This window comes from Lygodium microphyllum, chromosome 4 (genome assembly GCF_053477565.2).
Source record: "Lygodium microphyllum isolate KBCC chromosome 4, Lygodium_microphyllum_v1.1.10, whole genome shotgun sequence".
In the NCBI taxonomy this organism is placed as follows: Eukaryota; Viridiplantae; Streptophyta; class Polypodiopsida; order Schizaeales; family Lygodiaceae; genus Lygodium; species Lygodium microphyllum.
Genome location: NC_141138.1, coordinates 171,605,490 through 171,893,847, shown reverse-complemented (window position 1 = coordinate 171,893,847; position 288,358 = coordinate 171,605,490). Strand labels below are relative to the sequence as shown.

Genomic DNA, 288,358 nt, shown 5'->3' with positions numbered 1-288,358 from the left:
TGAGAGCTTCCAAGCATCCCCCCCCCCCCACGCATCATTCACAAACCAACCAACAACAAAAGTGGCCATGAATTTGGCCATGAATCCAATGTGGTTTCCATCTGTGTCAATCGTGTGTGCATATCATCATGGCATCCATGCATGCAATGATTAGGGGCAGCATAGGGAGAAACCATGCAGGCATACCACAAATTCAACAATTTACACATTCTCTAAGTTTGTTGTCCTATCTACCTCTGTTATCAGTCAAGTCCAAGACTAAATTCCTCCCCCTCACTTGGGATGGACCGATCTGCCGGGTGGATAATCAATTATGGCTTTAAAGTATTTAAACCAAGGGAGATAGTCAAATATTTAGGGCTCCTTGGGGCTCACGATTAGGTAACTGGTATTATGAGAAGATACAATCTAAGGTTGCTAAGTGGAACAGTGTCCCCCTATGTCTAGTAAGCAAGGTGTCAGTACTTAAAAGCATCATGATCTCTATGACATTCTACATGGCGCCATTATTTTCATTCAATAAATTAGCATGGGACCAAATTGAGAAACTCTTATGGCAATTTCTCTAGTCTAGAGGTGACAAGGAACAAATGGTACAAGTGAGCTGGGATGTCATGACTATTGCGACCAATGAAGAGGGTGGTGCATGACTAGAATTCTTTGCAGACAAATCAAGTAGGCTCAATCTTAAGCAAGTTAGTAGAATGGATCACTTCCTTGGTGTTTGAAGTATGGATCACTTCCTTGGTCTAAAAAGGGAATGCTTGTTGGCATGACTTGTCTTGGTGTTAACCCTCAAAATGACATAAGTGCAAAGAAGGCTTAAGAAGGAACATAAGAAGACAATGTGATGGAAAAAGAAGACCAAGAAGCATGGGGAAATTTTTAAAATCAAGAACAGGGCACACAAGAGATAAAACACATTTTAGTCCTTTATAAAAGAGTGCCATGCTCTCTCCTGTGCAAGTTGTAAACAAAAAAGCACATGTAAAGGAGCCATGAGAATAATAAAGAATTGGAAAAAAGTGAAAAAGAGGACCAAGGCTAGATAGCCGGTCATGGAAATGGGTTGGGTGCCTAAGGGGAGAAGGACATGTACAAAAGCCAAAAAGTTAATGGATAAGCTCATTCTTGATGTGTGTGCTAACTAGCTCTCTTCTTATTCTTGCTTCTTCCTTGTGCATGAGAGAGGGAGAGAGAGTATATGAGAAAGGGAGAGTGTGAGTGTGTGAGAGTGAGGAACTGTAGAGAAGCTCTTCTTCTCTTCTCATCTTCTCCTTCTTCTCTTCCCTTTTCTCGCACATGCGGCTATGGAGCTTGGAGCTTGGAGCATGGAGATGGAACTTGCTTGAGCTAGCACCTTGAATTGTGGAGTCACCGAAGGATTCCAGAAAGAGGACTACAACAATCAGATTCAATAGTAAGCTCACTACATCCTTGTGTGAAAGTGTGCACGGCTATGTGAGAGGCAGCCATTGCCACTTGCTTGAAATGCTTGACTTGATAAGCGGTATGTAGAGTCTCGACAATTGCTAGTAATAATAACAAAAGTTTAGTTTCGTTTGCCAGGACAAACAAATTCAAGCTTGAGCACTTGTGCACTCCAAATCGAGTGTGACGAAATAGGAATTCATCTCCAAAATGGTGCTTGATGTAAGTAGAAATTGAGGGAGTCAAAAGGTATTCTATCTCCTTTGCCGAATAGTTTAGGTTTTGGAACATTTAGGAATTCTAGTTAGATCAGTGCTATGGTGCTTTTCATTAATAGTATGCATTAAGGTTGAGAAAATAAGAAAAAATAAAGAAAAGACAAGTTTCTATAACAACCAGGAAGCATGGAAAGAAAAGAAAAGAGATTTTGTATACCTTACATGAAAAACAAAGAGTAAGGGAAGAAAGAGAGAGCATTAAAAGAAGAGAAAAGGGGGAAAAGGATCATCATTTTAGCATGTGAGAGATTGAGAGAGAGCAGCAGGCCATGAGAGAGTAATAGGTCAAGAGAGCAATAGCATCAGAAATCCATTGTATAATCACTCTCGATGATTCTAGGTATGCTCAAAATCTTCCTTGTTGATTGAAGAATAAGGATAGGATCAAAGCTGGGTACACATGTGATTTTGTGAGCCATTTGTTTCATTGATTTTTATCATTCAGTGTTTTTTTCGCCGCTCAAACTGTGCCCCAAGCCTTAAATGGTCACCGGCTCCTCGGACAATCCCTTTCGAATGGTCCCACTCGAACAGCTCTCACTTGGATGACCTCAATGTAAGAAGTTGGGGAGAATAGATGTTTAGTGTAGAATTAATAATAATACCTTGTCTGCTGATTTATTAGAGTAGCATGCTATTGCCATGTTGATATTCCCACACTAAGGAAAAATGTGGATGCCATGGGAGATAGTGGGACAATAGAGAGGTGACCCTCCCCCCTATTAAAGATCCCAAAGGAGTGCAACAAATCAACTCGGGGGAGACTTTGTCCACCTCTCGGTGATTCGGAGCCCATTTAGGGATCCTGTCCCACCATTTTATCCCTCACATAGGTACAACAAGTGGTAAATTGAAGATTGAAGCACTCTCAAAGATTCAAGTACCTTGAAGATCAAAATAGAGTGAAATAAGGATTTTATAGGACATTGCAGGGTATATATAAGTTATTATGGGTATCTTCTTCATCATTGAAGTATAGATGCAAGTACTACGGGTTACCCACAAGTCAAATCTAGCTCTCCATAGGGTTTGGTAGCCATTAGGTACTATAATTTTACTCTCATTGGTGGAAATAGGATACTTACAGGTTAAAATAGGCAAGCATGGACAGTTCAGCTTGAGAGATTAAATTGAATAATTTTTTTGTCCTAAACCTATTATGATGTAAGGCCCAAGATGAATTTTTTGATAGGGGATATTGCATGACTATACTACTATGGCAGGTCATAAGAGAAAGAGTAAGGCCAAATATGAATACGCTCAGCAAATTAGAGATTCTATGTTGGAAAATACACCTCAAGAGAGCCTTGAAGAGCCTCATAAGAGAAAGAGTAAGGCCAAAGATGAATATGCTCAGCAAATTAGAGATTCTATGTTGGAAAATACACCTCAAGAAAGCCTTGAAGAGCCTCATATGCAAGGAAAAATTAGTGCACTTAATGGTACCATGTGTGAACACGAGAGTAGGCATGCTCAAAGGCATATGGAGCTATTATCTAGAGTTGAACAGATGGTATTGTCTACTAATCAAATAAAGTCTTCTATTTAGAAGTTGGTGGATTCCACCACCCCAATGAAGGCTTCGATTGACAATTTAGTAGAATCCAATATTCAAATAATTGCTCAATTCTCCCAATGGATGCAAATGCAAATGGGAACCAAGGAAGCTAGGGAGAAAGCTCATTTAAACAGTGATCCCTCAGTTCCACTTCAACCATCTAACCAAAATGGCTAAGGTTATGGAATCGTTGGATGAAGGTGCATTCTTAATAGTCAATATGAAGTAGGTGAGATTTCACAAAGGCATGATGACTATTTGGGTAGTATGAACGGTACTAATTCCCAAGCTTATGGGTTGAATCCCCAACTCCCTATAGGTCCTCTAACATTAGGAAGGTTTCACACTAGTTATCAACCACCTATTGGAAGAGTACCATCTTATTTTGAAGGTTCAATACCTACTAACCATGAGTACTCTATTTTGGGACAGCAACCCTTTCATGAAAGGGAGTTGAAGGATAAAATCATTTTGGAAAAGTAAAATGGGCAATCATCTTCACTATCCAATCTAGAGAAATGGATTTCAAAATTAGAATCCTATTTTGATATATTCCCTAATATTGATGACATGAAGATTCATTTTGCATCCTTACATTTGGGAGAATTTGCACATACTTGGTGGAGATACATCAAGAAAGAGAACATACTTGTAGAGAATTAGGATATGCATTCAAGACACTTATGGCTGAAGTCTTTGTCGCTCCTCTTGAAAAAGAAAATTTGGCACAGAGATGGTATGGATTAGAGCAAAGAGGCCCAAGTGTATAAGATTATACAAACCAATTCCTCAACCTTACCATGTATGTAGAGAGCATTAGTGATGAAGCTAAACTCCACGAGTATATGTATGGTTTAGAACCTTCTTTATTAAAGCTGATGATGTTATGGCACAAAACCCTACCAATCTTTTCAAAGCCATTAAGCTCGCAGAACATTATAAAAGAAAGTATAGAAGGGAGTCTTCATTTCAACCTAGTTATGGACAGCCAAGGATTGTTTTAAAATAGAGACAAGTTGGTAATGTTTATGGCAACAATCATGCACCAAGTGAGAGTTTAAGAGTGCCAACTTATCCATCATTCAATTCTTTAAGATCTCAAGGCAATTTCAGAATAGCAAATAGTCCAAGAGTGGATTTTAAACAAGGGGACATCAAGTTTAGATCTACTTCAACCAATGTGAATCCAAAGTCTATTCCTATGGACATCAAAGAAAAGAAAGAAAATGGCTTATGTTTTAAATGTGGAGAAAAGTATATAGTTGATCATGTAACGACGTGCGTATATAAAAATGCAAAAGCTAAGATTCATAGTATGTTAATCTTTGAAGATTCAAAGGATGACACTGATGAGGTCAATGCATTTGTAACTACCACTAAAAATGAGGATATTGAGCAAGAATGCTTTTATAATCCTACCGACACTTTTTCTTTTGATCTAGGTGATAGTGTTCCTTTTGATCCAAGAGGAAGTCATGATGAGCCGCTTGTTGCCACTAATTATTCCATTTCTATGGATGCTTAGACAGGTTCCAAGATCCCTAATACACTTCATATGAAGGGCAATATTAATGGAAAGGATGTGTTTATTTTGATAGATAGTGGCAATACACACAGTTTTGTGAATAAGTCCATTGTGGATAAATTGAATTATCTTCGCATTGATTTACAACAACCCATAAGAGTTCAAATAGCAAATGGTAAAGAAGAAATCAATGCTCAAATATGCCCACATGTTTCTTTATAGCTGGTTGAAAATTATAAAAGCAAACCCGATTATTTTGAAAATGGGATGTTGTACGTGGGTGTGATTGGCTGATGACATTGGGAAAAATTACAATGGATTTCTCATAACTATATATGGAGTTTATCTTTGATGGACAACTCATCCATTTACAAGGAATCTCTAGTAAATCAAATTTTCAACTTATCGCCGTTCAGCAACTCGAGTACAAGAGGCACTCACAAATTTTTGTTCTACACTTGAATAAAGAGGTTGAAGATTATTCCAAAAATTTAACAAATCATCTAGCTTTGAAAGCTCTTCTTAAGGAGTATAGGGATTTGTTTGAAGTACCTACTTCATTTCCTCCTAAGAGAGCAATAGATTACCCGATCAATTTGGAGCCTAACTCAAAATCAATTAATAAACCACCCTATAGATTGTCTAAGTGTGAGCATGAAGAAGTAGCCAAGCAAATCAAGGAGCTTCTTGAGATGGGATTCATTGAGCCTAGTTCTTTACCTTATGCATCTTTAGTCTTGTTAGTGAAGAAGAAATATAGATCCTTCAGAATGTATATTGACAACAAGGATCTAAACAAGATTAGAATGACGAACATGTACCCAATACCCAGAATTGATGATTTGCTTAACGAGCTTAAGGGGGCTAGATTCTTTACAAAGATTGACTTGAGGTCAAGGTATCATCAAAACTATATGTGAGAGGTTGATGCAATCAAGACTGCCTTTAGGACCAATGGAGGGCTATACCATTTTCTAGTGATGTCATTTAGGCTTACTAATGCTCCAGCTACCTTTTAGAGTCTGATGAACAAAATTTTGCATTCTTTCCTCTTTCAATTTGTCCTAGTCTTCTTTGATGAAACTTTGATTTATAACAAGACTCTTCAGGACCATTTATCACATATGAGGAAGGTTTTTTATGTATTGAGACATCACAGATTCTTTGCTAAGGAGAAGAAATACTCTTTCATACAAACTAAGGTAGAGTACTTGGGATATATCTTAGTAAAAAAAAGGATCTAGGTTGACCTCAAGAAGGTGCAGTGTGTTGCCAACACCTACTACCACTACTTCATTTAGAGAGTTTCTTGGTCTATCATCATTTTATTGCCAATTCATTGAGCATTATGTGACTATTGCAGCTCCTTTGACTGATAGATTGAAGAAGAAAGTTTTATTTTGGGATACACTTACAGATAGTAGCTTCAACCAGTTAAAGGAACTCCTTACTTCTACTCTTACTCTAGTATGCCCTGATTTTTCAAATGAGTTTACCATATATTGTGATGCCAACTGGTTGAGGCGGCATAGGGGTTGTTTTGTTACAAGAGCATGGAGCGATTGCCTTTGAAAGTCATAAGCTTATAAATAAGGAAATGGCTATGAATATCTATGACTAAGATATATTAACTATATTATATGCAATAAAGAAATGGCACCATTATTTGTATGGCAGTTGGTTTAGAGTTCAAAGTGATCATAGGGTCCTAAAGTATTTCCTCACTTAGTCCAATCTTACTTCTAAGCAATGTAGGTGTGGGTAGCAACTTTACAAAATTATGATTTTGATATCACTTATATGAGGGGAAAAGACAATGTAGTAGCTGATTCTCTTTCTCGTACGTGGGCATGTAAAGTTTCAGCTATGACTAAATTACATATTGACTGCATTGAATAATTACATGAAGCCTATCTTTTGGATGAAGAGCTCAGTCATGTTTTTCAAAAATTACAACAAGGTCTCATGGAGGAAAACTCACATGATCAACTAAAAAATGGCCTAATTTGGTTAAATGACAAGATTGTCGTTCCCTCTACTTCTTTTTTCACATGAAAATTTATGGAGGAGTTGCATTCTTCACCTTTAGTTGGACATCTTGGAGTTTTTAAAACGTATGATAAGGTCAGCAAAAGCTTTTATTGGAAAGGATTGCAGAAATGTGTAAAAGAATTTATTATGCAGTGTATGCCTTGTGAACAGAATAAGGACAACATCCATGAGCTAGGTGGTTTGTTGCAGCCATTATCTATCCATGTGGACAAGTGGATGCATATACCATGGGCTTCAATATTGGTTTTCCTACTACCAAAAAGGGATAGAATAGTATATATGTGGTGGTGGATAGACTCACCAAAGCTTCCATCTTTCTCTCTCCTTTTCTAGTCTTTCTCTCTCCTCATCACTCTCTTTTTCTCTCTTCTACACTTCATCTTCTTTCTCTTTTGTAGTCTTCTCTCTCCTCTCTCTCTCTCTCTCCAATCCTCTCCTTGACACTCGAACAACCGAATTGTCCACTCGAATGCACTCTCTCGAGCTCAGACAGGCACCCCTATTTGAGTCAAACCACAAGGGTAGGCCAAATTCACCACTCAGATGGACGAGTCTAGGACTCGGATGGACAAAGACTTGCAACTTGCACGTCCTAATTTGCAGACAACCTAAACCATAACACATTTTTAGGGACCATTTAGACCCCCAAAACATACCAAAGGCTGTGAGCTAATTACTCGGTGACTCTAGCTAGATCCCAGACTTGCAAGTATGACCATAGAGTTGACCAACACTGGAATTTACCCTTATAAGCCCAAGAATTAACCAAATTAGTCGGTCACTTGCAATTTACTTCCCAATAGGGACACTATTTGACTTCCTGGGTAGAGCACCCATCAGGATTCTATAGAGGATGAAAATTGACTGCTAGGTGTGATTGCAGCTCGCGTAAAAGAGCTACAATCATACAAAATTGACTAGCTCGTGTAAAAGAGCTACAATCATATAGAACTGACTAGCAAGTTGTGTATGTAAATGATTTCATTTAAGGTTGCACATTGCATCGTAGATACTTAGGTGCATGAGAAAAGTTGAAAGCCAGTATGCACAGCTCACCTTGCATTGCACATCCAAGTGTGTGAGTGAATGAAAACTTGTGAAGTGATCTAATTAACAAGAAACACACTAAAGGGAAATTAAGCTAAGAAATGAGCCCACCAATAAAACTTACTAAACCTGTAGGACCACAGAAACAAACCAAGAAACCCAACATTGAGAAGTGAACAATCTCAAACCATCTGATAAAACTAAGTGAAAAGAGGAATGAATGACAATTAGAAATGTGTCCTTAGCCGACCTAATAACCCTCATTGACACCGTAGTGGTTCAAGAGGCCACCAATATGGTAGGTGCTAGCACGGATACAAACAATGAAGTCCTTGACTTAGGAGATTCATCAGTCGACATATAGCAACTCATATCACGATACGACTGTCATACAAATATAGCACACCACGGGAGATTCGTAGATGAAATGATAGCTAATCTTGAGGAGGAGAGAAGGTTAGTAAGAATTTCCCTACAACGCATAGCCAACTATAAAACTAGGAGCAATGTGCTCAGACGCTATGCCAAGAGATAGAGTTCCATGAGATTCAACAAGTCCTAGCCATCACATGCAAAAACAGAGCAGGAGGAAATTCCAATAAGGAGATAACATTAGAAGCAAATCTCACATTGAGTGAGCTTCTCACAAAGAGATTGTTAGATAACACAGCCGCAGAGCAAAGAAGAGCTTAGCAACTTCGTTGCTAGATGGATTGGAAATCACCCCAAACGCTAGAAGCCAGGCCAAGATACCTATAGTTACAAAGAAACTTGAGAAGTATCAATCATGTAACAATCCTTACAACTTCATTGAGCAGTTCAAGCAAGTGTGTGAGACAAACAACCTCATGGACCCCACTCAACATGCACAAGCTTTTGGACTCTACCTAGGAGACAAGGGACAAAATTGGTTGACTAGCCTAGAGAACAATGAGCACAACAACTTCAATAGCCTAAATGATCTTTTCATTAAGAGATTTTCTAAAGCTGAGTACTCAAACAACCTCATTGTTAGGTTAATGGATGTCAACCAAAAAAAGACAAGGAGGAAATTCGATACTATGTCACTCACGTGAGAAGTCTCTACAAGAGGATTCCAATGATGGAGTGACCCAATGAGTCATGAGTCTCCAATGTGTTTATCAATATAATTCGAAACGAAGAACTCTACAAAACCTTAGCTAGTAACTCAAAGTTACAAAGGAATATATTAGCCAAGGTCTTTGAAGAAGCAATATGCGTGAATGACTTGCTTAGAGAGAGAAGATCAAGAGTCAAAGCACAAGAGAATACCACCTCTAGGAACATCGAGAGAACCACAACCCTTAGTAAGTGATCAAGCCTTAGCATGCAAGATAAGGGAAAAAACATCGACCAAACTGACTTAAATTTAGAGTTGGTCAAGCTATAAGAGATGTTGAGAAGGCCAGTGAAACCCCACATGTAGTGTGTGCATTGTGGCGGGAACCATTTTTAGCTGAATGTCCAGACCCTAGATCACAACCTCGTGCTAACTGCGGGAGATTTGGATATGATGCAATGCACTGTCAATAGCCAAGAAGGCTCCCATTCCCACAACCTATACTTAGTCCTACTATCTAGGGAATAGGTAGCCCAACTTTGAAAGAGGAGCTCCATTATGTGAGGTGCCTCCTCCAATAGACCTGCAGGAGTCCTCTTAGTAGTCGACTGAAATTCATATCCATGCACATCACAATCTAGTCTCCCCGTGGGAAACCTAGGACTTAGTTGAACATGGGAATCTTGATTCTACTTCTCAAGGGAAGCGCAGACAAGTCGCCCGTAACAACAATCTAATGACCTAAGAAGACCACTTTGTAATCAATCAAAGGCAGGGGTGAGGTTAACACCACACTTGGTTCAAAGAGAGTGAGAGATGGGGGACAGTGTAACTTGATCCCCCTACCCATAAGGTAAAATCTCAACTCCAACCCCCTAAAACATTATTAAAACTAGTAACTAATCCTACCGATATTGGGAGAGTCATGGTTTAACCAACTCTATCTACTGTTAAAAAGTTACCTGACTTATCTGGTCCAACCAGCCATAGGCATTCGATTGTCAAGATCGAAGCCTTCCACTTTCCTCAATTGGGTTTGCTTTAGTTTTCTAATTAACAAAGCATACTACCATGCTATTTGGACATATAAAAACAGCTTCCTTTTATTACTCCATTAAACTGGGTTCATTAAACTCAATCTTTAGCACATAATAAACAATTCAAAAAGCAGATACTTTATTTCATAATAACAAGTAGATCCATCACTCCCCAGAGTGGTATAAAGATGTCTTTTCATAGAAAGACACTGTTCAACCTAGGATAGGACCTTCCAATCCCTTGTGATTGGGCTATATGTGATCGCACTCCATCTGTGGTCAATAGGGAATTTACTGGCTCAGAGCCCCTCTAAGCTTCCCTGAGCCTCAAGAGCCATCCTACATAACAAGCTCAAGTAATCAAAAACCAAAAACACCTACCTCCCTCAGGAGCATAGGACCCCCACCTGCAGGTGAGTTTTTCCACAATCCACAGAGTGTTAGGGAGCATTGGGTTGGGGACCCCAATGTCCCCAACCACCACAATCCACAACTCGTCTGGCTAATACAAGCCCGAAATCATAAGAGACATAATTTATCATTCACAAATCCAAAAGCAATCATAACCATAAAATATTTTTAATACACTTGTCAATGTATGCAATACATAGAATCTATCTTCCTCATCAATTCCCGTGTTCTTTCCTAAAAAGCAATTGATAATACTAACATGCTTTTGTAAGTTTGAGTACATTCTAACTAATCGTAATCTATGTAACAGACTTATCCTATGGGCTTTTCTAACATTACTAACTTATCCCTCATTTTATCGTAAGATGCAAAAAAGTAATAGAAAAATTAGAAAGTTGTAGATAGCTTAAAAGTAATCTTTTTCTTATGTACTAAACTTGATTATCTCTGTTCAACCATCCATCGTGATTAGGTTATGGCCACAACATCGATTTGTTGTGGAAGAATCGGTCCTTTGGGTTAAATGGATTCAGGGGTAACTTTTGCTTGCGCTTCAGCTTTGTGTTGAGTTCCCTCAATATAGCGACTACTTCCTTGCATTGGGGAGCTCTCCGAGCATGACCTCACTCACCAACTCGACGTCTCTTGGGAGCCATGGGAGAAGTTTGATGGATTTGAGCAGTGCTTCCGCATAAGTGTGGAGAGAGAGAGATAGAGAGAGAGAGAGAGAGAGAGAGAGGCTCGGATGATTGTAGCAGAGCTTTGTGGCATCAACAACATAGAGACCTCTACATGGGTTATTGTTCTAACGCGATGCTCTACTCATGTTTATATAGTAATACGGGGGGGTAAAGAGAGAATGCATGCTTTTAGCATTTTTAATGACATCATCGATGATAAAGAGAGAACAATTGCTTTTAGCATTTTTCGATGATATCATCGATGATGTCAAGGAGGGGGCTTTGTTTTTGGAGCATGAAGATAAAAATTTATGAACATACGAGCAAGCACCACGTGTCACGTCATTGGGCAAGTGTCACTCTAGGGCATAGACCTTGGCATACTTGGCAATGGGCTACAAAGGCTTCATTGTTGGTGCCATTGGCTATGCGTGAGAAGCTCCCACTAGCTTGTAGGAAAATCTTCGTGCGAGGTCACCCATCCCAACAGTGTCATCATCCAAGTGCACTTAACTGCCAAGTGACTATCCACTAGGCTAGTTCTTTTGGTTGTTCTATACTACAAACATAGTTTTAATAAGCTTGTCTTGGGAGGGTTTCCCAAGCCTTCCTTCCATGAATTGGTATTAATACCTCATCAATTATCTTCAAATGTGCAATCTTTACCATTTTGTTTTCAACATAAATCAAATTTTGGAATGTATACGCACATTGTTTATTATTAAAATAAACTAAGTAATGGGGATATTACACATTAGCTCTACCAGCGCCCTATGAATCAAAGCCAACTGCCCCTAGGATTAATATCAACCCCATGGGAATCCCTAGGTCACCTGGATCCATAGTGACCCATCCACTTAGCGATGCTCCGATACACTTTGTAGAGGAGCCATTGGAGAATGAAAATTGTGCCATCACTACCATTGGACTCTTTAGTGTCGAAACACCTGATGATGAAGCTAGACCAATCCCACTAAATTTCATGACTCAAGCTCAAGCAAAGCAGGCCAATATCGCATTTCCTAGACCTAGCAACCTAAATGCTACATCTGATGGAAAGAAGAGCTTGAGGAGGAGGAGAAAGAGGGCAAACACCAAAATAACACTCAAAACTGATAAAAGGAAAATAGGTTATAGACACGGAGACAGAAACATCTGCTCCTAAGATAGTGGAAAAGGAAAGTGCCAAGGTTGGAGAATACCCGATCCAAAACACCAATTAGAAGTTGTGGACAAAGTCAAAGAGTGGGTGAAAGAAGTTCAAGCGCACCTGCAAGATGCAGAGCATGTCATGGAGGATGAGATTAATGAGCTTTCTAGCATGAGTCCACTAGTTTTCCTCCCTACGCACTTGAGATCAAGAGGCACATCAACACCCATGTAGCACCACACGAGCATAATCTAGATGCCACAAATAGATGAGCTATCCAAGAGCATTGGCAGAAAGGCCTTAAATTAGAGGAAAAGGAAAATGTTGGCAATTTTCTCATGACACTGATATCAACTCATACAACCTTACCATTAAGAGAAATGCTTAGGCCAAATCCCCCTATGCCACAGAAACGCCACCTCCCACCACTCTTTTTTTATTTCAATGTCGGCATAGATAGTTGTGCAATGGCTAGGCTAATGATGCGCACTGCCCTCCTACCTTCTTTTTGCATAGCCCTCTTAGAGGATATGAGCGACAATCGTTTCACTAGCTACAACTATCCCTTCCTATCCACGGTTGTCGCTCATAGCCCTCTTAGAGGATATGAGCGACAACCTTTTCACTAGCTACAACTATCCCTTCCTATCCACCATCCCTCTTAATGCTCAACTAGGCCTAAAAGGATACATCCAAAGTAGACAATTTCTTAGCAAATCCATTAAGCCTCCAACCCCTCCCTCTCATATCTCCAATGACAAGAACTGAATCTTTGTCTATTTATTCTTTTATTATTTTAAAAAAAAGAAGAAGAAAAAGAAAAAGAAAGGAACGGACCAGGAGAGACAACACAAAGAAAAGAGAAAAGCAAAGGAATAGAATAAGATATCACGAAAGGAAATCACAAAAAAGAGCAACCAAACGATCTCGCTCCATGTAGGCCATACACATTGCACCTAGGGGTCCTCAAGTTAGCAACGTTCAGTAGCTTTGATTGGTCGGTTTTGTCTCTAACCCCCTAGCCCATTTTGATTCCCCACATCACGCTTAGGGCACATCAAGGGCAGGACATACCGAGGTGGGTCACACTCAAGACCTATCTCCCTAAGCCACACACCATACCCCCCCAAACTGGGTCCTCAAGTGTGGGACAACACCGAGGATTATGCTTGTGGTTCGACCCAACTCCTAGTTCTACTAGCAAGAGCACAGTGCACCACATGATAAAGCAAACACACCCCCAGGTAGTGCACCTTCTTTTCTTTTCGAGTACAAACAAAGGCTACAACCCACCAACCTTGGAGGCCCCATCACTCTATTTCCTTCTGCAAGGACCAAGTGGCTTACTAGGGCTCTTATTCTTTCTTCGCTGCTGTTCACCCATTCATCTACTTTTTCCCTCATATCCTCCAAGCTTTCATTATGCCTGCAAGCTAATGCCCTTAGTCATCTCTCTTGTTCTTCGATTTCCCTTTCCAAGCATTGTTGTTCTTCAAGCTCCGAGGCTAGCCTTTGTTCCAAATTTTCTATATGCTTTAGGTGTCGTCGGCTTTTTTATTTTTCTATTGCTGCTAGTTGCTCTGCGGCATCACGGATTTCTTAATTTTCTTATTGCAACCCTTTGTACAGCACCACCAGCTCATCAAAATTGCATTGTAGGCTCATAAGGTTGTGTTCTTTTGCCACGAGTCTTGCTTGCCATCTCTCATCTTCTCCTTCCTTGGCCTCGAGCTTCTCTTTTAGCTCCTTGTTCTCTTATTGATAGAGGGCCACTTGATGGGTTCTTTCCAACTGAGAGGCTGCCATTATCTCCCTTTCGGCCTTGAGCTTAGCTACGACGATCTTTTTGTCTTCCTTTGCCCGTTCCAGGCTCCAGCTCTAACAGGAGTTCCTACATATAGGTGTCGTAGGTTGTGGATAAGGGCAGTGCAGAGGGACTAGTGGTTGTAGATGTTTCAATCTTTAGTCGTTTGAGGTCCCATCTAGATTCTACATCTGCAAACATATGCATGTCTTCTTGCTCCCGCCATAGGGGTTCTTGCACTCGCACCTTGAGTTGCCTCCTTGTTGACCAGGAACTGCACCCATGCCACAAGATTGCTAGCATCTACCATGGTAGAGGAGTCTTGGGTGGGTGCAGTGACCAGGGTGACAAGTAGTAGGATGGTTGGGATAGGGTGGATAAAACCCTTGCCCTTTCCCTCAATCACTAGGGGCAGTAGGTTTTTGAAGGTCTTGGAGCTAGTGCTTGGATTTTTGTGTCAAGGTGGGCTCATGGCTACCAACTCTTCTTGTCTTGAAGGTTGCTACTGAGAGGTGGATAATGAGGGCTATGTCTTCTTCCTCCTTCTTCCTAAGCTCCGCCTCTTCCTCCTCGGCTCTTCTCTTTCTCTCTACCTCAGCTCTTCTAGATTTCTGCTTTATTCTCTTTGCCTCATCCCTTTCTTCTTTCTTTCTTCGTTCTTTCGTGCCTTTGGGCTCTGCATAGGTCTGCTCCCTCTTTCAGCTGGCCTTCTTTTTCTGTGGAGTCTCTCTCTTTGACTTTGTGGCCCCTCCTTGGCCAGAGATTGTGATTGTTGCCCTCCTTGGTCCTCACTCACAGTCCTTTCACTTGACTGCTCATGTCCTTGGTGCGAAAGGGACCCGTCCCCAACTGCCTCTCCTTCTTATCTTTTCCTAGTGCTTCTCTTATGATGGTGGTTGTCAAGATTTCTCCGAAGCCAATGGTGGAGGCCTTTGAGGATGACTATTTCCTAGCTTTAGAGGATGGGGATTCTCCCCCTACGGGTCTTCTGTCCAGTGGCTACGGATTTTGCTGACGTCTCTATCGTCTTCCTCACGAAGCCATTGAGGTTTACCTCATCGAAGGACCAGGTATCAATGGTCTCTATCATTAGTATGTTGATTCTATTCATCAATGCATTATACCACTAACTGGAGAACAGAGCATGCACCATTTTGGCTTGGATTTGCACCTCGGGGTTGGGGATGTCGACTAGGCTGATGTCATCTTTTGTGTGGACTATCACTTTGTCCATCCCCAGCATGTCATACACATCTCGCTTTGGTCATTTTTCCACTTTGTTTGGTAAGCCCAGTGCTTTCTGTACCAGTTTAAGGGCTCAGCTTGATTTCTACTTGGCGGGCTTCATTCTCTAGGTGTACTGTGACAGTGCCCCAGTTTTTGTTGAAGGTTTGAAGGAACTCGGTGCACTTTTCATTTTCAATGGCATGGCCCACCTTTTCCACGTACTTCTGCAGCCTGCACTACTTCACCAGTTGCTGGATGGCCTGTTCCTCCCCGACTATGTTTTCTAGATTCAAGATATACCTGAACTTGAGATGATTATAAGCCCTTGTCTCCAACGAGAGGCTATATTTTGCTTGCTCCTCCTCAAAGAATGGAAGTTTGCTACTTTTGTCTTGACCTACTATAGTGGGTACCTATCATAATGCCATAGTTCACCATTAGTGTCCTCAATGTAATTTCTTGCAAAAAGGTAAGCATGAATTAATTGTGCTTTCATGGAAAGACTAAATTGCTTAAGTTTAAAAAGAGAATTTTCTTTCAAGCGATCCATTCATTCCAAAGATTTTACGACTTTTCATCAGTCTCGCAAGTTGATTTTTATCCACTCTCTTTCGCTTTTGGTCTCACTGATGGAGGTTTCATTCATGTGTTTCCTTTACCTTACATGTTCACATGTTTGATTCCACCTTGCCCCAAAATCCTTTCTAGCATTAAGGTTTGAGGGGTCGAGGGAATTCAACACTGGCTTAGGGTGGTTTACTTCCACATGAGCCAATCATAGAAGGTTTGACTATATTTGAGATTAGCATAGTGGTCCATGTCGAAAGGACGGATGCCTACTTGAGTGATGTAGGTGAGAACATCCATGAGGAAGTCACCAGAGTTGATCCTGCTAGCAATGTGTAACTCTTCCTCAATCATAGTTCGTTCTAAGTATGGGTGGCTCATGACATGATCTTCAAGCGAATCATAAGTGGGATCGTACTCGAAGGTCTTAATGGCGCGTCGTTGCTCACCGTCAGTCGTGATTTGGCAACCTTCTTGTTCCCACTGGAGTCTGAGAGCATACCACTTCCTTAAGAAAGACGAGTCATTATTGGCTAACTTGTGGAGTTCGAAGCTTCATCTTGTGATAGTGACTCTACTCTTGTTGTAGGAAGTGATAATTGAGGGCTTGATCTCAAGATATCTCAATCAATTCCTCTATGACCATGGAAGTTTTTACCGCCACGAATTCGTATTCCTCCCAAGTGCATGGCATGGTGCAGACTTCCAATGCTAAGGATGGATCAAGTAGACACAAGTCTAAGTATTCATAGCTCTTAGCAAGTAGAGTGAAAGTGGAATCTAAGCGCTTGATGTAAATGACCAAGTCATCTACTATGTTATCAACCAGGTCTTTAGCCAATGTGAGGATTGATTGTTGTTCGTAGGATGGGACCTTTGCTTGGTGGGTAAGGCTTGACCAAACTAGATAACTTGGTAGCTAATGGCTACGGCTCTGGTTGTTTCCAAGAGTGTGGTTGGACTCCTTGTGTGATGGGATTGGTTAGAGTCGGGGATGTTATGCTACTAGACACTAGCAAGGTCGTAGGGGTGCTAGTAGGACTAGGCTGAGGCAGTGTGTGACTAGTAGGGTGCGGCTTTGGTCTATAAACTTGTTTAGTCTTCACCAGCTTCTGCGTTTGAGGCTCTGTGGATTTTGTGGTTTGAGCCTTTTGTGACATTGGTGCCTTGTCTGTCACGTGGCTTTGTGCGGTTAAGTTTGGGAGTGGCGTTGGAGTAGAATCCTTGGCCATTCTAGTTTTAGGTACCCAAATCCAAGTGTTACCCTCGTAGTAGCATTGTGCTTGCAACAAGATCTTGGGGACCCATCGTTGCTTGACCGTTCGTCGATGCCTATAGTTCCTTCTCTACCTCCTAGGTTTTGAATATGAGCTCCTAGGCTTGTGAGGTCATGATTGGGTGCTCCTAGGCAGCGGTCTTGGATGTTTCGGTGCCCATTTGAACTGTGGTGCATGGGCTTTGGCTTTGATTTTAGCGGTTTGATGGCTTTGACGTTTAACAGGTTGTGATAAGTCACGACCCCCCTCCTTAGCCTTGGTGGTGGGTTTCTCTACCAGTGGCCTCACGAGCTTGGATGGAGTTGTGTTGCCCTTGCTGAAGGTGATGATTACTTGTATATTACCAATAGCAAGGTGAATGCCTTGGGAATCGTAGTCAACGTTGCAGAGTTCTGCTTTTCAAATATACATCCTAACAGTGATTCCAAACTTGCATCCCTAGCATTCAATAACACATAAAAGATTAAGGATATGCTTTCAGACTAGATAGAGACTGCAACCTTGCACTTTCCGAGAAGTGCATGTGGTCAATTGGGTTGAGTTTGGTGTTGGTGGACTATAACTGTGGTCTGCCAATTTGAACCCAATGATTGTCAGTCAAGATGTTAAAACCAGTGCCCTCATCGATCAATGCATCAAATATGTGTGTTTCCTTGGCAGTGATAGTCAAGCACAGGTAAGCCAAAGCTACGGCTTCCTCATCTTCATATTCAATTTCCATGATAGTGGCCACTCATAGCTTGACAAGGGATTCTAGCAATGGAGGCTCATGTAGCGGGTAGTAGCAGTACTCGGCGGTGAAGGAGTAGCAGTCCTCATATTCACTCTCGTCACTGAAGGAGTAGCAATCCTCATATTTGCTATCGTCCCACTGAAGGAGTAGCAGTCCTTGTATTTTTCATGAGAACTATCCTCATCTGCTCATCATCTCCTAAGTCTTGATGCGGTGTTTCCTTTTTCTCAATGACTAAGGCTCGATTAAGTTAGGTTGTGCACCTTAGTCCATCTCCACTTGGGTTCATTTAAGAGATCTTGGAGAGGTTTAAGGTTAGCGGCTAGATTGCCAACTAGCTTGGAGAGGTTTAAGGTTAGGGGCAGCTAGATTGCCAGCTAGCATGCTTTGTCCAATATTCTAGGATCTCTAGGAGTTCTCGCTTGTTACTTGGGATGTGGAGTTTGATGGGGTTGGATTGTTTGTTTGAGATTTTGGCCATCATGTAGATTGGCACTAAAAATGTGCTTCTGGGCTTATCAGTTGTCCTAATGGCTTGCTCGTATTCTTCACTGCTCGAGAATGGCAGATCAATAGTGGTGAGCATGTGCATCCAATCTCGCTCGTCTTCGGGGTAGGAGGTATATTTGGTCAGTGGCCCGTAAGATTTCTTAATCTGTGCATCACCCTTCAGCATGGTGGAGATGGCATCCATGTTGACTGGTGTGGTCTTCCATGTATCCATCTCTACTTTCACTGCCTTAGTTCGATTGCCTAAGAATATTAGACCGTTACCCTAGTCTTCTATGACCCGTGCATTGCACATCTAGGACCGGCCTAATAGGATGTCATAGTCCACTCCTTTCATGACTATAAAGTCAACGGAGAATTGGATTCCTACAATCTTCAAGGGCCAATTCTTTAATACTCCAAATGGCTACACTTTTATTCCATTGGCTAGGGTGACGTTAAGCCTAGCATTCTCAACATGCGGGTTGCCCTAGTCTTGGAGTACTGCATGGCTCAACACACTAACTCTAGCTCCCGTATCTACAATTCCCTTTCTCATGGTGTCACCTAGAGCTAGGACTCGAAGACTGCATGCCTTTTGGTGCCTTCTCAAAAATCATTGACGTGCAAGGACTTGGGCACCGAGTGTAGCATTAGACTGGGCATCTGAGTTACCACATCATGATCATGTAGATCAGCTACCCCTTGCTCCATTGGTCCTTCAACCCACTACTTTAGCTCTTGCCATAGCATCGGATACTACCTAAGCAGATCCCCTAGGCTTAGAGTCACTGGGGTGGTCACTAGCATGGTGAGGAGGTCATTAGCTGCTTGCCTCTCTCCTAACTCTGTGTTTCTTGGCCAATGGTCCTGATTGATTTTTTGGCTCATAGTGTGTAGACTCTATTTAAGCAGCATTGCTTGTGGCACAACCGCATCCCTCAACTTTGGTCGTGGAGGCGATGCCGGTGTGCTTACACTTGAGAGATCATCAATCTCATCTTTCAATATGGGCTCAACATCCTTTAGGTGCTCCCGCATTTCTTTCACCTACTTGACCTTTTTGATGGTCCCGAGTTGGCATTTTGAGTTGGGGTACTCCCCGACCTTTGCACTCCACTTCTCGACCATCTTTGGAGCTGACGTTTCTACCTCTTCATTTGTCACCTTTTTCTCGGTAGGTAGCATCGTGGCACTCTCTATTTTTAGTGTCATCTTTCTTTTCTCCTTCACCTCCAACTTTTCTTTCAGATTGGGGTTGCATCTAAGTTGTTAGGTCCATGCAGTGATATACCAACCTGCTTTGTTTGTGCACGGGTCATGACATGCAACATGATGGGTGTGTCCTCTCCGTTAAATGTCTCAACTCTAAAGAACCCAAAGTTACAAATGGCTCGTTTGCCGCACTAAAGGGTGGTCTTCATCCCTTGGGAAACAGGTGAGTGATTCCACACTCTGGATATCTAAGATCGGCCTTTTTCCGATTAGCATGCTCTCGTTTGGGGCAACATGAGGAGATATGCTCTGGGTGTCCATAAGTGATTGGTTCTTGGATCTGCCCTCCAAAGCCTATGTCTCTACCTCTACCTAATGCCATCACCGATATAGATCGGTAATCCATAAGGATTACATTTCCCTCTTCGTCATATGACATGTAAGGGTGCACATAAGGCTCTTCATCGTTTAGCTCCTCCACATAGTGGACTGGAGTGTCACTTGGTGGATGGGTCACATAGGGTCCAAGTGATCTAGGTATGCTTGTGGGGTTTATCTCCATCCTAGGAATGGCTGGTTTGGCATCATTAGGTGTCGAGAGAGCCAATGGGGCTTCCCTCTTAAAAATGTTTTGTGGCCTATTCGCTAAGTAAGGTTGCTTGTATGGTTGCGGATATGGAAGTCTCCTCGGTAGCCTACAATGCAAGGTATCATGACCGAACCTACCACAATTGGTGCAAGGTCGAGACCTCGGGTCCTGACACTCAGCCGGCAAGTGATTTTCGCCACAATACACGCATTGGATGTGAGGGTGTGTTGGTCGACTCATCATTTCTTGTAATTTGGCTAGCTCTATCTTCATCTCTGCTAGCTCGGGACTTGCGTTTGTGCCCTTCCCTTTATCCTAAGTACTTGGACCTTTATCTTTCACTTGACATTGAAACCCTCTCAGAGTTTCTAGCATTTGTCTCCTCTTGGGTTGAGATCTTGGGTTGAGTTTCTAGCATTTGTCTCCTCTTGGGTTGAGATCTTTGAGTTGGTTGTCCACTCCAATTGCCTTGTCAAAGATCCTAGCTAGCGCGTCTCGCTGCAGGCTTGAATTGCCTGCCAAGGCCTTGTAGAGTTCCTCACTGTGTATCCCATTGATGAAGACTGTGGAGACCACTCTTTCGGTGGTTCACTCACTAGTTGGGATCCTCTTGAAGGGACTTCGTACATGGGTGACGTAGTCTCTTATGTCCTCCTTGTCTTTCTGCTTGACATTCAAATTAGTCGCATTAAAGGGTTATCGAAGTACCTAGGCTCATAGAATCTATTGATGAAGAGACCCTTGAGGTTGTTAAAGTCAGTTCACTCAGCAACGTCCAGACTCATATACCAGGTGTCCTATCCTTATCTCCTAAGCATAGACCAAAAGCTTGTGAGCGTAGCATAAGATCGGTGAGGCCAAAGGCCGCTGGCCTCACAGACATGCTCGAACTTCTCTATGAAACTATATGGGTCATCGATTGGCTAGTACTTGTCTAACTACTTAGCTATGACAGGGATTCTTGATTGGCTCTTAGATCCCTACTTAACTCCTAATCCTGCAAGCAACAAGACTGCCATTACAGCTATGCTCTACTCTGCTGCCGAGTTGTCTAGCAATCACTTCGTAATAAGATCGCTCAATGTGAGATCGCCTTCTAGAGCTCTTTCCCTCTCTGCATTAGGGCCTGTCCTATTTCTGCTTGCTAGGGCTAGCACTCGCTGAATCTTGCGTATTTTTATGCTCAACCGCAAGCTTCTGGCTTGTTGTTCCTTATTGTAGGTCACTATGCCTTGCAAAGCTTCCTGTGCTAGTCTACTCTCCTCTTCGAGGTCTGCTATGATGTCCTCGAACGTCCTACCATGGTGGTCGGGTCCAGGTCTGTAGATCATAATTGGCGACTAGTCACTGGATTTCCGTCGAGAAACCGCCTAGGTCAAGCTCTTCGCCATGTCTATGGTTAGTGTTTGACTCTGCCATGTTTGCGGTCTCATGCTCCACCAAGTTGTTGATGAGATTAATCAAGTTGGGTAGATCCACTTCTCCAATGGTGTTAGTTCTTGTAGCGTTTAATACCTAGGTCGCATTTACACTTTGTCCTATACTTAGGGTTCTTGATCACCCGACTACGTTTTAAGGTCTTCTCCTACCAATGGGTTCGTTCTGATTGTTAGGTTTGAGTGAGTTCCTTATCATTTACAAACATTCCTTAATTAAACTCACTTGGTGTGTGTGCGCATGCTTTCTTTCATGCACCGTGCGAAATTAGGCTTTCAACTTTTCTTAAGTGCACTTCAAGTGTTGGAAAATAATGTGGGTGCGAATACAAGATGATGATTGCACCTCTCACACTCTCGTCTACATAGGGTCAAATGGGGTTTGCTAGTTAGCCTATGGGTCTAAGTGTGTCGAATATGCTAATATGAGTGTCAGCACTATGCTTGGCCATTTGGCTGCAACTTCTAGGGTTAGATTTTTCTGTAAGGCTTGCAATGAATTCTCTTGTTGCGGGTTGCACTCTCAGTCGTCTTGGACACACTAAATTTGTCAATTTTAATGTGTCAAAATCTAGTTCGATTCTGCAATGTCCGATTTAGAAATCAAACATCTGATTTGACAGGTGTTCGATTCTAATAAGTCCGATTTCCGTGTCTGATTCTAGGTTGTTCGATTCTGGGAATTGGACATGGTGTGTCCAATGATTGGACATGTCAGGCTGGTCCAATTTGAGTGTATCCAATTCTAGGAATGGGACAATGTGGTCCGTGTATGATTTTCAAAATCGGAGAGGGTCAAGTCGTCCGAGTGTCTGATCCTCAGGATCAGACGCATGATAGTGGTCCAATTATTGGGGTGTCCAATTTGGTCTAATTGGCTGATCGGATAGATCGGTATGAGTCTGAGTGTTCTAATTTCGGTTGGTCCGATTGTAGGCCATTTGATTCTAGGAATTGGACAAACCTAGGGCCTCCGAGCATTTGATTCTGGGAATTGGACGCATGCGGATTGCGTTTGATTCCGTCGGTGCATAAACCGCAAGAATCAAAATTGCTTCGTGCCACCGATTTTTTGCCACACTTACAAGCAAGTCTCACCAAGATCAAAGCTTAGATGCACAGAAAGGTTTCTACACACTTGATCCAAGTGATAAACCCTATGGCCTTCGATCGATCTGTTGGAAGCACCAAGTCTTGCACAAGCTCTCAAGCTCTCTTTCTCTCTCTCTATTGCAGAACCTGAAAATGAGGTCTCCCCTTGCCTCCAACCCTTGCTAGGACTCAACCTTAATCTAGCCGATCACTCCCTATGCGATTCTAACACCTCCAAACACTCTTATTTCCCATTATTCTCCCTATTTGTGCCTTGTTTGGGTCGATTCAATAGCAGAAACCCTAAAGCTTTTTCCTTCAATTTCTTGGTCGTCCTAACCTACTTTAAATGCAACAAAAATTAAAAACAAAAAATAGAAATGCTTCCTCCTACTTGCCTAATCATCAAAAAACCAAAATACTTACTTGTTGTTGTTGCCAAGGTTAAAAACCTAAAACTTCTTACCTATCTCAAGCTCATATTCGGGGATGAAACCCTTACTTTGTTGCTTGATTTGAGGTGCACAAGTGCTCACGCTTGAATCCGTTGTCTCGGCAATGAAACCAAAATGTAGAGGCAAGCTCACACTCAACCGCCAAGAACTACATACCACTTATTCTTTCAAGCATTTCAAGCGAACACCTATGATTATCTCTCACCTAGTCGACACACCTTTGATCCTACCAGGGGTGTAGTGAGCTTACCTTGATGCCCAAAGGAGTTGCCTCCGCCCTCAAGCACACCGATAGCTCCACGATTCGTGATGCTTGCATTTAAGAATGCACTTCTGCCTTTGACTTAGCTTTTGAGGCCGCCCTTGCACTTTTGGTCGTTTCCCTTCTTGGTTCTTCCGTTGTGTTTGATTTCCTTTTGGGCCACCTCTTTTAGGTCCCGACTTGTGCTTTTCCACTTTTTACGCTTTCCTCTTGTGCTGAGGTTAACACAAACCATATGTCTTACATAACCATAGGAGAAGCAGCTCAACAAGGTGCTATAGATGACCTACTCGATGCACATTTGTTTAAAATGTCCAGCGAAATAGATTTGTTTAGAGCAGACCTTACACCTTATGGGGCATGCAACATAGTCCACATCCTAGAACATGGATTACCTAAACATCCAATTGAGAAGGCTAGGCTACAATGTCTCATTCTAAAGATTCAACCTTATCAATTGATTGCTAGTGTGGCTAACTCTACTAATTAGGATAGGATGGACTGTTGAGGAGATGTGTCTGTGAGCATGAGATGCATGATGTGCTTATAGAAGCTCATGGTGGAATTGTTGGAGGACACTTCAATGGGGACACTACAACACGTAAGGTGCTCTAGTCTCAATTGTGGTGGCCTACACTATTCCACAATGCAACTAAGTTTGTGAAGCATTGCGATGAGTGCCAATGAACCAATGCCCCTATTCATAAAGGATAAGACAGAGTTGATCCTAGTGATAGCACGCCAACCATTTGGAAAATGGAGGATTGATTTCATTGGTCCAATTAGTCATGTAGCATAACACTCACAAGTGAGGTATATAATCATAGCCAGAGACTATCTCACCAAATGGGCTAAACCTTCAGCAACTTGAAAAAATGACTCTAGGACCACTGCAAATTTCTTTGGGAGCAAGTGATCTCATGGTTTGGATGTCCCATAGAATTAGTTAGTGATTAAGGCATGCACTTCATCAATAAAGTGATTGCCCACTTGTTATCCACCTTCTTGATAATCCATTGAAAATCCTCATCGTATTATCCTCAAGTCAACAGTCAAGCTAAAGCCACAAATAAAATCCTAGTGACTGTCCTAACCAAGGTGGTATCTACCTCACATAGTGACTGGAAAAATAAGCTAATGGCATCATTGTGGGCTTACATGACAGTCTACAAGACAACCATAGGACATACGCCATTCAAGCGGACCTCTTACTAGTTGAGTTCTTTGTTCCAAGCTTGAGAATAGAGATCCAAGAGAGATGGAATGGCAAGGAAGCATTGAGAAATTGCTTGGTAGAGCTAGAACACCTATTTGAAACTTGGCTCATTACAATCCATATCCTAATCTGTGAGAAGGCATGATGTAAGAGTTGGTTCGACAAACATGTCAAACAACACGACTTTGAACAAGGAGACTTAGTACTATTGCACTCTATAAAGGGTCACAAACAAAAGATGAAGTTCAAGGGATTGGGACCTTTCACAGTCTGTAACAGTGGCAGAACATGCAACGTGGAGCTTGAAACCCTAGAAGGAGAGGGTATGAGCTTTTTCAATGGCAGATGCATCAAGAAGTACTACCCTCCATCACACCCAACTACATGAGCCTCCAATGATAACACCACCTATGAATGTTAGAGTGGCAACTATCATCGCCATCGAGGAGTCTTGAACAAATAAAAGAGAAAGCTGAAGGATAGGCAGAAAGGAACAATGCAAGAATCAAAGATTTAGCAGAGTACCTGGTGCTATCAGAAAGCGAGTGCATAATTGTTGAAGGAAAAGTAGAAGCAGTAGAGACAGGGATGCTAGCACAACAACATGCTTTCTTAAACATTGTGCTACATATCACTCACGCGGAAGGAGAAGAAACAATTGATAGGCTCAAAAGAAAATTAGAACTCACAAGAAGAGCATTGAGATATGGTCTCCATGAAAAGACACCCATGGCCAGCACTAGTCTAAGTATGGAAGAGCAAAGGGAACCTTTGATCAAGGTAGGGTTGTCTAGGTAAGAGCTGACCTATTGGGATTTGGTGAATAAGAGTAGTAAGCACAACCCCCTACTAAGGAGCCTATAGAGCCAATTCTTGAAGAAGGGCCCGATTTTGAGCAAGAGGATAATGAGGAAGAGTAGCTCAATGTGCCAAGTCCACCCCCACAATCAGAGTCACAGACAGAAGCACATGACGAAGACTCCACTGCCCTAGAGAGAATTGTGGAAATGAGATGCAGAAGGAGAGAATTGGAAGAGTTGTCGCAAAGAAAGCTTAGTGCCAAGCCTCAATTAGTGTGTGAAGCCCCCTATCCCTCAATGTGAAGAGTACTTTCCAATCAACTGAGCATAAGAATTGACCCTATGGGAGCAATATGAAAGCCGCTACAACCCATTCAAATTCATCTTCTCCTACCCTTGATCACTTGATCAAGTATTGTCACCAAGGGTGGTGAAGGAGGTGATTAAGCTTTCAATGCGGTTGGGCAAAAGGTGACTAGAATAAAGGGCAAGGCAACCAATGCTATGGCAGAGATAACTAGGTAGATATTGAGAGGATAAAGTGATGGATGAACATAGGACAATTAAGGGCTGTGAATCATAGCCGAAGTGGAGAAGGAACATAAGGGATGACAATATGGATGCATGGATGGCTTTTCGTAACACATTGCCATATGAAAGGAATAATTCAATCTATATGTCCTACCCAAGGAGGTACGAAGTAGATTTTGATCTGGAGGTGCATGGAAGATACGATTTTCCATGAATTTACAATGTAATGATGACCCCTGAGGAGTGCATATTTGCCCATCTATTGTGTACTTCCTCAAGGATTTTTCTTCATGTTCAGATTTGTCATTTATTACCACTTGTAACTATCTATGTCTCCTAAGAATCCTTCTTAAGTAAAAGCCTACTACAGAGAAAGAGTGACTATTGCCCCTCTTCTTTGATATAAATGCGAGTATAGATAGTTGTGCTATGATTAGACTCCTGCTGAGAGCTACCTTATTGCATGTCTTTTGTATGAACTTACTAGAGGACATGAGTAATAGTCAATTCAGGAGGTGTAACCACCCATTTTTGTCTAGTATACCTCTGAACATGAGAGTTAACTTAAAAGGCTATATGTTAAGTTGGTTCTTTCTAAGCAAGTCACTTAAACATCCACCCAGCTCTGCCCTTACAAGAGAACAAGATGCAACTTAGTATTATCTCTTGTAACAGAACAAAATTTTCTCATTTGTAATGTATAAGTACCACGAACACTGCATCTAGGGACCATTAAATCTCTAGCCCCTCCCCACTTCATTCACTTAGGGCACATCAAGTGTAGAACATTGTGATAGATGTGTCTCCTTCAGTCACACACAACACCTCCCCCTTCCACGAATTGGATCCTCAAGTGTGGGACAACACCTCAGGCTTTGACCCATCTCCTAGTTCCACCACCACTTTCACAATGCATTGCATGGTAAGATAGACACACCCCCTAAGTAGTGCACGTATTCTTCCTTTACAAGTACATTTTGCAACTGTGTAGCTAGCCAACAATTTCGGAGGCCCTCTTTGATCAGTCAACATATCTTTAGCACCAACAATCTTTGCTCATATGTCATACCTTATCCTACATGACCGATTTTTCAAAAGCCCCAAGTACCATTTCACAAATCACCCTCAAATTCTCCGATCCATATTGTCTAGTGCCATGGGACTGGCAATAAGCTAGAAGGGGGTAATGTTAACCCTCGGAATGATACAAGGCGCAAAGAAGGCTTAAGAAGGAGCATAAGAAGACAACATGATTCAAAAAGAAGACGAAGAAGCGCGAGAAAAAATTTAAAATCAAGAATATGGCATAAAAGAGATAAAGCACATTTTATTCCTTTGTAAAAGAGCGCCATGCTTCCTCCTATTCAAGTTCTAAACGAAAAGGCACATATAAAGGAGCCATGAGAATAGCAAAAGAGTGGAAAAGAGGACCAAGATTGGATAGCCAGTCATGGAAATGGGTTGGGTGCCCAAGGGGAGAAGGGCATGTATAAAAGCCAAAAAGTTAATGGATAAGCTTCGTCTTGGTATGTGTGCAAACTAGCTCTCTTCTTGTTCTTGTTCTTGCTTGTGTATGAGAGAGGGAGAGAGGGAGTGTGAGAAAGGGAGAGTGTGAGTGTGTGAAAGTGAGGGACCATGGAGAAGCTCTTCTTCTATTCTTCTCCTCTTCTCATCATCTCCTTCTTCTCTTCTCTTTTCTCGTGTGCCTGGCTATGGAGGTCAGACCTTGGAGCATGGAGATGGAGCTTGCTTGAGCTAGCACCTTGAATTGTGGAGCCATCGAAGGATTCGAGGAAGAGGATTACAATGATCGGATTCAACAATAAGCTCACTACATCCTTGTGTGAGAGCATGCATGGCTATGTGAGGTAGCCATTGCCACTCGCTTGAAATGCTTGACTTGATAAGCGGTTTGTAGTGTCAAGATTGTGGGAGAGAAGGAAGGAGTCTCACTTGTAGCTTTCTCACTTACACAATGGGGGAATACACACAAAGGTGGAGGCTGAAAATAGTTTTCCTCTTCTTAGTTGTGTAAGCCAAAAGAACTCTAGTATAGAGAAATAGAAGAACCCTATATATGGGTCTCAAACCAAACTCAACTAACTAAGGTGGCATACTAACTGAGCCACGAGCTAGAGTAGATAAGGATAGCTGTCATCTAGCTATTATTCATGGGCGGTGTACCAACCGCATCTGCAGCTAACAAGTCGGTGACATAAATGCACAACGGTCACCCTGGCATATCACGAGTGGAGCTCGATATCTCAACACTTCCCCTCGAGCTCAATCCCAATTCCTGCACACCAAGCAGGTCTCTGAACTTGTGCAACTTCTCTGCGCCCAATGCCTTCGTGAATATGTCAGCTACTTGATCCTCTGTGCTGACATGAACTAGATCAATAAGACCTAGTAAAACCCTCTCTCGCACATAGTGATAATGCACCTCAATGTGCTTTGTTCTAGCATGATAGACTGGGTTATTTGCCAAGTGTATACTACTCATGTTGTCACAATAAATGACAACTGGCCTATCTATAGGCTGATGCATATCATAAAGTAGCTTATGCAACCAAGCTACCTCACATGCAGCCATTGCTGCACCCCTGTACTGAGCCTCTATGCTCGACAAGGCAACAGTAGGCTATTTCTTGTTGCTCCAAGTGACTGCAGCACTCCCAAAAGAGAACACATATCCACTGGTAGATCGTCTATCAGAAATACTACCAGCCCAATCAGCATCAGTGTATCCATGCAATTGTATCTGAACCCCAGTCTCATAAAATAGTCCATACTGCAATGTGGACTTCACATACCTGAGTATGCGTCTAGCCACATCCAAATGTGATTTCCTTGGAGCCTGCATAAACTGACTTACCAATCCAATAGCATAGCTCAAATCTGGCCTGGTAATAGTAATATAAATCAAACTTCCTACTATGCGTCTGTACATAGTAGGGTCTTCGAGAAGCTCACCTGCATCTGCACTCAGCTTCACATTTTGCTCCAAAGGAACTGAAATAGGCTTACAGCCTGTCATCCCATATTTGGACAGCATGTCCAATCCATACTGCCTCTGCAAGAGCCGTATCCCACTTGGTGATCTAATCACCTCAATGCCCAAGAAATAACGCAGCTCTCCCAAATCCTTCATCTCAAACTTCTGCTTCAATAGCATTTTCACATGAAGGATATCTTCATCACTATCACCTGTGATAATCAAATCATCAACATAAATAACAAGCAGCATAATACCTTTCTCTAGTTTTCTCACATAAAGTGAGAAATCTGCCTTGGAAATCTGAAAGCCAATAGTGACAAGATACTGTCCTATCTTGTCAGACCATGCTCTAGGTGCTTGTTTCAAGCCATACAAGGCTTTCTTCAACCTGCAAACAAACTCAGGATGAACAGCATGCACATAACCTGGTGGCTACTCCATATAGACCTCTTCTTGCAAATCACCATGCAAGAAGGCATTCTTTACATCCATCTGATGTAAAGACCATCCCTTTGATGCAGCCATAGCAATGACTGCTCTTACGATTGCCATCCTTGCAACCGGACTGAATGTTTCTTCATAATCAATGCCATATGTTTGTGCATACCCCTTGACTACTAATCTTGCCTTGTGTCTGTTCATAGAACCATCTGCATTGTGCTTCACCTTATGAACCCACTTACAACCAATTGCATTCTTATCTTTAGGCAAAGGTACCAATTCCCATGTAGCATTTGCTTCCAAGGCGCCCATTTCTTCATCCATGGCTTTCTCCTATTTTTCTTTTCCCATGGCTTGCTCAAAAGAAGTGGGTTCTGGTTCCTGTATCACTTTGACTATATAGGCATAGTGAATGGCTGTAAATCCATCATATTTTAGCCTATCCACAGGATACCTAGCTCTGGTAGACCTACGCAAAGTAGGCTCACTTATAGGTACTCTCAAAACATCCCTGGTCTTCCTTACTCCAGGTGTAACAATAGAAGGAATACCCAACTCATCATCAATGCTCTGTTCTGAGCCACTAGATTCACCATCCACATAATAGTGACCTGCATTCACATCAAACATGGGCTGATCTACCTTCTCTTTTCCTTTTCGTGAAACCTGCATACCACTATTTGCATTGCTTTGAGAAGATTCTCCTGATCTCAATCTGCCTGTCCATGGCGAAGAATGTGAACCACTGCTAGAGGACACTCCAGGTCCACTAATATCTTGTGACTGCTGTTGTGAATTCTGTGCAGCATTACCATTTTGTGCATCTACATTATCAATCACATTTACTGGTTTATACTAGCTACTCATCTCACCAAAAACAACATCTTTGCTCACTGTAAACTTACGAGTAGAAGGGTTATAACATCTATACCCTTTCTGCTGTGCAGAGAGTAACCAATAAAGATGCACTTCTCAGCTTTTGGATCTCAACTCATCTGGCACATGAACATAGGCAATGCAACCAAAAATTTTCAAATGAGAAATATCTGGTTTCCTACCAGTATACCTCTCCTCTGGAGTCATGCCATGTATTGATGCAGTGGGAGTCCTGCTTCATTATATAGACTGCTGTAGCAACTGCTTCGGCCCAGTAAAAATCTGGCAAGTCTTTTTCGTTGAGCATGGCACGAGATACCTCTCCAATATGCCTGTTTTTCCTTTCTGCAATTCCATTTTGTTGTGGGGTATGACTGCATGAATATTGCTGCTTTATGCCATGCTCTTGCAGGAACCTTGCAAACTCATTTGAGAGGTACTCTCCCTCTCCATCTGACCTTAGGCATTTTATTTGCAGGCCTGTTTCTTTTTCAACCATAGCTTTAAGAGTTTTGAAATGCCCAAACACTTCACTTTTCTTTTTCATAAAATACACCCAAACTTTTCTGCTATAGTCATCAATAAAAGTGGCAAAATAATGACAACCTCCAATAGATGCAACTTTAGTAGTCCACGCATCAGAGTGGATTAATTCCAATGGCTTCTTACTCTCTTGAACATGTCTAGGAAATGGTTTCCTTGCCTGTTTTCCAAATTGACAGGCTTCACATACCTTATGCATTTTTGCAACCTTGAATTTAGGCAATCCTGCAACAATATTTTGGGCTTGCATTGATCTAAGTCGATGTACATTAACATGACCAATGCATTTATGCTAGATATCAATATCTGCAACTACACTGGTCCCATGTGCAAACATTGCTGCACTCAATTCAGGCATGTCTGCATCCAACATAAACATTCTGCCCTTCTTCTTTCCTTTTGCTATCAAGCGACCTTTATTTTTCATATCCTCAACAAAGCATCCATGAGAATTAAATCTGACCTGCAAGCCCTGCTCAACCATTTGACCAACAGAAACCAGGTTCTTGGTGATATTCGGGACATGAAATACATCCGACGGGTATTTCTTTTTCCCATCCTGCATAGACAAAGGAAATTTTCCAATCTGCACAATAGGATGTGCAGTATCATCACCAGTCTCCATAAATCCTGGTTTTTCCATTTTCCTTGCATCCTGCATCCATTCTGCATGACCTGCCATGTGGTTTGATGCACCTGAGTCAACATACCACACATCGTTGCTTTCTTTCGCACTAGTCACAGAATTGGTCATGTGTTGCACCATAAACAAATGCTCATTTTTGTCATCACCTTGTCTACTAGAAGATGCATAATTCCCTTATTGCAATTTTCCATTCATGATGTCATTCTGCTTTTTATAGTAGTCTTTAGCCATATGACCCATTTTACCACGATAGTAGTATTCAACATTGCTTTTTGCATTTTGGCCTCTTTGCCATCCACCACGACCTCTTTGGCTCCCCCTGCCTCTAGAGTTACCACGTCCTCCTCCATAGGACTGGTTTTCTTGAGTTTGTTGCATATTCTGATTTCTACCACGGCCTCCAGATCGGCCTCCTCTACCTCTGCCTCTACCTCTTCCAGCATTTGAGTAGAAGACAGCTTCTTTTGAAGTTCCTCCTGAAGAAGATGCACCACCATTTCTCTGCTCCTCAAAAATTAGAAGAGCAATCAACTCCTCAAAATCAGGAAATCTTTCACGGACAGAAATCGATGTTCAGAACTGTGCATAATCCTTTCCTAGACCATTCAAGGTAACAAACTAAATCATCATCTTCCACTGGCGACCCAATGGAAGCAAGTACATCTGCAATCTTCTTCACCTTCATGTGGAAGTCATTGATGCTCATACTTTCTCTTTGCACATTGTGCAACTCTTTCTTGAGCTGCATTTTCCTGGCTTGCATATTTGTGCTATACATTTTTGGTGTCCCATGTCTCCTTTGGCGTACTTGCATCCTGAATATGCACAATCATAGAGTCTAAAATACTGATAGACAGCCAGTACATAACTTTTCTGGCTCTCTCATGCCATCCTTTAAATGCCTGCATTTGTTGTTGATTGGGAACATCAGAAAGAACTAGTTCTTCTTCGTTTCCTGCAACAAATTCCCAATATCCTTTTCCCATAAGGAAATTCGTCATTCTAAACTTCCATACTTGGAAGTTATTCTTGTCAAGCTTTTCAGTGACAATCAGTGAAAGAGAATCAGACGCCATTATAGAACACTGCAAAAAATTCTGTCACTGCAAAAAACACAGCTTCAGCCTCACAAGGGCAAATCTGCAAAACTGAGGAAAGTGGTATTTGACCACACAGTCACTTCCTAGTGACGATTTTGCATCAACAGGCAACAAGGATGATTCTGTAACTCCCAATGTCTTTGCGCATAGGCATACGATGCAATTTCTACGGTAACTTTTCACCGACTTGTAGAACAGTGGTCGCACAACAAAAAATAGGGCCTTTTCCTGAGTGCGTGCGGAAAACTTCCGCCTCCAAAACAGGCCTCGAAATGGCCTCGAATAAAAAAAACAGGGCAACCAAGGGCTAAAGCCCTTGCCCGCAGCATATACTGCCCTATTGCTACACCGCGAAGGGCGTCTCAATTTGAGACAATGCACTCTTGCACTTTCCGGCTGTGCTACCTGCAGAGACTTGCTCCCAAACTTGAAAAATGAAAGTAACATTGGTCCTCTTACCAGAACACCGCGAACTTGGTTTGCTTTCTTGAGCTCCTTACCACGAACCAGGCTCTGATACCATGCCAAGATTGTGGGAGAGAAGGAAGGAGTCTCACTTGTAGCTTTCTTACTTACACAATGGGGGAATACACACAAAGGTGGAGGCTGAAAACAGTTTTCCTCTTCTTAGTTGTGTAAGCCAAAAGAACTCTAGTACAGAGAAATAGAAGAACCCTATATATGGGTCTCAAACCAAACTTAACTAACTAAGGTGGCATACTAACTGAGCCACGAACTAGAGTAGATAAGGATAGCTGTCATCTAGCTATTATTCATGGGCGGTGTACCAACCGCATCTGCAGCTAACAAGTTGGTGACATAAATGCACAACGGTCACCCTGCCATATCACGAGTGGAGCTCGATATCTCAACATGTAGTAGGGTCTTGGCAATTGTTAGTGATAGTGACGACACTTGGCAATACATAGTATGCAACTACATGCAACCAGTCAGGATCCCCTAGTTGGATCTTGCCCAAGCAATGGTTCGAATTCAGTAGTTAGTTGATAGCACAAGTTGAGTGGTCCTCAGACCACCATAGCAGAATCGGTGACCCCTCATTGATCACCAACATTTGGTACAACCCATTTGCGTATGAGCCTCCAACAACTCCGATTCTTGCTAACTATGCCCTTGCCAAGAGCATTTCCCAGAAAGGTCTAAAAACATGGGAATAGATTTGGGATAAGTCTGCCTCATGTTAGTACTCCATTGAGACAATTAGTGTTAGATTCAATTTGTTTGCAATGGAAGTTGCATGGTTTCACCATCTCCTTGGTTCACTAAGGATGGATTGGCCTACATCAACTACATCTAGCAACTCCCCTCCCCTTTTGGCTTTGAAGAGCCTCATAGGCAAGCAAGTGATCAAATGTAGCAAATGGGCAGATCTTTATCCCTCCTCCCCCTTATCAGCTATCTCCCTTACCCCCACCACACATTGGAAGGGGTGCTTCCCAATGGCTAACTCTTCGACATTGCAACATCGGTTGATGTGCCTTTGGAGGATCACTCCTTTCTACCGAATGATTTTTTTAGGTAGCGACTTCTCTTATAGATACTCCCACATAGATGTAGATTATCCAAGAAGATCCTTGTGACCCCTCTCTGCATATTCTATAAAAGGCATCCAAAGGATGAAAAACATCTCTTTTGGGACTGCCCAGCAGTCAAACCTATATGGCACAGGATTAGAAAATGGTTGAAAGGTGCCAATAGTGGCTTCACCACGGCCCTTTTTGGCGACCAAAGCACCTTGGATGATGCTTCTAGAAAATTGATTGTACTTATATCTACGGTGGTAGTGAAGTTTATTTGAGTCAAGAGGAATAGCATGGCCTTTAAAGAGAGTCCCTAATGGCCTCCTGCTGAATGTATCAACTCTATGTGCTAACTTGATCTCCTTGCTAAAAGCATTTGAATCTTGCCATTTGATCTTCAAATTGTTTGGTCGTGCTAGCTCCGTTTTCTTTTGGCCCCTAGCCTGTTGCACCTTATTGGTGATGTAAATATTCATCTATTGAAATACAATAAAACATCACGCATTATAAAAGAACGTTACGTGAGTGAACTTTTTATTCTCTAACTTGCTGTTTAAATTTTGGTGGTGTTTTCGAATCAAAAAAATTAGCGATTCGTTTTACATTGAACGTGGTGAGCACCGATAGTCTACGATTCGAACGCAGGCGCGTCCTCGTTATACCTACCATAGCTGCTCGTCGCTTCCGCTTACGTAGCTAACCTGAGCCAGTGTCCGGGGAGGATGAAAAGGAAAAGAAAGAATGAACCGCAAGTGCCCGTGTCATCATCGTCAGAGGTCCGGTGGGCAGATTTGATGGCAAGCAAATCATCAAAGAAGCATCAGCTCAGGGAAGCACCTGTCGAGAGCAAACTCCTTCAGAGAGGCCCTTTTGACGCGAAGGATGATCTCGAGAATAGCCTTCTCCAATGCTATCTCAATCTGCAATCCCAGCTTACCCCCCCCTATCAGCCTCCGTCGCAGAACACTGCGGACATGACTGTGCTGAACAGAGCATTGATATACGCTATCCTTACTCAACCTCGGACATCGCAGTCCCTCTTCAAGCATCTTGCGGCTATAACTACTGACGGTTATGCCCTGTTTGTGTCCATTCTTATCCAGCTTGTGAACGAATCGTACCCAAAGTTGTACGACCACTCTCGCATCCAGCTCCTGTGGCTTGTCAGACAGCTGATCAGTTTCTCTGCCGCTAATGTGGACAATTTGTGCCTTTGTTTGCTACGGCGCATTGTGGGAGGTAACCTGAGCCAGTTGAATCTGTGGCTTTCTATTCAAATGCTGGATACACTGCGTAGCAATTTTGGCTGGATGGTGAGCAATCCTGGTCTTTTGACGACCACACTTTTCACCTACCTGCGGCTTTTACCGGACCATTTCATGACGAAGGACCCTGCACTGCACGACTTGAGGCAGGGAGAGGTGTCTCTCTGTGTGAAAATACTTAGAGAACATTTCCAGGACTGCCTCGTAATAGGCCGAGACCTGGTTCGTCTCTTGCAGGACGTAGCTTTCATCCCAGAGTTCAAGTCCATCTGGATAGATCTGCTGTCAAATCCTTCTGCTTTCCATTTGCCAGAATTTTCAGATATAAAACAATTATACACTGTTCGCACACCCAGTCGGTATATAACTTCTCGCTTAACCCCGGAGATGGAGGCACAGATCAGGTTTCTACTGACATTTGTCCGTATGGGGAATCAGAGGCGTTACCAATCATGGTTTGCCCAGCGGTTCTTGTCAATGCAAGGTAGTGAGACTTTGGTGTGTGACTTGATTCGCTTCATATGCTGTGCCCATCATCCATCTAACCAGATCCTTCAATCTGACATTGTACCAAGGTGGGCAGTAGTAGGGTGGTTGCTGCAGTGTTGTAAAAGTCATCATGTTGAGGCGAATGCAAAGCTTGCTTTGTTTTATGATTGGCTATTCTTCACAACTAAGACAGACAACATAATGAATATTGAGCCAGCCATACTGCTCATGGTGCACTCAATTCCAAAGTATATGGATATTACACACTCCTTATTAGAATTTTTGTTTCTCTGCATTGATAACTACGATCCTTTCAGGAAGGACTTGATTTTGCATGGTGTGACAGCATCCATAAACATATTGGTATGCAAAGGAGTTGTGGGGTCCTTGGAGCCTCTTTCATCCAGCCCATATGTTGCCTCTTGGCTAAGACAGAAAATTACCACATATTTTCCAACATATTGCAAAGCCCACACGTTCAAGGTTGCAAAGCATGCTCCATGTGAAAGTGTTACTAATTCTGTTCCTTCAGTCAAGAAAGGCAGTTCATTCGGATCTGAGAAAGAATTTCCCAGCAAAACTAATGATGTTCAAGGTCTAGATGAGATTGTCATAGCTGAGGAGAAGCAGACAATAGTAGGTCCAAAGTCTGCAAACCAGTCTGACTATGATAATTCAGCCCAACCACCATCTTCCAAGAAAAGGCGTGTTGAGGTAGTAACGGTCGAAGACCTTTTGGAAGCATTGACCAGGTCTCAACACGAGGCTGTCAGTGTGCTAGAAAAGCTATTGGAATCAATAATATCAGCGGCGGACAGCAAATCTCGGACTTCAAATGAAACCGGTTCCACACTTCTAGCTAATCGTGATGAGGGAAAGATTGTGTACTTTACTTGCCAGCTATCTGATATTTTGAAAGAAATTGGCCATGGTTTGTTTATGCCAGTCTCTGGCTTTTCACTGGATTGCCTTGAAGCTGATGAAGTAAATTCATTGACATCGGCTGTCCTTAGAATGTACCTAAGGTCACAGCATCCATTACTGCTGAAAATGCTCTTATCCTGGGAGAAGAAGGGGTTGGCAGTTGGTGCTCGTATTCTCTGTTATGTGTCCAGGCTTGTGGAGGATTTGGATGCTTTGACAGCCTCAGTGCCTCCAAGTTGCAGTGGTCAGCAGGATGCACATGCAGGAGCTGGGATAGGAGTGACCACGTGTCTGAGTAGCCGATCCCAGGCATTTCTACAGCAAAGGACTGCAGCATCAGCTTTGTCCTGGCATTTAGGTCTTGAGGAGGTATCTGATGAAAAATCAGGAGAAACGATTGTGATCGACTCAGAAGTAAAGGGCAATATCCTAGCTTGCTGCCACTCAACTCTTAGAGATTCTTTCAAAGCTTACAAGGGCTATCTTAAGAGTATTTCAGAACTATTGTTGCATCCCTCTCAGGGGATTAACTGCACTGAAGCTGGGAATTCTGGAGAATGCAACCAAAGCAGCGGAACCATATGTTTGGCAGCCCAAGTTGAAAGTGAGGATGAGCTGGTTATGGTGCTGCTCAAGGATTTGGAGACATGCCTGACTTGGAATGTTAATAGGCTTTTAGGAGTGCTTCCTGTTGCCTTTAGTCACCTCCCAGAGCTGGCCAGAGGGAGAGAACAAATGCTTAAATTGCTAGTGTCTGTTTTGGATCCACTGGAGTTATTCAAATTTGAATGTAAACTGAGTCTTAAGGAGGTTTCAGTTTTTGGTCAAGATCTAGTGTCCATTTCAAAGTTATTAGAAAGGTCACTTAAGTGGGATTGCTATGAGCAGCAAGCTTTCTGGCGATTGCTTATTGCAGAGTTGCAAGCTGTTGCACCTATCTTTGCTGCAGATTTTGTGAAAGCTTGTGCTGTCTCCCTGAAACCTTCACTACATTTTGATGCCATATCTGGTCTCCTCCTCTTCCTCAAATTGCAGTGGCCCACACCGTACCTAGTGATGATAATGCTCTTTCTGCCTCAAGACTTTGGAAGGTTGGTTGCTGCAGTGTTCGAAACTTGGCTGTCACTGGATGTAAAAAAGTTATCTGCTTGCTTAAACACTTTGATTCTATCCAACTTAGAGGTATGTGATAAATTGGATCAGAAGTTTCTCTCAGATAAAAAGACTTCAGTTGTCTTTTCAAATATGTCAAACCTTCTAGAGGGCCTTTTAAAAGCAAGAAGCTGGATGGATGAAGCTGAGAAAGTAGAAGCTTTACAGGTAAAGCAGATGCTTCTTGATGTATGCAGACGTGCCAAAAACTTAAACAAGGAATGACATCGCAGAAGAATCATGATTTACATGTGCAAGTTGAGTGGAAGATATTCTTGCTAATTTCTCTCCAACACTGTCTGTGGCATTTCAAGTCATGTGGCTGTATTGCAGATAGGGACTGAAGTTGGTTGTACAGGAGCAACTTGAGATGCATTAAGTGAGGCATCAGTGTCATGATTGCCTTGCTCTGGTGCCATTGTGGTGCGTTTTCTGCCACTTCATAATTGTTAGCCAAGGATCTGAATAATTACTCTTGAAAGATGAGAGAGTACATTTGTCAGGTTTACATGGACTAGGTCTCTTGGAGTTATATTCGTCATCCATGAAGTCCATCTTCTTTTGGATGATGCTAGTCCACTACTAAGTGTCTACAGTCTGCAACAAAGATTATATACACGGGACTAAAGATGGAGGACATTCGGCACATCATCTTTGTTTCTGGTAATGGCATTTTGGCATTCAGCCAATGAGTGTATCTTTATGTCCTCATCAATATTGATCATTGGAGTATGATCCTTATGCTAGGCAGTTTTGTTGCTATTACACAAAAGCTTTTTCTAAGATCTTATTTTCCTAGCTCATTGATATGTCAGGCTTGGGTTACTTCAAATCACTTGGGTTAGTTGAAAACGCGATGGAGATTCAGAATGCTGTTATTCCCATTGTTATCTGCTCTCTCAAAATGCGCTTGGTGGTAGCAACACATTAATCAGGTAATCTTTCTTTACATTCTGTAATGGTGTCAAGACATGTATGATTCTTTTTATGTCAATGCAATGAAACACTTACTAGACTTTAGAAAGTGCTTATACAAGTCTCAAGTGCTAATGCTGACCCAACACTGCAGAGAGCCCAATCTGGACCATGGTTCAGTCTATGCAGTCCTGAGCTTGAAGGTCTTCCAATGGTGCAAATGCTCTCAGCTTACACAGGTCAGTGCGCATTTGCTCACATAATTGAGCACTTCAAAGCACACCTTTATGTAGTTCAATAACTTGTGAAGAGAGTGATGATGAGGCAGAAGAAGTAGCTTGTAGACTTGATGATTGAGCATAGTAGAACATACAAAGCAGTGACACCAACCAAAAAAATACTAGAGTGAAGAAATCCTAACCATGGCTTGTGAGTGATATAAGAGCTTGATGTAGAAGTTCATGTGTTATGGTATTATGTATGATGAAATATGAAGAAGTTTCTGTTGAGGCATCCATTATGATGACTGCTGGATAACATATGATCTATGTGTGTGCATGTGGGATAATAGTGAACTGAAAAGGACAAGCTTGTGTTTAAGTGACATGTGCTAAATGTCCAGATTTGTGAAAAGTGAGTTACTTTTAAATTGCCCATGTGGATTAAAAAACTCAACACTACTCTTGTGTTTGCGTAGAACAATTGTGCAGCTAATAGCCTTGTACCAAGATCTTTTCTACATGTGTGTGGCTCTATGTTTGAAGGTGTTTGTGTGGCTGTGTTGCTGGATAGATTGCTCAGTGTGCTTTATAGTTGAGTGGTAGAGTTTGTTAAAGAGTGTATTCACTGGTAGAGGTTCTCTGTTTGTAGCTTACACCTTTTCTCTATATTCTTGTGGAGTAGAGCAAAAGATACAAAATGTTAGCAGCATTGTGTGATGCCATACTTGGAGCTCTTGTGATCTTGCTTGATTAGCACAGCTACACCATGCTCCTTACATGACCACATCATCTTTGAGATGGGTGCACCATAATCCACCTCTACTGCACCTTGTGTGTGACAGCAGGGCACCCTTGAGGCAACATGGGATTCAAAGAAGAAGACAGAGACCAATGTTGCCGATGCTTGCTTCTACTATGATCGTATAGCTTCCTATGCTGCAAGGTAAACTTAAGAATGCTATTTGTCTAAATATTACAAATGTTATGTTCTAAAACAATTCTACTGCTTCTTTTCATAAATATTGGCTCTATTATGTGTACCTTAAGGTTAGAGTATTTTAAGGTAGTGGTGAAGAAAATTGAGGAATATGGCCCCACATATGTGCCACCATCACTGGAGACTCTAGACATTATATTGCTGGAGAAGGAGAGATGCCTTGTGGAGAAAACCCTTGAGAATACAAAGCAACTATTGGAATGCAATGGAGTTACTGCCATTGCAGATGGCTGGAGTGAAACATGCAAGAGATCTATCCATGGGTATGTGGCATACTCAAGAGATGAGCTGTACTTTGTTAGCATTGTCCATTAGGGCATATGGTTTCACAGTGATGTAGTGGCATGGTGAAATGTTATTGAAAATTTACTCCTAGAGAGAAAAAGTAGCTATTGCGTTTTGGAATTGGAGGGTTGGGAATGAAGAAAGTGTTAGCTTGCATTTTGTTAGTTTGTCATCTCTTGGTTGTGAGCTCCATTACAGTTTGATGGAGACATAGGAGCTCTAGCCCATTTTGTTTGTGTGCATTTCTTTTTCAATGAGTTTTGGGTGTGTTCACATTGTTAGAGGTTAGTTTCTAGCCTTTGCATTTCTTTTTCAGTGGTGGTTTGAGGATTTGTTCACACTGGTCAAGTGTTGATTTTATGTTGGAGGCTGTGATCAGTATTTTCCCTGGCGGTTAGCATTATTTTATTCCCGGATTCAAATCAACCAGCATTTTCACCTCTTGTTTGACGAGCTTGGCTAGTTTTGAATAGTTTCTTCTAGACGATTTTGACTGCAACATTCATTCACAGGTTTTCTATTGTAGATCACTTCAGCACACTCTGACTTCAGTCTCTCCTTCGTCTTTGGTGCTGTCGTTGGTTATCATCTTGATCCGGTGTCCTCGCTGGTGCCTTGGGTTGCGTGCAAGGACTAATTAGTCGATTATTGTATTCAACTTTTCATTCAAATTCAATGTAGAGTTATCACTTCATTCTCTTTTCTCTTTGTAGTTTTCTCTTCCCTTCTCTCTACTTGTTCGTGTTTCTCTTTTGTTGCGCACTCTCACATGGTATCATCGCTAAAGTGAGGACTTGGAGACTTTATGCAAACAAGACTACACTTAGGTTGCTGCTTAGAGCATATTTGTCGCCAAGAATGCAACCTTGCTGTCTTGTTTGGGCCTTCTACAAAGTGTGCGGGACATTGATAATTTCTTTTTGTAGGGTGTAGCTGATTTTCCCTCCATTCGGGCTGCCCAACATAAAAAACACAGATTTTTGGAGTGTCTTTATAGGCCTATTAGAGTTATGGAGTACCAACGGTTCAATGGATTTGATGACTCAGATGAAGAGTTTGTTTATTCTTTAGAAGATAGGTGTTTATATCTATCAGATCATTGCAATGAGGATAGAAGAGCAGAGGCATCTCATTTTGATAGGTCTCGAAGATTGGAACGACATTCTTTTCCTCCCGCTTCTTTAATGTTTCTCATAGGGCCCATACTTTTAGCCCTTGGATCGCCATTTTGGCACCCTCCGTATAGGTGTCGATTCTTCCTTCCTTACCAAAAGAAGATCGACTTGATGAGTTGAACTACTTCCTTCAGTCTTGCAAAGTGGAGTGCATTTTTGACACCTTTGATCTATGGTCTTTTGTTACTACCCCTAATCCTTGATTGGTGGAAGATCCCAAGATTGGTTCTATGATGTATTTTTTTCTTGTCCATGTGTGTAGACTTTGGATAGCCTGCAGAAGTATGGATCAAGCTCTCTTCTCTCTACCATGAGAAGACATTTGCTCACCATATTACCTTAGAGAAAAAGTTTCAAATACTCTCTATCAACGATACTCCTTGTATGAAGGATCACATCAATAAGTTGGAGGATATGCAGGATGAGCTTGCATCCCTTGGTGGGATTATCTCATTGGAGGACATGCCAATGGTTCTCCTCATCTAGTTTCTATCTCCAAACTATGACATTTTTTACACCAACTTGCTTACCTCTAAGGCTTGTGAGACACCTCTTTGGGAAGAGCTAGCTTTTATTGTCTTTAGAGTAGGATGAGAGAGACTCAAGGAGATAGGAGCTAGTGAATTTGGCTTCACAAAGGTATTTACTACAAGTGTAGGAGGAGGAAACAAGAAGGCTAATAATAAGAAGCAGGATGATAAGAGCTTCTTCTACCCCTGGTTGTCTTAGAAGGTTCTCTAACGGTTGCAGATAAGACCAATAGTCTCTTGTTTCTCTCTTGCAAGCTGAATGCTCTCAATGACTCTCTTCAACCTCCAAAAACGTTTTTTAGTCTTGTATTGGTATTTTTGCCAAGTGGTAACCTTCTAAATTCATTTTTTTAGCATTATCCAACCATTAAATTAATTTTCAAAATTAAATAATTTTAAATATTAAATTCAACCCTTTTGACCTTGTTGAAAATTAAATATGCCCATCCATAATTTAATTGGCTAGGCCATTTGCAACTTGAAGTGTTCCCAATCTTTGTTGATCTTTAGATTGCCATTAATTAATTAATTAATGCTAGTCCCTAGGATCACCATTAATATTTATTGGCTAATTAACTATCTTAGGGTCAAAACTGACAGAAATTGATCCCCAAAGCTTAATTGGCATAACTTATCACAACTTTATGTAGTTATGGATCACACACTCTAGGTGGAGAAAATTTCTAATTTTTATCCACTTTTGAGAGAAGTGTGAAAATACAAGATATTGCATTGATTTCTCTCTTCATATTCTTTTTGTTTACTTCCACTTGTTTTTTCTCTATGCCATTAAGTGTTACTTATTGCCTCTTCAAAGTAAACTCCATAAATATCCATTTAAGATCCAAGGATAACTTTTCAATATTTTTAAGCTAATTGCAGCTAACAATGATGTCTATGGGATCCATATCTTTGACATCCACTACATCCTTGGGGTCCTTAGTCTGTTACCATGAAATAATTGCTATGTGCTACACGTGCTAAACAACCTTGCACATTTGATTAATAATTGAATCAAATGTTATCAACAAGATTAAAGCATCTCGAAATTTCACGTCCTTGTGATAGACCTCCCCCTTGAAATGCCTGCAATCGTCCTTGATTGCATTGCATTGTGCCAAAGGAAAAATATACTACATTTGAATTTCATAAGGCATCACAGTCACAACATTGTGCATTGTTGTCTAACCATGCTATATGCCCCAAACTCGTAGAAAAATTTCAACCAACATAAACATAACATAAATCTGAAATACAAACCAAAATTGTTGCTAGAAATCCATTGGATACATTTATAACTCATGTTTCTTAACTGTTCTGACTATGAACCATAGAAAAGCATCAATTCAGCATAAACCATGGTTGAAACTATCAAAAGTACTTACCAACATGCTGTTGTCCATGGAACCAAGTTGCAAACTATTGAAAATTGAGCATAAACTGATCACTTGCTGATTTGAGAGCTGATCACAAACTGCTGCAAATGTGATCCCAAATTGATTGCAAACTCATTGCAAAAATCGATGATTAATCAATGCAAAAACTGATGCAAAATTGATCTTAAAAGTGACCATTAATGATTCTCAAGTTGATTAAAAAATTGAGTTGAAATTGATTAGAATTTTTATCTCAAAATTGAGGCAAAATTCATGCTAAACTAATCATAAGCTGATGTAAAAGTATAGTTTTGGTGTTGAGATGAAACTCATACTCATCTGCATACATCTCACAGTGACTAGTATACTAAGTAGCGATCTCATGGCAAACAAAGTGTCAACACAATACTTGGGATACATGCTAAATACATCCGAGATCTACTACATACGAGAGCTGTCCATAACTGGTGGCGTGGAAGTGCTACCTTTCCCTTGAGCATCATGCAATACTTTGGACCCTTACTTTGTTGAACCTGTTTGAGTTGGTCTAATTGAAAGACATCTAGGTAATGCTACAATAGTTGAGGATGGTTTGCCAAGTCATCCTCTTCCATCCATTTGGTATCCATTGGTGAATAATTTTAAAATTTCACCAAGTGTCTCATGGAAACTTTATCTTTGACATTTCTTTTCTTATATGCCAAAATTTACTCGAGTATCAAAATCTCATCTAGCTCCTTAACCTTAGGTTGAATTTCTATAGACGTATTCTCTAGGATATCACCACGAAAAGGCCTTAACAAACTGACAAGAAAGGCATTATGTATTTGCGAATGTGGTGATAGTTTAAGTCGATATGCCACATTATTGATCTTCTTCAATACTTAGAAGCGCATGTGGTATCTCATATTCAACTTTAATATCTTCCTTTCATCTTTTTCAGGCTTGCCATTTCAAAATATAGCAATACACAATAGCTCTTTGTAAATTTCAAAGCACGCTTGTGCCGATCAACTGTTTTCTTTTACTTTTTCTATGATCTTTGAAGTGCATACTTTTATCTTTGCATAAGCAGCATTCAAGTTTTCCACATAATGCTTAGCCTCAAAGATCTTATCCTTAGTTTGCAAAATATATAGTATCTTCTTGCCACTATTAACCACCTCAAATTGAGCTTTGCCAGTGGAACTATGCACTGTGTTGTTGTAAGCAAACTCAACCAAGGGTAAATATTGCTCCCATTGTATCTTGTGGTTTGAAACATAGCAGCTCAAAAGATCTAACACTGTGGAATTTGCTTCCTCAAATAGACCATCTGTCTACGAAGGGTGTCCCATCAGTATTAATTGTTTCACTTTATTAGCATCTTTGGGGCCTCCTTATACCTTTAAGGCCTTGCATCTTGCCCAATAACAATATTTTTTAGCTTTTTGTCTATGGTTCGAGTCTTGTCCAAGATTAGACATTACATTTCCTTCATTTCCATGTGAATGTTCATACCGAGAGGCATCATCATTGCTTGATTACATCTCATTGTACGAAGACATGTTGTTGTAATTTCTTAGTTGCGAGCAGAAATCAGCACTAGCACAAGGCTTTGGCTTGTAATTGGGTAACTCAGGTCCACTAAATCAAAGGATTGAGTGGTCCTAGAAATGGAACCATGAAATCAACCTTTCTTCTTAGAAAGGGTAGTAATTCCCTGATCAAGCACACTTAATTACAACAATTAGCAAATGAACATAACTTAAATTGCACAAATTACCTTAATAATCTTGAACATTGGACACTGTGTTGGCCCCAAAATTGGTGTCTCTTTTTGTATTTCTTTAACTTGATTGCTAATGGAATGAGTACAAGTTGAGATTCACAATCTCCTTTGCTGTTTTAAAAGCTCTTTGCTATAGCAACAATCAACAATCAATTCGGGCCAATTGTCCCTTAAATTTTTACCCAAGCTTTGCATAAATGGAACCATTAATTGGCCAAATGTTACCCCAAATTATAATGAATGGGTTGCTATATGAATTCCTTGACAATTTCATAGATTTCAGGTACTAAATTCAGATATACAATGCCTTTGCCAATTGGCATCGGTCTCGAGGTGGCTGTTAAACCCTAATTTTTGCAAAAATTTAGGGTTTACAACAGAGATCTCTTTGTTGTCCACCAAATTTGATTGAAATCTAATTCAAAAGGCGGTTGAGAAATGTGGAGATTGATTGAGGACAAGTTGGAGAAGCTGAGAGAATGGTAAAAGAGAGAAATTCCAGAATTCTTCACGAGAAAGGCTTGAAATGTGATTGTTGTATTTATTGGGCAATATTTAATGTTGTCACCTACTGCGAGGAGGGCCCAAAACTGCTGTCGCTAGCTCCTTGAAAGGCCAGAATTGTTGTTGTCTAGTCCAGTTTGGGTCTTCTCCTACCCATGATTCCCTTAAAAGGTTCTCCAACGGCTACATATCAGACTAGGAGTCCCTCTCCTTTCTCTCTCTTGCAGGTTGAATGCTCTGAATGACTCTCTCTAGCCTCTCAAAACGTATTTCAGTCTTGCATGGGTATTTTTACCAAGTGACAACCTTTTAAATGTATTTTTCAGCATTATCTAGTTATTGCATTCATTTTTAAAATTAATTTCAAAAATTCAATTAAACTCTTCTGACCTTGTCCAAAATTAAATATATCCATCAATAATTTAATTGGCTAGGCCATATGCAACCTTTGTTGACCCTTAGACTGGCATTAATTTAATCTAATGATAGTCTCTAGTGTTACCACCAATAAATGTTGGCCAAATAACTATCCTAGGGTCAAAATTGACACCAATTGATCCCCAAAGCCCATCTGACATAACTTATCACAACTTTTGTCTTTGACACCCACTATATCCTCAGGGTCCTTGGCCTGTTACCATGAATAAGAACTACTATGTGCAACATGTGCTAAATAACCTTGCACATTTGATTAATAACTTGATCAAATGTTATGAGTAAGATCAAAGCTTGTCAAAGTTTCATGTCCTTGTGACAATCACCATCTTGGACTTGCCATCTTGGACTTGGGGTCTATGGGGCATGAAATGAACTTACACTCAGCCATATCAGATAAGCTTCAAAAGAAGCGTGGAGATATAAATCTTAAGACCAAGGAAGAAGTTTAGGATCCGACAGTACATCATGTCAAACTCTTGTCGCCAAATCTATTGACTCTAATCCACTTGCTATGAGTCAGTATTTGTGATATTAAGTCATCCATATAGGCAATAACCTAAGCATACCTATTGCCCTCAACCTTATAATTAAGGTGGGGGTCATGATTGAAATGATTGAAACTACTCTAAAGGAACAACAGATCAATTCGTCGGTACTAAGCCCTATGAACTTTGCTTTAGGCCATAGAGAGCCTTTCTTAACCTATAGACATGATTCTCCTTCCATTGTACACGAAAATTGGGAGGTCGAGCAATATAAATCTCCTCCTCTAAGATGCCATTCAATAAGGTAGACTTTACATCCATCTGGTAAATTAATCATGGGTGATGAGTTGTACGAGCCAAAACAACCCGAGTAGCAAGCCTACCAGATGTGGGTGCTAATGTCTTGGAGTAGTCCAAGCTTGCCCTCTGTGCTAAATTCTTGGCAACAAGCCTAGCGTTATGCTTGTCCAAGGTATCGTTTGCTAAGTATTTAGTCTTATAAATCCACTTCACACTAATTATCTTTCACTTCTATGGATGCGAAACCAACTTTCAAGTTTAATTATGCTCGATGGAATTGAACAACTTCTACATAGCATGGCGACATACATCCTTTGCAAGAGCCTCATCGATGTAGTAGACTCATGATTTTGTAAAATTTGCGATATGAGAGTATAGTTCACATAGAGTGAACTACCTTGTCGAGCATGTATCCTAGTTGATTTATGCGGGCTCATCAACGTAGCAAGAAAGTTGGAAACACCTACATCTTGCATAAGTTGTTTGTACCATAGTGGAATAACAATAGGCTCATCTTGCTATGATGGAATGGCGAGGCCTCAAATACATGTAGTGCAGTTGTTTAGGATAAAGACTCAGCCTAACTAGGTAGAGGTACATCCCCCACATCAAAAGAAGAGCTTCACCTTAGACGACTCAATCTCCCTTGAAGACACCTTATGGGATGGAAAATGAGTAAAAATACTCCAGGATTGAGTAGGAGCCATCAAAGGTGAAAGGGTAGTTAAAGAGGGAGAAGGCGGGGATGGAGGGAAAGGGGCTACAAATAAAGGAGGACTATTGATGGGTAACTTGAAAGGAAGGGGAGGGGTCGATTTGGGGGAGGGAAAATCAATTGATGATGTATTATGGGGATGTGAAATTTTGAGATGCTTTAATCTAGCTAGTAACATTTGATTTACTAATCAAATGTGCAAGGTTGTTAAGCATATGTGTCGCACATGGTAGTTATTTCATGGTAACAAGCCAAGGATCTCAAGGATGCAATGGGTGTCAAAGGAAAATGTTGTGATAAGTTATACTAGTTGGGCTTTGGTGGTTAGTTGGTGCCAATTTGGATCCTAGAATAGTTGTTTGGCAATTAAGTGTGTTAGTGGTGATACTAGGAACTAGGTATTAATTAATTAATACTTAGTTCTATGTAGAGTCAAAAGGGTTGAAATTAATATTTAGAATTATATAGTTTGAAAATTTGATTTAATGATTGGGTAATGTTGGAAAATGGGTTTAGAAGATTGCCACTTGGCATAAATATCCATGCAAATTGAGAAAACGTTTTGGGTTGATGGAGGGGCATTGAGTGTTTTTTCACACAGAGAGAGAGAGAGAGAGAGAGAGAGAGAGAGAGAGAGAGAGAGAGAGAGAGAGAGAGAGAGAGAGAGAGAGAGAGAGAGAGAGAGAGAGAGAGAATTGTTGGTCCATTTTTTGTAGAGAAAACAACCAATAAACACGAGTCATTTAGGACTAAGCAACAATAGTTTGGTGTCTTTTAGGAGTTGTCGATATTTGTTGAGAGATGACAACAACATTTCAAGGTCTCTAGGCAATAGATTAGTGCACATTTTACTCAGGTAGCAAGTAGATTACATGGTTTTTTGATGAGAAAACTTTGAGTTTTCTCTTCTCTCAGCATTCTCTCTCTCTCTAGTCCATTCTCAAAGGATCTCAGCATTTCCCAACCATTTGGAGTAGGTGTCAATCACATTTGGTGAATTGCAAATAAAAAATTGTTGTAAACCTTAAATTTTCATAGAAATTAGGATTTAGCAGCTACCTTGGGACATGTACCATAAGTCAAAGGCATCATACATTGAAATCAGTATCTAAAATTCGTGGAATTGTTAGGGATTTTAATTGCCAATCCATCCATTGTGAATTTGAGGCAACATTTAGACAGTTGGGATCCCATTAGAGTAAGTCTTGGGTAAAATTCAAGGGGCAATTGGCCCAAAGTGCTTGGTGTTTATTTGTACAGCAAGGGCCTTTGGATCAATAAAGGAGATTGTAGAATCTTAGCTTGTACTCAATCCATTAGCTAATAAAGTTAAAGAAATATTGAAAGGGGCGCCAGTCTTGGGGCCAACAAGGTGTCTATTGTCCAAAAATATTAAGGTAAAGTGTGCGTTTGAGTTTACCTTGTAACCCTTCGTGGTCATACTATAACAAATCAAAATAAACTTCTTCGACTTCGAGACAAGCTTGCTCCATTTCTTCTTGTTCACAGAAACATAGACATTGCATCCAAAGAATGGAAAATGAGACATGAAAGGCTCTTTCCCAAATAAAGTCTTATGTGGAGGTGTATGCTACAATACCGAAGTCAGAGATCTATTGTAAATTTGGATCGTTGTAGCAATTGCTTCATACCAAAGGAAATGAGGAAGACTTCGGTACTCCAACATCGAATGGGCCATCTCAAGCATGATCTTTTGGTATACTCTACCATATTGTTCATAGATACAAGTTGATATGCACTAACTCAAGTGTAGTAGTCTTGTAGGAAAGCAACATGTGGATGAGGTTGTTTATATGCTATTTGTTCCATAAGTAAGTAGGGAATAATGTGTGAATGGAGGGAGAATTTGAAACATTAGAGAAAATACGGACTAAAATAGAGCCTCGTAAAAAATTGATTAGGAATCCTTAATCTTGGGGTAGTCTTTCTTCCATGGTCATCATTGTATGTTTTTTTGTCCCTTGGTCCCTCAACATTACTAGGCTCCATTCTATTTTTTGTTGTAGGCTCCATTTAGAAAGTAGTTTTTTTTTCACCCTAGTAACTAGCCTTTATCATCATCCAACTATTCTTCAAAAAGTGCCACATCAACAACTCAGATTTATTTTTGGGCCAAAAAATAAAATTTAAAATTTCTCATAAAAAATGATTTTTTTTCTCTCAAAAGGTGCTCAATCATATTGCAAGTTGAAATACTCATTTTTAATGCAACTTTTTGCATTGAATAGCTCTTGGGACCTTGCAAAGGTAGTTGCATACCCTCTTTATGCCCCACTACTACTTCTAAGTGCTACATCAGCAATGCAGATTAATTATGAACCAAAAAAGCGACTTTTTTTCTCCTCTTAAAACGGGCATTTTCTACCTCTAATGGTGTGTGACTATATTATATACACATCTAAGCATTTTTTATGTATTTTTTTTCTCTCTAATCATTCTAAATCATTATTATTGTGACAAACTTACTCTACATATCAGCAATGCATATTAATTTTAACCCCCAAAAGTGACTTTTTTTCTCCTCTTAAAAATTGGCATTTTCTACCTCTAATGGTACGTAACTATATTATATACAGATCTAGGCATTTTTCATGTATTGTTTTGCTCTCTAATCATTCTAAATCATTATTATTGTGACAAACTTACTCTACTCCATTCTATCATCTACCTTGCATTTCCTAGTGGAATTGCTTAGAGATAGAAGTAATTGCAAGAGGAAAGTGGATTTGTATGTTCTAATGGATAAAGAGTATGCTCTTACAAATACCTCTTATAGCAAGTGTGATCAATATATAACAACTGCATTCCAATATCATTTAGAGGAAAAGAAAAATATCGATCTTTGGATAGAGAGTTTCGTCTATCCTAACGACCCTAGTACTAGGCTAAATTCAACTTTTAATTTAACTTTTTCATTGCTTACATTTATTGGGGATGGTGAACAAGGGGGCTACTAGGTTATTGAAAATGCTTGGGTGACAATCTTCAACTGCATTAATTTATCAATCAATGTTATACAAGACTTACTAATCTTTGTTACAATCCCAAAGTTCTCTAAATGTGTTGCAAAAAGCCCTTCAAGATCAAGAAAGCATCGTATAGAAACTTGAAGAAGAATTGAAGCAATGTGAATATAAGGAAGAAGAGAAGGCAAAGGATATGCAACAAACTTTGACCTTGGAAGAGGAGAATGCTTTATTGAGATCATGTTTGGAGCAAATGGAGAATGATCAGAGCATTACAAATACGAAGTTGCAAAGGTGCAAGCAACTCACTTGGATTACAAGGAAAGAAATCATCGACTATGGAGCCCCGAAAGGAACACCAAGAAAAAGGGAATTCTCTTGCAAGAAAATCTATCTTGTAACATCAACAAGCTTGTTTATCATGTTTCATATGATCACAATGAAGAAAAGAACACCAGGCACAACAAATCTTCATGCAGCATTATGTAGATCTCCCACGGTTTTTAATAGAATCAACCATATTTTTCAATATCTTCATAAAATCCATCAATAGAACAAAGAAAGCAAAGAAATACACCATCTTTGAATGGAAATACATCACATAGTATTCATCTTCAATATCTTCATAGTCTTCTCTCTCAATCTCTCATATGCAATCACTCTGTTTCAGTAGAATTGGCTATCTCTGATTCTCTCTCTCTCTCTCTATCAATAATACATCATATCCTCACTATAATCTCTCAAAATTACTCTCAATAATCCTTCTTAGGTCGTGGATACCCCTCCCAAGAGGTATGTCTGATATGAAGAGTCACCAGAGCCACTACAGTGTCTTTTCATAGCTCACTACTGTCACTTCACTCTAGTCTTCACTTGAGTCTTTGGCAGCTACTTTTTCCACTTCTTTCAGCTCTTTTGCACTTGTATTCACCTCTTTCCAAGGCTAGAAAACTTTCCCAAAGTCACACATACATTCCACAGAACACATACAGAAGTATACAGAACAGTCTACAGAACAGTACCAGAACAGCTACAGTACAGAACAGAACAGAAACAGAACAGAACAGAAACAGAACAGAAGCAGAAGCTCTACAGAAGACCTACAGAAGGTTACAGAAGGTCATCAAAACCACATAACTCATTCTCAAATCATTCCAAACTCTCAAAAACTATTCAATAAACTTTCACAATATCTCAATCTTCATCAATCAATACTCCATCACTCCTTACAGAAGACAATCAGAACAAAACAGAGCAAAACATAGCAAAACAGAAGGTATACAGAACCATTCAGAACCTATCAGAACATCACAGAACCACCAATAAACATCATGATCTTCCAAAACACAATCATTATCATCTAAAATACTCTCAAACCACTTCCAAATCAATCAATCATCTCATAAAATCAACCATTCAGCTCTCAAAAACAACAAAAATCAGCCAAAAAACAAGTCATTTCAATACTCAACATATCCCCACACTTAATGAGGAAGCGTCCTCGCGACCCAGGAAAAAGGGAATACAAGGCATTGAAAAGCTCAACTTTAATCTTCAATATCTTCTCAAAAAGAATCCATCCACCACGACCCCAACTTATAACCTGCTTCTAAGATAAACATACAAAGAAAGGAAAACCCTTTATACATTAACACCTCTTATCAAACTAAAAATCACAACAAATTTGTAAAGGATATAAGAGTTTTCTTCGTCTTCATCAGCATCAGCTTCAACTCTGCAACCACGACCCCAACACCATAATTCTCCAAAACGTAGCTCGTACACGAAAGCCAATAGGAAACCACCACGTTCGTATGACATAAATGAACTCACAACACAAACACGACACAACACAACCATCTGAATGACTCCTTCAAAAAGAGAGTTTTTCATTAGAAAGCTTCCATTATACATTGGAAAGGTATCAATGAAGATGATCCCTTTTAAAAGATTGATGTTGTCGGAATCGATCCATAGATAAGGATTCATCTACAAAGTTTTTGGGAGGATTTTGAAAAAATTGGAGACAGCACATCCTTTCCAACAAGACCAAGTATCTGCTAGGCAAACAAAGGGCATGAAAATACATAATCTCCAGCTATTGGGAATCAATGCTAACATTGACATTCATGCACAACTTTGGAATAGGCTTGGAATCATTATGAGAGTGCCTATGCATATACGCCAGGTACCAAGCAAAGTGAGCAGTTAATCTCACTGAGGGATCTGCAGACTGTGAATATTACTGGGCAAAATGAACATAGTTCTGATAAGCTTGACTGGAAGCTGTCCATTCTCCTGGAATTACTGGCCAATTAATCTGCGGTCCTGTAAGGCAATCATTCGAACTCCATCCCCTTCTTCTGGAAATCTGATTATCAAACCCGTCACAGTCACTAACCAACTGAGGTGGTTGAGATATGGAAGTGTTAGGAGAGGGTAGTGGAATAAGGGAAAGTGGATGAAGGGAAGGATATGAAAAATCATAAAAGGAAGAAAAGGTTAAAGAAGGAGTGGCAGAAATTTGGAAGGAATCACTAAGGAACGGTGTTAACTGATAAATATGAAACGTGGAGGGTATATTAATGGATGGTGAAGGACATGGCGGAGAAGGGGAAAATACCCTATCCTCAATAAAGGAACAATAAGTAAAAATGGGAATTTGAGGGAAAGATGAAGGTTGGAAAAGAAGGGGTAAAATAGTGGTGGAATTAGATTGACAAAGGGAAAGATATATAGCATAGCGGTGAGCCATTTGTTGGTAATAGAGGAGGGTAGGAACAGAAGGTCCTAAGAGAGATCGTCTATAATAAGCATCAAAGAAAGGAGCATCAAATGGATTATGTTTGGAAAGATAGACTAAGAGATCAATTCTCAGTTGATTAGTACTCTGGGCAAAGGTAGGAGCGGTGTTTTGTCTTTGATTTAGGACCACCAAATCAATTATGGGATGCCACGAATTATCATGACAATCAGCCACTTTGGAGAAATAACTTTGAAACATGTCAGCGATGCGCAACTCCAAATGATTGACATACAAAACAGCCTGTAAGACTACATCCCCCACATACCATGCCATATCCACCTCATCTGGAATTAACAAGTCTCCTCGTAGATACATGTATGACATCAACATGGTATCTGGTGTGACAGAATCTTCAAAGATCATTCTGACTACCTCTGTCAACAACTCAGCAGACCAAGCCCCACTCCAGTCATCCTCTGGAAAAGGTAAATCCATCGTGGAAAGCTTCATGTAGAAGACCAACTTCTGTAAGTGGTAGTGGACAAAGAAAGAATGGTCTGGTAAGACATATTCCTGAAATTGTTCAAAGGTAGACCATAACAAGTCCATTCTGGACTGCAATCTTTCCATTTTATCTTGGAATAGAGGACACAAAGTAGCCTGTCTCTGAAGGGCAGCCAAGTCCTGCTGTGAAAGAGAAGGAATCAATGGAACATTAGGGCTTGGAGGAACAGAGCGAAACTTTGCAAGTTGATCTTGCAACTGCTAGATTTGGGAGGCTTGGTTGGCCACTGTGTCATTAGTCATCTGTAAAGCTGAAAGTTTGTCATCTAAGATAGCTTGGAATTCCTTCGCTTCGCTGGACATCCTCTTCTTCTCCTCTGAAAGGCTAGTAACCTGGGATTGAGCCTCTAATAACTGGGTCTTCAAAGAAAAAATCTCATCGCTTTGGGTGGCAACCAGTTGGGTTTGTTGTTCCATTTGCTTAAATAAATCTGCTAGGGTATCCTTAGCAGAAGCTAACTCAGATGTTGCCTTATGTAACTGGTCCTTGGACTGCATGAGCTCTTCATAAAAGGACGCGTACAGCTGTTGAACACAGGTTGTCGCTGACAACTCAATGGAACTTTGAATATCCTTACAGAGGAAAGGAATGACATCTCCTGAGACGAGACTGTTCAGGGAAGGAACTGAGATTTCCAAAGAGCCTTCTCGATGTGCTCTGAACAGGTTATTACAAGTGAGATACCCAGGGAGTTCACTGCCAGAGGTAGCAGGGATAGGCACTGAGGGAAGTACAGAAGGAGCTTTATCCGCTACCCTCTTCAAGCGTTTGCGCTGTATGACCAAGGGAGGTGGAGAATCATCATCCTCTATGTCAATGGGTTCTGACTCTTCTGAAGGTGGAGGAGGAGATACTGGATCTGATGGAGGAGGTGGAGGCACAGTCTTCTGTAAACCTGAATAGGTTAAGAATGCAGACAAATATGATCCATATGTGACATTGGTAACATTACCTCTGGTGACTTAAACAAAATGCTGATCCATTTTAGTGAGGAGGTAAGTGCTCCAATCAATAGCAACTCCTTTCAACACCATCCTGGAAGCGGTGAAAAGCTCTTTGGACAAATAGTGGGATGGCGTTTTGGCAAGCATAAACCTGTCTTGAAGAAACTGACAGAGCGTCTTCTATACGTGATCAGTGATCATAGAAAAGGAAACTCCGGAAGAGTTTATCACCTTTTTAACATCGAGGAGTTCCCTTGTCTGCTTCTGCAACAGCTTGAGAATCTCGTCATTAGAGAAAAGCTGACGAGTGGTCACAAAAGGTTCACCTTTGAAGGGTAAAGATAGAGCCTTCCCTAAGCCTCGAGATGTCAAAGTTATAGACATGCCCTGGACTAGGCCTGTCTTCTTGCTGTAAGAGGCTAGGAACTCATCACATAACGACGGATCCTCTGGAAGCAATGGAAAAGGAGTGGCTATAAAAGCAGCAAGCCCCGCCCTCGTGAGGGGCTCAAAAGTAAGTAGGGAAGAGTAATCCCTACTAACTAATGGGACGTACTGGATAGGGGGAGGAGCATGAGAAGGCGCCATTCAGACACACACCACAAACATAGACAATCAAGGAGAATGCCTGCAAAGCAACAGACAAAAACCAAGGATAAGAGAATAACCAATAAAACGTGATACGACCAACTAACCCCAAGCAAACCACATCCTAGAAAAAATTTGACATGACCTTGAGACAAATGCGACCGAAAGCTTCATGCGATGCATCAGACAAACACCCAGAACCCTGTATCAGGCAATAAAAGAAAAAAAAAACGGCATACCGTACCCGTAACCGGAACAAAGACAGGAAACCAAAACAATACCATATTCGACACATATCAATACTACATCTGTGATAAACCAAGACTGGACCATTGAAAATAACGCTAATGACTGCGCATACCCCTCCCACAAAACGGTTCATTAAAAAGGGGAATTAAGTGCAGTGAGGGGGAATTAATTTAATGAAGGGTTTATTTTAATAAATTATTAAGAATGGGTGAAATTTTTATTAGGTGATAAACCTTAGCAAGAAAACGGCGGTTCCTTATTATAAATTAAATTACTAATTATTAGGTGAAGCGGTGCAGTTATTCGATTCCCGGACTTCGATACCCGACTGGGTCTCTAAATGCAATTCATTGATTACAAATTAAGATGATGTGGAGCGTTTTTTTGCCAGCGCGTGCTCATGTGACGGTTGGTTCATTTTAATTAAAAAGTGCCTCTGTAGCGCACGTAGCGCGTGTTAAGTGAACGGCGGGTGTATTTTAATTAAAAAGTATGTGTGTGTAGCGTAAATGCGCGTGCCATGGTGGTGTGTAGGTTTCATTTATGTTAATTATTTGGGTGTTTGTTTGTGTTTCGTTTTTTCGTGGTGGGGTGTTGTATTTTTCTATTAACCGTGGGTTTTGGGGGAGCTTTTGTTAAAAAAAAAAAACAAATAAAATGAAAAATACCTGATAGTGGGTGTATGAAAATGCAAAGAATGCGCTCTCCTCAATCCAAAAATATTTGGATTTTTTTCTAGACGGTTAGTTGGTGTTTGGATGGAAAAGGTATTGTTTGTTTGTTTTTTTTAAATTTAAATGTGAATTTTCAAGGAATTTATGTGTGAAAGAAAGAATGATAATAGCTGAGAAAAATATGCCAAAAATAAATAAAAATGTTAAGGAAAGTGTTAGGAATTTTTCAAAAATTAATTTGAAAATTTTTAGCATTTTTAATGAATTTTTATCATATTTTTGGGTATTGTGAAAGATTTTGGAATTTGTAAAATGGGCAAAAATATTTGTTTTTGAAATTTACAGGTTTAGAACAATAGGGCCATGGGTTGCAAAAATAATTGGAAAGTGTGCTAGATTTCTCGGGATTTTTTTCAGAATTGAAAGTAGTTTTTAATGTTTTGTTTTGTATTTTTCAATGTTTGTGTTTGTTTTTTTGTTTTTTTTTTTTGTGTTTTTTTTTTGGGTAAATTGTAAAAGGGTTTGCGGGTGTGTGAATTAAAAAGCTGGGAAAATACCCAGCAATAAGCTGCGTGGCAGCTGCGTGGCAGCAACCAACGATCAAAATCCCGGAGCCGCGTACGAACAACCGCACGATCAACTACAAGCGCGTACACATCCGCACGCATGTCGACGTCTCGAAGGAAATCCGGCGTGTGGATGGGGCGGTGGGCAAGGTGCCGCGTGTCGGGGGGTTAAGGAGAGGTCAGGTGCTGCGAGGCTGCTGGGGTAGGACAACGGACTTACAGAAGGATAGGGGGGGTGGGTGTGTGCAAAGGTGGAGGGAAAGAGGGCCTGGGGAGTGTTGGGGGTGTGCGTGTGGGAAGGGGGTATGAAAGGGGACTAGTGTGGAGTAAGAGAGGTAGTGGGTGCAGGGGGCAGGAACAAGGATTAAGGGAGGTGGTGGGGTTATGTGTGTGTCGGGGGAAGGGTAGGGGGATGGGTGGGAAAGGGGTTTAGTGGGGGGGTTAATGGGGGTGGGGTTATGATGGGTGGGAAGGGGGGTTAGTAGGGAGGGTTGTGTAGAAGAGGGTAGTAGGGAATATCGGGTAGGAAGGGGGGCTAGTGGGGAGGGTTGATGGGGGTTTGTTTTTTCGAATGGCAGGAAGGCGGGAGGGAACGTGGCCTGGGCGTGGTAGGAGGCGCAGGGAGCTGCAACAGAGGCGGCGGACGACGGGCAGGGCGGCGACTGGCGACGAGGGGGCGGCTGGAACGGCGTCCAGGAGGCGGGCCGGACGGCAAAGCAGGCGGCCGGGGCTTGCTGCAGGGCGGCGATGGGCTGGAGGCGGCCGATGACGACTAGGGGTGGCACGGGGCGGCACTGGCGAGGAAGGAGGCGGGCGGGGCGTAGGACGTTGCACGGCGGGGCGCTGCAACGGCGTCCTCACGACGAACAGGGGCGACACTGGCGAGGAAGGAGGCGCAGGAAGCTGCAGCAGAGGCGGCGAGAGAGAGGGAAGGAGGAGAATGGGAAGGAGAGGAGGTGGAGATGGAGGGAGAGGAGGGAATGAGGAGGGGAAGGAGAAGATGGAGGGGAGGGGAGGACGACGCAAGAAAGGGAGAGGGAGAGGTACTTAGAGGAGGGAAAGAGTCGGGGTAGAGGGGGGATAGGGAAGGGTGTGGGGTAGGGGTAGGGGTAGGGGTTAGGGCATAGGGGGGGGTGCCCAAGGGGTGGGGTAGGGGTTAGTGGGCGGGATGTCCAAAAAGGAGGCGTATCCCCCCCGTCCCGCGCGCATGCGCGTGGCGGGGATAAAAAAATTTGCCGTGACGGGAGTGAAAAGGCGCCGGAATGCGGGGACGAGGCACGCGGATGCGACCGGGGCGCGTTAAGACGCGTAAAATCGAAAACAGGGGCGTTCACGCGCGGGACGGGGCGCGCGAAAACACATAAAAATAAAGAAAAATTAATAACTCCAAATCTGATCATCAAAATGAAATGGCGTAAAAACAAAAAGTGGGCAAGACGACAGGGGGAAGACCGAAAAAATATGCAACGGAGGTTCCGGGAGGGGAAAAGGGTGGTCACGTGCAAAAAACACAAAAAACGAACCAAAAAACGCAGTTAAAAATTAATATCGAAAAATCTGTGTAGCGGAATGAGGTGCATAAAAAAGGAAAATCGTGCAGAAAGATGTGCACGACAATCCTATCACATCAAAACATAATTCCGACGGAGATAAGACGAGTTCACATGGGAAAAACCCAAAAAACAAACTTGGAAATGGGATCAAAAATTAATATCGGACGAACCATTCACCGGAATGACATGCAGTAAGAATGAAAAATGTCTGCAAAAAGGAGTGGCACAGGGTTATTACGTTAAACTGCAGTTCCGGTGGAAGGAGGAGGGGTTCACATGTGAAAAACTCCAAAAATACTCTCGAAAACGCATTTAAAAATTAATAAGTAAAAATCCGGAAGTCGAAAGAAGGTGGAGGGAAAAGGAAAAAGGTGGGGGAAGGCACAGGGGACACAATTGTCGGATTAAATTGGAAATTTGATGCAAACATGGTAAGTTCACATGGAAAAATGTCAAAAATACACATGAAAAAGTCGTAAAAAATCGGAAAATTAATAACGGACAAACCGTGTATCGGAATGATGTGCAGTAAGAAGAAAAAATATCAGGGGAAAAATGGTTGGCAGGGCTAGGACATCAGATCAGAGTTCCGAAGCAAGAAAAACGCGTTCACATGGAAAATCGACTAAATTGCGCAAAATGCTGCAAAAATTAATAACGCAAAAACCGTGCACCGGAACAGGGGTAGGTAAAAAGGAAAAATGGCCAGTTCAACGGGAGGAACATGGCTATAAGGTTGGATTGTGGACTTCGGTGAACGTAGGGTGCATTCACATGGCAGGACCTCAAAATCAGGGAATGAAGGAAAACTGCAAGGGAACAGCTCCAAGGGTGGGGGGAACATAACCGGGTGGGTGGGAAGGGACCTCATCAGGATAACAACAAGGCATGGCATACATGCATGAGCAGGGTAAGGCAAATGCAGAGGGGTATACACTGTAGACGCACAGGGACACGTCCCCACACTTAAGACCTTAACGGATAGGGTTAACTGAGCAACAGGGACCTAGGACCACGCCACAGACCATCCACTAACGTCCCCACACTTAAAACATGACTGTCACGAAGAAACCAAAGTGTAGGGTTAGAAAAACTTGGCCCGTTTCTTCAAGAATCAAGGTTGAGTGTCGACGGCACGTCCAGTGTTGTCGGCGCTGGAGGTACCAAGGCCTCTTCTCGGTATACGTTCGTCATGGCAGGGACCACGCGGCAGCACCCAGGGAGGTAGCTGGTTGAAGGAATCGCAGGAAATGCGTTGATGATGAGGGATACTACACTCAACTCACAATCACTCAATTGAAATGAAAGAACAGTCACTCGTCCCATGACTAATATCACTTGAGGAATAATGATGGAAACCCATATCTCATACCCGATTGAGGAATCGACAAGGGGGGAATGGCGCAGGAGTATGCCAGGGTGCACAGTTGATGGTGCATTAGTGCGTCCAATCCATCTGGCATAAGTGCAAGGAGGAAGGCAAGGGAGCCTTATGGTGCAGTGTACAGAACAGGGTGACGTGTCTTGTGATGACAGCAAAGACCCATCCCGTTGGTGCATAGGGAAAGTGGAACATACCTGACTCCAAGTGTCGTAACGTCCCTCAATCTCACCTCTCGGTAATTGATTGAAAAAACTCCAGTCACACTCAACCCACCCTCTGTCTCACTCTCTGTTGATAGATACAGGAGGGCAGCCTTTTCCTGAAACCCATTAATGTAATCCTCACGGTCACTTGTGCAAAAATTGTATGCCTTGTGCGCATTTGATGGTGCAACGGTGCATCCCGCCCTGTGCCGGCATACGGTGCGAGAAGGAAGGCCAGGGAGCCTTATAGTGCAGTGCACAGAAACAAATTGTGCTTTGTGCATTGAGAGGCCCATCACATGCGTGCAACACTTCATTCACACTACTCACCTCTCATTTGATTCGAAGGGAAAAGACTGGTCTCTCGTCCCACCCTCTGTCTCACTCTCTGTTGATAATTACAGAGGGTAACCATACTCACTTCCCCATCCGATTAGGATGAAAGCTCACATCACTCAAGGGGTTGTCGATGAAGATCGCTTCATCAATTGTTGAAGAGGCGTACCCAGGGAGGTAGCCATCAAATCGAACGTTTTATTGGACAGGAACATGTCGTCTGCTAGAGGACAGGTAGTCACTTTGCAGAGAGACCCAGGACACAGCGTACCAAGGGAGGCAACTTCGGAATTGGATCCTGGAGATATCAATTAATGAATCCACTTTCTGGACTGCTGGGTGTTACCACCTTTTCCACAGCCAGCTTCTCGCCCAAGGGTGTGTACCACCTTTTCCTGGAACGAGGCCTGCTATGACAGGGAATTGCTTCCTTTTCTCTCATAACAGATTTGTTTTGTTTTTTTTTTCTCTTTTTCTTGTTTTCCCCTATTCTCGAGGGTGTTTCCACCTTTTCTCAAAGAATAGGTCGGCATGACAGGGACCTAAGTCCTTTTCTCCCATGACCGATATGTTTTTTTTTTTCTCTCTTTTTTTTTCTTCAAATTGAGCAAAGGAATGGTAGAAAAACCATTTGTCAGAACCCACCTCGCCACTGTCGCTGGTGGAAAATAAAGGATAAGAGATTAAGGCTGGAAGGGGGGTTTGAGGGGATAGAGGGTTGCGTCCACTTCATCAGGAATGACTGAAGAACGGTTATCAGAAGTAGCATCATAACAAGTACAGTGCCGCGCCAATAAGAGAAAGAATCAAGTGATCGTAATTGTCAAGATCCCCAAGGAGGAAAGTACTTCTTCAGGCGATATCCATTGATCAGAAAGGGATAATCAGAGGCATCAACGGTCTGCACTTGGACAGAACCATTAGGGTTGACGGCAAGTACCTTATAGGGGCCCATCCACCGCTGCTGGAGCTTGCCAGGAAACTTGCCAAAACGTGAATCATAGGCTAGGACCAAATCACCTTCTTTGAACTCCTTGTGCTTGATGAAACTGTCATGGTAAGCCTTACGTCGGGCTTGCGTGGCTTCCATGCATTGTAGAGCCATCCTATGAATTTCGTCCAAACATTCCAGGTGCAGGAGACGGCGTTGCAGTGAATCATCATCCCCCAAACGCTCTTTGATAGCCACTCTCAAAGAGGGTAGTTCCAGTTCAACAGGAAAAACTGCTTCTGTTCCATACACCAGCTGGAAGGGTGTCTGTCCTGTTGCTGCTTTATGGGAGGTTCTATACGCCCAGAGGGCCTCTGTAAGTCGATCATCCCAATCACGACGATGTGCAGCAATCGTTCTTGTCAGAATCGAGCAGAGGATGCGATTGGTAACTTCGACTTGGCCGTTGGCTCTAGGGTAATAGGGAGTGGACTTGCGATGGCGGATCTTATACAACTCTGTCAACTCCTCCATGACTTTGTTAAGGAAATGAGTGCCTCTGTCACTTACCAGCTCTAAGGGACTACCAAAACGGGTGATGATATTCTCGTACATGAACAGGGCCATGCTGTTACCATCGTCCCGCTTTAGGGCTTTAGCTTCATACCACTTTGTGACATAATCCGTACATACGAGGATGTATCGGTTCTGTTTCCTTCTGGTAGGAGGATCGATCGGACCTACGAAGTCAATGTCCCACTTCTCAAACGGCTTCAAAGGAAGGATAAGTTGCAGTGGCATGGCACTTGTCTTCGTGGGTTTCCCCATTCTTTGACAAGCATCACATCTTTTACAGTAATCATAGGCATCTTTGTGAATTGTAGGCCACCAATATCCTGCTAGCAGAGCCTTCCTGGTTGTAGCTTCTTTTGCAAAGTGACCTCCACATGGCTCGTCATGGCAAGCCTTCAGAACAATCCCAATCTCATTTCCTGCAACACATCTTCGGAGCACTTCATCTTTGCCTTTCTTGTACAGTGCACCACCTAGCAGGGTGTATGGGGCTGATTCTAGCATGAGCTTCTTCCTTTCCTGACTAGAAATACCAGGAGGGTACTGTTGGGTTGCCAGCAGGTTGGCAATGTCTGCATACCAGGGAGTGACAGTTTCTACCAAGAACAGGGAAGCATCAGGGAGGTCTGGATCATCCTGCTCCTCGTCTGCAGTTTGTGGGATACGCGGCAGATGATAAGCCAGAACATGGGAACGACCAGGCTTAGTAATCACCTCAAAGTCGAACTCCTGGAATAGGAGCCATCTCATCATTCGTCCTTTCACATCTGCTTTGTTCATCAGGAAGGACAGGGCCTCATGATCCACATAAAATTTAAAGTGGATAGATAGGAGGTAGTGGCGAAACTTTTCCAAGGCAAACACCATTGCCAAGCACTCCAGCTCTGTCACTGTATAGTTCCGTTCCCTATCAGTGACTTTTCGGCTTGCATAATAGATCGGTTGATCCAACTTCGAGGAGCCCTTTTGGCAGAGGACAACACCTAAGCCTTCAATTGATGCATTAGTGTGTACATGGAACTCTTTCGTCCAATCAGGAGGTTGCAGAATGGGTGCCTCAATCAGACACTGCTTCAGAGTGTGGAAGGCTTTGTCACATTCTTCTGTCCAAGTAAACTCTGCATCTTTCCTCAGAAGCTTGTGCAAGGAAGTTGCCTTTGTCGCAAAATGGGCTATAAACCTTCTGTAGTAACCCACATGGCCTAGGAATCCCCTCAACTGTTTGAGGTTGGTGGGTGCTTGCAAAGCTGCAATCTTTTCAATCTTTGCAGGGTCTGTTGATATCCCTTGTGCAGAGACAATGTGGCCCAACAGAACTCCGGAAGAGACTCCAAAGATGCATTTGTCGGGGTTGAGGGAAATCCCATACTCCCGGCATCGGTCAAAACATTGTTCCAGGTGCTCCCAGTGTTCACGGATCAAACTATAGACACAAAAGTCATCCAAATATACCTCAATGAAGTCGTGTAGATGATTTTGAAATGCGGCCATCATGACTCATTGGAAAGTAGCAGGGGCATTGCAGAGCCCAAATGGCATCACTCGGTAAGCGTAGGTTCCCCATTCTGTGGTGAAGGTTATTTTGGATTGGTCTTCTTCTGCGATTTGGACTTGGTTATATCCGCTGAATCCATCCAGAAGAGAATAAAGTTCATGTCCTGCCACTGTGTCCAACAGTTGGTCTGTGAAAGGGATAGGAAAGTGATCCTTCTTCGTCTTGGAATTAAGCTTTCGGAAATCCACACATATACGAAGCTTGCCATTCTTCTTGGGTACAATCACGATGGGTGAAACCCATTCACTATTTGCCACTGGATAGATGAACTCGGCTTCTAGAAGCTTTAGCAGCTCCGCTTTCACCAATGTGGAATAATTCGGGTTCATTCGCCTCTGTCGTTGCCGTACTGGCTTGGCATCCGGCTCCAAGTCAATATGATGTTGACATATTGTGGGATCAATCCCCTTTAGGTCTTTGTAGGACCACGCAAATACGTCCAAATTCTCTTTCAACAACTTGTACAAGGTTGACAACTCCTCTTCTGGGAGACTGCTACCTACCTTCAAGTGGCGTTCAATGCCTTTTGCATCCACAAAGGTTAACTGCCTTTCACCTTCTACTTCACGGATGAAGGTTCCACGGACTACTTCTGGATACAGATCCGACTCCTTCAAGGGAGTGATGTCCTCTTCTGATGTCCCACTAGAACCAACTTCTTCTTTTGCTGGAGACTTAGGTTGCTCCTTGAGATGTTGAAATGGGATTAGAGTTGTTTCGGGTTTGGTTTCAAGAGTAATTACCTCTTGGCTTGAAGACTCATCTTCTGATGATACATCCAGGAACGTCACATAACAGGGACCCTCTGATGCCTGTTGGATTGGTGGAACTGGTACTTGTTGGCACGGTGCATCATCATCATCTTTCTTTGGCAAGGATGGGTTAGGACGGCAGGAGCCACTCTTGAAAGACGGCTTGTTCTTCTTAATCCATTCCTTATAAAGGTTTTGCATATGAGAAGATCCATTTACTAGACCAAATGGTACCATCACCATTCTGTCCCGTAGCATGAGGTCGTCTGTTTCTGATGCTTCTGGAACTTCTTCTTCGAATGTATCCTCTTCAGGTGGGATAGATTCTTCTGTTTCACTTTCATAATCTTCTTCGTCCATATTATATCCATCCTCTTCTGTCTCTGTCTCTGCTTCTACTTCTGCTTCTGCTTCTGTTATTGCTTTTGCTTCTGTAGGAGCTCTGTAACAGAAGAATAGATTCTCTGTTTTCTCTCCTGTCTCTGTCTCTGTTTCTGCTATGGCCATGTAACAGGGAGAGCAGTACATCTATGCTTCTATCTCACTGTCAGAAGTGATTTCAAAAGTCATTCCTGGTTCAGGCAGGAAGTATTCACCCATTGATAATGGCTTTGCCTCTTTTGAAAGTCGGCTTACAGTATCCACTGTTAAGGAATGTGCCACTGTTTTCTTGGGAAGGATCTGTTTGACAGCATCTTCGTCTGCTGATGTTCCATCCGCAACCTCATTAGGGAAGTCAGAAGATAATTACAAGGAGGTGGATCCATGTCCTTTTTGAGAACCATACAGTTTCAGCACCACTTTGTTGGGTCCTCTACCCAAGGTCAAGGTTCCTTTGAACCAATCCGTCCTTGCTCGAGCTTCAAAAAGCCATGGTCTGCCCAGTAACAGAGGATAGGATGTACCATAAGAGTTTGGCTTCACCACCAGATAGGTTAGCCAATAATCTTTTCCAGCCACTGTAGTCTTCATATATGGGAGAATGCCCAAAGGCTTGATTCTACTCTAATCCGCCAGTCTGATGAGCCATTGGGTGGGTTGCACACCTTGTAGGCCTAAATTCTTCATTGTAACATCCGTCATAATATTTACTGATGAACCACCATCAATCAGTGCATTTGAAATGAAGCAACCTTCTATCCATACGCCAGTCTCTGGAGTACCTGGATCTAGGAAAGCGTTAGCCACATCTGCTTCTTTTATAGGCTCTGGAGCCTTGTTGGATTTTGTTGTTGTTGAGGGAGCAATCCTTAAACCACGTCTTTTTGTCAGTATACTTTTGAACCTTTTCCGGCAACTGGGAGACAACATCAATAATTGTCGGTATGTGAGGTTTGGTTTAAAGGTATCTAGATCTCTAACTAGATCGTATTCCTTAATAGGATCCACTGGCTTTTCTAACCGGTTAGGGAATGGGGCAACACCCATTTTCATTTTCCCTCTTTCTTCCAACAGAGGAATTACAGGAACTTCTTCTGTCACTTGTGGCACTTCCTCCTCTTCTGTCTCCTGGACCTCTGGTCCTGTCTCTGTAACTTTCTGTGGCACTGTAGGGCTCTGTACGGCACTGTTAGGCTCTGTTCTGTTCTGTTTTTCTGGTGGAAGATTGAACTTCACTGTTCTGGCAGGAGGGTTATTTTCTTTCTGGACAGGTGGTTCCTTTTGCTTTGCACGAGTGATGGCAGTAACTTTCAATTCCACTAAATTGGAGGTAGGCTCTTGGGCCTTGGACGGACTATCAATAGCACCGTTTTTCACTGGGGCTGGGCTTGGACAGTCTTTTGCAGTGTGGCCTTCTCCTTTACATCGACTGCATAAGGGCTTGTAATCCACTGACCTTCGAGGATTTGGACAATTTGGTGAGATGTGTCCCTTTTCTCCGCATCTGTAACATTCTACTTCTGATCTCTGACCACCGCCAGACTGTCTTCCTCTGTAACTTTGGGAAGGAAATCTTCTGGGTCCGAAATTAGGACCAAACTCTCTAGGCTTGGGTCCAATATCTTGTGTTGTCATTTTGGATTCCAATAAGTTAAATCTTGCGTCTTCTTCCTTCCTTCTCCTATCATGCATCTCCTTCAGAGAGCAAATGTCCTCTGTATGGTTCTTCCGCAAACAGTAGGAACAGAAGGCTCCAGGAATGGTTGGTTTTCGTGTACATTCAGTGGCTAAATGGCCTGCTTGATGACACTTATCACACCAAGTATTTGACCGTATCACATCTCTGCCTGCTCCTGCAACATTGGATATGCTAGCGGTATTCACTTTCAACGTCTGTAGTTGTTCTGTAATCACATCCATCAACTCCTTTTTGATATTTGCAACTGAGTTGGATAAGTAATCCTTCAAGCTTTCTCCTCCGGACGTATTGGTAGGAGGGTTTTGAGGAGTCTCTGTAATCACTGCATAAACGGGTTGGGCTGGTACAGAGGGGTCTCTGTTCTGGTTCTGATTCAGGGCTCCTGTTTGAACTGTTGGCTGTTGACTCCAGTGGGTAGGGTTCCACGGTTGCTGCTGATTTGTCATTGAGGAAATTGGTTGGGACCATTGTTGTTGTGGTTGAGCCATCATTTGAGGCATGGGTTGTGGCCACTATGGATTTGGTGCACTGCACTGTGATATCGGGGGCATCTGTTGGTAGGGATAGGGAACAATCCCTGGAACTGCATTTGGTGGGTACATCATTCCTGGCATCAGAGGAGGTAGGACTCCTCTTCCTGTATTCATCGCTAATCTAGCTTCCACTTCATTGTACAGTCTTGCACCTTCTGTTGCAGCTTGCAGTGTGGCTGGTCTTTGCAGCTCCACAAACTTACGGACTTCTGGTTGTAATCCTCTGAGAAACACCCCCTTTTGAATGCCATCATCTAGATTATGGTTAGTCCATCTCTTCAGGATGGATTCCATTCGTGAGACATAAGCTTCCACTCTTTCTCCAGAGGACTGACTTAGGTTCATAAATTCCTCTCTCATCCGCTCTTCAAAACCTTCACGCCTGAATTTAGTGAGGAAGGCCAACTTCAGGTCGTCCCATGTGCCAAAAGTTCCTGCTGCTTGTCTCTCATACCACTGAAACGCCGCGCCCTTGAAAGTGGCGGGAAATATTGCTAACCAATGCTCAGGGGTTCTGGCATTGTTAGCCACACACGCTACCATAAACTCTGCTACATGAAGATCGGGGTCTTCATTGTACTCCCCCTTAAAGACTGGCAATGGAACTATATTCGCTGGCCTGTCATCAATATTTCCAGGACGGATCTGGCTTGGAAGTGAATCTCCAGCAGGAGGAGGAAGGGCTTGATGTGCCATTGGGACTTCTGTAAAGAGTTCCGTAAGGGCGTCAAAGGCGGCTTCTGCTGCGAGCTCGCTCTCGGCTCTGATTTTTGCTCTCTCTCTTCTCACGTACCTCTGGACTCGTTCTAATGCTTGCCTCTTTATTGCGTCATTCATCAGGGGTGTGGCTCCACTATGTTGTTAGTGCTCCACAGAGGGTTAACAGAAGACTTCAGTCTCTGGAGGACTCTCTTGCCAACATTTCTTCTACTTCTTTCTTTTCAACGTCCCTGAATTCTGCTTTCATGTCACTGGACAGAGGAAGGTATTCGGTTCTGAAGGTGTCAAAATGCATACGTCTGAGCATTGTGGTGGTGCCATCATCATAGTAATGCCAACTTCTGATGGTTTCAACAGTGTATGTTGTGAAAAACACTCTGTCTACCAACTTCCAGTGGGTTGCTAATTGAACAAACAGAAGATTATCAGTACACCAAATATCCCATGTATCTTACTGTTGAGCGTCCACGAACAAATTCCAACTCTTTTCCTTCTTATCTTTGTGAACCTCTACAGACCAAGACTCCTGAAGCTTCTTCACAATCTCCCACTTGATGTTGTCTGGAAACTTCTCAATGAATGCCAAATCTTCCTTGGATGGTCATTCTCTCTGTTTCTGCTCTTCAGTTTGTTCCCAAACAGTTTGTCACCAAGATGCAAGTTTCTGCTGCTTCAACAGGAAGAGGAAACTGTCCACCACCTAGAGCATGCATCATGATGGTGATGTGTTTCCGCCATCGTGGGATAAACTTCTTGTGGAAAGTGGCTTTGATTATGAGGAATTCCAACTCTTCAGTGGAAGAAGGAACTTTACAAACATCCATTGAATTCTTCTCTTCTTGGCAATGCCATTTCCTTCATTTTCAGCTTCTTTTGGTGCTTGTTGATGGCAAGTTTCCCCGGCTCTGCACAAAAAACATGGAGCCCCGAAAGAAACACCAAGAAAAAGGGAATTCTCTTGCAAGAAAATCTATCTTGTAACATCAACAAGCTTGTTTATCATGTTTCATATGATCACAATGAAGAAAAGAACACCAGGCACAACAAATCTTCATGCAGCATTATGTAGATCTCCCACGGTTTTTAATAGAATCAACCATATTCTTCAATATCTTCATAAAATCCATCAATAGAACAAAGAAAGCAAAGAAATACACCATCTTTGAATGGAAATACATCACATAGTATTCATCTTCAATATCTTCATAGTCTTCTCTCTCAATCTCTCATATACAATCACTCTGTTTCAGTAGAATTGGCTATCTCTGATTCTCTCTCTCTCTCTCTATCAATAATACATCATATCCTCACTATAATCTCTCAAAATTACTCTCAATAATCCTTCTTAGGTCGTGGATACCCCTCCCAAGAGGTATGTCTAATATGAAGAGTCACCAGAGCCACTACAGTGTCTTTTCATAGCTCACTACTGTCACTTCACTCTAGTCTTCACTTGAGTCTTTGGCAGCTACTTCTTCCACTTCTTTCAGCTCTTTTGCACTTGTATTCACCTCTTTCCAAGGCTAGAAAACTTTCCCAAAGTCACACATACATTCCACAGAACACCTACAGAAGTATACAGAACAGTCTACAGAACAGTACCAGAACAGCTACAGTACAGAACAGAACAGAAACAGAACAGAAGCAGAAGCTCTACAGAAGACCTACAGAAGGTTACAGAAGGTCATCAAAACCACATAACTCATTCTCAAATCATTCCAAACTCTCAAAAACTATTCAATAAACTTTCACAATATCTCAATCTTCATCAATCAATACTCCATCACTCCTTACAGAAGACAATCAGAACAAAACAGAGCAAAACAGAGCAAAACAGAAGGTATACAGAACCATTCAGAACCTATCAGAACATCGCAGAACCACCAATAAACATCATGATCTTCCAAAACACAATCATTATCATCTAAAATACTCTCAAACCACTTCCAAATCAATCAATCATCTCATAAAATCAACCATTCAGCTCTCAAAAACAACAAAAATAAGCCAAAAAACAAGTCATTTCAACACTCAACAGACTATTACCAATATTGTCACTGTCCATTAACGGTCGAGTACGAAAAAGAGGTGTGCAAACATTAAGGTTCGTGATCTCTTGGTGACTAAAATTCAATTTAAAAATAACTACATTCCTTAATAATGTGCGCTTGTTTTAAAGAAACTTTTTTTATGATACTAAAGGCCAATGTGAGGGTGAGTAGTAGGAGTTTCTAAAGGTGTTTTTAAAATGTAAGCATCTAATTGCAATCTTGAGAGACCCTCAACATCGAGCCCTTTGCCTTGCTTCTTTGAATGCGGCTCTTAAGGATGTTCTTATTAGCTTATGGGTGGAAGAAGTTGAAATCACATGCGATACAGTTGGGGTTATTCGACAAGGTTACGATGTCATACACAACATGATAACAAATGCACTAGCTCGCAACAAGATAAAACATATGGACTTGCTTCGTCCATTTTGACTTAGATCCATGCAACGAACACAAAATGCATCAATTGGAGAGTTAGTTGAACAATACGTTTGTATCATGGAGTAGATGGAAGTAGAAGGTAGCAAACTTGGAAAAACAATATTTTTGTTGACTGAATGAAGTTGTAGTGTACAATGGCTCATTTTTACAAGGTGTAATACACATAAGGTATTAACTTGTAATATAATATTAATGATACGATCCAATGCACTCATACTGTAATATGCTTATGATTTAGCATGTTTATTACATACAATGGTTCAATTTTGGAGTTTGTTGTTGTAAAGGGAGGCAAGTTGGAAAGAGCAGGCATTATGCTTATGAATTATGCAATGGCCTATGTTAAAGATGAAACACTTGTTTTTCATTTAGTGTGTAATTGGAAAAGAAAATTTGGTGGCTAGTAGTACTTGAGGTACGTGGTCTCATGCACATATTTGACAAGCTCTTAAAGTTGCACATCAATTATGTGTACACAATAAAATCTCCATGTAGGTGCCAAGTAGCTATGGAGAAAATTGAGGATATTGAATTTCATAGGCGTGTATGGAGGCAAGGCTAAGATCCAAAAGGAGCAAAAGGCATCAGGGCTAACTTATGATTTATGTAGCCCAAAAGATATCTATTAGTGGAGGAAAGGCCAACAGATTCCTAAGTAACATGACTAGTAAGTCATGAATGTTGAAGTGGGAGCCTTGGAAATATCTATGTCGATATAGTACGAACTTAGAAAGAAATCCCAACATTAAGAATGCTCGAGTCAAAGTTTGGCATTTCTTTGATAAACTTGTATCCATCATGTTGAAACCCTCAACAATTCTTCAGCATGACGAGAATTCCATGAAGTAGTAGGTGATTTTTCAAAATCTATTGTCAATGTATGGGAGGGGGGAACGAACATCACCCATTACATGTTACTAAATTGGCTTTTTTGGTTGTACTTTATTTTGTGAGTATAATTTGGTATTATAAATCTAATGTTAATAGCCCATATTTTTGCAGCATATATTGTATACCAACAGATCATACTTTTTGGACAAGTATGGATCCTTGAAAATGTGGAGCGTAGAAGGAATGGAGGTCACATTACCATGCTCATGGTGCTTATTTTAATAATACTTCCCATGGAGGAGATTGCCAACGAATTAGCTACCTTGCTCAAATGTTCAATTGGTTCTATAGATGCACATTCGTTTGTTCAACTACATTAGAAAATGCGAGGGTCATTATTTAAGCAAAATCTATGAGAAATGAATATGAGCTCATAACAGTGAAAGATTGTAAACTATTAATGTAGCAAATACATATACCACATGGTGGAGTAGAAGATGACGTGATAGCTCTAGATGGACTTATCTCTAAATCCCATATATTACCATCCTCGGCTACCTCCCCTACCCTCTCAACTAACTTACCCCTTTAATAGAAAGTAGGAAGTTTATTCTTATACGTCACTCTTGTTTACTTGTAGGTCTTTGAACTTCCTTTCTTTGCAAGAATGGCTCGTACAAAGTAAATCACGCAATGCCATTTGCTTCCTGGGTGAAGAAACCAAAAGCTATCATCGTGGGATGGATGAGAATTTTCAAACTTCTTATGCCACAAAGACTCATCCTTAATCTCGAGGCAGAGTCACACATCAACTACAAGGAAGATCGTGCTTGAATAGTACAAGGAAAAAAGGTCATGAAAGGACAACAACAATGACACCTCCATTGAGGATGAAATACACATGCCATCCGACGAGAGTGCAGATGTGGAGCATGCAGATCAACAAGAAAATGATAAGGAGCATAAAGATGAGTAGCAACAAGATCAAGAGGAGGGTTCAACAAGCAAGGAGACACACATTGATCAAGAGGAAGGAGATAAAAATATGCACGACTTGTAATCCATTTATGGAGCCTTTTGTTTTTACTTCAATGAAATGTAATTCTTTTTTATTATACATATTCTTTTGTATCTATTAGAGAGTTTTTAGTAATGTGTATTTTCACTTACATTGATCAATCAATTTATGTGATGAATCATGGATATTGTATGAATTTGATGTCTTCTTGATAAGGTATCAGCTACCTTATTTTGCTTTCTAGGAATACACAATATTTGAAAGTTAAATTGAGCTAAATAATTGGCCCATTGAATATGCTTTTCAAAAATCTTTGGTTGCTTGAGAAAATGTCTCAAACTTTCATGGTCTATCTTCATGAGAAATTCTCCATCTAAAAGATAGTGTCTCCAATCTTTTAAAGCTTGAATGATGACAATTAACTTCTTTTCATAGGTAGTAGCATTTCTTTGTACAATTTGCAATCTTTTGCTTATATAAGCAATTGCATGTCCTTCTTGGTTTAAAACTGTACCAATGTAGTCTCCTGAAGCATCACATTCCAAAAAGAAAGGTTTCGATAAATTAGGTATAATCAAAACATGTCCTTTTGCTAATATAGAACTTTGGAGCTTCAAAAGCTTTCCTCTCTAGTTTGATCCATTGGAATGCCACTGCTTTCTTGGTTAAATCATGCAATGGTCTAGTAACCATTGCAAACCATTTAATGAATCTCTTGTAATAAGAGCATAATTCCAAGAAAAGAACTTTATGAACACTAGTCAATTTTGGCCATTTTACAATAGCCTTGTCTTTTTCTAGATCTATATGAATATCTTCTTTGGATACAATATGGCCTAAATAGTGAATCTCTTCTAAGAAAAAATAACTATTTTTGCCATTCACATAAAGTTTGTGTTTGCAAAGCTCTTGAAATACTATTTTCAAGTGTTACTTATGCTTTTTTTCATATTTTAAATAAACTAAAATATCATCAAAGAAAGTACATGTAAACTTTCGATGTGCACTAAAGATTCTTTCCATCATTCTATTAGAGGTTATAGCACAAGAAACTCATAGAAACCAAAAGTTATTCTAAATGCTGTTTTTTGAATATCTTAAGGAGTAATATTTATTTGATGGTAGCTACTCTTCAAGTCAATCTGGTTGAATACTTTGGATCCATCAAATCTATCCAAGATATTATCAATTCTTGGAATGGAAAACATATTTCGAATTGTAATTTTAGTGAAGACCGTGTAGTCCACACATATGCGCCAAGATCCATCTTTTTTGTGCAGTAAGAGGACTCTAGAGCAAAAAGGTGAGAAACTTGGTCTTATTAGACGATTCTTCAAGAGCTCATTCACTTGCTTCATGATCTCCTCTTGTTGTATTGGACTCACATGATAGGGTGGCCTATTTGGAGGTGAGTTTTTAGGAATGTGATTAACGTGATGATCTTTTGGTCTCTCTAGTGGTAACTCATCAGGTAAAGTGTTTGCAAAACAATCTTCATACTCCTTTAAGAAACTCATTTGGTCCTTGCTCATATGTGAGATAGACTCTTCGATTCTAGACCCTTTGTTAGAATCTTTAACAAAATCAAGTATAAGGAAATAGACTTTTTCATTGCTTTACAAATTTGTACATGGGATAAGATGGGAATAGAGTTTCCTTCGACTCCCACATCAAAAGATAAGTGAATCTAAATTTATTTTGATTCCAATCAATGGCTAGATCTATTCTTGTATGCCAATGTATTCCTAATACAACATCACAATGACTAAGATCTCCCATGACAAAACTCTCATGATCTACGTAATATCCTATATCTATTCGTAGTTTCCTAAGAATGGGAGTAACTTCAGACTCCATTCCTTGAAGAGCAGTACTTGACATTTCTGGTGTTTCAAATATTTCCTTTGGTAGATGTAGAGCTTCAATAATCTGAGGATGGATATAATGATATGTATCCCCTGTATCAAAATGAATGAGAATAGCTCGATTAGAAATCTTACCCCAAGCCATAAAAAGCTTCCTTTTCTCTAACGGAGTTTCATCTTGTTGTAAGGATTCCTTAGGTACATCATTTGCTTGAGGTGTTTTTTGGGGCTGGTTTTCCTTCTTGGCCTTATTTGGACATTGACAAGCCATGTGTCCTTTTTCTCCACAAGAGAAACACGGTCCTTCTCTTGTATATTGTACTAGTTGTGCTGATATGTTAGCTTCTTTTCGGATGGCAAAGATGGTCTACCTCCATCCTTATGCTTTGGTTCTCGTTTATCTCACTTCTTCTGGTCAAGCATCTTGATTTTCTTTCTTTGTGGTTTTTCTTTTGAGGCTTTACCAAGCATCCATGGCATATGTAGTCCCTCACCTTCCAAGGCCGCATCTTGACAATGTTTTTGTCATCTATATGACTCTAAAATTTTTCCCATAATGCAAAACATGTTGACTAATGATTTAGATGTTTTATATAACCCAAGGGAAAAGTCACTTCTTGAAAAAGGTCTTAACCACATCCCCTCGTAGTCATGCAATCCATACCTTGTAGAAAAATCTTTAATAATAGAAGCATTCACGAGCTTCCTTGAGTTATATAAAACAAATAAATTACACTTGATTCCTCTATTTAAGAATTTTATTTATAAGAAACTTGAAACCATCTCATATTATGATCTATGTGACCATGATGAATTGAACTATTTATTCAAGGACCTAACTTATCATTTTTTTAAATTTATTGTTGGGCTAGATAAAACATGTTGTGACTAATCATTTAGATGTTATATATAATCCAAGGGAAAATCCACTTCTCGAAAAAGGTCCTAACCACATCCCCTCATAGTCATGCAATCCATACCTTGTGGAAAAATCTTTAATACAAGCATTCACTAGCTTCCTTGAGTTATGCAAAACAAATAAATTACACGCGATTCCTCTATTTAAGACTTTTATTCATAAGAAACTCGAAAAACTCTCATATTATGATCTATGTGACCATGATGAATTAAACTATTTATTTACAACCTAATTAATCATTTTTTTTCTTTATTGTTGGGTTAGATAAAGCACCAAACAATGCTGCTTTGATTTGCAATTTTTATTTTTATTTTTTGTAAGAGGCATTTGATAGAATAAACGTGCTTCATTTTTGAACACACATCTAAAAATAAAAGGAATAAACGGGCTTTATTTTTGAACGGGCTCCTTTTAAGGCAATAAAAGGAATATTGACTCTTTTTCAACCATCTCTTCCTTTTCTTAAGGCTTCATACAAGGCACATAAAATGGACTTCACATGGCTTACCAACGTTGCTATATGCATGTACTAAAACATATCTAGTATTTGTGCTTTGCTATTACTCTCATGCATATAAGGCATTCAAGAAAAATGCAAGATATTCAATGATCATATATTCCTAACTTTTGGATTGAAGATCCAAACTAATTGGTATATTGAATCCTTGATCTATCCTCAACTTACCAGAAATAAACTATAGTGCCTGTTCAAATGACATTTAAAAAATGTTGAAATTGTATCCCACATAATGGAGATGATGGCCTTAAGAGCATTATTGCCACCATTATAAAGTGGTAATTTGATCATAATGAAACAAAATTAAATGTTCTTTAATGGATTTTCTACCAATTGTTGTAGTGGAACATGGTCTAAAACAAAAGGATCACTCTCTTTCAAGTTGGAAGAGACCATCAAGAAAACCATTGGCTTGTAGATTAGAGATTGGACATAAGATTTTTCGATAAACTTGTATATCCCTATGGGTTTCCCATGCTCTCCAACAAGGTGTAACCTTTATCCATCCTACTTTGAGTTTGTATTTTGCCAAAAATTGGTTAGAAACCAAACATGGAATCTACTAAGATGGTTTTCTCACTATTATAGATATTGTGATGGCATTCTTTCACTCACTATCCTTCACCCAACTATATTCCTTAACACATCAACACTGCTAAGGACTCTTCCAAGTTTATCCAAAAGAAAACATATACTTTAACTACACTAAAAACCAATTCCATGTCTTTCCATCGGGTGACTTCATGTCCACACAAGTAACATTTCTTTAATAATGAGATAATTGTTAGGGAAATGGACCGTCTCATAAAACCCTTTGACAAAAGGAATCTCATTATCAAATTCATTCAAGATAATAGCAATAGGCCCTTCTATTGGTCACACAATATCATTGTATCACAAATTTGCTCTCATGTTCATTCCACCAATTCAAATGTAGAAGCAACATTAAGCATTTGAAAAACCATAAAGCCATTTTGCAACAATGGTTTTAATAAGACACACATATGGACATTAGTAATTTCATACCTAACAAAAGACTTTTCTTGATTTCTTCTTGACATTAGGAAACTTTGCGGGCTTCTCCATAAGGATGTGCATACGAGGAAATCCATGCCAAATAGGTAGATTCCTTTATGTGATATGTAAGATGTAACTCATGAAAAAGTTGTTTGAATTGTAGGTAAAAGAGGGATTTATTATTGCCTCCCATGTTAACAAATTCAGCATCATATTCAGCTAGATGCAGGTTGAAAACTTGAAATTTGAAGGTGAGGTTAAGGCAATCTTTTTATTGTATTCCTTGCTTGCATCATGGAACATATTTAAAACAACCATTAATAATTCAACTCCATATGGTGAATTGAAGTTTAATGATATTGTGGGTAGTTTATTGGTTAAAGAGATGTATAGAAAATCCATAGGTCAAGGAGAAAATAATAAGGCATTGGAAACTTGGGAAGAAAGAGACAGAAAATAGTATAAAGGAAAAAACTAGGATTGTGGGTAGTTAGTAGCAAATCTAGGTCCAAGAAAGGCATTGAATGCTTCCATTGTGGTGAAACAAATCATATCAATAAGTACTATTACAAGTGAAAGTGAAAGTAAAAAGATAAAACGAAGGATAAGGATGTTAGCAGAAAAGAAGGTAAAGGAAAGATAAAGATTGAAGAAATAAATGTAATGACTGCATAATGATGATGGTGAAGTGCTATTTACTTCTACTTTTCTTCCACATATGCTAATTACAACAGATCGAAAACCAGCTCAAGATTAGATACTTAATGTTAGTGCATCTTTTCATGTGACTCCTCATAAGGAGTGATTCTATTCATATGAGGGTAGCAAGTGTGTATCAACCTACCATCTTGTGAATGACTATGTGTGTGATTTAGTTGGCATAGATGATATGCACTTTGCTTCTCAAAATGGGTCTACCTTTACTTTTTGGAATGTATGCTATGTACCTACCAAGCTTACAAAGAGCTTGACATCTACTAGTTAGTTGGATGACTTGGGATACTCTGCTACTTTTGGGAGTCAATCATGAAAAGTCCACAAGGGATTATTTATTGTTGTTAAAGGAGACAAATATGACACTTTGTATTCCCTTCATGTATCTTTGTAAAAAATCATGTAAATGCAATAATTAAGCAACCAGATGTAACTTCATGGCAATGTCAATTGGGACATATATCCACAAAAGGAATGAAAATGCTATCTCATTTGGATTACTTATCTTCTCTTGATTTTTCTCATATTTCTGTTTGTGAGCATTGTATATATGGAAAGCATGCACATTCAACCCCATAAGGAAAATTTAAACAAAAAAGTGTATAACAATACATGTGAACCTATGCCTACAAAGTTTATAGATAGCATCTTATTTTATCACATTCATTAACGATACAACTAGGAAAGTGTGGGCTTTCACTGTGGCTAGGAAAGATAAGGCTTTTGTCTTGTTTTAAAAAAAATTTAGCACTTGCAAAAAATTAGTCTAGCAAGAGTCTTAAGTGTCTTAGAATTGATAATGGTGGAGATTTGTCTCTCATGGCTTTATACATTTTTGCTAAGCACATGGATAAAAAGGGAACTCACTACACTCGGTAACCTTGCCCAAAATGGTATTGTAGGGAGTATGAATTTGATGATAAATGAAAGGATGTTGAGTATACTATCTAAGGTTGTTCTTACTCGAGGATTTTGGGTTGAGATTATTGTATATTTGATAAACAAGTTACCTAATGATACTTGGATGGTGGCATTCTTGAAGAGCCATAGTCGAGCAAGAAACCCTCTTATGATCACTTCATAATATTTGGCTATGAAGCTTATGTGTATGTACGAAAGCAAAAGTGCAAAAAGTCAGAGCCAAAATCCACTAAATGTATATTTTTGGACTATTGACAGATTGATGAGATGGGTTATTGCCTTTGAGATCCAAAAGTAGAAAGATTGTTTGTAGTAATAATATGACCTTCAATGAGAAGAATGTGTATGTATAGTCTCTTAAGGAAGAATGTGAGAAAAATGTGCACGAGTAGACCCTTTAGGAAGTGAAAACAAGAAAGGTTAGTTTTGAAGATGCAATGCCACCTATTATTTTGCTACTACATAGGACAAGTGCTAGTACACCAATCATGCAAAAAGAGGGCATAAGCAATGCTTTATCTAGTACTCCATTTTCTCTATATGTAAAACTTACTATTGATGATTGTCCCAAATCTAATGAGGGGAGGGCCAAAATGGCCAAGGTTTCATATTCATCATGTGTGGACATTCTCATATATATCATGATTGCCACTCACTTGGATATTGCTTTTGCAATGGGAGTAGTGAGTAGGTATATATCAAATCGTAGCAAGAAGCATTGGGAAGAAGTGAAAAGCATCTTGAGGTACTTGAGTGGTACAAGAGGTATGCACATATACTTTGGGAGAAGTAGTAGTGAAGCACTTTGATAGATAGATACAAACTATATAAGAAATGTCAACAACTGAAAGTCAACCTCATGATATGTTTTTACCTTGTGTGGTGGTGCAATCTTATGGATGCCTCATTTGCAAAAATGCGTGTCATTAACTACCACCAAAGTTGAGTATATTGTAGCCACAAAGGCATGCAAGAAGCCATATAGCTTACTCATTTAGTGGGAGACTTGGGCCTTGGTGAAGATATGTAATTGTTACACAACAACGATAGTTAGAGTGGCACCATGTTGGCAAAGAGTCCTATGTTTCATGTGAAAACCAAGCACATAGAAGTAAGGTATTACTTCATTTGTAAGGTGCTTTAGGACACTCGAGTTGGGTTTGTCAAGGTTCATATCGATGATAACCTTGAAGACTTTCTCACTAAGAGTTTGCCCTTTGAAAAGTTTGCACGTTGTAAGGAGTTGATGGGCATTGGGTGAGGATACCTTATATGTATTTACCTCACACATTTTCTTATTCTTCTGTCTTCCTTAAGGCATATTGGCTTTTAAGTGGGAGGTTATTGAGGGTAAAGACCAATGTGGCTAGTTGCCTATCTTACTCATTAATCCCAACTATACTTACAAGTACTCATTCTTTATTATTTGGTTGAGAAGGCAATAAGGTGTTACTCACAAGAAAGCCAATGGAGGCACCACAAATATATCAACTGTGTGTGTGTCTATGTGCACGTGCTCGCAATCTCCATTCTCCTAGTAGGTCCAACAAACACATCTATATTCATATGCAAGACTACTATCTACACATTTCTATGGCACAGATGGTTGATTATGTATCTGTCTAGTTATATGCCATACTCATAGCATACCTACTCATATTAGACCTACAATAGTATTTGGTCATTATGGGGTATTTTTAGGACACTAGTTCTCTATCTCTATCTCTGTCTCTGTCTTTGTCTCTCTGTCTCTCTCTCTCTCTCTACCATTCATGAGATTAATGTCTCAACACTTAGATATAGTATCCATCGTACCCATCATAGTCAATGATGCCAAGACATAGATGTTTCTCATATTTGTATGGATTGTATAATCCCATGAGGATACTATTGCATACATATTGAGAAAGGTTGTTTTTTCTTAATCTTTCATTAGGTTAACCCTAGGGCATTTTTCAAGCAACGAAATAATAGTAATTCGACCATGCTATGCTAAATGAGTCTTATATGAGTTGTTTTTACATGACACTCCAAGCAAACATGCCTCACATAACTTGATAGCTTTATCTCTTAAACCTTTGGCAATTTCATGATATGGTATTATGTATCATACAAAGACATAATGATCCTTGAGGGAGCATGCATACATGGAATCATATATGATTGTTTATATTTATTGTGAGCATTTTGTACTATGCTCAAATTCTTCTTATAACTTATTATATTTGAGTAAACTAACATACAACATATGCAAATTATGTAACTATCTTTACAACCTACATGGCTTGAAAAGCCATTCATGGCCTTGTTTTTAAGGGTTGATGCCCATACTCAAAGCGTGATTGTACTTTAAAGTACCATTAGCAAATTTGTCTCTTCAAAAGATTTCTTTCTTTATTTGTAGCTAATGATAATGCATAACATGGCAACATTAGATGATTATTGCAATATCCAATCACTTATACTATATTTTGAAAATTGAAAATATACATTATGCGCTCATTCTTGCATTATAATATATAATGTTAATACTTTATGTGGCTACTTTGGCGCCCTCTACATTGTAAATCTTGACGTTTGATAAGTTGATTACTATATTTTATAATTTTATAGCACATTTTAGACTACAGTGTTTCATATAGCTATAGTGATCAAGAATTTCTCATAATCTAGTATTCCAAAAAATAAATCACATATCATTTTTTGTGTGAATTTCAAAATTCATGGTTGGATAAAGTGACCATGCTTGGATATGGGCATCCCTTGCCTCCACCTTGAACATTTGTCCGATGAATTTTCATATGTATCAAATATGCAAATTTTCATAGGTTTATCATTGGCACATACAAGAATACTCTTTGTGAGGATGCTGATTCAAAATCACTGCTATTATTGTAGTTGGATATAGCTTATTGACTGAAACTTTACTAAATTGGCATCACTAATCTATAGATTGCCATTGCAAAACTAGTGGTGTTACCACAAGATCTCCACAAATTTATGGAGGAGGACGACCAAGTGCATATTGAATGGTTGGAATCTTCAAAAAAGTTTGTAAGAAGTGTTTCACAAGTTCCCTTTGCATTTGAAAATCCAATGCTATGCTAACCTTTGAAATCCTTTCTCCTTCCCCCAATGTGAGAACAATAGTATGCACTTTTTTGATTTCGCTAGCATTTAAGGAAGAGAAGGCTAGTATTCTCCCATTTCTTTGGAAACATTGAAATGGGCATAGAAAAGGATGAACCAATATATCTGATGCCTTCATCACTCCAAGATAGCTTGAAATTTTGCTTCCAACAAAAAATAGTCAAGCATGGAATTTCAATACCCATACATTGGTTGGGATTTCGTATCTCCAAGATAACTTGAAATTTTGCTTCCAACAAAAATAAATAAAGCATGGAATTTTGGTACCTACACTTTGTTGGCACCCATTCCCTTCTTCACTTGGGAGAAAAAGGCTACATGTCATTGCCTTGAATACTCCAAACTTCCTTAAGAGGGTGTCTCATCTCTCTCTCTCTCTAGTAGGCCCATTCTCTATCTAGACATTTGAAGGAGGAAGATGCCCATCCCCATAGGTTACATGTCACCACTAAGGCACATAAAGAACCTAATGACAAGAAGGACATGATTTTTTTGTATGGATGAATGAACTATTTTAGACCATTTATAAAATTTGTATGTGATACAATTTGTCATAGAGTTGAGTATAAGCATAGCACTATATTGTGGTTTCGACCATGCACTATGGTTCATTATCCACAATATGGACAAAATCTTTGGAAAAGTCACTTTAGGAATCCAAGAGTCTCTTCTCTTCAAATGGATTAATGATGCACATGATTTCATCAAAGCCTCTTTGGTTTTTGCCTACTACTAGAAGGAATTGGTCCTCATGGTCATGAAAGAGTCTCCTTCATTTAGGGATGGAAGCTTATTTGGACACCTTAAAGAAGATGGCATAAAGCTTATCAACAAATGTATCTTCTTTCTTTAAGGAAACAACTTGGAAGCTACTCCCCATTCTACAAAAAGAGGGAACTCACAATCAATGTTTCTCTCATGTGGAGTAGACATACACACAATGGTGCAAAGCCAAAAAATTGTGGCAATAGAATGGAGCTACATGAACATCTAGGAATGCCACTTTTGGTAATCTTAAAAAAAGGGTGTTTCTCTAGATGATTGTAGTAGCATAATTAAAAAAACGAACATGATTGATGCATGCTCAATTTTTGGAGTTGCCATATGGATGGACAACTTCACAACAATCCATATATTGTACCCAACCCACCTTATGAGCAGATTCCACTTCAAATCCTTATTAAAGGAGTTTTCCTTCTCCCAAGCCATATCTTTATCTAGCAACATTTGGCTTTTAGTTTTGTTTGGATGGTCTTTTGTCCCCTCTTTGAAAGATACATTGTATCAACCTAAAGGATGCTTCTTGAATGCTAATGAACAATAATGTTCTTGCCACCTATATGACTCCAAATTTTGTTTTTCCCATAATGAAAAACATGTTGTGATCGATGATTTTGATGTTATATCTAACCTAAAGGAAAAGTCACTTCTTGAAAGAGGTCTCAACAACCACATCCCTTCATAGTCATGCAATCCATATCTTGTAGAAAATTCTTTAACAGAAGTATTCACTAGCTCCCTTGAGTTATGTAGCACATATCAATTACACTTGATTCCTCTATTAAAGACCTTTATTTGTAACAGACTTGAAACCATATCAGATTTTGATCTATGTGACCATGATTAATTGAACTATTTATTCAAGGATCTAACTAATCATTTCTTTATTGTTGGGCTCTAAAAAACGCAAACAATGCTACTTTGGTTTGCAAAAAAATTATTTTGCAAAAGGCATCTAATAGAGTAAACTGGCTTGATTTTGAACACACGTCTCATAATAGTGAGGATGTAGGTAAGTTGCTCCTTAATCTTACCGAGGCATTAAAAGCAATATTGACTCCTTTCCAACCATCCCTTCCCTCGCTTGTTGCTTCATACAAAGCACATAAAATGGACTTCAGATGGCTTACCAGCGCTACACAATGTATCTACTCAGAGATGTCCACTCTTTGTGCTTTTTTATATTCTCATGCAAAGAAGACAAGTGTAAGATATTCAATAATCATATATTCCTGACTTTGAGATTGAAGATCTAAACTACATGGGTTATTGGATGCTCGCTAGAATATGTCCTCAACTTACCAAAAAGAAACTTTAGTGCTTGTTCAGTTGAAAAGCATTATGAATGTAGCCCATATAATGGATATTATGGCATTAAGACCATTATTGCCACTATTATAAAGCAATCATTTGATCAAAAAGTATTTGTCATTTAACAGATGCTCCACCTATTGTAGGAGTGGAGCTTGGTCTTTTGGAAAAAGATCATTCTCTTTCAACTTGGAAGAGACTTTCAAGATAAACCACTAGCTCATAGATAATACATTTATGTAGCTTGGACATAGGATGTTTTAACAAACTTATGATATTCCTATGGGTTTCCTATGCTCTCCACTATGGTGTAACCTTGACCTACTCTACTTTGAGTTTGCATTCTGGCAAAACTTGGTTAGAAACTAAAGATGGGATCTACTAAGATGGTCTTCTCACTACTATAGATACTGTGATCACATTTTTTACTCAATGTCTTTAACCCAACTATCCTCCTTAACACAATCAACCCTATAAGGACTCTTACTCCCAAACTTGCTCCTAATCCCCCCCGCCCCCCCCCCCCCCCCCCACACACACACACTCTCTCTCTCTCTCTCGGAGGGAGAAGAGGAGCACGAGAAAGGAAGCGTGAATGCGGTCGCTTGCATCAGACCTCCCTTGCCATGTCTAGGTTTCCTTCTAGCAGCGCTGCAGGTTGAAGACAGCGAGACACAGAGCTACAGGCCAGCAGGATCGTCAGCAACTTCGGGCAGATTAGGGCAAACAAAGTAGCGCAGTTCAGACCAAGAGGGCAGGTGCGTGCAGGACAGGAACGTGTGGTATCCTTCTAGCAGCGTTGCAGGTTGAAGACAGCGAGACACAGAGCTACATGCCAGCAGGATCGTCAGCAACTTCGGGCAGATTAGGGCAAACAAAGTAGCGCAGTTCAGACTTAGAGGGCAGGTGCGTGCAGGACAGGAACGTGTGGTAGAAGGGCGTAGCGATCAGAGACCAGATTGACCTGCTCCATCTTAGATTGACACGACAAACTAGAGATTGATGTCCCTACATCTCAACGACTGCCTGACAAACAGTCCCATATGATCTCAAGGTTGCGCGACTGCAAACCTTCACGTTGCAGCTCAGTCAGACAAGCAGAAAGAGAGAAATGAAAAGGCTGACCAGTCCTCAACCTAGATAGTCCTGGTACATTCATGCAAATGCGGGCAAGGCATCCACCTTATCGAACAGTGAGCATCTGGTCACTGGTGGCGGTCTTGGGAACATATATTTTATTGCAACATGTTTTGCTTCATTGAATGCATTCCTCTCATTACTCGTATCAGTGCCTGCCTTGGGGTATGCTTTCATGTGCTGATTTGGTAAACTAAGATGGAAATCGATACATGTAGGCTCCTTTAATGGAGGACCTTTATGATGGGTTGAAACTTGAAAGGATTCTTTGAGGTTATCTTCTGTACCCCACAAGGTTGCACTCAGATAATGCAAAGTATCCCTTTGTTTTTTGATGGCCCATTAGTTCATGTTGTTCCGCGGTAGCCCTTGGAGGAATAACAAGATGTATTTAGACAGGCATGTCCTATCTGGGTGGAAGTTGTCAACTTCCCTTTGCATCTCCTGTGGCTTCTTCCATCGGTCGTCCGCACTACAGGGTAGGTATTTATGGAACTTCGCTTGGCTTCCCACAACAGAAATTGTGTCTGTTTGCTTTGGGATACTAGTAAAGTTCATCTGATTGAAATACATTATCAAGCTGGAGCACTTGTTTTATGAGTTGAGATGGGGGACATTTGTAGGGCACTACTTTAGATGTGGACAATTGGAACACTTTATGTCAAGATCATGAGGAATCACAGCGTCATATGGATTCAGAAGAGGAGATGTACATGCAAGTGAAAGAGCTTCAACCTTTGTCTAAGGAGCAACATGTATCTCCTCTTCCACTTGATGGACTTAAGGATTTGCATGATGATAGACTTGTGGATAAGCCTTGACCCTCCTATCGTGATCAAGCTTTTAAGGAAGCTCCTAAGGTGACATTGGTGAAGTGTTAGGCTTACTAGGACTCTTGTTTGACTCCTATGTGCGTCCCCCACAAAATGTTACTCAAACGCTTCAAAGAAGGAAAAAGAGATTTTATTTTGGTTCCAATTGTTTCATTTGTCTACAACATGTGTGGGAGGAAAAAAATCTTTGGGTTTTTCCTTGCGGTTTGGTTTTTGGGGGAAGATTGCTTCCACTAAGGGAAGCTCTTCATACTTAGGAACAACAATTTCCTTCTCAAGCGTCAATTGTTGATTTGCAAAAATAGTTGACCTCATAGATGTCACTCGTGGTGAAATGGAGAGATTGTAGGCTAGTAAAACTACAGATGAGATGCCAAAGGAAAGGCATTGCAACAATAGTTTTCTCTTGCCTATTTAATCATGAGGATAATATTATGGAATGGTGTTTTGTTTACTAGCAAAATATATAGATTGTGGAGGATTATTTTTGCTAGAAGGTGGGATGTTTTATGTACAATGGAGCACAAGCAACATGCAATGGTTGGTTCCACTTATGTAAAAAAGGATTTTACTATTTTTTTTAGTGGTCAAGCACTTGGTAGATTTGGGGTCATGCTCATTTGCTCTTACGTAAAGCCTTCCTTGATTTGCCAAGATGCTTGAGACAAGTTTATGATTGTGGAGACTATGCATGAGGGAGATGCTATTTGGCTGGTGGGGGTATATGCTATCTATACAACTCGGAATCATTGATAGGGGGTTTGTGATTGGGTGATTTTAATACTTCTGAGTATGTAGAGGAAGCACCTTTGTCTCATTTTGTGATGGATGGCTTGGAATGCTAGACTTGGGATGCTTTGACAATCTCACCATTGAAACAAGATATGTGATCCTAGCTCCATCCTTTAGAACCAAGATTTAACTTTCATTTCCTTCAACATGCTAGAACTTGCACTAGATTGGACAACATGTATGTTTATTAAAGAGATTCTTTCCTCTTGACAATGCTTAATATGTGGGTGGCGAGATCGTGTCATCTTAGACCATTATCCTGTGATCTTGGAAATGATTCATCACTTGGTGGATGCCTTTAAGGCCCATCTTGGGCATACTTGAGATTCAATCAATCTTTCATATTTTTGAGATTCAATGAATCTTTCATATTGTATGATCAGTTTTGAGGTTACATGTTATAATTGATAGCTTCATTTGGTAGAGAGGTTCTATCTGAGGGGTTGGATGCATTGGAAATCTTTCAAAATAATGCACATGCTTTGTCTAGATATTATGGGATTCAACAAGCATATGCATTTGATACTAAATTATAGCATGTGGAATCGTTATTGGAATAATACTTGCAAATAAGTTGGGGACTCATCAAATGAGTTGACGACTTACTCAGAATGGTTGAAATGTAGAGTATGAGCTCTCTATGATCAACAATATGCAAAATATAAACTATGGCTTGTTTGGATGCCTTATATGGTAGCAATTGCCAAACTGGTCAGTTTTATGCTCATCTTCGTAAAAAATATACACACGAGAATATTGTGCACTTGTTGGATTCACAAAATTGAGTTGGTCACTTAGCCTCATTCTATAATATTAATGTGCCTCTCATGTTATAAATCTTTGTTGGGTCCTCAAGAAATTCTTACTAATGTGGTTGATGCTGCCCACAATTATGTTGTGGGCATGGTGCATGACTAGGTGAAATTGTGTATAGATTTTATGAAGGCTAATATCATTGAGAAGGTTGGGGAGATGGTGTCTCATATGCCTCGGGAAAAGCCTTCGTTGGAATGGCATGCCTAATGAGTTATTCTTGACATATGTGGATCAATGTAAGGTTCCATTAGGGCCCATCTTCGCCAACAACTTTGGCAATCAGGTTGCATGCCCTCATATTGAAAAATTGCAACCCTTCTTTACTATCAAAGGTTCCCTCACCTCAAACTTTAAAGCAGTGGAGATCCATTTTTATTATGGGATCTTTACGTATAATCTTTTCTAAGATTATTGTGAATAGACTTCAAATTTTTTTCCCACAATTGATTCACTGGCAACAATACTCTTTCATTAAGGGACATATTATGATTCAATTAGATATTGAAAAGGCTCTTGATCATGTTAGTCTTCAACATTTAATGTCTACCATGGGTTTTGGGCCTTGAATGACATCTCTTATTGATACTATTAGCACTAATGTAGTGGTGCATATTGTGCTTAATGGGGAAGTAATTAATGAGATTGTTCTTTCTCGCTTGCTTCATCATGGAGGTCCCCTTAATCCCTTATTGTTTTCTTTTGATGCTCTCTTTGCTAGATAAGTTGACTATTAATGATGAGATAATTGGACCGACTCTTTCCAATGGAGAATAGCTTTTGGGATAGTCTCTCATTGATGATTCCTTTATGCTCCTTAAAGTTGAAAGATCTAACTTGGAAAGAGCAATGGTGATATGGAGTCTATTTGGTCTCACTTCGGGCTTGCATATCAATGTGCAAAGTTAGTTGTATAGAGAGTGATGTGAATAATTTGGGTTGGTAGGGGGACATGATTCTTTGAGGTGAGATAAGTCTACATTTGGGTTATCCCATACAGTTGGATGTGGATCCTTGTGCTTTGCTTGAGTAGATGTCTTCACGCATTCATGATAAGTTAATGTATTGAAAGTCCCAAGGTTGGCTTTTGCATGTGATTCAAAGGGGCCCAAACAATCATGATCAATATGATTTCTTATTTTTTGGTGTGCCTTTATCGTCACATACAAAGCTTCGCAAAATTGTGTCATGAAGGGCATACCTTATGCATCAGCTTGTGGATCTTTGATGTATGCCATGGTTGCAACTTGCCGTGACATTGCTAATGCAGTGGGAGTTGTTAGTAGATTCATGTCTAACCTTGGCAAACCACAATGGGAAGCAGTGAAATGTATCTTCAAATACTTAAAAGGTACACAATATAGGTGTATATGCTATGAAAAGGGTACACTAGAGTTGTAGGGATTTTGTGATTCAAACATGGCAGGAGATCTTGACACTAGAAAATCTACTAGTGGTTATGTCTTTACTTTGGCTGGTGGGGCTATCTCTTGGTGTTTAAGGTTGTAGAAAATTATGGCATTAAGTACTATAGAGACTGAATATATTTTGGCCACAGAAGATTTAGGTCTCTCTTCACATACTCCAGTGCTTGGTTGTGATAGCCAGAGTTCAGTATGCCTAGCTAAGAATGCCATGTTTCATGCACGTACCAAACACATAGATGTTTGATACCACTTCATTCGATAGGTAGTCTTGTCACAGTGACTAAGATCAAAACCCAAGATAACCTTGTAGATGGTCTCACTAAGAGTCTTGCAAAGGCTCAGTATGAGCATTGCATCTGATTAGTGAGATTTGGATAACTTAAAGGTATAACTCTAGGCCTTTAAGTGGGAGGTTGTTGGGTGTAAAGTCCCTTTTGCATCCTGTCCTTCCATAGATCAAAGCTAGTGCCATCAAACCTCTTAATTTCAAGAAGGGATTTAGTGTCTACTCTACTAGAGGCATTAGTGGCCATTTTTCAGCAAAGTGCCAAGTACCAATGGTGTATTTTATGATAGTAAATAACACATTGAATATTCAGCTAATTTCAGTCCAAATTTTCAATAAATAAGAGTAAGATTTGATCCAAAGACATGTATAGTAATAGAAATAATGACTTTTATCAATGTAACTGAGATTTCATCATACATTCCATGCATACACCATTGCAAGCTGACTCCCACTTCAGCAATATCACCAAAAATACATTTGCAATAATCCTAGATATGTAAATGATCACTAAGGCTATTGCACCATGAATATTCAACAATGCATCAACTCAATAGGAGTTGCCTTACATGTGTACTACATATATATGTGCCCAAAAGCACCTCTGATACACAAAACACCAAAATTCTCTACAATTTCTTCAAAATGTGACAAGTGGGAGATAATAAAATCGAAATACACTACTTATAGTACCAAGATTGCTTGACCGATGTTCCCAAAGTGCATTTCAAACATCAATTTTGCCAAAATCCACAAATTTCAGCAAAAGCCCCAAAATTTCACTAACCAATCTACCCCAATTACATTAATACATGAACGTGAGATAAAATAGGAAATTTTAGCAAAATTTTGTAAAAGTCCCAAATTTCTTGGGTCCAAATGTGCACCAATGTCAATAAACTTGGCTTAGCTTAGCAAAATTTCACTAATACATGAAAAGCCCCAAAATTTCAATGCCAATGTGCACAATTTTTGCAAATTTTGGGTCAAATGTCACTGTTTTGCATAAACAACATCAAATCTGGGTAAAGCCCCAAATTTTTGGGCATAAATATACACAAATTGTAGAACTTTGCTTACACACGCGAACCCCTGTTAGGTGAGTAGGGGGTGACGAATCAGGTTTGAAAATGTGTTGAGATGACCAACTTGACCTGTTAGATGATGTCGCTTGCTATCACACGTTGACTGTTGCCTGCTTCGTCAACTGTTGGGTGCTGCTTTTAGGCCGTCATCTACCTATCATGCTATCACCTAGTCTGCTTGGTCACATTGGTCTCCCCTAGTCATGCTGATTGCTGAAGACACTGTTGCCTACCTTGCAAAAGTGATGACCTACAACTGTCTTCGCACGCATGATGGAAGTGGCTCACACTGTTCTCAGGAAGCGCGCACACATTTGCCTCTGATACCAGTTTGTCGGAATGAGTGCGCAATGGGAATGCGAGACAGAAGTGAAGCAGTGTTGAGTGTGAGAGAGAGAATCCCAAAATGAGCGCACCAGCTCATCACGATACACAAAGAATAAAATGTATTTATATGTTAGGGTATATATAAGAGTGTATTCACATCCGTATAAGTTTATACACCGAGATTAAGGGACTTTACACCCAACAATACCTATCCATTCTTGGGTTTTAGGCAAGATCCCATCCATAACAATGTTACAATCTCATCTTCCTTACCTCTTTCACTTCACGTAATGAATTAGTCTTTAACACTCATAACGCATTTATCATTGATTCAGCATTAGGTATCTGTAGCCATATGGAATGAGTGCAAGGCTTGGTTTTACATTAGATTTCTTTTATGATTTTAGTTGGCCTCATAATTGGAGAGGTGGCTCATCCATTCTTGGATATTGTTTGCTCCACCCTTGTTGTGCGCTCTTCATGATCCTCTTCTTTTGTTGAGAATAAGAGATCTGATCCTCATGTTGAGAATAAGAGATCCATAAACTTCAACATGTTCGTTATTCCCTTGTATTATACTTAGACTTATCAAAATGAGCTACCAACTCAACCTACTCATGCAATAAGCTTTTCCCTTGATGGCATGAGATTGTTAAGTGCATCACAAGCTCTTGCTTCCAATCATTCTCTGGACTACCAAGGATGTGAAGTGCAATGAGAAGACTCAAAGGAACCACTGAAGAAATACCAAAAGTAAGGAGGAGAAGATGTTGTAATCTTTGACTTCAAGGTCTCAAAAGAAAGGAAAGTTCAAAAGGCTCTACCCCCAAGCATAATGTAGACATTGATCATGGTTGGCAAGAGTATCGAGAAGCTTGTCAACTTCAAATGGGCAAGCCTCAAAGGAAAAATATAGTCGTAAGTTTGTGAGAATTCTAAAAGCTTCAACTAGAATGGTGGTATGATATCCGAGAATCTAACGACATTTGAATGTTAGCATTCTAATATACAAAGAACCATTAAATAGTTGATGTGCTACATTACCCTTAATTTAGGGGACACACACTTTATGATCCATAGTGCCATGGTTGGTACAACTTTTCCAAGTATCCCAATATCAATGCTCCAACATGTGACAAGTTGTACTTGTTCCAACCATGAGACCTTCGATCCTCCTTCTACAAGTCCCTCAAAAACTTCACCAACTACCTTGAACCTGCCTTCATCACCACATGTGATGACCTTTGGCTTCAGGATCAAGTTATTGGAGCTAGTGTCAATGCATATGAAGATGGACTACACCCATTTTTTATAAAACATCAATGTAGGTATAGACAAAGTAGCCATGAATCAACTACACTTTCACATCATACTCTTTCCACTCTATTGTTTGGTGCGACTCTAAGACATGGTGGACAATTAGTTCACCTTATGTACCTATCCATTCTATAGAGTCTTCCATCGAGCCATAAGAAGTAGTAAATGAGTACATGCTCTAAGGGATGTCTCAATTGTACCCTATAGCTACTCCTCCCTGAAGAGTAAAGTCACCACAAAAGAAAAGAAAAGCAAAATATAAGAGAGCAAAAGATCCAATTTAGAGAGGTGCATTACATAATTACTACAGCAAGAGTCCTCAAGTTAGGCACATCCAATGTCCTTGGCTAACTGGTTCTTCTTCTAAACCTAACCCCTTTCCCCATAACATAACCTGAAGACACCCCATGCATGCTCAGACAACCTGTTACCTTGAGACTTGCACTGCACAATAAAATTAGATGGGATTGGGTCCTCAAGTGTGGAACAATGCCCCAAGCTTGCTTAGAGCTCAACCTATCTCCCAGTTACACTTGCACAGCATGAGAACTACACAATAAGGTAAACATACCCCTAGGAAGAGCACTCTCATTACAGGTCTGTTGAAGACCAAAGGAGTACTTGACAACATCAATAGCCATATGTCCTCTGCAGCAACTCTACATTCATGGAACCATCTTTCACCTCCTTGACTATTGTCACCAATGCTACAAGAGCAATCTTACTATACCATTAAGAACTACTACCACCTCCCTAGAAGAACCATCTCACCATGACCATCCTTTCTATGAAGTTCTACCCTATTGTGTACCATGGGACTAGCACACATCTAGGAGAGAGGTAATGTTAACCCCACTTTGGAGCTTTGGAGCAAAGAGGAAGAACAAAGAAAGCACCAAGAAATTGAGAAATAAATCTACCAATGAAAATACTACAATCTCATCCAACAAAAATGTTTGTAATTATTTTTTCAAAGATATTGAGTTGAATGTGAAAATGAGAGCAGACTCACTCCTATGCAAATAGTAATGATTTTAGTTTGGAGTAGAGCCTTGCTTACATCTCTAAATTCATGTATTGCAAAATTTGGTCATGAAGCCACAATAATGGGTTAGATGCCCAAGAAGGGTGAAAATCCTAAAGCCCACACGGAATGGAACAATTATTTATGTGTGTGCAAACATATGGACTCCTTGTTCATCATTATCTTTTCATGCTTTTGTGAGAGTGAAGGAGAGGGAGAGCGTGTGTAAGAGTGAGGGTCTTGGCGAGACAAGCTCTTGCTATTTTACTTTCTCCTAATCTATCTTTCTATGGTGAGAGGTGAGATTAAGGAAGTATGCATGATGTAGAGTTGAGAGGGAGTGAGTGATGCATTGAGAAGCTAACTTTACTCTACCTGTCCCCTTGTTCTTTATCTTTTCTTCTCCATATATCACAAGAAAAGGTGGATTAAAAGACATGAAGCAACCAAGGAGCATTACATGGATTGTGGGGCTTGCTTGTCGAGATGTTCTAACTACAATGAGGTAAGTTGATAAGTAACTCACTTATCAATACATCACATGGATCGTGGAGCTTTCTTGTTGAGATATTGTGACAATGAGATAAGTTGGTAAGTATACTCTCTACACTTGTGCTTCAAGTCATTCTATTGTACAGGTGGTAGATAGATTTGTCATCTTGGATATGAGTTGGCTAGGTGGCTAGTCATGACTACATATGTTGTGCCCTTGAAAAAATAAGGGTTGTGTCCAAAGGCTTGATGTTGAGCTCATGGAGTGCAACATAATTCTCATGCAAATCTACATGTAAGAAAGTTATCTTGACATCCATCTATACAAGCTCCATATTCTCCTTGGCAACTAATGCAAGCACCATACAAAGTGTGATCGTCTTCACTATTGGTGAACAAATCTCATCAAAACTATCCCCTTATCTTGGTTGAATCGCTTGGCTATCAATCTTGCTTGTACTTAGGCACTGCATAAGATGGAGACATTTTCAACTTGTAAACCCATTTGCATCGTAATGTACACTTTTCTTAGGCAAAGGAACCAACTTCCAAGTAGCATTCTAACCAAAGAGTTTACCTCTAACTACATAGCCTTCTTTCGATTATGACTGCTATCCTTGTTCATAGCATTAGTATGACATGAAGGCTCTCCATAACCTGTCACTATGACATAATTAAGAGATGGAGTATACCTCTCTGGTGGTCTAGAGACTCTCTAGGTCATGAAATAAGTGATAGTGGGATGGATTCAATTGAATGAGAGAGAGAGAGAGAGAGAGAGAGAGAGAGAGAGAGAGAGAGAGAGAGAGAGAGAGAGAGAGAGAGAGAGAGAGAGAGAGAGAGAGTGTGTGTGTGTGTGTGTGTGTGTGTGTGTGATCAAAGCACACAACCAATTTTTTGGTGGGTACATAGTTGAACCCTTATTCTTCATTATCTTCACATATATATGATTATAGAATGTCTAATAGTACAAGGAGCACCCCTCCAATCTTTGGCCTTTTTCCTTGTAGACAATTATTGGCTTCATTTGTTTCTTTGTTATTGGTTTAGGGGTTTTACCTAATATTGTGTGGAACCATTTGAAGAGTCCTTGGTAGGTCAAGAGGAGTGGATAATTTATGATGATCTCAATAAGTAATTAGTGCCATATTGATAAATGATATAATTGCCATGCTAACCAGCAATGTGATTGTTGAAGTTTTGGTAGCCAAATTTATCCGTTTTCAGACTAGTAACCTCGGGCACACAATAAGATCTTGGGGAACCATCACTTCATCCTCTGATACCAATGGTGCAATACTCTTGGGCACTTGCTTGTTTTGTAAAATAAACCACCTCACTTTGTTGGTGCTTTTTGCCTTAAGAATCCACTTCTTTGGGGTTGGTTATCTTACTTACACTAGCTATTGTTTTTCCTCTTACGCTTTCACTTAGGTGTTTGAGTAGGGCTTTACTCCCCTCATTCGAGATGCCATTATGTTTTGTTGAAAATATCAATGGTGTATTCTTATTTGAAGAAAAAACATTGCCCTTAGTGAAAACCATGATGATTTTAATATTTGGTAAGGCTAAAAGTATGGATTAAGCATTGTATTCAAGAGTGTACTTGGCACATTCTTTGAAAGTCCTAACCAATAGATTTTCTTTCCCAACTCCCATTTCATTTGGCTATACATAAATATATACAGGGCAACTTTTAGAGTCAATGATTAGCATTATCTTGTTTTTTCCTAGTAGGGTATATAGCTTACCCTCGTGTGTGTTGTTTTTTGCAATTGTTAGAATCAATTGAAGTTGCTCAATTTGCATCCAAGCATTATAAATCAAAACATTTTAATTGGCTCCCTTGTTAATGAGAATGTTAATTATGTTCTCCCTTTTTGTTGTGACTGTGACCCTAGTATAAGTAGGTGATATTGATTCCCTGTCTCCATGGTCAAGTCACGTGCTACTCCTTGTGCAAATAGCAATTGATTCATCATTAGTGTGCTTATCTTTTGAGTCCCCTTCTTTGAATGAATCACTTTCAATTTTTTCATAATTAGTTAAAGCTTCATCTTTCTCTAGAAGGTCACAGTTGTACATGAGATTTGGGTCATGCACCTCCTTGTCCACTTCCATTTGTGAGCTTCTAGGAGTCCTTCTAGGGGCTTTAAATTTGCTTTGTTGGGTTGTACTTGAAGGCTCCTATAAGAAACTTAAGGAACCTTGATTAGCTCTAGCCTATTAGTAGGTACTTGAAAACTCATACTAGATTCCTTTAATCGCACTATCTGCCATCATGCAAATAGGTATGATGGTAGGAATTTGTCTAATAAGGCTTTATCTATACTTATGGCATTTATTTGTCCATTTTCTTTCTCAATCTCTTTCTTATAAGAAAGGCAAGTTGATGATTGCAAGGATATGCATCCAATCATGCTCATCCTTTGGACAAGGAATGTACTTAGTGAGAGGTCCATGGTTAGGCATACTTCACGAATCTCCTTTAAGCATTGCAGAATGGCATCTAGATTAATTGATGACTTCTTCTAAGTGTCCATCTCTATGTTGTTTGCCTTTGTTTTATTTCCAAAAAATTCAAAATACCCCATTCCTCAATACCTTGAGCACACCTCATCCATGGTCTATCGGGTAAGATATCATAGTCCACTTCATGACAATGAAGTTCACAAAGAATTAGACACTTGTACTTTTCACTTTCTTCTTTTCTATCCAAGAAGGTACTAGGTTACTCAAATGAGGTAATGACACTCTCATATTCCTTGTTTGTGCTCTAGTCTCATTATATTAAGCAAAATCAAGGTTGTTTATTTGTTTAAATATTCAATTCCAAAGAGGCCTAAAGGCGCAAATGGGATGATTGTGCTACTAGTGGAAGCTTTCTCTTTTGGGCAAGAATTATATAGGTGCATGATACCACATCTAGGGTATCTCAACTCCATCTTATCTCATATTCCTTGTTTGTGCTCTAGTCTCATTATATTAAGCAAAATCAAGGTTGTTTATTTGTTTAAATATTCAATTCCAAAGAGGCCTAAAGGCACAAATGGGATGATTGTGCTACTAGTGGAAGCTTTCTCTTTTGGGCAAGAATTATATAGGTGCATGATACCACATCTAGGGTATCTCAACTCCATCTTATCTCTATTAGCATGCTCTGTTTTTGGGCGTCAAGATGAGATGTGCCTAGAGTGGCCACAATTCCAATAGGTCACTACATCATGAGATTGCATGCCTCCAAACCTACAGCCCCTTCCTCTACCTAGCACCATTAGTGGGACTAATCTATAGTCCATAAGGATTACATTTCCCTCTTTGTCAAATGATATGTTTGGGAGAGATCTATCCGCTTGCCCTTCTCTCGCTCATTTCTATTAATGCATAGTGGCTCTTTTTCTAGGAATTGTAATAATTCTTACTAGTTGAATGGCTTATTGTTCTTCTCCTTCAAGAGATTATCCATTTTTATCTTTTGAGCTCCTCAAAGGACAACAAAGGCAAGAAGAAGACATCATTCTCAAAAGCTTCAAGACAGTAAGAAGTTCCCAAACAAGAGCCATTGTGGCCTCAAGATGCATCAAATGTTGGTAATAGCAAGAAGTAGATGATGTCAGCGAGGCAAGCTATGCAAATGCAAGGCCATCTTAGCAGTGCCAATCCAATGAGTTTTAGATAGCAAGGCATGCATGCAAATATGGGGCACCAATGGGGTTTTTAAAAAAATTGTGTCTGCCAATATCTCTTACCCTAATCTCCTTGTATTCTCTATTCTTATCTGGTGGTCATACTAAGTGATAAGCCGCTAGATAGCTTGAGGGAATTTCATGGCCAAACCCTAGGATTCCAACATTTGAGCTTGATTCATGCATTATGCTTGGGTCTTCTTTAGGTATTAGGGCTTCCATTTGATTTATAAGAGCAAGAAAGGGGATGGAAGTAGCACTCTTCTTTCTCAATGAAAATACTTCTTACTTTGGATTTGGTCAGAATACTGGGCTCTTTAGCACTCTCGGTGCTACGAAATGTTGCCTTGTTGTCCTTTTTTTGTTGGATCGGCACAATCAGCTCTTTATGTGTCTGACTATGGTGAGGCTTTCTCACCTCTTCTTAGGTTGATGTATTTATGGGTTACTTCTCTTACTATGGAGGTTGACCTAGGTTCTCTAAATCTACTTGGATTGTGGTGTCAGGTCCTAAGTTTGTGCCTTGGGGATATATAAGCTCTCTTTTGTAGTAGTTACCTCCCCAACTATTCCTTCTTGCTGCTTAAAGTAAAAATATACATTTTTTTCATCATTCTAGGTTGATCTAGCCTAGGATAAGGTATTACATTCTATATGTTTGCTTGGATTATATTTGTGTCTAGCTCCTATGAGGGGGGGGGGGGGTGTGAGGGGGAGGTGGGGGGAGGGTTAAAATTCCCATAATTTCTAGACTTTAGTAGCATGAGAGTATTCTTACCGGGCAAAGCTCACAACCATCTAGGTCATGAAAGGTGGGTTAAGTCCATATAAGACCTAAAGGTAACTTGCTGCAATACGAGTGCTCTCAGTTCTCACAATTTTATTTGTGTGTCTCAACATCTCAAGCTCAAGACAACTCAAAGTGTGTTTTTGAAGTTCATGTTAGACTTATCATGTTCCTCCTAAGTTTTGGTATGAACACTCTCTTATCCATAATCACTTTTTACCTTTTAGATGGAGAAGGGTCATGCGAACACCCGTCAATAGGTGTGATACTTAGTACCTTAAGGAATGTACTTTCATATCATTTTCACATATTGGATATGACATTATACCATCTCTTCTCTCTTGATGTTCACTTGTTCATTGTGAGTGAGTGAGTGAGTGTGTGTGTGTGTGCGTGCGTGCGCGCACACGTGCGTGCATGCTATTGAACCTAAGAGTGGTATCATGTCATACATTTTAGCCACCACCATCACTGCTAGAGCCACATTGAGCCTTACACTTGGCTACTCTTCTCCTTGCTAATGGTCCCTGCAAAACTTGCCCACAAAGCTTCCCAACTTACTTAGCCTCTCTGACAGATTTGGCACCTACTGCCACTAAATCTACCCCAATAACTAGCCATCTTTTCATCTAGCATTCCGTCCTACACCTAGCAGCTTGCATCAGTTGCGTTTCATCAACCGATAGTCCCCACCTTCCCTACACACCCTCAACAATCTTTGCATTGACCATCATGACATGGGAGCCCAACTTTCCTACTTGATAGATTGCACAACAACTCTATTTCATCTACAATGACTTGTTTATTGTCACATTGTCCAACAAGTGCCCAATAGCTCTCCAACCGATAGTTGCTCAATGCATTGACTACCCTATGCACATGATCTATCAGTCATCTTCAACAATAACATTAAAATATTTTTTTCATTTAGCCTTAATCAACATTATCCATATAAACAAACTACTGTTCATGCACAACCCTCTTACCAAGCATAGATTTGGGGATTTTTACGGCCATCTCTAATTTCCACTCAATTTCAACAAAACATTTGGGGTGTTTGCCTAAAATCCAATACTAAGGCATACACATTTGATGGGTTGGCATCACTGTGATTGCAAGAAGAGTAACCAAGGGTGAATCACTCTAACATAAGTATGGGCAATCAAGCATTTGCAACCAACCACCATCGAAACGAAGGGAAGCCGTGGCAGCCCTCAAACTCAAAGGACAAAGACAAGCCAGTTTCTTTCATGGACTCCTCAAACTCAAAGGATAAAGACAAGTTAGCTTCTTCCATGGTCTCCTCAAGCACCAAGGATGACGGTGCTAAGAAAAAGAGATGCAATTATTGCAAAAAAAAAAGGAGTATCTTATTGAAGAATACAAAAACAATATGGCATGAGTATTGCTGAAAATTCAACAAGAACAAAGGATGCAACAACACATTTAGCAAGCTTGGACAATCTTATACTTTTGTTGTGTGTTGTCTGTATGATCCTTCTTCACATGAACAAAGTCTTTCAGTGATTGAAAATTGTAGCACATGGCATTTTGACAATGGAGCTTCCAAGTATATAACGTTCTTTCGTGACTTGTTTGCATCATATGCAAATTTACAAAAGAGGGATTTGTTGGAAGTGTAAATAATGCTTCACATACAATTCAAGGAGTTAGATAGATTTTCATGATTGTAGTAGACATGAAAACTATCATGTTTGAAAATGCCTTGTATGTGCCAAGCATAAAGAAAAATTTGCTTTCAGTTTTAACCATTGCATGTGGTAGCTTTATGGTTAAATTCCACATGAATAGATATAGTGTCTATGATTGTAGTAATGAGGATGCCCTTATTATTGTCACTAGTTCATTCTTTATTTTCTATCTTCTTTTCTCCCCCTCCTAGCTTTTTATAATTCTCTCTCTTTTTAATCTTCTTCTTCTTATTCTTCTCTCTCTCTCTCTCTCTCTCTCTCTCTCTCTCTCTCTCTCTCTCTCTCTCTCTCTCTCTCTCTCTCTCCTCTATCCTTTCATTCTCTCTTTTAAATTTATATTTTCTCTCTCTATAATTCTCTATCTTTTTTAAAATTTTAAAAAAATAAAAAAAAGTTAAATTTAAAATAATAATAAATTTTTAATATTTTAAATAAAAGAGGAAAAAAAGGGAAAAAAAGAGAGAAGTTTAAATTAAAAAGTTCAATATGACACTAAGTTATGTCATACTTGGTTTGGCCATCTTAATTATGGCAATTTGCTTCACCTAAAAAGAAAAAATATGGTGCTTAATCTCCCTCTGTTGAAAGCACCTACTCACAATGCATGTGAAAGTTGTATACTTAGTAAAATATATTGTGCTTTGTTTCCCAAAGGTGGATCTGTAAGTGCTAATAAAAAATTGCAGCTTGTGTATAGTGATGTTTGTGGACCCATGCATGTCAAATCCATTGAGCTATACTCGTACTTTGTTACCTTCATTGATAACATGACTTGTCATTATTGGACATATGCTTTGAGGTAGAAATAAGAAGTGTTTCTTTGCTTGGCCTTGGCTAAAAATGGCAATGGATACAAGTTGATTACATTATCTAACAATGAAGGTGGGAAATACATGTCACAAGAGTTTAATTCATTTTTGGTTGAAAGAGGCATAACGTATTAGTGGACTATGCCTTATGCACCTCAACAAAATAGTATGGATAAAAGAATAAATGTACTTTGATGGAAATGGCACATTGTATGCTTTCATACAATAAGCTATCCTAAAGTTTAGGTTTGATGCTATTATGTGTGCAATGTATGTGTTGAATTGTAGCCCCACCAAAGCATTGGTTGAATGTATGCCTTATGAGGCTTGGAATGGCCAAAAACCAACCGTGTCATATATTTGTGTATTTAGTTATTTAGCATATGCTTTGGTGCAATAGCCATAAAGACATAAATTGCAAGACAAGGCTATCAAATGCATTTTTATTAGTTACAATGCAAAAAGTAGAGGATACTGATTGTACCAACCCTCCACCAATAAGATTTTTGCTCGTAGAGATGTAGTATTTGCTAAACATGCTGGTTAGCCCTTCATAGAATGAAAAAATTAATCCAATGTGGGGCCTATAGACATGTTTGCGTTTTGTTGCCATTTTTCTAGCAAATTACACTTGATTTTGGTCAATTTTAGTAACCTATTGAGTGTTTACAATAGCAAACACATGGTAAACAATCATCTAAATTTTTAGCCCATTGATCAAGGCACTACTAATGATGAAGTGGACAAGGAGAGAATTGTTATTCGAGAAGCCAAAATAGTCCCTAGATGGCTATTAAGGCCAAAGATCCCAATGATGATTAAAAATGGTCACATTATCAACAGACAAAAAATAGTGTGTTCCACTTCTCAATAGAACTAGATCAGCCACTTGCCATGCACAGTAAACTTGGTTGTGCAAGGACTTGTAGCTACCACATGCAATGGAACTTGTTTCTTTACACGATGCTTTGCAGAATGAACATTGGATAGTAGCTATGTAATAAAAAATGGACTCTCTTCATAAAAATGTCACATGATAGTAATGTGACTTCCCTATTAGTAAGCATGTTATAGAAAAAAAGTGGGTTTACAAATTAAAACGTAGATCTAATGGTAGTACTGATTGCTACAAGGTACATCTTGTTACCAAAGCATATGCTCAACAACATGGGATTGGCTATGATGAGATGTTTACACCCACTTCACATATGACCACCATTCACAATGCCATTGCTTTGGCTGCTCATTTTGATTGGCATGTGCATCAATTGGATGAAGTTTGTTTTCTTGAATTGTGATCTTTAAGAGGAGGTTTAAACCACACAATCTCCTAGTCTTGTTCAAAAAGGCTTAGAAAGCAAAGTGTGTCAGTTGCATAATGCCCTCTATGGCTTAAAGCAGGCACCTAGGGCATAGTATAAAAAGACACATGCATATTTACTTGCTCTTGACTTCAGTAATTCACACACTAAAACTTAGTACCTTAGGGGATTGTACTTTTATATCATTCTCACATAGTGGATGTGGCATTCTAGCACTCTATTTTCTCTTGATGTTCACTTGTGTGTGTGTGTGTGTGCGCGCACGCATGCACACACACATACACACACACATACTACTGAACTCTAACCTAACAATTAGGGTGTGTGCACCTAGATCAAAACACTTTCTTCTTTTGTCTCAAGCCACTCTTGTGAGGGGAGGCAATGTTTATCTCTTCAAGGATGAAATGTGTCTCACAAAGTGCATTCTATTAGTGCTCTCAAGAAAATACAAGTGGGTCACAATTTCACAATCAAGAAGTTCCAAAAGAAGTATATTGGAAGCAACTTGAGATAAGTTTAAGTATATAAGCAAACTTAGGTTAGTGTCAACTTGAGATAGAAGGTTACTCCCAACTCGAGGTAAATGACAGCTTAAGGTATTTGATCAACTTGAGGTAGATGTGTGATTAGGGGGAGAAAGGTTTTTCATTACCAAAGCAAGTATTATCATACCTTTGTGGCCTCGACACTAGAAGCCCTGCTGTCTGCCTACCTCAAGTTGCTAATTGGCCTACCACCTTGAGTTGCTCAAGTCTCTCTTTGGGGCCTCTCTTAAACTTAAAAAGATACCTAGCACACTCTGGAACACCTATAAGGTTTCAACACCTTACAAGGAGGGCATGATCTCTACTTCTCTAGAGTGCAAAAATACAATCATGGAGCTCCCCTCTTGCACTAGAGGACTTGCACCTACCTTGAGTTGATTACCTCAAGTGCTCACGCTTACCTTGTGTTGCATACTTCAAGCTACTACTTTCAAGTAGCATACTTGCCATATACTTGGAGTTTGACCACATATCTACCTACCTCAAATTGGTGAAATGCTTGCCACTCACTGCAAGTCACTTATTCTCTCACCTTGCCCACTTACCTCAAGTTGGCTTATTCCACTATCTCAAGTTGACCTCATGCCACTTACTTCTAGTAGTATTTGTACCTTGAGTGGGTCTCAACCCACATATCTCAAGTTGAACTCACCTCAATAGGCACTTAACTCAAGCCATCACACCTTCACTTGCCTCAACTTACACCTTTACTTATAAATGACCTACCTCTAGTTGGCCACTTGCACTATCACAAGTTGGCCTCATTTTACATACCTAGAGTTGGTCATCCCCTTACGTTGAGTAGTATCACTTTAATCCTCATGTGCATGCTTGGCACTTACTTCAAATTGACATAACCACATACCTCAAGTGAAGCTTAAAACTTCACTACCTCAAGTTGGCACTACCCTTGTTACTTTGAGTGCTCCACACTTACCTCAAGTTCGTTTTATGGCCTATCTCAATTTGGTCTTTCCTTAAGTGGTCACGCACTTAGGTCCTCCCTGGAACTACAACATTGCATGCATGCATACATACATACATACATATGTCTATCACACACACACACACACACACACACACATGTATATGCTTGAGTTGGTGGTTGTGAGAGGATCACATCTTTAGTTTCCTTGAGAGGCCTACTCACCTTGAGTTTGTCATATACAACTTACCTTGATAGCTGCATGCATACCTCAAGTTGGTTTTACTTTGAATTGGCCTTATGAATACATCAAGCGGAGGTCATACATTCATTTACCTCAAGTTCGACTCATCTACATTCACTTACCTCAATTCTCAACTCACTTGCCTCAAGTCTCACATGCCTTGAGTGTATATTCATGGGCACAGGCCACTTACCTAGAGTCTCAAATTACTTAACTCGAGTGCATGTCTAGTACTTATCTCGAGTTCCCCACATGCCTTGAGTGGATCCATATACACAAATACCTACCTTGATTGTCATATACCTTGAGTTAGTGCTCACCTCAAGTAGCACCTACCTTGAGTTGTCACATACTTTTATTACCTCAAGTTGGTGGTTGTGAGATTTACACCTTCATTACCTTGAGTTGACACAACCACCTACCTTGAATGAAGCTTACTCCTTCGCTATATTTTGTGGGAGTTGGTCACAACTTACCTACCTTGAGGGAGCACATCCACATATCTCAAGCTAGGTCTATGACCTACCTCGAGTTGGTCTCTCATCACTTACCTCGAGTGACACTACCTTGAGCTAATCTCAACTAAAGTGGCACCTACCTCACGATAGCACCTACATCCTCCTACCTTGAGTGAAGCTCAACCTTGACTACCTCAAGTGATACCACTTTGAGTTGGGGCATTCATCTACCTTGAGTAAGCCCACCCACTTACCTAAAGTTGGTCTCATACCACTATCTTGAGTTAGCCTCATCTTATTTACCTTGCATCCTACCTTCACTTACCTTAAGTGGCACCTACCTTGAGTTACCACATACATTGACTACTCAACTCACTTACCTCAATTGATACTTACACATTCACTACCTCAAGTTATCTCATTCAAAAAACCCAATAAAAACTAAAAAAGTCAATTAAAAATCAGCACAACTTTTTGTTTAGGGCATTAGCACACTCCATGTGTCAAGAATCCTAGCCTATGTCCTAATTTAGGTCCTATGGATCACTATTAGACCACTGCTTGGGTTTAGTTTTGAGTAGATGAAGGTCAAATATGTTCCAAAAATTGAGTTTTTGGTCTAAAAATTTGCATCACATAGCAAGATTATTTCAACATCATGGGAGTCTCACAGACAACCAAGCTACACACTAATGGGGTCAAACTAGCTCGTTGAGCAATTCCGGGAGTCTCCAAAAGCATATCTAGTTGCAACAAATAAAAAAGTAAGTGTTTCAAGCCTAAAAAGCAGTAAAAATCAACAAATAATTGATATCACATGACTATTCAAATCCTTATTGAACATGGCCTATGGAGCCTAAACTATGCATGTATTGTTGACTTGATAGGAGTTAGTCAAGCTCTATCACTATGCCATGATTTTCTAATGCATAACCATTTTGTTGCAAGCATATGCACCTCAAAAACTTAGTAGAGCCTACTATGGATGCAACAAATATTCTAATCACAAAAGTCCAATCATTATATACACCTACAATCAGGTCACATTTGGGATTAGCTAATCAAATTTAGTACTTGTCCTAAACACATGAATGCATAAAGGTGATGTTAAATCAAAATTTTCAAATAATAACTAATACATATGAAATATTTTTTAACTAATTCCCTAAAGTAAAAAATTTTCAACATAAAATTTCAACCGATGCAAATAACTACAAGCAGTCTATGACTGCCTAATCAAGCAGCCAACTAGGTAGTCATACATTAATGGTATCCCCATGATATTCCATGATCATATTTAGGAAAAAAATCTATAAATTCACTAAAAACGTAGCAAAAGATCAAGGATCTATTGATCACACAATATCATCATGACACGCAAAGGATTTATGTCTCTTGCATAGCCCATTCATTCATATACATTTTGATAATGCTAAATAAGAGGGTGGTCTATTTTTAGAGTTTTTTTCTTTCTTTTGTTTAAGTGAAAGAAGGGCTCCTTGTCCAACGTACAAGTTAGCGAATCAATTCTACTCTAATCTACCACTCATGGATTGGTTGCCTTCCAATCCATTGTTCCTACTCTACGTCAATGAGGTTTTGGCTATGGATGCTCCATCACAAGATCCATGTCTCACTCGCATCTATGAGCTATTCCTCTAATCAATTATGAGAATATATGGATTGCACAAAAGTCCATCTATGGTCCTAGAAAAAGAACCAAACTATAGGCCACAAACCCACACTTTTTGGATCTAGATGAGCGTGAGCATATCAATCCTGCTCTCTTGAACACTCCATGCTTTCTCTCATGGACTCTTGCACCATGAAAGATTTCTCATCATACTAATTTCACAAGCCTTGTCTAATCTAGAATCTAATAAATGGTTAAGTAAGGCTCTCAAATCAAACAAAGAAGATAAACGGGGACAAGGCTCACCGAGTTGCAGTCAAGAGATGTGTTGATGAGCTTCAAGACTCTCACCAATTTCAATAGTTATGCCTCCTAGCAGATTTGTGCTCCTTAATCCCCACAAGTGCTACATGCAAAAGATTGAACTTCACAAGTAGTTCCTCTAAGTTGAGATCTCTCTCTCTCTCTCTCTCTCTCTCTCTATATATATATATATATATATATATATATATATATATGATTGTGATAGATAAAAGAATGCAAGATGAAGGAGAAAACAGCCATGTGGAGAGAAAGCTTTCATCCTTCTCTCAAATGCAAGAGATGCTGACACCTTCTTCTCACAGATTATGGGTGCACAAGAGAATGCAACAAAGAAGCTAGAAAGGGTAGGGAGATAAGCCACAATTGAATTTGCAACCAATGGAATGTTTCCTTTGTTTTTCTTCCATCTTGAATATGGACATATGTGCAAAGTTGTGATATTACAACTTTATTTTCAATCTTCCCAACTTCTCACAAATTGGACTTGAAGAATTCTAAACCATTAAACAGAGGAAGTCTTGAGCAAAATAGTCCAAGGTTTGTAACCCGACATTTTCCCAGATTTCGATGGTCAAACAGAGTGGGTCAACCTAGTCATTGAAGACATATTGAGAGCTTATTGTAATAGGGAGCCCAAACGGTGTATCCAATACCTACCCTTAGTTGAATTCACCTACAATGCATCATACCATCAAAGTATTCAAATGATACCTTTTCAAGCACTATATGGGCAAGATTGTCTTACACCATTAAATTTTTCTAATCCTAGCCTATGGGTAGAAGCATCTAGGCAAATTCTGGAAGAAATGGATAAGCAAAGTGAAGGTTATAAGGCAAGATATTCAAGTCTCCAAGGATCGACATAAGGCATATGCCGATCAATGAAGGCAAGAACACATTTTCAAAGAAGGTGACATGGTTTTCCTTACGAGCTCGTCCAAAGAAAAGTTCCTTATCTTTGGGGGAATTCAAGAATATAAGTCCCAGGTATTGTGGGCCATATAAGGTGGTAAAGTGTCTAGGACCAAATGTCTATAAGTTGCAACTCCCTAATAACTTGAAAGTACATAATGCATTTCATGTCAAGCTATTCAAAGCTTATGTTCCTAACCCAAACCATGTACTTAACGACCAACAAATTGTAATGCTGCCAAGTCAAGGAGTCTTGAACTTCAACCAGAAAAGATACTTGACATGCGGGAGAAGACTCTAAGAAGCAAAACCCTTAGAGAGTATCTCGTCCAGTGAAAATACTACCTTGAAGAGGATGCTGCTTCGGTTGACAAAAAATCACTACGTAACCAATACCCCCAATTTCATTCAAGATGAGGACATCTCGATGCATCGAAGAGGATGTGATATTCGGACGTTATTTTCAATCCTCCCGACTTCTCGCAAATTAGACTTAAAGAATTCTAAACCATTAAATAGAGGAAGTCTCGAGCAAAATAGTCCGAGGTTCATAATCTGGCATTTTCCCTGATTGATAGGGACTGTAGCCATTCGTCATAGAAGTTATCACGCGAACGCGAGTTATGGGCCATAAGTCGAAATTGATCATATGCATTTAAAACTTAGCAAACAAACAAGTCTCAAAGCTTTAAGCTTTAAAGCTTTAGAAGAAAATAAGAAGAAGAAGAAAACGACGACATGCCGCCCCCTCCCCCCCCCCCCCTCCCCTTTTTCATTTTCAAAAAACAGTGCATGATAATCCCAATTGAAGCAAGATCATCCAAGAGCCAGGCGAATCGGTCAAAGCATCTCTTGTAGCCTCTCTGGACCTCAAAGATCAAATCGCTAGCATCAGATTGCATCTTAAAAGCTTCTAGATTGATGATTTGCCAAGATGCCCTCCATAAAGAGCTCTTCTTCTTGGCCACAACCCTTATTCTTCAATTTAGCTATAAATACAAGGTATAAGGAGCCATTGGGGGGCAGTCTGAGCAAGAGAGGAGAGGCCCTTCTCAGGAGTATAGAGCAAGAGGGAGTGGGGTGAGAGAAGCATGAGGACGGGAATTCTCATTACGAAGACAAGGAGGATACTCCACGAGCTCTTGAATTCGAATCCTCCATCCCTTCAATCCTACTTCCCTGTGGAATCAAGACTCTTCTCGATCTTTCTAAATTCCTAGTGATCGCCAACTCCCATCAATCAAATTTCCATCAATCTAATTGCGACGACCCCAAGCTCTATTGCCCAAAATCCCCTCTATGATCTCACGATTAAAGACCATGGCCCCGAAGAAGAAAGTTATGAAGGTCGCGGAGGGAATACTGTGGATATAATCACTTCAAACAAAATGACGAGCACTAGGATTACAAATGAAACTGCGAATACCCTCAACCAAACACTTGTCATGGATCGCCGAGTACTATATTTTTATAATAAAGGCATCTAGTAGGCCATTATTCCATGAATTGGAAACAAAAGTTGCATTCATAAAATAAGATTTTATTCATTTCCTACATATAATCCTTTAAAGGACTTCTTAACCGCAAATTCCAAGGGGTAACTTGGGTTTGTACAAGATGAACCAAAGCGAGTGGAAGGAAGATACTGCGTCACTAAAAGACTTAATATTTTTTATTTGTCATGATCTAACAAAACCTCTTATGGATAATAATGGATGCTAATTCTCAATATTTAAAAGACCTTGTGATGGAATTATCGAAAGAATACTTTTCGTAATTAAACTAACCAAGATTTTTTAAATCACGGACAAGGGCCCACAAAACTCCAAGGGAGTTATTCTCAAGAATAGAATTGTTGTTTAGTCCAAACTAGATCCTATGGAAGGAAAATCCGAGAAGACTACTAGAAGGTATTGCCACTTACACTAAGTTTTGCATTGATGTTATTATTTTTGGAAAGAAAGGATTTGTCTTGGAAATAAATGTGTTAAAATTTTATGTATAATGCATTTAAAATAAGGTATTTGTGATTGTAAGTTAGGAACTAATCTTTTCTAAAATCATCAAGCTAAGAGATGGATGATTGAGTACAGTCGTTGACTAAGGTAGTATTCCGGTGAGCACAAAATGCCGACCGAGGCACTGCTCTTGATGACGCTAGACCTCCCCAAGGCCAGCGTGAATAAAACCTACTCCAAGGGGTTTTCTCTTTTTTGTTTCACGTTAGTGAGTATAGACCAATCATGACGTGAAAGGTCCTGTTGTAAGGGAACTCTAGTCAGCTGGAGGAGGTAAGGATACTAGGGGCCTCTAGCCATAAACTCCTTAGGCTCTTACGAACTGCCAACTACTCTTCAATTTCCAGACAATATTCTGGAAGTTCCAATACTAGTTGAGAAACTAAACTTGGAAAGAATAATACCTTTGGGTTGACATCATTCTAGTTAGAATAGAAAACATTGTAAAAAGTTATTTTTCTTAAAGGAACCTATTGATAAGGGATTGCTTTATTCTATTTTTGTGCTGTGAATTAAAGGCGTGTAGTAACGAATTTATATCATGAAATAATTCAAAGAAGCTGTTTTTATATGTTGAACCTAAGGTGGTAGGTAATTAGGTAATTAAAAATACTCTCTCGAGGGAAGCGGAAGAATGGACCCTCGACGGATCCAAACCTATGGTTGGATGGTCTTGATAAGCCAAAAGCTTTCTTAAGAAGGAATAAAAATCTCATTTTTGATGGACCATTAGAGATCAGAAAGCCTAACTCGCATCATTTTGGAACCATGGGCAAAAGGGATCAAAGTGCCATACTTCCCTTCATTTCCCATTCTCTTTGAACCTAGCACAACGTAAGCTCGTTTCAGTCAGTAATTTCTATAAGGGATGGAATCTCGAACCACTGATGCTAGTCAACTGCTAGTAGCAGATTTGACAAAAAAAAAACTCAGGTCGATCCTCATGGGAATGGCCAAAACTTCCACTGTGCGATAGACTCAAGTAAGCCTAGTTAGCAATCTCCGAGGGTTTTCATCAAAATCTTGGACGACGCTTTCTAGGACATCTCTTGATGGGCTACTAAGAACGTACCGCCAAGGAAACTAGCGGGCACGTTACAAAAATCACTTGCTTTTGGACCCACCAACTGAACATTGTGGCATAAAACACGAGGGTAATTTGAGGGGTAATTGAACAATGATACACATTAGATTTAATTCCACAGATTTACAAATTCATGGCATCTTTATGTGCACACAAATTTAATTCATAACTTGCACGATGATGAGCTCAGTTATCTAAAAAAATATTACAATGAATGTTCATGGATCCTAGACATTAAATTTAATTTGCTAAATTATCCTACATCCCTTAATGTACTATTTTTAGCTTTTTACATTTTGAAGTGGTTTTCACTTCCAATCTCATTTTTTATCACCTTGAAGCAAGTAGTATACTTCTAGGCATCTCTATGTCCCATGTCGACCTTTAGTTTTTTCCACCACTATTTTTAGTGTGACTTGTAATTTTTAGTGTGCCTTGATTTGTACTTTTTTTAATAGCAACTTTGAAAAGATTTAGCAATTTTTGGAAAACTTCAAACTCAAATGCATGGATCCCTTTTAGATTGTTCAAGCCACCCATGAATGATTCACCCATCTACACTTGTTTATTAATCAAAGAAATCCTCTCAAGGGAAATGGATGAAAATGGGGGTTTAGTATTTGTTAGACCGTCACTTTTTTGGGGACTCAATGATTGAAAAAGTCTTACAAGCAAGCTGATGGGAGCCTAACTTGTTCGGGGATGGTTGGTGTTTCACTTGACAATGTTATGTCTCCTAGTAGGTGGATCAACTAACACTAGAGGTTCAAATGTCCCATAATCTTATAATACCTCTAGGGCCTTTTCAAAGTGGGATCTAGATTTTGGCAATCCAATCAAACCCCTAGCCAAGTACATAAATTTGCAACATATTACTGCATGAAGTGGTGGGTGGAAGGTTGTGCCTGAAAGGATACTATGGCCCAATCTACTACTAGACTTTGGTAAGAAGCCATCATGACTTAATTTGCATGTCCAACGGAACTAGTAAGTGATTCAAAGTACTCATTTTTGGAATTAGATCGTTTAGGAGCTTACTAACTATCATATTATTATTCACAAGAAGTAAGATCTTCAAACACATCCTAAACAAAGTTGATTAATGAGTCCTTAACTAATCAAGATGCAATGTTAGGCTAAGCTTTCTAGATGCATTGGATTGTACTTAAGGTGGACATCAACTATTCACCTTTCAAGTCAGTTTACATATTGGAAGTTGTAATGCCAATGAAGCATAATGTCATTCTAAGTCTTAGTTTGTAGTTACAATAAATTGATGAAGGATGAGTCTTTAAAATGCCAAATTTAAGATTTGGATCTATTTGAGAAGAGTGGAATCATGCCCACTAGATTGTGAATGCCATTGAAAAGTAGAATAAGAAATGGATAGACCTCCAATCGGCCCTTATTTTCCATTGACAAACATGTGTAGACAAGATAATTGCTACACATCACATAATCCAAATTTTTGTGGCACATCATTTGTAGACACTTTTATGCCTTAGTATGCTTGCTCCATTGCAAGGCAAGGGTTAACATTGCTCTATTACAAGGCAAGGGTAAGCATTACCCCCCTCCTAGATGAGTATTAGTCCCATGGCACACCATGTAGGATCTAGTGCGCCGGGGATGGTCGTGGTAGCATGATTATACTAGAAGGTTATATTCATCCAAGAGGGTATGGTATAGGTATCGTTTGCAATTCTATTGACGGTGCTTAAGAAGGTAGAAGAAGGCTTGCGGATGTAGTATTGATGTAGAGGATGACTAGCCATCGATGTCTTAGGATCTTCAATGGATTCTTCAATAACATAAAATCAAGGTGCTCTCCCTGGGGATGTCTCTACCTTATTGTGCAGTGCTTGTGCTCATACAAGTGTAATTAGGAGGTGGATCAAGCTAGGCTTGGCACTTTGTCACACACTTGAGGACCTAAGTTTTATTATACAATGAGGGCTCAGGGTGATGGATCATCCAAGCAAGCTCAAGGTGTCTTGCCCTTGATGTGCCCTAAGATTGTAATGTGGGGAAAGGGCTAAGTGGAGCTAGCCAACTGAGGCCATTGGATGCACCTAACTTGAGGACCCCTAGGTGTAGTGTTCATGCTAGGCACCTATCTATAGTAGAGTTTTGGCTCTCTTTTTATTTTATTTTCTCTTTTTCCTTTTTATTTTTTAACTTTATTCCTCTAGGAGTGGTTGCAAGATGAGGTTGAGACATCACATAGCTTGATAAAAGAGTCTAGATAAAAGAGATGGGTACATAAAGCAAATTGGTTGTCTACCATGTCCTCTAGTAGCACCACATAGTAGGATGGCAAAAAGGGTAGCACATAGGTGCAATTGTATCATGGCCACTTGTCTATGCCTGCATTGATGTCAAAGAATAAAGGGGGCACTCTTTCCTTGTAAGGGGTAATATCTTGCTCTAGTAGCTTGACCAAAAGGTGAAGGTAATTGCAAGTGAAAATGAAGGCAAGATTAGGGTAGTTGATGAAGTATCTGAGAAATGTGGAAATTGAACATTGCAAGTCCCTAGTTTGGAAGAAATGCAACTTTTCTCACACCATGGCATTGACATTAGATATCTTTGGAAAGTTGTACCAGCCATGGACTTTTGGATTATAATATGCATGCCACTTAGGGTAAGGATAGTAAAGCTCATTTTCCCTCTTGTAGCTTTCAACATAGTAAAATGTCAATCTTGCAATGTCATCCATCTCTACGACAGCATACCACCACTATGGCTGAAGCTTCTATATTTATTGCGATTGATAAATTAAGTGCCCACCTTAGCATTTGCCTTCTTGAAGATGAGAAGGTCACCAATAAAGGGGATCTCCATCCTGTTCCTCCCTCCATTTTTTCATAATGCTCGTAGCTATTTGAATCATTGTCTACATAGTTCTTAGGGATAGAGCCTTTCATAGCCTTATTTCATCACATACCTTAAAATCAAACACTATGATCTGATCTCTTTCTAGCTCTTGGTATGTTTTTACTAGTTCATCTAGATCTTCTCATTGCTCTTCATATCCTTATAGTCAAGAGGATGATCAACCACTTTTTGAGAAGGAGTTTTTAGCACATTCAACAATCTTAGGTGGGATTCATGCAGTTCTGGTGGCAACTCCATCATTGGCTGCAATTCTATAGGCATTTCATCTATCCTATCCCTTGGGTCATCAAACGCTTGCAGCTCATTAAATTCTATTGAGGAAGACATGATTTCTAGTGGCTTTATGGGAAAGAACAAGTCTAATCTAGAAGGTTTTGGTCCTCTTAGCCATATGGCTCTTAGCTTTTACTCTTTATACCCAATGTTCTTTAAATGACTTCTTAGGGCTTCTTTGGTTGGATCTAGGGTTGAAAGCTCATGCACTTGGCCAAAATCCCAATTACTCAATGCTACATTGGCCAAGCTTAATTGTAACTTTAGCTCTACTACGTCATTAGTGCTATAGGTGTGATTTCATGGATTATCTTTTTGTAGAGCTCCTATTGTTGTGACATTTTTTCTTAGTAGTAGAGCTGCTACTAGTTCCTCAAAGGTGCTCCATCATTAGAGCTTGAGCTAAGTGAACTTTCCTTGATCTCCTCTTTATTCCTATCTTTCTTGTGTTGGCTACTATATTTTGTACTAGAAGTTTGGCTTCTTCTTTCTTGCTCTCTTTGCCTTTTTTCAGCTTGTTGATCTCTCTCTCTCTCTCTCTCTCTCTCTCTCTCTCTCTCTCTCTCTCTCTCTCTCTCTCTCTCTCTCTCTCTCTCTCTCTCTCTCTCTCTCTCTCTCTCTCTCTCTCTCTCTCTCTCTCTCTCTCTCTCTCTCTCTCTCTAGGTCCTAATTATGAGAACCAAGGACCATTTAGTATGGTTGACATCAAAAGACAATTCAATATGTTGACCACAATGGTTTGTCATTATAGCACAAATTTGCATGATTGAATACGGTTTCTCTCCCCTCTTAGTGAAGATAGACAACTTCCTAGCTATATATAGGCTGGGTTTAATATGTATATGGGTTTTATTTTGTTTTTATTTTTTTATAAATATAATTATAAATAAATTTTGTTTTTAGATGTACAAAAGGTGTGTATATTAAGAAGCATTGCTTGATGTGGTGGTTTGAGGAAGCCAGCTATTGAAGAATTTGGGATTAAATTAGAGTTCGACAAGTGCATCTAAATCAAATGGTTAGCATGGTAGTTTGTAGAGGTAGGTCAATAAGTCTATGAGTAGATTTTGGCCTTCCAGTCAGCTTACTACGTGACGTCCTTCTTCCAACAACACTTTGTCCAACACGGGATGTTGCCCCAATTCAAAAGGGTGTGCAAATCTTGCATGATGAGGACGACACTATGAAAAATTCCATTGTAGTGTCTAAGGCCATATCGCATGTTTTAATGAGTGTTGCTCTTTTGCATTGGTCATCAAGTGACTATCATTATTGGCAATGTCAAGGTGATGATTATATCAAACCCTTATGAACAAATGTTGTGATTTATATTTTTGTTTGATTTCAACCACTTTAGTAGGCCTATTTGCCTTTGTGATTGTAGCCAAACTTGAGATTAGGCACATGGTTTTAGTGCTCAATTTTGGAAGCATCGTGAAAATAGTTTTTTGAATTGCTTCACTCTTGTAAAAGATATGTTTGCTATCCTCCCACATGTAGTCTTCCTGCAGGAGACAATGTTTATCATTTGCTTGCTCTAGTAATTCCAAGATCAATCATTTCATATACTCAAGTGAGTGTTTCAAATGCATCATCACGTTGAGTGAAACAATCTACTACTAGAAGATTAACCTTACTAGCCACATTTGTGACCATTTGGTAAATTGATGAGCAAGTGGAATATGGCTTTAATCCAACTAGGTGATGGTGGCTTTGTGACACTTGTCAAGGGTACTATAGTAGCAATCTCTAATTCATTGTTGGTCACAACATTATTTTTATCTTTGGGTTGAGTGGGCCTCTTGATTGCAGCCTTTACATCCTCATGGGTGGGGGGTTTGAAGATGATTTCTCTCTCACTGGTTGTGATTGAATTACAATCTTTTCGAGTGCGGGGGGCAAAGTTGTAGCTATACTCAAATAGTTTGCTTAGGTACAGTCATGGTGTCACAAGTTTTAGGCTTACGAATTGATTGGTTGCATTTTGATTGCATATGGCAAGGCTTTGTTGATTATGTCCACAAGCATAAGACACTCATTTGGGGACCTAGATGAATCAATCACCCTGATAACAGTATCCTTATGAATGTCGTAGAAACTTAGATATCCATATGGAACTGATGTGGGATTTAAGTCTAATCTATTGGCGGTTCTCCCATGGCTCATGGTAAGTTCCTTAGATCAATTTGCATAGATTGCCATACTATTGTCAATTTTTGAACTACTAATCAATAAGAGCTATTTATCTTGAGCCAAAGAAAGTTCTTTCGATAGGCCTTTTGTTTGTTTTGTAGGTATCACTGGTTGGTTAGGTTTGCTGTAGGACACATTAGTTTATCAATGAACTCTCCCTTACTAAAGAGAGATAATTTTGGTCCCACTAAGATTTAGGTGAATATGTTGCTCCATAAAATCAACTTGACATTGTGTTTTATACTTGAATGGATGGCCTAGAAAGATTTCTCATCCCACATTGTCTTAATTTGGGAGAACTCCAAAAAAAAGCTTCGGGATGCTTCCAGTATCAATGGTCAATATTAACTTGTCCTTGCCTAATATTGAGTACAGTGGGCCTTTGAATAGATTCAATTTGCATCAAATGATATCAACAAGGATTGTCCAATTTGTTGCTAGAACTCACAAGGCAAGATATTAAAGTTTGCTCCTTTATAAATGGGAGAATTCATGAGAATCTCTATCGGCTTGAGATGTAAATATGCCTATGGTATAATTATTTCCCCCTCCTCATCCAAGTCAATGAATGATTGAGAATTCTCAAATGTGGAGAGTTTGATATGTGGTCATGTTGTGTGTGGATTCTATTGTTTCATTTTGAATTTTGGCACTATTTGTTAGCATTTCTCATGTTGAGGATGTCCAAGGGGCAATAATTTTTTATGCAGCTCCCATTAAAGTAGGCAATCCCTTCCCTATCGAGAGGTTTGAGATCTACATTTCTTATGTTGTTCATGGCATGAATGCAATAGGGCCCTAACCCCTTGAATCTCAACTTTTGTTTGTGTCCCTTAAGTGAATAAAGGAGGACCAAGTATCCTTGTTCAAATGATTTTTGCTCTACATTTCTTGTATTGTTCATGGCATGAATGCGATAGGGCCCTAACCCCCTAAATCTCATTGTGTCCCTTAAGCGAATAAAGGAGGACCAAGTATCCTTGTTCAAATGATTTTTGCTACAATTTTTATCAAACCAAGCATTCTTGTAAGGCTTTTTCTATAATCAATGTATGTCAACAACTCTAACTTAGAGATATGCTTAACCTAGGCTTTGCTTCCTTCCCGTCCTTCTTGCAAAATTATGCGGCTCCCATTAAAGTAGCCAATCCCTTCCCCATCAAGAGATTTGAGATCTATATTTCCTATTTGGTTGATGGTACGAATGTGTTAGGGCCATGATCCCCTAAATTTCAACTTTTGTTTGTGTCCCTTAAGCAAATAAAGGGGGACCAAGTTTCCTTGTTCAAATGATTTTTGCTACACATTTTTATGAAACCAAGTGTTCATGTAGGCTTTTTCTACAATCAATGTAGGTCAATAGCTCTAACTTAGAGAGATGCTCAACCCAAGCTTTGTTTCATTCCTGTCATTCTTGAATTGCAACACACAAGCTAGGAGAAACTCCACTAACACGATAATGTATGTAGCATAGGTCAACCTAGAAGAAGTCTATCCTATGGCCATTCTCTAGGCAATACAATATGCCTAGAGTATTGCCATCAATTTATTATCCCACTTTGACCTTGCCTATGGCATAATTCTAGTTAATATGCTAATCAAGGTTTTGATTGTTGACTCAACTTGGCAGTTCACATGCAAATAGTAGGGAGCTAACTTTCTATGGATGATCAAGAATTTAGAGAGCAAGTGCTCTACTACTTCATTAATGAAATGAGTTCATCGATCACTCATAATATCTATTGGGTATTCAAACCTTGATATCACTTGTTTCCACATGAATGTGGTCATTGTTCTTACATCATTCTTTTTGGTGGCACATGTCTTACCCCATTCTGTCATATGTATTTTTCTTGGTATTACTAAGCAGCAGGGCTAATGGGTGCCATAAAATCAATTCTCCATTTTATAAAGGGTTGACAATGAGCGAGCATTGATACAAGCTCCATTCTATCCTTCTTGATAGGCACTTTCATGTGCTGATATTTGCCACAATGTTTTACAAGCCATCTTGCATCCTTGAATAGAGTTGGCCACCATAGTTGGGATTGTAAAACCTCACGTGTTGTGGTTGTGGCATCAAAGTGGCATCTAGCTATTCTAGCATATGCTTCTTATAGCACTTCTTCAATTTCATGCTCATATACATATCTCCTTAGCAATCCATCTTGCCCTAGCCTATAGAAGTATCCTACAATGAGCTAAGAAGGCCTTTTTTAATGATTAAATGTGCAAGGTGAGCCTTTTCAATCCGGAATTTGCATAGTTTGTTTGTCAACATGTCCACAATATCATCAAACTAATAAGGTGTTGGGTGTCATCTTTGTAAAGTTGAGCCTTTTAGTGAAGAATAAAAAATCGTTAATCTAGGATATTATTATCGATTCTAATTGCTTTATATCCCATTGTCACTCTTGACATGTGGTCTCCAATGTAGTGTTGTTTGCCCTTCCTCACATAGAAACATTAAGTTGAACTCAAGCAACAAGAACAATAGCCATCTAACAATACGTCCTATGGTGCATAGCTTATTTACCAAATATAGCAAGGCTTGACAATCTACAAAGAATGTGGAAAGGGGTGGCAAGGAGAAAATGATAGAACATTTTCACAATTTACACCATGCCAAGTCCTTCTTGTTCTGTGATTAAGTAGTTCATTTTGGTTTTCATGAGCTATCAACTAGTGGAGCTCACAAGAAAATCCATGTTGTGTTATCTAGGTTGGCAAATCACAGCTCCAATAGTGATTTCGTATACATCAAAGTACACATGCAATGTTAGCTTCCAATCACAGGCTCCTAGGAGAGGTGCACTAATTATAGTCTTCTTTAAAGCTTCATATGCTTGTTGGCATTCATCAAAGTTGTTCAGCACAAAGCATCTATAGTAATATGTGTGTCCCAGAAAGTATTGAACTTCCTTCACATTTTCTGGTGGCGGCAGTTTTCCAATGACTGGAATCTTTGAAGTGTCAGTTGATATTCCATTCCTGGGCACAACATGTCTTAGAATGATACCATGTTTTACCCAAATTTAATACTTAAGTGAATTTAAGGACAAGTGATATTTCCTACACTACTCAAAGTTTCTCTAAGTGTTCATACCATGAGAAATTGGCACAGGGGTCATCGACAAACACTTTGATATATTTGTAAAGCATCTCCTTAAAAATGGTACACATTATGCGTTGGAAGGTTACTGATACATTCATCAAATTGAAGGGCATGACAATGTATGTGAACACCCCCCATTCAATGGAAAATGCAGTTTTATGCATGTCATTAGGGTGTACTTGCACCTCATTATAGCTTGAGAATCCACTGAGGAAGCTATATGCCTCCTTGCATGCCATGTGCTTAATCGTGTGTTTAGTGTATGGTAGCAAATAGTGATCCTTTTTAGTTGACACAGTTAATGCACACTCTAATTTTATCATTTTTCTCAAGGACTACCACAATGGGAGATACCCAACATGTGTGTTCTATTTCATAAATGAACCCAAAAAAGCTTGTCCAACTCTTCTTACACAAGACGTGTGTATCTTAGGTTCATTAGATACAAACTTTGTTTTGTGGGTCTAATGTTCAAATTTGTTGAGATAGTATGAGTGAGTACATGTGGTTGTACTCCTTTAAGATTGGTATAACCCCATGAGAACACATCTCAAAATTCCTTAAGAAGTGTGATGAGTTTTGTATTGTCCTCTTCTACAAGGTCATTGGCAATATATGTGGGTTTAGGACGTTCTTCTTTCTTAGCAAGATTCACTTCGTTGCGCTTTGTGGGAACTTGAATTGATGCACCAAATTCCCTTCGCGTTTTGTGTAATGAAAACCAAGAATTGGAGGGTTTGTAGATGAAAGGACATTGTGCACAATAAAAGAAAGAGATAGAGATAATGTAGAAAATGGAGTGAACTGCAGTTGATCATTTCATTGCTAGTAGTTGTATATATACATGGTACATTAAATGAGGTAGGTGAGCCTCTTCTCTAAATATTTGAGATATTTACAAGGTGGATAAGTATGGAATCCTTTTGTCCACATATTTTCCTATCCTTATCTTATCCAAACTTTTATCCTAACATCCCCAAAAGGATTCCATAGGAAATCTGCAAAGAAATAAGAGAGTACATTCAATTCAACTAGAATATTTTCCCCTCCCCATCAGAGCATGCAAAGGATTTTGCATGGCAATTTTATGCTTCAAGTGGGGAACTGATTTGGTAAGAAAATCAGTAGCATTATCACATGATGATACATATTGAAGGATGATATGGGAATTTTCACTAATTTGTGTACAAAATGATATCTCGTATCAATATGGCAGAGTTTGAGACTTAATTTAGGAGCTTGAATGACAAAGATTGATGCTTTGTTATCGGTGAAGATGGGAATTTGCTAAGACTGATACCCTCCAAGAGTTTCTTAAGGTAAATAACTTCATGGGTAGCCATGTTACATGCCACATATTTGGCTTCCATAGTAGAAAGTGCTACTAAGTGTTGTTGTTGTGTTCCATGAGATGGGACCTCCTACTAGAGTAACAATAAAACATGTGAGAGATCTTTGGGTAGCAAGATCACCACCCCAATCTGCATCTGAATATGCTCTTAAAAGAAAACCATCGTTGTCTTTTGTAAAACATAGCCCCACATGAGACATGGCCTTGATGTATCTTAAGACACGTTTCAACTGCTTCCAATGATCATAAGTAGGTTGATATCAACATGGCTTTGGAAAGAATATGTCCTGCATAAGACAAATCTGGACGGGTACAAGTAATTAGATACCGAAGATATCCGAGTGCTTCCATACAAGGGATAGTTTCCATTTCATGAGCCTACTCATTTGAAAGAGAGTGAGATGAGGATGAATTTAGTTGGAGATTTTGCGCAAGTGGAGTGACCATGGGGTTATAATGGATCATGGATTAACGTGAGAGAATATACATAATATAGGTATGTGGATGCATTTTGATAGATGTGGGGGATTGTTCAATTTAATGCCAATATAATAATGCACGGGATCATAATTTGTTATAGCAAATTGGGAGGATATAATGGATTTGGCTTTGGACATGGCATGAGGAGAGTTGGTAAGAGAGGCCTAGGATAATAATGGTGTTGCCCCGAAGAAGAATATAAATGTTGTGATCAGTCTCTAGCCGCCTAAAGCCAAGTTGCTAGCGTGGTCTTGCAATCGTGAGCTAGAAGGTGGATTAGATTTTGTAAGGTTAGAGTAATTAGTTTTTGTTGGAGTTAGAGCTTGTCCACATGTGGCAAGTGGTGTGGGAAAGTTAAGATGGGATAAGGAAGAGGAACATACTAAAGCATGTGTATGGAAGGGGACAAGAAGAGAGGATTGTGTTGGAGAAGATATAGTGGGCCCGTCAAGAGTATATTGTTGGACATTGATTGGGAAGATGTGGTGGCAAATGGGGCGACTGGATAAAGGGTCAGAGCTGTGTGATGGTAGAACCTACGGGAAAGAGGTTAACTTCATGAAATATGGCACTTTTGCCATAAATGAAGACCTTGTTGTGTGGATCATAAAACCAATAAGCTTTGTGACCATAGGGATATGGTAAAGGTTAATTGTGTGGCTCTGGGAGACAATTTGGATTTGTGATCCTTATTTACAAGAAAGGCAGTGCATCCAAAAAACTTTAAATGTGATAGGTCGGGAGGGTGACCAAACCATAATCTGTAAGGAGTGTTATTGTGTAGAGAGTTTAAGTACAACTTATTTTAAAGATATGTTGCTGTAGGAATTGCTTCCTCCCAATATTCTTTTCCAAGTCGAGCTAGTGATAGCATAGCTCTTGTGGTATTTGGTAGAGTACGATTTTTACATTTAGCAACTCCATTTTGTTGTGGATGATGTGGTATGGTAAGCTCATGTTGAATGCCAAAATCTTTGCAATAATCTTCTAACTCATTTGATGTGTATTTTCCTCCATTGTTTGTACGAAGAGCTTTGAGTCGTAACTCGTGCTTATTTTCAAATGCTTCCTTGTATTCTTAGAACTTGGAGAAGACTTGTGACTTCCTTGTGAGAAAATATACCATAGTATATCTAGATTAATCATCAATGAGTACCATAAAGTACTTTGCTCTAGTGAGGAATACAGGATTGATAGGATCACAAATGTCGAAGTGAATTGAAGAGGTTGAGTTTTTATGGAGTAGGATTTGGGGTAGGAAGATTTGTGGATTTACTAAGAGAACAAGCTTGACGAAATGGAAGTTGAGAGAGGGAAGGTGGAATGCTAAGGACAAGTTTCTTATGAATAAGTTTTTGGAGAACATTTTGAGAGGCATGGCCAAGTCGAGAGTGCATAGGAGAGTGTGTTGTGGTGTACTTGTGAGCGAAGTGGAGTTAGCAGAAGCATTTTTAGAAGGTTGTTGAAGTGAATAGCCAAGTGTGTAAAGCTGACCTAGTTTTGGGCAAGTGAGTTTGAGAGAAGGTGAGAGTAGTTGTAAGATGCAGTGGTCTTTGTAGAAGTGAGCAGTGAGAGAGGATTGAGTAGTGAGCTCACTGATACTTAACAAATTTTTATTAAGGTTGGAAACATAATAGACTTTACGTACCTTGATTATGTGATTGGAGGGAAGCTCCACTTGAATGGTTTCGTAGCAAAGCTTGTTAAATGTTGTTGTCACCCATGGCAACACTAAGTGGAGTGGACGTTTCTTTGAAGTTGACCAACCATTCTTTATGAAAAGTCATATGATGAGTAGCTCCAGAGTTTAGGAATCATGTATATTCTTCTTTGGAGTTTGAGGAAGGTGCTCAAATGCTTGTGGCTAGGCTAATGATAGTTTCTGGTTGCTCTTCTATGTCATAATTGCCAATGCTAACAAAATGAGCTTGACCTTCTGAGTGATGTTTTTGAATCTATTTTTTTTATGAGAGTCCTTTTCGACATTACATTATCGTTTGCAAGCATTACATATAAGATGATAATGAGGGTTTCTAGTTAAGGATAGGGATTGAAATGACTGGTAAGAGTTGGGCTTATGTTGAGGATTACCAAGAATACCTTTGAAGTTAGACAGAGGAGAAAACTTGGGCTTTTGATGAAGGGGTTGAGTTCTTTTGTGAAGATGTTTTGGATTGTAGGCAGTTACAACTAGGGCCTTGGATTCTTGAGTAGAAGAAGTATAAAGAGTATCCCTCATGACTTGCTCTTGCTTGATTCTATTAATCAGTGGGCTAAAGCTTGAGTTTATCAGTGGAGGTTTGAGTAGTAATAAAAGCTCTCCAAGATAGAGGCAAGGAGGAGAGGAGGAACATGGCTTGTAGTTCTTCAAAGATAACTAAACCAGATATCATGGTTTCATCTAGCAAGGATTGCCACTATTCTAAGAACTTAGTGGCAAACTGATCTTCATGCATAGTGGCAATAGATAGTTTTCTTAACATGGTCATTTGATAAACAATATCTGTGTGTTCATAGGTATTGTTGAAGAAATCCTAAATACCTTTTGGAGTGGGTATTGTTCTTACTAGTTGTACTTGTCGTTCTCCACAATGGACAAGTATTTCCATTCTCACAGCTGCATCTCTTTGCATCTAATCTTCATTGTCTGCTCCTTCTTGTTTAGGGCAATCTTCCTTGCCAATTATAATATTCCATAGGTTTGCTTGAGATAGGTAAAGTTCCATACTTGATAGTTGTTGCCATTGAGTTTATCGATCTTGATGTGTCGGTTGTAAGAGGTAGTGGCATTGATGAGAGCCATTAGAAGAATGAGAGTAAAGGAGGAGTAATAATTTGTGATTTTGAGGAGAATGTGACACTACAAGATACATGCCTCATACCGATGTTCAAAGTGACAAAATTATCTATTAAAAAAATTACCCCCGTCATCGCTAAACACGTGGTATTTAGTATCTCCATAAAACCATCACTATTTGCATTAGTATTTGCGTCACTATTAGTGTTACAATTTTTGTCGATTTTGCAACACTAATAGCGACGTAAATAGTGATGGTTTGCAATGTGTATTGTGACGCTAATAGCGACTATTATAGAGGAAAAAAATTTGTGGCAAGGTAGCAAGTTTCTCTACCACATATAGCACTATATGCTGTATTTATATTCTACAAATTGATTACATGTTAAGTGTGCAATGCTCATCAATATGAGTGCAAAATGTACTTGAACCCACAAGACTGATATATAGAATAATTAGTACAAGATCGATGATGAAAACTCATGGAATTATGGCAAGATACAAAGAATGATAACAACATAGTATATAAAAGATGCATGCATAAATCACATGACCAAAAAAGAAAAGGATGTGCACTCCACAAATCCAAGCGTAAGCTATAGATCCTCGCCATTTGAAAGCTCCTCACGATGCAAAGGAGCATCAAATGGACTCTGTAAAATGAACAACTATACATCAATTCACCATACATGATGCATTTTTAAAAAAATAGTAACTACAGACAAGAAACATTATTGACTTACTAGGCTACCACATACATACAATCTATCGATCAATGCAGTGAGACCTGTTTCTCTGCATATCGAGTCCTCAAGCCGATGGGATCGCAATTTGTAATGGAGTATTACAAAGAAAACAGAATACAACTGTTAGAAACATGATTGTTAATACAAGTGATATTGCAAATAAGAACTCGAGAAAAGAAAAACATACAAAGTTCTCTAGATAAGTCTTGTGGCCGCCACTCCCAAGATGATGGACTACTCCTGCCTCCAGTCATACCCTCGCTACCTCCCACTATGTTGTTGCCAATGTCCTAGAGAATCTGTAGCCTCATCCTTGAGTCTCCGCCAATCATTTGTGTCTAGCCACTCGGGTTTTGAGGCACCACTCTTGAGTGACTTGCATGTGCATTCGATTATTTGTGTAACATGTACACATGCATGCACTACATCATCTACCCAATGGAAAACCTCTCTGACGTGGTGGGTATTGAAAACTCCTCGTGCAAGGATACTACTTAGTAGTCTTTGCTCCCCTTGGGTATGTTATTCCAATGGTCCAAGACGTTGTGCCAAAAAACTTGTTGGCATAACTCTCTCATGTGAGACATCATCCTCCCCTCATCATTCATGATCACGGCTCCTGTCCTGTCATCTACTACAAGGTATCCATACCCCTCTAGGGTATGTCTAAGGTGTGTCCTCTCCCACCTACGACCGCACTCCTAGGCATAACTAGGAGAACCTTGTACATCTAGTGTACCTATAGGGGTGATATCTCTCGGAGTAGCATAAAGGTGCCACATGTGGACGACTAAGCAAAAGCTGAAGTCACTAGAGTCGATGTCCCCACAGGTATGACAAATCCTACAGGTGATGCCTCCACCAAAATGACGAGATGAAGACAGTGCATTAGTGCCTCCACAACACCCACTTAAGCCACCCTCTCTCAAACTTGCACAAAAGCGAGGAGTAGCACATGTATCTCGAGCCAATCGCGGGCTCACAGCATCCACATCTCCGCAGCATCCCCTAGAACTACTCCCTCCGTCCGAGCCCAGTCAGGAGCATCGACCTCGTCTACTAGAAACCGAGGCATCAAAGCGTGCCGAAGTAGATCTAACGGAAAGGCCTGATGGTATTTGATACAGCTCTTGGTTTGCCATATCTCTGAACCGAGCCATTTGATCTGGAGACATACATGTGAATATCTTCAAGCAAAGCATGGTAATATAACACAAAAAATCTTAATGTTACTTAAAATGCATATTCTAGAGTACCCTTATAAGCGATTCATCAACGAATTGAGTAGGTGGATGCTGCAAATATGATGTAGCCTATGGTCTCATGTCAATCTCCTAGCACAACTCCACATACACTGGAAGGTCGATAGACAAGTTATCACAAAAGGATGAGTCCACCTCGTTCTCAAGGTCTCCTATCTTTTCATCATCGTTACTCGATTTTTCCTCCTCGACATGCTCCAAGCCATCTTCGACCTCCACCCCTTGCATATATCAACCCCTCCACATGCGTACTCTCCTCATCTATGCCAGGAACATTGCTTTCATCATACACTCTCACGCTCCGAGGAGCTAAAGGCACAATATACCACCATCAAGGTTGTTGAGGGTTTAGATAGAAAATTATATGTTCAAAATCACATATAAGAGAGATTCAACATTTGTGATATATCTATGTCATGAATTTTTTTTTTAAATTCATGCACATGTTCATAATTAACCGCAAGATAAATGGGTCACGCATATTCGTCCATCTTTTCTCAGAATCTATTTCGAGAAATCTAGATGGACCTCGCCGAACGGTTGCCTCAACTCCTTCCAATACCACTTTGAGCCATTGCACATCGAATATGCACTAACACCTCCAGCACTACCCAACCTTCAACCATGCTAGCTTCTGGTTGAGCTCGCTGTCACACAAAGCCTTTCATGGTTTTCATGAAGCGCTCTAAGAAGAACATCCATTGCACATGGATGGTCTGCAATCTCCACTTCATCTACAAGATGCACCAGGAGGTGGGTTTGTATCGTGAGCATGCTGGTGGGTAAGCACTTCTCAAAGAGACAAACCACTCATCTCCACTGCTCCTCACCTTGCAAATTCAATAGAGGATGTCTTGATCTCCTTCTATGAGATCCATTGCACTAAATTTGACAATCTGTAAATCGCCCCGTATATTTTTGGAGTGAGGCATCCCACAATCGCGATCGGTAGTACAAACTGCCACACATGAAAAAGCATTACGAACACAGACTAGACACTAAATAGCAAAATATGCAGGCCACTCACAAACGAGGTCAGAAGGTACCTAACATATCTTATGCCAATCATGGGATTTTAGCCTTGATAGTTGGTCGTCTTTAGAAAAAGCGAATCTAAGAGAACGCAACATACTCGTCGGGATGTAGATATACCTGATAATTTGCTTCACAATGTGCTCTTCTTTAGTGGACAGAACCCAAGGAGTGCAAGGTAGTTGCAAGCGACCATCATCACTCAACTATGGCCAAAGCACCTCCATCTTGCATGTCTCCTTCAAATCCATTCATGCCCCTGCAATGTCTCTCTTTCCTGTGATGTGGTCCCATAGTAAGTTGCCCGCATTTTTTTAAATATGTATGGGATCCAACAAGTGGTTGATGTGTAAAAAGTAGATCCAATACAACAACTCATAGAAAATCGAGAACCATCGCATTCCGTTTGGATGTAACTCCATGTGGACCATTTTCAACTCATACTAGCTTTGGGCATTCATTTATGCTAGAGGTCATCCAAGAAAACATTCTCTTAGTTCATGACCCTCTGGCAAGAAAGCGGCGTGTCCTTGATATACCATATTCTTCATGGTTTGTGACCTTTGTTGGGAGTCTAACTGTGGCCCAGACAATGGACATGCATGATAACCTGAGGTAACCAAACCTGTCCCAACACCCCTATTTAGTCAACACAAACTTGAATGAGCTATGTTAGATATCACCAATGAGAATGGAAGCCTACTTATCTGAGCACTCCCCGAATCCCAGAAATTCATGCATGGTTCACATGAGAATGGCTCGTATGTTGGCGGACCATCGACCATCGCACTTGCTCATATCTTCTACGGCGATCACCTCCTCCCACAAAATCTTAAGCTCATCAACTAATGGATGGAGATAGACATCCATATTCTTGACTTTGAAGCGCCGAGAAATGAGCAAGCTAAGGATCAGGTGTCCTTTCTTCATAGAAATCCATGGCATGATGTTATAGTTAACAAGGACTACAAGCCACACAGTGTAAGAAGTTGAGCAAAGACCAAATGGATTCACGCCATCCATAGCAAGACCGAGCTAAAGATTCATTGGCTCTCGTGCAAAGCTTGGAAAGGTAGAGTCAATGTGGCTCCATCCATGTGAATCCACTAATATTTGTTGGACTCCATCTATCTATCATATAATAATATGGATGCTTTCTCTCTTAGCGGATCAGATGCCTCGGCATCCATGGGAATCAATGCATCGATCATTGCCTCCATCTCAAGCTCAAAGATTGGACGAAGGTCCAAAAGGCTACTTGTCTCCTTTGGTATTGACTATATAGACTGAGTCGTGCCTTCCAAGTGGTGGATTGGCTTAGTCACTCCATCCATCGCATGCCCACGAACTCTTCTAATTGGTTGCAATAGGTGCATTCCTCATTGGGATGAGACATCACCTCCTTGTATAAATTTTATGGCCACATCTAATGTTTTTGTATATGATATTCAATTAGTTTGTGAATGTAAGACATGATTGTTACACACTTTTAATACCATTCCCTCAAAGTCTGAGATCGCCTGATTGATGATCTCCGATTGAAACTCGTCAAAGTGTCATACATGTTTTATAGACAAGTGGCGCTTTTGTCTGATTGCCATCTTGCATTGAGAGCAAGGACACGGGACACACTAATTAAGATATGCCTCGCGATCTTAGACATCACGACCATCATCGTTTTCCATTTTGTCTACGTTATGACAAACAACTGGTTTTTGTTCTCATTCTCTTTTTCTTTTTTAATTTGTTTGAGAAGGGATTTCTTCTCTTATAACTCGATAAAATTAACATCAACTGAAACGTCTTAGTTTATAATACATAACAAACTAGTTTAATATACATTATTAAGATTACATATAAACCTTCTTACATTTAAGATAAATTTTTAGGAGCTATTGAGCTTGTACAAGTAGAAGGCAAAGAGCCATCTTTTATTTAAGTTTTTCCAATAGTTAAGAGACATTACATCATGATAAGAATCCTATTATAAAGATTTACATATGGAAATTAGATACATTCATAGTATGGTTAACCCTAGATTCCTTCAAAATAAACATTAAACAACTTTAAGATTTTCTATCCACTATATCCACTTAAGGTCGGTTCTAATATAGGAAAGATGATCGGCATTGATAAAACAATACATGCCATTTCATATCCAACACATTTCATGATGGAGAAAGATCATAAGGTCGATCTAAGGTGTGCACAAATTGATCCCTTTTCATCCAAATTCTAGAGAGTGTATGGCCTTGTAAATCTAGAGACTATAGTCATATTTAGGTGCATATCTATATTTGTAATGTGTCTATCCACTAAATCCTAATGGCACAAATTTATCAAGAGGTAATCAATGTAACTTCTACTCAAAACTCCCTTGTAATAATCAAACTCCATTACCTTAAACTACTTAAGTCTACCTCATAGGGAAAGTTCCACCTCAATCCCACAAGGATCAACCTAAAGCAAGCCTAAATCGTGACTATAGTCTCCTACCATGGTTATCTAACATTAGCTTAAGATAACTACTTTGCTACCATCTCTCAAACTTAAGTAGAATATTACATTGGTTTAAAAAGAGTGAGAAATGAGGGGGAGTGATATATGCATCAACCACTTTATTAATAAGGTATAGTCTCCACTCATGCCCCCTAAAGTAACATTGATGTGGATCTACGATGACACACTAGGATAGTTGACATTCAATCATTCCTAACTTTGGCTAACCAAGAGCACTTTGTTGTATAAAAACTCCATGGGTAGTTTAAACACATGCTTCCCTTGAGGAGTAGCTTTAGTTTTCTAACTAACCTAACACAATTATCCACCTCTCTCTGCACTCTTCGTTTCATGTTCTCTCTCCCTTCTCTTTCTTTCTCTCTTTCTCTTTCTTTGTTGCCCCCTCTCTTTGTTTCTCTCTGCCCCCTTGTGTTTTCTCACTCATTCTCCTCTCTCCCTCCCTTTCTGTCTCTCTCTTTCTCTCTTTCTTTGTTATCTTTCATGTTTATTCTCTCTCTCGTTCTCTCTTCCTTTTCCTTTCTTCTTCTCCCTCTCTCATTTCCCCCCTTTCTCCCTCAATGCACCTCATTCTCAAGAAAAACAAACAAAAGAAAAGAAAAAAGAACAAGAACAAACCAAGAGGAGATAATGTACTTACCGCAAAGGCCAGAGGATGGATTCTTTGTCTCCTCTTACGCGACGGCCCCTCTTCCTCCTTCGTGCACTTCTTCCTCTTCTTCGCGAATGGCGGCGGTGGCAGTGAGAAGCTCTCCTTCTCTCTCTTTCTCTCTTTCTCTCCCTCTCCCTCCCAAAATGACAATCTCTTTCACTCTCTCTCAAACTCTTTGCGAAAAAATGCCATGCTTGGGTTTTCGCCCGCTTTCTTTTTCTCAGAGTGGCGTCGCTATTTGCATCAGAAATGCCCATCGCTATACCCCCATTCCCTTGTAGTGTGATAAGCTAGAGAACTAGAACCTGGTGCTTTGATACCACATAGTGAAAACCAGGAATTGGAGGATTTGTAGATGAAAGGACACTATACACAATAAAAGAAAGAGATAGAGATAATGTAGAAAATGGAGTGAACTGCAGTTGATCATTTCATTGCTAGTAGCTGTATATATACATGGTGCATTAAATGAGGTAGGTGAGCTTCTTCTCTCCATATCTAAGATATTTACAAGGTGGATAACTATGGGATTCTTTTGTCCACATATTTGCCTATCCTTATCTTATCCAAACTTTTATCCTAACAATTTTCTCCCAATAGAATGACCACACAATCCCCCTTTTTGAAGCTATTGAGCCTCTTTGAGAGATCCTATAGCTTTTTCTAATTTTCAACATCAAAGTCTCTATCTTTTCGAGTTTCCTTTAGCTTCCTCTACCTCAAAGGTATCAATAACTTTATGTTGAATTGTTTGGTTGCGGTTGGTTATGGAATCTTTGGATCAAAGTGCATGCTCTCGTCCAACTCTAAGCATATCTTATCTAATTCTTCATGTGAATGTGTCTTTTTAGTTTATGCTTCTGTAATCTTGAATACATGAGGATCCCAAATAAGATCTAAGGGTTGAAATCCTATTCATTTGTGATTCACCATCTCCAAATATTCCAACACTCTAAAAACTCTTGTATACCCAAGCAATTTGTCTACCTTTTTGGGTTTAGGATCCACCATGATTTGTTCTATGGTTTTGCCATTTGAATCATATTCTATGGGATGCAGACTAATCGTCTGCATCATATTTACTCTCCTCATCAATGAAACATTCTTCAAACTTGCTTGCATCCTCTGTCTTGGCTTGTCAACCTTCATCGAGGATACTACTGAATCGGCATGATAATCAAACAAAGCATGGTGCAACCTTGTCCATTTCCACTTAAGTATATGAAGTAGCTCTTCAAATATCAATAGGTTGGCCTCAAGGTAATTCTTAGATACCATCACCACTGGAGGGAATCTTTCTCAACTCCCAGTGATAGTTAAGGACATGGAATCCTATGATATCATGTCAAGAAGGTCCAAGATTCACCTTGAGAATAAGTATTGTGAAGTTAGAGATGCTAGGCTGGGTCATGTGTATAACAAGCTCATCTTTTCTAACATGTTTGAGTGTTTTGTTTGCTCTTTTTTAATCCTCTTCTTTCGTATATGGTAGGTCAACTGTGGCCAAAATGTGCATCCAATCTTGTTCATCATCTAGGCAGGGGTGTCGGAGCTTTCGCTCAACCGCTAAGACCCACGGACTGCTTATTGTTCAAGCGTTCCAAGCCAAGCACTAATGGCTACGTCTTACATAGCCGATGCACCATCCATATCTACGGGTGTAGTGAGCTTACCTCCATGTCGATCGAGTTACCTCCTCTCCCGCGCACTCCGGTAGCTCCACGATCCAAGTGCAAGCTTCAAGCAAGCTCCATCCTTAAGCTCCATGCTCCATGCTCCATCACCGCGAGCAAGACAAGAGAAGAGAAGAGAAGAAGAGAGGAGAAGATGGAGAGCTTCATCCTTAAGCTCCATCCTCAAGCTCCACGCTCCAAGCTCCATCCTCAAGCTCCACGCTCCAAGCTCCATCGTCGCGAGCAAGACAAGAGAAGAGAAGAGAATAGAAGAAGAGAGGAGAAGATGGAGAGCTTCTCCTCCCCGGTCCCTCACCCTCACACACTCACACTCTCACACTCCCTCTCTCAAGCACAAGCTCAAGCAAGCAAGAAGAAGAAGAAGAGGAGAGCCACTTTTGGCCACACACAAGAATGAGCTTCTCATTTACTTTTCAACTTTATATACAAAACCCTAAATCCCTTTTTGGGCGGTCATCCCCTTATCCCCTTTTTTACATGGCCGGCTGTGGCCTAGGCCCTTTTCCCCATTGTCCTTCTATCTTCCTAGCTTCCTTTCCACCGCCCGTCTACATTTACAAATTGCATGGGTGAGAGCCCGGTGCTCCTCGAATTAAACCATGATGCGCTTGCGCTCTTTTACAAAAGTATTGACTTACGCTTTTTCTTGCGCGCCTTTCTCCCTTATTTAGGACTTTTCTTTTTGTGTGTCTTTGTCTTCTGTTTCACTTTGCCTTGGCCTTTGTCTTCTGCTTTAGCTTTTTCGAATTTTCCACTTTCGTTCGCTTGAGGGTTAGCATTATCCCCCTCCTAGACGAGTGCTAGTCCCATGGCACTCACTATCGTAGGTAGCAGGCTTGAGCATGCACCAAAGACATGGGTGGCAAGGATGTCTGTGGTTGCCATGGAGGAGTGTTAGTAGTGGTGGGGAGGAAGGTCGTTGGGGGCAAGTCGGTGGCCTAGGTGGCTGGTGGTAGGGTTGTTCTTTGTTGGGGATTGCACTAATGGCCAGCATAAGTGTTGGTTTGTTGAGGATTCTGTACATGACGATTCATGGCAGACTTGCAGGATGATAAAGGATAGGAATTCAGAGTTGAGTGTTGATGAAGAGCGAACGACACTTTCGTTGGAGTCTTCAACACCTGCAATTGAAAACCTCTCATAGATGGTCTCTCCCTAAGGGTAGTGCTAGTCTTCTCTATCGTGCACAAGACATAGTTCAATTAGTTTGGGAGATAGGTCGAACTCTAAGCAAGCTGAGAGTATTGTCCTACACTTGAGGACCCAAACTAAATATACACTTCGGTGCAGATATTATGTGAGTGCTCGTGTATACTTAGATATTATGTAAGTAGAAGACCATGGACTGGTTTCTCGTAATAATGTGTGGATGAAGCAAAGTTGTCATGTTGAGAAGAAGTACATGTGAAGGTGTATGAGACATCCTTTGCATTGTGACTGCACGACGTAGCCTAATTGAACACAAGGATACCGCACTTTTGGTAGTTGGGAGCTATTGGACTTGCTTGATGAGGACGATGTACTTTTCATGGCCATTCGTGCAGTGCTTACCACAAGTGATTGCAATGGTATTAAGGCAGAGTGCAAGAAGGAATCGTGTGAATGGGTCAGGGTGACATGTCTAACCATAGACGAGACAAGCTCCCTAGGTATGTCCTACCCTTGATGTGCCCTGAACAATTGTGGATGATGCTAAGGGGCTAGGGGACTAGAGACGGAGCCAGCTTACCAAGGTCACTGGACGCACCTAATTTGAGGACCCCTAGGTGCTGTGCTGTGATCGTGGGTGCTTTCTATCTTTTCGTTGTTTCCTTTTCTTTTTTCCTTTTCTGTCTGCTTTTTTTTCTTTCTTTTTCTTATGCTCTTTTTTTTTTGTGACTTGCCTGAGTACAACCATTGCAATATGTTGAGGCTATCAGCCTTTCAATGGGTTGGGAAATGTCAAGCTTCAAAGGCTCAAGAAAGGGATATTACAGTGATGATTGTGCCATAGCCTCGTTGTTAGAGAAACAGTTGTTAAGATGGGGAGATACACTTGAGATATTGCAAACCTCTTTGCGACACACGATGTCAGTACAATTGAGGTAACAACAGTCGTGAGCGAACTGTAGAGCTTGACCTAGAAAGAGAGCGTAGCCCATGACTATGCTTTGGGTTATGTGATGTGGGCACTCACAAGGGTGATTTTTCACATTCGGCAGTGTGGCTTTGTCGCGGTTCTTTGTGAGGTTGGTGGTCTTGCGGTGACTTGGGCATTGAGCACGTTCGCACGAAGACCTATGTCATCATGCATCCACTTGTCACTTCATGAGAGTATATGCAAGTCGCATGTGTCAAGTACAACAAACAAATGCAATCATGTCAAGATATTACTTTTTCAAAATCCTATGATGCTGATTGCGATGCCTATTCCGGTGCTTGTTAAAGACATGTCATATATTAGCGATAGGTAAGGGAAGTGTGTACAAGTGGGAAGCCTACCCCTTTAACCATTTAAAGACAAAAAGTTATGGCAGGATGGCCTTGGTTATGTTGCTTATATATCATGGGGGCTACTCGATTTGCATGAGGCGGGGTGAGTCTAGGTGGTCAGGCAATTGAGCCTCTACTGGTGAGGGGCTCCTGTGAGGTTGGGCAGGAAAGATGTCGGCCGGGACCTGAATGGTGTAGTCTCTGGGTGCAACCGTTTCCAAAATGCTTTTGAACAATGCATCGAATTCTTCCTTGTCTCGAGCTGTCCTTTCTGCCTTTGAGCACTTGGTGCCCGGGCGTCTATTGGGGGCTCGCACAACCAGTGTTGCCACACCTTGTGTGCTTCTTTGAGCTTCTATTCCCTTGGCCTGGGGATTCTTCGGCCTACGTCCGGGTCGGTGTCGCTTGGGACCTCGTTTCTTTGCATACCTTTTGAGGCTAGGCACATAGCGCACCTGCGGAGGAGCTTGTGTGCAGGTTCCCTTCGACGGCGGAGAGCGTATTTGCAAGCCAGCTGCCCTGGGTGCTCCATGTCTTCCATGTAGGGGGCCCTGCAAAATGCAAACCAAGGATTAGGCCTTGATACAGGATAAAACCATTTGCATAGAAGGGATTATAGTGTGGGTTATCAAGCGCATATGACGAGGAGGAAAGAGGTGAGACATGTAGTGGTTGTAGTAGAGGGATGGCCCCTGTGATGATGTTCATTTGGCCTCTAGCCATTAGCAGATCTTGGCTTATGCTAAGTTGCGTGGACTGGTTGTCAGGGAGCAGGGCAGGGCTCATCCTCGGAAGGATGACCATATAGGGGGAAAGGTGTATAGAAAGGGACGGTACCCTGTCTACACCCTCAGAGATGTTGGTCAGAGCTTCCTATGGTGGTGATGAGGGTTGCATGCCCTTCACCTGGAGGCGGGAATGGTCACACAACTTCTAAATGTGTGGTGAGAGGAGGACCTGAGGAGCTTAGCCTATTGAACCCAACTCTTCTCCCTGCGCTTGACTATTATTGCTTGTATGTGTTGATAGTGTCTATATAGGGTCACAAAAGTCATTGCTTATTTATATACATATCTATGAATCCATGTCACTTCATGAGGATAAAAGCCAATTGTAGAACTCCGGATTGTATTGGAGCGTGGCACACGTATCTAGTACTCGTGGCAGCTTACTCAATACCGATAGATATTTTACAACATCGAGTAGCATGGAACCTTGTCCGAGTCTACTGGCAACATGTAACTCCTCCTTAGTGAGAACCTTATCAGACAGAGAGTTCCCTTGGCTAGTTCCAGCTAAGTCCGTACCCCGAATGGCAGTCAGCACTCGAAAGGAAGTTGGTGCCACATAGGTTGGGTCTCTTTGAGACCGCCATTTGGCCAATTGCTCCTCTAATACTGTCATGATCTGGGCTCCTAGTTCGGCCATTGTAACGTGGTTTTCACACCAATGTTGACCCTCTGATAGTTGCTTTAGTTGCTCTATCTCTAAGAGATTTGGTTGGTAGAGCACATCATTGAATCTTACAGTTAAGTGTAGTTGCTTTAGTTGCTCTATCTCTAAGAGATTTGGTTGGTAGAGCACATCATTGAATCTTACAGTTAAGTTCGTCGGCTTCCTCGTCAGAGATGAGTCACATGCCTTCATATAGGAGCCTGTTATAGTGCTCGTCAAGATGTTCTATCGGGGAGGGGGGGGGGGGCAGTCCCCCCCAATCCACAAGGCCGTTATGGTAAACACCATGCGAATTTGGAGGACCGTTTATAGCCAAATTTTGAACTACTTGCTCTAAGTTTCAGCCCAGTGATGGATATGTGATGTGCCTTTAGCTCTACGTAGCCTTTGGGGTCAATCTCGGGGTTTAGATGCGTCAAAATTTGTATTCTAGATGCATGTCCGATTTTGAGAGTTTTCTGTTCAATTCTCAGATGTCCGATTTTCAGGAGTCCGATTATCAGAATTGAACGTCCAATTTTGGGTTGGTCCGATCGGCCCAGTGGTCCAATTTTGGTCACGTCCGATTTCTGAAATCGGACGTCCGATTTTGATAGGTGTCTGATTCTGAGTGGACCGATTCCTTATGTCCGATTTCCAGGGTACGAGTGTCCGATTTTCAAAATTGGACGGTCGAGTGTCCGATCAGACAGGCAAGGGTGGTCCGATTCTAGGACTGGTCTGATTCTGGGAATCGGATCGAAAAGGTGGTCCAATTTTCAGAGTCGGAGAGGTCCGATTTTTGGAGTCAGACGGTCCGACTCTAGAGATAGGGCAATCCTATTCTGGGACTCGGACGAACTGGTCTGACTGCGAGGCCGACGGCCCGTGAGTTGCACGCGATGCCTCTAGGCTGACGTCTACTTCACCGAATCGTGCCGTGTCATCTAATTAGATGCAAAGCAATAGAGGGAAACACCTGGCATACATGGAAATAGTGTGGCACTCGAATCGATCAACACGTCAACGATCAGCACGTCAACGATCTCCCCGTAGCTCTCTCTCTCTCTCGCTCTCTCCCTGGTTCTCAAGCTCACTCTCTTCTCAGAAGGCACGGTGTCAAATGTGGTATTTCCTGATTCCCTGGGTCTCTTATTGCCCCATCCCAGCCTGTTGTGACCTCAGAAGTCAATCCCTCATACTCTTTCAACCATGAATCTGAATCTGTGCCCCTATTTCCATGTTTCATCCTGTTATACAGCAACAGAAAACCCTACTGTTTTCCTTTTTTTTTCCTATCCTGACCTTAACCTAATGCAATAAAAATCAAAACCAGAGATGGGAATGGATGGTCCTACTCTAATATTCAACAACAAATCAAAAACCTACTTGCTAAGGAGATCGAATACCTCTTCAAACTCCCTCGCTTCCTATCTATCTACCTCAAGCACTGGTTTGGGGAAAACCCTACTCTAATTCTCGATTCGAAGCGCGCAAGCGCTCAAGGTTTGAATCCGTTGGTCCCGACAACGGAACCAAAATGTGGGAGCTTTCGCTCAACCGCCAAGACCCACGGACCGCTTATTGTTCAAGCGTTCCAAGCCGAGCACTAATGGCTACCTCTCACATAGCCGACGCGCCATCCATATCTATGGGTGTAGTGAGCTTATCTCCATGCCGATCGAGTTATCTCCTCTCCTGCACACTCCGGTAGCTCCACGATCCAAGTGCAAGCTTCAAGCAAGCTCCATCCTCAAGCTCCATGCTCCAAGCTCCATCGCCACGAGCAAGATAAGAGAAGAGAAGAGAAGAGAAGAAGAGAGGAGAAGATGGAGAGCTTCTCCTCCCCGGTCCCTCACCCTCACATACTCACTCCCTCACACTCTCACACTCCCGCTCTCAAGCACAAGCTCAAGCAAGCAAGAAGAAGAAGAAGAAGAAGAAGAAGAGGAGGAGAGCCACTTTTGGCCACACACAAGAATGAGCTTCTCATTCACTTTTCAACTTTATATACAAAACCCTAAATCCCTTTTTGGGCGGTCATCCCTTTATCCCCTTTTTTACATGGCCGGCCGTGGCCTAGGCCCTTTTCCCCATTGTCCTTCTATCTTCCTAGCTTCCTTTCCACTGCCCGTCTACATTTACAAATTGCACGAGTGAGAGCCCGGCGTTCCTTGAATTAAACCATGATGCGCTTGATCTCTTTTACAAAAGTATTGACTTGCGCGCCTTTCTCCCTTATTTAGGACTTTTCTCCTTGTGCATCTTTGTCTTCCATTTCACTTTGCCTTGGCCTTTGTCTTCTGCTTTAGCTTCTCCAGATTTTCCACCTTCGTTTGCTTGAGGGTTAACAAGGGGATATATTTGTTGAGGGACTTTGAGATGGCCACATAATCTGCATTTCCTCTAGGCTAATTGGATATAGTGTCGAGATCAACATGCATGGCTTTCTAGCTTTCCACCTTGACCTTGATTGTGTCCCATCGATTCCCTACGAAGATCAGTTCATTACCCTAGTCCTCAATGAGTCAAGCATTTTGCATCCAAGGGTGGCCTAAAAGGAAATCATAATGAACCTGACAATTCTCTGCAATTTTGGCATGCCAATCCTTAAGTAAACCCATCAACCACCAGTAGATTAAAACATATGAATTAAATGGGAGGATTTCCCCATTCTTCGAGCACTCTAACTGATTGACTATGCCTACTCCAACACTTGCGTCTATGATTTCTCTTATTGGTGAGTCATCTAGAGCCTTCATGGGAAGAATGGCATTACATTCAATGCCTTCCCAAAAGGTGTTGACTCTAAGGGCTCTTGGAGAAGGATCAATTACTCCCACACATATATTGCTTTTGTGAATCACATGGAGGCATGGTTCTTACGGTTCTACCTCGCCCTCTATCCAATGCTGAAATGTTTTCCAAAGGTAAGGGGTACCATGCATTAACCCAAGCAACATTGTCACACTCATTGAAGCCAATGAGGCAACAAGACTAAGTTTCCCATCCTTACAGTGAGACAAATGAATTGGCTAGTTGCTAATGTGTTCGGGCATTGTGAGGCTTTGATCCCTCCTAGCCTCAAGTGGATCGAAGGCTGATCGAAGGCTAACTTTTTGATTCAAGTCCTTGTCTAGGGTAAGACAATGACATTGTTCTTGATAGCATATTGAACGTAGAATTTGGCACTTGCTCAACTTCAAAAGATTCTTGCACCCACTTCTTGACCTTGTCAATTATTTCTAGTTGGCACTCCACATTGGAATATTCATTCATCTTAGAGGCTTGCATCCTTTCAATGCAAGGTCATGATGGCACACTCAATGTTGGAGACAATTTTAATGATTGATTCTACAATAATCCCTTCAAATTATTTAACAATCTTTGTAGTACGAAATATTGTCATCACCAAATCAATAGAGGATTTAGTGATGTTTGCATTGTGCAATAGTCATCTTATGTCATCCATCTCTCGATGCGTAGTCTCTTTCTCACATTGGATGGCTAGGGTGAGATCCAACTGCTTATCTAGTGTGTCATTGCTTTGTCCAGCCAAAGTGCTATGTTAGTCTTCTAGCCCTATTGATGATATTTTACTAACATTTTGTTTTTAGTTGCTCAAATTTTTCTAGTGCTACCTTCAATTCTTTGGAAACATCTTTGAACAATGCTTCCTTTTCCATCGTGCTAAATCTTTGCAAAACTACTGACTATGTTTCAACACATTGTTTCCAAGCCTAAATCAATTTGATTTTGCATTGATTAGTCGTTTTCTCCTTGAAGTTTCTATGTTTTACCCTTATAGCTTATGTTTGGTTCCTTGTGTGGTGGGTTCCTTTTATCATTGATGGTCTCCTTAGATGTGTTTATCTTAGTCTCAAAGGTTGCATTCGATTTCAATTCTATGCCTTGGGATTCAATCAAACTTTTACTTCTTTTTCTTCCTAAGTAGTGTGACTAAAGCAATACAAGTTATTCAATGAGTGCTTGTGTTCAATCAGGCTATTCCCTCTCCAAACAAGTGTGATCTCAAGCGAAAGCAATCAATGCTACAGTTCACTTCCCAACTGTTCAATGGTCACAAAAGGGATGCTTTTACAACTTTCAAGATGATGTAGTTTTCCACCCCAAGCAGTCCTTCATCAAATGCACATAGACAATTGGTATATTCAAGGGTAAATCTCCACAATTGACACTCTACTGACGATTGACAAATTCATGTCACAAGCAACCCCATGACCATGCATATAGGAGGAGTTTGACTAGCTGATGTGGTTGCATTCCCCTAGGTTGCTAGTATTCTTTCCCTTATGACCTACTTTTCATATGAGCAGTGAGTGTTCTAGCTATGATTCAATCAATGAGTCAACAGTTGATGGGTTGGCTAGTTGTCAGACTATGAGATCAAGAAGTGACTTGTGTTTGAGTGAGTAGACACTAGAGGTTATGTGTCACAAATTCCAATGTTTGAATAGGTGATTTAACAAGGTGTGGCTTAGTATCGATGAGTTGTTGCTATAAGGGCTTGACAAGCTTCTGTCCTAAGGCTAGACATGTCTTGTGTAGATGGATTTCTTAATAGCGTCAACACTTAAGCTAACAATGGATAAACATCAAAATTTCAACTATCAAATGGAAAAGTTGAGACTCTCCCTTGTTGGTAAGTTTACTCCGAGCTACTCAGTTTGACAAGTTCTTGACGAACAAATGATTTTCAAGTTAACACTTTTTGAGTCTGAAGCTTACAATTTTGTGTTTCGGCAATTATCTTTCTTGTTGACACTTTTATTTGTATATTGACAAGTTGATACGTTGACAAGTTAATGAGTTTGCAGTTGTTTCTATTGATTGGTTTCCAAGAGTTTCTATTAAAGAGCCCCAATTTTGTTGATAGGTTTTGTTTAAGTGTTGGTGAGTTGATTAGTTTTGTGTTGAAAAATTGACAAGTTGAAGTGTTGTCCAAGTAGACACATTTTTTAATAGTTTGGCAAGTTTTCCCACAAGGTTAATAGATTTTTCCCTCCTTTATGACTCAAAAAGTCAAGTTTGAGAAGTTTGGTTTGGCAGGTTAGGCTTGGCAAGTTGGGGTAGGTAGGTTTGAATTGATTATTTTAATTTGATGAGTTGCCTTGACAAGTTTTGGGTTGACAAGCTCATGTTGACAAGTTCACATTGACAGGTTCATATTGATGAGTTTAGGTTGAAAAGTTGAGGTTAACTAACTTTAGATTGACAAGTCCAAGGTGATGGGTTTACTAATGAGTTTGATTTGATATGTTTTAGGTTGACAATTTGGGATTGGTAGTTCTAGCTTAACAAGTCATGTCAATAGGTTTTAGGTTGACACGTTTCATGTTGAAGAGTTAATGTCAACAAGATCACATTGGCAAGTTCATGTTAACAAGTCCACATCGACACTTTTAGGTTGATAGGTGCAAATTGATAGGTTGAGATTGGCAAGTCAAAATTTATAGGTTGAATTAACAAGTTGTCATTGGTGGTTTTAGGTCAAGAAGTTTGGTATCAACAAGTTAGGATTGATAGGTTGGGATTGATAAGTTTGAATTGATGTTTGATAGATTGAGGTTGACAGGTTAGACCAATAGGTTAGACTTACAAGTTTGATTTGACAAGTTTTAGATCGATGAGTTTCATTTGATAGGTTGAGATTGATAGCTTGAAGATTGGCGACTTTAGATAGATGAGTTTGGATTGAAGCATTCTCATTGACAAGTTGACAAGTTTAGATTGAAGAGTTCTCATTAACAAGTTGGGGTCAACGAGTTAGGATTATCACAAGATCTACAACTTGGGTTAAGGTTGATAGGTTTGGGCCTTTATCAATGAGTTCATAGTGACTGTTTCATTTTGAAAATTTCATGTTGATAAGTTCTTGTTGTTAAGTTTCGATTGACAAGTTTTGGATTGACCATTTTATGTTGATGAGTATGCATAGACAGGTTCCCATCGACAATTTTAGCTTGAAAATCTCCCATGGACAAGTTTCCATTGACAAGTTCACATTTACAAGTTCCCATTGACAAGGATACATTGATCGATTCATCTTGGCAAGAGCATGTTGATAACTATATGTTGAAACGTTCACGTCAACATATACTTACATTGATAGTTTTAGTTTGCAAGTCCTAGGTTGACAAATTCACACCGATAATTTTAGGTTGACAAATTTATGTTTATAGTTTTAGTTTGACATGTTTCCATTAACAGGTCTCCATTGACAATGGTATATTGATAAGTTTACTTTGACAAGATCCTACAGTTTTTGTCATATAAGTTTTACATTGACAATGTAACATTGAGACAAGTTCACACTGATGGTGTTAGATTAACAAGTTCACATTGGTAGTTTTAGTCTATCAATAGGTTCCCATCAATAAGGGCATGTTGACAAGTTTTAGTCGACAGGTGTCAATTATTAAGGGTTTCTTCCACTATTTTAACAGCAAGGACAATTTGCTAAAACCACTTCCTGGCAATAACCACTTCTAATTGCAACCTCCCTATTCAATGTCCCACACTCTTCCCCACTCCCTTCCAATTTTAATGATGAAAAGCACAGAGTTTTCAATGCTAAAAACTAATTAACCATGAGTGGTACCTTGCTTATGTTATGCCGGTGGTAGCTCCCGCTTAGCTCTAAATCTCAACGGATCTTCCTCTTTTTTGGCAGCCCTTCTTTCTTTTTGTCTATGGGTCCACCTCTCCTTGTGACTCAATTGCAACAACCCTTCCTTCCATGTTGCGATGGTAGCTCTCCTCTATAGTGGCTTGGTAGTGGTTCTCTTTCTTGGTGGCTAGGAAGGGGGTATGATAGAGGGAATGGTGGAGAAGGCAAGAGGGTTGGGACTATAGTGGTAGTGGTGGTTGGAGGATAATGGTGGAGAGGGAGATGGTGTATAGTATAAATATGGTGGTTGTATTGTTGCTGATGATGAAGATGATCTTAGGAGCCGCACAAGAACCTCACGAGTTGAATGTGTTGTCTCAATCCTGGATTCCACTGTTGGAGGTTTTGAGGTTGGCATCTCCAAGGATGGCTAAACTCATGAGCTTGCTTTGTTGGCTTTTACCTTCAGTGTGAAGCAACCGATTTGCTATTGTAAGAAGTTGGGTTCTAGAACCCTGAAGCACTCGAAAGCCCGTTATGATGAAATCCAATGGCTACTTGATGTGATGAGGGGGCTAGGATTATCCCAAGGCAAATGATCATTTGTTTTTCTTCATCCTTTAAAGAAAAAAAAGTTATAATTATAACATGAATGAAGGCAACTAGCTATGACATATCTTACATGGCCCCTTGCCTCACCTCACACTTGGAAGACTCCCTTTTCTCAACTTCTCTCTCTCTCTCTCTCTCTCTCTCTCTCTCTCTCTCTCTCTCTCTCTCTCTCTCTCTCTCTCTCTCTCTCTTTCTCTCTCTCTCTCTCTTTATCACTCTTGAGATGGGGCTCAAGCCCTTATGCATGTGCACAGGTGCTTGCACAATTCAAGATCTATTACTATATTCTCTTTCTTCCTTTCCCAATTGCAATTGCGTGTTTACTCAATTTTTAATCCTTTCATTTATTGTTCTTCCATGGGAATGATTAGATTGACCCTCCTATGTCTAATGACTATGCTAGAAATCATACTTGAAAGATTATTTCAACTAAAAGATCAAGATTTGTCTGTTTGCATGTATTTTAGAGTGGCCCAATTGCACCACCTCCTAATCCACAATGTGAAGTGTATAAGCAACTTCATGGCCTAAGCGCCCTTTGTCTTGGCAAATAGAATAAAGAATATAGCATTCCATGCCGAAGCTAGGGTCACAAACACCCTTATTATTCAAGGGTTTGACTCACAAAGTCATGGCTATCTCTCACCTAGCCTACTCACACATGCATGGTACACAATGAACTAACCTAGCAAATCAAGGTAGCTGTAGTGAGCATGCTTAACATCTCTTAGCATGTTATAGTTGCAACATGTTGACAAGCATTGCTACATGATCCACATGTACACCCACTTGCTTGTTTTTTAGCTTGCATTGTTGCGTCCCTTGCATGAACCACCACAAATAGCTCAACGAGAAGAAGAAATATGGATGAAACTTCCCTCGCCATGTCCCTTGATTCCTCACTCTCCCTCCCTCACAAGCTCCAACTACCACTTGAGTTGCTCCAAAAGAACAGATTAAGAACAAAGAGATGGGTGCAAGAGTTGCTCACTTGATGTCCCGTACTCTCACTCTCACTTCCTCCCTCAATCTTACTCTCTACCTTGCAGGAAAATATAGCACAAGCATAAATACCACAAGTCTACCACACATGAATAGCCTTTTCCATTATCTCTTATCCCTTTTATACAAAAGATTTAGGGTTTTCTACCCTTTTGGGAATCTAGCCCACAATTGTGGCCTTTTGGCCACCCACTCTTGCATGCAGTTAGGTGTTCACATGAAGCTCATCTAGTTTCTGCAATAATAAGTGCAACTTGCACGAGAGTGAGCCCACACATGCCCTCATTTTTCATTAACTAACATCTTTAAATAAGAGAATTGTTACATGGCACATTATCCAAAATTTTGTGGCACATCATTTGCAGACACTTTCACTTCTTTGTATGCTTGCCCCATTGCGAGGCAAGGGTTAACACGGGCCAAAGAGGTTTACTTTCTTGGGTGAAAGATGTGTCGAGGTATGGTGCCGCTTCTCCTAAAGATATTTATTTCATTAGTGATTCATTCATATTTGCTGACAAGGATTTGTTTCCTTACACAATAAGACCAATGCATGAGCATCACTATAGAAAAAATTGCAAGAAGAAAGGAATAACATGTTGTTTTGCTTTTCCATGTCTACCAATGAAACAAACATTGTTGCTGAATCAACTCGAAACTAATAGTTCACACATCAAGAGCATAGCTTTGTGAATTAGATTTGACTCCAAGACTTGCGCTTCCATGCAATAAATTTATTTGATGAGGGAATTAAAATTTTGGGCTCTTAAAATATAACTAGTATTTGGGGTGAGAAGCGTATTTTCAATGTCCACAACCTTTTTCTATTGGGAGCCCACCAACATATATACAAATAACTTCAACACGCATTTTGGGAAGCAAATAATGACATCTAATACACAATCAAGTGACATTAGTCAGGCAGTCTCAAACATTCTATTGAAGTAATGGTTGTAGTTGTGTTTGTCAGTTTTGTAGATTGTGGATAACATGGATCATGTATAATTAGCAATTGCCATCTACATCAAAGGAAGTGTCTCGAAAGAAAACCAACAATGTCTTATCTATTGAGAAAGGGTATGAAGAAGATATGAATTCAAGGGGGGTCATAAGCAATGTAAGTGATAAAGTTAAGAAACAAAGAATAATTCTCTCACACTTCTCATGAGCTTGCCTCTTTAAATAAGCATATGGGTACATCAAGTACATTGTACCTGTCCAGTTTGACTTGCCAACTTGGATCCTTATTCTCCCAACTCATCATACTCATCTCTCCACACTCTAAGGACTAGTTCATATTGCATTTGCATACAAAAAAGGCATCACTAATACATACGCTCAAACAAATATTCCAAAAACCCCCCTTGGTGCCTTATTTGGCTATTTTCTATGGCTACTGCTAGTGGGTGGTTAGGCTCTTTGATTCTTTTTCTTCAGTCTTTAGTCTTCAAAAAACGTGTCCTTTTGTCTTGGTTATCATCTTCCATGAAATTTGATTATCTTTTGAACCTTCGTGCTTCTTCACGGTGTCCAATCTTCTTATAGTGATTGCATTTGGGTAGATGCTTCAATAATCATTCAGTGTTGATGTGTCCTCTCCTTTTGCAGTGGTAGCATTCTTTAGGTTCCTTCTTTGTAAAGAAGGTAATGTCTTTGCTTGTGGATACATCAACCTGCCCTTTAAGTTTTTTTTTTTCAATAGGATTGATGATATGCAACCGTCAAGATTAAGTGTTTCATGTGTGAGGAGAGAATCCTTTAAGGATGTGTACTCTTTAGATAGACTGAAAACAAGCATTGCTATTGCATCCTTATTGGAAAATTTGACTTGGATGTCTTTCAGTTGATTAATTAGGCTCCTTAATTTTGAGACATGTTTGGTAAGTGAGTCTTTGTATTCATGATGCAAGCTATAGTTATTCGTCTTTAAATACATCTCTTGATTTTTAGCTTTAGCACCAAAAATTTTATTGAGCTCTTCCCACACTTCCTTCATTGTTCCTTTAATGTTGATGTAATGAATCAAGCTTAGGGCAAGGTGCAAACTGATTAAGGTGTTCATCTTTTTCTACCCATTCTCTAGTCATTTCTATTGGTGCATTATCACATATTATTGTCCATAATTTTTTATGCATAAGCAAGAATTGCATTCGAGTTGCGTAGGTATGATATTTTTCCCCACCCTCAAAAATTTTGATGCCATAGGAAATATTAGAGTTTGAGGCCATGGTTTGCAGAGAAGTCTTATAAAGTTTATAACAATACTTGGCAGCATCTAACTCCAATTTACATAGGATGCTTACATGCAAACAATTATGTATGCTTTTACAATTCTTGGGTATGAGCTACCTTTCAAATGATTACATATATTAAGTTGGGTAGCAGTTAGTGTGAATGAGGCTAGAAATAGATTAGTTTGAAGAGGCAATGTGAATAGTGGCTATGTTAAACTGGTTTGGGTAAGAAGGGGTGTGAATAAGACTCAAGGAGAAACCAATTCAAATGATTGCAAGTATGAAAGGAGCCTTACAATATTAAGGTTTAAACCTTTCAAAGGAGATAAGTGACTTAAAAAAAAAAGGTTATCTTGAACGAAAATGACATGTTGTAGCTGACTAGATTTCTGCCAAGTCTTTGGGTTGTAGTTGAGGTAGCCGTGAGTAGTCAAGCGGCACCATTGATTGGAATGCTTGGAATATCGAGTTGGTGGAGTTGCTTGAAGAAGCAATGCTTGAACAATGTGTGGGTAGCAAGGGAGCTTCTATGCTTTATCAAGCTTTCATAACCTGCTGCATCTCCCCACTATTGTAGAGCGCATGATTGAATGGAGCAAGCCACATACTTACATATGGAGCCAATTGGATTGCTTTCTCTCTTTGCAAGCTCAAGAGATGTGGCAACAAAGAATGATGTTATGCGTTGCTCCCCTTGCTTTAACTGATAATGGAGGCCATTGATCGACTCGAACTGATCTAGATTGTGAAGATATGGCTATTAGAAGAGGGAAAAATAGTGCCTTTCCTCTAGCACACAGTGTAAGGGTTTAGCCACACTCAATATGCACCTTGTTGTTGCATCCCTTAGTCTATGCTTCAAGAAGAATCACTCAAGAGCTCTGTTGCAATATCCAGTAGTCTTGTAGATAGATTGTAGTAGCAAGGTGAGAAGTTAAAGGGTTGAAGATGAGGAAATGGTAGATTTTTAAAGAAAAAGGATGCAAGAGGGAATGTGATATGAAAGAGGGTAGAATAGGGTGTGGCTTTGATACCACACGAAGGAGAGATGAATTCAAGGGGGGTCATAAACAATGTAAGCCATAATGTTAAGAAACAAAGAACAATCCTCTCACACTTCTCATTAGCTTGCCTATTTAAATTGGCATATGGGTACATCAAGTACATTGTATCTAGTCCAGTTTGACTTGCCAACTTGAATCCTTATTCTTTCAACTCATCATACTCATCTCTCCACACTCTAAGAACTAGTTCATATTGCATTTGCATACAAAGAAGGCACCGCTAATACATATGCTAAAACAAATATTCCAATAGAGTATTCATGATTGGTAATAGTCACAACCTTCACAAACAAATCGGCTTTCAATGTCGACAGCACAACAATTAATAACAAATGTTAACAACAATCTTAGCTTGTAGAAGTTGGACATTGTATCTACACATTACCACACTTGCAACTAATTTTTATTGAAGAGGTAAGTTTGGTTGGTGAGAGAGTGCAGAACTTTGTGGACACACACCTTTGAGAGATAAAGAGAAACTATACATTGCCATTCGACAAAAAATCCCATACAAGAACAAGGATTTGAATTAGCATATGATGGTGCAAACATGGACACCCATCCACAAAATCATGAAGCAGTTTCAAATTAGGAAAAACTCCAAGAACAATCATCAAGACTTAACTCTTGTCAAGTAACTAATGCTAGAACCATCACTTGCTTTGAAGGGCTAACAATGACCTACTTTGCGTTCAACCCATCACACCATTGCCCATGGTCCGATGACCCAATTGTTCTTTTCGGGCTCTCCCACACTACCATTCAACTATTAACACCGCACACTGAATGACACTAACAACTACTTCACCCCATCTTGTCTTACCTTAGGCAGCCCTTGCAACCACATTGCCTTGCTTGGGCGACCCTTTCTAGTCTCATGCATGACCGGCTAGTTGCTTTAAAAAAAAAACTAGGTTTAGTGTAATCCCATCGCCGTTAAATTTTGAATTTTTCCTCTAATACTAAAATTAAGAGGAGACGAAACCTTCAAAAGTTGAAAGCTAAATATATATAAACAGTTTGCCTCTTAAATTACACGATTTTTAATTAAACATAGGCATTTGAAGGATGAGGCCATGGGCATTCCCGTTCCCGAGGTCCCCCAGCAAATGACGATTTACGAATACGAGAGAGGGAGAGAGAGAGAGAGGAGGGAGGGCCCCACATAACATCCGGGGGAATGAAGACTTTTCCAACGGGACTCGTACTGAGCTGCTTCTGCTCCTCCTCCTCTTCCACCACGACTAGGAGGGGAGAGGGAGGGAGAGGGACCTTTCTCGCTGCATCGATTTTCCCAACCTCTAGGTCAAGGGCTTGCTCTCTTCCCCTGTACGAACGAGAGAGAAAGAGAGAGAGAGGGAGAGAGAGAGAGAGAGATTCTCAGGTTTTCGGCGCATCTCCATTGACTGCTCGACGAGGTACGAGCTTCCTTTACTACTATTAATACTGTTAATACGAAAATGAGAGAGAGAGAGAGAGAGAGAGAGAGTACGTGTGTGTGTGTGTGTTTTTTGGGGGGGGGGGGGGGGGGAGGGGGACTCAATCTACAAGATTATTTTCCGAGTCTAAGAGAACTATGGTTGACCATGCGTGCTCTAACATGGCTACTGGGAATGCTTTTTAATTGCGTGCTCTCTAATGCTATCACTCTCCGAACTGATGTACTCTTTGGTCAAAAGCCTCGCAATTCATTGACAGCATCACCTGTAGCAAGGTGATCTCTTTGTTGGATCAAATGTTAACCCAACCGGGCTTCAACCATAGGGGGAAGGAGAGGATATGGTGCTACGGATCTTGCAAACATAAGTTATACCTTCTTACTGTGGAGGAAAAGGCTGTCTTTATATCATGCTCAGTATGCATCCACCTAACCAATTAGCCCTTCTGACGAGAGACCTTTCTGTGGATGTATGTTTTGTCTGTTGTGAGGTCTCCAACCAAATTTGAAGATAAGGTGTTCCGACTGGTTATTTAATCAAATGAAATTCAGTGTTTATTAGTTTTGGATCACCCTAGGAAGTTAGATCGTACGGTTTGCCCGATGTGATTCCTTCAATGTTAAAGAAATTTGGATGATGATGAGAAAGTTGGCATATGCATTGTTCTGGATCAATTTTCTGGTTTTGCCCACTGTAGTTCCCCGAATGTGAGATGGATGCCATACACCATTTTGCACTGACTGTAGCTTCTGCACTCGGAAAGCTGAATGACAAGGCTGAGTTACCATCCATTGGCAATGACTCTAGAGATATTATTGTGGCGTGAAGGCTTGTTTGCAGTTCTGGAAGAGCACGTGTGACGGGAGTTGATTGCATACAGTGAGGGTGCATCTCATTTATTAATCAAAGGCAGCTGCTTCTGAACATTCGGCTTCTCTCCTTCTGACAGTGTGATACTTAACACAGAGCTGTTTTTCTCTAAATGATAGCAGAAGCTTGCAATGAATGAAGGACGAAAGGCACATGAACAATGAGCAAAACTGTAGAGAGAGCAAAAGTTGAGACCACCTGTGAGTATCTTGCATGAACCCCTATAGTACATGATGCTCGATAGAAGAAGTTGGCATAAATGTAGCATTGTGAGGGTGCTAGGGTCCAAACATATGAACGGTGCGTGCAAGAGGGTAGGTGCAAAGCAGCTATTTGACTTGTGGCTGAAACCCAAAACGATACAATAAGGTAAGTGGAACTTCTAAAGGCCCCCACGAACTTGGTATAGGGTTCACAAGCAAGAGATGAGCGCGATGGTAGCAGGCCCTCTTAGATCTTGGATTTGGCCAATAGCCAAAACTATAGTAGCAGCATAATACACCCTTGCCTACATCAAAGTCCAATTGGTTTCTTCCTTAGTAGTCTATGGTTCCATCGCATATCGGCCTTAAAATTACATAAAAGATGTCCAACTTTTTAAAAAGCCAAGATGACATGTTTGCATGCAAGTTGATTTTAAAGGTCACAGATCTCAAAATCAATATAGAGTAGTAGCTAACAAGGTTTCCAAGGGCCCATAGCATGGAGCAATGGTTGCACCAATTGCTGATAGCCACAGTGTAAAACAATGCTAAGGCAAGAACCTAGACCATAGAATGCATGGAAACACAATGAACACAACTTGTAGAATTCTCCATGCAGATAAATGAATATGGGCCTCAAACCTTTGAAGCCTGCTGTCTCTACCCAGTCATGCTGCATGATCAATTGTCACTTGTCTCAGAGGTTACTTGGCAGCCCCAGAATATTACCGCCTGGTTGTTGGCTTCGTCCTAATGGTTGATTTCTTCCTATCCAACAACTCTCCACCTTGTAGAATTCTCAATGAAGATAAATGAATATGGGAATGTGAATGATACAATGGGGCCTCAAACCTTTGAAACTTCATGCCCCAGTCTTGTTGCGCCGTGCGATAAGATGTCGCTTGTCTTAGAGCTAATCTAGCAGCCCTAGAATATTGTCGCCTAGTTACTGGTTGCCTCCTAATGGCTGATCTCTTCCCCTCCAACAACTCTCCACCTCCCTCTACCTCTTGAATGGTTGTCACCACCCTCAGCTCCCCAAATAGCTTTCTCCCAGCTTGCATGGGCAAGTTTGCCAAGTGGCAGCCTTCCCAAAGCAAATTTCTGTTAGAGTGAAGCAGTGCAGAATCGAATGACCAAGACAAAGAGTGAACACAGAGAGAGAGAGAGAGAGAGAGAGAGAGAGAGAGGGGGGGGCAAAAAATCTGCAATCAAGAATGTTGCACAAGGATGTAGACATATTCATGGGTATAGAAAGAATGTCTGCGTATGTCTCCACCTCGAAGATCTCACTCTCCGTGAACCCCAAGGGCAGTCTCCATGGTCTGTAGCCTAAAAACTGAGCGCACAAATGTGAAAGAGTGTGGAAACTGGGGCCAATAAATAGGCCACTAATGATTCATAAAAATAATGCAGGTCGGCTGCATTAATAAGCCGATAGGACAAAACTGTCCGACCATGCCACGTGTCATACTGATGTTAACTGTCTACACTCTTGCCATGTCCGACCAGCTGTGCAGTCCAACTTGCCCCTGCCACGTGTCATGCTGATGCTAGCTGTATACACTCTTGCCATGTGGACTGCCTGCTGAAAACTGTATTTATCTGTCCAAGGAATGTCAATCTCTAACACGCCCTCTCAAATCTTGGACTTGACAGAAGGCCAAGGGATCTGGAGTGCTATTGAAGTAAAGCCTGAGGAAGTGCCTTCGTAAACAAGTTTGCAAGGTCGTCCTATGTCTTGCAGTAGATCGGGGCAATAGTCTCATCTAGAATCTTCTCTTGAATGAAATGGTACTGGATCTCTATATGCTTCGTCCGAGTACGAAATATAGGGTTCCTGGCCAGGGCAATGCAACTCTCATTGTTACATTGAAGAATAGTAAGACCTCTCTACAAGCAGCCAAGCTCCTCCAAGAGGCTGGGAAGCTAGACTGTCTCACATGTAGTAGAAGATGCTTCTCGATACTTCGCCTTAGTCGAAGATAGGGCAACCGTGGGTTGCTTCTTGCCGCTCCATGGAAATAGCACCAATACCCAAGGTAAAGTAATAACCTGTCGTGGACCTCCAATGATCCACATCACTAGTCCAATCTGAATCACTCCTCCTGTAAGTACCAAGTTTGTAGCACTTTTACCTATTGGATAATAGATCCTAAGAGCAAGACTCCCCCGGAGGAACCACAAAATCCTCTAAGTAGCCTGCCAATGCACCATCTTAGGTTCACTCATGAACCCGGCCAGCACACCTACATCATAATACAAGTCGACACGAGTATTGAGAAGCCAAATCAAGGAGCCAACCAACTGCCTATAACGAGTAGCATCCGCCAAAGGAGAATCAGCATGAGTTGTAGCCTTCCAATTTGGGTCCATAGGAGTCGTAAGAGTCTTGTATCCCTCCATCTCACACGTAGTCAAGAGTTCCTGTACATATTGCTGTTGGGAAAGAAATATCCCCCTCGGAGTCTGATAGATCTCATGAGCTAGAAAGAAGTGAAGAAGTTCCATATCCGTCATCTCAAACTCCTCTTGAAGTGCTGCCTTTGTCTGCTCGACCATCTGAGTATGGCACCCGTCACAATCAAGTTGTCCACATAAAGGATAAACAACACATGACCTCCACCTGCGGTGTGAACATAAAGCTGGGGGTCGGCTTTGGAACACCGATACCCCAATTTTTCTTGGAGGAACAAGTCAATCTTCTCATTCCAAGCACGAGGAGCTTGCTTAAGGCCATAGAGTGCCTTCTGCAACTTGGACACCTTACCATTAGAAGAACCGAAGCCTGGAGGTTGCTCAACACAGATCTCCTCCTTTAACTCCCCATTTAAGAAGGCATACTTCACATACAATTGATAGACCGGCCATCTCCTATGGCTAATCAAGGCAAGAATTTCGTGAATAGTAGCCATTCGAGCTGTAGGTGCAAAAGTATCATGTAAATCAATGCCGGGGCACTGTGCAAAACCTTTAGCAACAAGGTGGGCCTTGTGCTTGTCCAACGTGCCATCACTGCGGTACTTGGACTTGAAGACCCATTTGACACCAATGATCTTCTTATGAGGAGGCTTCGGCACAAGGTACCAAGTACCATTCCTCTCAATCGACTCCAGCTCCTGCTCCATCGCTCTTCATGCTGTAAAGCCTCCTTCATGGAGGTGGGCTCCTGATCTTGTAAGACATGAGCCATCAAACAATAATTAGTGTAAACAAGCTCGGTATAGTGTGTTTGGTTTCTCTGAGAATGTCGCGGGCCATCCTGTAGCTGCCACTCCTCAGGGACTCCTTCAATCCTTGCATCACGAAGAGTGTCACAAGCGCAACGAGGAGGAGGCCAGATCTTGCCTTGTCACTCACCATTTGCTGAAGTTCCAGGAAGGTCCACTGATGGCTAGGGCACAATTGGTGAGGTCGGTGGTTGAGAACTAAGCTCCTCATTCAAAGAAGAGTCCACAAAAGGCACAGGCTCCAGAGGAACAATTGCGGGTGTCCACCAACTATCACCGGATCTCCCAGAATGGGGTGTTCCTCACCCCCCCTTGAGGTTGGAACTCCACGAACCGAACATCACGGCTCGTATAGACATCTCGCTTCATGGGATTGTACAATCGGTAACCTTGAAATTGCGAGTTGTAGCCCACAAACACCTACCTTTTGGAAGCTGATTTAAAATTTTCACGTTGTGTTTTCAGGATGTGAACATAGGCATCACACCCAAAAACTGTGAGATAAGCATCATTTGGCTTAGACCCAAAGTATGCCTCATAAGGGGTCATACTAGCAACAACGGAAGTAGGGGATTGGATTGATTAAGAATGTGAACTGCAATAGCCATAACCTTAGCCCATAGACACTGAGGTGTCTAACGATGCTCCATCATGGTACAGGCCATCTCGATCACATTGAGATTCTTTTGCTTCAATATGCCATTCTCTTGAGGGGTGATTGTATTGGTATACTTCTGATGAATACCATGATTTGCACAAAAACGAGCAAGCTCATTAGAAACACAATCGTAAGGTCTTCAGTTTTTGACCTGATCGGTTCTCCTCAAAGAGCAACCAATCCGTAAAGTGAGAGAAAGCCTACAAATTCAGCTTTAAGAAATAAGCCCATGTCATCTTGCTGTAATTATCCACAAATAGCATGAAATACAAGCTCCCTCTAAGGGATTCCGTTCTCATCGGTCCACAAAGATCGGTAGAAACAAGCTCCAAGGGTGTTGAAGATCGCCTCAAAGCCTTACTACGAATAGTATCACGAGTTTGCTTCCCACAGATGCAGGATACACAAGGTTGCTGGCTCACCAAAATATCCAGCAAACCTCGAACAAGTTATCCCTTAGACGCCTTCCGAAGATAATCATAGTTGAGGTCGCCAAACTGAGCATGCTAGCACTCGGATTGAGTTTGAGAGGTAAGAAGAAGAGACATCAAGGCAGAAGAAGACCACAACTTATAGACTCCATTCTCCTCATAGCTTGAATACAAAACCTGTCTCGATCCATGATAAAGAATCCAAAAAGAATTCACATCAAATTCGACCAAGAGGTCGAGGGCACAAATCTCGTGCACCAAAAGGAGATGGTATCCCAAGGTCGGCACAGAAAGCACTTTGGATGTATGAACACCATCTCGTCCATTGTAATAAGATGCATGTCACCCCATCCTTGAATAGGGATAAAAGAACTATCACCAATGAGAATCTGTCCATGCGAAGGCTGGAAATGAGGAACACGTGCTGAAGAAGGAGTCATGTGCCGTAAGGCACCACTATCAACAATCCACTCCTGAGTGCATGGGGCTGTCAACGCAGCATCAGAGGCCTTCAGGGTCAATTCCTCAACCACCTCCAAGTAGAGAAAAGCAGCTGATGAGGGAGTAGCCACTGCTCCGGAATCCTTTAAAGATTTCTCCTTCTTCTTCTTCTGTCGGGGCAATCCTTTTTCCAATGACTTGTCTTGCCACAGATGTGACAAATGGACTCCTTTTTCTTGTCCTTCTATGATTTGTCCTCCTTCTTCTTCTTTTGTTCCTTCCCCTTCTTCTGAGAGGACCGACCAACCAAGGCCTCAGATTTAGAAGCATTGGTCCTTTTCAAGTGCTCCTCTTGGTCCAAGACCATAGGGTTTAGGGTTTGCTCCTCTTGGTCCAAGACCATAGGAACCAACTCCTCCCACCGAAGAGTCTTAGATCACCCTGAAGCAATCAAGGTGGAATAAAAATCACTGAAGTGGGGCAGTGATTGTGAAAGAAGAGTTATCGCCATGTCTTCGGAAGTGATCACCTTCCTCGGATTTTGTACCTGCATCTGAAGCTGCCTTAGCTTGTTAATATGCACATGCATAGAAGATGACTTGTTGACACTCATGGTCCTCATTTGTACTTCCAAAGAAATGCGTTTCATGATGGTCATACTATTGTACATTTGATCAAGCTCCAGTCATATCTCCTAGGCCACCGTCAAGTGCTCAATAGGAGAGAGAACAGTTGTAGTGCATGAGAGAAATAAAAAGGAGTGAATGCGAGCATTGAGTTTGTCCCAATGTGCGGCCCTTGCCAACTCCAAATTATCATCACTGGGAGAGAGTTTGGACTTGTCTTGCGAAGAAGGACGATGAATAGTCTCCGTAACAAGCTCCGCCAAATCATAGGACTCTAGAATGGCAAGCATCATAACCTGCAGATGCGGTAGTTCTCGCCATCGAGCTTTTGATCTGATGGAAGAGCCGGTAACACGGGCACCTTCCGGTTCATGATTGTCTGAAACTTTGTCTTGGCCTCAAAAGACATCTTCACCTACAATGCTCGCACAAAGCACACAAAGTAGCACCCTTTGGTGACTGTGTGAAAGCAGCCTGCTAGGGCTCATCGCCACTTGTCCTGCTCCCCCTTTACTCGCCGGAGGCGATGAAAAGGTAAAATTTGCACTTGAAGACCCAAAATGCAACCTTCTTCCTTCTCTAACACCAAAAATCAGTAGTAGCAGCTTTAGCAAATCTGGTCCTTTCTTGCACACCCATGCTCGCCTCAGCCTTGTTACGATGCGTAGCCATCCTGCTCACCCTTGAACGCTGAAAACATAGCCTTGTGTCGCGTTGAAATCTCCTCTTCAAGTAGGTCCACCAGTCCTTCAATGCGCTGATACCATGTCAGAGTGAAGTAGTGCGGAAGCAAATGACCTAGACAAGGAATGAACAAAGAGAGGAGAGAGAGAGAAAGAGTGAAACGTAGAAAATCTATAGTGAAGAATGGTGTATAAGGATGCAGATATATACACGGGTGTAGAGAGAATGTTTGCTTATGTCTCCACCTCGAAGATCTCACTCTCCGTGAACCTTGAGGGTAGTCTCCACGGTATGTAGCTTGAAAATTGAGAGCACAATTGTGAAAGAGTGTGGAAATTGGGGCCAATAAATAGGCCACTAATGATGCGTGCAGCTGATTGGACAAAATTGACCGACCATCTGCAGCAGCCTGCCGACCTGCCCCTGCCACGTAACCTGCTGATGTCGGCTGCTTGCGCTCTTGCCAGGTGGACTGCCTTCTGAAAACTGCACTTACTTGTCTAGGGAATGCAAATCTCTACAACTTCAGCATTAATAAATTGTCCAAATTGGCTGGTGGTCATCCACAGTTAATGTGCTAACAACCCTTTTGGAATCCTAAGTTGTTCCAAACATTAAATGGTCTTAGACTAGCATTAATTAATTAATGAATGCATAGTCTTAATGCCACCACATGACATTTTAAAGGTCCATTTAATGTCCTAGGCCCACATTGGCATTAGGCACTCATAAGTACCTATTTGGCATAACTTAATGTATTTTTTGCCAACGTCACCCATTGCATACTTGGGGTACTTAGGCTGTCATCGTGACTTAACTGACTTGCACTTCACATGTGCACAACTTAATAATGCCAAAGCTAAGCATTGAAAATACACGTCCCCATGACATGGGCATTAAAGGCAAGTTGCCAACATTGCAAATAGGCACTAAGGTAAGGTCACCAATGACGGTATCCTCATGTGAATGGAGATCCTGGAGCCAACCTCCTTAGGGAGTCATATGATTTGATGCATTGCTGTTGATGAGCCAAGACCTCTTAGAAGAAGAGATAGTTAAAGAAGGCTCCTTTGATTGATGTGTGTGAAGGAACATTGACTCGGTAGTAATAGTGTGGGTAGAAGTAGAGGTAGAGGGCGGCTTTGATGTAGCTCCATTCGCTCTTGAACAAAGGTGATGGTATTTCTTCTAGCAATTCTTCTTAGGGTCCGAGGTCTCCCATAGTGTGGACACTTGGGATATCCTTTGCACTTCCCCTCTGTATCTGTATTAGAGTTGGAAGATGAGTTTGATTTTTTGGACTTCTTCTTCCCTTTCTTGTGCTTGGCTTGTTCTTTACGTGAGGATGATGCCACAAAAGCATGGATTGTGCCCCAACATTGCGAGAATCTCTCCGTGTGACACACATCTTGCTTTGGCACCATCGGGAATAGCTCCTTCCAAGTGATAGTATCCCTTGTATGAGAGGTGAGGAGATTGGTGTAGAATACATCAATACTTTAGTGACGAGATGTGATAGAAGTGTCATAGCAAGGTCTCCCAAAGTCATGATCTTACCGAGGAATGCAAGCTCATCTTGAATCTCCTTCATCTTGTTAATGTGAGAGAGATGTTGAAGCTTCAACTTGAGGGTCATGTGATGCCCGAATGTTTGGACTTGTTAAAGAGATGCCAATTTGGTTTAGACTTCTAGTGTGGTGCGGATACGTCTTACCATAGAGAATGTATGCAACTTAGAAAGTGAAATGAGAGGGCTCTAGTGATGAGTTGATCCCATAAAATTACCGAGTTTAAGATTGCTCCTACATGGGGATCCATGGTAGGTTGGTGATGAGGGATCATTATGAAATCCCATAGGTCAAAGGTGTGGAGGATACACTCAACTTGCACAACCATAGAGAATAGTTTGTCCCATCCAACTTTTTGGAGGTGGGAAGAGAGGGTAGGATGAACACTTTTATATGTGGTGCATGATTGCTGATCATGGATTGGTAGGTAGGAAAGGGGGAATAGAGATATGAAGTTGGCCGGGAAGAAGCCTTTGTTCACAGTTTGTTTGTTAATTTGCATCACGGTCTGAGTCTCAATATTGGCCATCTTCACATTTGTCATTGATCCTCAAGGTCACAATGGTTTGAATGCCGGTCTTCATGGTCTCGATCATCATTGTGATGATGGGTCTTGCTTTCCCAATCCACATGATTGTGCCTATTACAATTTGCTATCTATATCCTTCATGAAGATCTGTAAGAAATAAGAAATGTGGCTGGATGCGGAATCCGACTTGGTGTTGATGAAAATAGCCTAGAGGATGATGATGTCAGCCTGTTCAGAGTCTGCCTAGCCACTGTATAGCCTCTGTACACTTTGTGAGGCCCCTATTACAACCTCTAGATGTCCACCATATCTTTGGTACCCACACTTAGCCTTTTGTGTGACAACCTCTAGTGTTTACCATGTTTGTGTTGTGCCCACACTTTACAGGTGGTTGCTCACTAAAGTCTCTATACACTTCGTACTTTTTTGGTTGTGATTGAGGAGGGGTGTTGAGATATTGGCAATCACACCCAGCTTAGCCTCTTTGTATGGAGTAGTGTGGGCTTAGGATGCAGAATCCTATATCCGACCCTATAGAACCAAGGCTGAATCTCTTGTACCTATTGGATAATAAATACCCAGGTCGAGGGTCCCCCTCAAGAACTGCAAAATCCTCATAGCAGCCAACTTAGGTTCACTCATGAACCATGCAACCAAACCTATAGGAAAACACAAATCAATCCTAGTACTAAGGAGCCGTATCAACAACCCAAATCAACTGCCTTTAGTAGGTAGCATTTGCTGCCGGTGAATCTGAATGGGCCATAGCCTTCCAGTTCGGATCCATGGGAATAGAAAGAGCCTTATGCCCCTCCATCTCAAACATAGTCAAAAGCTTTTGCACATACTGCTGTTGGGAGATGAAAATCTCCCTCGGATTTTGGTAAATTTCTTGACCTAGAAAGAAGTGGAGAAGGCCCATATTTGTCATCTCAAACATCTCTTGTAGTGCCTCCTTTTGTGTGCTTGACCTTTTGGGCATGGTCACCTGTCAAGATGAGATCATCCACATAAAGTATGAACAACACGTACCCTCAGTTGAGGTGTGGATATACAATTGGGGATCGGAAGAGAATCGCTGATATCCCAACTTCCCTTGGAGGAATGATTCTATGTTTTTGTTCCAAGCACGTGGAGCCTGTTTGAGGCTGTCAAGGGCCTTCTTCAAACTATACACCTCGCCATTTGATGAGGAAAAGCCAAGAACTCAACATAGATCTTTGCCTTCAAATCTCTATTAAGGAATGCATACTTCACATTAAGCTCATAAATTAGCCATCTTCTATGGCTGGCTAATACAAGAATGACCCTAATGGTAGCCATCCGAGTTGTAGGTGTAAAGGTATCATGGAAATCCTCTCCTAGCTGCCGTGTGAATCCTTTTGTAATGAGCCATGTCTTGTGCTTATCCAGAGTGCCATCCCTATGGTACTTGGTCTTAAAGATCCATTTGACTCTAATGACCTTCCTATGAGCGAGCCGTGTCACAAGATCCCAAGTGCCATTCCGCTCAATCGCATCCAACTCTTGCTCCATAACCTTCTTCCAATACTGTGATTGCAAAGCCTTCTTCATGGAGGTGGGCTCTCTATTCTGCATGGCACGAGACATCTAACAATAGTTAGTACAAATAAGCTTGGTGGAGTGTGCTTGGTTCTTTCGAGATTGCCACGGACCATCCTATGGTTGCCGCTCCTCAGGAACTCCCTCTATCCCGCATCATGGAGTGCATCATGTGCTCAACAAGGAGGAGGCGCATACTCCCCTCGCCACTTTGTCTCTATTGAAGTCTTTGGAATGTCGATCGGTGTTGGCTCAACGGGCGAAATGAGTAGTGAAGCAAATCTCCTTCTCCATTGATGGTAGAGCCTCAAGAGGCATACGCTCCAAAGGCACATGCTCAGGTGCTCAACTGTCACTTGGATCTCCAAGTATGGGATTCTCAACACCCCTTTGCAGATGGGAATATGAATTGAACATCTTGACTCGTGTATACCTCTCGTGAAAGGGGATCATAAAGTCTGTATCCCTGGGAATGCAAGCTATAACCCACGAACACTTCCAGTTTGCAAAGTCAACTTAAACTTGTTCCTCTATTTCTTTAGGATGTAAACATAAGCATCATGCTCGAACACCCTGAAATAAGACACATTCGTCTTTTGACTGAAGTAAGCCTCAAAAGGTGTCATGCCTGTAAAGAAAAATACCCTAACACAGAAACATAAATAGAAACCGTACGACAAAGCACATACTGATAAAAAGAACACAGTTAGGGTTAGGGTTAGAGTAACTCTGAGACAATGAACACAGTGAATAAATGAAATGATATGACTACTAATAATACGATGCTCATGCAGCAAACACACTATGCAGTGAATGAATACTGAACCTCGAACTCCTATATCTCTAGGATCAAGGCAGGGGTAATGAGCTGGAGAGTGTGTCGTACTCCGAATGGATCCCGAATCGCAACAAGTCAGCCTTCGGATGTCGAACACCAGCAAACGCAGCAGTGAGAAGTTGGATCTGATGCAGACAACAATGAGGAGAGAGAAAGACTAAAAACGGAGCCTGTAGGAGAGAGAAAGATTGAAAACGAGGCAGTACAACCTGTAGGAGAGAGAAAGACTAAAAACGGAGCCTGCAAGAGAGAGAAAGACTGAATTTGCAGGCAGAACAGCCTGCAGGAGAGAGAAAGAATGCAGCGATTGTAGACAGGAGAGAGAAAGCTGTTAGGGCGGCAGCTGGAGTCTGCAAACGTAGCAGTTTGCTGACTTGGGAGGCTGTACGACAATAGTGCAGATGAACAATAGTCAGTCGCAAGGCAGAAACAGCAGCTATCAGCGTGTGGAGGGTTGGAAACAGGCGCCAGACTGTAGGGAACAGTGATGGACAGCAAGGGCTGAGATGTCCTCCGTGATCGGGGTGTGGGCAGCAAGCTGGTAACACTTGAAACCTGCAAAAACGAGATTATGAAAGAGTGGAGGGCTGGCTACCAATTTATAGAAGATTAGGATTCTAGATTCTCTCCCACTTAACTTTCTCGATCCGCTCCCCGTTTTAGGGTTTTGGCTAAAATAAGCCTAAAATAAGCATGTTTTGGGGCTGTTTAAGTGGCTAAGTGCATTTCTTAGCACAACAATTCCAACTACGACTGATATAGGGGATTGATTAAGGATGTGAATAGCGGTGGCCATTGCTTTGCGGTCCATAGACACAGAGGTGTTTGCTGATGCTCCATCATAGTCCACACCATCTTGATCACACTGTGATTCTCCTTCTCCAATATGCCATTCTCTTGATGTATGTCCATGTTGACAAACTCCTAGTGAATGCCACAATTTGCACAAAACCTAGCTAGCTCATTGGAGACAAACTCCCCTCCTTTGTATGAACGCAGGGTCTTGAGTTTCTTGCCAGACTTGTTCTCCTCGAAGATCAACCAATCCTTAAGGTGTTGAAATAGCTTTAAATATGCCCAAGTCATCTTGCTAAAATCATCAACAATCAGCATAAAGTATAAAATCTCCTTAAGGGAGTCCATCCTCATCAATTCACACATAAGTCCGTCGAAATAAGTTCCAAGGGTATCTTATTCTTATACGAAGCCTTGTTGAAAAAATAACATCTCTACGTTGCTTGCCATGAATGCAAGACACACATGGCAGGTGGCTCACCCCAGTCTTTGGCAATCCACATACAAGCTGTCTGCGAGTTGCCTTCCTAAGGTACTTGTAGTTGAGGTGGCTAAACCGAGCATGCCATGGCTTAATTTGAGTCCGTGAAGAGAGAAGAAGCGAAGTAAAGGTTGATAAAGTCCACATCTTGTATTCTCCATTCTCCTTGTGACCCACATGAAGAGCTTGTCAAGAATCTCCATCAAGATTTCAAAGGGTCCTTATCAAACTCGACCATAAGACCAAGATCACCAACCTTACTTAGTGAAAGAAGATGATATCCCAAACCCGGCACATAGAGAATTTTCGATGTGTGGCTACCACCTTGCCCTTTCAGAATTAGTTGCATATCACCTTTGCCTTTGATAGGAATAGAAGAGGTGTCACCTATGAGAATTTGCCTATGCATCAGACTCATACGAGCAATACCACTTGAAGGAGTCATGTGGTGGGAGGGGTCACTATCCGCAATCCACTCATGAGGCTGAGGGGCCTACATGGTTGCATGAGAGATCGTTGGACTAGCATCCTCAATCACCTCCAAATGGAGGAAGGCGGCCGATAAAGGAGCAACCACAACTCCTGAGTCCTTCGTAGTTTTATCCTTGCTCTTCCTTTTGTTCTTGTCAGGGCAATCCTTCTTCCAATGGCTTGTCTTACCACAAATGTGACAAGTAGACTCCTTGGCTTTATCTTGCTTGGTTTTCTTCTTCTTCTTCTTCTTTTTCTTTCTGTTGGGAAGATTGTCCTCTCAATGCCTCCAACTTGGGAGTATTCTAACCTTTTGAGTTGTTCCTCTTGGTTTGTGGCCATAGCAGCTAAGAAACACGTTTCTTTGAATTTGAAACTTACGAAACGTTTCTGAGAGTAAAAAATGTGGACGTTTTTAACTTTTTTTTTATTTTTTTGGTGAGTTTGGAACCCAAAACATGGTTTTTTTGACAAAAACTAATGGGCAATGTTAAACATGATGACAATGATGTGTAATGACGTGTGAGGGCTCAAGATTTTGGATGAGAGATTGATTTTTTTGTGATTTTGTTTAGTTAATGAACTTTGCCAATCTAGTATCTATTCCTGTCTTGAGATTTGAATATTATACGACTTTAAATCATTTATGATATATTACAATTCATTCTTGATTTTGACATTTTGTGAGTTTGTTTTGAAATGAGAATCATGATGTTGCAACTTGACTCAATCCATATTATAGATAGGCTATTTACATGTTAATTTCAATTTTCTTTGTATGATATGTATGAATCATAATGTTTGAGTTTTAAACCATAGTATAGCTTGTCCAAAGACTAACTTTGACATAAGTGACAAGTCAATAATGGATCATGGATATTTAACATATAATGTATTATTCTCAATTAACTCTATTTTCACTCGAGCTCAATTAGCCATTCTTTGTTTAAGAGAGAGTTCCATAGAGGTTTGGAATCTTTTTCCCCAATCAAAACTATTAAAAATCCCTATATAAAAAAACCTACGTTTCTTATTTTACCCCCTCTTGAAAGAAACTTACGAAACACGTTTCTGCTGTTTTATTTCTAAACGTTTCCGACGTTTCTGGCTACTATGTTTGTGGCTATCAGAACCAACTCCTCCGTAAGGGTATTTGTTTGCCTTGAAGCAATCAAGGTAGGGTAGAATGCACTAAATCATGGTGGTAACTGTGAAAGAAGAGTTATTGCCATGTCCTTTGAGGTAATTAGCTTGCCTTTGTTTTGGAGTGCATCTGCAATTGTCGAAGCTTATTGACATGCTCCCGTATGGAAGCTGACTTGGACGTGTTCAAAGTCTGCATTTGTACCTCTAGAGACACCTATTTCATAAAGTCCATCTGATTGTACAACTGATTCCAAGATACCCAAGAAAGTAGTGAGCAATAACAATATGATGTTGCTGACCAGCACACATTTGGGAGTGCAAACATGGTTCCAAGATACCCAAGAAATACCAGCATGCATGAAATCCTTCTTCCAGAACATAGAGAGGAAGGCCCTAGTAAGCGTGGCAAGCATGATGGTCTACACCACTTTGAGGCACACATGGAAAGACCACACTTGGGATTTCTGATAAAGGAACTTGGATTCCACCTTGTCAGAGATTCATCATAGCAATTGTTTAGGCATAACATTGACACCCAAAGTGTAACCTAGATGTCTTGCAATATTGCCTTCGTGAATCACTTCCCCTTGCCAACCCAAGGCTTGAAGATCAAAACAATATAACTAATGAGAGATGACTTAGAAATGTTAATATGCAGCCCTGAAGCTTGATCAAACAAGTCCTAGATGTCCAGTGCCTCACGGAGGTTATCCTAATCAGCTCTCAATATCATAAAGGTATCATCAACCAAAGCCTACCTAACAAAGTGCTGATTCAACAGAGGAAATAGGTTAATCAGCTGCCTTTGTGGACGTATCCATATAGTACAATCTGTCTAGTCGGATTGACTGTATATGATCCATACTATTTTCATCCGATTCTTTTCTTTTTTTTGGGGGGGTTAGTGTAAAGAGAAAATTGATTTTTTGCTATAAACTTATCCTCTTCATCCTCATCCTCATCAACCTCTACCTCTACCTCACTTGCTTCCTTCTCTTCTTCTACCTCTCTCTTACAAGCTTCTCTACTCTTATCTCTCCTCCATCTACCTCTCTCTTCCTCTATATCCTCCTCTTTCTCTTGTGCCTCATCCTCTATGTGTATCTCTATTTTTATTTTCTCTTTCTTTACCTCGTTTTCTTTCCCTTTCCCTGCCTCTACCCGTATCTCTATAATCTTTACCTCTACCACCATGCCTAAGCCTCTTCATGAAGCCTTCACATTATACACAACTCACCTTGAGTCTTAGCCTTTAGAATTTTTTTTGTATCTACTACTTTTTGCACTTGGCACTTGACTTGCTAAACCATGATCCATCATTGCAGCTAGCTCCTTTTTTTGATCCATTGTACATGTCTTCAATCTTATAAATGATATTGGATCTTGGAAATTACTTGTGACTAGAGTCTTGGATTTACATTTTGTCTCAACCTCTTGTCATTTTCACGACTCATTCTTAAAAATTGAAGCAAAGAAATTTGTGGTTTGTAAATTGTAATAGTATTGAATAGATAATGCCTTGTGACACTCTATCTCATGGGTAGCCACTCTCATGTCACTTCAAGTCATCGGCAAAAATTGGTGGAGGTCTCCTCTGAGTCACCACATCGCGCACATGCCATTGGGTCCTTGCCATATCCAAGTCAAGTGCCAACTACTAAACTCCTATGGGCTAGAAGCCATAGAAAGAGGGATATTTTCTTGGGCCTGAAGCTCTCATATAGTTGCCTCCAAAAGTCATATAAAAACTCATTTGAGATTCCCTCTCTATGCCAATGAGAGGTGGCTGTAGGCTGTGCTCTAATCTTGCTCATATGTATCCTATGTCCCAATCTAGTGGTGTAGCCAAAAAAGGGAATGTCTCATGGCCTATTAGTGAAGGGATCCCTCCACACCCACTCTCCTAGATCCCATTGAAGTCTTTGTAGAGGCCTCCTTTGGTATGCCCAATATCTCCATCTATCTATAAGACAAGTGATTGGGTCTGGGTCCATGTGCCATTTCCTTTCAAAGTGTGCCACTACTCTAATTCTCTGCCCTAGAGCAGCCACTGAGGGCTGTAAGGTCAAGATCCTGTTGCTGGAGGCGGCCATCCTCCCCAACTGTGAAAGTGAATGTCCTGTCTCTGCTAGATGCAATGACTGCTAGAAGGATATCCCCTCCAGAGAAGAGACCAATCCAAGTCTCTGAGTGGAAGCTGTGTTAGTTTGCGAATCTTATGGAACCCCCTCCATCATGGCCTCAATCATAGCCCTGGCTAACCTAAGAACATGAAGTCTCTGCCTTCAATTCTCGTGTGGTAACTCTTGAAATGCAAACCACTCCCCCACTGATGTAGCGACCTGCAAAGAGAATCTCCCCCATGATAAGTGTGTCCGCTGTCCAATGGTGTAGTAATCTTGTATATGGCATCTCAGGGAAATTGGATAGTCATCCTTACAAAGGCTGTAGAGGCAAGAATATGAAGCACATCCTTGACATGATAGGAGTTGGTAGTAATCTTGTATATGGCATCTCAGGGAAATTGGATAGGCATTCTTACAAAGGCTGTTGAGACAAGAATATGGACATCCTTGACATGATAAGTGTGTCTGCTGCCCAATGGTGTAGTAATCTTGTGTATGGCATCTCAAGGAAATTGGATAGCCATCCTTACAAAGGCTGTTGAGGCAAGAATATGAAGCACATCCTTGACATGATAGGAGTTGGTAGTAATCTTGTATATGGCATCTCAGGGAAATTGGATAGGCATTCTTACAAAGGCTGTTGAGACAAGAATATGAAGGACATCCTTGACATGATAGGAGTTGGAATACACAAATGGATCAACCAAGGAGGATTTTGAAGTACAAGCTCCGTTTCTGGTTCTTGAGACATTTGTCACATGCCTTGTTTGAGTGCATATTTGATTGAGGGGAATCAAATTAGTGTGGAGTCATTTGAACTCAATCTGCACATAATAGGGTGCCACATGACAACTCTGTGCTTGATCTACAAATGCCTTGTGAATTAGACAAGATGGTGCATCCTCCAGAAGTTAATCAATCTAGTAAAGTAGAAGACTCAAAGAAACTGAAAACTACAAGAGGCATGGAGTGACATTCAAGGTGGTCTCAGATGTCTTTAAAGTTGGATATTATTGGCCCTGAAGCACGAAAGTATTGGTTGTTAATAAAGACAGTTCAAAAAAGCTTCATTGGTTCCAAGCAACAAATAAAAGCAGACATGAAAAGGCAAGTAGAGAAAATATAAAAATCTCAAATTTCCTCTTGAACTTTGTTCCTCAGAGGGAGCATTATACTGCATTAGAATGTGTGCCATGTGTCACATTTGAGTTTGGTGTTCCAATATGTGAGATTTGGGCTCTGCCATTGGTGCACTTTGGCTGCAGTTGTATAAGAGTGGTCTGCCGCACTGTTTGATTACATTAAGACATTTCTCTCCATTTGCTTTCAGAAGATGTTCAAGGAAAAATATATGGTCTATAGCTGCTGCTGTTTCTAGCAGTCTATATATAGGTGAAGCTTATAATTTACTCTAATTTTGGTGGTGACATTTGCTCTAAACTGCAGGTCACATTCATCAGAGGCAGAATACCACAGCTGTTCTTTCATCTCTCTCTTCTGTTTTGCAATCTCCATCACTTGCTGTGCCCATTATTATATAGTCAATTTTACTCCATGGAGAATTTGCATTGAATTTAAACTTGCAGGTTTTGAAATTGTTTTTTCCACAGTCGTTACTCCTTTCCAGTAGAGCTGTTTTTGCTTTGCAGACTAGTATTTAAAAAGTGTTTTCAATGTTTGGCAATTATTTGTTTTTAGGTGAAAGTCTTTCAAGTGAAGTTAGGGTTTGGGCGACTATCTACTAAATGATATGATGGTATAGCTGGAAGCCTCAGTTCTAGGATTGAAGGTATGTATTGGCTTTTGATTTTCCGATAATGTAGTTTGTGATCCCCCCTTTTTATTTAGCAAGCTCTAGAACATGAACAACTAATCTTAAACTTTGGTGCTAGAAGCTTTTAATAGTCCAATACGAATATGGGGAAGCAAAATAAATAGTAGATGAGCAAATATTAGCAAAACATCACCCAAATTGTGAGTATGATTGCATCTTCGAGTTTGATACATGTTAAAATAGGTATGCTCGGTGTGCATGTGAATTTCTGATTTGCTGGAAATCTTATTCTTCAGATTGTTTTGGGGAAAAAATGAGGCTTCAAGGCCTTAAAATTGTATATTAGGCTTTTCCTTGCCTCCATCAATCTGGATCATTTAGTTTGTTTCTTGGTTCATTTTCTTGTGCGGTTGTCTCTTGTCTCTTCTTGTGATAGCTGCAGGTCTGCTTCTACATATCAATTTCTTCCTATGTACGTCTGTCTATATTTCTGCTGCCTGCAAGACTTGCCATGCCCATGATTGCTCCGCATCAGCTTCTCTTTTATTCAACTAGGCAAACTCCATGTATTAGGTTAGACTCGTGGTGAGTTCAATATCATGTGCCTTCTATGCTTCTTGTCAACTCAACAGTTCTCAAAAATGAACAACACTCATTGGCAGAATCCTCATCATTGTGTCTTGTGAACACGATTAATAGTGCGAAAGTGTCACACCACTATTTAACTGTGAGAGTGCGCAACGGAAGAAGAAAACATGAACACAGAGGGAAAGAGAGAGAGAGAGAGAGAAAGCAGAAAATGAAGGAAGAAAATCTGCACTGATTGAAATGAATGCTGAATACAAAACTGTGGACTGATCAGTCCCTGCACGCAGCCCGGAGCATCAGTGAGGGCACCAGATCAGGCTGATGATGACGGCAGCACCGAAGACGCAGGAAGATGACGGATTTGGAGTGTGCACCTGCCAAGGAAGGAGGGAAGATGATAATACAACTAATTGCCAAGTGGGAAATCACTATAAATAACCAAAAAACCCAAAAACTGGCCGACCTGAAATTTGAGGCTAAAAATAGTCCGACCAGCATTTAATGCTAGTAAAATGCTAGGAATGCTTAGAAAAATCCCAGAAAGGGTGGACAATGTCCGGTAGGTGAGGTAGGCTGAAGAATGCAGAAATTGCTCGGGGAAATGCACATAATATCCCGACTAGAGGAGAACATGCACTGAAATGCAATAAACTAAGTGCCCTAGAATGAGCTACCTCCTCCGTCAAAACAAGTGATAGACAAGTTAGAGCTCCTAAAGTCCTTGTTTGACTTAGATTGAGTCTCACAGGGAGGAGATGACAGGGCATGACAAACATGATTGCTAATGCCCCCCCTCTCAGATCCTAGATGTGGCGGAAGGCCAAGGGAGAAACGGATCCTAGGGTGGCAAGAGAAATACCAATGTCGATGAAGTCCGTTGATGAAGATTGTCGATGACGAAGCTTCTCACGATCCTGGAAAACCCCCTCTAAAACACTAGGGGCCAGGAAATCCATAGCCGCATCACTGAGATCGTCCCCCTCTGAAAGGGATGGGGGGTACGAGGGAACCACTGGAGGAGAGAGTGGGGGATGGGAAGGAACCTATGGAAAAGAGGGTGCACAAGTGGGAATGGGTGTAGCAATAGACAACTGCCTCGGAGGACCTTGCATAAGAGAAGGGGAATGGAGCTTGTAAAGCCCGCTCTCCTGTCAACCTGTCGCGATAACAGCCCATGTAGAAGAATCCTCGATACAAAAGGCCTGCTCGGTGAAGACAACCCGGGTACCAAGCCTAGTAAGGCCATAGACTGAGAGGAGTGGAAAGCCCAAGTCCAGAACATAAAGAGCTTGGGAAAGGGAGGTCGAGGAAATAAAGGCAAAGTACCAACACCACAAATAGGCACTGAAACAATGTCACCAACAATGACTGAACCCTCAGAAGGGCATAGATCCTGCAACAAATCACCTTGGGGAGTCATATGACTAGAAGCTCCACTATCAACCAACCAATGTCTCTTAGAAGAGGAGGCAACCACTGAAGAAGGCTCCTCCAAATCAACAATATGAAGGAACACTGACTCATGGGTAATCACTGGAGTAGAGGTAGGAGGCTCGGATGTTTTAGCTCCATCCTTCGCTCTTGGACGAAGGTGAGGGTACTTCTTCCAACATTTCTCATTTGGACGTGTCCCCTTCCCACAGTATGGGCATTTAGGCTTCTTCGAGTTGGAGTCAGAACTTGATGAACTCTCATGTCTTTTAGCCTGTGACTTCCCTTTCTTCTGTGTCCCCCCTTCCGAACCTGCAACAAAAGCTTTGATGGAGGTGGATCCACTGGCTACCACTTTGGCGCGCTCGTCATGCTCCAAAACAAGCGGGGCAAGCTCCTTCCATCGAAGCTTATCACGGGTCCTTGATGTAAGAAGGCTAGTGTAGAAGACATTAAAACAGGGAGATGGCAGCTGAGTCAAAAGAATCATGGCCATATCCTCGGAAGAGATCATCCTACCAAGGGATGCAAGCTCATCCTCATGTCCTCCAACCTGTTGATATGATCCTTCACGGAAGAAGAACCATCAACAACGAGCATCTGTAATTTCTTCTCAAGAGTAATCCGATGGGCAAATGTCTTCTGATGGTACAAAGAAGCAAGCTTTGTCCACACTTTCGTTGCTTTCTGCAACCTGCATACATGCATTAGGACAGAATCCTGTAAGCTCATAAAGAGGAAAGGTCGAGTTCTCAAGTTGAGCCGATCCCATAAGGCCGCACGATCCATCGATGATCCAATGGTGGGGTCCTCCAGTGGACAGGAAATAGGGTGGGTAACAAACTCCCGAATATCGAAGGTATCAAGGATACACTCCACCTTACGCGACCAAAGCGAGTAGTTGGAACCATCAAGCCAAACTTCTTTGGGCAAAGAAGGGAGTACGAGCACTTGTATAGAGGGTGCCATGGAAGGCATATGAAGGCCAGCAGAATGAGCCTTTTGTGAAACATGGAGATCTTGTTCAAATGGGCTAGGTGATCTCCGGTCGTCGCGTGAACTAGCACGAAAGTCTCTCCGTCTCTCAGAGGAAAGAATAGAAACCTCATCCTTTGAATCCGCAAATAATTAGTGATAAGACATCTTCGTATATATCTATAATCACCAAACAATCTGCAACAAATAGTCACAATGAAGCCGCCAATGCTTGAAAGACACAAGAAGTGCTGTCACCTGCTAGAAGAGGAGGTAGATGATGTCGCTTGGTTGCCAGAGAAGGATGCCTCCACTCCAGATGCCAGAAAAGGCTGCGTTTGATACAAACGCAAGTTGTGGACACCTTGAAGACTGTCACCTGGCTCCAGATGATAAGGACGACTGCAAAACAGTTGTGTTTGATGCAAACGCAAGCAAATGGCTCCAAGCAAACTGTTGCCTAGTCTTCTAAGGGCTGCAAAACACCAACGCAAGTACAAAAGGCTGCGTTTCAGCCTTGGATGCACCGCCAGAAGCTGGGAGAGGTGGAAGAAGGCTGCAGTTGATGGTGAACTCATCTGCAATGGAAGCTCTCCTCCGTGCTCTCAGTTAGGGTCTGATACCATGTCAGAGTGTGCAACGGAAGAAGAAAACACGAACACAGAGGGAGAGAGAGAGAGAAAGCAGAAAATGAAGGAAGAAAATCTGCACTGACTGAAATGAATGCAGAATACAAAGTTGTGGACTGATCAGTCCCTGCATGCAGCCCGGAGCATCAGTGATGGCACCAAATCAGGCTGATGATGACGGCAGCACCGAAGACGGAGGAAGATGACGGAATCGGAGTGTGCACTTGCCAAGGAAGGAGAGAAGATGATAATACAACTGATTGCCAAGTGGGAAATGGCTATAAATAGCCAAAAAACCCAAAAATTGGCCAACCTGAAATTTGAGGCAAAAAATAGTATGACCAACATTCAATGCTGGTAAAAATGTTAGGAATGCTAAGAAAAATCCTAAAAGGGTGGACAATGTCTGGTAGGTGAGGCAGGTTGAAGAATTCAGAAACTGCCCTGGGAAATGCACATAAAATCTTGACTAGAGGAGAAAATGGAATGAAATGTAATAAACTGAGTGCTCTAGAATGAGCTACCTCCTCCATCAAAACAAGTGATAGACAAGGCAGAGCTCCTAAAGTCCTTGTCTGACTCAGATTGAGGCTCATAGGCAGCAGATGACAAGGCATGACAAACATGATTGCTAACATGAACAACGATTTCAAAAACAACTCATGCTTCTCCTTTTTTGCAAAATAAAGGGTGGCTGATTATATTTTCCAAAGTAAACATGGAAGTACATGGGCTCAGCGTTTGGCTAGAGCATAGATTGACTGTGCACATAGATAGAAGGCTACGTAAGGCCGATTTGGGTGGGAAAGAAGCCAAGGTGGCAAAGTATTAGATCCGTTGGGTGTCATCTTTTATTGTGGCGAATAGACTATGGTGTCCTGGTGTGAGAGGCTATTTGACCTCCTGCCAATATCATGAGTCTCCTTGGAGCTGCATCCAATGTTCATGAAGCAAGTGGATAATGGATTGACAAAGCATAGCAATGGTGGTGTACATTGAAGGAGGGTGCTTGCTATTGAAGAGCGGGCCTTCAGTATATGCCACCTTGTAAGGTCCTTAATGACCTTCCAAACCTCTACTCATGATGTGAATGCTCTAGAACCTATTGAGTGGTAAGGCCTCCAAGTCAGTGGTATTTAATAATAAAGATCTTGTCATGCATCTAAGCCCTATGCCATTCTTGGCCAATTGATTGCTGTGTGAAGTGCTATAGCACAATCAAAGGTTAAATTGTCAAGCTCTATAGCACAATCAAAGGGTGAATTGTGAATACTTTTGCATGCATTAGGATTTGTTGTGACAAAGTAGGAAAGCTGACTAGGACTAGCATATGAGATGTGCACAAGTATAGGCTTTGACAAGCCAAGTGATGTGCTATGTAGCATACTTTTGTGCTTCATATGGGCAAAGCATGTCTGTGCCCCACCAAGACAGTCACAATTAGTCACGATTAGAGCCTCGATCTTGCACAACCACTGGACTCTAGACCATGCTCCTTGAAATATTCACTAACGTTGCCATCTTGCACTCGCAATCTCATTGTAGACTTGCTAGAAGGCCACAATCAATCCACATGTCATATGTGCACTACATTCTCTCCCCCACTAGAATTAGAGCTGTTCTCATGTGCATTGCACTCATTCGAATCCACAAATGTACAACTAGCCTCATCAAGGTGGCCACAAGGCAGAGCTCATGGGAAGTGATACTTGAACTTCTTACTGTTGCCTTCGCTCTAGGAGTGTTCTTGTTCTTTTGGACTTCTCAATGTCACCGTAGTAATTGTTAGCCTAGCTATTTTAGTTGGTCAGTCAGTCATCTCCTGGTTGTGAGCTCCATCAGAATCTCACGGAGCCATAGGAGCTCTGTTTGAGTTTTGTGTGCATTTTTTAGGTTTGTTAGGCATTTTAGAGCCTGTGCAGCCCCTGCTAGTCAGTTTCCAACCCTTGCCAACTTGTGACTGCCCCAGGACTGTCACATCAGCATTTGTGCAGTTTTTTACTGTAGTCAGACTGCATATACAACAGTCAGCCCAGTCAGGGCAAGTCGGCCAGATCTGGTTGGACAGTTTTTGTGTTTTTCAGCTATTTATAGCTGACACTCCAGCTGGGAAAATCATTTGCTTTTATGTCTCACATGTGCTCCATCAGGTGGCTGCAGTCTTCTCCGTCTCCATTGTGGACAGCAGGCTGGATACTCTCCATCTCTGTCACCATCCCAAAGAAGACTGTGTGGATGGATCCAATTATTTGCATTGGTCCTATAAGGTGGAATGTATTCTTGACACCTTTGATCTTTGGGAGTCTATTACTCACCCTATTCCGTGTCACATGGAGGATTCCAAAGTGGGATCGATGATTGATCGTGTGGCCCTATGGGATTAACTCATTTCTAGAGCCCAATCTTTCCTCTTATGAGCTTACAGGATTTTGTCCTAGTGCATGTGTGTAGGTTGTGGCAGGCAGCAGAAGATCACATCAACAGGTTTTTGAGAACATGAGGGATGAGCTTTCCTCCCTCGGCAGGATGATATCTTAGTGGATACGACCGTGATTCTTTTGACTCAGCTGTTATCTATGCAATATGATGTCTTCTAGGACTCTAGAGGCTCTTCTATGGGAGGAGCTTGCCCCGCTTATCTTGGAGCATAACAAGCATCTCAAAGAGGTAGCGAGTGGATTCAACTCCACGAAAGCATTTACTGTAGGTATAGGAGGGGGAAAAAAGAAGGAGAAAACAAAGCCCAAGCCCAAGAAGGAGAAACAAGAGCATTATTTAGGCTCTGACACATATTCAGAGAAGCCTAGATGCCCACATTGTGGGAAGGGGACACATCTGGAGGAGAAATGTGGAAGAAATACCCTCACCTTTGTCTAGGAGTGAAGGATAGAACTAAATCATCTGAGCATTCTCTACCTCTATATGAGTTGTTACCCATGAGTTTGTGTTCCTTTATATTCATGTGTCAGAGGAGCCTCTTTAATGAATGCTTCATCTTCCAAGAGAGCTTGGCCAATTGACAGTGGTGCTTCGAGTCATATGACTATACAAGGAGATTTGCTATAGGATCTTTGTTCGTTTGAGGGTCTTGTCACTATTGGTGACATTTGTTCAGTGCCTATTAGTGGTGTTGTCACTTTGTCGTTATTGCTAGACTATTTCTTGATTTGAGCTCCATTTCGGGAGTTCTACATATTCCAGACTCGGGATTTCCCCTCCTCTCAATTGGCCTTACTCGACCCTGAGTTGTCCTCATTGAGCATGCCGTGTTTATTGAGGATTCGTCTTCTAGAGTTGTTTTAGCGACATGTTGATAGGAGCACGGGCTCTATAGGTTCCATTCCCCTTCTCTTATGGAGGGTCCTTTGATGTAGTCTATTGTTGCACCCGTTTCTGCTTGTGCACCATCTACTCCATAGGCTCCTTCCCATCCCCCACCCTCTCCTCAAATGGTTCCTCATATCCCCCATGCCTTCTAGAGGGGGATGACATTGGTGATGTAGTTGTAGATTCCTTGGCCCCTAGTTTTTTAGAGGGGGATTCCCAAGATTGTGAGGAGCTTCTTCATCGGCGATTTACATCGATGGACTTCATCAGCATTGGCACTCTTCCTATCACCCTCAAATCCGCATCTTCTTCAGCCTTCAGTCACTTTTAGGATTTGAGAGGGGGTGTAAGTAGTCATGTTTGTCATCCTCAATCATTTTTTGGCTGTGAGCCTTAGGCTAAGTTAGATGGGGACATTAAGAGCTTTGACATGTCTATCATGTGTTTGGACGGAGAAGGTAGCTCATTCTAGAGCGCACATTTATTTTTCAGCCGGTTTAGGTGTGTTCACATTGGCTAGTTATTTTTTAGCTTAGTGCATTTCTTTTGTAATAGTTTTTGGCTGCATTCATACCACAGGATGAGGGGGATTTACCTTCACCTAGTGAGGGGGAGTCCCTAACCCCAGACAAGTGCATTACAAGTATCAGAGGCTATTGGATCTCCTTCGCAACAAGATGAGCCTATCACTATTCCACAGAGGTATCAACAGCTTATGTAGGAATCAGTTGTGTCTCTCTTTCTTGCTATCGCTTCAGGCCCATTGCAAGCCTAGCAGGATAGTTCACTTTGTATGAACAATACTCTTATCTCAGAGATTCTTCAAGATTGTGAGCCTACTACAGTAGATGAGGCTCTTGCATAGGATATTTGGCGTCGCGCTATGCAGGATAAGCTTAATTCTATGTAGCGCAACTAGACTTCGGAGTTGGTTCTGCGTCCAAAGAAGCAGAAGATGATTCGTATGAAGTGGATCTATAAGACCAAGTATCTTGTTGATGGATCCTTGGACAAGCATAAGGTACGGCTTGTTGCCAAGGGATTTGGCTAGTGAGCATGGTTGGATTACTCAGAGACTTTTGCACCTACAGCTCGGATGTCTACTATTTGAGCTATCTTGGCTTTTGCAACTCATCACCATTGGCCTATTTTTCAGATGGACACAAATTGTTCCTTTTTGAATGGCGTCTTGGAGGAGGATATTTTTGTCTCTCACAGCCTCCTTGTTTTCTTGTGTAGGGGAAGGAGGACTATGTTTATAGGTTGTGAAAGGCCCTCTATGGCCTGAAGCAAGCTCCTTGAGCTTGGTACCATAAGATTGATCGATTCTTCTTACAAAGTGGCTTCCATCTATCAAATCATGACCCCAACTTTCATCATAAGGTTGAGGGTGACAAGTGTGTGCTCGTCATCTTGTATGTGGATGACTTGATTATCACAGGGGGTGAGTCACAGGAGGTTGATTGGACTTGGGAGATCTTGAGACATGAGTTCTACATGATGGATCTAGGGATCCTACACTTCTTCGTTGGCTTGGAGATCTATCAGATGGCATAAGGCATCTTCATATCTCGGCACAAGTACATCTCCGAGCTACTTTCGGAGTTTGATATGTTTGCGTGTTGGCCTATTTCGTGCCCTATAGACCTAGAGTCCAAGCTTTTGATGACTAGCGATCCCCTTCCGGATGCTACCGGTATAGGTGCCTTGTTGGTTCGTTGGTATGGCTTATTGACACTCGAGTGGATATTTCCTTTGTGGTGGCATTGTTGTCTTCTTTTATGAAGGCTTCTACTTAGGCTTATTGGAGAGCTGCTTTGTGCGTTTTGCACTATTTATGGGGGACTCGCTCCTATGCAATCATGTATAGAGAAGGGGCCACTCTTTTTGGATGGAGTGGCTCATTGGGCAGGTGATGTGGATTTGAGACGATCCACTACAGGTTATGCTTTCTCCCTTGGATTGGGAGCTATCTCGTGGAGCAGTAAGAACAACCTACTATGGCACTTTCTTCTACGGAGATTGAGTAGTTTGCCCTTTGTTCGATAGCTATGGAGGCAATTTGGCTCCATCAGATGTTGGCAAGAATTGGCTTTCCATAGATAGGTCCCACTCAATTGCGCGTGGATAACGAGAGTGCCTTAGCTCTAGCCAAGAACCTTGTGTTTTGTGCTTGTTAGGTTATGCTTTCTCCCTTGGATGGGGAGCTATCTCGTGAAGCAGTAAGAACAACCTACTATGGCAATTTCTTCTACGAAGAGTGAGTAGTTTGGCCTTTGTTCGATAGCTATGGAGGCAATTTGGCTCCACAGATGGTGGCAGGAATTGGCTTTCCGTAGATAGGTCCCACTCAATTGCGCGTGGATAACAAGAGTGCCTTAGCTCTAGCCAAGAACCTTGTGTTTCATGCTTGTATGAAGCACATAGAGGTTCAAAATCATTATGTATGGGAGCGGATTGTGGATTTCGAGTTCACGGTGGTTTACTCCCTTGCGGTGGACAATGTGGTGGATCTCTTCACAATGCCTTTTCACTAGGATTCTAAGTTTCATCACATGAGATTGTTGGGTCTTCAGACTCTCCCAAGATCTGAGAAGGGATGTTAGTGTGCTTATCTTAGTCTGTCAGTTTGTCATCTCTTGGTTGTGAGTTTGGCATAGACATAGGAGTTGTGATTGAGATTTGTGTGCATTTCTTAGGTTTGTCAAGCATTTCAAAGCTTGTGCAGCTCTTGCGAGCTTTGCGACTGCTCCAAAACTGCCATGTTAGCATCTGCACAGTTTTTAACTGTAGTCGGACTGCACATACAGCAGTTGGCCCAGTTAGGGCAGGTTGGGCATATCTGGTCAGACACTTTTTGTGTTTTCCAGCTAGTTACAGCTGACACTTTGGCTGGGCAGATCATTCGCTTTTTTTTGTCTCATAGGTGCTTGGTCAGGTGGCTGCAGTCTTCTCTGTATTCATTGTGGACAGCAGGCTGCATACTCTCTGTCTTTTTCATTGTCATTGTGGAAGGTGCTGTCAGCATTTTTCAGCTTGATCCGGTGCCCTCACTGATGCCTTGGGCTGCATGCATGGACTGATCATTCCTCATTGTATTCAGCTTTCTTCTTTGTTTAGTGTAGATCATTATTCTCTTCTTGCTTTCTCTTCTTCTCTCCTTTTCTCTCCAAGGAAACAAGGTTTAAACCAAGCTCTCTCTCTCTTTCTCTCTCTCTCTCTCATGTTTGATGACTGATCTCTGACGTGAATGTACCTGACGCTGATGTTTGACGTGAATGTATTTAAGTGTGAATGCTGACGTGAATGCACCTGACGCGATTGATGCTTTGACACATGAATGTTGACGTGAATGTATTGATACGATAGTGATGGCTCTGACTGATGGGAAGACTTTGATTGATGGGGAGGCTCTGATTGACGCGAATGTGTTCATGTGACAATGATTTCTCTGGGGGTATTGACATGGATACCTGTCATGATCAATGCATTGACTGACAGACAGCGAGTCTCATCCCAGCACAACAAGGAGACTGTTCCTAGCAAGGGGTTGCTCGTCAGTCAAACAGGTAGAAGGGCTTGCTTTCTTGGCATTGAATGGGTGTCTTAGATTGCTAGATGGAAAAGATTATTGGAAAGAGAAACCAGTTGGCATGAAACTAAACTTGACACACAACCAATTGGGCTGACCATAGGAGGCACTGGAGTAGAGGGGCAGTACAAGACTCCAACTAAAGATGAAAAGTTTTACTATATAAAAAATAGAAGGAGAGCTTGTGAAAATGCCACTCCCACAAGTGCCAAGTGATGGACAAAGATGCAAAGGTTGATTGCAACAAATGGTTTGGATGACGTGAAAGCCCTCATAAGAGCTGAGATTGCAGCAATATGTATACCAATGATTGACAAGGTAATAAGTGACATGAATGCAATGCATGAAATATGGGGAAAGGAATTAAATGCTAAAATGGATGCAAACCTGAAAGCATGTATGAAGGTGTGGGGCAACATGCAACAAAAAGTGATGAATGACATGGATACAAAGCAAAAAGACATATATGACAAATTGCAGGAGACATTCAAAGGGAGCTAAGTGTTGCTACAGATGCAAACGGGAAAACATGCATTAATGGTTGGGATGATGCAAAATACAAAGAAATCAAGGCTGACTTGTAGGTTGATATGACAAATAACTTGAACAAAGTAAGTGAGGCCTAGAAAGTAGCTATGGATACATTGAAATCTGATACAAATGTATGCATAGCAGCCAAGGATATGGAGATTGCTGAATTGAAAAGGCAGTTAGAGGCATGCAAGAAAGAATTAGTGACACACAAGTCAATGATGGATGCACAAACAGCAATGCTAGTTTAATTGGAATTAAAGAAACAGGTGGAAAGTTCAAAAATGGACATGCGCACATGGGTGAATGAAGTAGAGGGAGCTTAGAAGAAAGTAGAAAATGTCGAGCATACAATGAAAGAAAATGCACAATGGATTGAGGTAGTCAAAGGAAACAAAGGGATGCCTCAGAACAAAGTAGAAATGATGAACGCAACACTAGAAGAGGAAGTAAAAAGAAAACTTTGTGCATTACGTGCTCGTGTGGTCGGATGGGCTGAAAAAGGAACCCCTCTAGAGGATGCTAAAACACTATGCCAAAATGGGTGTGAATGAGATACACATTATGGATGCCTGGAGGGTAGGTGATCCAAGTGACAAAAGAGGTCGGATCCTTATGTTGAAATTTGTAAAAAGTATGACTCTATCCATACGACAAGGGTGGAGAGTGGTTAGAGATCTTGGCTCAACAGCCCATGTGGCACCATCTCAGCCTCGTATGATCTCTACAAACACTCTTGTGGCCACCTAGGAGCCAGAGATCACACAACCTTGAGTAGTAGTAGTTCCCTAGATTGCGGTGACAAATCCCAATGACTCAAAATGAAGTGACATCAGCAACCCTACTAGAGGTTGAAGCTAGCCTTCCTTCTCGAAGAGGGTGGTAATAACCCGATTTTATAATAATTACAGCAAGTAAATAAATCATATAAACTGAAATGCAAACTTTACCACTTTAATCTTTGACAATGGATGGCCTCTCGGCCTTGAAACTGATGCCCCTTGCAGTATTTCTTTATCTTCAATTGCAAATGGATGGGGTACAATTGAGATTCACTAATCTCCTCCACTAATCCAAGTGCCTCTTACTATTATATATGACCAAAAAGTCTCCAAACCAAATTGCCCCTTGTTTTGCTCAAGGATTGGCCTTCACCCTACCCTTTGCAAGATAAATTTAGCTCCAAATTTGATATTGGTTGGTTGACATCTAGCTACTGGAATTCAAGTCCTAGGCCCTTAATTTTGAGCATGCATCCCATGGTAGCTATTGTCAAGAAATGATTGAGCAACAAGAGAGGGAGTAGGTTTTGTAGAGAGAAACATGTTGGGCTAAAATATGCTTTATAGCTGATTAGCATTTTTAAATAATCCCAAAACATGCTTAACTAATGAAAAACACAAATTTGATGCGTGGTTCAAGAGAGTTTTAGTGGTCCCCCAAAACCCTACTTTTTTGGGACACCCTTCAACATCTACAAATAGACAGGCTGCCTACCATTTAGCCTCATCTTTTTGTGCAGGTTTCTCACTCTACCGTACAGACTTTAACCATCGGCCACCTACCATATGCTATCAAGTCATCACTGATTGCATCCCGACCTTGGGCATTCTGTACACTCTTAGATTCATTTGTATCATTCATTCACTTCAGAGTTTCTTTTCTCTATGTTTGAGTTTTGAGTTTTTATGTTTTGCGTTTAGGGTTTGAGTTTTGCTTCTCTGTTGTTTGAGTCTTTGTGTTTCAGTCTTGGTAGTACATGCTGTCCTATGCAAGGATTTCCATCTTCTGCTCCACATGTCCCTATCCCTTCACCTTGGGCTCCACAGACGATTACTATGCCTTTACTTAGTCTGCCCTTGCCCACATTCGGATCTGCTATGCACACTTCTCGTATGGATAGTGAGCACTTTGAGATTCCTTTCCAAGTATACAAATAGTAATCACAACAATTAACAAATTTAAAAAACTGAAATGCACACTTTACCATATAATCATGGATATTTGACATCTTGTTGGCCCCAAAATCGGTACCCCTTGCGGTATTTCTTTATCTTAAATTGCAAATGGAAGGAGTATAACTAAGATCCTTTGATCTCCTCCGCTAATCCAAGTACTTCTTGCTATTAAAACTAGCCAACAAGCCTCCAAACCAATTTGCCCCTTGGTTTGCTTGGGGATTGGCCTTCGCTTTGTTCCTTGAAAGACAAATTCAGCCCCAAATTTGATATTGATTGGTTGGTCTTTTGAGCCTCCTTGAAATTCCTTAATCTCAACTGTTGGAATTCAAGTCCAAGTTCCTCAATTTTGAGCATGCATCCCAAGGCAGGTTTCAAAACCCTAATTTCTGCTGTAAATTATGGTTTATAGTAGAGATTGATTGGAATCTCTTCCTCTGATGACTCAAACTCTTGGAAAATGTTGAGATAACTTGAGAGATGGCTAGGGAATGAGAGAGGATACTGCAGAGAGAAATTTCAGAGTTTCATAGTGAAATGTTGAAAAACTATTGCTGCCCTGCTCAAACAGCCATGGAAGCTGCCACCTACAACTTAGGACCACCAGAAAGATAGTTTCCCCATCCTATATGTTGTCATCTGTACCAAAAGGACCTTGGGTTGTCATCTGTACCAGAAGGACCTTGGGTTGCTGTCACCTGCTCTTGGAGGGCTCTAAACTGCTCTCACATGTTGTAGGATTAATCCCTGGTGGTTGCAAATCACATCGGTAATCTCTTCTTGCTCTCTAACAGCCTCCTTCTCTCTTACAATGGTTGGAATAGACTCCGCTAGCCCCTAAAAACGTTTTTTCCACTTGCATGGGCAAGTTTTGCCAAGTGGCAACCTTCTAATTCCATTTTTTAGCATTATCTAGCTTATTAAATTAATTTTTAGAATATTAATTCTAAAAAGTAATTTAATAATTATTATAATGCTAAAAAAATCAAGTTTACCAACCAATAATTAAATTGGCTAGGCCAATTTGTCTTCCAAGTATCCTTGAGCAGTTATTTACTGTTAGATCGGCATTAATTAATTAATTAATACCTAGTCTTTAATGTCACCATTGACATTAGTGACTAATAAATTGGTTTAAGCCCAAATCTGACACTGAGTACCACCTAGTATCTATTAGGTATAACTTATTACAACATTTGCCTTTGACAACCATTGCATCCTTGGGGTCCTTGGTCTATTACCATGAAATAACTGCCATGTGGATCACATGTGGTAAACAACCTTGCACATTTGATTAATAACTTAATCAAATGTTATTGGCAAGATTAAAGCTTCTCAAAATATCACATCGCTGTGGCAGACCTTCCCCTTGAAATCCTTGCAATCGTCCTCGATTGCACTGCATTGTGCCGGAGGAAAGCATACTGCACTGGAATTTTTCACAAGATATGATAGTCACAACATTGGCCGTTGTTGTCTAATCATGCCACATATCCCAAACCTTGCTGAAAATTTCCAGCGTGCATGTACATAACTTAAAACTGAAAATTAGTCCAGAACTGTTGCTAGAAACCCATTGGATGCATTCATAATTCATGTTTCTCAACAATTCTGACTTCACAACCATAGTAAAGCATATTCTCAGCATATACCATGGCTGAAAGTGTCAATGGCATTTACTAACATGCTGCTGTCCATGGAACAAGCTGTAAACATTGAAAACTGAGTATCAACTAATTAGCTGTAAACATTGAAAACTGAGTATCAACTAATCACTTTCTTATCTAAGAAGTGATCACAAACTTGCAAAAATTGATCAGTAACTAATGTAGAAAACTGATGCAAAACTAATCCCAAAAGTGACCATAAACAGTTCTCAAACTGATCAAAACCTTAGCTGAAATTGATTAGAAATTTGTCTCAAAACTAAGGCAAAAACTCTTGTCAAGCTGATCACAAATTGATGCAAAAGTATAGTTCTAGTGCGCGGGTGAAACTCATATTCATTTGCATACATCTCACAGAGACTAGTACATTGAGTAGTACCCATGGCAGTTATATTGTCAACATAGTACCTTGGATGCATATTGAATACATCCGAGATCCACTACATATGAGAGCTGTCCACAACTGGAGGAGTGGAAATGCTACCTCCCCCTTGAGCATCAGGTAATACTCAGGACCCCTGCTTTGTCGAACCTGTTTGAGCCCGAACTAAAGTTGGTTGTAGCTGAAAAGCATCTAGGTAAGCTCCAACAACTGAGGATGTTTTGCCAAGTCATCCTTTTCCATCCACTTTGCATCTGTTGGTGAAATAATGCTGAAGCTTCACTAAGAAGCATGTGGAAACTTTATCTCTAACTTTACTTGTCTCGAAATCTCCACTAGGTTGTAGGTCTTTCTTCCCCTTTAGCATTTCAATGCTTTATACTTTCACATTGTTGCAATTCCAACTTAACTTATATGCAACATTCCATCCAATTGACTAGCCCCTAACGTGTATCTGACATGCTAGGAGCACCAAATGCATTAGGAAACATTCTGGTTTGCATACTTTGGACCATTGCAATGTGATTGTGCATGGAAATTTGCATAGTACCAGCCATACCGAGATACATTTTCCCATACATTGCATGCATCACTAGTTGCATTTTTCCTCATGACCAATACTACACAGAGCATTTGCATGAGCAACATTAACACCACGAGTCCCAAACATAGTGGATTGCATATATGCATTGTCAAACTTGCCACTTTGTGCTCCAGTATCATGCCAATATCGCTATACATGGGGTGATACATATTACCTACCATACTTGGATACACTAGGCCTTGCACACCATGCATTGGTTGTTGCATACCATAATGAGTTGTGCCATACATCCCTGTATGCGGTCCCAAGCCCATCATAGCATGGAAACTAGTGCCACCACCAAAGTATCATGGCTGCCCCATCATTGCATGCATGCCTTGTTGTCCAAAAAGCATTGAATTGGCACTTCCAAGTTGGCCTTGTATGCATGCCTTGCTGTCCAAAAAGCATTGAATTGGCACTTCCAAGTTGGCCTTGCATATGCATCAATTGCCCCACCAGCATTATTTGCTTGTGCTCACTACCCACATTTGGAACATTATGCTATAGTATTGGCTCTTTCTTCAGTGCATTTTGTTGTCCCGAAGCTCTCGAAGATGATTTCCTCTTCTTGCCTTTATTGGCCTCCTTGAAGGGTTCAAAAAAAGTAAGGATCATTTGCCAATTGCATAAACATTTCAGTTGCTGTCTTAGCTTATCTTTAAACTGGCCATCAATTCCTCTTACTCTTGCTGGTCATCAACTTCAACATACCTAGAAGGACCCACCTCTTGTCCAATTCCCTCATCCTTAGCTTGCTGTCCATGCTGTGTGTCTTGTCCAAGATCAAGCATTGCATTTTCCCCAACACTTTGTGAATTTTCAGATTGAGAGGCATCATCCCTGCTTGATTGCATCTCACTATCTAAAGACATTCTTGCTGTAATGCTTAGCTGAATACAATTTCAGCAATAGAGTAAAACTTGTGACCTTCAATCACGTGTCTTAGGCCCACCAATTCGAGGGAATTGATGATAGGGTGGTAAATAATCTAATTAAGAATTGATTACAACAATTAACAAATTCACAAAAATGAAATAAACACTTTACCATACAATCTTGGACATTGGACATCCTGTTGGCCCCAAGGCCCCAAAATGGGCGCCCCTTGCGGTATTTCTTTATCTTAAATTGCAAATGAAAGAAGTACAATTGAGATCCTTTGATCTCTTTTGCTAATTCAAGTGCCTCTTGTTGTGAAAATCGACTTGCAAACCTCCAAACCAATTTGCCCCTTGGTTTGCTTGGGGGTTGGTTGGTCTTCACTTTGCTCCTTCAAAGGCAAATTCAGTCCCAAATCAGATATTAGCTGTTTGGCCTCTTGAATCTCCTTGAAATCCCTTAATTTTAGTTGTTTGAATTCGTCCTAGGCCCTTAATCCTGAGCAAGCATCCCAAGGCGGTTGTCAAAACTCTAATTAGAGTTTACAGTAGAGATTGATTGAAATCTCTTCCTTTGATGACTCAAATTGCTGGAAAATGCTGAGATAACTTGAGAGATGACTAGGGAATGAGAGAGAATGCTGTAGAGAGAGAAATTTTAGAGTTTCATCGCAAGAAATGTTGAAAAGCTATTGCTGCTTGCACAAACAGCCATGGAAGCTACCATCTACAGCTTAGGACTAACAGAAAGACTGTTGCTCTATCCTATATGCTGTCATTTGCACAAGGACCTTGGATTTTTGTCACTTGCTCTTGGAGGGCTCCAAATTGCTATCACATGTTGTAGGATTGATCCCTGGTGGATTCATTAGAAGGACCTTGGGCTCCAAATTGTTGTCACATGTTGTAGAATTGATCCTTGGTGGCTGCACTGGAAGGACCTAGGGCTGTTGTCACATGCTCCTGCTCCAAATTGCTGTCACATGTTGTAGGATTAATCCCTAGTGATTGCAAATCACATCAGCAATCTCTCCTTGCTCTCTAACAGCCTTCTTTTCTCTCACAATGGTTGGAATAGACTCCCTAGTCTCTAAAAACGTTTTTTTCACTTGCATGGGCAAGTTTTGCCAAGTGGAGGCCTTCTAATGTCAATTTTTCAGCATTATCTATCGTATTAAATTAATGTTCAGAATATTAATTCTGAAAAGTAATTTAATAATTATTCTAGAGCTAAAAAAATCAAGTTCACTGACCAATAATTAAATTGGCTAGGTTAATTTGTCTCCAAGTATCTTTGAGTAGTTATTGATCCTCAGATAAGTATTAATTGGTTAATTAACTAGTCTCTAATGTCACTGTTGACATTAGTGGCCATTAAATTGGTCCAGGCCCAAATTTGATATCGAGTACCAACTTGCACATTTGATGAATAACTTAATTAAATGTTATCAACAATATTAAAGCATCTTAAAATTTAATGTCCTCTTGACAACTCTCTCATCCTATCCCTCCTATTCATCTTGTTCCCATTACACACCTTCTCCATCTCCTAGCACCACCACTCGTGTTGCAATGACCAAGAATGCCTTCAAGGATAAGACATGTTATAATGGGTTAAATTTTACCACTTGTTTGAGCTTCATGTAACAAGTGCTTGAATCTCAGGGATTTTGGGGCCTCATCATTGGTACCAAGTGATCCCTCCATTAGCTTACCTTGATTACATCCGTCAATGGAGAGTCCACAGTGCCACAATCAATGTTGTGTTAATGTAGGGGTGCTTCCTGAGTTCTACTCTAAATTACAATATTTTCCCCTCTCATTTGAGCATTGAAGTGATCTCATTGACCGCTATGTGGCTTGAGATCGCACTCAATGTATCAATCTCGATTTTGAGCTTTAGGATTTTTTAATTAAGAAACGGGATGATATGAAAGTAAAGTTGGTCGAGTATCGGCGTTTACTAGCCGAGTTTGCTACTACTGGCTCCCCAAGGTCAGATGATGATTATGTCATGTTCTTCTTGGACAAGTTGTCTGGCAAATACTTCCATTTTATCCAGCACATTATCTCACTACCTAGATTGTGCAACTTCTACGAGTTTGAGTGCTAGTTCTTGCATTACGCGAGGTTGCATGACCAAGTCCACAAGAAGTCCTCCACACACATCCATTTAGAGGGGTGAGAGTTGGTTGCCTCTTCTTCAGGAGGAAAAACCACCCGAGGCAAGAACTTGCAAGATGCGAAGGCAAGCCAAAACAAGGGTGACACCACTTCCTCCAAGGGAAAGAAACACGACCCCTTTGGTAGCAAATTTCTAAGAGAAATAGGTTTTGTACACATTGCCAGAGGTTGCGCCACGTGGATGAGAAGTGTCGTACCAAGGCCCAGGGTCTTCCTCCTAAAAGACCACCGTAGACTGCTGCGACTGCCTCCACTCTCTCTAGCTAGTCAAGTGGGACCATGCCTCCCAGTGCCATACCATTTGCTCCATTTGTCCTAGCGGCTACTGGATATATGGCCTGTTGACAGTCTCAACAGCCTATCTTCTTCACTACTATCGAAGGATTGGCTGATTGGTCTGCTAGTGGTTCACCTATTGGACTTAATGCATCCATTCCTAGGGCATTCACTGACCTTCTAGGATCCCTTTCCCACCTTGCCATACGCAATGGTGGCCACACACTTAGCCTTTCACTTTTTGGACTTACGCTGCATACTTACATACTCATTGTATTGCACTTTTAGCTAGCTTTGCCTTCTTTATTTTTCAGTTTTGCTTTTTTGTTTTTTGGAACATATCACTACTCATCTCTATGCTTGCAGATTTTCCTCTCTTTTGCAGGGTTTTGTATTTCAGTGTAGGGCTAACATACAGACTTACACAAGTCCTTCGTGAGCTGGAGAGACAAGAGATGCATGCCGTTCCTTTCATGGTTCCATCTACTTGGAGTTTTGCTCTTCTATTAGTGTGGAGGTTTCTTCTCTCGTGGCGGATCGTGTAGCATCTCTCTTGATGCTATCATGGCGGTGATTTCTATTCTTGCTCTTCTAGTAGGGATGCTTCATCATCGTCATTCACAAGCTTCTTGGCACCACATGAAGACCGACATCGTCTAGCTCCTCTTTCTTTTTCAGCATTGACATCCAAGTTGAGAGGGGGTTCCTACCCTTCTTGGTATTCCACAAGTTTCGGCACTTGTCTTTGACATTGGCCCTTCCCTCATATTGTACCTTTTCCTATGCATTGCATGATTTCATCATCTTTGTACTAGGGTGCTTGGGCAAGTGAACAATTTTCCCAGAAGGGACACTGTCCAGGTGACACTTGTTGCATAAGCATTCTTTAGCATTTAGCATACTATGCATCCCATTGTGTAGAGTACCATTAAACAGATCCTAAGTTGTTTCCATTAGTGGATTACACCACCATCCTTCTTCCAATGATACTTCATCACCTTTGCCTCGTCATTGACATCCTTGCGTGGTTGGGTAAGATTGTACTGTTTTGTGATGTGTTGGTTGTACCATTCTCGCTCTCGTCTTTTGGGTCACCGTTACTTAATCGGTTGCCACCCCTAAATTGACTTTAAAAAAAAAAGTTCAATGTGGTTTCATCCGTCTTTATAGGGCTTGGTAGGCCACTGGGAAGCCGAGGACAAGCACCCATTCTTCGATATCTTGTCCTCTCTGGGGTGACTACTTGGACTCTCTTGGTTAACCATTGCCTCTATAGTCTTGGTAGGCCATTGGGCAGCCAACGTGCATTCTTTGTCTGATGCTGTGGTTGCTTTGGGGTGGAACGCTATCGGGTAACCATTGCATGCATTTCCTTTTAGACTCAATTTTGGGCTTGAGAGGGGGTGTTGAGCTAAAACACGCTGTACAGCTGATTAGCATTTTTAATCTGTCCCAAAACATGCTTAATTAATGAAAAAATACAAATTTGGTGAGCGGTTCGAGAGAGTTTCGAGTGGTGCCTCAAAAATATAATTTTTTAGAGCACCCTTCAACATCTATAAATAGACAAGCTGCCTACCATTTAGCCTCATCTTTTTGTGCAAGTTTCTCACTCTACTATGCAGATTTCAATCATCGGCCACCTTCCATATGCTGTCTAGTCATCATTGATTGTAGCCCATCACTATTCTAGGCTGCCATCGCCCTATTGTTTGGAGGTCTTCATTTGTTGTGTCATCATAGCACTTGATCAGCCTACGTTTTCAACATTTGGTGCTAGGCGACAGGTTGCTACCATCTCTCCCACTAGGTGACTGCCGCAGTACTTGTGTTTTTGCTGTCCACTAGTAGGCTGTCTACATCAGCACATACCTCTCTCTTGTTGTCACATGGCAGTTCTTTGCCTCCGGTGACTAGTTTTTAGTCTTCTTTGGTGGTACATTGCTATGTTTACCAGATTTCAGCCTTTGACTATTGTGTTTTGGTGACCAAGCTGCTGCCCTTCATTGTTCAATAGTCTCTCATCTCAAACTGGTGGTTACAGCACTCAGGATCCGTCTCTAGTGGACATCACTTTCCAACACTATATTGCTCTACCCTTCGGCATTCTGTATACTCTTACATTCATTTATAGCATTCATTCACTTCAAAATTTCCTCTCTTTGTGTTTGTCTTCGTGTTTGAGTTTTGAGTTTTTGCATTTTGCATTTTGCATTTAGGGTTTGAGTTTTGCTTGTCTGTGTCTAAGTCTGTGTGTTTCGGTCTTGGTTGTATATGTTGTGTTTCCTCAATGCAAACCCTAGCATATCTTTACAATACCTAAGAGTGTATGGCAAACACTGAGAAGAGAAGAGAAACTCAGATGAATGGATGAAATAATGAAGTGAATTTGATACAAGGGTGCCATACTATGAAGGATGCCATGGAGTAGGGAGATTGCCGAAGAAGCCTCTAAGTTTGCAAACATAGGGATGATGAGGTGTTGCCTGGAGTAGGGAGATTGCCATCGAAGAGGAGCCTTTGAGTTTGCAAGGCAAGGATGAAGACTAGTGCTGCCTAAAGTAAGGAGACTGCTGTTGAAGGGTGAGGAGCCTCTGAGTTTGCAAACATAGGCCTAATGATTGATGCCAACTACTAGGGAGTGATGCCGCTGGTGAAGGATAAGTCAGAAGCTAAAATCGCAAATGTAGGCAGGCTCTGATGTTGATGCCTGGTGGAGGAGAAGGTCGCCAATTGTAGTGGAGATCCTAGATGCACAGCAAATGTAAATGGGTGGAGCCTCCTGATTGCCAAACACAGGGTGTAGGGGCTCCAAATCTGACACCAAGGTGATGGAGGAGCCGCCCAAACAGCCAAATGCAAGCTGGTGATGCCGGTGGAGGAGAATGGCCTCTAAGTAACTTCGACTTCGAGTTCTAGTTCTTGTCTAGTCATGGTATATAGTCTTGTATTGTCTTCCATTATACTCATGTTGTCTTGTCACCTTGTAATCTTGTAGTATGAGATCTTGTCTAGTACTGTCTTGTATCTTGCTCATCCCCATCAAGGCAGATCGTGTAATTTTGATATCTTGTATCCATATCTACAATCCCGGGTTATGGGATCCTTCATTGTTGGAAATAAAGGCTCACCGTGCCTTTTATTGTGTTCGGGTGTGAACACACCCTTATATTTTGTACTTAATGTATATTCAAAACCTAAAAATGTGGTACATTTGTCATTGTATTGAATACCCATTGTGTCATGCTCACTTAGTTTACGCACAGACTCTTCGACTACAAACTGGTATCAGAGCAGTGATGGGCATGAGGTAACTGGTGTGAGGTGACACACTTGAGGTGACAAGTGCTAGTCAAGGCGTGCGATAGGTTGTAGATCAGTTAGGGCGTGCGCAGTGCGTGCAACACGTGCAACAGACAAGTTGCAGGCGGGCTCAATAGGCACGGGACGGACACGCTGCAACTTGACAAAACGAGCAAATGGGACAAAACGGATTGACGTGATGTGTTGGCGTTGACGTGATGTGTTGAAGGGACACATTGGCAGACGTTGATGCTATTGGACAAGTCAACACGTCGACGGACGTCTTTCTTTTTTCATCTTTTTTTTGTGAAATTTGTGAAATTTTTCCTTCTCTCCCCCCCCTTTGCTGGGCGTTCATATGCACAAGCACAATGTGCAATTTTTGATCTAGAAATTTGGGGCTTTTCTCGGAATTGGAACTCTGATGCAGAAGTGGACAACTTGACTCGGAAATTGCGAAATCAGTGTACAATTGCCTGTTAAATTTTAGGGCTTTTCATATTTTAGTGAAATTTCTTCAATTTCAGTGAAATTTGTGCATACTGGAACCAAAAACTTTGGGGATTTTGCAAAATTTCATCAATTTGTGCAAGAATTTCTTGGTATATGCACTTGGGCACTTGAATTGATGCAATTTTGAAAAGATTATCCTAAAAAATTTGAGGTTGTTGACCCAAAATGTCAAATTTGTGCTTGGGAATGCCTTTGGAGCAGAAATTGTAGTGAAATTTTGGGGATTTCACATGTAACTGTTGGCTTGGTCTCTAATTGTGTAAGAAATTGCTTGAGGAGTGCAGCAAACGACATTTTCAAACTCTGAAAATTCATTTGCAGATCTGAAAATTTCTACAATCTTGGGATTTTCATTCCTGGTTGATACACTTGTGCACTGTGGTCACTTGTGTCATATTTGGCCTTGCCTTTGGTGACTGGTTAGTCAATTTGGGATTGCAGATTATGGCTGGAAATAGTGACAGTAGTAATCTTTTGCACATTAAGAAGCTTGAGGATACCCATAATTTTGCAATCTGGTAGAAACAATGCTACAATATCTTGGTGCAGAAGAAACATGTAAAGCCCATAAAAAAAAAGGAAATCAAACCAGTAGACATGGAACAAGACGAGTAGGATGACTTGGACGAGCTTTCTCGCTCTATCATTGAGCTCTTAGTGTTAGACAACTTGCTCTTCAACATTGAGAAGTTGAATTCAACATATGCAATGTGGCAAAGGCTTGAAGAATTGTATGCTTAGAAAAGTGCAGCAAGCAAGGTTTATTGGCTGAAAAATCTGATGGACTTTCACATGAAAGAGGATGCAGCCATGTCTGTACATTTGAATGAGTTTAACTCAATTTTCAGTCATCTAGTTGCTTTGGATTTTCATATTGATGAAGAGTTCAAAGCTACCTTCTTGCTATGCACTCTACTTGAAAGTTGGGATACTTTCAGGACAGCTTTGAGTAATTCGAATGCTTAGCTGTTATACTCTGATGTGGAGAGTTCTTTGCTGATGGAAGAACTCAATAAGCAGAATAACTTAGCAAACAAGTCTTCAAATGCATTACACACTAGAGGTAGATTTCAGCATAAGAGCAGTTCTAAATGTAGAGTATGCACCAAATCTCGTGGAAAGAATGTGGAGTGCCATCATTGTGGCAAAAAGGGACACTACAAAAGGGATTGTTTTCAGTTGAAGAAATAGAAGGACAAAAACAAAAACAAAAAAGCCAACAAGGCTGAAAACAAGGGCAACCAACATGCCAAAAAGAGTAATGTGAAAATAGAAGAGGTTAATGTAGTCACTTATGATAATGACAGTGATGGTGTGTACTTCTAGCTTCTTCTTTGGATGCACATGCATTGATGCAGATTCTAAGGATGATATTCACCCTTGGATACTTGATTCAGATGCGTCTTTTCATGTCACACCACATCATGAGTGGTTCTCTGACTACAATGGTGCAGTACATGGTGTTGTTCACTTGGGAGATAACTATGCATGTAAAATTGCAGGCATTGGCAGTGTGAAACTGGAATTTCAGCATGGCTCCGTGTTTGTTTTGCATAATGTGAGACATGTACCTTAGCTCAAGAAGAGCTTGATAAGCACAGGGCAACTAGATGATGAAGGCTATCACACCACCTTTGGGGATAGCAAATGGAAAATATGTAAGGGGTCTCGCTTTGTTGCTAAGGGATCCAAAAGTGATACTCTGCATCCTCTACATGTATCTAGTGTGCGTGACCATTTTGTCGCCATAATTGAGTAGCCAAGTGTTTCTTTGTGGCATAGCTAGTGGGGACACATGAGTCAATCTGGAATGAAAGTGCTCTCTTGTTTGGGTTATTTACCGTCTTTGAGGTATGTTGATTTTGAACAGTGTGATCATTGTATTTATGGTAAACATGTTCAAACGTCACACAAATTATCTCTTTCTCTAAAGTCTTCACCCTTAGAATTAGTACATTTAGATGTATGTCAAATGCCAGGATTATCTCTAGGGGGGAAGAAGTATTTTATTACCTTTGTTGATGATGCCACATGTAAAGTCTGGATTTATCCAATCCGTCGGAAAGACGAGACCTTGGATAAATTTAAAAAATTCTTGGCATTTGCTAAAAATCAAACTAGCAAGACGTTAAAATGCCTTTGCTTTGACAATAGTGGAGAAAATGTGTCCAAAGCCTTTCAAGACTTTTGTGACAATAAAGGGATTAAGAGAGGGCTTACTGCTCCTCATAATCCGCCCCAAAATGGTGTTACAGAGCATATGAATCGGACCATTCAAGACAAGGTTTGTACAATGTTGTCACACGTTGCTTTGCTCCATGATTTTGGGCTGAGGCTGTTATGACAATGCCGTACACTTGATTAATCGGTCACCAAACAGGTCTTTGGGGGGGTGAGTTCCCCAAGAAGTGTGGTCAGGCAAGCCACCTTCATATGCACACTTGAAAGTGTTTGGCTGCAAGGCATTTGTGTACATATGCAAGGAAGAACGCAACAAAACTTGAGCCAAAGTCCTATAAATGTATTTTCCTAGGATAAGGTGATGAAGGTGAAATGGGTTATAGATTATGGGATCCCGAGAAAAGAAAAGTAGTACGCAGCAATGATATCATATTTCAGAAGATCGCATGCACAAACAGCTTGAAAGAAGAGAGGAGATCCGAAGGGTTGTATTCCGGGAGGATGTACCAATAGGACAGCAAAGAATGCCTGTTAGACAACAGCGAATACCTGCTGAAAATGTTCGTGAAAATGCGGGGAATGATGTTGTAAATGATCAGCAAGATTTTGCCTATGATGTCCCACAAATTCAGCAAGAACATGTGCACTTGAAACAACCTGAACTAGTTATACAGCAAGCTGTACTTGCAGAACAGCAAGCTGTTAATGCAGATTTACAGGCTGAACAGCCAGCAGGTATTGACCACTGGGTCCGTAGGTCAACCAAAGTGCAAAAACAACCAAATAGATTTGTTCCTGGAGTAAACTATGTGGCTGATTATGTCATGTTAATAGACTGGTGAACCGTCATGCTTCCAGGAAGCAATGGATAGATAGGACAGTAAGAAATGGCAAAAAGCAATGCTATCAGAGATGGAATCTCTCATGAAGAATAGCACTTGGGTTTTGGTACTTTTGCCGAAAGGAAAAAAAGTGCTACTGTGCAAATGGGTTTACAAAATGAAAGTCACTTTTGGTTCTTTGCCCAAGTACAAGACACGCTTGGTTGCTAAAGGGTATAAGCAAGAACATGGAATTGATTTTGATGAAATCTTTTCTCCTGTAGTCAAAATGACTTCTTTGTGAACTATCTTGGGCTTGGTTGGATTTGAGGACATGGAATTTATACAGATGGATGTAAAAACCGCCTTCTTACATGGTGATTTGCATGAGGAAATCTATATGCAGCTGCCTGACGGTTTTGTTGCAAAAGGAAAAGAGCACATCGTATGTAAACTCAACAAAAGTCTGTATGGGCTAAAGCAGGCACCACGTGAATGGTATCACAAATTTGATACATTCATGCAATCTCAGGGATTCCATCGTTTTCAAGTTGATCACTGCTTATATACCAAGAAGGTAGCAGATGGTAGCCTTATTCTCTTGGTTTGATATGTGGATGACATGCTAATTGCTGGCAAGGATGTTTATACCTTGGACTCCTTAAAACAGAGCCTACACAATAGCTTTGATATGAAAGATCTTAGTGAGGCAAATCACATTCTTGGCATGTGTATACTCAGAGACAGATCAAAAAGTCTTCTTTATTTGTCACAGTAGGAGTATATTACGAAAGTTCAGCAACGTTTCAATATGGAGGGGGGGAAAGCTATTAGTATACCATTGCGTCCATATGTGAAACTTAGCGTAGACAACAACCCTATATCAGATGATGGTAAGGCTGAAATGGCCAAGATACCTTATGCTTCAGCTGTTGGTAGCTTGATGTATGCTATGGTTGCTACACTTTCTGATATTACATTTGCGGGTGGAGTAGTTAGCAGATACATGGCATATCCTAGCAAAAAGCATTGGGAAGTAGTGAAGGGTATCATGAGATACCTTAAGGGCACAAACGATTTGTGTATCTGCTTTGGTAAACAGAAGTCATATGCTGTTGGTTTCACGAATGCAAACTATATTGACCATCCTGACTGCAAGAAGTCTACTTCAGGATATGTGTTTATGTTCGCAAGAGGAGTAATCTCTTGGATATCTAGGCTGCAAAAGTGTGTTGCAATGTTTACTACAGAGGCAGAATATGTGGCTGCCATAGAGGCATGCAAAGAGGCTTTATGGCTTTCACGTCTGGTGAGAGAGCTTGGGATTACAGAGGTTCCTATCCTCCATTGTGACAGTCAGAGTGCTATCATGCTAGCATGGAATTGTGTCTTTCATGCAAAGACAAAGCACATACAGGTGAAGTATCACTTCATCCAGGGGTGTACTTGACAGCAAAGGCATTGAGCTTGTCTAGGTACATACAGATGATAATCCTGCAGACCTTCTCACAAAAGGTCTCCCGGCCGAGCGGTTTGCTCATTGCCGCCAGATGATGGGGGTTTGATAGTATATGTGTCTTTCAGCTTTGTATATACATACACTTAGCTGATTCTCGCACCCTTACACTTTGTACTTTATATATATTCAAAATCTAAAAATGTGGTACATTCATCATTGTACCGAATACCCATTGTGTCATGCTCACTCTCTCACTCTATAGCTCTCAACTCTCTGAACCTTCACTCTTAGCTCAGCTTACACACAGACTCTTCGACTACACTTCATATCCTATTGAGACCTGTTGTCTATACCTACGGCCCCAAGTTGTGGGATTTTCTGTATCCAGAGGTGGGGATCTTCGTGGTTCGTAAGTCAAGGAGGGGCAAGGTCCATCTACTAGCACCATCGGATGGACCAAACTATGCCTTTTTTCTTTAGTCCTCTTACTTAGGGGAGTGGACGACTACACAGATTGAGGAGGAGTTGAAGAGTCAGGTGGCGGATCACATCTCTCAGTGGATGGGAGATGAAGGATTAGCACTGTTTGCACAACAGTGGCCTCGTTGCACGATGGACATTAACTGGTGGGCCAGTGCCGAGGTCCCACACTTGAGCATTATCTTTCGAGCCCCTCCACAGTGGAGAGCTCCGAGGGACGTGATTGAGTGGCCCCCGGCATAGGCGGCCCATTTCTACCAGTGTACAGAGTTGCGATTCTCAGCATGTCTGATAGATGCATTGATAGTACCACTTGGAGCATCTATCACCCCTATGGTCCGGTTGAGGGCCACCATGGGGGACTGGAGTTCACTATCCAGACCAGCGGTAAAGCGCACTTGCATGCCTCACAGTTTCTCCTCCTCATCAGCAGCATCCACACCGAACAGATGCCTGTTCGGTTAGTCACAGGTCTAGACCTCTAATGCATTTCATGGCTAAGTAAGAAACATCCTACAATGATAACCTCATCTTGTGAGGTTGAGTACTGGGTAAATTTGTATTTGCAGTTTATGTGAGTCTATTGTTCAAGATTAAGTGGTAAATTTGTATTTGCAGTTTATGTGAATTTTATGCTTGCTATTATTTACCACCTTTTATAGAAGTAAGGCTAGTTCCATCATACCTAGCTTGACCCATTTGGACCACTCAACAATTCAATTTATTGCTTATGAGAGAGTCGAACGACCCCACTCCATTGTTAATATTCCAGAGCACTTATTCTAGTATGATGATCTTAGAGAGGTGGATGCATACATTTGTAGATTTGGGCCTGTCTCCTCTGGTGGAGTAGCTAGAAGCTTGGATGAGAGCCCAAATATCAGCTGCTTCTTCAGAGAGGAGGCCACGAGGAGGAGACAAGGGCTTCTAAAGGAGGAGAGGAGTGCTAGAGCATCTTTGATTGCACTATAGAGGGAGAAGGAGAGACATCGAGGATGCAGATGAGTGATGGAGAGGATGCATATTGCTAGAGGAGAGATTGATCCTGTGAGGAAAGCTAGATCGAGTACAACTTTCATATGAGAGTTTCTTGTTAGAGTGTTGCGGTGTTGAAGTGTATGAACAGATTGAACATGAAGAGAAGAGAGAGAGAGAGAGACAGTAGAATGCTGAAGTATGAAGGATGCTGAGCACTGAATACAATGGTAGAATATGTACATGGGGTTGTGTGTGGATGAACAGTTGGAACTCTTAATCTGCACAAAAAGCACACAAGTGCCGAAGATCAGGGAGAGTAGCCTATTTATAGGCTGAGATTGGGGTAGCAATAAATGCACGTTGGCCTGCATAAACTGGCGGACTGTGGGGAGGTTGGCAAAACCGCCATGTGGCAGTCAGCTTGCTGTGGTCTGTGGCCAGGATGACCCTAGCCGCTACCCATTGCCCTGTCTGCGTGCCCACTCCCTAGGCGTAATGCTTGCTGCCCGTGATGCTGTCCGTACTGCCTGCACTGCCTGTCTTAAGTGTCCATGCTGCTGCCCACTACCTGGTAGGTGTCTGACCTTGCTTAAGAATCTTTCCACAGCATTGGCCCAAGACACTCTAGACAGTGTACAAAGACTTGCGTACAGTGCATGGATCCATTTGCGCAGGGCCCTCTAGAGATGCAAGAGGTGGCTACAGTGCTACACAGCACTATATAACTTTTTTAGGATCTATGACTAGACCCTTGGGCTATGAGAGGGACAGAGAGACAATTTGGCATAGCACTAGGAGGGTGGTCATAGATAGTATGAGTAGGCACTTGATGGCCCTTTTTACGGAGGAGCTGGAGAAGCCACTTTTGGCATTGTTGTGATTGCAAGTGTCAAGGAGATGATGGATTGGGCAAGTCCTTTTTATAACCTTAGAAGAAACTCCGTTATTAGGTTGCCTTGATGTCTTGATGCTTCAACAACTATCTCCCTACTTATCACAATTGAGCTCTCCACCCCTAGATCTGCCTCAAAACAGCCTAGAATGGGAGAGAAAGAGCCCAATATGAAAGATACACTTGTATGCAACCCAAAATTGTCCCAAACTTGACATCTGGCAACCTTCCAATTTCACTTGGGCCCTCCACATGCAAATTCAAGCTGCATAATCTTTTGTCCCTACCCTCATTAGAATAATGTTAAATGCGACCCAATCTCAATTGTAAATCCTAATCTTTATGAGCTTGAAAGTCTTAAGACTTTCGATAAACCTTATTTTAGGACATTAAGTCATTTAGAACTCTAATCCCCATGACACCAAAAGTCATTTCAAAGGGGAAATTCAATGTACTGCTGGTCATGTCGAAGAAGGTATTTGGAGCTCAAAAGGAGCAGAAGTCGGAGCGTGCTGAGAGGTTTCTTCTCAAACCTGAGTAGAAGAGGGTGGGATAGGAGGAGGCTTAGGGTGAGCCAAGGGTGGGTAGTAGTCATGGGCTCTCAAAGGAGTGGACTATGGAGATGTGGACCATGGTAACCACGGGACTTGAAAGTGGGTGGGGGAAACCTTCGTAGCGTAGTGCGGTGGTCTTCAGGAGGACTTATCGCCTAGCGAGGGCTTAGTGCCTCTAGTTGCTTGTGAGGACTGAGTGTGCAGTGGATGCGTCTTATTGCCTTGAGTGTAATAAGATCAGAGTGGCGAGAGAACAATCTCTATGGCCTATAAAGGAGAGGTAGCAAAGGGAGTGCCAAATGGAAGACGCATATACTCTGGTGGGGTAGGGAGGACAGGTCAATATCGACAATCTTCGGGGGTGTGACCGTTCTTGTCGCAATAGGAGCACCAAATAGACAAGCCATCTGGTGGTGGAGACACCATGGTACTTGAGTGACAACTGGAAAAAGGGAGGGTGGGAGGGAGAACAAGGATATCTCTCAATGATGTAGGGAAGTAGAGTAATGATTAGATGTTTATGTCGAACGTGTAGTCTGTCTTTGCCCACTCCGATGCAAAGGATCTTTGCGGCTCATTGAGTGCCTCTAGCTTTGATACCATGTGAAGAAATGAGTGAGCAACCAAAGAGAGAGTAGGGTTTGTAGGGAGAAACACACGTGTATGGCAAACGGCAAATGTTGAGAATAGAAGAGAAACTTAGATGAATAAGATGATGAAGTAATGAAATAATGAGGTGAATGTGATACAAGGGTGCTGTAGTACGAAAGATGCCATGGAGCAGGGAGATTACCGAAGAAGCCTCTGAGTCTGCAAATGCAGGGATGATGAGGTGCTGCCTGGAGCACGGAGACTGCCATTGAAGGGTGAGGAGCCTCTGAATCTACAAATGCATGCCTGATAAGTTGAGGCCAGTTGTTGGATGTGACGCTAGGTGGAGGAGAGAGGTCCAAGCTGCAAAATGCAAATGTTTGGAGGGTATGAGCTGTCAAATGCAAAAGAGAACAGCCCAGATACTGACGATTGATGAAGAGGGAGGCCGCCAGAAGATGGAGTAGGTGTCAGGCTGTCCCAAATGCAAGCATCCGTGGGCTCTGAGGTTGATGCCAATTGGAGGAGAAGGTTGCCAACTGTGGAGAAGGCATCAGGATGTCAAATGCAAGGATGCAGGGCCTAGGGATGATGACGCCAATTGATAATGACTGATGCCAAGATGGAGAAGAAGCATAGACTGCCAAATGCAAGCATTTGGAGCCTAAGGAAGCAATTGCCACCTATGGATGATAAATCTAGGCTAAGGGTGGAGAAGCTGACGCTAGAAGGATGGGCTCCAAACCCAAACCTGATGTTGAGGAGAGAGGGCACTTGAAGAAGATGATGGAAGGAGAGGAGAGAGAAATAGTCATATGAAAAGAAGTGAGTGAGAATAGGTCCGAGTGAGTGGGTGATGCCGAATATATAGGCACGAATAGTCTGGAGTCTTGCCCACTGAAGTCTCTCGAGTGGCACCCCAACACTCTCGAAAGGCCCTAGAAAGCCTTTTTGGGGCTGGAAACGGAAACCAAAAATGGGAACAAAGAAGGGAAATTGTACAGAATGATGTGGTTTCTCAATAGCAGGATATTCTTGTTGTTCAAGGGCTTCGACAAGTTTCTATTTCTTGCTGTGACACTTTTGACTCTTTTGGGTTTGGTTTTATGGAGTGGTGAATATGGGTTTCACATGCTGGCCAAATGGCCTCTTATACATTTAATTATTCTTTAACTTCAACAACCTTCATGAAGAAAAAAGAAAGAGACATAGAGATCTTAATGTCTACCGAGGCTGAAAATGGCCTATGAGACAAAAACATGTTCAATGGGTAATAATCATTGGATATCAAGGTGTATTGTGCAAAGTGTGATTTGTGATATAGTGCAAAGTGATGTACAATGTAGCATCAGTGGAGGGATAAAAGGGCTTTGGTGGATGGAGCACTAAAGGACTAGATATGTGACTGAATGATAGGCTACTGTATGTGTCAAGGATAATATATCATCAAGATCAATGGGTATAATATATCATACAGTCCTAATGAGATGGTGCAGGGATAGCATCTGGGCTGGTATCTTAGTGCTACTAGGTGCTGCTCCTGCCACTGATGGATCTCCGTAATCTGTCTTTAGGCTAATCTCAATATTTGATATTCTTACATCCTAGACCGATGTGGAGTTGTGATCTCCTCAGACCTCTGGGATGTCACCCCTCTCTGTGTCGGGATAGTTTGTGTAATCACTGTCTAGAAAATATGAGTGGGCTGTGACAATGTAGATGTGTCACCAAGATTTAGGAGACCATCCAACAGCAAAACAGTATGTTGGTGATGACAATGAGAGATAGCTGGAAGACAGTTGTAGCCACACAAAACGCAGGGCAATAAGCAGCACGAAGGTCACCTTAGTCTGTAGTGGGAAAATCAAAGGTTGGGCAGCACCTCCAAACAGGGCAGTAGGCTTGGTTGCAGCGAGCTGAATTATAGTGGCAACTCCAGCTGGGGTGGGTGGCAGCAGATCAGCTTCAATAGTGAGCGGACAGGCCACTTCTGTGGGGTAGCATCAACAAAGTGTTGGAGAGGTGAGGGTGATCAACAGTCCAAGAGGAAGATTGATTGAAGGATGAATGAATGAGAGTGTATGAGATAACAATACCCAACCCTATTTATAGGAAAAAATTGGCATTGTCCTACCATGCGCAATAAATGCCCAATAAGGGTTTTGGGGCTGTAAATGGAGACCAAAACTAGGAATTAACTCAATAAATTATTTCTTAATGCACTTGATGACTTTGGTTTCTCAACACCCCCTCTTAGGCCCAAAAAGGTGCCCAAAAAGGAGGAAGAGAGCCTCTCCACCCTATATGGCTGTTAAATGTATGACAAGTAAAAGCACAGTTGTATCCAATTTAGGGGAAAATTAGTTGAGGTTGAAGGAAACACCAGTAATCCAACTATTCCATAAAACTAAGTGTTTGTGCCAGTATTCCATAAAACTAAGTGTTTGTGGGTTGTAGCATTCGACTTGTTGCACATCTTCTTTTCAATACTTATGTGTATTGTTTCAATTGCATTGTTAAATTTCTTGGTCCAGTGGGTCCACATACTTGGGTCTAGGGAGCTTCCCAAGTAGCATCTCATTCATTCCAATGAAATCAATCAAGTTTATTGCACTCAATACTCTTGTAATGTATGAGTTTTTTTATAGTTCTTTTTCTCTCACTCCTCTCTAGCTATGGCTGCTTTTTGGTTTTCCTAAAACCATGAAACTGCATAATCTTGTAAGGAAACCATAAATGAGTTTAGCTAGACGTATCCAAATAATGGCACAATTAAGTGAAAGGTAGCTTTATGGTTGTGAAGTCAAAAGCTTGACCTTTTGGTCCTTTCATAGATGACGTCTATTATTAAAGCCAGATATAGACAAATACAGACCGAGACAACAACAATCGAGGAAGGTAAGAATGAAGAGCAAGATCAAACCAACAACATGTAGTCTCCAAGTAAGGCCATGGCTAATAAGGGACTTCCATCTCTACAAAGCACTTGACAAGAGTCTTGAATACTCTAATCAACATAACTATATGCACACTCCAGGTCCAATTGCCAGCTCCAACTGTCAACCTACCACCACCCCATTGACTATGCCCTAGTGATGGGCAATATTCTACAACCACTAACTTCCTTCTGGATTGCGTAGTCCCCATTCTGCCATCTGCTCTGCATGTTACTTCATCAGGTCCTCAAATTTAGCCCACCTACAAGAAAAAATGTGAAGTTGTCAATGCCCTCACTGATCATCTCACAAAAGCCCTAAAGATCTCCCAAGTGATATAGGAACTCACTAAAAAGGAGTTTGCCATTCTTAACAACGCCCCTCTATTGCTAAGAGCCAGATTGAGTTCCTCAAAACATAGCTCTAAGAAAAACAGGCTAACCTCAATGACCTCGATTGGTTGTTCTCATTGCAACTTTTATTCCTTGGTGACCACAAGAGTAGCCAGTTGGGTTAGTAGATGCATTCTGACTTGTACAATTCTGAACTTAAACAACTTGATTCTGGATGCTTTTGCACATTCACTTATTATTATCCCCTTTTCTGATGGCTAACAAAAGCGTTCTTGCTGTACATCAGGAGGAACACTCAACAACTTGCTCTGATGCATGCTAGTGATGGCAAACTGGGAGCTTCATGGTTGCTGCAATCACAATCAGATAGTCTTTATAGCAACAACTGCTGGTTTCATGTTCACAATACTTGCGGTATGTGGCTTTTTTTAGGTAAAACCTTTTAGTCCCGGTTGTAAAGAGCATAAACTCTCTGGTCACTTGTATGTAACTAAGCATATGGTCATTTTTGGAGGAGTAGGTACTTCTAAATCTGGTCATGTATCAAACATAAACTCTCTGGTTACAAGTCTGTAACTCTGTAACTAAGCATATGGTCATTTTTGGAGGAGTGGGTGCTCTCTAAATCTGGCCATGTATCAAACAAATATGGGCAGTCCTTTTGTTTTTTGATACCATGCAAAATGATGGAGAGCAGATGACATTACAATGTTTTTATGCATCCTGCAGCTTTGGAGAACTCCTGTTCTGACCCCCTTCAAACTTATAACAGTATTTCTACATGAAGCTAGCCATGCCATTGCATGTGTACTTACGTGTGGCCGGGTGAGTTCCTTATCCTTGCAAGACACACAAAATTGATGAATCTATTTGTATGTTAATGAACTTGTACAATGGTTTATGTAACGACACTTCAATATATGTGACAAGCAGAGTGAAAGAAAAGATAGTGCTGTTATGGCATGACCTTTTGATGTGATGCAGTTGCACTGCATTAGTTCGAAAAGTATGTGTAGTTTATTGCTAATAGAGATGTGTCAATGATGAATATTATGAATGCCATGGATTTAACTTGTGTTAATCAACCTAAAACACACATGCTCATTGTAACCTTTGAAGTTCAGAAGGTGGTTTCTGGAATTTTATTGCATTCTTTTTAGGAGTAGAGAGGAGAGAGGGTGGTGTGAAGGGATGGTCACTGGTGAGAGCAGTTGGGTGGATGGGGCAGGCGAGAAGGGATTGCACAGCCACCTCTTTCCTAGCTTAAAGAATCGGTGACTGAGACATAAGAGAGTATGTGAGTGGGAGGAACATCACATCTTTCTTAGCTCAAAAGAGCCAACTGCATAAGATGAAATTCCAAGAACACATTCTTCAATGACTTTGGCTGTTCGATAATTCAGACTGACAATATTCTGTGGTGACTCTTGCTTTTTCTCCTGTCCCATCATCTCTCTATTTGTTGCATACAGGATGGTAAAAGACAACCTTGTATATTAATCAGCTAACTGCACACAATAGGCTGAGGGAAGCCTTTGCCTAAGTACTTCTTTCAGATACAATAAGGACAAAGTTGAAGAGGACAGAAAAATTACTTTTTATTTTGTCGCACAGTCTCAACACTCAGCAGCTTCCTGCTTTAACAGTCAATGTGTTGTTGTTATGCGAAAAAAGAAAAGCACAAAGCCATTCCTTCATACACACTTTGGTTTAAAAAAGGGTCCTTACAAAGAGGTAAAGCTAGGGTTCATAAGTGCATATGAGGGATCATACCATACAGAGAGAGAGACAAATGTATCCCAAGTATTCAATCATGCCCATGCAAAATATACACTTTTCTTGGCATTGAATTGATTCTCACAAAGGATTGCTTTGGGAATATGAGCATATGCAAGACACCCAAAAGTACGAAAGTGGCCAGTTGAAGGTTTATGGCTGGTCCAAGCCTCAAAATGCGTGACATTTTTCAATGCCTTGGTAGGGCACCTGTTCAAAACATGACAAACACACATAACTGCTTCCATCCAATAACCATGCGATAGATTTTTAGCTTTCAGCATACATCTAGCCATCTCCATGAGTTACAGATTCTTCCTTTCTGCAACCCCATTCTGCTATGGAGTATATGTAATATTATATTGATGTGCAATGCCTTTGCCAACAGGAGTTGCAACAGGAAAGGTAAACAAATCCTTGCGGGATGTAATGTGCTTAGAAGCACCACTATCAAAGAACCAAGTGCTAGCATCCTCTACAGAGTTGAATGCTCTATTTGCCTAAGAAGAATCATAACTACAAGTGTAGAAACAATAGTCACAGTCAACAACAAATGACGCGGACTTTGTTGCAAGAGCAGTAGAAGGTGCATCAGAAACAAACATCCTGGACTCCTTCCTCTCCTTGGCAATGCATTTCTTACATTCTATAATATAGTGACCTGTCTTTTTACAACAATGGCACTTATCCTTCTTGGCTTGCATGGCCCCCTACTTCTTGTTGTTATGTAAAGTGCCTGAACTTCCAGAACTTTGTGGAGCATTCCTAGATTGACTGCCCTTGCTCTTCTGCCTTGCCATAAAAGCCTGTTTAGAGGCTACAACATCCACACCACTGTTCTTCCTTGTTTGCTCTTCTTCCAATAGTAAACTAATCAACTGAAGAAAGGTAAGTGGTTGCGGAGAAATTCTCATCGTGAGATTCAATGCCATGCAAAAGGCCAAATAAGAAGATAGCAAGGAATTCAAAGTTGTAGAGATCATCTGTGGATTAGAATAATACTCATCTACATTCATCAACTGCTCACGCAAGTCCTGAATTTTGTTAAGATGATCTTGCATAGCATCACCTTTTTCCATCTTCACATTTGCAAGCCCTTTTTTCAAGAAAGAAATGCATGTCTCATTTTTTCCAGCAAACATTTGCTCAAGTGTAAGCCATGCTACTCATGAAGAAGTAGAAGACTGTATATGTGGGATTATAGACCGCTGAACTATCAATGCAATTAGTGACAATGCTTGGGCATGTCGAGTGTCCCAAGCCTTGTCAGAGATCATAGCCTGTCCAGCTGCAGCAGTCGGACCAGCAGCACTGCTGCACAGTCGGACTGTGCAGTCGGACTGCCACGTGGCAGTCCGACTGCCTGCAGCCACTTTTACCAGGCTGCGCCCCAGTTTTGAGCCCCATTCCAGGCAGTTTTTCGCCTATTTATTGCTGACGTTTTTCAGCAGTCTTCCGATCATTCTCTGTCGCAGATTACAGACCGGTGCCGTGCAGATCTCTGTCTCTGTTCGCAGATTTCAGACAGTAGACACTGCAGACTGCAGCAGACTTCGAGGTGGACAGCAGGTCGCATCGTCGAGGTGGAGACACGCAGTCCAGCGCACTGCGCCCGTGTATATCTTTGTATTCAGCATTCTTTATACAGCAGATCTTCAGTGTACACTGTCTCTTTCTCTCCCTTCTCTCTCTGCGTTCTCTCTCTCTCAGTCCTACGCTTCCGCACCGCTGCACTCTGACATGGTATCAGAGCAGTGTTTGAGGGCTGACTGAGCGTAGAATCAACCTGAAGAGGAGTTTCCATCGTGACACAAATTTGCGTTTTTTTGCGTTTAAGGGCAGACAGGAAGGCTGCGCCTTGGAACAAGGCTGAAACGAGTGTGGGCGCACAGGAAAGGAGTACAGGTGGTGGATTTGCTGCTGTTTACTGCTGTTTGACGCGGAGAAAGTTTGAGTTTTCAACCTAAAAGTGCAGGTTTTGCTTTTTCATCGCCTTCGGCGGGTGAAGAAGCTTCGGGACGTAGAAGAGCCTTAGCAGGCTGAGTTTACCCAGTCAGAGGGGGCTGCTTTTGCGTTTGAGAAGGCATTGCAGGTGAAGATGTCTACAGAGATGGACTTGGAGTTCCAGGCGATTATGGACCGGAAGGTGCCTGTCCTACCGGCTCTTCCTACAGATCAGAAGCTCGACGGCGACAACTACCGCATTTGGCGCGTTATGATGTTGGCCATTCTGGAGTCCTATGATTTGGCGGAGTTGGTACAGGAAGATATTGACCGGCCTTCGGTAAGAGATGAGTCCAAACTCTCTTCCGATGCTCGTGCGAAGTTGGCCAGGGCCCAGTCTCATTGGGACAAACTGAATGCCAGGATTCGATCCTTTCTCTTTCTATCATGCACTACAGCCGTGATCGCTCACATCGAGCACTTGACGGTGGCTCGTGAGATATGGCTGGAGCTTGATCAAATGTACAATCGGATGACCCTGATGAAGAGGGTTTCTTTGGAGGTACAGATGCGGACCTTGTCCGTCAATAAGTCTTCTTCGCTAAGGGAACACATTAACAAGCTAAAGCAGCTACAGATGCAGGTTCAGAATGCGGGGAAGCCGATCTCCTCCGAAGACATGGCGATTACACTCTTGTCCCAGTTGCCGCCACGATTCGGTACATTTTACTCTGCCCTGATTGCTTCGGGGCGAGAGTCTACTCTTCGGTGGGAGGAGTTGGTTCCTATGGTCTTGGACCAAGAGGAACAGTTAAAGGGACAGAATGCTTCCAAGACGGAGGCGTTGACAGGTCAAGCCTCTCAGAAGAAGGGGAAGGACCAAAAGAAGAAGAAGGGGGATAACAAGTCCAAGAAGGACAAGGAGAAGGACAAGGACAAAGACTCCACATGCCATATTTGTGGAAAGACTGGCCATTGGAAGAAGGATTGCCCTGACAAAGACTCGAAGGACACCAAGAAGAAGGAAACCAAGGATTCTGGAGCAGTGGCTGCACCCTCATCAGCTGCATTTCTACATCTAGTTGTCATTGAGGACGCTTCACCAAATGCTTCTGATGCTGCGATGGCGGCTTCCCAATCTCGAGAGTGGATTATTGATAGTGGTGCCTCACGGCACATGACTCCTTCATCAGATGGTGTTGCTCAGCTGCGACCTTCGCGTGGGCAGGTTCTCATTGGAGACAGCTCTTCAGTTTCTATTGCAGGTCGGGGTAAGATGCAGCTTATTCCGGATGGACGAGGTGGCACCCATACTTCAGAGGTTTTGCATGTACCAGGATTGGGGTACCATCTCCTTTCAGTCCATAAGATTTGCTCTCTTGGTCTTCTGGTGGAGTTTGACAGTTCTACAGTGCGAGTCCTTGATCGTGAATCGAGGAAGGTTCTATCATCTGGATATGAGGAGAACGGCATTTATAAACTGAAGTCTTCCACTGCCCTCTCTACTCTTCTTCTTACCTCACAGTCACAGTCTGAATTATGGCATGCTAGGTTTGGTCACCTGAACTATGACTATCTTCGGAAGGCGTCACGGGGACAGCTTGTTCGAGGGTTGCCGGATATAGTGGTGAGCCAGCAGCCATGTGTCTCCTGCATAAGGGGGAAGCGGCATAGGGATGCCATTCCCCACACCGCTTCGCGGCGGTCTACTTCACCGATGGAGTTAGTATCTACGGATCTATGTGGCCCTATGAGGAATGAGTCCCTGCGTGGGAGCTCGTACTTCATGCTGATCGTGGATGACTATAGCAGGATGACATGGGCCTACTTTTTGGCACTAAAATCAGAAGCTTTCTCGCACTTCAAGGATTGGCTTCTCTTTGAGGAGAACCGATCAGGCCGGAAGTTGAAGACCTTGCGATCCGACAAGGGAGGTGAATTTGTCTCTAATGAATTTGCTCGGTTTTGTGCAGATAGAGGAATTCACCAGGAGTTTGCCAATACGAATACTCCACAAGAAAATTGTATTCTCGAACGGAAGAACCGCAGTGTGATCGAGATGGGGCGCACCATGATGGAGCACCGACAGACCCCCCAGGTTCTGTGGGCCGAGGCTGTGGCTACTGCAGTCCACATTCTTAATCGATCTCCTACTTCGGCCGTGGAAGGGATGACTCCATTTGAGGCGTATTTTGGGTCGAAGCCAGATGTTTCTTACTTTCGGGTCTTTGGGTGTGATGCCTATGTTCACATTCCCAAAGCTCACCATGACAAATTCGAAGCGGCTTCCCGCAAACAGGTATTTGTTGGCTACAGCTCCCAGTCCCAAGGCTACCGACTCTATGATCCCGTCAAGCGGGATGTATATACTAGCCGTGATGTGCGGTTTGTGGAGGTTCCGGCTTCTTCAACGGGTGAGGAGCATCCCGTTCTTGGAGATCCAGGGGAGAGTTTGGCTCATTCTACAGTTCCACTGGAGCCTGTGCCGTTTGATTATGATTCTGTTTCTGACACAGAGTCTACTGTTCCACCGGATCCTTCTGAGGAGTTACCACCGGTGGACATTCCAGAGTCTTCTACTGATGGAGAACGACGAGGGGAGGTTCGGCCTCCTCCTCGCTGGGCCCGTGACACACTCCGTGATTCAGGGATCGAGGGGGTTCCTGAGGAGTGGGGACCGCAGGATGGTCCGCGGCGGTCACGGAGGCACCAGGCGCATTCTTCGGAGCTTGTGTGCTCCAATTATTGTTTGATGTCCCGAGTTATGCAGGATCGAGAGCCCACCTCCGTGAAGGAGGCTTTACAGTCCGCCCCATGGAAGAAAGCTATGGAAGCTGAGTTGGAGGCTATTGAGAGGAATGACACTTGGTCACTTGTGCCACGCCCCCCGAAGAAGAAGGTGATTGGAGTCAAGTGGGTCTTCAAGACCAAATATCTCAGTGATGGTACTTTGGATAAACACAAGGCTCGCCTTGTTGCTAAGGGTTTTGCCCAGCGCCCAGGGATTGACTGTCATGACACCTTTGCCCCTATAGCTCGTATGGCAACCATTAGAGCTGTTCTTGCTTTGGCTGGCCATAGGAGATGGCCTGTTTATCAGCTGGATGTGAAGTCGGCCTTCCTGAATGGTGATTTGAAGGAGGAGATCTACGTTGAGCAGCCTCCTGGCTTTGGTTCTTCGGACGGGAAAGTCTACAGGTTGAAGAAGGCCCTGTATGGTCTCAAGCAGGCCCCGCGAGCTTGGAACGAGAAGATTGATTCGTTCCTCCAGACTCAGTTGGAATATCGGCGGTCCAAGGCCGATCCGCAGCTGTATGTTCACACTTCCGAGGATGGTTGTGTGCTGTTTGTATTATATGTTGATGATTTGATTGTCCCAGGTGATGATGCACAGCAGGTCCAGGAGACAAAGTCAGCTTTACATCGGACGTTCGAGATGACGGATTTGGGGCTACTCCATTTCTTTTTAGGACATGAGATTTTTCAGTCTCAGAGGGGGATCTTTCTCTCCCAACAGAGATATGTACAGGAGCTCTTGGTGTCTTTTGAGATGGAAGATTGTCGGGCCCTCTCTACTCCTATGGATCCGAACTGGAAGGCCACTTCCCACTCAGCTTCTCCTTTGGCGGATGCTTCTTGCTATCGACAGTTGATAGGGTCTTTGATTTGGCTTCTCAACACCAGGGTTGATCTATGTTTTGCTGTTGGGCTCTTGGCAGGGTTCATGAGTGAACCTAAGACGGTGCATTGGCAGGCTGCTCAGAGGATACTTCGGTATCTGAGGGGGACGTCTGATTTGGGGATTCATTACCCCGCAGGGACAGATGGGTCAGATCTTGTACTTGCAGGTTGGAGCGACTCGGATTGGGCCGGTGACGTGGACCACAGGCGGTCTACAACAGGTTACTGTTTTACTTTGGGTGCAGGTGTTATTTCTTGGAGTAGCAAGAAGCAGCCCACGGTAGCCCTTTCGTCTACTGAGGCAGAGTATCGGGCCGCGCCTTCCACCACATGCGAGGTTGTGTGGCTTCGGAGACTGTTGGAGGAGCTTGGGTGCCCCCAGACTCGTCCTACATTGCTGCGATGTGACAATGAGAGTTGCATTGCCTTGGCAAGGAACCCTGTTTTTCATGCTCGGACGAAGCACATTGAGATCCAGTACCACTTCATCCGAGAAAAGCTTTTGGATGAGACCATCACTGTGGAGTATTGCAAGACGGAGGATAATCTTGCGGATTTGTTTACGAAGGCGCTTCCTCAGGCTCTACTTCGGCAACATTCCAGATCCCTCAGGCTTCTGCCCTATCCAGGCTCTGAGAGGGGGTGTCAGAGATCATAGCCTGTCCAGCTGCAGCAGTCGGACCAGCAGCATTGCTGCACAGTCGGACTGTGCAGTCGGACTGCCACGTGGCAGTCCGACTGGCTGCAGCCACTTTTACCAGGCTGCGCCCCAGTTTTGAGCCCCATTCCAGGCAGTTTTTCGCCTATTTATTGCTGACGTTTTTCAGCAGTCTTCCGATCATTCTCTGTCGCAGATTACAGACCGGTGCCGTGCAGATCTCTGTCTCTGTTCGCAGATTTCAGACAGCAGACAGTGCAGACTGCAGCAGACTTCGAGGTGGACAGCAGGTCGCATTGTCGAGGTGGAGACACGCAGTCCAGCGCACTGCACCCGTGTATATCTTTGTATTCAGCATTCTTTATACAGCAGATCTTCAGTGTACACTGTCTCTTTCTCTCCCTTCTCTCTCTGCGTTCTCTCTCTCTCAGTCCTACGCTTCCGCACCGCTGCACTCTGACAAGCCTTCCATGCAATTGTTCTTTGGGGAAGTGATTGAGTTGGAGCTGGCCACTGAGCATGTCCTCCTTCGGGAGGAGTTGCAAGAGCCACAACTCGAGGACAGACTTCTTCACCACTAACATACTCCCAAAGATTTTTAGCAATAAGCACATTCTTCATCCTGAAACACCATAGAGAATAGTTATTGCCGTCCAATCTATCCTTTTTAGATACATGAGTGAATACATCGCTCTATCCTTGATTGGCCATGATAAATGTCACTCTTCGAAAAGGCATGAGAGCAAGAACCGAAGCTGGAATAACCTGGAAATCTGCAAATTTCCAGAAATTACAGCAAACATCAAGTTGTGTCACAGTTGATCACAATTGTCCAATGTGCTGAAATTTCTACAGATTTCAGCGAATAGTTCATTGTCCAACGCACAAACGATGCTCACAAGCATGAAAAATGCAAAAGCTCCGAAATTTAATTGTCCAATGTGCAAAATTTCAGTCAATTTTAGACTGAATATTCAGTACATGTGCCAATGTCTCCCAAACATGCAAAAGCCCCAAATGTTCTGACCTAAATTTCAAGAAATTTCTGCGATTTGTGCCCAAAAACACTTGTTGAAGCAGAAATGCACCTTTCCTACAAAAGGCTTCTTGGTGTAGCTCTGATTTTCCTAATAAAATAATAAATTATACCTATCACCTCTGAGATGAGCTGAAGACAAATCGAACTCAAGCGGAGAGTATGAACAAGAGTGCCTAGGCTAGTAGGAAGCAAGCTTAGGTCCTGGTGGAGCTAGCGGTGAAGCTAGAGGACCTAGGGGAGCTGCGTGGTAGCTGTTGGGTGGTGGTGGAAGTGACAGGCTCTGGCGGGACAGGACAGGCGTTGGCAGTGCAGCTGCCAGGTGGCACAAGTTGGTCTAGGGGGCAGTGCTGCAGGCAACGGCCTCTATAGGTGGCGATGCTGTAGGTGGTGGCGATGCTGTAGGTGGGGCAGGTTGGACTGGGGGCAGCGATGCTATAGGGTGGCGAGGCTGTTGGCGCAGGACTAGACAGGGTGGGAGGTAGCTGAGACACTGCTGGACGGACAGCTGATGCTCCAAGCTGGTGGAGAGCTTGACAAAATTTGAGCTAAGCAGATGGGGAACTTGGCAAACCTTCAGCTCTGATACCACATGTTGAAGATGGAGATGGCAGCTCCAAGCTCAGTACATAGAGTGAATAGTATAGAGAGTGAGAGTGAGAGTGTAGGCATAGCTGGACACATGATCCAATTCTCAATGTGTAAGTGAAAGTACAAAGTACAACCCTTAGACCTTAGGGTTGTGTTAGTGCCTTAAGGTGCGTTCACACCCGAACGTGTGTAAACTGCGGTAAGTGACCGAACTGTGTAACATAAACACACAAATAGAGAATAATGTGACTGGGGGGAAAAACCTCTCTTATGGAGAGTAAAAAGTGCCGCAGTCTCTATTGCGGATTAGTGACACTCTGTGAGCATAGGCGTGAGTCAAACCCAGCAACTATGAAAGTTGTACTAAGTGTTAACTCCTACTAGCAAGTAGTTGCAAAATAGCGAGTGTAATGGGTATGCTATGCAGTGGGAGCATCTAACTATGTAGAGGCTATAGTCACATACTCACACACTTACACATTTATGTAGCCAAGCCATGTGGCAAATATTGGAACCTATGTGTTCCTAATCATAGGATGAGTGAGATCTTTTTAGGTCTGAATTTATCGTGCAGTCTCTTTCAAAATTTGGTAAAAAAAGGTGAAGATAGGGAGGTGAAGAGATTCCTTGCACGTGCTAATGGTGGGCAGCTGTGTTGGTCACTCTGATCTTGCACATCCGAGTCCTCCTTTACAGACTAGTGGCAAATCCGAAGAGTCACATTGAAGTATACAAGGACTGAAGAAATGATGTTTCATAGGCTATGTTCTAATACTCGTCTTTGATTCAGATATTGGTGCTTTGAGCAAACAATTGTTAGGAATTGTGCGCATGGCATGCAGGGTGTCACTCAAGGACCACCTCACCCCCACACTAGGTGGCCAAGATTCTGTGAGGTCTCAATAGTGCATTAATGATGTAGGATGTAGGTGCCAGGTGGCCCTCATCATTTGCATATTGGTCATTCTATTGGTATTCCGCATTTTGCAGGAATACCATTTGACTGTTGCTTCCCCAAAAGTCTGTGGCCAGGTTCGTTTGGGATGTAGCCATATGTATTGATCTGCTGCAACTATTCCATCAGGAACAGAGGTAGGTGTGTCTGTCCTTCTGTGGTGCAGTGTTTACCAATGGGAACCAATCCCTAGTCAGTAGTACGCCAGTTGTTGACGATATTTAGTCAGACCCTAGGTTGGGCTCAGTCTGCTGTGTGTCTTGTTGGACCAACATGTCACCCACCTAGCACCCCATAGGATTTGAGCCCTTGTTTCTTTTGGGAAGGCATACGTTTTAACCACTTGGGCTACTGCAATTTTTAGCTCATGCATGCATGTGCATGCACGCATTGTCACTCGCCCATGCAGTCTATCGTATTGATATGTATAAAGGTATATGAAATACATTTCATCTAAATCAAAGAGGCTGCTAAGGTGCATATTTCTCAAGTTTCCTCTATGTTTGTTATAATAAATCCTAGCATAAGTGACAGCATTGTTACTTAATTTGGCTTGTCTTGCATGGTTGAGCACACTAACAAAATGCATAGATGTAGGGATTCTGTGAGTTTGTTTAAATTGACAGTTTTGCTAACTGCATGTTGCATAAATGTCCTTAATGAGAGAATAAATATTTCTGCGTTACACAAATGTCCTGAATGGATTGCTGCTAGTGTCAGCTTATCATGAGTGTTTTTACATATTGTGAGTGTTGAGTTCAAGGTATCTATGTGCTATCTAAAGACTCCAGGCTTGAAAACTTGTCACAGGTTGAGGGCATTAAAGTGAAATGTTGGGTTCAAGGTATCTATGTGCTATCTAAAGACTCCAGGCTTGAAAACTTGTCACAGGTTGAGGGTATTAAAGTGAACGCAAATGAAGGTGGTGCAACAATTACGCGAGGAGGCATGCCTTGGTTGATTTTGCCTGCTGGCTGTACATTTCTCAAACTTATTAGTTCCTGTTTTTTCCGGAGTTTGGTCACAATGTACAACATATTGGATCTATGAACAAACTTTTCAAACTGGCAGATATTGGATCATCGTTTTGGGGCATGGTGCTTGTGCTTTCCTCCACTGATCTACTGACAGCCCGGATTGCTGCTGCTTGCCTTGTTGCAGCACTAATTGTAGTATTGCTTATTGCCCAAAATGTATGTTTTTGTACTTTTTGCATTTTAATAAGGATGTGTTTATCTGTACCATTCCAAGTACTAACTTGTTGCTGTGCTGGTTGGCATCTCTTGCACCTGTTATGGGTGCAGTGGTTTCTTCGAGGCCTTTGTATTGGTGAGTTTCCAGCAAGTTTCCTATCAATGTTTAACATTTATTCTGTATATGTGCAACCATATGGTGGTTAACAAATGCGCTTATCCAAACAAATAGAACAAGAGAATGTTGGGATATTTGACTCTTGTTCAAGAAAAAAAAAGTGTTGCAGCTTGTCATTGTTTTCACTAATCATCATCAGCAATGTCACCATCATCATAATCATAACCATTATTCTTTTCCTCTTTTTTTTGTGGTTGTTGGAAGGGGGGAGGAAGATTCTGCTGCTTGGTGTGGGATTAGAAGGCTGCCACTTGGCAAAGCTTGCCCATGCAAGTGGGAAAAACGTTTTTAGGGGTTGGTGGAAGTTTATTCCAGCCGTTGTGAGAGAGAAGGATGTTGTTAGAGAGCAAGAAGAGGCTGCTAATGTGATTTGCAACCACTAGGGATTAGTTCTACAGTATGTGACGTTAGTTTGGAGGCCTGTACGAGCAGGTGACAGTAGTCCAAGGTTCTTTTGGTGCAGATGACATTATACAGGAGGGGATATCAAAATTTTTGGTAGTCTTAAGCTATAGGTGACAACTTCCATGGTTCTTTGAGTAAGGCAATAGTAGTTTTTTGATATTTCTCGCGATGAAACTCTGAAATTTCTCTCTACAACATTCTCTCTCATTCCCTAGCCATTTCTCAAGTTATCTCTGCATTTTCTAGTAGTTCGAGCCATCGGAGGAAGAGATTTTAGCCAATCTCTGCTCTAAACCCTAATTTATAGTAGAAATTAGGGTTTTGACAGTCGCCCTCGGGATGTTTGTGTAGAATTGAGAGCCTAGAAGTTGAATTCTAGCAACTGAAGTTGAGGAATTTCGGGGAGATTCTAGAGGCCTGCCAGGCAATGTCAGATTTGGGATTGAATTTGTCTTTCAAGGAGCAGGGTGAAGGCCAATGCCTAAGCAAACCAAGGGGCAAATTGGTTTGGAGGCTTGCTAGTCAGACTTGACAGCAAGAGACACTTGGATTAGTGGAGGAGGTTAGAGGTTCTCACTTGTACTGCATCCATTTACAATAAAAGTTAAAGAAATACCGCAAGGGAAGCCAATTTTGGGGCCAACTAGGTGTTCGATGTTCAAGATTAAAGTGGTGAAGTGTGCATTTTCAGTTTACGTGAATTTCATGCTGCTTGTAGTGCTTAATCAGGTTATTTATCACGCTATCCAAGGAGGAAGGTTGGTTTCAGGTGCCCTCTGAAGTCTCTTGGGTGGTGTCCTAATAGTAACTAATGATCCAAATGAAGCCTTTTTGAGGCTGTAAATGGAAATCAAAATAGGAATAAAGGAGAAGAAATGTATTGAACGACTTGGTTGCTCAACATTGGTTTGTGACTATAGGTCACTTGTGATTTGTGTAAGCTTTGAATAACGATAAAGAAATATTTTAAGGGATACAAACCTTTGGAGCCTATCATGTGTCATCTATTGTGCAAGAACTTGTGTCTCTCTTGTTTAGTGAGTCTTTTGTTTATTTGCTGATTTATTTCTCTTATGGAAGTTACTTTATGCTCACACCCTTGAGATTAGTTTTGAAGCCGGATTTCATGGTCTCGTCGCTTGGACATCACCATCTTCTATGAGGAATTGAGCCTCTGTTGTCTCAAGTGCAAGTACGAGTTGTTGTAATTTGAATTTCAGCAAAGGATTTTGGGACATTGCCATCTTCTTTAAGGAGGTGATCTTGTAGTTGTCTCGTGGTAAGCATCTATTTGTGAAGTGTTTTAATTAATGAATAACAATGAGTTTTAGAAAATTCAGCAAGACTTCAATATGGGAAACGAAATGCAAGTGATGAGGATTCATTGTCCTTAGTAAATTGACATATATTGCATAGTGCAAGTTCTATGGAAGGTCATGTTGACGTGGTATAACATAACATTAATGCAATTGCAACCAATGCTATTGAAGTTTTGTTACACTTTTAGCTTGAGGATTTTCAAGTAGAGCAATTCTTTGTTGTGGCTAAATCAAGTTAAGTAGAACATAGATTTGGAGCATTGCTTGATGGTCACGAAGGGGGTATTACCTTTGCTTGTTGGGTAAAAATGGGCTAAGCTATCTAGCAGTCACTTTGGGACCTACTTTAATGAGTGTATGAGTCACTATGTTTTTGTATAGTTGGGTACAGATGCTTACTCCAGCACTTAAGTAGTGTACTTTTTGGATAACTTTGGATACACACAAGGGAATGTATATTGCAACAGTAGTGCACATGTTACTTCAAGTCATTTGTGTTACACGCTAATGTATCTTGTTTGACATGCAAAGCGTAGGGCACTAAATGCATGTTTATTTATTTCTAATGGAAAGCTTTTATGCTCAAGATGTGTCACCAATGTGGATCTTTTGGGATGACCATGGGCATAAGTCTTGCAAAGCAGCATGGATCTCTTGGAATGGCTATGGACATAATCCTTGCATAGCTACCAATATAGGTGACTGAGGCATCTAGTGGAGCATAGTGTTTGTAAAAGGATTATGGTGTGGGATGTGGATGCTTGATATTGTCTTTGGTTTTGAAGAACAAGCAAGAGATGGGAGTCACTATAATGTGATACTTTTTTCATATGAGGTATCCTTTTTTTGTGAATCATTGCTAGCTTTTTGGAATGCACTTAAGGATATTGTTTCCATTTGTGTTGTTGGCAAATTAATGTTTACATAGAATATGGCTTTGGGATGACCACAAATAGAACAATGACACTATGATATGGATTGCTATTGAGCACTTGGTTACTGCTTGCTAGAACTTTTATGTTCATGATGTTGTAGACTTTAGTCATGGACTTCTATTTAGGGATCTTTCATATGTTGGTTGGCTGTTTTGGTACACCTAATTTGCTGATCGTAAGGTCAACTTTGAGAATGGTTATATTGTTGACATGGGAATGGGTGATTCTCTCACTGTGACAACTTGGTGTGTTTGGACCTCTACCAGGTAAAACACATGTCATATGGAGTTTGACAACTAAATGGATGAATTCTTTAAAATGCATAGTTGTCTTTGGTGTCAAAAGAAGTTGTGGTCTATAGTTGCAGTGCATTGAGGTACTAATGCTTCTAAGAAAGCAATCAAGACTTTCTTTGACCATCTTTGAGACAAAGAGATGGATGCTTTTGTATAGGATTTGCATTGCTTAAACGAAGCTATTGGGTTTGTTGTACCCTTTCATCTTCTGCAAACAATGAGCTTTGAGACTTTTATGATATGTGCCATAGGTAGTTGTGTTTTTAGAGCTATGCTTGGTTATTTACTTGTTCAATGAGTATCACTTTGGTAGCCACAAATTTGTACAATTATGATTGGTTGTATACTAGTGGAATGACTTTCATCTTGGATAAATGTGCATTGCTAGTATAGGAGTAATACTAGTGTGCTTGGTTACTTGGAACATGTATAGATAATAGTACATTTGCAATACATGGAGTAACATCAATGTGCTTGGTTGCTTGGAATGTGTAAGAGTAACTATACATTGAGAATATATACAATAACGACAATATACTTGGTCACTAGAAAATGTGTATTGGTCATTTTGTATTCTGTGTTGGATCTCAACTACATACAATGATCAATCGAGAATGCTTGCAGTGTTTTAGGAGGGCATTATATCACCAGAACGAGAAATGAACTTAATGGAATAATTAAATTGAACTTTAATTCTAATACCCTTAGCTTTTGGCACGGTGACCATTGCACTGACAATGAAGGATTTGGCACTATGGCATGCAATGGAAGTGTACAAGTTATGTGATATGAGGACATGGCAAAAGGAACAAGGTGTAATGTGAAACTTTCATTAAATTGGAAGCTTGCGCCATAGATTTAATGATTGTTTGAAAGTATTGCCTAATAAAAGCTGTGCATTTAAGTTATAACGCAAGCCCGGTGTTTTTTCGTCTAGTGAGGTTACTTATGATTTATCAACCATTAATTAATTGGCCCTTACTCACATTTGGATTTTAATTAATGAGCAACTGGTGTCCCATTTAGAAAGTGATTTGGCTTTTTGGGGCCTCTCTCTCACACATTTGAGCAGCCCAAGTTTGGAGGTAACGATTCTTTTCTCCTTTGTCGTAGAAAATGTAGGCTTCAGCTGTCGAGGATGAGCTGACAACGTGTATGGAGTGAGGACAGCAATCAATCTTCTCCTCTTTGCATAGGGAATCCATTAGGCAATTGTTTTTTTCTTTGTTGTAGAAAATGTAGGCTTCAGCTATAGAGGATGAGCTAACTTCTCCTCTTTGCATAGGGAATCCATTGAGCAACTCTAGAATTGGATTTACAATAATATATGTTGCTGTTTTTTAATCAAATCTTATCAAAACATGTTATTACAACATGCCTGCCTATCTTAAGATTTGTCAATCTGTCATGAGCTCTTGTTGGAGTCTGATAGACATTGAAGCTCTGGCAGTTTAGTGTGCCTTTCCATGCATTTCTTCTATTTTCAACACATTTCTTGTGCATTTCTTAGGTTTGCCACTACTTAATTGTTACGAGTGCCCCAGAATGCCTTGTCATTATTTTAGCACTTTTTCTGGTGCAGTTAGCTATTATATTTTGTAGGTATCAAGCATTTAATGCCACGTCAGCCATATCTATAGCCTGAGATGCACATTGCCCAGATTTGGGGCTTTTTAGCTATTTATAGCTGCCCCCCCACACTTGGCAAGTCATTCATTCTTTTGCAGGCTTCAGGAGCATACTTCGTCTCCGACATTCCCCTCCGTTTCTGGTGCTGCTACTAACATTCTCAACCTGATTTGATGCCCTCACTGACGCCTAAGGCTGCATGCAAGGATTGATCAATCCACACCGTTGTATTCAGTATTCATCTTCAGTCACATGGAATGAATGCCAAACGAGATGACATAGAGCTGTTTGGAGCTGGGGCGACCCTCCCAGATTGCAATCGCAGCCATCCACATCAGCGCTATGCTGAAATGTGGCTGTTCTCCAGTCTCCATTAGCAAACACAACTGTTTTTTGATGCAGATGATAGTCCAAATATGCAAACACAGTAGTTTTTGGTGTAGCCGATAGTTGATCTCCTTCAGGTGGACCATCTATATTGATTTCTTTGCAAACGTGTAGCTGATTTCCATTGTTCAAGGGGTTATCTATTGCAAACAGATATTTTCTGGGTATTTTGTAGGTCACAGAAGATATCTTATCACCAGTTTGGAGGCTTTGATGATTCAGAGGATGAGTGTTCTCATCATTCCTTTGAAAGGTGGCAAGATTATCAGGAAGACCAAGAAGAATGGAGATCACCAAGTTGGTTTGTACGGAAGCCCTCTCCTCCCCCTTCCCTCGGTGTTTCTCAGAAGACATGTGACCCTGGTCTTAAGATGCCTCCTATGGCCCTCAGTGTAAGTGTATGCTTTTCCTTCTTTTCCCAAAGAGGACCACCTGGATGGTTCTAACTATTCATTGTGGTCGTGTAATGTGGAGTGCATTCTTTACACTTTTGACCTTTGGGAGCTTGTTTCCCATCTTGGGCCCCGTCCTGTGGAGGATTCCAAAGTGGGATCAACGATGGATGATACTGCCCTATGGGATCAACTCAACTCCCAAGCTAGATCCTTTCTTGTTATGAGCTTATTGAATTCTGTCCTAGTGCATGTTCACAAATTAAAGACTACTGCGGAGGTGTGGAAGAAGCTAGCGTCTTTATACTAGCAGCAGACATTTGCCCATTGCATATCCTTTGAGAGGAAACTTCAGATACTCATTATCGATGATTCTTCTTGTATGAAAGACTCCATCAGCAAATTGGAGGACATGAGAGATGAGCCTGCATCTCTCGAACGGACTATATCTTCTGAAGACATAGCCGTGATTCTTTTGACTCAACTGCTATCTCCGAAGCTCGATGTTTTCTATACTAGTCTTCTAACTTCGAGGACCCGAGATACTCTTCTTAGGGAGGACCTTGCCTCGCTAGTCTTGGAGCTCGACGAGAAGCTCCAAGATATAGGTGCTAGTGGATCCGCCGGCTCTACAAAGGCTTCCCCCCGCCTTTGCCCCAATTCCCGCTCCTATTCCAACAAACAAAAAAAACCACACACACACAACCATCAGCCCGTTACCTCCCTTCCAGGGTTTCCCATTAGTATCCCTCCTTCATCTGTGACTCCTCCCTCTCCTTCATGCTACCCCATCTTCCTCTTCTTCTCCCCTTTGATCCTTGATGGCTCCTTCATCTACTACCTTGTCATCGAGTGTTTCTAACCCTTCCCCATCTCCTTAGATTTCTTCTAGGGGAATTGAGACATTAGAGGGGGAGCCTTTTTCATTAGATGAAGAGGATCTACCTTCACTTAGTGAGGGGGAGTCCCTCCCACAGATAGGTGCATTTTAGGTATGAGAGGCCCTCTTAGTCTCCATTGCAATAGGTGACGAATCCCTGGGTGTTATCAAAAGCTCATGCAGGAGCGAGGGATTACTTTGTTTCCTTAGACACCTCTAGGCCCACACAGATTAGCTACGATTCAAGTCCAATGGAATAGTTCACTTTGCGTGAACTATGCCCTTATGTCCGAGATTCTTCATGACCATGAGCCTACTGTAGTTGATGAGGCTCTTGCATAGGAGGTTTGGCAATGTGCGATGTAGGTTGAGCTTGATTCTCTTGAGCAAAAATAGACTTGGGAGCTAGTTCTTTGTCCGAAGAAGCGGAAGGTGCTTGGTGTCAAATGGGGCTATAAGACCAAGTATCTTGCCAATGGATCCTTGGACATGCATAAGGCAAGGCTTGGTGCCAAGGGATTTAATAGGCCGGCTTGGATTACTTTGAGACATTTGCTTTGATGCCATAGCCATGAGGACGCAAGTTGCAAGATGGGCTTGTCAAGTGCATTTTCATTGGTTACAATGCAAAAAGTAAAGGGTATTGCTTGTATGAAACCTCTTCAAACAAGACTTTTGTTAGTAGAGATGTGGTATTCGCTGAACATGTTTGTCAGTCCTTCATGTACTACAAAACTCAGCCCAATGTGGGACCTATGGATATGTTTGATAGTTTCATGTTGTTGTTTCGGCAAAGTGCACCCGATTTTGGTCAATTTTTGCAACCTATTGAGGCTTTACAGTTGCAAAATTAACAACAAACACACATTGAACAATAGCTAATTTTCGGCCCATTGATCAAGGGATTGTTGATGATGAAGTGGCTGATGAGAGGGCTGCTATTCGGGAGGCTCAAATAGTCGCTAGATGGTTGTTGGATACATTATGGGACAACTAGCAGTTTGTTCCACTTCCCGGCTTGAACTAGAGCAGCCAATTGCCATGCACAAGGTAACTCGGTTGCACAGGCACCTATAGCTATTGCATCCAAACAAGGAACCTATTTCTTTCTAGGATGCTTTAGAAGATGATCATTGGATGACAATGATGCAATTAGAGTTGGACTCTATCCAAAAAAATGGCACATGTGAGTTATGTGACTTGCCTTCTTGCATGTGTGCTATAGGCACAAAGTGGGTTTAAAAATCAAAATGTAGATCTGATGGTAGCATTGATTGCTACAAGAGGCACATCTTGTCACCAAAGCGTATGTCTAGCAACATGGGATTGACTATGATGAGACTTGCACCCGCTTCACATATGACCACCATTTGCAGTATCATTGCTTTGGCTACCCATTTTGATTGGCATATACATCAATTGGATGTAAAGGTTGCTTTTCCGAATGGCGATCTCAAGTAATTCACACATTGAAAGCACGCTTTATGTCCACAAAGATGGGAATAACCTCTTGATTCTCATTCTTTATGTGGATGATATGCCGTTGATTGGACCTCATGAGACATAGATTGCTGTCTTAAAGGCTGAATTGCAGCATGCTTTTGATATCACAGATCTTGGCCACTTGCACTACTATTTTGGTATACAGTTTAGTGCAGTTGAGGGGGGCATTCTTTTGTGATAGTCTATGTACATTGGGCAGCTCCTTGAGCGTTTTTAGATGCAAGAGTGTAAGCCTATCTCTACTCCAGTTTTGAGACAAGGTACAAGTTTACACTTGAGGATATAGGAGATCTATTTGATGATTCTCTCTATTAGTAGGCTCTTGGATGTCTATTGCATTTGTGTAATACATGGCTAGATATTCTGTTTGAGGTCTCTCAATTGGCACGCTTTATGCACAACCTTGGTATTGTGCATTGGCAAGCAATCAAATGTTTCTTTTGCTATCGTTAAGGCACTTAGAGACATTGGGCCCTTTCTATCCTAAAGGCACTCCTCTTTGCTTGCACGCATTCATAGACAATGATTGGGCTAGATGTTTTGACACGCGGGTGTTCACTAGTGGTAATTGTTTTATGCTTGGTGATTCATGTCTCTCGTATAATAGCCACATCTAGTTGTGAAGCTGAATACAGGGGCAACATTTATATCTACATTAGAATGTGTATGGCTCAAATGCCTTTTGGTTGATATTAGTGTGTGGGACAATAGTTATCTACTCCTATCTATATTGACATTAGAGTGCCATGGCAATTGGAAGGAATCCAATTTTTCATGCTTGCACTAAGTGCATTGAGGTTCATTATCATTATGTTAGAGAGAGGTTCCATGCAGGGGAGATTGACTTGGTTTATGTCCCTACATAGGATGACTTGGTAGATGTGTTTACAAAAGCTCTCTCTAGAGAGAAGTTTGAAGTCTTTCGCAAGGCTTTAGGCTTACTATCATTTAGGGGTTGATTTGTGGTTCCTTGTATACGTTCACATCATTCACTCGAGGGGGGTTTGTTACACTTATCATGTCTCATTTTTTCTTGAGTGAATGCTCTCTTATCCACGACCGCTTTTTATCTTCTAGCTAGAGAAGGGTTTTTTCCCCAAATGAACACAGATGGTGGTACTTTAGTACCTTAGGGATTGCACTTTCATTATCATTTTGGCATAGTGGATGTGACCTTCTAGCAACTCTCTTCTCTCTTGCTATTCACTTGTTCACTATGAGAGTGTGTGTGCACACGTGTGATGCTGAATTCTAACCTAAGAGAGATTTGCACGCATTGCACATGGTTTGTAGTGTGCAGCAATGTGGGATTTAGTGTGCACCTCCAGAGTCACTTTTGCATTTCAATTGGACTAGGAGGACATGTATTCATATGCATTACACGTATTAGAGTGTGGATGGACAAATTGGTCATGCTTTTGGTCAAGGTTGGTGGGAGCAACTGAGAACATTGGACATGAGACAAGTTTGGCTTGATTCAAGAGCCATGCACATGGGCATGATTGGTATTGAGAGAGTGTTGGTTTGTGATAGCAAGTCACTTTTTGTGCAAGCTTTGAATAATGATAAAGAAATATAGTGAGTGGCACCAACCTTTGGGGTCCATTGTGTGTCATCTACCATGCAAGAGCATTGTAGTCATCTACCATGCAAGAGCATTGTAGCTCTCGTGTTCAAGGAGTTTTTTGATTATTTGTTGTTTTATTTCATGTGTGCAATTAGTCTATGTTCACCGCCCTTTATGATTGATTTCATGCCACAAAGTTTGGCCCACCTTGCAGTATTATAAAACTATTACTACTCAGAAAGCCATGATAGCTGGCTTTTCAAACTGAGTGCTCAGTAGGCCAATTCAATACAAATGCTCATGGATCTAAAATACTCTAGTACCTATCTCTAGTTGCTCTCACTAACCAAGACCAAGAACATGAGATTTAAGTTAAACAACTATAATATTCCAGAGATGCAAGAAGACCAACTTGCTTGACACTAGATCTTTCCCAAACCCCTATTTTACAAAATCTATCGCAAGAGATCTCTCCAAAATGCATCAAACCACAAAGGATTAGCTAAAACAGCTTGGAAACCACTCAGTTGGTACCGAAAAAGCATTGCCAAGCTTGAACAGCATCACCATGGTCAAATTAGCCTTCATCTTACTTTCAGCAGCCATTGACTTGCTTTGGAAAGCCTTTCCTAGCATCAAATCAACATTGTTGCCTCCAGATCAGCTTCACTAGGCACAGGACAGCTTCACCCTATAAGGAAAGTATGTTGCCAGTATGATTATCAGCACGATCAGCTTTAGCAGTGGCATGATCAGCAGGTGTTGGTGATAGACGATCCTTGACAGCCATGATCTGCCCAAGTATGGGCCACATGATGAAGAAAAGCTCAGTTTTCATGCCTTTTACTTGTTTCTCTTGCTTTTCCTGCATTTTGACAGTTTTGCATTTATATAATCAAGTTTACTTAAAGGTTGTATTATTCATCCTTTAATTTATAATTTTAAGTGTCCTGGCCCAAAAATTTTGGCCATGTGCAGTGCATAGAAATGTAAACTACTAATTAGATTCACTAGTGCGTGCACAAACGTACACATTACTTAATTTTGTTCTTTGCTGATGGACCTACCCATGTGTAGCGCAACTCAGGCAATGTACAGGACTGACCATCAGAGAATTTCAATGGTATATGATGCCCCTATGACACGAGGATTAGTTTGAGAGGAACTTGCAACATTCTTCATCATGCAGAGTTGACTTTGCCTGCATCACTTGGGGAGCTTTGTATTAGCAATTTATCAGTGGGCAGCACCACCTACTCCACAAGTTTGAGATGTACCAAGCTACTTTCATCAATGGGGGTTGGGTCATGTGTAGTGGTCTGATTAGAGCCATTGCTCAACGAGAAGTTGTTGAGTCTCTGCTGTCCCATTGCTAGTTCATATCAGCCATTTTGGCAGAGCTTTGGGATTCATAATCCAGTTTTGGAGGGGACACGTTGATAAACTTCTAGGCAACCCATACATGTCACTGGCAGGAGTTCAATCAGCTGTTTCTCCATCCGGAGGAAGATTGAACTTGTTCCTCATTGTGTCGTACCTCTAGGTGGATTCACACTCCTGGCCTTTCTTCTTAATTTTCTGCTGTTAGATGGCCTTTAGTGGACACCACTGGTCAGTACACACTGGATTCAGAGAGGTCTAGACACTTTTAAATGCATTTGCTCAGGGGATACTGGTGACACAGTTAACTAGCATATGACAGGGTTTCCTCCACCTCTAGACAGGAGAGAGCCTTTTTCTCGCTGTGCTGCATGGTATCCTAAAGTGGAGTTACAACCTCCCAGCTTGGCTTCTTCCTGTATTGCATGTAGACAGCCTTGAGAGGCCTTGCATAAATTTACAGTAGCTCCTGCGTCTAGCCAATCCTATTTTTGGCTCATGCCATGCTGTTGAACCCATATATTTTCAATGTTCATGTTTTGCTTTGTGTAACGTATGATTGGCTGAACTCTTTTCTGCGAAATGAAACTATTTAAAAAAAAAAGAATCTTAAGTCTGCTCATCGTAATGTTCGACACATTTAAGAAAACAAAGTTGGATCATTCTAGGTGTTATGATTGACTGAATGACTTTGGTTGTTCTCTCTCCAAAACAGTATCAACAGGTGATTATGCAAAGTTAATGCCATCAAAGTCTGTTAACCAGTTTCAAATGTCTTATAACGAACCACATGGGCATTATGGTAACAAAGGTTTTGTTAGGGCTCGCATAACTATCTGGTTCTCAATAACATTCAGTCAGTTGTTACTTATGCAAGCTTAGCATGAGGCTGCATCTAGTTTGACTTATCAATGTCCACTTCTTTTGTGAGGAGGGGGTATTGATAACTAAATATTGTAGGCTACATTGTGTGGTAAAGTATCATGGCCTTGTAATAGTTTTAACAAGTGACAAGTAACCCTTCAAGGGAGCATGTGAGTGTAAAGCAAACATCACAGTTTTCATGTGGTGAATGCAGTTAATCATGGTTTTCTTTGCCAATTTGTAATATGTGCAAGAGAACCTTATGTGATAATGTGAGTTCACATCTTAAATACAGAGAGTTTGCCTGGTAGGTATGATGCACACAATACTGCAGGGGCTGCACTTTTAATGATGATATTTGTTATTGTGTTTCATTACTTTATTTAAGTCTTGTTATTTGTCAAGAGTTTCTGATGGACATTATTTCCTTCATTTCTTATGTATTACTGATTTTGCTTTTTAAAGGTTTTCTGGTGTTCATAGCTGTCATTTGGATACTGCAAGAGCTGACAGAAGTGCGCATATTAAAATATGTCATTCTTTTTATTGGTAAGGAAAGCTTGTTTCCAGCAGCTTTTATATTTACACACACACACACACACACACACACCCACCCACCCACACACACACACCCACCCACGCACGCACGCACGCACGCACTCCATGCATGTATATACTTTGTGTGCATATGTAAATATGTCATTCTTGAGAGAGAGAGAGAGAGAGAGAGAGAGAGAGAGAGAGAGAGAGAGAGAGAGAGAGAAAGAAGAAAGAAAGAAAGATATATTAACGTCTACAGAAGGCCAATGTGGCCTATGAGACAAAATCCAGAGTACATCCATGTCTAATGTCATCTCATTAGTAAGGTAAAGATAACATTATAAATAAGTGGGTGGCCTGTGAAACAATACTGAAAATAACTATACGATGGGACTATGCTAGGGTTGAACCATGTGTAGCGTTGTTCCATCGATAGAAAAGAAAAGGAAAGGAAAGGAGAACCAGATCTGATAGAACCATGTACAAAAGTGTGGTGGAGACTATGGGCTGTAGCTGATCTCAAGATTTGCACATGATCTCAGCTATGATGCAGTCCCTAGCTGCTTCACTGATATGCTTGGTGGTGAGTCTTCGGTGTCTCATGATAATGGCTCTAATCCGACTGTGATGTGGCCTCCTCGGACGTGGTCTTGGTAGACGGGGTTGTCACGCTCGACGAAGGGAAATGGCTCTATCCAATGTGACTCCACGGCGTGGCCTGTAAGGTGTCTGGCGGGGTGGCTTTGTCTCTGCTAGGCTGGTAGTGTTAGTAGGGTTGGCTCTGTAGAAGAAGTCTGTCACTGCTTTCTGTGTGTCTCTCTCTGGATGAGCTGGTCTCTTGTCTCGCAGTAGTGTAGTTCGGTGCCTCTCGAGCTCTAGGAGGAAAAGACCTAGGCATCTCTGGTCCTGATACTCCATGATGCGACGAAGGGGTCCAAATCCATCACGGAAGAGGTAGTGGTACCGTCCTCGTATGTCATAGTATACTGTGCATCTGCATATGTAGTGCTCCTCTGTCTCAGGTTCTCTACCACAAAGCTGGCAAGTCCTATCCTCTGCTAGGGTATTTCCCCATATGCCTGTCTCCATCTGAAGCCTATGTGAGGAGGTGGGAATCTGTTTGATAGCAACCCGTACGCTATGGGAGAGATGGATATATATATGCTGGCCGAATAGTGAAACCATCATCAAAGAGATACAAGAAATGACTCCTGTAGAACTCCATCCTTGATGCTAGAGGGAGTGGTGGATGGATCCATGTCCTTGCTGTCTCAATCCTCAAGATATCAGCTCTGATCACTTGGTTCAACTCTAATCAATTGAGAGAAAGTGTAGGGTAGTCAAGGCTATAATCCAAAGGTGAAAGACAGTCAATATCCAAACCATGTAGGCTCAATTGCCTGTCTGTGTGCTCTCTTGCCTTGTATTTCAGCCCACTCACTGAGTTCATGCTCTAATATAGATCGATATATCTTGGCCAAAGTATGACTGATCATGATAGTCCTGTAGTTGTTAGGAATCAGGGGATCACCACTTTTAAATAGCGGAATTATAGTGTTGTCTGACCAACGCATAGGGAAACCTTCACATATTGCTCTATTGAACATATGTGCTAATATGGATGCTAATATGTCACAAGCATGTGAGAAATGTTATGAAGACCAGTGTGTTGACCTACAAGCTTGTGGGGGCTGCATAGGTGGTTGTCCTGGCAGGTCATACAGCTATCTCCCATAGTCAAGCCAAGTATCTGGTGATGTGATTTGTATGGGGGGTTGTTTTTCATGAAACATCTTCCATGCACTCTTGCTATCTCGCTCGAAAAATAGCTGATATATCTTCGCTTCTGCTTTTGCTAAGTAGTCTCATTTTTTCTTCCGCACAAGGCGTTTGAAGAACGCCTTTGCTTGGTGATGTGTCTGAGTGCCTAGCTCCACTTCTCTTTGTAAGGGAGCTTGGGTGACTCTACACTCATCATCATACCAGCTATTTTGGGGAGCAGTAGATCTTGTGGGTCTACATCCAGGCAAGGTGTGTGGGAATGCATACATGGGTGATCCACATATGGCCTTTGCTGAATCCCTTATACATTCTTCCAACGATCTACTCAAGTCCAATGTATGTAAACTATTCTGCAGAGAATCACTATAGATATGTGAGGTATCTTCTGCAAAGTAGTATTTGGGTTGTTTAGGGAGGCATGGTGTTTCATGTTTCATATGTACACAAGAGAGCATGAATGTCAAAATAGCATGATTTGTTGTTATGCCAATTGGTCTCTTAGATATCTTAAAGTTTTGGATGTCTGGTATCAATGCTGGTGAGCCTATCAAGTAGTTCACAGTACTTGCCCCTCCTTTGTGATTCCAACAAGTCAAATTGTCAGATCCTGGCCATTGTGGCAAACCATTAAAGATGGCTAGTCTATGTGCACTTCCCGAAGCCAATAGGTGTGTCCCATAGGTACTCACTTCTTTATCTTGGGCTCTCCTGCGTAGGCCTATTTCATCTTTGTATATTCTTTGAACATGGCATTATCATGCATATAAAAGTCACTCTATCTATCTCCAGTGCGTGCATTGAAATCTCCTACTAATAATATGTCCCTAATGCTAGCATATCTCATGATATCCTCATAAAGTACATCAAAGGGAGATCCATCTCGTGTGGCATAGGTAGAATTTGCAAGAGGAAAGTAGCATATTGCGATGAATATATCCCGTGGTCTTTTTGCATGTATCTTAATCCATAAATATTGTGCATCATCATCTCTTTTCATTACTTGCACTATCCCTTTGAGGTCTTCCCGATATAGTATGGCCACACCTCCAGAACACCTAGTGCTTCTTGGTTTTCTAGTTACTGGACGAAATGCACTTTCCCACTTGTATCCCCTCACGTTTGGTAGTCGGCTATCTTTACATTGGTGTGTTTCTGTGTACATTGCAATATCTATGTTTCGGAAGCTATCTTCAAAGTAACCCGCATCCAAGCATAGGGCTCCATTACAATTCCATATTGACATCCGAAGTGTCTAATAGGCCTCGTACCATCATGAAGTTCGTTTGTTAGTGATGATGACTTGTCCATCCCTATAAACAGTCGACTTTCCCTCTTTGCAAGCCTCGAATACCTTGGGCATGTGTTCTTTGCGATGCGCTATTTGTGCTGGGGTAAGGTCCTCATCTAAATAAATCTTCTCACCCTTGAGGGCTCTCCTCTTGGAGAGGAAGGCCCTTTTTTTCTCTATGTCCCCAAAGCGAAGAATTAGAGCCTTAGACTTAAGCACTGATGATAGGTACGTCTGAAGCCCCAATTTTGTTAGCAAGTGTCTTAGCATCTTCCTGTGGGCTGCTCTTCCCCTCCCATCCTACTACTCATACATGTAAAACCCTAGCGTGTCTCCTAGCCTCTTCTTCCAAGGTAGCATTCATTACTTTAGTCTTGTTCACTGATGTTCCCTTATTCTTTTTGACTACCTCAATCCATGGGCTGGCTTCTTCTATTTGCTTCTGTGTTGTCTTTGCCACTTTGTCCCATGAGTGAACCTCCCTTTCACATGCCTTCAAAGCCTCCTCCTCTTTTTGTAGTTCTTCTTGCATGTTCATTTCTTTTTTCTTAAATGTATTCAATTCTTCCCCCAGTTCTAAGATTTCAGATTTGTAGGCATCTACCACTTTCAGCATTTCAGTTTTTAGCGTGTGCATTTCGGAGAGCATTTGTGCCTGTAAGTCATTCTTAATCTTTATTTGCATGTCTTGCATTTCTGCCCTCTGATTTACTATAAGTTCAGCTTTGACCTGCTCTCGTATTTCTTTCTCCAATTCTTGTCTCATAATTCGTAGTTCAGAGCGGATCATAAGATGAATTTCTTCGTATTTCTTTTCATTCATGGTGCGTGAGGTCTTTCCATGCTTGTCAGATGTTGGGGAGATGGGACCCTACGGCCATACATCTTGTACCGTGTGTTCTTAGAAGGGGTGTTGAACATTGCTTCCATTGATGGTTGTGTTAGTTCGTGATCAGATTCATCTCCCAGATATTCATTTTCCACGGTTTGATGCTTTCATTTGTCTACATTATCCATCTCTCGCACACTGTGTGCAAAGCCACTCAGCTTGTACTTTGTACTGTCAAATCAGAGCAATTTCTTTGATTCCTGCAAATTTTCAGGGTTTCTGTAACCCCTCACTAGATTTTTGCAAGCCCAGTAATCTTTTACGAGCCCAAATGCCTTCACACTGTTTACAGTCACTTAGCTATAAGCACACACCACAGAATTATCTGCTTGCAAGAATGCACTAGATCAGCCCTCATATCAAGCAATCTGACCCTGAAATGGCTATGAAAGCCCTTGCATTATATGGGACCTCCTACAAGCGAAGAAACCTACTAGTCGACCTGCTCAAGTTCTTGTGATCATAGCTGAATTGACTAATTTTGAGAGAGAGAGAGAGAGAGAGAGAGAGAGAGAGAGAGAGAGAGAGTTTACATTTACGAAAAAAAAAGAGAGAGAGTTTACGAAAAAAAAAAAAGAGAGAGAGAGTCTTGCAGATGATTTATCTATGTTTCTTAAGGCTGAGAAGTCTAATTTGGATAGAGCAATGACTATTTGAAACCTATTGGGTCTGGCTTCGGGTCTATATATCAATGCTTAGTTGTACAGAGAGAGATCTCCATGTTTTGGGTGGCAAGGAGGGATTATTTCTCAAGCTGAAATCACTATTGGGTTATCCCATCGGGGGCGGGCTGGGGGGTGCGGATTGTTTCTCAAGGTGAAATCACTAGACATTTAGGTTATCCCATTGGGGTGGATGTGGCCCCTTGTGCTTTGATTGATTGGATGTCTTCACATATTTATGATAAGCTCGCATGTTGCTGCACCTGGTGCTTGCACCCTAGACTGAATCCCGCTGCCCAAGCCGCCCCCACCTAGTGCCTGCTAGACCAGTCACCCCTACCCCCCACGTGTTGGCTCTTGTCACCTGGTTTTCCCATGGTGTGATGCCGGAACACTCTTCAAGTGCGCCCCAATCACACGCCCTGTGCATCACTCTCACTGCGGAGCAGCTCTTGTCCATTTCCACCACAGAAAGGAAATTGGAGGAGATTGTGATTTTTGGTATGGTCGTTGGACGCTCTCCCTCTAGGTCACAATTCGGTGATCGGCTCTTTTCCACTCTGCACATTGGTATGATGTAGTTTGTGGAGGCCATACTGATGGGTCAGGGTATCTTTATGGTCCATTTCACCTTAGAGGAGGTAGCCTTGGAGCTTGTTGGCAGCTCCCCTATAGCCTCCACGAAAGGCATCATCTACATGGTCCTGTGGTATAGTTTCTCCACTATTGACAGCTTCAAGCTCCACAACAGGCTTCTCGTTATCCAACCACCTTGGCTTTTTCTAGACTAGCAGTCGAGTATCGACACTTGGTAGAAGATTTATGGCACCTCTTCGTCACCCACACCAGGAGCACCACAAGCGCCTGCGCCGTCCTTTTTTGTTGATGCAATGAGATGACCGTAAGGTTTTTGAAAGTATAGGTGGTAGTGGAAGATATCAAGAAAATAACAAAGTTTTTAGAGATCCAAGTTGATAGGTACACCTATAGACAACAAATTATTGTGACAAGGCAGCCCATTCAATGCTTGCAATGCCATGGCTTTGGGCACTTGTTGAGCTAAAATATGCATTACTTGCTGATTAGCCTCTTAAACAGCCCCAAAACACACTAAAAAGTACTCTTTTAGAGTAAAAACCCTTGAACAAGGAGCAGTTCGAGAGAGTTCAGTGGAAATCCTAAAACGAGGAGCGGTTCGAGAGAGTTCAGTGGAAACCCTAATTTCTAGGACGCCCTTCCACATCTATAAATAAACAAGCTGCCCCCATTCAACCTCATTCCGTCTGTGCAGGTTTCTCACTCCACGTGCAGATTTCAGCCATCAGCCTCCTCCCATATGGCTGTCCAGCCCTCGAGACTGCTGCCACTCCATCCCTGTTTGTTCGTGCTGCTGGCGCTAACATCCATGCTAACATCAACTGTTGGTGACATCATCATCTGCTGCAATCTGATCAACCAGTCATCGCCAGCCACATCAGACACTGTTTCAGCTTCTTGTTTACAACAGATTGTGCGTAGTTTCCAGCCTCTGATGGGCGGTACACTGCTGCGTTTACCAGTTTCCAGCCTCCAGATTGCTGCGTTTTGGTGACCAGCCTGCTGCCATTCACTATTCAGCACTCCTACACTCCGATTGGTGGTCAAAGACTTGGGATCCGTCTTCGGTGGATGTCACACTCTGACATTGCTCTGCCCTTGAGCACACTGTACACTCTTACATTCATTTACAGCATTCATTCACTTCAGAGTTGTGCTCTCTCTCTTTCTTCTTCTATTTGTGTTTAAGTTTTGAGTTTTGCGTTTAAAGTTTGAGTTTCGCCCTCTGTGTTTGTGTCTATCTCTTTGTGTTTCTGTCGTGGCCGTACACTCTGTTTGTCCTTAGTGGAAACCTTAGCAGTTTTCTTCACATGGTATCAGAGTTGGTGCTCTTGTAAAGAGTAACCTGTGGATATTGTGGAGAGCTAGCCTTTGTGTAAGGCTCACAATACGGCTCGTAACCAAATCACAATGTCCCAGACACCTTCTTCTCCAGTTTCTATGATGTCTTATTAGGCTTCTCCATCATTGGAGGCCCTGAGACAACATTATGGACTCGATGAGGAGGACGGCACTCCACTTTCACCTTCACCTTCTTCTACTCCTATCCCAGATTTCACTAACATGACAGAGGAGGACTTTGAGGAGTACTATCGCAAGTATGGTGATGTTTACACCTCCTCTACCAGTTTTGCTACCACATCGGACCGGTTGGTGAGGTTGACCACCTCTTCGATCATGGAGGACATATGGCATTCGGAACGCTTGGTGATCCATCTTGATCATCTCAGCTAGGTCTAATGTCAAGTTTTTCCAATTCTTTTGAGTTGCATGAATCAAAACCCTCGCTTGTTTCTTCTTTTGAGGTATAGGATCTAGATGGCTTTGCGTATGTGAACTTCAATAGAGGGGGACTCACGAAACAGACGGAATGGCCATGCCCATGCCTAGTCAACCCATGTCTTTACACTACTCGCATGCCTGGTGGGCACTCTGGAGCCCATTTCCAAGTGTACTCCACTCCCCCATCCTACCCCCACTACACTTTTTCACACTATCCATCTCCAAGCATCTTCTTTCATTCCTTATGGTTCTCGACACCATATGAAGACCGACATCAGGGTCTTCCTTCTTCGGCATCCGCATCCAGGTTGAGAGGGGATTCCTATCCTTCTTGGTATTCTATAGGCTTCAACACTTTGTCATCGACATCAGCTTCTTCCCCCTGTTGTATCTTACCCTTTGCATTGCATGATTTCATCATCTTTGCATTAGGGTGCTTGGGCAAGTGAACAATTTCTCCATGAGGGACACTGTTCAAGTGGCACCTGCTGCAGGAGCATTCTTCAGCAGGTAGCATACTTTGCCTCTCATTGTGCAAAGCACCACTGGAGTGGATCCTAAGCTGTTTCCACTGGCGGCAGATGTCACCACACCACCATCCTGCTTCATCACATGGATACCTCATCACCTATTTTTCCTCGTCATCAACATCCTGAGTGGATGGGTTAGCTTGTACTGTTTTGTGATGTGTTGGGTGTACCCTCCCTACTCACGTCTTCTGGGTCACTATTCCTCAATCGGCTGCCTCCCGTAAAATTTACCTCACTTATTTAAAAAAAAAAAGTTCAATGTAGTTCCATGTGCCTTTTAGGGCTTGGTAGGCCATTGAGTAGCCACCGTGCACCCTTTGTCCGATGCCCTGTTCTCTCTGGGGTGACTATTTGGATTCCCTTGGTAAGATAATCATCGCCTCTGTAGTCTTGGTAGGCCGTTGGATAACCAATGTGCACCCTTTCTCCAATGCCCTCGCTGCTTTGGGGTGGGACGCCTCGGGGTAAATAAACATCACAATGGTTGGCCTAACCTTTCGGCTGAGTTTTGGGCCTGAGAGGGGATGTTGAGTTGAAATATGCATTACTTGCTGATTAGCCTCTTAAACAGCCCCAAAACACACTAAAAAATGCTTTTTTAGAGTAAAAACCCTAAAAGAGGGAGTGGTTCAAGAGAGTTTAGTGGAAACCCTAATTTCTGGGGCGCCCTTCCACATCTATAAATAGACAAGTTGCCCCCATTCAGCCTCATTCCGTCTGTGCAAGTTTCTCACTCCATGTGCAGATTTCAGCCATCAGCCTCCTCCCACGTGGCTGTCCAGCCCTTGAGATTGCTGCCACTCCATTCGTGTTTGCTCCTATTGTTGGCGCCTTTATCCATGCTGACGTTAGCTGTTGGTGACATCATCATCTGTTGCGATCTTATCATCTAGTCATCGCCAGCCACATCATACACTGTTTCAACCTACTATTTACAATAGGTTGTGCGCAGTTTCCAGCCTCTGATAGGCGGTACACTGCTGCGTTTATCAGTTTCCAACCTCCAAACTGCTGTGTTTTGGTGATCAGCATGTTGCCATTTACTATTCAGCACTCCTACACTCCAAGTGGTGGTCACAGACTTGGGATTTGTCTCCGGTGGATGTTGTTGAGCTAAACTATGCATTACTTGCTGATTAGCCTCTTAAACAGCCCCAAAACACACTAAAAATGCTCTTTTAGAGTAAAACCCTAAAATGGAAAGCGGTTTGAGAGAGTTCAGTGGAAACCCTAAAACAGAGAGCGGTTCAAGAAAGTTTAGTGAAAGCCCTAATTTTTGGGGCGCTCTTCCACATCTATAAATAGACAGGCTGCCCCCATTTAGCAATCATCCTTGTTTGCAAGTTACACCAGCCCACACACCCTCAGTTGCTGGCGCCCAGTTTCCAGCCTGCAGCCCGCCTCCATCTGCTGTCCAACCATCATTGACTGCAGCCACATCATCTTTAGCCTGTCCATTGCTATAGGCGATAGCTCTCAGTTGCTGGCGACTGCTCCAAACTATCCCAGACTGTTGTTTAGCCTGCTGTCCATCATCTCCAGGGTCAGCCAGCCTGCGTTTTCAGCATTGCAGGCCCTAACACTCTCAGATACTGTTTCAGCTTGTTGTTTATAACAGACTGTGCACAGTTTCCAGCCCCCGATCGGTGGTACACTGCTGCGTTTACCAGTTTCCAGCCTCCAGACTGCTGCGTTTTGGTGACTAGCCTGCTGCCATTCACTATTCAGCACTCCTACACTCTGACTGGTGGTCACAGACTTGGGATCCATCTTTGGTGGATGTCACACTCCGACATTGCTCTGCCCTTGAGCACACTATACACTCTTACATTCATTTACAGCATTCATTCACTTCAGAGTTGTGTGCTCTCTCTCCCTTCTTCTATTTGTGTTTGAGTTTTGAGTTTTGCGTTTAGGGTTTGAGTTTTGAGTTTTGCGTTTAGGGTTTGAGTTTTTCCCTCTGTGTCTGTGTTTGTGTCTTTATGTTTCTGTCATAGTTGTACACTCTGTGTGTCCTCAGTGCAAACCCTAGCAGTCTTCTTAATAGACGTCACACTCCGACTTTGCTCTCCCCTTGAGCACACTGTATACTCTTACATTCATTTATAGCATTCATTCACTTCAGAGTTGTGTTCTCTCTCTCCCTTCTTCTATTTGTGTTTGAGTTTTGAGTTTTGCATTTTTTGTGTTTGAGTTTTGAGTTTTGAGTTTTGCATTTAGGGTTTGAGTTTTGCCCTCTGTGTCTGTGTCTGTCTCTTTGTGTTTTTGTCATGGTCGTACACTCTGTGTGTCCTCAGTGCAAACCCTAGCAGTTTTGTTCATAGCACCAAGCTGCAATGTGGACATGCTTCGGTGTGAAGGTTACATAGCACGTGACTAGAGATGTAGATAATGAGGGTTTCATGAAATTCAAGGAACGTCCGGGAGGGGGGATTGGTCCTACAGCCCTTGCCTTGTGAGCTAAGGGTCGGAGACCAGGAGACGGCTGCCCACTAGATAGCCCCCCCCTTTGCGTCCAAAATATGCCTCCATAGTAGGGCTCCGTCTACCGTGTCCCACCACCCAATTGATGCATCCCATAATACCACCCTTGCAACCCCCGGGTGAATAATTTGCTTCCCATCCCAACCCTGGTCCTACTCCTCAATATCATCTTTTGAACCCCCCCTCAGTGCATCCTCTGATGGATGCGATCAAGTGGCCACTCGATTCTTTTTTTTGTAAATAAAGTGTGGCTAATTATATTACTTTAGAAAAAACCTGAATACAAGAAGTGCTCATGCTCAACAGACCAAGCTGGAGCTGGTGAAAGTCACAGATATATCATATATACAAGCCTCTCAAGGCGGTCTGTGGGGGATAGGGGCAAGAAGCCACGGAGAGGGGGGGGGTGTATCGCCATCCGGGGCTACCTGCCTGCATCATGGGCCACTCGATTCTATCAAATGACAAAGTCTTGTCTCTAAGCTTGGTTTATGGATGCCTTGATTGTTCAATTGGGAGGGTTTATTAGCCCCCCAGTATGCCATAGGTCTAGCATGGGGGGATGGAGTTCCCCTCTAGGACATGCGCAAATCCCACAATTCCTTCTCTTCCTCAGCTTCTTTCACAATGAACAAGTGCCTTTTCATCCACTACTAGGCCTATCCATGACTTTACGCCTTGGTTCTTGGAATGTGAGCAACCTTGACTATAGTGAGGCATGTGGTCCCTATGTTGATAGTCAAGCAAGAGTTGCAGCTAGCCCTTGTTGGACGGATCGACATCCAACTTTGTTAGGAGCATAAGCTTTTCCTTGCTCAAGCTAGCAAGGTACTTCCAGGTAGATTCTATGCATACTGGGAGCACTCCATTGACGCCCACGATAGAAGTGGAGGAGTTTGCACTTCTATTGGTCCAATTTTATTAGCTTGTGTGCAAGACCATGGGACGATTATGGCAGGAAGGGTCCTATGGGTAAGGTTTGACTTGCAAGACTCTTTGTCTTGGGATCCTTCTCGCCCAAGTGGTGTCTAGTGTGGGATTTATATCTTGGGGGGCCATCTATTGGTAGGTAGTTAGCTAGGGCCGCAACTTACTGTATGAGGCTGAGATGCATGATACTATTTTTCTTATTGAGGCATGCTTCTATTCTATGGTCGGCTTGGAGGCACTATCCATCCATCAGATATTAGGGCTGACAACAAAGCGTTCAAAGGTGTGGGAGATTATTGGGAGCCTCACAGTTTGGCACATCTGGAAGGCACGATGTTAGTTGGTTCTCGGCAACAAGTGCTGGTCCACATATGTGACAGCTTGAAGAGTGTTCATGATTGCTATCATTCTTGCTCAGTCTCATGTTTATTCTTTTTTCCGTATTAGTTAGTACTTTCAGGTGCCTTGGGTTTACAAACCAGTTTAGTCGAAATTGGACCCGCTTTGGTGGCATTCCCCTCCTTTGCATGCATTTCAGCCTTCATCCTCATGGTGAGATTGGGGTTTTGTGAAACGGGAGGATTGATTGAAACATTCAGCCAATCAAATTTACCATAAAATGGTTGATGATAAGAGATTTTTTTAAATTTTGTTTTGCGAGTCAAGTATGTACAACTAGGTGATGCAGCAAGGCCAAACCCTTAAGCCTCTAGTTTCGTTAGAGTATGCTGCTTATTTCCACTCCCTTCGGTTGATAGCTCCAAGGAGACTAGTACTACACTGACAAGGATAGGCACCAAACACCCCATTAAGGGGCCCAATAAGTAACCTAGGACTTGAGAAAGGAACACCCTAACCCTCACCCAGTAAAACGCCCCATCCCAACAAGTTCCCACAAAGGGAGTACCATGCCCATCTTGGACGTTGGCTAAGTGGCATGATCGGTTGCTTCAATTGTGGAATTCTAAGATTCCCTACCAGGGAAAGCAAAGTTTGGTCTATTTGGGATAGTAAAGCTAAGTGGCATGATTGGTTGCTCCAATTGTGAAAGTCTAAGCTTCCCTACCAAGGAAAAGTTTTTATATGGATGCTTCTTATTGGGAATCTTCCCTTAGGAGATATGCTCCGTGGTCCCAAGGTCTCCATCGTTAGATGTGTCTTTTGTACTATATTTGATGAGACCCTTGATCTTTTTATCTCTTGCCTAGTTGATAAATAGATTTGAGGTTTTTTCCCTCGAGTATGGACCGCAGCTTGGATGGTTATCTGTTCCTAGGTTTTGGGCAAGATGCCATCCACAATCATTTTATAGTTGCAACACCCTTGTCTTTTTCATTTTATGTGATGGAGCGGTCTTTGGCACATCTTATAGACTTGCAATGCTTTTATTTTTCATTTAGCCTCAAGCATCCGTGGTCAATATTTGAGGATTGCTATTATGGAAAATTACTTCCATGGTTTCGGCTAGTTTGATTCTTGGGAGGGGTTGGTCGCACCATGGATGGATATCATTCCCACCACTTCCATCATGCCTGCTTCATGATTCCGCTTCTTTTAGTCTTGTACCTCTATATTTTCATAGCCGTTTGGCTCCATGGTTGTTTGTTACCTCTCTTTGGTTGTGCCAAGTTGGCTACAAGGCTTTTTGTAAATATTTCAATTCATTAATTTAAAACTTCTTCATGGAGATTGGAGAGAGAGAGAGAGAGAGAGAGAGAGAGAGAGAGAGAGAGAGAGAGAGAGAGAATCGGCCCATGAGACAAAATAGATACATCTAAAATTAAAGCAACTATCATTCTTTCAAAGTAGAATCGGCCCATGAGACAAAATAGATACATCTAAAATTCAAGCAACTATCATTCTTTCAAAGTAGAATAAAGGAACTATAATCTCAGAGGAAACATCTAGCTAGTAAACAAAAAATTACTAAAAATGCTAAGAAACATTAGGGATCATGTGGAAATAATAGGAGGATTAGTATCATCTTGGTATATCTCTCATGGGTCTATCCCCATGGATAAGCTGAAGCATCGAAGTAGTGTTGCCCAATGACTTACTAATATTATCTATATCTTCTTGTGGTGTCTCAAGGTAGGGATGTGGACCAGTGGGTTGTGGGTGGTGCGCTATGTAAAGAAATACCCTAACGCAGAAACACAAATACAATCGTACAACAAAACACAAACTCAATAGAACATAGTTAGGGTTAGGGTAACTCACAGACAATGGACACAATGAAGATCTGACACGAATGAATCTAAATAATACAATGCTCATGTAGCAAACACACTATGTAGTGAATGAATACTGCATCCTAGATTCTCATGTCTCGAGGACCGAGGTAGATGTACTTTGATGGATCGTGAAACACAACAAGGCAGCCTCGGAAGACAACTAGTAGAAGCAAACACTGTGGTAGAGATGTGGGATTAGTGTCAAATAGGCAGAGAGGAGAGAAAATCACCAAACCCAGAGTTTTGATGATAACTACAGCTTGAACAGGGGTCAAAATGGCCCCAACATCCATGCTTTTTGGGATGTAGACATGGTTTCAAGAAATCCAAGAGATACCTGCATGCAAGGAGTCCTGTTTACACAACATAAAACGGATATGTTTGGTGAATGCATTCAAAGAAGCGGTGTTCCAAGGTAGAAGTGGTAAAAGTAGGCAAGCGTGGGTAGCATGATGGCATGGGCTACTTTGAGAAGTACATGAAAGGGTTACGCCTATGTTTTCCAATAGATAAATTTTGCCTCCATCTTTTGAGAGATCCATTCTAGCAAGTATTTTGATTGAACATCAACCCCCAAAGGATATGTGATTGAACATCAATACCCAAAGGATATGTGAAGTGTCTAACAACATTGCCACGGGGCACCACCACCCCCTTCCACCCTGAGGACTAGATGTGAGATTTAATGCAGCTGATGAGGGATGATTTTGCAGCATTAAAATGGAGACCAGAAGCACGCCCAAATAGTGTCCAAACATCCAATGCCTTGCGAAGATTGTCCTCCTCTGAATGCAAGATCACGAAGGCGTTGTCTGCTAGCAACTATGCAACAAAATGTTGGCCAAAAGGAAGAGATAAACCTGCCAATTTCCTTGTACTCACCATATGGGATACCATGATGAGCACTGGATGCGTTGCCAAGGCAATAAACAAAGGGCTCAATGGACAGCCCTGTCGGGCCAAATTTGGAAGGGAGAAGGGGTTAGTAACACCACAATTTAACATAAACCTAGAAGAAGCATCAACGTTGATGGTATAGATGAACTAGGATATACACGACCCAAAACCCATAGTACGCATCAGTTTTGCAAGAAAGGACAAGTCCAAGTAATCAGAAGCTTTCTCCAAATCCAATTGCACTAATACCACCTCCCGGTTAGAGTGCTTGGCATAGTCGATTCCCACCTGCACATTTAGCACATTATTAAAAATGTTTCTAACCTTAATGAAGCCATACTGATTGGGGTGCACAATGGTAGGGAGATGTCTATGGAGGCGGTTAGCTAGCACTTTAGAGAAAATTTTATACATGGAGCCCATTAAGGAGATGGGTGTCCAATGTTTTAGCATTGATGGAGATGGCACTTTCGGGATCAATTTAATAACTTCCTCCTTCCATGATGTTGGCATAGCTCCGGTCTCCCAAACTTGTTGACACATCATAGCCAAAGGTTTCGCCAGGTGAGTTGTATAGGGCTCAAAAAATTCATTAGTGAGGCCATCCCAACCGAGGCTTTTATCCATGGGTAAGTGCAATAAGACATTCATGACCTCATCCTCATGAATGCCACTTTCCAGTGCAACCTATATGTCAGATGAAACGTGGTCCTAAACCAAATCATAAATAGCTGAATACGTTATAGAAATATGCTCAGAGGGGTGTTAGGCCGTTTGAAGAAGCTTTAGAAAATAGTCGAGACACATGCAAACAATGGACTATGGACCTGTAACCATGTGCACATTTGTATGCTATAGTCTAACCATATTCTCATGGGTAGGGGAAGGATGGAGACTCCCAAAGAGTTTATGAGACTGGCAAGAGGCATCTTGCAAATTGTCAGTCAAAGACAAGAATGTATCATCCAGGGACTGAAGAAGCAATGAATGCACCAAGGCTAGTAGATCCTTTGTTCTCAATGCTTTTTGCAAAGGGATGCATGATGGATACCACATTGTCGGGGGACCCTTTGTACATTACCAATCAAGGTACTTCAAATAAGACGAATTGAAGTGCAATGGAAGCTTGACGAGAAAATGTGCAAAATGAACCACCGACTGTGCAAGCATCTCAAACTACACAGGAAAATGGTTCGACAGAGTGTAGCTTTGCAAGATTTGCATGTCCAAGATCTCTAGTATGAAGGCATCATCATGCATGACATAGACACGATCGAGTCTAGACCATGTATTGATATGTTACATTGAGTGAAAAGGGAATCCCAGATCCGATGGGTAGAGCCAGGACTAAAGATCTTGTTTAAGAACATTCAAAGCAAGCTAACACCAATCTTAGGAGCATCCATCACCGAATGCTTATAGGTAGACTATGAGGCATCAGTACACATTGAAATCTCTTATCAATAAACCTAGTCTACCAAACTATCAGGTAGGCTGCGAGTCTATCCCACAAACCACGTGTAGACAAGGGATCATTCAGGGTATATAGGTCCACCAACCATAGGACCTCCGCTTCGAACACGATTCCAACCACTAGAAACGCCCGTATACAACATTCTTGATCAAGACTGGCTGAAATCTCTCATGAACGACCATGAGCACACTAGAGTAATGTTGTGCAAAGCCCCTAGCATAAAACAAGCAAAACCTATGTCAATCCACAATCTTGCTTGCATCATCATGACTCTTATGCTCAACAACACATAAAACATCCCACTGACTCTCATGCAAAATGTGCCACATGTAATGTTGCTTACTACGCGAGCAAATGCCGCACATGTTCCAAGTGGTAACTTTAATATTTATTCAGAGAAAGCAGATCAAACCTGAGGCTGGGTTTGCCTCAATTTAATTTTTTGTGGCAACTTTCATATTTATTTAGAGAAAGAAGATCAAACCCTAGGCTGGGTTTGCCTGGATTTAAGTTTTTGTGCTAACAATTCAAGAGTTCACTCATCAAGAAAATCAGCCAGCAGTGCAAATGGGTTCATTCTCTAACTTGTTGACTTTGAGGTAGAGGGATTTTCTCCATTTTTTGGGGCGGACCTCGGATAACGGTGATCCAATGGCGTAATCACCTTACCGGTGTGTCAAAGGGAAGTTTTACTAGCGGATGTTTAAAATGGTCCACAGAACCTTTCTCTATAAAAGGTGTTTGAGGGGCAAAAGAGACCGTGTCATTTTTTGGACGTGCCATAGGGCCCTTATCTTTTCGTGGAACGTAGGTATGTAGAGAGTCCTAGGCAGGGCTAGGCATAGCAATGAAAAGTCGATAGTACTCTTCTTGCTTCTTTTAGGGCATACATGTACCCGACCTTGATCTGGATGATCCAAAGACTACATAGGCCTTTTACCCTTGTCTACGTTGATCATGGCATGGTCCTCATCATTCGGAAGATTGTCAACCATAAGATCCTCATTAATAGCCAGGTGACTTCCAGCCTCTAGAGCTACATGTTTTTTTTGGGCATTCAGCCATAAAATGCCCCAACTACACACAAGATAAACAATGGCTAGCAAAAGTGCCCCATTTCGTACGAAAATGCAATGATGGCATGTTGGGGCAATTTGGCTACAGCTAGTCAAGCCTCTTGGGAGAGGTATCGCATAACATACACATACGACTATGATTGGTGGCCCTTAAACTAGGAGGCACCAAGATTGTACCAATGGCTGCCATAGCTTCCTTTAGCAAAGGCCAAAACACAGTAGGGCAAGCTTCCACTTCTACCCACACTTGGCACTCTTGTTGAAGCAAGCATTGAAAATCAGTCAACGGTTGCCAAGGCACGGCATGAACAAGGTGGTGATAAAAAAAACAAAGGCACGTTGGCTAGGAGATTATCACGGAGGGTGGATGACTTTAACGTTACTTCATAAAATCCCTATGCTCCCACAAAAATCTCTTCCACACAATCACCCAACAAAAGGGAATTCAATGAGTGGCAAATCCAAGAAATCACCGGGATTCGGAATTGAAAGAAAAGGATAACCCCTTTTTCATAAAATGCCGAAAATGAACGCAACACTGCGTTTGTATCTAGAGCAGCTTCCAAAACATTATCCTGATCCTCGACATGGAAGGTCTCATGGTTGTGTTGGACATAATCTCCTAGTAATGTATCAGCAAACTCTAGCAAGTGTTCACAGTCTAGATCTTGCAATTCCTTAGTGGTAGACGTGACCTGTGCGTAGAAGTGTGGCTGGTAATCATCTGGTGGTGGTTCCTCATGGTCTTCCATCAAAGCATTAGAAGCATGTTTGGTGTGTTTGCACATCAGGACGGGGTTGAACTGCAGAATTGGGGACCGCCATCTCGGTACATGAAACCATTTCTTCCCCCTCTTCAGCATCTGAAGTGGGCCCCAAAGCCTCCACCACCTGATCAATAAAAGTCGTGTTCAATTCAGACATGACTAATATAGGAGCAAAGTAGACGGGTTATGTTCGCCAAATCATCTGATTGATCTGTGATTTGAGATCTGCTCTGTTGTGCTCCAAAATTTGCGCTCTGCTTTGCTTCTCTGTTCTAATCTGACTGAAATCTTCTCCTGCAATCTGCAACCTGCGCTCTGCTGTGCTCCGAAATCTGAAATCTCTCTCTCTCTCTAATAAATTCACATACATTCTCAGCAGATTGGAGGTGGACAGCAGTGCATTTGCTGTCAAAACCCTACATTTTTACCGAAATTAGGGTTTCTCAGCCACCTTAGGAGATGTGCCTATTAATTGGAAGCCTAGAGATCAGAACAGTTGCTGCAATGAAAGAAATTATAGCAGATCTGACAGAGATTGTACATTTCCAGTTGAATTAGCCCACATACAAGTGTCTTCGGTCCAATTTAAGCTCAAACTTTATCAAAATCACCGTGCAAGTTAGAACTAGAACTTGACACCGTTAGTCATTTCTGACAGCCCAAAAGTATTGGAATTTGTAGAGAGATCAGACTATATCTCAATGTACTACAAATTCAAGGCAATACAAGTTAAAGAAATACAACATGGGGCACTAGTTTTGAGGGGTGTTGGCTGTCCAAGCTTGATGTGGTACAATACTTGTTTGTTTCAAATTTGTGGTTTCTTTGCTTGCTGTAATTAGTGTTAAATCAGGTCATATGCCATCCTTTTGAGAAGGAAGGTTGGTTTCAGCCCTTTTATTTACTATTTGGTGCCATGTGGTTGGATATCTTGAACGTTCAGATGGGAATAGATTATGCTCGATACATGAAGCAAGAAATGATGCTCGTTCAATTGGACCTGAAAAAAGCCTTCGATCATTTGGAATGGTCTTTCTTGGGCCACTTGATGCATGGCATGGGTTTTGGTTTTAGAATGTTTGCATTTATCCATGCTATTAGCACAGATTCCTCATCAAGAGTTTTGATCAATGGTGGTGCCAAGACATCCTTCTCCCTTCATCGTCGATTGATTAGGTAGGATTTCCCGTTGAGTCCTTTGTTCTTTGCCTTGGCCACTCACCTCATTCTGACGATGTTTTCTCGCCTAGCAGCCAATGATGAGGTGGTTGGACTCTCTCTCCCTTCGCGGGAACAGTTGGCGGGTCAGGCCTTTGCGGATGACACCTGCATGTTTCTTAAGGTTGATCCAAATAACATACAAAGAACGATAGCCACATGGGACTTATTTGTCCTTGCCTCAAGACCACATATTAATGCATCTAAGTTGGCCCTTATAAGTTTCATTGAGAGTGATCTCTAGACCTTGGGTTGGCAAGGTGAGGTCGTGCTTAAAGACTGTTTTTAGGCACTTGGGCTGTCCTTTAGGAGTGCAAGTTTCACCCAAAGTATTAATAGATTGGATCTCCTTGCACATTATGGATAAGTTTGTGTATCGGAAATCACAAACTTGGCCTTTCCACATAAGATTAAAAATAGCGCCAACAATCATGATACGGATGATTTCATATTAGCTTCCCTTGCTCCCTTGACTGAAGTCTCATTTGTAGCAAATCACTCAACCCGTCCGGTTTCTGCTTTGGAAAAAAGATTATACTCGGATGGGTATCCTCTGGATCTCTTGGCACCATGTTTGCACTCCCAAAAGAATGGGTGGTGGGGCTATTCTGGATTTGGAGACACATATGATTGCTCTTTGTTTGTCATTGTTCAAGGCCTTGTGTGAGGGTAGGCAACCCTGGTCCTTGATGCCAGATTTTGCCTTGAGACTCAGGGTATCTAGCATGGGAACACCACGATTTTTGCCTCATGGTGGCATGTGCTTCATGCTGAACAGCCTACCCATCTAAAGTCTTCTATGCTGTTAGAGCATTTGATTCAATCCTAGGGATCGGTCCTTGCTAAATCTTCTTGGCACCCACCTCTAGATTGGGAGGCGGCTAACTCCTTGAGAGCGGAAGTGTTGGTAGTTTCGAAGCTGCTCTCTTGGCAAGGCAAAGAGGAACAAAGGCCAATGGTGAATAGGATGGCGCGCTTGGGACTTGTCACTGTTGTTGATTCTCTTCTACCTGTTAGTGGGGCTCTTATGTACTTCAAATTGGCTCGACGCTATTTTCATGTCTCTCAAGGCTACCACAATTTGTGGAATGTCATCTCCACCTCTTATAGGCCATGCAGTCTCTCCCCTCTTTGGACTAGGAGGCCCCTTGATAGGATTGATTGATTAATGGTAGACTCCTTTTGGGTTGTGCTTCCACAAATCAAATATATCATTTGCTTATTTGTGATAAGGACTGGCTTGTCTAGAAAGACAATAACACTTGGGGTCTCTAGAAAGGCTAAGCATGGTGGAATTCTGTGGTGATGACAAGCTGGCTTAACAAAACACATTTTTGATTCAAGGTTTTCATTTGGTGAATGTTGAATGGTGCACTTCCCCTTGCCTTGGCACCCTTCAAGTGAAGGATTTCCAATGGTTGCTGTTGTTTTGGTCAGATGTCTATTGAAACCTCCCACCATTGGTTCCTTACTTGCCTAGTCATGAGGAAGGTTTGGTCACTACTATCAGCCATTTGGTTACGAGTGGTTCGCCTACCTATGCTTCCAGGACTGGACCTCCCAAGTTTGTGGACCCCATGTAGGCGGATATGAAAGCGCTCTTTCCTTCTGCGCTTTTGGGGTTGTTGGCATATATGGACCATGAGGAATGCATTCATCTTTGATGCTTCATCGACTGTGTAGATCCATATAGCTCGCTTGAAAGGGCTTCTTCATTGGCAGCTAGACTTGATTGAGTTAACTGATATTCTCCCTAGACAAGATTTGCTTGCTTGGCATATTGCAGTTTCTTCTGCCCCCCTTTAGTCACTCTGCTTCCTTTGTACCTTCACTATGGTGTCTCTGATTTTATGCACGATGGCCTAGAGCCATCCTATATCTTGTAATCTTGTACTTTTTTGTAATTAATACAATTACCTATCATGAGAGAGAGAGAGAGAGAGAGAGAGAGAGAGAGAGAGAGAGAGAGAGCTTTCTTTCATGCTTTGTGGTATAATATAACAACACATTATGGAGAAAAAGAAGAGAGAGACCCAGTGGTGTATATGGTTTGGCATGCTGGTCAGAGGGCCTCTTGTAATTTGATTATTTGTTATTTTGAGCAACCTCTGCTTTTTTGGGAGAGAGAGAGAGAGAAGAGAATGTGTTTGTGTAACAATTTCTTTTAGTGTCTCATACTGATGTTCCTTATTTGATGTTTACAGGTGTTATGAACAGTATGTTCTCTGTTTATGGTAAGTAACTCTATTAGAACAGTATGTCCATCTCAAATCTGAAAAGAGGGATGGAGATTTCTGGCTTTTTGGTTGAGAATACAAGCAAGATTTTTTAAACTTACAGTTATTATTTTGAAACATCACACAGAAGGAAGATCTAGACACGAGAGAGAAAATTTTGAAATTTTAGAGGGAGAGGTACAAATCATCAGAGGAATTTGAAGATCACAAGCAGGATTGACAATATTTGTTACTTTTCCTTCAGTATGGGCTTGAAATAGGTGTTTCACTATTAGCAGACTATTTTGTGCAGTAGCCAGGCATTTGGGTTTACTTTTGGTTCCCATTTTATTATATGCTCTTCGAATTGTTCCAGGTTTTATTTAAATGAAGTTGATGGGAAAGTACAAGAGGAAGGTGAAGCAAACCTGTTTGTTGACTATTAGCATGCTTTGTTTGTCTTGGGTGTAGAGAAGCTTCTTAGATGAAGCCAAAATATGGTGTGTCTTTTTTGAGGGGTAGGGAGGGTGTGTGGGCAGTGCTCCTGTGTCTAGGAGATCAAAATGGTGTAGCTCATGATGGACAGTTAGATCAATCTGCAACCAGAGGAACAGTAAGTGAGCAAAAATTGATTGAAGCACTGCACAGAAAAAGAAACCACCACTTGGATGAAGAGACAAAAACAAGTTGTCTAGTGTGTCTGCTTTGAGGGGTGGTCAGATTATGAAATAGTAGTTGGAAGAATTTGCATACATATTTGAATATAAGAAAAACACTGCTAGCTTGTGATAATTGCAGGTGCTTGATGCTAATTTCAGTGTTTCTTTCTTTTGTGTGCATAAGCAGATATCTATGATGATCTGATCTCAAGAAGGGTCAATTCAAGTGATGCTGAAAAGTTTGCAGAGATTTGTCCATGTCCTTGCAATGGTTTGATGTGGGGTGTACTTTGGTAATTCACTCAGTTATTACTTATCAATGTTTGTCGATAAAAGGTTTTGAGCATTTCATGCGGTATATGGAAAAGCTATGACACATGCAATGAAGAGTTGGGCTGGCTAAGAAGATTTATGATGTATTTATGTGAGGTTTATGAGAGAAAACTCTTCCAGCCAAGATTGGCCTGTTGACACATTGGATATGGTGCCATTTGAGCCCATGGAAGTGGCTGCAGGGGAGCTCTATTCTGTGTCCTTCAAGGAATCTTAGTTGATTGCATTTTCAGTCCCTTCAATCCTACAGCTGTAGGCTGTGGGCAGCTTCAATTCTCTGTACATATGTTGTCATTGACTTAGTGCAACCTGAATCTTCTCGAATGTACAGCTTATTGCAGCATTCTGTAAATATTCAATATATTTTGGAAGCTAAAACAGAAATAAAAAATAGGTTGTCATGCATGCGTGGAAGCCACAGCCTCTCGCGTGTATGGAAGTTCAGAAAAGATCAGTTAATCTCCCAGCCACTCAAGTAAATAGCTTGTTTTAGCATCATGCAAGTATCTTTAGCTAGATCCATGGACTATCTATTGAGACCGACCTTTAGTAAGGGCATTTACATTGATCGCTGTTCCTTTGACCCTTTGGTCCATGTATATTTGTGCTGATTTCTTGACATCCCATGCCCTAATGTAGGCTATCTCTTGATCCCTTAACCCTATCAATGCTTTAGCATGCTAGGATGCTGACCGCTATCAGCGTTACAATTGAGCTTTCCCATAGACTATGTCTACTCAGGACTATTGTCCTAACATTATCCCCTGCTTTGGCCGAGTTTTAATCCTAAAAAACAAGTGGGAAATTTCTTCTCAAGGACATTAACATTTTCCCAAGAACCTTCTTTAGGTCTATCCTTTGACTTGATGAGAACTTGTTTCCGAACATGATGACGTGTACAATACTTATGAAAATCCAAGATTTGTTTTGGCTCATGAGGCTGCTTAATTTGTATGCAACTTCACCAACATGTTTAAGGATTGTGAATGGGCTACAATACTTTGGAGACAACTTGAGAACCGATCCAGACTTTGTGTCACCCTCATTAAAGGTGACCATATGACAATGTTAATCTTCATACTTCTTATAGTAGTCTTGAGCATGCTCAACATTCAAGCATGCTACTTTTAGCATATTAAAATGATCTTGAAGAAATTCCTTTACAATCCCATCATGATTGATGATCAAGTTGGATTTTCTTATTGGCCAATCCCACCGTGATTGGTGATCAAGGTTGAAATCTGTACGGAAGCATGAACAGACTAAATCTTCTAGTCACATGCTTAGCTTTACAAGATGGAGGCCAATCTCAATGTGACTGGTGATCAAGGTTAAAATCTATATGAGAGGATGAATGGGCTGAACCTTGTAGTCGTATGCTTAGCTTTGTTGTAAAAAAACTCTAAGATGAGTAGATAACTATTGCAAGGATGTGAAATTTTGATGTTTTGCTTAGCATTTGATTAAGTGTCAATCATCAAATGTGCAAATGCGAGGTGCACATGTGATGTGCAAGATAGTGCTTCATGATGACGGGCCAAGAACCTTGAGAAGTTAGGGGTCTCAAAGGCAAAAGTGGCAATAAGTTATCCTTGTCAGGTACTAGGTGGTGCCGAGTGTCAGATTTTAGCCTAGAAGATTGTATTATCATTAATGTCAGTGGTGACATTAGGAACTAGGCATTGATTTATTAATTAATGTTACAACAAGGGCTAATAAATGCTCATGATTGCTTGGATGGCTGGTAAATTATTTTTCTAAGCAAGAACAATCATTTAAATTAATTTTCAGAATTAATATTCTGATAATTGAATTAATTGGGTTGTTGAAAAGTGCTGAAAATTGCAATTAGAAGGGCTGCCACTCGGCAAAACCTTCCCATGCAAGAAGGGAAAGGGCCGCTAGGGGTTGGTTGATCCTTATTCGAGCGTTGTGGAGGTTAGGAGAGGAGGAGAGAGAAATGCTGTTGCAATTTTCTAGCCATTGGAGGTTATCAGAGAGCTGCTGTCAGCTGATTAGAAGTTCATTGGAGGCAGATGAAAGCCCTTGTAGGTTGTCTACAAGCAGGTCACAACAACTTTGGGCCCCATAAGGATAGGAGACTACATGTGGGGCTCTTGTTGATGGTGGGCTGCAGTCAACCAACCATTCATAGTAGGGCAACATTAAATTTCAATGAATTTTAGCAATGAAACTTTGAAATTTCTCTCTCCAACTTCCTCTCTATTCTTTTAGCAAATTCATAGCTTCCTTCAAGACTTCTAAACCAAATTCAGTCCTGGGGGGGAGCAGTTGAAGAATTTCTACTGCTAAACCCTAATTTACAGCAGAAATTAGGGTTTACCAGCCACCTTGGGGAGAGTGCTCAAAATTTAGGGCATGGTACTTGAAGTTGAGTAGCTGAAATTTGGGAATTTCAAAGAATTTCAAGGGGTCGGTCAGCCAACATTAAGCTTGGGGTAGAATTGTCTTCCAAGGAGCAATTGAAGGCCAATCCCCAAGCATACCAAGGGTAAAATTGGTATGAAGGCTTGCTGGTTAGTATGGACAGCAAAATGTATTGAGGATTGAAGGAGATCAGAGCGCACTTCAACCTTTAGCAATACAAGTTACAGAAATACCCCAAGGGGCGCCAATTTTGGGGCCAACTAGCTACAGGGTGTCCATTGTCCAAGATTAAGTGCTAACACTTGTATTTTCAGTTTGCGTGAATTTTATGCTTGCTACAATCAGTGTTAATCAGGTCGTTACCAGCCTTTCCCTGAAAGGAAGGCACTTTCAATAACCTTTCCAAATAGATTGTTTTTTACTTACCTATGCCCATAGTATACCTTCTAAAACTTAGTTTACCCGCTTAGTTTTCCCATCCATTTGAGGTTGATCTTGCGTACATAAATTGAGCATTGTATCTAACCTTGTAAATACGGGCTCTCTTGAAATGGCTATTAAACTTTTGATCACGATTGCTTATAACATAAAGTAACAGCCCTTATAGTTAATAAGAGTTTTCCATAATTAGCCGTGCTAATTTGGAAGGCTTAAGTGTCAACTTTGTTGAAATAAGTATACCAACCTTGGTGGATTTATCCACTACTACCCAAATGCCATCATGACGACGATGTTAGTAGGGTGTTCAACAATAAAATCCATAGAGATGCTTTTTCACTTGGTATTGGGAAGCTCTAAAGGATGCAGAAGCCCACTTGCCTTCAAGTGCTCAGCTTTGTTCACTTGCTACTTTTGTCATTGAATAACATATTGTTCTATATCCTTTTGCATTCCAAAACAATAAAAGTATCTGCGTACATGATGCATAGGTCTTTCTTTTCCCTAGATGACCTATACTAGGACTATCATGACACTCCTAAGGAATTTTGGTCATCATGTATTTGATTCTTGGGTACACATATCCAACCCTCGTGAACCAAGTACCCATCATTGATGGTGAAATGTGTCCATCAATTGAGCTCATCACTTGTAACACAGGAGCCCTATGTGGAATTCACATTTTGTGCATAGATTGGTGAGGGATCTCTTCTTTTAACCATATTCCACATCTTTGCATAAGATTGGTCATGCTCATATTTCTTCAACTAAATCACTCTTCAATACTTGATATGAGAGACGAAATCTCAAGCATTTTACATAAAGCATGAGCTACAACATTGTATCAACCTTTGCGATAGCATAGTATGGAGTCAAATTCTTGAGGATTTTGATCCGTCTAGCCTTTCTTCCCTTCAAATCCCTTTGGGTGAGAAACTCATAGTTACCTGGAACAGGGAACGGGAACGGGGGGAATGCACATGTCTTAAGTGCCCCAAATATGTTGTGCATGCCCCAAATTGCCCCAATGGCTCCCCAATGCTACAAATTGCCCAAATTTCCTTAAACGCCCCAATATTTCCTCAAATTGCTCTCAACGCCCCCAAAAATGCCAGAGATTCCCAAATGCCCTGAATATCCCTCTAATTGCCCCAATACCCCTCAATGCTCCAAACTAACCCAAATGTCCCAAAATTTACTCAATTACCCCCATAGCTCCAAATTGCTATGAATTGCCCTAAATGTCCCAATTATCCCAAATTTTCCTTGAAATTAGACAAAATAAATGGATGATTACCTTGGAATTGAGGATAGGGCTGAAATTTGATTGTGATTTGCAAGAGTTGATAATGCATCAATTTTGAACTTTGCATGGACTCGTGATTGGCTTGTGGCTTGGCTTGACACTTTGAATCTTCAACCCAAGAGAGAGAGAAACACACACACACACACACACACACACACACACACACACATACACACACACAGAGATTAGTGTGTGCATGTTAGGCAATGGAGATGGGTGAACATGTGGTAGGAGTGTGACATAAGCAAGAAGAAAAAACTGGAAAAAACTAGAAAAAACGTCAATTTTTTGTCAATAGGCCTAGAACAGCCGTTCTAAACAGGGAACGGCAAGGGAACGGTAGGGAATGGCAGGGAACGTTCCTTGGTTGTTTCACCTCGGAGGGTTTGGAACACGTTAGGCTATTCCTACAAGCTAGAACGGCCATTTCCTATTTTATGAAGAAACTACTTGATACTCACTTGATCAAATAATACCTTAGAATAGTACTATACAAGTGATTGTATTGCTTTCCAAACAATCTTCATTGTGATCATGCACTAAGTGCAAGTGTTGAATTATGAGCTCAATGGGTGGCTTTTCCTCTCAATTGCTTCAGTCTTAGTGCACTCTAAGACTTAAAATGATTCAAATTTGACTTAGGACTGTTGGCTACTCGGTCAATAGCCTCTTTCTCGTTTGCCTTGTACAATGGCTGGAAATGAGCACTTGCTATACTTAGACTACCCTTTAGTAATTACAGTGATCGCCCCAGTCTCTTTCGTCTTCCGCCATCGCGACACGATGCTGCCCCCCGTCTCGACGGAACTGTCGACTGCACCAGTCCTCCCCGCCTGCACCTGTTCCCACCCTGCTCAATCCTCCTCCCCCCCGTCATGCACCCTATCGACAGCCCTTCCCCCCCTCCTTCCTTGCCATCACTCCTCACCACCTCCAGTTGCTCCTTCCCTCCTGCAGCAACTCCCCCTCCCCCCCGGTAGCACAGCAATGTGATAGGTAGGTTCCTAGTAGGAACATGCAATGGAAACCTTTGGTCAGACATCGGCGCATTTTGCGCAAGTGCCCCCCAGTCAAACACCTTGCGCATCATCCTCTGTGAGGAAGAGCTCTTAGCTGTCCATGCCACAGAGCTAGAGTTGAAAGAAACAGTGATCTTTGGTTAGGTGGTTGGACACTCCCCATCGAGGGCCCAATTGTGGGATTGGCTGTACTCCACGCTGCGCATTGGCACAGCGCAAATCCTGGAGGCAGTCCTCATGGGCCGAGGGATATTCATGGTTCGACTCACCACTGCGGATGCAGCTCGCGAGTTAGTGGAGAGCTCGCCCTATGCCTCCACGAAGGGGGTCATTTACATGGTTCCCTGGTATAGTGGCTTCAGTGTGGAGTCATTTGTGCTCCACAATAGATTTCTCAGACACCTAGTCACCTAACTTTTCCCCGGACCGGCAGTAGAGTACCGCCAGCTGATGGAGGACTTTGGACAGCTCTTCGGCACAATTCTCCCTACCTCGTTCGTGGATGCAATGACAGCTACAGGAGTCCCAAAGGTACGAGTGGCCCGTGAAAGACACAAAGAGTATACCAAAGTTCTTGGAGATTGAGGCAGGAGGTCACTTCTTTAGGCAACAAGCCATTGTAACGGGGCAACCAGGGCAATGCATGCACTGCCACGACTTTGGGCATCAGGCAGTAGATTGTACGCGTTTCGGAGCCAAGGCGGCTCCGCCGACAAGTCCACAGGTGGACGCTGACGGCTTCACACGGGTCTAGAGACGACAGAGAGGGAGACGACAGGGGGGGTCGCAACCAACTCCTTAGACACAGCCTTGACAGGAGGGAGCAAGAGGGCAAGCGACGCCCCCTCGACAGAGCACTCAGTAGCCCCCCCTGCCCGCTCCACTCGGCAAGACCGCAATCCCCCACAGCCATCACTCGCGTCACAGACTACCCAACCTGAGATCCCACACCCCCCCCTCCCCCCCACCTCCCAAGCTCCCTACATTGACCTTGGCCCACAGTCCCCTCCCACACTCACCACGTACCTCTGACCATCCCACTATCCCTCGATTCTCTTTCCCCCCCACCAACAACCCCCCCCCCCCCCCCTTCCCGAGCACCCCCTTGATCCGCACCCATTTCAGGTGATCCCCCCCAGACCCACCCTCCCTCCTCCCACAAGAGGTGATGAGCCACACACGCCTCCATCCTCCTCACACCAGCAGGTTTCCCCCTCCCACACAACCATCAGTTCATCTGTCCCTACCGCCTGTCACACGTTCCCCAAGACAAGCACAGTTGTTGCCACAGGAGTTCTTCCGCAGTGGCCCATGGTCCTACCTGAGGGTTGCAGAGTGCGGAGAGTTTACACTACCTCTAGATGTGGGGATCTTCGTGGTTCGTAAGTCAAGGAGGGGCAAGGCCCATCTACTAGCACCAGCGAATGGACCAAACTATGCTTTTTTCTTTCAGTCCTCTCACTCAGGGGATTGGACGATGCCACAGATAGAGGAGCTGAAGGGTCAGGTGGCGGACCACATCTCCCAGTGGATGGGAGAAGAAGGACTAGCATTGTTTGCACAACAGTGGCCTAGTTGCATGATGGGCATTAAGTGGTGAGCTGGTGCCGAGGTCCCACCCTTGAGCATTATCTTTCGAGCCCCCCCACAGTGGAAAGCTTCGAGGGATGTGATCGAGTGGCCCCTGGCACAAGCGGCCCGTTTCTACCAGTGTACAAAGTCACGACTCTCAACATGGCTGATAGATCCATTGATAGTACCACTTGGAGCATCTATCACTCCTATGGTTCGATTGGGGGCCACCATGGGGAACTGGAGTTTGCCGTCCAGACCCGCGGCAAAGCATACTTGCATGCCCCATAGTTTTTCTTCCTCATCAGCAGCTTGCCCTTGGCGGATGGATCGACATCTTACTTCTACATGAGCACAAGCTAACTCCCACCCAGACCCAATGAGTAGGGAAGGTACCCCAAGGCAGCTCGCACATGGACCAGGGAGTGGAGCAGAAGGGTCCGGATCGCAGAGGAGGTTGCAGAGGTCCTAGCCGAGTCGAGCAGAGGAGGAGAGAGCACTCCGGCGGGACCTTGCAGCTATGCAAAGATTATTATAGAAGGCACGAGGGGATCCCACCCTCCACATACAGCAGGTGCGCGCACGAGCAATCATTGCTGGCCTAGAGGAGAGGCGCTTGGAGTTCTCTTTCCACACCCCAGCAACTTTCTGGGCATGGAAGGGAGACATGATGTGCATGGAGTTTTTCCAGGTGCACCAGCCTCACACTTCAAGATAGCAGATACGTAGCCTTTGAGATCAGTATGGGAGGACTCATTCTAGCCCAGGCGAGGTGATGGAGATTGCCACCGACTACTACAGTCGCCTCTTGCAGCAAGAGACAGCCTTAGCTAGAGGACAGCAATGTAGACAGCAGGTCTGGGATCACATCCTGTCCCTCATCTCAAAGGAGATGAGACGCTCCCTCCTAGCTCCCTTCACAGAGAAGGAATTAGAGGCTTTCCATACATAGGATGGGCAGAAATGCCCGGGAGAGGATGGTTTCTCTAAGGTCTTCTTCACTACCTACTGGGAAGTAGTGAAGGACCCCCTAGTGATGGCCTTCCAGGAGATTTTCACTTCAGGACAAATGGTAGGGAGTCTCTCGGCAGGCCTTATTAGTCTTCTCCCCAAAGGGGGAGACCGGTTGGAGCTTTCCGAATGGAGACCGATCACCTTATTGTCAGTGGCCTATAAGGCACTGGCAAAGATTGTTGGTAGGCGACTACGCCCCATGCTTCCAGACATCATTCAGACACACAGACAGGCTTTGTCTAGGATAGGAGCATCTTGGACAATGTATTCACCTTCTTTGAGGCGACAGAGTGGGCTCAGCACAGTGGGCAGAGACTGGCACTACTCTTGGATTTCAAGAAAGCTTATGACAGGGTGGACTAGGATTTCCTAGAGGGCACCATGGTGAGGCTGGGCTTTCCCCAGGCTTGGATTTGCGGGGTCTCCGCACTTTACAGATTGGCCACCAGCAGAGTTCTCATAGGTGGTAGGCGTGGGGAGGAGTTTCGGCTGGAGAGATCGGTTCGGTAGGGCTGCCCCCTGGCCCCGTACCTATTCTTACTCTTTGCAGAGGCGATGTCCCACTTCCTCAGGTCACGTGTGAGCAGACTATGCGGCCTCCGACTTCCAGTGAGAGAGGAGACTGAGTTGTTAGATTCAGATTATGTAGATGATATAGCACTCTACATTGAGGACGATGAGCTGATGCCGGAGAGAGTGAGGCTGGCTCTTGAGGTGTTCTGTTTTGCAGCGGGAGTGAAAATCGACTGGCGAAAGTCAGTTGGTTTCCTCACAGACCCGGACTCTAGCATGGAGTGGGGCGTCCACCTGGGATTTAGATGGGTGTTTGCAGAGGGCAGACCGTCCGGTACCTAGGGTTCCAAGTGGGACTCAACATCACTCCTGCCCAGCAGTTTCTTCCAGTCCTAGATTCTATTTGGAGGAAGCTGACCTATTGGAGCACGACTCACCTCTCACTAGCCGGCCGAGCCTTGGTGGTTAACCAGGTCCTCCTAGTGACGGCGTGCTACATCGCCTCATGTTGGTGCTTCTCCTCATCCTGTGTAGTGCAGCCAATCATATGTTTTTTGGTTGTTGTTGTTGTTGTTGTTGTTGTTGTGTGCAGGAGGCAGTGTGCTAGAGAAGCTAATGTGGATCCTTTGCAGCCAATCGAAGCAAAGAACCTGCTAGACAACAACAAGAAGAAAGCTTCAATCTCACTGCAAGGGCTAGGAAAATCATTTAAATCCAGTGGTAGAAGAGATGTGTTTGCAAAGTGCCAAAAGTTTAGTTAGGTAGTGCCAAGAAGTTTATGTGCCTAAACTAACATTAGCCATCACACACCTTAGGCTGATAGATGGATATGCAGCCCCAAGTTTTAACTGACTTAAAGGCTTTGACTGAGATGCCTGAACTCAAATTCTAGTAGTAGAACAGCAGTCGGGTGACATAGAACACAAGATTGTCTTCACAAGCTGCCTCCTCAACTGGCTTAGTAACTACAAAACTCCTACTTGTAAACCTAGATTGCAAAAAAAGAGGCAAGTGCGGGAAAATTGAGAGTCCTTTTCATCCAAAGTAAGAATAACCTGATCTACCCTTCCAAGGAGGAGAGAAGACTGCATGCAGGGGGAGGGTAGACAGGCTGAGGTGAGGGGGATTAGCACACTTCTTCTTAACAGATTGGGCAACTATTACGTGTCATTGTTTTGCTGCATTACATTATTCTGTCCTTATGCAAGTTGCTCGTGGCTTCAATTATTAAATCTCACTGTATGACGTGATTTTGAATTTGCAGGGGAATCCTGTCATTCACATTCCTTTGTGCATCAGTTTATCTGGCTCTAGTCATTTTAGCTTAGAAAAGGTAAGGTTTATAGTGGAAATTTTTTTATGCTAATGAAGATGAACATCCTTGTTTTGTTAAGGTTATATCCTTAATTTACTGTAATGAAAAGTCTTTGTAGCATTTTCATGCTCAAATGTGATGCTGTGAAAAATATGTTTAATACAAGTGGTTCATGGTGGATGACTATCCCAAATATAGAACAATGAGCTCAAGTGATACCTGATTCAGACAGTCTGCCTTAGTTTGTTCCTTCTTATCTGGAATCATGTAGCATCATAAAGGCAATTGTCAAGTGTTCTATGGTGGATTCATATTTGAAATCTCCAAATCCATGGCCACTATTATCTTATGAGTTCAGTGGTCTATATTCTATGTGTTTCTCAATGGCTCTCATGCTTTCTCATTCAGTTTAATGATTTATTTGGGTTTATTCTTCTGCTAGAGTGCTCATGATAACCTTCCTGTAGGGTTTCAAAGCTGTAAAAAGGTCTTAACATTATTTTCTATCTCTGCCATTTGCAAGCTAGTCTATGGTGTGTTAAAAACAAGGAGTCGACTGGAATAAAGAGGTGTATGGAAGGTCTCTGTGTGGAAACAAGGATGACTTTTGAAATAGTGTCTGAGCCAGAAAATTGGAGTCTTTCAGCAAGTACTTTGGCTTTAAGTGCTGTCCCTTAATGACCTGCTGATTGTCGCCTGTAACTTACAGCAGCAATAACAGTGGAATTTTGCTAGATTTTTGTTTTTCCAAAATAGTAAAGCTAACCGAGTAGTACAGTTGTGTGTGGCATTGCAATTCGCATGCTAGGTTGAGACTACTTCATGTGGAGGGTTTATAACTAAGACCTTTACGAGTTGAGATCTCATACTGTACATTAGAAACCCACCAGAGCCACCCAAAAAGTAGCCCACAACTGTGCTGGAGCATACTGGTCTTAGCTACATAGTCCAGATGAAAGGAGGAGTAAGGAGCTTGTTGCGTCCTTGGATATTTTGGATGGGTCTTAAAGCATTGGCTATCGACCACTGATCATTTGGTTAGTATGGTTCAATAGGTGTGAGTTCATCCCAAAAGTTAGGATGTGCTAAAGGGCCTTGCAATATCAACACACTCAGATTCTTTGGGATTAGGGCATTGTGGTCCTGTGGCAAGTCCGTTAGAAGAGAAGGTGTTAAGGCTAGGAGCTTCTCGGCAACCTGCAATCTTTGTCTGCGAAGAGTAGCATGATATACACCATATTTCCTAGCCAGTGTTTGCACATTAGAGACCAACAGATCAAGGGAGGCAGCCCCTTTAGACAGGAGATCCAATATGAATTGATGCAATAGTTGTTGCATATAGCCATCAAATATCACATGCCTGAGGAAAGAAGAATTAAAATGCAATGGCAGCTTGTTCAAAAACATCTAAGAAGATAACAGGGTGCTTAAGCATCTCAAACACCGAAGGAAAGTGATCGGGAAGCACATAGCATTGCGAAACGTGAATTTCCAAAACTTCTAGCAGAAAAGAAACCTCATGCATGACATACATGCGTTCCAAACGGCTCTAGGTTTCGAAATGCTGCACTGAATGAAAGGTATAACCATGGTCTAGTGATGGCAACCAAGACCATAGATCTTGTTTCAACACCAATGATGCAAAAGCCCTCCAATCCTGACATTCATGCCCATCCATCAAAGCAAGTTTGGAAGTAGACTATGATGGATCCACACACGTATTGAAATCCCCCATGATACAACCAGGTCTTCCAATAGAAAAGCATGAGTGCAACCTCTGCCATAATTTGTGATGGCTATAGACTTTGTTAGGGGCATATACTCCAACCAGCCACAACACTTCTCCATCGGAGGTAATCTCAACAACAAGGAATCTACCGACACACCTCTCTTAATCAACGCAGGTTCAAACTTCTCATGAACAATTAGCAACACACCAGACTGAGTTCCAGCAAGAAGACCAATGTAAAAAAGCTTGAACCCATGATAGTGCAAGATTCTTCCTGCTTCTTTGTGACTACTCGAATGCAAGATTCGCCACATAGCATGTCGTTTACTACATGAGCAAATGTTGTGCACATTCCATATGGCCATCTTCATGAAGAACCACATTTGAGGCTGAAGCTGCCTTCCTTTGGCCTTAGTTGCCAAGGTAGCAAGAACATTCTTGTCGAAAAAGTAAGCCAGAGCAACAATAGTATTATTTCCAATACTATGCACGTTAGAAGTCGAGGGCTGATCTGTATCAACAAGGCTATGATGTGGATATCAGTGGTCCCAATGAGTAATTACTTTATCATGTTTATTGGAAGCAAGGCGTTTAGGAGGATTACGTGATGACTTTTGTTGGGACCTCAAACTATAATGCATTTTAGAACTGGATGGTGCCATACTAGTAACCTGAGGGGAATGTCTATCCTTGTGACACATATAAGTATGCCAAGAATTCTGTCCATCAGCCAAGGATCCACTCTGCAAGACATCAGCAGTCTGTTTACCCTTCCTGGAATGCACCTCTTGCCAACCATGAGCATCATAAACAGAGACCGAATGGGCTATTTCCCTTTATCCATAGCACCCATCACTAGCTGGGTATCCATGTGTATATCCAAATCAGGGCCATCTTGTTGCATAGCAGATGCATCATTCACATGACAGGCCGCCTCTCACTTTTTCGAACACATTGCCATAAAATGGCCTAGCTGGCCACGAGGGTATCCAAAAGCATGCACTTTCTATTTCTATTTGCAGCACAAGGGCTAGGAGGAAAACCAATACCTTACCAATCCTAGCGATGACATTTGTCAAAAGAGGCCAATACACAGCTGGACAGTCCTCGACCTCCAGCCAAAACCGGTCATTCTTGCCGGAGCAGTTTTGTAAAGTCAGCCTTTGGCCTCTATGGAACAACATGCACCAATTTGTGCTCGTAAAACAGCAACATCTTGCCCAAAAGTACATCCCACGACAAGGGGATTTGAGCATAACCTCATAAAATCCCCTGGGTCCTACAAAATCTCCTCAACACAATATTCTTGCAAAATAGCCAACAGGCATGGCCTTATAAAAGAGGTCATTGGAATTCTAGAATCTAGCAGTAAAGAACATGATGACCCTTTTTTCATGAAAAGAGGAAAGGGAACACATCACCTTTTCTGTATCCACACTAGTGTCCAAAACATCATTTTCATCAAAATCTGAGAGATTGTTCTGATTATGCTGAAGGTACTCCTCAAGCAGCATATTCACAAAATCCAAGAGATGCTCCTAATCCAATTCTTGGGAATTATCAAATTGACTGGTCGATTGAGCATAAGACAATGTCTGAGACTGTCCAGCAAATGAAGCATTTGCTCCACACGTAGGAGCAACTTCTGCATGTTTGGGGCGCTTGATGACTGGCTCAATATCAAAGATGTAGCCAGCACCTACTCATGCAAGTTTCTGTCTCAGTATATTGTTCTAATCTGCAAGGATTCAGCCTGGTCTATAGAATTTTAGTGGAGTCACAACTGACTGCGGTCACGGTTCCTGCAGTGAACAGATCTGCAGTGTCTGGAGACAGCAGTCTGCAGTCTCACAGGAGCCACAGATCCAGCACAGGTCTATGCTATATACCACCATGTTTTGCCCTTCCCAACTCCAACTTGTGACAACTGCTGTCCCTGAACCCAACAGCCTGTAGCTGTGTGCTCAATTTGCAGTACCCTGCATGCAACTCAGGTGGTGATCCCACTGGATGATTGACAATCTGCAGATCCGATCGCAGTGCGCATGGTCCTCTTGAAATCTGCAGCCAACCAGGCTGCAATTACACATTCCTGGATTTGCATAGGTCAGCTTTCTTACTAGGTGCAGTCACTCAACATCTCTTTTTTTCCCCCCCATAATGGGTAATTTATATTATATCAAGTCACAAAAGGCATACAAAAATCAGATTACATGAAAGATACAAAAAGTCGTGGCAAAGAAGCAGAAGATATTGCCATATGCCAAGGAGCCAAATCCTACCTAGGGAGAAGGTCAACATGCTACACAAGATCTAACTGCCAGTGTAGGTGACCCTTGCAACTCACACACACACACACACACACACTCTCTCTCTCTCTCTCTTTCTGATTACAAGAGGCACGAAGGCCCTAGGCCACTCTCTCTCTATCTCTTTCTGATTACAAGAGGCACGAAGGCCCTAGGCCAACATGTGGGAAATTCCCGTAGTAATGCACTAAAAAGTTACACCAATCATGGCAGCGACCCAGAGGCAATTGCCATATGCCAAGGAAGCAAATCCTCCCGAGGGAGCAAGTCTGAGTGTCGGATGAGATCTAGCTGCCAATGCAAGAGGCCTTTAAGCTTGGCAATATGGCGCGGTACATTAGAGGCCGAATCAAAGAGAAAAGCATTGCGTGTGGTCCAAATGTGCCAGCATCCCCAGAATCTGAAAAAGTGAAATAAGATCTTCATATGCAACTGTGGCGGTGTGGGATACTTCGGGCGCACAAAAACCCAGTCGAAAGGAGATAGTGAGGACCCCACCACAGTGCGCCAAATGTGCGACAAGAGGGACCAGATATTCTTGGCGAGCGGGCAAGAAAGAAAACGATGTCGGGCCGATTCCGCCGTTGTGGTACAGAAGAAACAAGTGCCATTTGAGATGCGACGCTTGGCAAGGGCCGAGGCAAGAGGAAGACCACCAATCATTACCCGCCAAAGAAAGACCTTGCATTTGAAAGGTGCCTTATTCAGCCAGCCCTCCATCAGCGTTGTCTGCCACCATGTTAGCGATTTCCGCAGTCCCCAAATAGTATTAGCTTTGTCACCCAGCCATTGGTGATCCTGAATGAGAAGATGGTACACCTGATTAGTAGAGGCCTTTTCCAGACTCAACCGGTCTGCAAGGTCCCAGTCCTGCCAAGGGCGATCCACAGCTAGGGCAGGAAAGGGTTGCCTACCCTGAAGCTCAGACGAAAGCTTTCCCCATAAATCACGGTATCCGCGCGGGATCTTGAAAAGTCGTCTAGCAGTCCGAAACGATACAAGGACATTGCGAGTGGCAAGGGTAGCATCCGCAACCGACGTCACACCTAAACGGGCCATGCGGTTAAATCTCAGTCTGAGCTGATGTTTATCTTCCCATGAAAGTAGTCGCGATACTGCCAACAATTCCAGCTGAAAGGAGTTAGTCTGCAAGCGGTCCCCTCCCGGGTGCCAACGGGCCTTTTGGAGCACCACTTTCCAAGAGCCGACCAAGTGCAATAACAAAGCGGAAGAGGGACTGGAAAAACGGGAGTCTGCATTAAGGACATGCCACCAGGAGGCCCGAAGCCGGGTGTTACCATGGCAGAGCCCGCTGTCCTCAAGAAAATAACGGGCTATGATGGTCCATGGGTGATGATCCACACACATGGCACGAAACAGGGACCAACGGAGAGCTAGCATATGGTTTTCTGCATCCAAAAGAGCTCCACCACCCATGCGCTTAGGGGTACATGTATGTGACTAGGAAATCCATGAAATGCCTGCCTTCAGTGAATCCTTCTTCCATAGCATAAAACGGATGGGATGAGTGAGAGTCTTCAAAGTAGTAGGCGTCCATGGCAACAATGGCAGGAAATACGTTAGCATTGGGAGCATAATTGACTGAGCCACTTTGAGGCGGACATGGAAGGGCCACGCTTGCGACTTCCAATACATAAACTTTGCCGCCAGTTTTTGCGAAATCCACTCCAGCAGGTCCTTTGGCCGTACATCCACCCCCAATGGGTATCCCAGATGCCTGACAATAGAGCCACGGGAAACCACCTGGCCTTGCCAGCCTAATGACTGTAAATCGGGCTCCGTGCAACTGAGAATGGCTGACTTAAAGGCATTGATGCGAAGCCCAGAGGCCTGACCAAAAAGCGTCCAAACATCCAATGCCTTGCGAATGTTGTCCCTGTCCGCCTGCAAAATCATAAAGGTGTCATCAGCCAAAGATTGGCTAATGAAGTGCTGGCCCAACGGAAGAGACAACCCTGCCAGCTGAGCAGAATCTGCCATGGAGGATAACATTGAAAGGACCGGGTGAGTCGCCAGGGCAAAGAAAAGAGGACTCAAGGGACAACCCTATCTGACTGAGCGTGCAAGGACAAAGGGCTCTGTAACCCCACCATTGAGCATAACTCTGGATGAAGCCGCAGCACTAATGGTGTAGATCAATCGGGACATCCGGGTACCAAAGCCCATGGCAGACATGAGATCTGCAATGAAAGACCAATCCACATAATCATGCCTTTTCCAAGTCCAATTGGATCAATACCACTTCCTGACCGGAGTGTCGCACATAGTCAATAGCCATTTGCACATTCAAGATATTATGCAGAATGTTGCGGCCCTTAATGAAACCATATTGGAGAGGATGCACAATAGCGGGAAGGTGCTTGTGAAGCCGATTTGTCAGCACTTTGGAGTAGATTTTATACATGGAGCCCATCAAAGAGATTGGTCTCCAGTGTTGCAGCTTTGACGGCGAAGGGACCTTTGGAATCAGTTTGATAAGGCCTTCTTTCCATGAGGAGGGCATGACCCTGTTTCCCAAACCTGCTGAAACATGACCACCAATGGCTTCGCCAACTGTGTGGCCGAGCTCTGAAAGAATTCATTAGTGAGACCATCCCAGCCAGGACTTTTATCCGTCGGCAGATGCAACAAAACATCCATAACCTCCTCCTCGCAAATATCCGCCTCCAAAGTGACTTGCATATCCAATGGAACCTGCTGGCGGACCAGATGATAGAAGACCGAGCGGGCATGCGTATCCTGGCTAGAAGGCAAGGGAGAAGAACCAAGAAGTTCCATAAAATAATTTCTGCACATATTGACAATGGTCTGCGGATCAGTGACCATGCAACCCTCCGAATCCTGGAGTCTGGTCATATTGTCGCGAGCCGGAGACGCATGCAAGGCTCGAAAGAACTTATGAGACTGGCAGGCACTATCTTGCAATGTGTCAGTCAAGTTATGCAGCTTGGCCTGCTGATAAGATTTCAACTGAAATACTTGAAGAAGATGGGCCAAACGCCTCTCCAATGACAGCAGAAAATCATCATCCGGGGAATCGAGGAGCAAGGAACGGACCAAAGCCAGTAACTCCTCTGCTGCAGATCGACGACGGCGACAAAGTGAGGCATGATGGATCCCATACTGCCGAGCAACCCGCTGTACATTAGAGAGCAAGCGTGCAAATGAAGGCAAGCCCTCAGAAGGGAAGTCCAATAAGAACCTCTCAATCAATTGCTGCATATAGCCTTGAAAAATTGAATGCTTCAAATAAGAGGAGTTGAAACATAAAGGGAGCCGGTCCAGCAACTGCCTAAAAGGTGCAATAGACTGTGCCCGCATCTCCAGCTGGAGGGGGAAATGATCCGACAACGCATACTGCTGCAAGATCTTCATTTCCAGCATCTCAGGAAGAAAATCGTCCCCCTGCATGATATACATTCTGTCCAGCCGCGACCAAGTAGTTGCATATTGTGCCGAATGAAAAGTAAACCCTGAAGAAGAAGGGTGAAGCCACGACCAAAGATCCTGCTTGAGTACGTGCAAAGCAAATGAATTCCACACCCGGCTTTCCGGCGCATCCATAACCGAATGCCTTGAGGTGGACTGCAATAGACTGTGCCCGCATCTCCAGCTGGAGGGGGAAATGATCCGACAACGCATACTGCTGCAAGATCTTCATTTCCAGCATCTCAGGAAGAAAATCGTCCCCCTGCATGATATACATTCTGTCCAGCCGCGACCAAGTAGTTGCATATTGTGCCGAATGAAAAGTAAACCCTGAAGAAGAAGGGTGAAGCCACGACCAAAGATCCTGCTTGAGTACGTGCAAAGCAAATGAATTCCACACCCGGCTTTCCGGCGCATCCATAACCGAATGCCTTGAGGTGGACTGAGAAGAGTGAACACACATATTGAAATCTCCCATCAAAAACCCCCTTCGGCCAAGGGACATGGAGGCCTGCAAAGTGGACCAAAGATCCCGGCGGGATGCGGGATCATTCGGAGCATAGAGGCCCAATAACCATAAAATCTCTCCTTCAAAGAAGACTTCGATAACCAGAAAGCAGCCCTGCACATCATTTTTAATAAGGACAGGCTGATATTTCTCATGGACAATCATCAGCACGCCTGAATAGTGCGTAGCATGGGAGCCTGCATAAAACAGACGGAAGCCATGACAAACCACAACTTTTCCTGCTTCACCATGACTTTTGTGCTCAATTGCGCACAACACATCCCACTGGTTCTCATGCAAGACGGTCCACATGGCATGTTGCTTATGGCGAGAGCAAATGCCTCGCACATTCCACCTGGCTAGCTTCATATATCTTCAAAAAAGGAAGTCAGGAACGAGGCGCCTGTTGCCTCGATTTCACCTTTTCCGCAAGAGCATCCAAGACGCCCTCATCCAGAAAATCAGCCAATACTGCAAACGAATTTGGGCGACTTGCTTTAGAGGTAGAAGGGAAATCCACTGGCTTGGGAGTGGGGCGGGGATAACGCCGATCCCAGGGCGTAATCACATTACCTTTGGTATCAAATGCCAGCTTAGCAGGAGGGCCTTTGGGGCCGTCGGTATAGGCTTTCCTTGGCGACTGATTACGGGGGGCAGACGGGGCCGTGGTACGCGCAGCCTGCTGCGAAGTGACCATTTCTTTTCTGCGCGTATACGTGCGCACGGAATCCTGGGCAGCAAAAGGCCCCGGATCCGCCAGGCCTGCATCCAACTTTTTACCTTTTTTTGGACGTGCCTCAATCCAGTCAGTGCGACGGGAATCCAAACCCAGGACCTGTTGTTTGCCTTTATCCATGACATGAGGTGACTGAAGGGCTTCCTGGGGCGGGGCATCAAGCACCATGTCATCCTTGGGCAGCACCACCTGCGCATCCTCCGAAGACGGTTGCCTTTCAGGGCATTCAGCCATGAAATGCCCCAGTTTACCACATGAGAAGCAGTGTCCCGCAAAGTTGCCCCATTTCAAGCGAAAATGCAGAGGGTGCATGCCTGAACAATTGAGGCGAAGCCACGCGGGCCTTTTCCTGGCCGTATCCCATAACATGCATAAACGGTTGCGGTTCATTGCCCTGAGGCTTGGGGGAACCAGCACTGTTCCCACAACCGCCATCGCATCCTTCAACATTGGCCAATAGACCGCCGGACAATTTTCCACTTCCACCCACACCGGGCATTCTCGTTGAAGCAGACGCTGGAAGTCGGCCATGGGGCGCCAGGGCACCACATGGACCAAGCGGCGATCAAAGAATAGTGGCAACTTGGACAGGATTTCAGCTCGATGCGTTTCCGATTTCAACAACACCTCATAAAAGCCGCGAGGACCAAGGAAGATCTCCTCAACACACTCCCCTTGCAATAAATGGTACATCCACTGGCGAATATGCGACAGCACTGGGATCCTGCCAGTGAAGAAAAGTATAACCGCACGATCATAAAATACCGAGAAGGATCGCAAGACTAATTTGGGGTTCACCGTGGCTTCCAGCACATCATCCGTTCCCGCTTCAGAAAAAGATTCATTATTATGCTGGACATAATCGCCAAGCAGAGTATTGGCGAAGTCTAGCAAATGCTCCCAGTCAATTTCCTGCGAATCCACAGGATCAGAGGCCACTTGCGTATAGGAACGTTCCTGAGGACCCATTGGCTCATCAGAAGTATGTTTGGAGCGTTTGCCAGCAGGCGGCAGTTCAGCACCCGGCAATTCAGAACCCGGAGGCAGCTCCTCCGTGCATGGCACCATATCCTCTGGCTCTTCTGCATCGGAATCAGGGCCAAGGGCTGCCACCGTCCGGTCAAGAAAATCCATATCAAGGCCAGCCATACTGCTGTCTTCTCGGTCGCGCGCTCTCTCGTTCTTTTCTGTACCGCGGCGCTGCCCAAGGGCGGATTCCACAAGCGCAGGCGATGAAACTTGAACTTTACCTGTCAGCCTCAATCGTGGCCTGTCCCAAGAACGCGTGTGGCAGGGCGGAACCCCAACAGAGCAGGGGCCTGAGGGTGGAACAGAGGGCTGGCAGTTGACGGCAACGTGGGATAGTCGAGGGCGTAGGGCAGGGGCCTCGCCCGCAGAAACCCTAACACGCAGGGCGGACGGACGAAACGCAGGTGTAGAGCCCGCAGCTCAGGCGGGCGATGGCAGGGCGACGGACGGAATCGAGGGACCTACAGGCCGCCAGGTGAGGGGCTCAGCCGCAGGCGACGGGCCTGCAGGCGACGACGGCATCAGAGGAGGCGACGGGCTGCAGAGGCAGGCGACGGGCCTGGCGGGCACGGGCGTCGACGGCGGATTCTGCGCCGCCACAGGAAGGCGCGCGAGTGCAGAAGGGTGCTCGCAGGCAGGCAGGCAGCGACGATGCAGGCGATTTAGGGCTTCGTCTGAGGGCGCAGGGGCAGGACGCTAACGGCCGCCATCTCCACGCTTAGACCCCGTCGACCACACACACTCTCTCTCTCTCTCTCTCTCTCAATTATATTATATCAAATGACTAAGAGAGAGAGAGAGAGAGAGAGAGAGAGAGAGAGAGAGAGAGAGAGAGAGAGAGAGAGAGAGAGAGACACTCTCTCTCTCTCTCTCTCTCTCAATTATATTATATCAAATGACTAAAACAGTACAAAATGTCACATGACTAAAAGAGTACAAAATTCACAACAAAGAAGCAACAGAACTTGCCATATGCCAAGGAAAGTCCTCCCTGGAAAGAAGATCAGTGTACTGAATAAGATCTAGTTGCCATTGATTCTTCCTTTTTGCAAACATTAGAATCTGTTGAGGTTATGGTTGATTCTGATAGCTTCTGTTTTGCTTTTGTTTTGTTTTGTTTTTCTTTCTATAGGAAGCATGGAGTGATGATTGATGAAGTTTGAGGTTGTTTGAAAGCTCATTGAATAGTTTCTGATGGTTTTGATTGGTTTTTGTTGAGCTGGATGCTTTATATTGACCTTCTGTAACCCTCTGTGAGCTTCGATTGAACTGTCGACTGCGCCAATCCTCCCCTTCCCCGCCTGCGCCCGTCTTCCCCCACCCCCCCCTTGGCCTGCGCCCTCTCGTCAATCCTCCCCCCCCCCCCCGGCATGCTCGCACGCCTCTTCTGCCTTGAGGTCACACCATTGTTTTGAAATCAGAAATTTCTCCTCCCCCCCACCTCCAGTTGCTCCCTCCCCCCTACAACAACTCCCCTCCCCTTCTGGTAGCACAGTAGTGTGATAGGTAGGTTCCTAGCAGGGACGCGCAATGGAAACCTCTGGTCAGACGCCAGCGCATTCTGCGAGTGTCCCCCAGTCAAACACCTTGCGCATTATCCTCTCTGAGGAACAGCTCTTAGCCGTTCGTGCCACAGAGCTGGAGTTGAAAGAAACAACGATCTTTTGTCAGGTCGTTGGACACTCCCCATCAAGGGCCCAGCTGCGAGATTGGCTCACTCCACGCTGCACATTGGCACAGCACAGATCGTGAGGCAATCCTCATGAGTCAAGGGATCTTCATGGTTCGACTCACCTCTGCAGATGCAGCTCATGAGTTAGTGGAGAGCTCGCCCTATGCCTCCACAAAGGGTGTCATTTACATGGTTCCTTGGTATAGCGGCTTCACTATTGGAGTCATTTGTGCTCCACAACAGATTTCTCAGACACCCATGCACATTACTTTTCCCGGGACTAGCTCTTTTGCTGGCACACTTCTCCCTGCCTCCGTCACGGATGCAGTGATAGTTACAAGAGTCCCAAAGGTACGAGTGGCCGTGAAAGACACAAAGAGTATACCAAAGTTTCTGGAGATTGAGGCAGGAGGTCACTCCTTTAGGCACAACAAGTCATTGTGACGGGACAACTAGAGCAATACATGCGCTGCCACAACTTTGGACATCAGGCAGCAAATTGTACGTGCTTCGAAGCCAAGGCGGCTCTGCTGATAAGCCTATAGGTGGACGTTGACGGCTCCACACGGGTCCAGAGACGACAGAGAAGGAGACGGCAAGGGGGCTGCAGCCAACTCCTCAGACGTAGCCTTGACAGCAAGGAGCAGGAGGGTGAGCGACGCCCCCTCGGCAGAGCACTCTGCAGCCTGCCCCACCCGGCAGGATTGCGTTTCCCACAGCCACCACCCACTCTACAAACTACCCCACCTAAGATCCCACAGCCCCCACAGCTACCTTCACCCAGCTCCCAAGCTCCCTCAACTAACCTTGGCCCAAAGCTCCCCCTTCTAGGGCCACCAGTTGCCCCCCACACTTGTCATGTACCTCCAACCATCCCAGCATCCCTCGATCCTCTTCCTCCCCACCATCCCCCCTACCGTGCACCCCCCCGATCCGCACCCATTCCAAGTGACCCACCCCACCTCCTCCCACAGGAGATGATGAGCCACACATGCCTAGATCCTCCTCGCACTAGTATTTTTCTCCCTCCCACTCAGCCACCAGCTCATCTACCCCTGCCGCCCATCACACCTTCTCGAGACAGGCACAATTGTTGCCACAGGAGTTCTTCCGCAGTGGCCCATGTTCCTACCTAAGGGTTGTAGAGCGCGGAGAGTTCCCACTACCTCTAGAGGTGGGGATCTTCGTTGTTCATAAGTCAAGGAGGAGCAAGGTCCATCTACTAGCACCATCGGATGGACCAAACTACACTTTTTTCTTTCAGTCCTCTCGCTTAGGGGATTGGAAGATGCCACAGATAGAGGCGGAGCTGAAGAGTCAGGTGGTGGACCACATCTCCCAGTGGATGGGAGAAGGACTAGCACTGTTTGCACAGCAGTGGCCTGGTTGCATAATGGACATTAAGTGGTGAGCTGGTGCCGAGGTCCCACACTTGAGCATTATCTTTTGAGCCCCCCCCTTAGTGGAAAGCTCTGAGGGATACAATCGAGTGGCCCCTGGCACAAACGGCCTTTTTCTACCAATGTACATTAAGTGGTGAGCTGGTGCCGAGGTCCCACACTTGAGCATTATCTTTTGAGCCCCCCCCTTAGTGGAAAGCTCTGAGGGATACAATCGAGTGGCCCCTGGCACAAACGGCCTTTTTCTACCAATGTACAAAGTCATGACTCTCAACATGGCCGATAGATGCATTTATAGTACCACCTGGAGCATCTATCATCCCTATGGTCCGGCCGAGGGCCACCATGGGGGATTGGAGTTCGCCGTCCAGACTTGCGGCAAAGCGTACTTGCATGCCCCATAATTTTTCTTCCTCATCTGTAGCCTCCACACCGAACAAATGCCTGTTTGATCAATCAGAGGTTTCCCCATGAGCTTACACCTTGCATCCTGGAATGTGAATAGTCTCCACTACAGTCAGGCTTGTGGTTCTAGGAAGTTGATTGTTCAGCAGGAGTGGAGGCGTATGCACCTGTATTGGCCCGAGGCTCACCGCCTGTGTACAAGACCACGGGATGATAGTGGCAAGGAGGGCTCTATGGATCAGATTGGATATTGGGGACTCGTGCCTTGGAGTCCTCAATGTCTATGCCCCTACAGAGGTTAGGGCACGCAACAGGTTCTGGGTGGAGATCACGGATGGACACCCAGAGGTGGACTTTTGGATTGTTGGAGGAGACTTCAACAACCTGGAGGCTTTGGAGGACCAGTAGGGTAGAGGCAGAAACTACCAGGGCATGGCTGGGGAGGAGCAGGAGGCATGGGAGATCTTTCTACTAGTAGTAGGAGCATGCAATGCTTGGAGAGACCCTGCCTTCCATAGAAGGGAGAGGTCGCTGGACTACACTTGGGCTGGCATCACTTTGTTCAATCATTGCCCATTCTCTTGACACTAAATCCCCCAGCATCTGCCATAGACACACGATCCTGTCGGATCCCTAACTCGATCTACAGGAGGGAGGTGGCGAGGAGACATATAGAGCAGATTTGGATCATGGAGTGGGGCAAGAGGGACCAGATCGCAGAGGAGGTTGCAAAGGTCCTAGCCGAGTCGAGCAAAATCTGCCAAGAGGCAGCCATATAGGCCAGGTAGTAGAGCTGGGAGGAGGAGAGAGCACTCCAGCGGGACCTTGCAACCATGCAGAGATTATTACAAGAGGCACCAGGGGATCCCACCCTCCACGCACAGGAAGTGCACTCACGAGCAGGCATTGCTGGCCTAGAGGACAGGCGCTCTGAGCTCTGTTTCCACACCTCAGCAGCTTTCTAGGCGCTGAAGGGAGACACGATGCGCATGGAGTTTTTCCAGGTGCACCAACCTTGCACTTCAGGAGAGCAGATATGCAGCATTCGAGACCAATATGGGAGGACTCGTTCTAGCCCAGACGAGGTGATGGAGATTGCCACCGACTACTACAGTCGCCTCTTCCAACAGGAGACAACCTCAACTAGAGGACAGCAATGTAGACAGCAGGTCTGGGATCACATCCTGTCCCTCATCTCAGAGGAGATGGGACGCTCCCTCCTAGCCCCCTTCACAAAGAAGGAACTAGAGAAGGCTTTCCATACACAGGATGTGTTGGGATATATAAAGGCCCGGTGACCTCCGTGTATATAGTACACGCACACTGTACGTGTGAACGCACCCTTTACGTGCCCTAAGTATAAATACATTTTATTCTTTGTGTACCAACACATTTGTTGGTACACTCTTATCGTCTCGGTCACACTCATACGCTCCTGCTCAATCTCAAAACTCTCTCAGCTGTGTCCTTCGAGTTCCAACAACTGGTATCAGAGCCAAGACTGTGCACGCTTTCCAAGATTGAGGCGACGGCTACTGGGCTTGTAGCAGTAGGTGCATAGCAATAGTTAGCAGGCGACTGTAGCACAGAACCAGCGTGACGAGGCGCAGAGGTCGCGTGACGGGTGACAGGTAGGCGGCACCGGCGGGCAAGCGTCAGATGTGACGGGGCAGGGTCAACAGACCCCGCCGACCACCCCCCCGGGTCATTTCGTAAATCCCAAACTTTAAAAAAAAAATCTTTTCTTGAATCCCTCCTCCTTGGCAGGAGTTCACACACCAGAGACACAATTTCAAAACCTGTACAAATGTGGCCACAGAATTTGGGGCTTTTCCCAGATTTGGCATCATTCATGCTTGTCACTGACTTTTGAGTCAGAAATTGCAGACATCGCGAGCAGTGACCTCAATTAAATTGGGGATTTTGCCAATTTTGTCGAAATTTTACATTTTTGGGTAAAATTTCCTGACATTGGATCCCAGAAATTTGGGGCTTTTCATGTATTGGCAAAGCTTTACTCAGCTGTTTGGTAAATTTCTGCATCTTTTGCCCGTGCAGTGGCTGGTTAATGTATAAACAACAGAGATTTATTTCTGGTTGAGGAGAAACAGCAGGGTATTTTGCTGTTGTTTGGTAAATTTCTGCATCCTTTTCCCGTGCAATGGCTGGTTAATGTATAAACAGCAGAGATTTATTTCTGGTTGAGGAGAAACAGCAGGGTATTTTGCTGGTTCAGCTTGTGCTTCTGCAAATTAGTGCATTTACTTGTGTTCGTGATAAAATATCTGCAACTTCTTCTAGTTCAGACATCAAGAGTTTGATGGAGATCAAATGGTTTGATGGTCATGGCTTTGACCTTTGGAAAGACCGTATGCAGGGCATTTTGTTCCTGAAGGATTGTGAGGATGCTTTGCAGGAAGATAAACCCGCACTAATGTCTGATGCAGATTGGGCCAGAGTGAATAAAAAGGCTGTGGCTTACATAAAGATGGATGTCACTGATGACATTCTGACAGACATTAAGGGTTTAGACACAAGTTATGCAATATGGGAGAAGCTGAAGACTACTTATGAGATCACCACACCTGTTAATCAGGTGCATTTAATGCGCAAGTTGATGAATATGCAACTGGATGAGTCAAAGCCTGCAACTGAGCACTTGAGTGCATTTACAGGGATTCTAAATCAGCTCAAAGATGCAAACTTGGACTTTGATGATAAGTTAAGGGCGATCTTTTTTATCATGACATTGCCGAATTCGTGGGAAACCTTGGTGGTTTCACTCAGCAATAAACCCCAATCTCTCATATGATGGGGTGAGGGGTTCTATCTTGAATGAAGAAATTAGATGTATGCCTAGTGGAGAAGGCAGCAACTCAGCTTATAATGTAAGAGGCAGGGCTGAAAAGAAAAATGCATATGCAGGGCAGAGAAACAAGAGCAAGAGCAAAGGAAAGGATAAGAGTGACATTACTTACTATCATTGTGGTCGGAAGGGCCACAAGAAACCTGATTGCAGGTACTACAAGAAGGAACAAGAGAGAAAGAAGAATGCAAGAGATAAAAAGAAGAAGGAAGAAAAGACAGATGCATTGGAGACATCCAAAGGCAAAGAAAAGGCCAATGTGGCCTCTAGTGTGGTCATAGAGGAGCTTTCTGATACAACGGCTGATGTATTATGTGCAGTTGATTATGATGCCCTTGTATGTCACATGCAGGATATGCAGATTACCAAGGCTGATGTGATTGATGCACTCTTGTCAGTTGATGATGGTGTCACTCAGACTTGGATTGTAGACTTTGGTGCCTCTTTCCATGTAACTCCTTGCTTGGAGTGTTTTGCTATGTTCAATGCAGGCAGTTATGGAAAGGTGTACCTTGAAAATAACCATGCTTGCAACATTGATGGGATTGGCACCGTACACTTGTCTTTAGACAGTGATCAAGAGCTTGTGTTTAAAGATGTCAGATATGTGTCTCGCATTAAAAAGAGTTTACTATCTGTTGGTCAGCTTGACTTGCATGGCTACACCACACTGTTTGGTGGTGGTTTGTGGAAAGTAAAAAAGGGTTCCATGCTGATTGCAAAAGGAACCAAGAAGGGCACATTGTATTGCTTGCATTGTAAAGCCTTGAATGGCAAGTTTCTTGCAGTTGCTGAAATTTGCAGCCACTTGGAGTTATGGCATAAGAGATCAGGCCATATGAGCCAAAAAGGACTTGATGTTCTTACCTCTGTGAAGAGGGTTGATGGAAAAGGCTCTAAACTTGATTTTTGTAATGAGTGTCAGTTTGGAAAGCAAATAAAAAATTCCTTTTACTCTGGTGTCTCTCGTAAGTCCAATGTCTTGGACTTAGTGCATTTTGATGTATGTAGTATGCCCGTGAAATCATTGGGTGGTGCTACATATTTTGTCTCCTTTATTGATGATTGTTCCAAGAAGATTTGGATGTACTTGCTGAAAAAGAAAAGTGAAGTGTTTGCTGTTTTTAAAACTTTTCATGCATTTGTTACCACTCAGATAGATAGAAAGCTGAAATACTTGAGAACTGATAATAGGGGTGAGTTCACATCGACTGAATTCAAGTCATTTTGTGACTTACATGGTATTAAGAGGGAGCTTATAGCCCCTTACAGTCCTTCAAATGGGGTGGCTAAAAGATATAACAGGACTTTATGTGAAAGAGTGCGGTACATGCTATCCACTGCCAATCTCCCTCATGCATTTTGGGGAGAGGCACTCAAAACCGCAGTTCACATTTGCAACCGCTCTCCAAATAGGTCCTTAAATAATGGCATCCCTTAGGAGGTTTGGTTTAGCAAATCGGCCTCATATGACCATTTATGTATATTTGGCTTTGATACTTTTGTACATGTTAGGGATGAGCTGAGGAACAAACTTGACCCAAAATCCACCAAAGGCATTTTCATGGGCTATGGTGATGAGGGTGAATTTGGCTACAGAGTGTGGTTACCTCAGTCCAAGAAAATTATTCGCAGCCGTAATGTTATTTTTAATGAGGCAAAATTGTTGAAAGGCTCTTTAGCCTCTAATGAAGATGTGAAAAAGGTGAAATTTCAGAATTGGAAATGAAGGTGAAATTTCAGCATGCTGTTCATGCTGTACAGCACCACAGGCTGAAACTGATGATCAGCCGGTTACTTTTGAGCCAGATGATGATGGACAGCAAATAGAAGCACAAGGAGGTCATGGACAGCAAGATAGGCTTGCTGATTATGAAAATGCAGGTGCTGGAAATGAAAATGAAGGTGCTGTACAGCATGAACAGCATGCTGAAAATGGTTTACAGCAGCAAATGAATGCTGAAAATAATATATCTCCTGATGTAGACCCAATTCTTGAAAATGTTGATCATTGGATACGCAGGTCTACATGCGTAAGAAGACAACCACATAGGTTTGACCCCTCCTTGCATTATGTGATGCTTACAGATGAGGGTGAGCCTCTTACATACAAAGAGGCCAAGTCATGTGAGTTCAACAGTAAGTGGGAGCTAGCTATGCAGGAAGAGATTAAATCTCTATATACAAATGATACTTGGGATCTTGTGTCCTTACCAAAGGGAAGGAAGCCACTTCCTAACAAATGGGTGTACAAAGTCAAGACAGTTGATGGGAAACCCAAGTACAAGGCAAGGCTAGTTGCCAAAGGTTATGCACAAAAGGAAGGGATTGACTTCCAAGAGTTCTTCTCACCTGTTGTGAAGATGACCACTTTACATTTGCTTTTAGCTCTTACTGCTGTTTTGGATTTAGAGCTATATCAAATGGATGTAAAAACAACTTTCTTGCATAGTGACATTGATGAGGAAATCTACATGAGACAGCCCGAGGGCTTTGTAGTTCTTGGAAAGAGCAGATGGTATGTAAGCTAAAACGCAGCCTGTATGGGCTGAAGCAAGCACCACGACAGTGGTACAAAAAGTTTGATACTTTTATGCTATCTCATGAGTTTACACGCAGCCATGCAGATCATTGCTTGTACATGAAAAAGGATACAGATGGCAGCCCCATAATACTCGTTTTGTATGTGGATGATATGTTACTAGCTGGGAAAAAAAAGACTAGCTTGGATGCTCTCAAAAATCAGCTGAAATCAGCTTTCTCTATGAAAGATTTGGGAAATTCAAAGCATATTTTGGGCATGAGGATTCGTAGAGATAGAATGTAGAAATTGCTATTTTTATCTCAAGACAAGTACATTGGAAAGGTACTGGACAGATTTAACATGGCTGGAGCTAAGCCTTTTGGGATACCCTTATCTCCTTATCTCAAGCTTAGCAAAGCCAACATCCCGAAAGGTGACGTGGAAGTAAATGCTATGAAGGGAGTTCCTTATGCATCAGCTTGTGGCTCTCTTATGTATGCTATGGTTGCTACTCGTCTAGACATTGCTCATGCAGTGGGAGTTGTTAGCAGGTTTATGTCAAATCTTGGCAAAGCACATTGGAAGGCTGTCAAGTGTATTCTTCGATACCTTAATGGTACACAAAGAAAAAGTATTTGCTATGGGCAGGGTGCACTTAGTTTGCAGGGTTATTGTGATGCAGACATGGCAGGTGACTTGGACACTCGTAGGTCCACCAGCGGTTATGTCTTTACAGTTGCTGGTGGGGCTGTTTCTTGGTGTTCCAGGTTGCAAAACATTGTTGCACTGAGTACCACTGAAGCTGAATACATATTAGCTACTGAAGCTTCTAAGGAAGCTACATGGTTGGGCAGACTTGCAGATGATCTCGGCATGTCTATGGATATTGCAGTTTTGGGATGTGACAGCCAGAGTGCTATGTATGTGGCTAAGAATGCCATGTATCATTCACGCACAAAGTATATAGATGTGCGATATCACTTCATCAGACATATTCTGGAAGATGGTTAAATCACATTGACCAAGATTAAAACACAAGATAACCCTGCAAATGTTCTAACTAAAAGTCTAAGCAGAGCTCAGCACAAGCATTGCATTCGACTAGTGGGAGTTGGTTAGCTAGAGGTTCATATCGGACCTTTAAATGGGAGGTTGTTGGGATATATAAAGGCCCGGTGACCTCCCTGTATATAGTACACGCACACTGTTCATATGAACGCACCCTTTACGTCCCCCAAGTATAAATACATTTTATTCTTTGTGTACCAACACATTTGTTGGTACACTCTTATCGTCTTGGACTTTCACACTCTCTCCAGCCGTCACACTCATACGCTCCTGCTCGATCTCAAAACTCTCTCAGCTGTGTCCTTCCAGTTTCAACAGGACGGGAAAAAATGCCCGGGAGAGGATGGCCTCTCTAAGGCCTTCTTCACTACCTACTAGAAAGTGGTAAAGGACCCCCTATTGATGGCCTTCTAGGAGATTTTCACGTTAAGACAGATGCCAGGCAGTCTTTCCGCAGGCCTTATCAGTCTTCTTCCCAAAGGGGAGATTGGCTGGAGCTTTCCAAGTGGAGACCGATCATCTTATTGTTAGTGGCCTATAAGGCACTAGTAAAGATGATTGGTAGGCGACTACGCCCCGTGCTTCCAAACATCATTCGTAACACAAACAGGCTTTGTCGAGGATAGGAGCATCTTGGATAATGTATTCACCTTCTTTGAGGCGACAGAGTGGGCTCAACACAGTGGACAAAGATTGGCCATACTACTCTCGGATTTCGAGAAAGCTTATGATAGAGTGGACTAGGATTTCCTAGGGGGCACCATGGTGAGGCTGGGTTTCCCCTAGTCTTGGATTTGCGGGGAGGAGTTTCGGCTGGAAACATCGGTTCGATAAGGCTGTCCCCCAGCCTCCTACCTATTCCTACTCTTTGCAGAGGCGATGTCCCACTTCCTCAGGTCACGTGTGAGCAGATTATGCAGCCTTTGACTTCCATTGAGAGAGGAGACTGAGTTGTTAGACTCAGAGTATACAGATGATAGAACACTCTACATAGAGGAGCCGATGCTGGAGAGAGTGAGGTTGGCTCTTGAGGTGTTCTGTTCTGCAGCGGGAGTGAAAATCAACTGGCGAAAGTCGGTTGGTTTCCTCACAGACTCGGACTCTAGCACAGAGTGGGGCATCTACCTGGGATTTAGATGGGTGAGCAGAGGGCAGACCGTCCGATACCTAGGGTTCCAGGTGGGACTCGACATCACTCCCACCCAATAGTTTCTTCTGGTCCTCGATTCTATTCGGAGGAAGCTGACCTATTGGTGCACGGCTCACCTCTCACTAGCCGACTGAGCCCTGGTGGTTAACCATGTCCTCTTAGCGACAGCCTAGTACATCGCCTGGTATTGGTGCTTCTCCTCATCCTGCATAGTGCAAGGCGGCCATTATACAACATCGGTCAGAGGGAGGGCTTGGGGTCATAGACCCAGAGTATCAAAGTATGGCCCTCGTGGGCAAGCTAATTGTCCGCGGCCTCACACCGGGAGGGCAGACCTGGAAGGTCCTATTGTAGGAGGGTCTTCAGGATTGTAGACCGAGGCCTAGCGGGGAGTGGAGGCCGTCCTTTAGATGGATCTTCACGTCAGCCCAGATCACCCCCCCCCCCCCCCCCCTCCCCCTCCCCCTCCCCCCTGGATCACCTTTCCTACACAGCTTGCTCTGCGTGTGACAGGGCCTCCGTAAGGCCCTAATCCATAGCCCCAGGCTGCTAGGAGGAGATAGACCCCGTCAGCCGGTGATCTGGAACCCCCAGGTCAAGGATCAGGAAGGGGCACAAATTGGCGAGCGCCCCCATATCCAATGGGCTGGTTGGGAGGCTGGCTCGGCTCGTACCATTAGGACGTGGCGGAAGGTGTATAGGATGGTGGACGAGGAGGTGCTGCGGGGAGTATCAGGCTGCCAGAGAGGAGTGGAGTATCAGGCTGCCAGAGAGGAGTGGAGGTGTACCATTAGGACGCAGCAATACCTCGGGAGTAGCTTGCTCCCCCGATACGAGAGCCGATAGAGCCCAGGGAGGTATGGGCCGCCAGGTTTTCACCAGTAGGTATCCCCATACAGGTGGCAAGTAGAGTGGGCGGCGCTCCACTTGGGACCTTCTTCACCGTACAGGACTGGGGGCGTCTGGCTCTTGACAGAGGACAGCAGGATGAGGAGATAGCTGTCCTTTCATGGAAGAGGATCCGGGTGATTGGTCTTCAGGGGAAGACATGGCGGCTGGACCCTTTTGTCTTTTGGCAGGAGCTCAGGGAGTGGTGCCTCTGGATCTAGAAGGGAAGGCTACTTGATGAACTGGAGCGGGATTTGGGAGAGTGGCTATGGCCTGCCACTGCGGTTGCCAAGAAGCCATTGAGGTTCCTGGAGTACACCGCCAGGATTGGCAGATACGTATTGATATAGGAGGATATGGATTGGGTGCCGTCACGTAGCAGGCACTGGGCAAAGCACAGCATCACGGAGCCTTTTCGACGGACCTTTTAGCGTCGCCTATGGGATAGTTGGAGGCCAGGGAGGGTATCGTATTTTTTATGGTTGGTGGCACATGGAGGCTTGGTAGTGGGAAGCTTGCTTGCCCAGATATAGGAGGGAGGTTGTAAGCGTTGCACATAGCAACCTCTGGAAACCCCAAAGCACTGCCTCTGGTCATGTGATGCAACGTAGCTCGTGTGGAGAGGAGCATGCCGCATCCTTCGCCGTATAGCACCCAGCCTTGGATGTATCTCATGGGAAGCTTTCTGTTGGCAAGCGGTCAGCCAGGGCAATCACCTTCTATATGAGGCCGGAATGCAAGACACGATATTCATTATCGAGGTAGGGTCATGCACAGGGTCGGTTTAGAGGCTCTACCTATCTGCCAGGTGTTGGAGCCCACAGTAGACCGCTCTGAGGTATGGGAGATCATAGGGAGCCTTACTGGTTGGCATATCTGGAAGGCGTGGTGTCAGGAGGCTTTCAGTGGAGAGAGACTTTCAGTACAGGTGACCTTAGTTGAGCTTTGGACCTCCATCATTCAATCCCTCCGCGGCCAATGGGATCAAGTGCAAGGCGAGTCCAGGGCTCGCCAGAAGCTCCGATGTCATTTCATGCGCACTTGGAGCAACTAGGATCTGTTTTTCGTGATGCAGGCAGGAAGCCCCAGATGGCGATACACCCCCCCTCCATGGCTTATTGCCCCCATCCCCCCCAGACCGCCTTGAGAGGCTTGTATACATGATGTATTTGTGACTTTCATCAGCTCCAGCTAATTTGTTGAGCATGAGCACTCCGTCGTAATCAAATTTTTTTAGTAATATAATCAACCACATTTTACGTGAGAAAAAAAAGAAGATCCAGTTGCAACGTAGGAGACCCTTCAATCTGGCGAGATGTCTCTGAATACCAAAAGCAGAATCAAAGATGAGAGCATTCCAATTGACCCAATTGTGCACAACACCAAAATCTAAGAAAAGAAAATAGAATCTTCATATGTGGTTGTGCTGGGGTGGGGTCATTGGGCATAGAAAAGACCCAATCAAAGGGTGCAATGACATGCTAACCATAGCTCTCCAAATATCAGACTAAAGGGTACATAATTTTGGGCCAAAGGGCATGAAAGAAATCGGTGGTTAGAGAATTCCGAACTGGTGAGACTAGAAGAAGAAATTGTCATTGGAGATTTCGCGTCTTGATAGCACCGAGGCAAGGGAAAGCTCGCTAACCATCACACGCCAAAGGAAGACTTTACATTTATACAAAGTCTTGTTGAGCAAGCCCTCCATGATAGTTGTTTTCCACCAAACTTGAGATTTGTGCAAGCCCAACATAGTATTGGCCTTAGTAGCCAGCCACTAGTGGTCTTTAATCACAAGATAATACTCTTGGTTAGCTGAAGCCTTTTTAAGATGGAGTCTTCTCACAAGATCCCAATCATGCCATGGATGATCATAATCAAGGGTAGGGAATGGCTCCCTAGGTTGCAATATCGTTAAAAACTGATCCCACAAATCTTGATATCTTGGAGGGATCCAAAAAGCCTTGTGGCAATGCAAAAAGACATCAACCCGTTGCAACTCACCAAAGTGGCATCAACAATTGAAGATAAGCTTGGACCAAGCATGCTATACAATTAAATTTAGAACGGTCCTCTTGTTTTCCATCCCATGAGAGTAGCTTTGGCACAGCCAACAATTCCATTTGAAAGAATTAGCGACCAAGCCGTCCTCAAGGTCTTTTGAAGAACCAACTTCCATGAGCATACCAATTGAGTCACTAGGAAAGAAGAAGATGAAAAGGGGGTATTAGCATTAAGAACATGCCACCATGAGCCCTGGATGAGTGTATTGCCATCCACCACACCTTGGTCTTCCAGAAAGAAATGAGCAACAAAGACTCGAGGGTACCGATCAATGCACATAGCATGAAAGAGAGATCAACAAAGAGCAATCATGTGAGTTTAGACATTCAGAATAGCCCCATTACCCATACTTTCAAGGGTACAAACGTGGCTTCAAGAGATCCATGAGATACCTATGTGCAAAGAGTCCTTTTTCCATAGCATAAAACAAATGTGTCTAGTAAGATCATTGAAGGTAGAGGCACTCCAAGGCAAAAGTGGCAAAAAGCAAGCCTGCGTGACTAGCATGATGAACTACGCTACTTTAAGGCGCACATGGAAAGACCAAGCCTACGATTTCCAGTAAATAAACTTGGCTTCCAATTTGTGATAAATCCATTGTAGCACTTGCTTTGGCCGAACATCAATGCCTAAGGGATAACCCAGATGCCTTGCAACATGACCACAGGAAATCTCCATACCTTGCCATTGCAAGGATTGCAAATCCGATTCAATACAACTAATGAGAGAGGATTTGGCAACATTAATATGAAAACTAGAAGCATGATTCAATAGGTTCCAGACATTCAATGCCTCGTGGAGGTTGTCTTGTTTTGCTTTGAGAATCATGAAAGTGTCATCAGCTAATGATTGGCCAAAAAAATATTGGCCAATAGATGGACCAGCCAACTATCTCGTGTCCACCAAATGAGATGGAGAGGATTGGATGGATCACCAAGGCAAAGAACAAGGGGCTCGAAGGGCAGCTCTGTCTAACTAAGCATGCAAGAGTAAATGGCTTAGTGACCCCACCATTCAACATGACCTGCAAAGAGGCATCTATACTCATAGTGTATATCAAATGAGACATGCGCGGACCAAAACTATAATGTGCATAAGTTTTGGCCACAAAAGATCAGTCCAAGTAATCAAAACCTTTTGCGAGATCCAATTGAACCAACACGACTTCCTACTTACAGTGCTTAGCATAGTCAATGCCCATCTGAACATTCAACACATCATGTAAGGTATTCCAGCCCTTGATAAATCCATACTGATTAGGGTGCATAATGTGAGGGAGATGTTCGAGGAGATTAGCCATCACTTTGGAGAAGATTTCATACAATAGATGGTTAGACTCCATCAAAGAAATTGGTCACCAATGTTTCACCATTGAAGGTGAGGGTACTTTTGGAATTAGCTTGATAACTCTTGTCTTCCATGATGCACACATGATCCTAGTCTCCCAAACGTATTGACACATGGCTGTCCAGGGTTGCACCAAACTAGTATCATAAGCCTCAAAGAATTCATTAGTCGAATCATCCCATCCCGGCGTTGTCCTTACACGTCCATAACCTCTTTCTTGTGAATATCACTATCTAAAGCAGCATGCATGTCTAGCGACGCATGATCTTTGATCGAGGCATAGAAAGTTGAATGGGCTTAGATGATCTACTTAGTAGAGGGAGATGAAGAACCAAGGTCTAGAAAGTAATGTTTGTACATATGCATAATGGACTGCAAATCTGTAACCATTTGACCTTCTTCATGCCACAGTCTAACCATATTCTCTCGAGTAGGAGAGATGCAATCCCAAGAAGAATTTATAAGGTTGACATGAAGCATCTTGCAAATTCTAGGTCAAACTTTTTAGTTTGGCTTATTGATACAATATCAACTAGGATTGTTGAACAAGATTCACCAATCTTGTAGCCAATGGAAGCAGAAACGGATCATCTATGGAATCAAGCAATAAAGAGCATAAGCCAACATTTTTTCCGTAGCTTGTCGATGTTGCCTGCATAGAGAGACATGATAAATGCCATAATGTCAAGCAACCCTCTGCACATTATGGATCCATTGTTCAAAAGAGTCACTATCCCTAGAGGGAAAATCAAGTAAAAATATGTCAATCAACTACCCCTTATAATCATCAAATAAGATGAATTGAAATGCAAAGAGAGCTATCCTAGGAATTGCCCAAAAAGAGCAACAAGGTGTGCAAGCATGCCAAACTGTGAAGGAAATGCATATGGTTGCAGCACTTGCATGTCCAAACTCTCTGTTAAGAAGGCATAATCCTGCATAACATACATACGATCTAATCTAGACTATGTGGTAGTATGTTGTGCCAATTGACAAGTAAAGCCCGAGTCAAATGAGCGAAGCCAAGACCAAAGTCCGTGCTTTAGTACAACCAACTCAAAATCATGCCATCCATAGCTATCAAGTGCATCCATCACCTAGTGCTTAGAGGTAGACTAGAATGTTGAACACACATTAAAATCTTCCATTAGCAGCCCCAATCAGCCATGTATGATGTGATAGACAAGCTTTTACGCGGTCCAACAGATCGCATCTAGAAGATGGATCATTTGATGCATAGAGCCCCACCAGCAAACACACTATTTCAAGGTCAAATAGTGACCCTCGAACTCTCATATCGTAAGGATCGAGGTGCAGAGTATGAGCAGGAGAGTGTGTCGCACCTTGATGGATCGCAAAACATAGCAAGCCGCCTTCAAAGATATTAAGCAGCAGCAAATGCAGCTCAAGAAGGCTAGATTTGATGGAATAAGCAATATAGAAAACAGCAAACTCAGTAGTGGCTGATGACATGGCAGCCATGCGAGGATGCTGATCAAAACACATCAGAAGAGGTGATGTGGCAAGTACTTGATGATGTTGATAGCAAAAACACAAGCTTCAGCTATTGTACAAATCCAGCACAGGTAGTAGTTCTGCCTTATTGCTCACTATACATTCGTCAATGTTTTCTTTTCTTTTTTTTGGCTTTAAAAACTTTTTTTTCTTAAATTTTCCTATTTTTTAATATTTTTCTTAATATTTTTAAAGTTACTGATGAGTTTGTAATTTTTATCATAAAATAGAGAAACACAATCACGATAACGAGCATGCACTATTTTGCCCCTTATGCACCATTATTTTTATCAATTTTATCAACTATCATCAGCACAAAGAGGCTAGAAGATAGTCGCCAACAACGGTAAAATACTGGACAGCAGGCACGTGATGATGGACAACACTAGGTACTCGCTCGAATTGAGATATCCTCTACAAACGGAGTTTGGGTAGTAGAGAGATTACACCTGCAAACTACAAAAACAAGATTGAGGCTCGGTGGTGGGTAGCCTATCTATTTATACTTGGATGGGTCCTTCCAAATTAGGGTTTGTCTTATGGGACACAAACACTCTCTAGGATCACATTTCTTTTTAATAAAGTCTAGTAATTGTGAGTTCCGGGGTTGTAATTAAGAGCTAACTAAGTTTTGAATTCAGTTTTAGCTCAACACCACCTCTCGGCCCAAATTTCAAGCCAGGAAAGGATTGTCGAGATAGCTCAAGCTCAAATTTCTTTTATCCCAAGGTATCCCACCCCAAGGCAACCAAGGCATGGGGCAAAGGGGAGCGCTGGTCAACTGCCCAATACCCTACCAAGACTATAGAGGTGATGGTTATCTTACCAAGGGATCCTAGGTGATCACTCTAGAAAGGAGATTGCCCTAGAAGACTACCATGTGAGCTATTGCAAATATGGTGAATCTAAAGCCAACCACTTTGATTGAAAAGTGATAAATGCACACAGATGCATATTTACAAGAACAAAATGCCAATGCATGAGGTAATGCAAATCGTTGTGCTTATACAGTGATGCCTTCACAGGAGATTTGTTCACTTGCCCAAGCACCTTTTTACAATCATGGGTATCTTGATGATATAATATATGAAAACAAATAACGTCCATGAAGCAATCTGTAATGAAAATCCTATCACCACCAAGAGTAGAAGGCCGCCCCTTCATAATATGGAAGGGAAATCCAAAGGGAACCCCCTTTCCCCACCAATCTTAAGAAGAAGGGCAGAGAGCACCCACACCGATCCATGATACCAAGTAATAAAGAATCGGATTGTTCATTGGTTTGGTTAAGATATGTGCAAAATTTTCCGATGATGGCACAAACTCCAGGCAGATGGTGCCTAGCTCATGGATCGTGATGGAGGAGTTTTCCCATATTAGGCCTTCTCGGTTGTAGGGCCTTGTGAGACAAAAATGTCCTAGATAATGGCATAAACTCTAGGCGGAGGGTGCCTAGCTCATGGATTGTGACTGAGAAGTTTTTCCCATATCAAACCTAGACCTAGACCATGGATCGTGACCGAGAAGTTTTTCCCATATCAGACCTTTCCAGCTATAGGGGCTCGTGAGACAAAAATATCCTAGATGGGAGTCATGTGATGGGTTGCCCCACTAAGCACAATCCAAATAGGTAAAGAATTGCTTACTCGAGTAGAGTGGGCCTCTACAGTCACCTCATTAGGAGGTAACTCGCCAATATGGAGTAGACTCACATCCTCTGATGTCTCCAAGGAGACGAGGTGGGCGCGTGGTCCAAAATATCAATTAGACATGCCCATTGGAGAATGAAATTGATTGTGATGGCTAACTGGCGGCGGTCTGGGTATGAGTCCTCCACTGCCCCTAATTTTAGCTGCCACCACCCTACCTCCCTATCAACGGTTACTCGACTGAGGGGCGGGGGTCTAATTTTTGGGTTTAGCTTGGGTGCCTCTTGCCTTTGATCAACACTCATTGTCAAAATGACTAGCCTTTTGGCTATGTTGACAATGCCTATATTTCTTAGATACACTCTGCCACCCGAGTTTAAGAGCAGACCGGGTGTTCCCTTGCGATTCACTTGATTGGTTTTGATTTTAGTTCTGTGCCTTCTTGCCTTGCCCTTGCTACCTCGTCTAAGAGGTGGTGCCAAGAGTCCTCTCTAAGGAGGACATACTATGGAATTGATTGAACAATTGAGCATAACATAGTAGCTAACACTCCAACTCAAAGAACCTGGACAGAGGTGGCTGTGAAATCACTTGCTTATGAAATTGAAATATTTCTTAGGGAGCTTGTTAAGGAACAATGTGACCTAGTCATCAAAGGACGTAGGAGCCCCTGTGGTGGAGAACTCAATGAGTACTCGTCAATATTCAGCCAGCTTGACCTCAAGGTCATCCCGGTTTGTGATGCTAAATCTTGGTTTGTGATCCTAAATTCTTGGAGCTCATGGTCAACATATATATAGACGACAGCTCCTATCCCGAGCCGCATTGCAGTCAGTTGAGTGTTCCCACCACTCCGATGCAAAGTCAAAATGGTGTAACTGAGAATGAAACTTTGGGAGTAATTCTTGCATCAACTCAATGATGGCAGAGGTGTTTCTAGCCTTCCAAAAATGGAACCTTGTATGGAACAAGGCGAGGGTTTGGTTGGGGTCCCAGCCCCTATATTATGTCCCACAAATTTTGTGAGTCCACGGCATGCCTTATTGGATTTGACCAAATAGTTCAATTAGACTTGTTAAGACGAGTCTTGTCAATGAATGCATGCTTGGCTGACAAGGACGAAGAACTATGAGGTGTTGGATAAGATGGGTAAGGAGGGTAATAAGTAGAAGGAGAATGGTACACAGGAACCGGCTGTGATGGTTCAAAAGGTGCCGTGTTTGGAGGCACATTGACCCTATAGCTTTGCCCAACTGTAGGCTGAGGCATATGGACATAACTAGTCGGTCCGCTAGGGTAGATAAAGCCATTTGGGCGAACTGTGGTACCAACTGATCTACACTCGAGTGTGTGAAATGGAGGTTGAGCCTCCCTCATCCTTGAGAGTTCCTATTGGTAGCCTCCCCAGGTGACATCATATTATGCATAAGGTTGCTTGTTGGCATTGTGTTTCGTGTGCTGCAGATGTGGCAACATTCTTCATCTTTTCATCTCTTTGTGAAATATGTAAGATAGATGATGAGTCAAGAGAAAGCTTTATGATAAATTGCAGGGTGTTGTGAAAAGCTTTATGATAAATTGCTTCACTTTGGAAAATCTAAGATTCTTCAGCAACGGTAGGGCTTTTGCCTGAGAGTTCCTATTGGTCGCCTCCCCGACCATGGCATTGTGTTTCCTGTGCTGCAGGTGTGGCAATGTTATTTATGTTTTCATTTCTTGCCCAATGGCTAGACAAGGGGGTTTTATTTCTAGGGTGCAAAACAATAGAGGACAACTAGCTGAGAATGGGACTTGAGAAGAATGCCTATTGCTGCCAATTTGCAGACAGTACATTCACTCGTCTCATTTCATGAGATGGATAGGTTTTTTTGCATTCATCTTGGAGTCCAGCTTATGACATTCATTTCATGGTCAGATTGGTCATATTAAGGTTTTATTGTTATGGCAAGTGGCTTCTACGCTAGCTGAGAATGGGCCTGAGAAGAATCCACATTGCTGCCAATTTAAGCGAACAACATTCACACTTTTTTCATTTCATGAGATGGGCTTTCATGTCCATCTTCGAATTCAGCTTCTGGCATTGATGCTTAGATCAATCACATTAGGGCTTTATTATAGTGGCAGGTGGCTTCTTTACCTGTGGTTGTTATCTAGGGGGTTTCAGATCTTTTGAGTGTTGGCCGGAAGACCCATTGCTCATATTTCTTTGCAAAAGTTTTCAAAATGCCCAACATTTGTGGAAATTTCCCAAAATGCCCCTCAAAGGTCAGAAATTACCAAAATATCCTCGCACCATTTTTGGCCAAGCCACTTGCAAAATATCATGTGTTGACAAGCTTTCAGGAGAATTATAAAAGTATATTGAGAATCTTGACAAAATTTGAGAGGCATTTTGGGATTGCTGGCCAAAATGGAGGGGTTTATCAGGATTGTCACTCAGCAGCCTTTAGAGCAGGTGTTAAGGCATCTCTGTGGGTTGCATAAGAAGCCAGGTTCAATTCCCAGGGATGGATTGGTGGATAAGCTCGACCCGTTATGTGGCACTGTAAGGGTATCTAATAACCTGTGAGAAATGGCATCACATTATAAATGTGTGAGTTATTTTGGTAATATTGACATTTTATGGGTTATCTTTGGGAATTTTGATCATGTTCTCTATTCTTAAAGCAAGAATATGGTTCTTTCTTCTTTTTTTTTAAAGGGGGGGGGGGGAGGGAGAGGGAGGGAGTGTGTGTCTCATTAAACACTGGAATGATGTAGGTGGAATGAAGGTCAACTGGAGTTTTCTACTATGTGATGTAATATAAAATTTTGATTTTTTGGGGATTCACTCTATTTTGAGGGCTTCAGAAAAGCCACAGCGAAGTCGGCCAGTTCCGATTTTTAATACGAAGAAAAAACACTCTGTTCTTTTTCTAATGTAGCGAGAGAGACACTTGTAATAGCAATTAATTGTAAGAGACTTTCAAAAAATGTGTATCAAGAACCGATGCAAGTCAACTAGGAATATGCCACTTTCATCTGCCTGTCGGGTCACCATCATCTCATAAAGGTGTAGACAACCTTATGAGAAAACAAATCCATGTACACTAGAATTTTGTAGTGTTCACCACCACATTTGACAGCCTTCTTCAATGGTGGTAAGCGTGCTTTTCAAGCAAGACTGGGACTTGATCATTAGTCTCTGATTAGCTTTGTGTGATTAGACATTTGAAGAGTATCATGGCAACAAGAATCAGATCTATTTTTAGTTGATGTTTAGCCATGTGCAAACATGTACTCTACATCTCATTACTCTCAAGTAAGATCTCTTGAGCGGGTATGTCGATCGTGTGGGCTATAAGTTAAGATCTTGTTTTGGCAATTGCCATGATAGATGTACATTTTGCATCCCTTTGGAACCCCACAATCCACAGTTAACACCTAAAATCAAATAGTCACACATTATTTTTTTCGTTAAAGAATCTCAGTGACTTAAACAGGCGATTTGAGCGGTTGCAACTGCGCGACTGGAACAGAGGATGGAGGGGACGTCCACAGCAGGAGTGACTACAACAGCTGCATGGTGGCCGGGGTAGCACCATATTCACTACTACCACCGGTAAGACCGCCTGCTAAATGCGCATGTTTGTTCCGAAATCGTGAGAGCCATCGAACCCTGTGGAGTCACAGGACCAAGTCTTTTTAGACATCCAGGCATTTGGGCGGCGCACCCATAATCAGCGAACTCCCCCCACACCCTACCTCCCTGCTGTTGCGGATATAATCTGCATCATAATGACCCAAACCATTCATGGTTGCGGCTTGCTCCGACAGTTAGCTGTTAACTAACTTGTCCCCCTTCGCCACTTGAATCAATGGTGAACCAGACAGCAACTGGGTGAGCACTATCCATCTGGGAATTTGATTGCACGTAGTGAATTGTGGTCTTGACATTGCTAAAAATTAAGAAACAGAAAAATTTATTTAGTTGAACACTTTATGAATCTTGAAGATAATAGTCGAAATGATGTAGTACACTACATAACACAAAACTTTGACTAAGATGAAGAGGCCAAGAAAATTTTAATGGGGTCTAATATTTGAGAATTGATGGAATTACAATGTGTCATATTTATTGGCTTGGAAATCAAACATTCTAGAGTTTGATGACATTTAAGTCTGCAATGGAGAACACATTCTATGCGATTCCGAAATAATAAGGCCAACCCAAGTGAAAAAAAACTTAAAATTAAACAAATTAAGTCAATAAACAAATTTATTGACTTAATTTGTTTAACCTTAAGATTTTTTTGTTACATCAACAAATCAAGTGCCTTAGTCCAATTTTGGCAAGTCTTATATCAAGCCAAGCTCTATCTCCTACCTTGCCAAAATTGGACAAAAGCACTCTACTTTTTCAAAAGGGCTTATGCATACTTCCCCCAAACTTCCATATAAAGCACCCTCTCGTGTGCTACAAGGCATTTTCCTCTTTGCAAACTTCTATAGCACCATGGGTGGAAGCTTGAGCTCTTGATTCCTCCTCCTGCTCATCATTTGCTTCATCTCCATCTTCTCCTCCCATTTCCTTCTCCCATTTGTTGACATAAAGGTGTCCTCTCAACCTATTTTGAAGGTGAGGCCTTTGAATTTAATCCCAATTTATTCAACAATGATCGTGAGGTAGTTAATATTCAACTTTCCAAAGTTGTAAGGGAGTTCGTTAAATTGAAGTTGATACTCAAGTGGCATCAAAGAAGCAAAATCGAATGTTGTAACCTTGGGAAAGGGCCCATGGTGGATGAAGAAATGCTTATATCAAGTTTCATCAAGTGGTCAGGTTATAAAATTTATTAAGAAAATTTGAAGAAGAAAATACTAAATTGAAGTAATTAAGCAAACAAATATAATAATTAAGTGAAATTAGCTTAAAAGCCCTAAATTAACTAGGCGAGGTCTGAAAAGTAAAAAAAAGCAAGTATAAACTTAGAGATAAATTAGGTAAGTCTTAATAACAGTAAAGACGTAACTCATAAGTTAAAATATGCTAGTTGAGATACAAAAAACCCTAAAAAAAGAAAG

The 288,358-nt window shown here is 42.1% G+C and overlaps 2 protein-coding genes across 21 annotated transcripts; both read left to right on the top strand.

Annotated features, from left to right (window-relative positions):
• The first annotated feature begins 34,697 nt into the window (after positions 1–34,697).
• Positions 34,698–76,725, top strand: EMB2739 (embryo defective 2739). Of its 12 annotated transcripts, none has more exons than XM_087676903.1 (5): positions 34,698–38,581; positions 38,734–38,853; positions 38,988–39,072; positions 39,900–39,997; positions 76,273–76,725. In XM_087676903.1, exon 1 carries the CDS (start codon positions 34,811–34,813, stop codon positions 38,141–38,143), a length of 3,333 nt encoding a protein of 1,110 aa, XP_087533029.1. In that variant the 5' UTR covers positions 34,698–34,810; the 3' UTR covers positions 38,144–38,581; positions 38,734–38,853; positions 38,988–39,072; positions 39,900–39,997; positions 76,273–76,725. The 12 variants fall into 12 exon arrangements, with proteins under 12 accessions (XP_087533029.1, XP_087533036.1, XP_087533031.1 ...); XM_087676910.1 differs by having other exon boundaries at positions 39,897–39,997; XM_087676905.1 differs by lacking the exon at positions 76,273–76,725 and adding an exon at positions 71,530–71,980.
• Positions 76,726–146,655: 69,930 nt separating this feature from the next.
• LOC148037906 (peptidase M50B-like protein) lies at positions 146,656–286,320 on the top strand. Of its 9 annotated transcripts, none has more exons than XM_087676893.1 (14): positions 146,657–146,973; positions 165,101–165,240; positions 165,353–165,443; positions 165,550–165,628; positions 199,780–199,907; positions 200,223–200,318; positions 210,945–211,110; positions 211,206–211,327; positions 211,439–211,463; positions 223,528–223,611; positions 244,417–244,446; positions 245,275–245,380; positions 254,935–255,003; positions 286,055–286,320. In XM_087676893.1, the coding sequence occupies exons 5-13, from the start codon at positions 199,809–199,811 to the stop codon at positions 254,996–254,998; spliced, it is 792 nt and encodes a 263-aa protein (XP_087533019.1). In that variant the 5' UTR covers positions 146,657–146,973; positions 165,101–165,240; positions 165,353–165,443; positions 165,550–165,628; positions 199,780–199,808; the 3' UTR covers positions 254,999–255,003; positions 286,055–286,320. The 9 variants fall into 9 exon arrangements, with proteins under 9 accessions (XP_087533021.1, XP_087533019.1, XP_087533020.1 ...); XM_087676894.1 differs by having other exon boundaries at positions 165,547–165,628; XM_087676891.1 differs by lacking the exon at positions 165,101–165,240.
• Positions 286,321–288,358: the final 2,038 nt, after the last annotated feature.

Coding starts and splice junctions, on each gene's coding strand:
- LOC148037906 (XM_087676896.1), top strand. CDS start 199,809: ATGCTAGTGATGGCAAACTGGGAGCTTCATGGTTGCTGCAATCACAAT. Junction 200,319..210,944: donor GTGTACTTACGTGTGGCCGG/GTGAGTTCCTTA, acceptor AACTTGTCACAG/GTTGAGGGCATTAAAGTGAA. Junction 211,111..211,205: donor GTTGATTTTGCCTGCTGGCT/GTACATTTCTCA, acceptor TCAAACTGGCAG/ATATTGGATCATCGTTTTGG.
- EMB2739 (XM_087676903.1), top strand. CDS start 34,811: ATGAAAAGGAAAAGAAAGAATGAACCGCAAGTGCCCGTGTCATCATCG.